This window comes from Prionailurus viverrinus, chromosome F1 (assembly GCF_022837055.1).
Source record: "Prionailurus viverrinus isolate Anna chromosome F1, UM_Priviv_1.0, whole genome shotgun sequence".
NCBI classification, from domain to species: domain Eukaryota; kingdom Metazoa; phylum Chordata; class Mammalia; order Carnivora; family Felidae; genus Prionailurus; species Prionailurus viverrinus.
Window position 1 is genome coordinate 32,106,289 of NC_062577.1, and position 257,475 is coordinate 32,363,763.

At 51.8% G+C, this 257,475-nt stretch overlaps 1 protein-coding gene across 3 annotated transcripts; it reads left to right on the forward strand.

Moving 5' to 3' along the window:
• The first annotated feature begins 32,735 nt into the window (after window positions 1-32,735).
• Window positions 32,736-239,371, forward strand: PLXNA2 (plexin A2). 3 transcript variants are annotated; one of them, XM_047841079.1, is made up of 32 exons: window positions 32,736-33,411; window positions 57,366-58,632; window positions 64,973-65,155; window positions 127,193-127,327; window positions 165,589-165,689; window positions 168,950-169,073; window positions 170,824-170,977; window positions 171,611-171,707; window positions 175,009-175,123; window positions 183,839-184,039; window positions 185,791-185,887; window positions 189,187-189,377; window positions 205,301-205,452; window positions 211,445-211,562; window positions 213,416-213,552; window positions 214,488-214,655; window positions 214,787-214,880; window positions 218,955-219,194; window positions 219,841-219,984; window positions 220,279-220,513; window positions 222,438-222,580; window positions 223,276-223,544; window positions 225,509-225,575; window positions 225,793-225,939; window positions 226,552-226,711; window positions 227,084-227,187; window positions 230,956-231,055; window positions 232,329-232,519; window positions 233,936-234,105; window positions 236,630-236,842; window positions 237,525-237,675; window positions 238,850-239,371. In XM_047841079.1, the coding sequence occupies exons 2-32, from the start codon at window positions 57,400-57,402 to the stop codon at window positions 238,949-238,951; spliced, it is 5,736 nt and encodes a 1,911-aa protein (XP_047697035.1). In that variant the 5' UTR covers window positions 32,736-33,411; window positions 57,366-57,399; the 3' UTR covers window positions 238,952-239,371. The 3 variants fall into 3 exon arrangements, with proteins under 3 accessions (XP_047697035.1, XP_047697036.1, XP_047697037.1); XM_047841080.1 differs by lacking the exon at window positions 183,839-184,039; XM_047841081.1 differs by lacking the exons at window positions 205,301-205,452; window positions 211,445-211,562; window positions 213,416-213,552; ... (15 more) ...; window positions 237,525-237,675; window positions 238,850-239,371 and adding an exon at window positions 196,481-197,615.
• Window positions 239,372-257,475: the final 18,104 nt, after the last annotated feature.

Genomic DNA, 257,475 nt, shown 5'->3' on the forward strand with positions numbered 1-257,475 from the left:
TATTCCAATAGAAACTGTACTTACTAGGTGTTATAAGCAAGAGGAGATTTTTCTGGATATAGGAAAGCCCTCCAAGAGCGGAAGCCTATGGAAGGTTGGTAGATGACTATAATACACATAAATACACACACACACACACACACACACACACACACACACACAGCTCTCACCCCCCAGCCTGGGATGGATTCAGTCCTACCTAATCATAGACATGAACAAGGTGGTTTCCCAGAAAAACTCTGGGCCTCAACTTGGAACCATTAACTTTGACTTAGAGGATTCCATTTCATTTCCCAGAATTTCCTAAAGATACGCATGCAGTTGGCATTTTCTGCCCTTAAAACAACATTAGATAAGAAAAGCAAGAGGCTTCCAACATTCTTTGAAAAGACAAACATTTTTCCAGACTTGGGTCAAGAATGAGCTGTCCAGCCGGCAACGCTTGGGGATTCAGTTTCCCCCCAGACTTTCAAATCCTTCAACCCAAGTTTGATTTTCTGTCCTCCTGGACCAGCCCTAATAGGAAACTATCATCTGACAGGCTACCAAACACAGCTCCTTGAAAGCAAACAGCAGATCCAAAGGCCTTGATTGGTGTCTGTCTCTTCCCTCTTCCTGTACAGAGAGAGCTCATCCCCGGCAGGGGAAGACACAAGTGACGTTGACCTGCCCCACTGCTGTGGCTGGCCGAGGCTGGTTGCCAGTTCCCTCCTCTGGTGCTTGATCTCTCCTCCCCTCCACTTCCAGGGTGACTGCCCTACCTGAAAGGGAGAGGAGAGAAGGGAACAGCTGAGGAGGAAAGACAACACCAGTAACGTTCCATGGACAGGGACCCTGCCAGATGCGGATCAATAATGAAAAGAAATTAAATGGGGCGTCAACACATTCATTCCAAAGATATGAATGCAAGGGAACTACATGGGTGTGTGTTTAGCTATCCCAGGGTTACCTTTCCATTCCTCTTCATCATTTTAGCCCAGTCAGGAGGCCCTGAATGTTCCAGTTACATCCTATCAACAAAGATAGACATTTCTTGACAAATGCTTTCATCATTAGCTATTGGTCACCCAAGGTATACGTTTGTCCTAGGGACAAAGGATGCTCAAAGTAAAAGTCAACATTCCTATTGTAGTTTCCTAGAAGCTGTGTACCGATTTGCCCCTTCCCCAGCCTCTCTGACCTTATTTCTTACTGATTTGCCCTCTTGGGTGCCCACTCACTCCCCTCTAGCCCAAGTGGTCTGCTTACCAGATCTCCCACTTAGATCTTTGTCCTGATTATTTTTTTCTGACCCAACCAATATTTTCCTGGAAAGCTCCTTGGCTCACTTCCTTGCTACATCAAGTCGTTGCACAAACACCACCTTGAAAAGGAACTTCCCCTTTCCCTAAGTTTCCTAATGCAAACTTTATCTACCCGCATCCGGTCCCCACCTCCACACTCTACCCCGACCCCCTTTCCCCTGCACTGTCTTGTCTTCTCCCACAGCACTGGTCATTTTATAATCTACTGCATACTTTAGGTGTTTATTATGTTTATTGTTTACTTTCCTTTCTCTTCATACCCTGCTGGAATGTTAACTTATGACAGCTGGGATTTTTGTGTTCCGTCGTCATCGATGTATCCCAAATGTCTAGGATAATGTCTTCCGCATAATAGATGCTCAAGAAATGTGGGCTGAATTGCTGCTGAGTGGAAGCACGTACTGTTAGTGGAGAGACTTCAAACACTCTCTAGGACTAGATCGACCTCCGCCTGCATTCCTGGTAGCCGGGTCTACGCCTCAGGTGCAGTGGCTCCAAAGGAGAGCAAGCCCCCTGTGCTTCCTGTGTGCCTTAGAGCCTGAATCCCTTGCCCCCCTCGTATCTATTTTCCTTTGTATATTTCACACCCTGCAGCCAAACTTGAAATGAATCTTCCCACCTCTTAACCTTCTGATGCATTTTCCACTGGGGGCTTCAGGTACCGTAACGCCTCAATCCGCTTCTCTACTTGCCTGCCATTCAGACTTTTGGCCCCACTCTGTGGCTCTGGTCTCCTGGGGTTGCGCGCCGCCTGGTTCTGCTCGGATGCTGGGCTCCTCTGGCCGGCAACAGCCCCCCGCCGGCACCCTTGTCGGCTCAGAAGGTACACCGGGACCCCAAGCAACAACACTCCCGGATGTGTCTTCATTCCCTGTGACCAGGCAAACCTGAACACATTTAAGTCAGCAGCAGCGAGCTCTCAGCTTCATCAGGAAACACGTTTAATAAGGAGTATGACGCACAACTACGCCTCTTCGTGTCCTGAATGTCAGAACGAGCCTGGAATTTGTACATCAATATGACAAGCACAAAACATGTAAAAACCTCAAGCCACAATGATGACAAACCATCCCCAGATTGGACATGTGTTTTACAGAAAATGTCTCCTGGTCTAACTCCATCTGACAGCAAAAATCAAATGATACTTTAGATTTCAACAGCCCCTCAATCTCCAAGCGGGGCAACCATTTTTAAACCGTCAACGGCCACACTGCCAACTTTATAGCATGGAAACTCTGAGCGCCCCGGACCGAGGCGAGGCTGATGCGTTTACGTGGAACACGCCACAGGCCCATTACGTCTGTGACACTTCAGCATCCCCATTAATCACAAACCCCTCCCAGCGGAACTCGCCATTCCCCCCTCAGCAGGACCCGCCTGCCTTAAACTTAAACCGGTTTTGCTCTTTGCCCTCCCTTCCCGCAATACAAAAATGATGCCTACCATGCACATCTCACTTTATAGGTTCCAAAGTACGTTTACACCCGTACCTTAATTTTACCCCCACGTCACTACTGTAGAGTGGGTATTATGGTCCACGTGCTGGCAAAGCAGTAACTGAAGTTCTGAAGATATAAGGAACCGGTACAAGGCTCACAGCTGGGACGCGGTGAGTTCCGTTCGAACCCAGGCCCTCGACGACGCAACCAGGGCTCAGCCTTCCCACCTCGGCTGCCTGACTTGGTCACTCAGCACTCAGTGCTTTCCAGCTCCCCAGTTACTGCTTCTGCAGATAGACTCTTCTCCAAGCTACCAACATGCTTTTCTTCATCTTAACTGCACACCGCGCTGCACACCCCATTTTCGGACATGCAATGCATTTATTTTGGTTCCGACTCCAAACAAATGTTCCAAGTTCCGTCTCCCTCCCTCCTCTGCGCTCTGGATCCACACCTTGACTATTGCCCTTACTCTGCAGCTCCATGGTTAGCTGTCGGTGCCTTTCTCTCCCCCTAAGTTCTCCTCCAGGACGGGAGTTGCATCTTATGCTGTCCTATTACCCCAGATTTTAGCACCGTGCCTAATACGAAAATTCTCAGTGAAGGTATGTAGTTTTTGAGATGTTGAATGAATGGTAATTGTGCCCAAGAGATGAGGGGGCGTCCTTCAGAGCCCACATTCACGCCCCACCTCCTGGCACACTTGTGCTCTATCACAGCCCCACAGACCCCTCCAGAGCCCGTGAGGAAGAGACATGCTGTGTAATCACAGCCCACTTCAGCACTGAAAGTCCCAGGGACCCTCAGGACTGCTGTCCCAAGAGTCTTTGGGGAAACTCGACTCAGAGATGAGTTGATAGGGACAGAGACACAGGAATGGAAGGGAAAAGATCTACCAAGAGAACAGAGGGGGTGGGGGGTGCCAGGAGGAGTTTCGGCTATGCCTCCAGTCTTTACCTTGATGTGGCAGGTCCCGAGAAGTCTCTGTTTGTGATAAGAGTGACCAGACTCTGGGGCCCCTAGGAGGAAAGCAACAGCTGAGCTGAGAAAAAGCTTATGCTTAAATCTAGAATTGTTTGAACAAGCAAAACCCCAGGATCCCTGAAAAGTGGACCAGTTAGAGTTGGTTCTAACTCCAGAAAGCCTTGTTCCAAATTCTTCGTCCAATTGGGGTCTCTGTCCCATGTGTACACACATGTGCATAGAACCAGCTCCTAGAACCAAACTCAAAGATCTATCACAAAAGGGGCACCTGGGTGACTCAGTCGGTTGGATGTCCATCTGACTCTTGATTTCTGCTCAGGTCATGATCTCAGGGTCATGGGAGCGAACTTTGTGTCAGTCTCTGCACTGAGTATGGAGTCTACTTAAGATTCTCTCTCTCTCTCTCTCTCTCTCTCTCTCTCTGTCTCTCTCCCTCTCCATTTGCCCCTTCCCCCTGTGTGTGTTGTCTCTCTCTCTCTCTCAAATTAAAAAAAGAAAAAAAAAGATTTGTTTTGGGGTGCCTGGGTGGCTCAGTCAGTTAAGCATCCAATTCTTGAATTCAGTTCAAGTCATGTTCTCATGGTTGTGAGATCTGGCCCTGCATTGGGTGTGGATCCTTAATAGCGCTCGCTCTCTCTCTCTCTCTCTCTCTCTTAAAAAAAAAATATCACATTGACATGAAATGGAACTTTCTCGGTTCTCTGTACAAATCAGTTAAATTCAACTAATTCAACTAATGTGTTAGGGCCTCCTGTGTGTCCAGCAACGTTCAGGACATACAACCTACGTAGACATGGCTCCTGCCCTGACAGGGCTCTCAGTCAAATAAAACCATATAAAAACATAAAAAAAAATTAGAGAAGCTATAACAAGTAATAGAAATGCTGTGGGATTAAGGGAAGGGAGAAATTAATTCCACCCAAAGAGAATGAGAGTTAAGCTGGACCTGGAAGGATGGCATGGGGGGTGGTTACTTAGGGGTTCAATGCAGAACCCCCGTCTCTCTCATGGGCAGGGGGTTCTCATGACGTCCATTCCGGAAAGGAACTCAAATAGGACCACGGTCTCCCAAGAACAGTCAAAGTCGGCCAGAAAGCCAAAAAGCAAAGACCATGGGTTCAGGGTCCAACCCACTTTGGAACTGGGGAAGAGGCTGGTCCACAAAAGCACGCTAACTCACGCGGAAGGGGTGAGGACTCGAGATAGTAAACGCAAGGATGACCACGACAGACGTAGAACAGAACCCGGGTTAAATCACTCTGTAGCACCTTGTTAATTTTTCTTACCGTCTCAGACTCCGTGTTTGCTCCCGCACCAGCCCTGCTCCCAGTCTTGGTATCAGGGATAAGCACAGGAACTTCAATAGGAAATCATGGAGGGCGGAAGATTCTAAGAGAATAGGAGCATTCTGGACAGCTTGGGGGATGGAGAACACTTTCACGCTGCTCCCCAGGGAGCAAGTTAGTGAGCGTGGTGGGAAGCCGTGTTGCCAGAGTATGTGGGAATCAGAGCCTCCGGGGCCATGAACGCCAAGCCAAGGAGTTTTAAGTGGAAGATGCCTGCAAAGTGGACCATTGAAGTTTCCTGAGGAATGAACTGACCCAGTCCTGTGTCTGCTGGCTTTCCTAAGACCCATGTCCTTACCTCAGGAAATAACCACTTGCCCAGACAATGGTGTTAATTCTATCCCTAAAAGATGGAGACGGCCTTTGCCGCCTCTGTGGTCTACGCTCCGTGTGGGTGCCTGGAACCTGGTCTTTGTACAGGTATCTCTCGGCCTTCAATGCCAAGTACTCAACTAGACATTGAACACTGACCGGTGAGCCCCGGGTGTGCTCTGATGGGACTGTGTGAGGCCTCGGTGAGGGACCAACAGGCCTGTCTGTGCAGACCCTTCTGCCAACAGTATCCAGGTCCCCAGATGGCTCAGGCCAAGCAAATCTGGTACGTCTCCTCTCGTGTGTGGCACGTATTTTCCATCTTTGCTGAAAGTCCCCCCAAGAAGAAAGTGTCGCTTCTTCAGTCAGGTGCAGTGATTTTCGTTAAAAATTGATGGTATTAACCAAACCACGGGGAAGAGGTCCGCTCAGCCAAGCCTTTTCCTTCGTCCAGCCCAAATCGTAACATATGTTACCTAGTGGGGGGTTATAAGCAACCCATCCTTGGCATGGAAGGGCGCTCCAGGAAAAGCAAGTAAAACCCTAATCATTAGAGGCCAGAATGGAGAGTGGTGTGGTCAGTCTTGCTTTTTTGAAGAAAGAAGAAGTGAAACTGATACTACGTTGCCAGTTGCGTTGACATTGTCCAGCCCGAAACCTTAGGATTGGGAGGCCTGGGCGGAGCTCCGGAAGAACCGGTGAAGTAAACAGAAGTAAGGCTGGTTTCTGGGTTATCAGGGACTAGCGGGTGTTTCCACGGCAAAATAAATCATCCGATAGGTGCAGGGAACATATTTGTTAAAAACATAAAAAAGGGACGTATGGTTTGACAAAGCATGCGTGTACTTTTCGAAGATATAAGGGGGAAAAGGCATGCAAAATTGGAGCTGTTCCCCAAAAATCTTTACATTTGGTCACCTGCACGCAGCGCCCTTACTGAAGAGGGATACGGTACCTGGAATCCAGGATAAGCCAATGAACACAAATCACTAATTGCAAGTGTGGCCAACCTACAGTCTATGTGCAGGAAGAATTCATCAGCACTGCTCGGCTGGGCCTCTCCGTGACTCTCAGCAGCTAAGCTAGTCGCTCAGAGGTCTCGGCCTCCTGCAAGCAAGCTAAGGAGCCTTCATTTCTGCACGTCAGGACGTAACAAAACTCCGGCCAGTGTAGCCTTTGGTGAGCAGGCTCAAAGGCTAATCACCTTAAAGGGAAATTACACACTGTCTTCCAAGAGAGCTCACCCTGAGGGATTTATCCATCTCTGGTTTGCTGAGCAATTTAGACCAGGATAAAGTAACAGCTTTCCCTACTGCCTAAAAGTTGCTTTATTCTCATCTGCAACGTGCATAGATGGCCTTGCTCGCCCCCCTGCACGTATACACACACCTTCGTCACAATGTCTTGTCCCTTCCCCCGTCCCCTCCACACACGGATGTCAAGAGCGGGCTCCATTTGGTTGTAGCTCCTGGGAAGGATGCAAAATGTAGCCAAATTTGCATAGTATGCCAGACAAAGCCCTCCGGCCCCTGAAACTTCACACCTGTCTCCTGCCAGTATCCGAAATGCCATCTGCTTCTCTGGGAAAGCCAGACACAAGGCCCCCTCTTTATGCCTTTGGTAGATGATGAGAAAATCTGGCATGGGGAGCCTTAATTGCTCAAAAATAACTCCATGGTACGTAACATACAGTTACATGAAGATCTGAAGAAAAAAGCCTTGGCAGCCTTTTTACAAACATTCAGGATAATGGTTGGGGCATGCAAAAGGGAAACTATTTAAGGACCCAACCTAGGCCCAAATTCTTTCCACTGCCAAGAACTCTACAAGTGAGGAGTTTCGCGGGTGGCAGGAAAAGTCCCACAACAAAAGGAGTATGAGGCACGGAGGCAGGATCGTGTGTTTCCATCTGAGGCCACTCTGGGTTTGAGATGCTCTCCGCAAGACACAGAAACGTAAAGTGAATGTCACTCACGAATGCTACTTTCAAAGTACAGTCCTACCCCCAGTTAGGAGAGCAGGCCAGAGGGAAATTGCAGCCGCGTGAAACAGGAGGATTTGAAAGAAGCAGGAGGGTTTTCGGCCTGGTTCAAGCACGGGACTGGCCCGAGGCAGGACAATACAGGTTTGCATCCGTGGCACTACGGACGTTTGGGGCTGGAAAATTCTTTGTTGTGGGGGCTCTCCTGTGGATTGTAGGATGCTGCGCGGCATCCCCTGGCCTCTGGCCACGGCGTGCCCGTAACACCCCCTCCCCCGGGGAGACAACCAGCAATGTCAAAGGACCCCTGGGGAGCAAACTCACCTCTTTCCAGAACTATTCAACCAGAGGATCTCTTGGTTGGGGTATGTGGGTGCCAGAGAGGGTTCGGATAGCATAGCACTTATCACAGGGAATGATGCTTGCTTGATGACCAGTCTGTCTCCCGGCTGATTGTAGTTTTCTGAGGACGGGGACCTTTTCCATCGGAGCTCTGCTGTTTCTCCAGCCCATAGTCTGGAGTGTTGAAGTGTTATGTTAAAAGAAAGAATCAGGGGCGGAATGAATGGCAGGCTGGATCCCAGGCTCCTTTCCCAATCCCGTGTTCCCTATGCTGAATGCTGAGTCCTTGCGTTGGGTGGGGGGGGAGGGGGGGCGGGGGGGTATGGCGGGGGGGGGGCATATCTTCAGAAAACTAATAAAATAAATGACTAAATAAATGGAACCTCTTGTCTAAAGAACACAGAGATAAGATAAATCATTTTGAGTCCTGGGAAAATTATCTCCACCATCCTGCCCTGGTTTCTCCGTTCAGCCAGAAAACACTTTAATTTATCTTGTGAAATTTTTCATTCGCTAGACGAACATTAAGTATTTCTTTCCTCTTTTTTTTTTTTTTTAAATATTCTTTTCTCTACAAAGGTGGGTTGGCTCTCAACTCATTGGAATAAAAGCTCCATTAGCCTCAGTGCACGTAAGTCTTGTGAAGTTGGCCTGGATTCAGGGCCGGCAGAAGGATAAAGAAACCTGACACTCATTCTTCACGTAATTAGAGTTGGTAAAATAAACTGTGTGCATTTCATTAAAGGAATGGATCCATCAGGCCCAAGACAGGGCGGGAATCTCATGCTCACAGCATCAGTCTTTTGTTTCAAATTAACCCCTAGCTGATAAAAAAAAATTTCCCGTGGAGTCATTGGGGAACATGCCTGTCCCCTTCGCCGTGTGTAATTCAGTCTCCGAGCCCACATAATTTCTCAGCTGGCTTAAACCCAGCAAACGCTACAGTTATCCTCTTACCCATGACACATGTTCTCTGACTCCCCCCGAGGTCACGGACGGGATGCTTCCCTCCCGCAGTAGCATGATGGCATCTGCAAACCCACCCTTTGCGAAGAAGGCATTGCTTCTCCGTGCTTGCCAGTAACCAGGATGAGGTTGCCCCGAGAAACCCGCGTTTTTGACCAGTCTTGCGACAAGTAGCAACACGAAGAAGACGACTGATTAGAAAGCAATAGAATAATGGGTGCTTATGAAATCAATTCTCTTTGAAAAGTAAGCAGCCCCTTCCTCAATTCAGACTGTGGTTCTTAGTTATGCTAGCACCCTCTTCTATAAGCCTGATCTAACCAAACGCAGCCCAGCTTTCAAAAAGCCGGGGCGCCTGGGTGGCGCAGTCGGTTCAGCGCCCGACTTCAGCCAGGTCACCATCTCGCGGTCCGTGAGTTCGAGCCCCGCGTCGGGCTCTGGGCTGATGGCTCAGAGCCTGGAGCCTGTTTCCGATTCTGTGTCTCCCTCTCTCTCTCTGCCCCTCCCCCGTTCACGCTCTGTCTCTCTCTGTCCCAAAAATAAATAAAACGTTGAAGGAAAAAAAAAAAAAAAGAACAAAAAGGCAAGAAGATCTTCGAAACTCCAACCAGATGCCACAGTCATAGCGAGGGATGGTCTTCCTCTCTGTCATAGCTCTCTCTCTCTCTCCTGCCCTCACTGTGGCTAACCTAAAATCACGATCCATCTTCTCTGATGGTCCTCTGCCCCCTCCTCACCTAGTAAATGCTCCTTTTTTTCATCTTTGATCTATAAAACAGAGAGGAAGGTAGGTGGGGAAATAAGGCAGGTGTCGGTGACAGACAAGTGAGCTCTCTACTAACCATGGAAGAACATCCCAAGCAAGAGGCACGAAGAGGAGCCATAAGAAGAGAACAGGGCTGTCAGGAAGGAAAGACAGTCCTTGAAGTAGACAGGCTGAGGAAGAGGTGATGGAAAGAGGTGTTGCCTTGTCTGGAGATACTAGCGGGCAGCCCGGCAGTTTTCCTGACCAAGTACGGGCAGAGCTCTGAGGGACCAGCACTGTGCAGTGACGCCCGATCATGGCAGAGACGAGGAAAACGGCCAAGGCTACAGCATCAGCCAATGAGAGGGCTTCCCTGATTGCACAGTCTGTGAAGCCTGGCCTTCATCCTTTCTGGATGTCTTTACGCTGAGGAGAGACAGCCCTCTATCCAGGAGAAACAATACTGAGCTAGCCTGGATGAATTCTAGGAGTGTCTGTAACTCTGAAAAACTATGGAACTCTAGGAAGTATACGCAGGGCAGAACGTAGCTCCAGAGCAGGTTTGGGGCGGGGGACCACGGCACTAGCAGGAACCTGGCTCTGTCCAGGGGCTCAGCTGTTCAACCCAGCCTGGGTGTCGTCTGCTTTAGACATGTTCTGAGTGGCTGATGTATTCCCGCATGGTCCTGGTGGGTATATTTTGTGTGTTTTCACTTTCCGTTATCTCACTGATAGAGGAGTGTGTGTGTACGTGCGCGTATCCGTTCGCTTGGCCATTTGTGTCACGAGGAGGCTTCCAGAGACGTTTCTCTGGACATGGAAGCTTCAGCAGACTCAGGGAGTGGACAGAGACGGGTTTAGGGGCTGGGAGGGGGTCTGTTCGTGCCTGTGCCTTCCCTTCTCCGTGAACTCAGCTATTTGGCATCCATGACGTCTCTCCCATTAAGCTCACTGGACGGTTTGGGGGCAGCCCCTCTTCCCTGCTGTTCTTTGTACGCTGTCCTCCCTCTCTCCCTCCTCACCCCCTTCTATTTTCTACTCCCCTTCTCCCCTCTGGTTTCTTCAATTTCAATGAGTTTATTGGCATGACGAATGTTGCCAAAGCCAATAGCACTGAGTCTCAGTGTCTAGGGATGGATTTCACAGTGGGAAGGGGGTGAGCGGGGCCTCGGACCACATTCCCACTGTGGGTTTCTGCTTCAGTCTGAGATGGTGGCAGGCTGCCAGGGACCTTGTTCACTTGGGTTTCCAGTCCCAGCTGAACTCACCAGCCTTGTCTCCAGACACAGAGAAAGTTCTTATTATGGCAGAGGTCATGTCTGGAGCCTCAGTCCTGGGAGGTATGGGGGTTTCGAGCTTATGTTTTCAAGAAACAGTTTAATAAACAAGTCCCACACTGTCCTGTACAAACAGCGCTGTTAAAACTCCAGCCTCCCAGTGACACTGCTGGGGCCAAGGTGACAAAGACCAGCAGGGCTCAGGCCGGGCGTTTATAGGAGATTGAAAATGGTCCTTGACCGTCTTCTGAATAAGCGAGAGTCTTACCTTTTTTCGTAACCACCCCCACGCCCCAAACACACACACACACACACACACACACAAGTAGAACAAATTGGAGAACTGGAGATAAGCAGGAAAAAATAGATATTGTTACAGCTAGAGCCTCAAACATCCATTTCAAGTGAGTTCCAGCTAAGGAAGTCTCCTTCCTAATGAACGAGTCTTATGAGGCCTTATCAAGCTCCTATTTTGCCTCTCTCTCTCTCTCTCTCTCTCTCTTGTCCGTCAGCCGACGGAAATTTCTATTTGCAATGAAAATCAACTCTGGAAAACGTCACAGCAAGGAACTTTTTTTCCTGGCTGCCCCAAGATTGATCTGGTCCATAGGATGCCCCAGATCATTGCATTCGGTAATTTCATTCTGCTTATGATCTATTTCTTATACGATCAATATGATAAATGCGATGGAGAGCAAAGTGGGTTACGCCAACGCTGGTGAAGGGGAGAGGGGAGCGCTGGGCTGGCACGCTGTGTGTCTCATGAAGCAGAAAAGCAATTCAGTCAGACTAAAGGCTACAGACGAGGCGGTATATTCTCCGTGATAAATGCAAATGATGTGACTACATTTCCCCCCAGCACAAATGGGGAGGAGGGCGGGGGAGGGGAGAAAAGCCCCGTTGTCTGGGAGCCCAGCATCCCCCTAGGAACCCACGCGCAGTCTGCACGCGGCAAGCGTATCGGGTGGGGGAGAGGAGGGGCACTGGGAAAGAAGAATTCAAGTTTGCTTAAATAATCAGGGCTAATGGCCAGCCATTCCTGACCCAGCCAGGCCTCCGGGCACTGCCGGTTTTAAAGCACCAAACAACAGAATCAGGCATCCAGCGAGCGGAGAGCCACGGGGAAATGTCGCACAGGGCACTGAACCATGAGAACACCATCATCTTCTCTGAGCATCAGAGTTCCCTTGGCTACAGGTCTTGTTAGGTAACGGTCAGTTTCATTGCTGCGTGGTGATTTTGCGCCGACGTCTTCTGTTTTCCCACGTGAGCCGCCGTGTCTGGATGTCCTCAGACAAGCCGTTGAATTCCCTGCACCGAAGTTTCGTCACGTGACACAGGGGAGCCATTAAAGCGCTGTTGCTGTTGGGGAGTGTCTTTGCGAAGGTGGAATGAAATGATGTAGTATGTCATGTGCCCACAGTGTGAGGTATTGGCTGTGGGGTCGCCGCGAAGCCTCTCGAGTGAGAAAGAGAGGTGATTGCCCTCAGCAAGTTTAGAGACCAATGGGGAAGTGGCCAAATGCATGAAGAAAAAAAAAAAGAAGAAGCAGCAGCAGCAGCAAGACAGGCTCATACAGAATACGGAGTCCTCGACCAGGAGGTGTGCACTCTGAATTGTAACCAGGGCTCTATCAGTTTCTCGTTTCATGATTGCACAAGTTCTTTCCCCACGCTGGGCCTCAGTTTCCCCAAAGGAACATGAGACAGCTGGGACAGTCTCAGAGATTTCTAAGGCCACCCGGCTCTGACATTTTATGATGCGGTGACAAATGGAGCCCTAAAGTGGGTGCGGACGTGCAAGAGTGATGCAAGCTCCGGAAGGAAGGGAAACAGGGCTAGACTTTTGAACAGAGAAGGGCAGGTTTTCCAGAATGGAACGGCAGGGACATTCCAAATGTGGAAATCAACTTCGCTAAGTCCTCAGTGTGGAGGAGAGCAAGTCCCAGTCGAGCGGACAGTTGGAGAAGCTGGAACCTAGAGGAGAAGAGTAAAGAGAAAGGTAGAGGTAGGGGCGATGCCCTTGGCCTCTGAGCTTGTGTCTGAGGGGAGGGAGGCGGGGAGGAAGGAGTGGACAGTGCTGCGGGGATGGGTGGGCTCCTCCCACTGGAGTTGAGAAGAACCTGCCCCATTGCCCCCTCGGCCTCCCATCTGTATCAGAAAGACCTCAGCCTTACGGATCTGTCCTAGGAAGAGTGCTTTGTCACAACAAGGCTCTTTTGTGTGTGCTTTTTTCAGGAAATGAAATTGGAAGTTGCCCAACCCTGCCAGTGTTTGATCCCTAACAGACACATTCTCTCCGTGCTGCAGAAAGCCCGAGGCGGGCTGGGGAAGGTAAGTGAGGGAGGGAGGGCTGTGGATGCAGCTGCCATGATAATAGGGAGTCCAGCAACTTGGCATTGGTGATTCTCTGCCCTCCCACACCTCCCTCCACGTGAAAGGCTGGTCTCGGGCGAGGGGCCAGCAGAAGGCCCCTTCCATCTTCTCATCTAGGCGGCAGAGGCTGTGAGGGGACCTTCACTTGGAGATGTTGATTAAGCGGCCACTGCCCCAAGGGAAGAGTGGAGAACTGTGATCTAACTGGTAACCCAGCCATTCATGGCCCGTGTCAAAGTGGTCAGGACAACTCACCCAAATGTCTCCATTTGCAAAGGGACCAGGAGAATTGTATTCTAATAGGTATGCATCTGTCAAAGGTGTATCTTAGATTTTACTCAAGATGAGCATTCATTCGTTCATGTGGCATATTTTCACCTACTGGGAAAAGCAGGAAGGAGCTGCACCCCTTCTCTGTAACTGAGATGGTTGAGGCCCGGCCAGGGTCAAATGGATGCTAATGCAAAGACCCACAGGGCTAGACCAGTGTGGGAGTTCGGTGACATTTTGGAGGAGACGGGGGCCTGGGTGGGAAGAGGGCCACCCAAGGGCACATGTTGAGCCGCACGCAGCTGTTTGCAAATTAAGAAAAGAAAATAAAACTCTAAAACGCGGGAATGACTGATTTTAGTCAACGCTTCCTCATTTCATCCCTATCCAAATACCTCAGCAAATGTCACGTCCAGAAAGGAGCGCAGAGTGGTGTCAAGGATCAAAAGGCAAGGTGGACCCTCTTTGACCTGTATGAAGTGAGTTGTCTAGACCAACGGCATCAGCTTCCTTATCAGGGACTGGGGATCATCAGCCAAGCCCCGCAAAGAAGTTACGGGCTTGCCATCCAAAAAGAGCCAGCTATCGTTCTTCCCCACCCTTCCCCCCTTCTGAATTCATTTTCTGTTGACTTGACTTAAGCTTCTTCGGGCTGTTGGCCTTAGAGAGATTTTTGACCTGCTCTGCCAGCAACCCTGGCTGTGCCTCTTTTGTTGGTAATGAGTCCAATTCACATGAGGATCCGGAGCTCGGTTCTGAGGCATTCGGGCAAGTCCCGGGCGACACATCTGGAAGTGCTACTCGTCCCAGAATTCCTCTCTCGTCCTCGAACAACTTAGATTTCGCTGTCTCCAGAACTCTCTGGACGCTCAATGCTCCAGAAGAAGCCAAACACCAAGAATCAACAGGACTTTTCCAATGGGAAGACTTCCAAAATCACCAAAGACTTGAATTACCTTCCCATAATTGGGAAAGTCCACCAAACAGCAGAGAAATGGTCTCTCTCTCTCTTTCTCCTCCGGCTTGCTAATCAAAATACTGTCTGCTCCCAATCCAAGGAATGTCATGAGGCTTATTCCCAACGAGCTCAACCCCAGTAATTGGAAGCAGCCCTGCCTTGCCTTTGGTCTTGGGTATTTTCATCATTGGACTGTTTGAGCCAAGACATACGTTTTGCCAAGGAAAACTTTCCTTTGAAACCTCCATCTTATCCAAACAGAGAGTTGGAATTGACTCTTGGCAGATCCAAAGATAGTTCTGAGTTATGAAAAAAATAGTACACGTGTGTCAGCCAATCCATGAGATTGTCCCCGATCTGAGGGGGGGGGGAAAAAAACAGCTTTGCCTATGAACCCATCTTTCCTTCCTGTAAACTGATAAAGCCAATGCACCTGTAACAGTTCCTTTGAACATGACCCCCAAATCCTTCTACTCAAAGAGGTTTGTGAGGCAACAGAGCAGGGGGCGCTCCTATGAAAGGGAAGAGCTGGGGTATGGAAGAAATTTGGTTACATTCTTCAAGGGGAGACGTTGGAATTCCAGCTCTTGGCAAGAGTACAATTTAGGGAAGGTCTGGTGGAATCTGGGGAAGGACTTGGAGGGCTTGCAATGTTGGAAATCACAGTGCTGGCGGCATTATTTCCTTGGGGAGTGGAGCAGGTATTTGCAAAGGGAACCGTGTTTGTACCCGGAAGCTGATGAAAACATTTTGCAAATATTTGAACCAGTTGTCTTACCTGGAAAGCAGAGGGCACGTGATCGGCACGCTGCCTTCTGTAGGGGAGGGGCCAGGTGAGGGAGAGATGGGCCCTGATGGAGGAATTTCAGCCTCTGTGAGTTCCCGGCCCTGCTGCTCTTATCCTGGGTTCTTGGTTTCTCTTCTAGCTGCTTTCATAGCTCCTGGAGGTGAAGTACATCACACTCAGGACGGTCACTTCAGCAGGGACGAAAACTACCTGGAGTCATAGAAGGTCATAATGAGACATGACCTTAAAGCCCGTGCAGTCAGATGGCACATCTCATGTGCCTAGAATGTGGCTAGAAGGCCCACACAGCACAGCGCACACCAAGGACGGGACAGTCACTGCCAAGAGCACAGCTCGGCGTGCCGGACTGCACAGGGCCTCATCCTCCCAAGTAGTAACCACACACCAAGGCACCCGAACCACTCTGCCTGTGTAGGGGCTGCGTAGTGCATCAGATCATGGGCTCAGAATCCTTGGGGCTCAACTCCCTGAGTTCAATCCCTGGTTCCACCGCTTACTCCTAGGGGACCTTGGGCAACCTCCCCGACCTGCCTTGCCTCAGTTCCTCATCTGTACAACAGGGATAAAGATAATACCCGCTTCGGGTGGTATTTGTGAAATGAAAATGAATTCATATAGGGACACACCTAGACTCCTGCTGTCCCACTGAATCAACCAACAGAGATGTGTTTCTTTAAAAAAAAAAAAAAAGCACATTTTATTATAAATAACTCTGTGTATATGCAAAAACATAAAAATCAGTATAATAAACACTCATGTATCAAACTAGTCCAATGAATGCCTCACCTAGATTTAATAACGACCAATACAGTCATTCTTGCTCTATCTACCCTCCACCCACCTCGCCCCCATCCCAATTATTTTGAAGCAAATCATATTTAATCTTAAATTATTTCAGCATGTATCTCTAAAAAGGGGGACTTTCTGAAAAATTAATAACCATAAGGGCATTATCATGCTCCCCCCAAAATATGAAAATAATTCTATAATGCTAAAAGTCAATCTTTATGTCTCTGTCTCTCTGTCTCTGTCTTTCTCTTTCTCTGTGGCAGATGGTATGAAAAAAGGTCCACGCATTACAATCGCTTGATATGTCCGTTAAGTCTCTTCTAATTTACAGGTTCCCCTTCGATTTTCCTTTCTACTGTTTTCCCCTTGTAACTTTTTAGTCTTGAGATTAGATCATTTGCTGTATAATGTTTCTGACAGTCTGGATTTTGCTGATTGCATATCATTTAACATGTTCCTCTGTCCCTCTGTATTTCCTGTAAATTGATAGTTAGATCTGCAGGCTTGATTGATTCAGGTTCAATAATTTCACAAAATTACCTCACGGGCCGCGGTATGTATTTCTACGAGGAGGTTCGCAGTGTCTGGCTGGTTCTTTTGTTGTGATGTTAGGAGTAGCAACGATCATCGTCTAGATTTGTTAACTCAATGTCAGCTTGGCAAATAAAATGTAGGATTCCCAGGTACATTTCAATTTCAGATAAACAGCAAACTAGTGTTTAGTGGAAGTATATCCCAAATATACCTGTACTAAGCAATTATTTGTTGTTCATCTGAAATGTGTAGTTAACTGGGAGCCCTCTCTGTTTATTTGCTAAACCTGGAAACCCCAATTAGGGGCTGAAAACTCAATGTGTCCTTGTTTGTTGTCTGTAATACTTTTATAAAGAGCCACTTCCCCTCATCATAGACCTGAAATGCAAACTACATATGAGAAGCAGGATAAATGCTTGATTTGTTTCCCTTTTATTTATTAATTCAAAAATAATGAGGTGGTTCCTCCAATCACCAACAGAGGTATCCTTATAAACTCACAAATGTGAATATATTTGTTGTGAATTTCAGTCTTTTGGAGTTATTATCCATTCAGTGCTTGAACTCTCCCATCTCCAGTCAGAGAGAATCTAATTTAGTAGGATCCCGAGTCCTCCTGGCATGACACTAGTAGGGTTTAATATTTAGCTTGCTTTCCGGTACAACAAGATATTTCAAGTTCATCTTGTATATTTCCCGAGCTGGATCTGGACTAGGCCTTTCTTTGAGAAATCTTGTTCCTTTTTAAGAGAAAATGGTATTTAGAAAATATAATCTGGGAGCCAGGGCTGTTCCAGGCTACTGAACTGTTCATTATTTTTAGGTCTTTTCCATACAGAGAGCCAGTAAACATGCATTTTTCAAAGGATAATATAGATTGTGATCTCATAATAACATTTCCGATACAAATGCAGAGCCACAGGTGTTTCTTCGCCTCAATCATCTCACATCTGTATGTCCTTTCTCCCTTAATAAAAATCCCTGTTCTCAATAACATTCATGTAATTGTGTTTATACCAACACATACACACAAAACAATGTGTGTACACAACGTACAGGTTTACAGACCCTGCAGATTCAAAACAACAACAATATGGTTGCTAAAAACAGCTCGAGGGTTTCTTTCATTTTGTAGTTCTTTTCGTTCTTAGGGCATATCCCACTAGGGATACAAAAAATATATGCGTGTGTGTGTGTGTGTGTGTGTGTGTGTTAAGTTACTTGAAATGCTTCCTTGGTGTGGTTATGCTCCAAATGGATATACATTTAAATTCTTTTTTTTTTTTTCCTTTCATTTTACTTTCTAAATTTTCAGGGGTTGCTGTTCTCATATTCTGTGTTTTAAAATTATGCGGAAATATTTACACAATTCCGAAGACAAGTCTATAAAACATGGTTTATTTGAAGAATCCTCGTGCCTGCCTTGGCCTCCTCTCTTCTGTTCTGTCCTTCCCTCTAAAGGTTAACATGGTATTTTTACGATCTGTCTTTTATCGGTTTATCCTTCTATAATTACTTTCATCTAAACAAATACAAAGATACATGTGTATCCTCATTTTTCTAGATTCCTCTCCAGTGTTATTCCCCAGAGGCCGTAATAGAGTACTCATCAAATTGATTGCAGCCAGAAATATATCCTGCCTGACAATACACCGGTGTGGTCACATTAATTGTTTACAGCTAGCCTCCTTTCTGATTCTTCATTTCTCTATTCTGGTTCTGAGCTTTACCTGATTACAGTTTATAGCATTTATGTCTGCCTCCCTTGGTAGCCAAAGTTGCTAGGATTTCCTAGAAAGCCAAGGCCAGAGCAGCCCTTATGCATTTTTTTTTTTTCAAATATTCCATGCAACCACAGCCTTAAAGAAAATTTGTTGGACTGGATGCATATATCAGTGCTTATTAGCCCCGGATAAGCACCCAAATTACCCATTCCGCTTTTCAGGTTTTTTTTAAAGTATAGATTGTCAAGTTGTGCCCAAGACCCACTGGATCAGAAACTCCAATGGGGCACCTGGGTGGCTCCGTTGGTTGAGTGTCTGACTTCTGTTCAGGTTATGATGTCATGGTTCATGAGTTCGAGCCCCACTGTCAGCACAGAGCCCGCTTCGGATCCTCTGTCCCTCTCTCTGCCGCTCCCCTGCTTGCATTATCTCTCTCTCTCAAAAATAAATATTTTTTTTATTTAAAAAAAATTTTTTTTAACATTTATTTATTTTTGAGACAGAGAGAGACAGAGCATGAACGGGGGAGGGGCAGAGAGAGAGGGAGACACAGAATCGGAAACAGGCTCCAGGCTCTGAGCCATCAGCCCAGAGCCCGACGCGGGGCTCGAACTCACGGACCGCGAGATCATGACCTGAGCTGAAGTCGGATGCTCGACCGACTGAGCCACCCAGGCGCCCCTCAAAAATATTTTTAAAAATTAAAAAAAAAAAAAAAAAAAAAAGAGTCTCCAAAAGTGATCACCAAGAATCTGGAATCTGGATTCGACAACACACCATGATTCTGTTATCCAACCTGTTGGGGAGCCATTGACCAGATGCCCCTCTACATAAATATCCCGGTAGAGCACATACGAGTGCTTACAAGGGATGTTTCTTCACAGATCCTTTCCGCCGTTTGAGATGGTGCAATTCTGCGTTGCTAAGGCCGAAAAGAAAACTTAGCAAGTCATTTCATTTACCTTGATTTTATTCAGAGAAAACCTGAAGGAGACTGGAGGGTGGGTTCACGCCTTCCAAAGAGAATTGGTTGCATCTAAAGGTTAATTACTTTTGAAGGTCACTCAGTTTGTCAACACTTAGGATGAGACTGGCTTTGTGATCTTCTGGCCCAGAGCTCTTGTCACTATTAGCAAAACAGCTGCTTCCCGCCCTCCCCCCCCCCCCCCAATCCTAGGATTACCCGAGGGCAGAGATGCCACAAATCTTCTCATCCCTCCACTGGGGACTTCCATCCCCAGGCGGGACTTGAGAGCCAGAGGGGATCTGAGGGATCTAGTCCAATCCTTAAGGTAAGAAAACCGTGGCCTGCGTCAGAAAGGCAGTTAAAGGCAGCGCTAGGCCTAGAATCCTAGTTTCCTGCCTTCCTGGCAGATCAGGCTTTTTCGTTCCCAGGCGGCATCTCCGCTCTCATCTGCTCTCGGGCCATCACCGCTAACAGTCCAAGCTTGGGTGCCCGGTGGTGTGAACGAAGCTGTGTCAGAGTCACTGACATCTCGTTCAGCCACATGGCCTAGTATCACATTTCTGCAACTACGAAGAAGGCAAGAATCAGACCCTGGCCCGCTTGTCTAAGCTCCAGTGACGAAAGCCATTGCCAGGCCCGTGTCTAGAGAGTGACGACCAACGTGGGCTGAGAGGAGGAAGCAGGTAGGCTGAGAAAGTCCTGTCCTCTTTCAATAAGTTTAAATGAGCTCTCCCATTTGATTTTCCTTGATCATCTAGCAGTGGGTGCGTGGGATGGCCAGGGGCAGGGGGCCACTTTCTCCAGGTCTGCTTTGTCACTTCTATCCCCAGGGCTCTCTAGGCCAGAGATAGCCTAATTGGTGTCCTGCGTGGAAGGAGCTGGCAGCTGAGCTCTATAGAAGCAAGGCTTAAGGGTTTCTTCCATTGTGCCAGCCTACGTAACCCTCGCTATTCCCTGTCCCCAGCCCGCAGTTTGAACCAAAGGCAAAAACTGGAGGGGGTCCGCTTGGTACATCTGGCTGTTTGGGAAAGTTCCAGGGAGGCAGTCATCATGGTAATCGCATACATCCGTTAGACCCAACAGATTCTTTTCAATCACGGGCAATACGTGCACACACACACACACGCACGCGTGCGCACATGCACGTGCAAACACGCACGCACACACATGCACACAGCACGGATACAATCGCCCGTCTCCATGTACTATCCAGGGCTCGCTCTGACCCCTCTGGCTTCTACAGTGTGAGGCAAGGCAAAAAATTTATTCAGTCCACAAGAATGAGGTTATGGGGGATGAAGGAAACCAGAGGGGGTGGACAAGCATGCTGGTGAACTTGAATGTGTGCCAGAGAAGGGGGCAGAAGGGCTTTGAAGGCAAGAGTCCTATAGGGATGCTAATCGGGAGTATTTTTTTTTGTGATTATTCTGGGTCTCTTTCTCTCACTGGGACGCACACAAAACTGTGACGTGGGATGGGAGCCTCCCGGCTGTTCACATATTGCCTTTGGAAAAGAGGTCAGTGGTAGAGAAAAGCTTTCTGCCCAAGCCTTTCAGAGAAATCATCGCTTGCACTGGATTAAGGTTCAAAGGGAAAATTTAGGCTAGAATTTAAGAATCTTTCAGGCTACAAGTACTATAAAACTATAACAGGAGCCAAGAGTATTAGTAATATATTCTAGGCCTCTTAAAATTTACAAGATGGTAAATGCCTTATCATTAGATGGACTCAAAGAGATAAAGAATGACCACCTGCGTGGCCAAGACTTTGTTTGGAAATAAGATCTTTGCAGCTGTAATCAAGTTCAAACGAGGTCATACTGGACTAGGGCGGCCCCAAATCCAATGAGTGGCATCCTTCTAAGGAGGCCATGTGAACACACACATGCACACACACGCACTTGCACGGAGAAAAGATGGTTACGTGAAGACAGAGACAGAAATTGGCATGATGCAGCTACAGACTAAGGGGGCACAACCAGGAGCTGGCAGAAGCAAGGGAGTCTTCTTCCCGGGAGACTTCAGACAGAGCAGGGCTCTGCCGACCCCAGATTTCCAACTTTTAGCCTCCAGCGCTGTGAGAGAAGAAATTGTTGTTTTCAGTCACCCAGCTCCTGGTTGTTTGTTCTGAAAAATCTTAGGAAATTAACACAGGGTAAGACCAAATGGCCTGGAGGGTCTCTTTCCACTGCAATAGCTATGGTCCGAAATTTGTGAAGGTTTCTTTGTTGGGACGTGATAAGGCAGCATCACTCTGGACTGATTGCCATGTGGTCTGATCATAAGAGAGAAGGAAGCATGGCTGCAGATGACAGGTGGGGAAGCGTGAAAGCCACCGTGGTCCCGTACAGAAAGCGCCAACTGGACTCGCCTCTCCCCAGGAAAGGGTACGGTTTTGTCATGCTATGAAATTCTCTTGCACAGCCACTCCCTTCTTCCTCCTCCTCGTCCATGAAAGTGGGAAACAACAGCGTACTTTGTGCTTGCTCTAGGGGAAGGGAACCAGACCCCGGTCCCCAGGGCTGTCAACTGGGATTCCTGACTCAGGAGCGCCATTCATTCCCAAACAATTAAGATAATCCAATCAGCATCGCAGACGACACACACTAAGGCCATTAGAGGCAAAATCTCTCTGGGCGATGCAGGGAGGGGGAGATAGGGTCATAAAGCACAGTGGGCTCAGCCTCAAGGTCACTGTGTTCTCCTAGACAGAGTTACCCAAGACAGGTCGTTCTAAGGCAATGCCAGTGCCCTTAAGAGGCAGACACCAGTGGGAGACCGTGGCCAAAAGTAAGGATGGAATATGTTCAAAGGAAATAGAACCATCCAGAGACTTGAAAGACAACCCAGGCAACGCCATGAACAGTGAGTGCATGGGGCTAGACTCAGGAGACCTGGTTTTGATCCTGGCCTCTCCATTGCTCAGCTGCATCCCCTTGGGCAAGGCACTTAATCTCCTAAACCTCAGTGTTTCATTTGAAAGCAGGGACAATTACCCAACCTCCTCTCTTTTTATGTTCTTCTGAAGACCAAAACGTATCAGGATGCAATGCTGCCCACTTTGCAGAGGAGGAAAAAGAGGCCACCTGACTTCCCCAAGGCCACGCCACCAGTGAGTGACAGACAGGGGCTGTCAGAGTAACTGCCCTGTAAATAGCACTTTTGCTTGTGCCAGACACCGTGGTTTACAAGACTCTCGTTTCACGCTCATGACGACACCATGATATTCACATTCTTTTCCTGCTTTACCACTGGGGGAGACTGAAGTTAGCAAGAAGTTAAGTAATTTGGCTGAGACCACAGAGGAATCAGTACCAGAGCAGCCAGGAATCAAACTCACTCTGAAATCAATACTCTTAGCAACTGCAATTGAACTCGGCAATCTTTTTGGTATATATCTACCTGCTTCTCACGTACATGAAAACTTTGCCCAGGGTAACTGGCGATACATATTATTATATTAATTATTGATATTAACTGTTAAATATTATTGCGGTAAGACAAGTGAGCCTTAGTTTGAGTTTGAAACTCATCAAAAGCACAGAGGTGATTCTCAAGTCCTGGGATGAGGTGGATATAGTAATTGCAAAGTAATTTAGCATGGTTTTCTATCAGGTTTTTTCCTGAGCACATCAGTCAAGAAGGAAGAGAGGATGGTACTTTGTTTAAATAAGGCTAGAGGTAAGGGTGCCTGGGTGGCTCAGTCAGTTAAGTGTCCAACTTCAGCTCAGGTCATGATCTCGTGGTCCATGAGTTCGAGCCCAACATCAGGCTCTGTGCTGACAGCTCGGAGCTCAGAGCCTGGAGCCTGCTTCAGATTCTGTGTCTTCCTTTCTCTCTGCCCCTTCCTCACTCATTCTCTCTCTCTCTCTCTCTCTCTCTCTCTCTCTCTCTCTCTCAAAAATAAATAAGCATTACAACAAATAAGGCTAGAGGTGTTGGTGGCCATCCCTGATGGTAGAACAGGTAACAGTGAAACTAAAGGCATCTCCAATGCCTCAAAGGAGGAGACCTTGGGCCTCCTGACATTTCCTGTGTCATCATGCTCTGTGAAAGTCCCAGGTCAGTGGGGCAGTGCTGGATGGCTCTTGGGGTAAGCCTTATAGAGGAACATCCATGAGGATGTTTGTCAATCCATGTACACAGGAAACCCCAGCATCGGAACCAAGATCTTCCAACGTTTGGCTTTGGGCAGACTGAAGAAACGTTGGGGTGAAGTGGTTACAGATGGTAAAGAACTTTCACCTCCAGGGTAAGACACAAGAGAAACATATAGCTCGTTCCTTGCCCGGAAGGAATTTGCAATCCGATGAGAAAACCAAATGCTGAAGTTAAGCACACAGATTCATACCAGGAGAGATCAGAGAGGATTGCAACAGAAATGCAGCACAGCAGAACAGGAAAGGACCCAGGACCCGGAATTAAAACATGTGAGTTCTAGTATCTCCTCTGCCACTCCCCAGACATGTGATTGACGCATTACTTAACCTCTCTGAGATAAGGTTACCTTTAACATCTCTAAAGTGGGTTAAAAAAAAAAAAAAGGCAGATCCATTAGGGAAGGAATTCAGCAAACATTGATTAAGTGGCTTTTCTATACCAAGCTTTCAGAACGTAGGAACAAGATTGCAAATTCTTATGCTTTGTATGAACATAAAGTGCCCTTAGCAAAGGTTGGCAAAGAGATTGTAAAGGAAATGGGTCTTGAGAAGGTCCTGGAGATTGCTGAGGCATTGGATGGCTGGGGGAACATGAAGGGGAATGACACATTCCAGACTGCAGCGACAACAACACAGGCAGAAGTTCAGGGCATAAAATGAGCTTAGCGATTTCAAGGAACTGACGGAGAACCCGAATGCCTGCAGCAGGTGGGTAGGAGAAGTTGGAAATAGGTTGTGCACAGAGGGTAGGGCAAGACTCCGAAAAACCTTGAAAGATGGCCTCCATATCCTCTGATATTATGGTTATGGGTGTTATTTTTATTCAAGGGAAGAGAAAAGGAAAGAAATGCATGCTGTTCACCCAAACATCAGGACATTCTGTTCCTCTGTGATTGTGCTTCGTGAAAATGCTCTCCAGCAAAAAAGAAAAAGAATGATTAAGGGAAAAAATATAACTAGAGCCACATTCATTTCAACTCCACTGAAAGCACAGCAGGAGGAAGTCGCTGTGTTTGCCAAACTCCAGAAAGAGACACAATTGATGGGGGGTGGGGGTGGGGGGACGGGCGAGCGGGGAGGGGGGAGGGGATGGGCGATGAGGAGGGTGTCCAGCCTTGTTTTGTGTTTTATTCTCCCAAGATGTTGTAAATAATGGCAAGGTATAGTGCACGGAAGGGGAAATTACTCTGACAGGGCCCTTTTAGGGAGGAAAATGGAACTAAATGTACATTCTGTTATTCCTGATCTTTTCATTCAACCCCCCATTTACGTGGGGGCTCCCCGGAGCTGATGTTTCCCCTTTGCTGTCACACGTAGTCACTGACTAGAGCCCACCATTTCAAAATAACGGCCTGCAAGTCTTCCCCTGTCGTGATTAATACGGGGTAATAATCATTAGCCACACTGAAAACTGCAGCGAGGTACCTCCGCCAGGCTGCCCAGCTTTGTGGAAGCCAGGAAAGTTCCCCGTCACTCCACCAGGGGGGGGTGATGTTCCCCGCGAAACCTAAGAAGGCTTTCTGCTCTCAGCTTCTCCAGGAGGCCAGGACCTGGGGCTCCCTCATCCCAGGCGACAGCCTGGGCTGGGACTCGCCCTGAGGCCAGGACTTTGCAGAACCATGCAAAATAGGAATCCCGTGGGTAAGACAGGAGGCTGGAGCTCCAGGGGGTGGGGGAAGAAGAGAGAAGGTGAATATATGATACCTGATCCTCCCCTGCTCTCCACCTTTGAAACATCAGGAAATATTGTCAGCTGAATGGATCGAAGGGGCTGGAGCCACCCGTGACTCAGGAAGATTCATAACACCAGAGCCTCGAACAGAAGAGTTTATCAAAGGCAGGCGGAGAGAGAAATCATCGCACTCGAGACAATTCAAAGGCAAAACCCTATTTCTCAGCTCTGTCCCTGTATTGCACTCCCTCGTCAATGTTTTGGGCACTGGGCTTTCTTAGCCATTACAAGGGGGCTTTCTGTGTGTCCCCATCCTTCCTCTCTTCTCCAGGGAGAGAGGTGGAGTGACAGTACAGCTGTGCTAGGAGAGAGGAGAGCATGAGGTCTAATTCTTGCTTCTTCCGGAGGCGGGCACCGGGGCCAGAGAGGGAGGGGACTCACGCAAGGTGGGGGGAATGGCAGAGGCAGGATCAGAACCCATATCTCCTGACTCCCGAGGGAGGGGGCTCCAACCTCTGGCTTTTGCTGGAAATAGCAGTCTTTTCATTTAGATCTCGTAAATAGAAGCCATTTCAGAAAACCTAAACAAATAAAAACCAAAAACCGTGCTGTGACCCCAGAGGGAAGGAGGAGGAAAGTCAGAAGAGAAAGATAGACACAGAGCATTGCTCTTGCCTTCTTTCCTTCCCATGTCACACTCTACCTGGGACATCCGGCGAGAGGCTGTTTCACAAAAGGGGTAATAACAAGCGTGGGTCTTTCCTGCTAGGAATTCAAAACTCGGACGACAGGAAGCAATGTTAAAGGAAGGGTCTTATTCCAGTGCCTGTTCCCTGTTTGGTGAAGTCGGTGAGGATGCTGGCCAAGAGCTTGCGCCACTTCTGGGTTTGTCTTTTCAGACCTCGATGGTTCACACCCTGTCCTAAATCTACGGGCACTGAAGCGGGCACTGGGATCTGCGCCTGGCTGGCAGGGTATTGGAGTCACCTAAGCAGTGGGTTTCTTTATTTTTGCATCAGGGCAACGCATCTGACCCTCCGACAGCCTCCTCTCCGGGTAAGGTCCCACCTACCCACCCCCGCAGCACCCTGGAGCAGCCCCCCGCATGTCTGGCTTGAGTCCTCCCAGACTGCCCCCGCCAGCTGCTGCTCTGCCCTGCCTGACAGCAACCCAGAGACAGGCCCCCAGGGCCAGCGTTAGCACACCCGGGCTCCCGACCCGTGGCGGGGCTGGCCGCTTTGTTAGGGACCCCACATACCAGTCTGGAAAGAGAAGCCAGAGGCTGGGGGCAGACGGAGGGAGAGTAAAATGTTCTGTCCCTGAAGAGCCTGCCGTTAGAGGCGAGAAGAAATTCTTCTGCTATCATTCTTGTCTTTCTTTCTCCCCTAATTAGGAAGAGATGTAAGTTCAATTCTGTTGGGGTTTGTAGGGCACAGGTGCAATCAAGAGAAGACAGACACCAGTGTTTTTCTCACCCTGCTGCCTGTGGGTTCCCACGAAGACGGTCTGGCAGGCCCTCTCTAAGGGGTGGGGGCGACACCCGTGGCACCCGATTATCCCATTACTTTGAAAGGCAGGCGTGGCCACCTACGTGGTGTTGTGCAGGGCAGAGGTGACAGAAGCTAGCGGGGATTTGCACGTGCCGGCAACTTGGTTCCCCTGGGCCGGCTCTCATTGTGAAACACACACACCCTGGAACATGGGGGAAGAATTGAGCTCATTAGTATGATTGTTTATACTAATCACGAGAACAGCCACAACATGCTCTCCTGTGCAAGAGACAATGACACTCCTGACCCTCAGTCGGGCTGAAGCTTTCTGTGACTCAGCGTGAAACTGCAGGAGCCCCCCCCCTGCTGCAGGGACTCCCAGCCCCTGGTGGGCAGGGCGTTGGGCGCAAAGAAGCCCGGCGGCTCCCACTTCCCGGCCTCGGAGGTACGGACTCTCACGTCTTCGTCACCTTCACCTCCTGGCCAGACAACAAAACTGGAGAAGATGGGTGTCCGGCCAACCGAGGTTCAGGCTCTGATCACACCATGTGCTACCCGGTGGCCTCGGGACCCGCGGCTTGACTTGCAGGTCGCCCGGTTCTGCATCTGTAAGATGGGCCGATAGTACTCACCTGGAAAGATTTGTGAGGATGAGGCCGCACGTGGGTGTTCTGCCAAGCACCGTGGTGGGAACAGGGCGGGCACCCGCCCAAGCCGGCCCTTCCAATTCTACTTGGGTGACCGTAAGCAACAAGGGAAGGTATCATTTAATCTAAATAAAGAAACCTGAGTGAAATGATCACTTGCTATCGGTTCTGAGAGTTTCGGATCTCAAAGGGACCAACTGCGCTGGCTTCATCCAGCCTCACTCCCACGGCCCCGGGCGTGCCCGCCGCCATCAGACTGAATCCCTCAGAGAGCCTGGCCAGCTCAGTTCCAGCCGAAGCTCTGAGAGCGACTGGCACCTGAACCATCCTGGGCCACCGAAGCCAGGGAGGGCAGTGCGGGGCTTCCTGGCTAGCAAGCAGGGAAGGACCCCCCAAAACGTAACTTTGTAATACATCTCAGGCCACCAGGGTCCATGCCATTCTAATTCCTACACAGTAGAGGAGTGTTCACGGGGGCACCCTGGCCGCTCCCGCTCTTCTCTGCCCGCCTGGAAGGTGTGGGTGTGTGTGCACTGCCCGGCAGTGAGTGCCAACTCCAATGTGGGTGTGTCTTGTGACTCCATGGGGGAAGGTAAGTGGGAGAGTCTCTTGATCTGTAGCATTTCCCAGCAGAGACGTGGGAAGGAAAGAGCCCCAAAGTGATAGGGAGACGATGCAGCCACCCCGTAAGCAAAAGGGTACTTCTAAGGAGCCCAGTTCTTTTCCCTGGAAAACCAAACAAGAGAATGAACTACAGTTAACAGCAGTGGAGAAGTAAGTTTGGCTCTGGACGAAGCTTCTAGATTTTAAGACAACGTCCCCATATGCTTGCATGACTCTCTCGGATTCACAGCCAGGATCTTATTTGATTCTTGTGAAGCAGAGGAGACAAGGCACGGGATACTGTTTCCACTTTCTAGATGAGGAAAGGGAGGCACCGAGAGGCTTCGCCAGGGATTATGTGACCCAATCGACGGTATCTCGTCTTTTTGGAATCTCTTAGAAAGAATAGAGGAGGAAGGCCCTTTGTCAGACTCTCAGTGCCAGGCGCAGAGCAGCAGCCCAAGTCATGAGCAGAGGACCTCACCCAGCCCTCACCCTCCGCGCTCGATGCCCAGCAGCGGTCCACACTCCTGCCCTGACCCCTTACCTTGCCCATTCGCAGGATTCTTGCAGATTGTTCCAGGGAATCATTAGGTAGGTGTAGGCTGCGACTGGTTGGGCCTCACAGAGAATATTCTCCTCTCAGGGCAGCATACTCGATGCGTGGGGGCGGGGAGGGAGCTTAGGGAAAGAGGGCGAGGTATACAGGACATAAGCTCAGCTTGTGCGAGGTTTAGCGAGAAAAAGAGTGAAATCCTGCCTTGTTTGATCTGGAGCCTTAACAGGCTCGCTACTGTTTAAAGTACACAGGAAAGCAGGATTTGTGAAGAGATGAGAGGGGAGGCGAGAGGGGGGTGACATCTTTATGAATGGTACTGAGGATCCCGGAGCAGGTGCCCTGCTGCTGCGTCCTGGGCCCATGTCCCCACTGCCCAGCCCGGGGCTCAGCACTCTGGCACCCCGGCGGCCTCTCCTCCATTCACGGACTTGGCCCACACACTCTGGGTTGGCCCGTCAGACCAATCCCTTTGTTCCCAACAATGTGGGGGGCAGAGGAGCTGCTGCTTCTGCACTGTGGCTGCCCCACAGCGTCTGCCGAGCGGAGGTGAAGCACAGCGTGGGAGACAGACCAGCCCCCCCACAAGGGAAGCGTGTCTCTGCCTTGAAATGGGAAGTCTCAGGGTCAGGGCAGGTGAAAGATGATGCTGGAGTAGAGACAGCTCAAGTTGGTGGCGGCATCGGGGACCTCAACTTTGGGAGCTACGTGCAACCCTGGCTACAGACCATGCACCGCCCAAGTGTCACCCGTTGGCAAGCATGAGCCCCTGACCTCTGACCACCGGTCCTCCGGTCACGCAGCGTCCCAGGCCCAGCCCCCATCACACTCAAGGCACCCTAAATATATGCGCACACACACTGGCGGGCAGCGTTCCCATGCAAAACGCTGATGGCTTGCCACCCCCCTCCCACCTCTGAAAGGGAGCCGACTTCATGCTGAAAGCCTGCCAAAGTGTGGCTGGCTTCCAGCACCAAAAATACCTCCCGTGATTCGAGGGGCTACCGCGCTGGCATCTATTTGTGGGGCTGGAGCTGGTGCTGCGGCAGAGACAGGACTCCCTCTGGGGATCGGCTGGTGGCCCATTTGGGTTCATTCTCCCCAAAGTCGGCGGCCCGCCTTCAAGGGCCTGAGGAGGCCTGCTCAGCCAGACTTGCCCTCTGCAGGAGAAAGACTGACTCACTTCTCCCAGAGAAAACTCAGCTCCGTTTCTAGAATGCTGTTGCCCGGTCCTTTACCACTTATCTGATCCTCCTCCCCAAGTCACCCGTCTAGTGACAAGAGAAGAAGAGTCCTAGGGCCTGGAATGATAATGCAGCAGCCACAGATGACTTTGTAGGGGTGAGTTTCCAGGAGCACTGTGGCCATGGCAGGGGTGGGTGGGTCAGGGTGGAGGAGAACCCTGTTGAGCTTATAAGGATTTTCTAAAGATGACGATTTGGCATAAGACCAACAGGTGCCCATCCATCCATCCATCCATCCATCCATCGATTCATCCATTCATTTGGTAAGTATTTATTAAGCACCCACTACTTGCCCGGAACTGTGCTAGGCTGTGACTATCTGTCCTTGTGGAAGTAAGGATGGACCACAAGGCATTGGCAAAGGCTCTGCGAGTCCCCAAGGGCTATGGGTTTGACATCGGCTGGACAGGATGAGGAAGAAGACATTAAGGGCCAGATAGATATCAGGAAACTTGAGTTCCTGAAAGACACAGATCTGAGGGTATGGAACCTATTAGCACGATTATTAGCACGATTTCTTAAAAAAAAAAAAAATAACGTGTGGAAGGGATCATCGTGTACGATATACAATTCCGTTAAAGGAAGAAATCTCATAAACTTACTGTTGATAAATAGTATTTGTAGAATGTATGAATGAATACCCAGTGATCAAAGGGATGTGCTTACTGGAGCACCTTTAAAGACCAAAGCCTCATGTATATTGTCATTGCCGCATGGGGTGTTTTATTTAAATGCAAACTTGAACTCGAGTTGTTCTTTTTTTAATTCCCAAGATATATTGTCATAATTACGTGCTTCACTAATAAGACCCATATTTGTTCTAGCCTATTGGGACTAAAAATATGAACAAATCTTTCCATTTTAATGATACGATGAATTCTTCTGGCACTTTTACATGGATCTATTTTAAGTTCACCAAATATCTGAAGATTGAAGGTAGAAATTCCCATCTTACAGGTGGACATACTGAGGCCCAGAAGTGTTAAGTATGCTTCATCCAGGGCACCACCCAGTGGACCGGGTTAGCGTTCTTCTGTTATGCTGACCACAAGTACTCCCATCACCTCACAGGACTCAGATCTTAGACCAAGTCCAGTGACAATGAGGAACCTTGGTGACACTGCCCCCGCTGTGTTCTCCTACTTGTCTTCTCTCTCTCTTCCTTCTGTCTTCCTCTGTCTTCATTCGGGAAGCATAGGGGAGACTAAGGATGAAGGATAGAGTGAGTGGAGGGGTCTGTTTCATTTTATTCTTTCTTACTCTTCATTCTAGGATTTATTTCTGGACTGTGGATGGGGGAGATGGTATGAAACAATTATTTAAATTGTATATTAATCTTCCCAAGATGTGATTAAATTGAAGCATGGGGAAGAGATGTGACCCCCCCCCCCTTCCAGGGTCACACAGCATTTGATTTAAAACCAGAAGGTCCTAATTTTCAGCCTCAAGCTTTATCAGCTGGATATTTTCAACCCTACCTCTGGCTCTCTTGGGTGTAGTGGCCAGGCTGATGTTCCATGTATGCAACAAATGGGAGAAATGTTGCTCCAAAATCTTCCACCCTCTTCTTCAAATCATATTCTTTACTAAATTGTGGTTTACATACAGTCTGCTCAGAGATAAGAGGGTAGACCAGACTGTCTGGATGGGGAGACAAGATCTACTTATAAAGAGAAATAAATAATAATACAGGGTAACTTATGATAATTGCCTGGAGGGGTGCCAACAGTAAATGCTAAAGAAGTTCAAAGAAAAAAGCGGGTATGGGTCAGGGAAAACAGCTTAGACAGATTCTGGGTGGCTCCCCAGGACACAACCAGGAGACACTGGTGAAAGTCACAGGGACACAAATTTCAGCTAATTACAACGGTGAAAGAACTTTTGAAGCATTAGCTAATTTCTGTAGATGAAGTAACGTCTAAATATTCCTGCACACACACCCTATACTGTGTTGAATGGACGATTTGCACGACCACCTGTGAGTCTAAATTTCTAACCACCACCAACCCCTTTTTCTAAGCTCCTGCTCTGAGAATTTCAAGCGATTTCCCTCCTGGGTTTCCGGGAGTGATTTTTTTTTTTTTTTCCTATTTATACCACTGAGGACTGTGGCCACGAGAGGGCAGTAGATGGAGCTTATCAGAATACTTGAACATGTTGAGTAAACTCGAGTGTGCTCTAATGACGAGCAGGGACTACGCAGATCCTGCGAACTCACTGGGGTCCAGCTTGCAGGCCTCTTTTGGAAAGCAGATTCCAGGCCCTGCAGACTTACTGAGACTATATGGCACGGAATCAATAGTCGTAAAAGCACCGAGGCATTGCCATCCGGAATCCAGAAACCTCTCACCTTAGGTTATTAAAATAAGTTATCTTACCTCCACCTCTCTGATTCCCCTACCAGGCAAGCTCCCAGAGCCTGAATCTGGAAAGCGCCTCTCTGGTCCGTCCCCCTCCCCCCCCCCCCCCACGCATGCCAGATGCCCAGGGTCCCTAACAGAGCTGGAAGCTCGAGCTTCAGAGCAAGGCTCATCTTTGCATTATGAAAATAATAATTAATAACAACAACTTCAAACCTCATTTGACAGCTCGTTGGCTTTTTGAAATTCACCAGCAGAGGAAATTTGCTCCCACCAATTCCGAGACCTTCTCAACCTCATTAGCAAAGGCCCTTTCCTCCCCACTCACCCCTCACTTATATTAAAGATGAAGAAGCAGGGTGTGTGTGTGTGTGCAGGATGGGGGGGGGGTGACAGGTGATGCTGGGGGGGGGGGCGGAAAGCACATCCTCACTGCCCTCACCTACTCTGCTTGAGTCCTGAGCTCCTCGCACCCCAGGCTAAACCACCTGAGCTCTCAAGGCCTCCGCCCGAATCCCCAGGCCCTGGCAGATTTTCCTTGCCCCCTTGGCCACTTAAGGTGGCCGGCGGGTCCGGGCTGAGCTGGGCACAGGGCGGGCAGCCTGGAGGCCTCCCCGCGCCAAACCTGATTCTCCTTTGTTGACAGCTGGAGGAGGAGGAGGCAGTCCCGGCGGGCGGGGGCAGGGGCGGGGGGGAGCGGGGGGCTGGCGGGCGCGGCGGTGCCAGCGGCGGGCGCGGCCCCGGCCCGGCGGGCGCGGCCGGCAGGGAGAGGGTTAACGCGCGCGGCCTCTATGATAATGAGCTGCATGGTAATATAGGGAGGCCGGCGCTGAGGGCTCAGCCGCCGCCGCCGCCGCCGCCGCCGCCGCCGCCGCCGCCGCCGCCGCCGCCACCGCCGCCACCGCGGGAGCCGGAGCTGCCGGGCGCAGCGGCGTCCGCGCCAGACTGGAGCGGGAGGGTGGCCGAGCGCAGTTGCTGGGAATTTGTCAGCCGGGAGGGCGAGCGGTCGGGAGAGAGACCCCGCGAGCTGGGGAGCGGTGGGGAGCGCGAGCGCCGGAGCGAGCCGAGCCAGCCCCGAAATAGCTCTAGAAAGCCAGGTTCCCGGAGGAAATGGGACTGTGACCGAACCGGGGAGCAAGAAGGGAAGGAAGCGCCGGGCTTGCTGATGTCAGAGGAGCCCGTAAAGTCGCGCTGGAAAAATCTGAAGGCAGCCGGGGCTCCGCTGCTTCCCCAGGAGAGACACCGCCAGCCACCCCCACACGCCCCCTCGGCGCCTCCGGGTTCCCCCCGCGAGCAGGCGACAGCGCGCCGCGGGGCTGCTGCGGGGCGACGGGGGACTGAGGGGCGCGCGGACCGGAGACCGAGGGGCCACTTCAGGAATACAGATAAGTGGCTGGCGGCTGGACGTGGATTTTAATGAATTTGGACTCCATGTGGATTTGGTCGTCCCCGTGATTGGGAGCTGCGGGCAGCGAAAGGGGCAGCGCGCCACCCTCGGCAGCCGGCGGCCGAGGCGGACGGGCCGAGAGCGGAAGGACAGACCGACGTCGCCGAGCTGGGTAAGCGGCGCCTGGGGCCGGGCGCTCCGAGTCGCCGGCGCCCTCCGCCCCTCTCCCCCGAGCGCGCGCCGCTGCCGCGGCCGTCTGCCTGGTCGGGGTCCCGGGCCCGAGCCCCGGGGCTCGGCTGCGGCGCGCGAGTCCCCGCGCGGGCTCGGCCACTTTCGCGGGCCGGAACGCGGCGTGCGCGCGGGTGCGGGCGGACTCGGAGCCGCCGCCTCCAGCCCCCGGTTTCCCCGCCGGCCACCGGCTCCTGGCGGCGAGGGCGCTCCGCGGCGCGGCTCAGGCACGCACCTGCTGGCACTCTGCGGCTTTCGGGAGCACGGAGGCTGCGGGGCTGTCCCGAGAGCTGGCGCCCAAAGCGGGCCTCGGTGGCAGGAGCAAAGGGAGCCCGAGGCCACTGTGGCCAACGCTCCATTTGGGGGCGTTCACTCTGGTGCCGGAGTCCCTGGCGGCCACTGGCTGTTCCTTCCGATCGGGGGGGACTCGGGAATGGAAGGGGAATGCATCGTCTGCGCGGGGTCCCCGAGGTTCAGGGAGCGATTTCAAGGCACTGAGTGGGGAGAAGTGCTCCATGACCCTCTCCGTGCTCCCTCGTGGTCAAGCACCCATCCGCACCATCCTCCGGTTTGAGCAGCCCGAGAGGATTGGGGGCTGAGGTAGGAGCTTGCCCGGGGTGGGAAAAGCTTCTTACAAACCATTTGAAAAGATTTCCCTCCAAATGTTCCTTCTTGCCCCACCCCACAAGTGATGTAGGGATCTTAGAACATTCTAGCTCTCTTTCTCCATCCCACAGGTAGTCTCTGTAAATGGTACTCGTGGTCTGGATGGGCAAGAAGAGAGTCGCCAGAAACTGCCATTCCAGGACCGTGGCAAATGTCCACCTGTTTGGCATGACCCTTGCTTTAGCAGGAGCTGCCTGCTCAAACTCAGCTCTGAGTGATAGATCATGGGGGATGGGGTGGGTAAAAGACTTGGAAGCAGTTAAGTCAGTTAAGAGGCTAGGAATGAGAGCCCCATGAAATGGGCAGTGGAATCTGATCAGGTCTCCTGTAGGAATGTAAGATCCTAGGGTAACAGTGGCATGCCAGAAGCGCCTATGGAAGGGATATAGCAGGGACAAGACCAGTTTGAAGTCGGGGGGCTGCCAGCTGGAGCTCGCGGCAGTGGCTTGGGGGCCTGGCAGATCAGAGGAACCCACAAAAATTGTGAGATCCATTCATTCCCTTCCTGCTATTCCTAAGCACGGTGGACAGGGTCTATGACCCGCTGAGTAAGATAGGTATCTGGGCTGGGCTGGGCTTTTAGGACTAGGAGTCAGGTTTAGCCCTCCCCTCCCCGCACAGGAGCAGGCTCCTGTCTTGCTGGGCTTCTTTCCCAGACCTTGAAACTTCATTCTTCCCTCTGGGCAGGCCTTGGATTCTGGGGCCTTCAACAGAGCAACAGAGCCCCGGAAGAGATAGCTGTGGCTGGAGGAATTCAGCCATTCCTCATTGAAATGCACAACTTTTGTGCAATCACCCCGGAAAGCTCCTGGAGTTGCTCGCAGCAGCCCTCTCTCCTCTGACCTCCTGGCACGAGAGGAGAATTCATTAACTTCCCCTTCACCTCGCACAGCACCCTTTGAACTAATTACCTGTGATCTCTCCTCCTTGGCCTGGGGGGTCTGGAGGGGGGGGTGGGGAGTGGAATGAGGAGAGGGGGTAGGGAACCAAGGAAACTGAGAGCAATCTGTCAAGATGCCTTGGCAAGGTTGTTTTTCTTGTCCCTTCTTCCACCTGCGTTACCTGAAAGAGCCTTTCCCCTCTGTCCGCCCAGCGACCCTCTTCAGGGACCCGCTGATGAAGGGAGGGCACTGCAGGCTGCCCTCTCTGCTCCCTCACTGTCCTCAGCAAATTGCATTAGGACAGGGCAGATTGGCTTGCAAAGCAGTTAAATGAAAATGACATGTGGAGCAATGTGCATTGGGGGTGAGGATTAGCAGGATCCGAAGGGGTAAAGTACCGGAAGGTCTCCTCTGCTGGAGAGTCCCCCCGAAACGCTTCTCTTTAACAGGACAGGAGGATTGGGGTATCCCACAGTCCGGAGCAGGGCAGAGGGGCTGGTTGGCCTTTGAACCCAAGTCCCCATGAAGAGCAAAGGGTGTTGTCCCATATCCGTCCCCTAAAAGAAACCATGTCAGTGCAAGGCTGGCGACTCCCCTTTCAGAGTTGGGCTGAGCACCTATCCCCGTCCCCAAAGAGCTGGGAACCATCCACCCCCCAACACACTTGACTGTCAAAAGCCATAGGTGTGCTGAATGTAAAAGTTCACCGTCTGTCAGGCTGGAGTCTGTGCTTAAAACGAGGTTAAAAAGAAAACCCTCAAAGGGTTTTCTCCAGTAGGCCCCTTTCCCATTTGCAAATACTTGCGATGAGTCCGTTCATCTTTATTTCATGGGCATGTTACAAGGAAACCCACAAGCAGGAGGGGAAACCGGTGACACAGTTAAATAGACGAGGTGCCGGCTGGCGGCAGGCTAAACTCCCCAGCTCAGGTACTATGGAATATTTACACCATTTGGGGGTGCATAGTCTCTAGCCTGCCTCCTTTGCTACAGCTGCCTCCCCAAAATATGAGCTTTGTTGTGGGGGCAGACGATTCCTGTCCCCAGCAACCACAGCCCTCCCCCCCCCCAACTCCCCAGCTGTCTCTCTGCATTGCCACACAGCTGTCTCCACGCACACAGACTGGGGCCCGATAGATATACTTCTGTCTATCATGGCGAGTGGAGAGGTAGGGAGCTCCAAGCCAAGCCAACCCCCCCCCCACCCCATTCTGATCCTAAAGAGACGAGAGCATTGTGTTACAGTCTGTTAACTACAAATAATTCAGGACTGTCCCCAGGAAACTGCTGGAAACAGGCTCTGAGGTGCTGTCGTTTTGCAGCTTATCTGCACACCCACCCCCATCACTACCACCCTCACCCAGGGGCAGTCTATTATCAATTCATTAGACGTGAATATTCTGTTTCTCCCCCTTCACATATGCTCCGTTCCAACAATGATGAATGGAACCGATTCCCTTATGGGAAACAGTTTTTTCACTTAGTTACAAAGATTTCATGCCTGATTAGAGTAAATGAAGGCTGGGTGTGCGTCCACTTCTTTTTTGGTCATTTCTAAAGGTGAGCCCTGTGGAGAAAAAGAAAGACAGTTCTTCCCGGGGTCAAACGGCCGGTTCCAAGGCACCCTGGGAGGGGTGGATGGTAAGAACGAGACACCCCTTTTCTCCTCGGCTTAGCCCTCGGGCTCTCTGGGGCCCCATTCCCTGGCACTGGGGCATATGGAACTTCTTTATCTAGCTCCGCACTGTTCCATCTGGAATTCGAGGGCAGAAATAGAGGCGAGAAAGTTCTTTGTTGGGGGGCAGGGTCCCTACTGGGTAAGAGTGTCAAGGAAGAGGAGGAAGGGAGGGTGAGAGCTGAATGAAAAGGCTCAGGCCTGAGCAGTGCAGAAGTTCCCTGCTCCTATGGTTGGTTAACCATTAACCCCCTGCCCTGCCCTGGCCAGATCTCCAGCTTGGGGGAAAGGATATGTCTCAGAAGCCCAGGAGCCCGGCAGGTGTTCTGTGACCCCCTCTGGCTCAGCAGAACATTTGTTCTGTCTCCTCTTCCTGCTCCAGCCGGAGGCACAGTCCTGGCCTCCGCCCACCCTCTCCCCTCCTCTTCCCTGGCAAGGGCACCCTCTGCCCACCCCCTGCCAGCTGTCCCTTCACCAGGCATCCCCCTGTTGTTCGCGGGGCAGCACGCGTGTGTGACCGGGAAGCAGGGGGGATGGTGGGGTGAACTGATGGAAGGGAGCCAACTGGTTCCGCTCAAGACCCCAAAGCCAGAGCTCTGAACTCGGGTTATGCAAGGTTTCAAGCATATGTATCAACCCGGGCCGCCCAAGTTCGCTTGGGGCATGGGGTCGGGGCGGGGGGGGGGGGGGGTGGAGTTTCTGTCTAAGTTCTCCAGGAACACTGGACTGTCCTAGTGCCTCTGGGATCTGGCTGGCAGGTCCCTATGTGGGCTCTTGGAGTAGGCCATTTGATCCCAGGCCACATCAGAGCTTTTCCAGTTCATCAGACCTGGTGTCTTGAACTTCAGGAAAACAAACAAACAAACAAAACCAACAGCAGATGAACCAAGCACGCAGACCAGGAGTCAGGTGCACAGGGACAGACCCAAGTCCTGGTGTAGAAACAGTCACAGATACACAGAGAAGCAGGGTGACAGCACAGGAAGGTAAGGACAGAGAGACTGACAGTGTGAATGGAGCACCAAGAGCTGAGAGCAAACACACAAAACAAGTGGGAAAGACCCCTCCAGTCCAGGCAGAAGGGATTTCTTCTGTCTTCCCAGGCAAGGGGAGGCTCCGTCTGGGCAGCCATGGGAAGCTGAAGTAGCAGGTTATATCCACTAGAGGGGGCTCTTGAAAACCAGGCTTGGCCCTAAATAGTGGTTTTTGTGCCTTTCTTTTCTTTTCTTTTCTTTTCTTTTCTTTCTTTTTCTTCTTTTTTTTTTTTTTGAGAAGAAAAAATTAGATATATTAGAGACTCCCAGCTGTCACTACCCAGAGACTACAGCTGGTAGGGTCCTATTGCCAGTGGGACCTCTAGGCCACCATCATTACGTGGAGGCGGCCCATCACTGTGTGCAGCAAGGGAGAGATCTGGCCCACAAGATGTGTCGGGGGGGGGGCCCACAAGGTGTTGGGGGGGGGGGCAGGGGAAGGGGATGCCCTCTCAAGTTAGCAGGCAGTCCTGTCTGCTGGCTTGCCGACAAGAGGCTCTTGCCTTTCTTTATCAGCAGAATTCTTGGCCCAAGCCTTCACCTGCCTTTCCCACCCCCCTCCCAAAGTCCCCCCCCCATCCTTCTTCCAGCTCCCTAAATGTGGATTTTCGAGATCCTTACAGATGATGGCAAAGCTGCTCCTTGAGGAGACTTTTTTTAAAAAGACTTTTCAGGAACTGAACGCATGTCAATGTCGTATCGCTGATTTAAACTTGGTCTTCATGTTCTCAGTGGGAACCTTTCTCTGAACCATAATCCCCCCCCTCCCTTTCATTTCAGCAGAGGACAATATGGAGAGGGAGCAGAGTCCAGAGGCTTTGAGATAATAACTGTCTGACAGGAGTATGGAAAAATATTGAAGTTGGAGGATGGGCAGAGGGCCAGGAAGTAGCATCTCTTCAGATCTGATACCTCTGATATTTCATCTGGGCTTCCCATTGGCTTCTGTTTACCTGGGGTCAAAGCAGAGGGAGGGAAGGGAGGAGAGAGAAAAGAAAAAAGAAAAACCAGATAAATGTATCAGGTTATGAAAGTTTAATCCTGCTTTTCCTTGGCTAAAATTACCTTCAGTATGGGAGATAAAAGGCAATGGAGTTGCCCTCGGAAAGTTCAACTTGTCTTTGAGAAGGGAGGGGTGGGAGGGATCCTGGGGATCAGCATTACAAGCCCTTGAATGAACCTCTTTCCTCTGTGCCCCCCACAACAACATTCTCTCTGAAGCTGAGCAAGAATGAGAGAGAGAGAGAGAGAGAGAGAGAGAGAGAGAGAGAGGAAGGAGGCTTCGGACAGAGGTACCTCCAGCACTCTTCTGCGTGGTCAGGGAGCTCACCTCCCAGGTTATCTCTTCCTATGTTTAAGCACCCTCCCTTCCCTCTGGCTTGTTTGGGGATGGGGGATGGGAGGGGGGTGAGAGAGAACCCCGGGAGAACCCCTCCAACTTTAGCCTTGGTTTTTGAATTGTTATGCCACCAGTCTCGCCCTTGCACTGAACCAAATAGGAGGACACCGAAAGCAGGAATTGGAATCCATTTACGCTTAAACAAATAGAAATCTGTCACTTGTGCAGTGGTAGGAATGTAGTACCATCAAGTATGAAAAAGTAATAGATCCTCCCTTCTAGAAACAGTATCCTGCGGGGAGGGGGAATTAACATAAGCCAAGTATCCTCCAAGGAAACTTCAGTATAAGTCAGGATGGAGTTAAGAGCGCGGCAGGGGCGGGGGTGGAGGGCGCATCAGGGGAAGTGAAGGCACAGACGCCCGTGGTGGAAGCTTTGGCTCCAGTCCGTGGAAGGTGCAGATTTCCAGGAGAGACTCACGTCCCTGAGAACTGTGGTTTCCTGTCAAGCATGACTGTCTGACATTCTGTCATTCCTCAGCTGCTCAGAACTACCCCTCATTCTCCTCCACGGATTTTAAAACTGACAACGCCGTAGTTTTCTGTTAGTCAACATCCGAGAGCACGATCTCGGAGGCCCCACACTCCCAAGGGGTTTTCACCTTGCATTCTATGCAAATTGCAGCCCTTTCCTGCCTCTAGAGCTGGCAGCTTGATGCCGCTGTGGTTCATCAGGAAATGTTATTACTCATCGGTATTCACATGTAAGTGTCCAGAATCCTGCTGTTCCCTCGCCCACTCTTGCCTGAATGAACTCATTAAGTGGATCAGACCCCAGAGGAAAAAACTCGGATTTTATCCCTCCACCTCGGCTGGGCAAGAGAGCCATCTCTGGCCTGTTGGCTACCTGGAGGAAGAGCCCGTCTCTTTTTAAGGTTTCTGTCCAGAAAGAAATCAGGGAGGATAAATGAAGGGTGGTTAAAAGGAGATTTCGGCTCTAAGTAAAAACTTTATCCAGTCCTGTGTTGGAAGGTTGTGGTCTCCTTGCACCTTAAAATTGTTCGCGTAAGATCTGGGGTGGGCAGACCCTGAACTGGGATGGAGGGAACAAGGGGGCGTACTTGGGTTCTAAGAGGCCTTTGATCTAGGTATGCATATGTAAACATATATATGTATTTGTATGTGTATATGATGTGTGTGTATGAAGAGAGGAGTTTATGACAGGCCCCCCCAGCCCCCCCAAATGTAAAGAACCACTAGACCCTAGTGCCTGCGGTCTTTTTCTGCGGAAGGAGGGTTTCAGAACTAACCCCAGTACCTGCCCCATGTCCCAAAGTCGTAGGCCGCTCAGTCTCAGAGGGAACGAGTAATCCAGGGACAAGACGGGCTGAGAATGTCAGGGGAACCCGAGTGTCACTGCTCTGGAACTCTGGACACGCCGTTGAACTTCTCTGAGCCGGAGGCAAAGCAGATGTTCCTCCCGTTAAGGGAGAGAGGGAAGGTTCAGGAGGAGAGGAAAAGGAGGTAAACAAAACAAAACAAAACAACAACAACACACAAAACAAAACAAAAAACCCCACAAAAACCAAAAAAGCCTGCCTGCCCTGTAAAGGCAGGGGGACCAGAGAGCAGACAGAAGTGACAAGAGGGGATGTTGCTGCTTTGAAGTGGTTTCCTGCTTCATAAAAGCGAAAGCCCTCAGCTGGGCTGGGTAAATATTACGTTGGCCTCTGACCTCCCACCTCCCTTGACTGCTCCCCAGGCTTCCCATTTTTTTTTTTTCTCCCGAGCAACAGAGATACCTGAGGGAGAAGAGCCTGCTTCCTCAACTTCAGGGTCCCCAGCAGGAGCCTTGGTCAAAGCCGGATGGGAAGACCAGGCTCCCTCCCTGTCCCCAGACCCGAGAACCCTCTCCTGGGTCAGCGAGCCCTACCTGGTCTCCGCTCCGTGTTGGCAGGTAGCAGCGTGTTCCAAGAGAGAGGCGGTCAGGATTTCACAGTTACCTGACAAGACTGACCCCCACCCTCACCCCAGCCACCTAGACTTTCCCGACAAGTCCTTTGACATTCTGTGGAATTAAACCCCACACCACCGGGGTTTCTGTTGGGCAAACACTCTTCTGAGTTTTCTCTAGAAGTAAACAAAATTCAAGCCCGCCACCCCACTAAGAGTGACCCCCCAGGGTGTGGAGCCCTTCACTTCTCCGGCCGGAGAACCCCTCTGGGAGACACTGAAGAAAATGTTGCGAACTGCATGTGACATGGGGAAGCCACACCTGGCACCCTTGCATAGGAGGTTTGGACCCTACCAAGGGGGGTGTCGGAACAGATGGCCAGGAAGGATCTGGTGTCAGAAGAAGGTCCTGATGCACAGGAACAAAGGGCCTTCCTTCACACTTGTCACTTTTCCCTCCTCCTATAAGATTTCTCACCTGCCCACTGGGGCCCACCCACCATTTGCTCTCTGATTACAGGAGGGAGGCAAGGAGAGCCACAGGGAACTCTCGGAGAATCGGCTCCTGCCCCTTACCCTGCACCTCAGTTTCTCCATTTGTATGGCGGAAATGCGCGCTTTTCATGACTATCCAAGCACCCCCATTTGCCTTTGTTTCTGGAGCCAGGCATAGGAAGATGGTGAGGGGATTTGGAAAAATGACAGTTGTTGCAAATGTGCGAAACTATTCTAAAATTTAGAGCAGGAATAAAGCCAAGCTGGGGACATTTTTCTTCCCTCCCTCTCTCTCTCTCTGAATTTGTTTGGAACTTTCTGAGAAAATAAGATTTTATTTAAAGAAAATGTATATGCTAAAGGTTCTTCTATATAAAAGTAGTTAAAAGACTCAATGGAGACTAGAAACTGACAGGCAAGCCACGTGTATGGCTCATGGTTAACATTTAACCAGTGGGGCTGGAATTTGAATTCTGAATTTGCTACTGCTGGGGTTTTGGTGCCTGCAGCTTTAAGAGTAGAACTGAGCGATAGTATCATAGAACTGGTAAGTTGGCATTTTTCTGGGCGTCAGCCTCCCATGGCAGGACAAGGGGAGATCTCACGGGCCCCTGGCCACCTGCCTGCAATGAGGCTTACATCTCTCCTGCATGCAAGGGACAGTCTGTCCTGTCGTGGGACAGACTCAGTATGAAGGACCCTGGCGGGAGCGGGGACCCAGAGCCCAAGCTGGACCATGAGCCTCAGAGATTAGATCCCTGGCTGGTGCTGATCACTGGACAAAGCAGCAGGGTGTCTGCTGAGATACATCGGCTGTCTTTCCCTAGCCCAAGAAGCTCCCCTACATCCAGCCGAGGCACAAGGAGCCGTGGCCCTCGTTGGAAGTGCAGAGCACAGGAAGACGGCTCTAAGAGGACAGGGTCCTGTGCGTTGACAGCCCTGTCCAGGAGCCTGCTGTGGAAAGTGAGTCCGACAAAGCACCTAGATTTTCTTCTCTAAATCACTTTGGAGAACACAGCTTGAATGACAATAGAAATGGGTGTTCTGTGTAGAATGCCTGAGAAACGCTTCTGAGCGTTTGATAGCTTTCACCCAGGCTCACGTCATAGGTGTGATGCCCGAGTCCACACTGGGTGAGTAGATTGCCCTGAGGCACACAGCGAGTGGCCTTCCACTGGCCTGCACGTTCGTGGGGGCTCCTCTGTCCCAGCCCACCCCAGCACTCTTGAACTGCCCGCTTAGCCACGTTCTCTTCCCGTCTCTCAGTCCCCAGCTGTGCCCAGGGACCTCCCCACTCTGTCTTGGGTGGGAGCAGGCGGGTGCCTCACGGTGCGGCTCTAGTCCCTGAGGACCCACGTCTGCCCTCCTCTGCTGGTCCTCGGGCCCCAGGACATCCGGACCACCTCTCCGCGGTGCTGCGCCATGTGGTGTATGTAGAAAGGCCCCCCTCTCTTCAGTGGCTCCAACCGGCTTTCTTCCATCCACCGCAAGCCTTGCTATTTGCACAGTCAATGGCTCTGGCAAGGCCGAGCCGCCCCTCCCTCCCCGAGAGGCACTGTGGGCACTGTTTGTGTCTCAGTCTCTATAGACTCAGCATTGACAACTTGAAGAGGGTGAGACAATGACCAAAGCAGCTGCCCGCAGACTGTGCTGGCTGGGACGCGGCCGGGGAGCGTCAGGCCGGCCAGAGTTTGTGTACCCTGCACCTGTGAGCTTTCTCAGGCAGCCACGGCCAACGCACAGGGGGAACTGGGATCCAGAGGCCCTGGTCCAGGCCACCTGATTGGCTCCCACCGCATGCCCACAGCTTTCTTGGCCAAGCTTTCCTCCAGCTGTGTAGTCCCTCAGGGCCTGGAGGAAAAAGCAGGGTCCTGGCCCCGGGAAGCAGCCATTTAGAACCTCCGGACAGGGAGAGGCAGAATGCCCGTCCAGGTTAGAGAAAGACAGGAAGCTTCGCCAGAAGCCTGCCCAGGTAGAAGAAAGGTACATTACTTGCAGAGATTGAAGTTATTGCAATACGATTTAATTTGATTTGAACATGCATTTATTGAATATCTACCACGTGCCAAGAGTAATGGGAGGAATGTCACCGTCCGGCTCTTGACAGGCTTGCAATATGGCAAGAGAGGCAGAGGGAGGCAAATAAATGACGCTCAGACAGGTTGAGTGTAAGTATTGCAGGAGGGTGGCGGAGAGGGAGATTAACCAGAGCCATCTGACCGGGAAGGGGCCGCCGAGGGAGGGGATGAGCCCTACTTCATTTAGGGAATTTAAACAGAGGTTGGAAGGTGACAGCCAGGTCTCCAGAAGGGATTCCTCTGTGGAGCAGAAAGGTATAATGGGTGACAGCTGAGATCCCCACCCACTGGAGTCCCTGTTTGCTGCTCAGTAAATACGATGGAGGAAGAGGCTCCACTGGAAGTGAAGTTGACTGTTGGCCCTGGCTTGGGCTCGTGAGAACGACCCGGAGCTGCTGGTCTTCCTTCCATAGTAAATCAATCTGGTTCTCACTGCTTCGCCCCCACGACTCCCCTCAGAGCAGGGTGCCGGGAAGGCTAGGCTGGGCTAAGCCCTGGTCTCCCCTGGAGCCAGAATTCTCCGTAATCACGTTTAAATGAGTACTCCGTCTCCAAGCAGGGGCAGACCGGTGGGAAGCGAGTCTTGGTCAGCTCTCTGCCTGCACAGCTCCGACTTCTAATCGTTGTCATAAGCGGGACGGAAACAGCTGCTCACTCCAGTCTATTATCAGCTTGGTTGGAGACAGAGAAATTTAAATGACAGTACGATGCTTAGCGAAGAAACGAAAGTCTGTGTTAAAAATAAAGAAAACAAGACAGCTTGTTTCATCGAAATGGAAGGGTTATTAAACAGCCCTGAATTAATCAGTGATCTGCCAGGGCTGGGAATTGCAGAGCAGCAGAGGGCCAGGGGAGAGACCTAGGAGAGGGTGGGTGGGTGGGAGAGCAGTCCCAGAGGGGGCAGGAGATGCCTTTGTCCTTGGGCTGGCTGCAGGGACGCGGGAAATATGCTGGTCTTCAGAGGGGGAAGAGGCAGCTAATTCTCTGCCCCACAGATACGAGCAGATACGGGGCCCCCAGCTACTCCCCTTACAAAGCCCTGCTTCTGGAATCTTGCCATCAGCCACCACCTGCACCAGCCCTGGGGGTTCTCTACCCTGTGCCTTCCCACCAGCCAGGACCAAGGGGGAGCCAAATGGCTTTGTGTGGATGGCCAGATGCCCCCCACCAGGCCTTTTCCTCTTTCATGGGGGTGGGTCCCCAAGAACTCAAGCGTGAGTTGGGCTCCTGATGCCCCACCCCCCATTCCACAGCACATCCCTGAGGATGACCAGAGTCTTGCCCACCTGGAGGCAGAGAGCGATCCCTGGAGTAGGTGATCTCTCCTTGGAGATCTCAGCTGGTGGCTCCTGCCTCCAACCCCAGGCAGCAGGGTGACATGTTTGACCCCGGGAGCCCGAAGTCCCCCCCTCAACACATCTAGTACCTTTGCCAAAATATTCCACCCCAGATATACCTGTCTTCTCACCTGTGAGGGGGTCCTGCTGTGGCCGCTGTCCCTCACAGGCTGGGGGAGGGGTAGGTTAATGACATAGCATATGGGAAATGCTCAATGAACCCTCAAATCACTGCACACATGGCTGTTTGCATTATGGGGGAGGGGGGAACCGGGTCCTGAGAACTAAACAGCAGAAGAAAGGATTTCCAGAGGGCACAAGATGGGTCTGGTAGAGAAACAGACTTGCTCACCCCTTGGCAGGGGCACGCGACGAGAGGCGGTGGCCAAGCGCACCCGCAAGCACACCCGTGTGCACGTGTGCACCCACCCGGGTGTGCAACATGTTGGATCTTGAATCAATCACTCCAAGAGCATTTTCTCTGCTCTTTGACCTCAACATTCTTTCTCCTCACCCCTCCCTCCCCCCTGCTTCCCTCCTGGCTGTTTACCCTTTTCCAGGCTCCTCTCTCACACCCCATTCATCATCCGGGCCAGATTCTCACTCAGGGAGTTCTTTTCATCTCCTGCCCCAGGTCCCCCAGCGCTGCACCAGCCTGCATTCCCCCTGCTTTCCCTCCAGCACATTCTTCTCCCCGCGTCAGGCTCTCTGATAATTGTGCACTTCACTTTCCCTCAAAGTTAGAGCGGGGGTCCTCGATGTCCCGAGCTGATAGGACTGCAAAGGTCTCAGGAAGTCTCTCTTTTCCCCTGTCTACTCATCAAGGGGCTTAATGCCACTCCAGGCGTTAAGGGTCCTGCAGACCGCGTGCTTGTGCATCTCAGCTCAGACAAGCCCCGTAAGCAGACAGATCTCTTTCGGGCATGCCAACCACCTCCCAGCCCTACATGGCTCCCTTTTATCCGGCTCCAGAGCACTTCCCCTGCTCGGTTGTGCATGAGTGTGAATGTGCCTGTTACTTAAGAGAGGCTGCCTGGCGCTCAGGATCTTTTCTGCAGGAGCTCAGCGTCTCAGACAAAGAGAGGAAAATAATAGAAACAGAAGGTGGGAAGGTACAGGGTGGGGACCCAGCCTGCTTAAGAAGCTTCCCCTTAAAAAGGAGTTACAACTTTGTATTCGAAGGCGGGCTGTCAGTTCAGAAAAGCACTGGAGAGGAGGAGATGCGGGGGAGGATCGGGGAGGGGAGTTTCACCCTACATGCTGGCCAGAGCCGGTCTGGAAAGAGCCCGGAGAACACGGAGCTCCAGCTCAGGGACTGTCTTCAGCATCTCCTCCTCCTCCTCCTATGGGCCAGCTTTCCTCTCTCCTCCTTCCCTCCCTCTTTCCTGCCAAGGGCACCTGGATGAATCACCAAGAGCAGCAGAAGTGGCCCTTAAATCACCCTCAAGGTGGGAGGAAGTGGGGGTTGAGGTGGAAAGCCTGGGGCTCAGGGGACTGGGGAGAAGGGCTACAGGGACCCGCGACACCCACTTCCTCCCGAGAGGCCAGGACCCTCAGGAGCTTCCGCGGCATAAGAATCACCTGGCTGAAACGGAGCCTCCAGCCTTCATCCCCAGCACACACAGGGCAGCCCTTGCTGCCGAGCAGGTGGTGTCCTTGCACAGTGTTTCTCCAAAAACAGAAACCAGAGTAATTGATGTTTATTCAAAGCTTGTGGGGTTAGCAGAACGTTTTCACATTCATAATCTCGTTGAGCCTCACCAACAACCCTGTGAGGTGTCCTTCAGCAGATGGAGGCTCCAAAAGGTTAAATAACATGTTCAAGGTCACCGAACTAGGAAGTGGTTGAGCGAGACCTGAGCCCAGGTCTCCCCTCTGCACCTGCTGCCTGGCTACATGCACTGCAGTGAGCTTGACCCCCTGACGGAAGAACCCTGTTCTGAAGCCTCCCTAGGGGAATCGCAGCCCACCCCACTCTGCTCTTGATCCCTCTCGCTGTCAGTTGGCCGCTTACTATTATAGACATGTCGTGTGATCTGTGAACTCGTGCAGGTTGTGGCTTTGGAGCCCTCTTGCCAAGACTTTTCCTGCATGAAAAGTTGTGCATCCTGTACTGTGCATTCTTCACCGGCAGAGCTGGCGCCCCCCCCGCCCCCCCCCACACCCCAGCTGATCCTTCTTCATCCTTCTCCCCACCTCATTCACCTCCCAGTGACACTTGCTCTTTCCCCAGCGGGTTCAAGATGAACGCCAGCCAGGGTCCTTCCCGAACAGTTTGCTCCCTTCCTCACTACCTCCACCCGTTATGACAAATGGTTGAGCCCCGTGTGTTAGTCCACACCATGTCTAAGGGCAGACTAGTCACTGAGAAAAGCAAAGGGGCATCCCCGTCTCCCCTCTCCCCTGCGCTCCATGATTCAGACTGAGCACAGAATGGAGGGAAAGGCATCCTGCTACCCCTGCACGAGATGCTGAAGAGCGCGAGGGATTATGCCTGCACTCCAAGAGCCTCTGATTCGATGGATAGGACACAGTCGCATAGCGAGAGAGCCACCCTGGCAATGCAGTGTGTGCTAAAAACAACAGTTGCTGAATGACTTTGGAGGAGAGACAGGCGATTGGGGCAGGGAGGTCCTAGAGGTTTCCTGAAGCTTTGAAGGATGGACGGGGTTTGGATAGGCAAAGAAGAAAGTGGAGACAGGTAGAGGCAGCTGCAGAGGTGAAATTCTGCAAGGTGTCCTGGGGACTCCACACGTGAACCAGTTTGTTGGGAGTGGAGTGCCTTTGGGAGAGGTGGAAAGGGAAGCTGGACAAAGAAGAGCCAGCTTGAGGAGAACTTGAACTTGGGTGCTTGGCCGTCCAGCCTCAAGCCCCTCTGGGCAACCGAAGGGGTTTCCATGGGTGGATGTCACACTCTGGCCATGTGCCTGCCAAAGTGAGACAAGGAATTTGAGGCACGAGGCACACTGGGCAGGGTGTCTGTGGCTGAATTAGCTGCCAGTGGCTTTCAGGGTCCGTCTCTGCAAATAGTCTCCGGGACAGTCTTACATGTGCCTTTTTCGGGGAGACGCCACCAGGCTTGCTGGTCAGGAGGCCCACTCTCGAACTTTGGGGAAGCCTGAGTTTTGGGAAAGGACAGTATTAAAAAATGCGTCTCGCGCTGGCACGAATGGCTCCTTTTCCTGCCGCGAGGGTGAAGCAGCAATGATGGGGAGAGCTCCTTGTTTCTAGAGCACTTCCATGGCCGGCCTTGGGAGCCACCAGGGAGGAGAGAGGCAGGGGCTTCTGCAGGAGAAGCAGAAAGTGCCGGGGACTCGGGCAGGGTGGGGGTGGGCCATTACAGTTTTCCTTCAAGAGGAGAACGACTGGGCAATTTATGGAGAAAGTAAGTGGGATTGAGGGCCAATCCATTGCCTGAGAGCTGAGATGAATGCCTGGGGTTTTGTTTGGATTTTTTTCTTCCCTCTCCTTTTCTCTCCCTTTCCCTCCCACTGCTGTGAATCGGAGCTGTGTCATTATTCTTTGAAAACATTACGGTTAATGGCAGCATAATATGCCATTATATGGAGTAACTGTAATTTATTTAACAATTTAGTCAGGCACTTTCTACCCTGTGTCCTGCTCTCCTGCCCCATTTCAACCTCAGAGTTCGTGGCTCTCCTGCCTACAGTAAGGATGGGGCGAGAAGGTAGGAGACACATCTCCAGGCTTCTTGGAAAGGTCATTTGAAATGCCCCTGAAAAGAGAGCTCGCCAGCTAGCAAACCTCTTGCCACAAAACAGCCCCAGAATCCACCTTGTAACCGATATCTCGACCCGGGCCGCCCTACCCCAGCCTGCTCCATTACCGAAATAAAATGGGAGCCTCAGGTTTTGACCTTTAAAATAAAGTACTTGCCCGATCTTACTGATCATTCTACTGATTTTTTTTTTTTTTTTCCCAGACCAGCGATAAGAGGGTTTGGTCAAAAAAAGTAACATCTAAATAGGTAGGCAGGGTGTAAGGGTGAGGACAACATGGGCATCAGAAAGTCCTGCTTCCTAGCAAAATGACACTGGCCTAGTTAGTCATCCTTCCTGAGATTCAGGTTTTTCATCTGTGAAATGGGTAGGATAATACCCATCTTGCAAGATAATCGCAGAATTCTCCACCGCATATGGAAAGGATCTAGCACAGGGTGCCACGTAGCAAGTGGGTGATAAACGCTAATAATAACGTTAGCCCCCTTTTATTATTATTGTTATAGAAAACAAATGGCACTTGCTCTTTTACGAAACTCATGGCCCTCAGGTTATGAAGTCTCCTAGTATGAATCTGACTCGACTTAGCAAAGCCGTAGCCCCCCTTTTATGCCTAGTCTGCCTTTGGAAGGAGCCCGAGAAGTCCTTTTTCTATCCTTTAAGCCCATAACGTTGACCAGAACAGTAACCCCACTTCTACGATGGTTGAAGCAGGGTCCGGCTTAGAGTCAGGGGGAAAGCGGGGTGACCTTTCTAGGCCCCACGCAGTGCAGAGGGCAGTCTTGCTCCGGGGCCTGATGCTCAGAGTCCTGCTAATTCTCAGAAATTCTTTCTGCCCCAGGGGTGAGGTGGCCATGGCAAGGCGTGTTCCTCCCTGGCCATCCCCCAGAGGGGGTTGAAGAGGGCAGAGCCCACGGAAGGGGGAGGGGGAGGGGGAAGGGGTGGCGGGGAAGGCAGCTGCTTGAAATTGATTGCTTCTGTAGTTTAGTTTAGACCATGGGCTCTCTCAGCGCTGCCCGGGTGGCGACCTTTAGATAATAAAGGGAATTCTGGGAGCTTTCTGACAGGCCCATGACATATGGGGCAGGTCTGCGGGGTCAGGCGGTGTATCTCCCTGCTCCCGGCCCCAGGGTAATGAATCTTGTTTTGACTTTGCAAAGCCAGCCAGGCAGTGCCCCAGAAAGGAGCCGGGCCCCCTCCCCTCCGCCACCCCTCAAGTGAGTGTGCGTCTTTGGAACCCTTCATAATTCAGGGAGACAACTCCAAGCTTTTACAGCCTGTGAGGGGACAGGACAAACACTGCATGTTTTGCTAAGGCCCTGGGAGAGTTGGTGTGGTTTCCAGGGCCCCATCAGAGCCCACTGGGAGAGCTGGGGAAAAAAAAAAAAAGCCACAGAAAACCCTCGCCTGGTGTGAAAAGGCAGTGGTTCCCCCGGGGGCGGGGCCGGAGGAAGAGCCGGGGTGGGGTGGAGGGAGTCGCAGCTTCTCCCATAGGGCTCTGGGGGCCTGCAGGTGACATACCAACTGTCCCCGGCCGGGAGCAAGCAGACGGGATAGGAAACACGCTGCAGGAAGAGCCGGACTGGTGAGACATGGCAGATGCTGATTCCGCCCCCGCTGGTGGTACAGCAGGGAAAGGCAGCGCCGCGGAGTTCTCCGGGTGAAAAGGTGTGCACCCTTGCTGCCCTCAGTTCCCACACAGATGTGAAGGACCCGATGTCTCTGATGCCTCGGCCCTGCGATGGCTTTTGCAAACGCGCGCACGCACGCCCATTTTCTTTAAAAGAACGACCCCCCTGAGCCAAGATGTTAGAGTATCTTATCCACCCCCTGCTGTGTTCGCTGGCTAGGGCTGCTGTGACCAAGTGCCCCGGACTGGGTGGCTGCAGCAGCAGAAATGTGTTGGCTCACAGTTCCGGAGGCTACAAGGCAAGATGTCTGCAAGGCTGGCTCCTTCCAAGGGCCATGAGGAAAGGGTCTGTTCCAGGCGTTCTCCCTGCCCCATCGCTGGCCGTCTTCTCTCCGTGTCTCTCCACTCGATCCTTCCTCTGTGCCTGTCGGCCTCTGTGTCCAAGTCTCCCCTTTCTGTAAGGACACCAGGCATTTGGATTAGGGCCCAACCTAATGACCTCATTTTAATTTAATTACGTCTATAAAGTCACCGTCTCCAAATACAGTCACATAACTGGAGGTCAGGACTTGGATAGACAAATTTGGGGGGTTCGTGATTGAATCCCTGACGCCTGCCTGCCCGCCTTTCTTGCCAGCACCCCCAGGGTCTGCACTCTGCCCCATCACTCTGCCTCTGCCCACTGTGACATCTGAGACGTAGGGTCCATGGCCGTCACGTCGTCTTGTGGGATCCAGAGCGGAGAACCACCCACAGCTCTGGTCACCAACCCTCACTGCCTCACTGCCCGGATTATGGGTTCCTCTTGCACCGCTGATGGGGATTGGTAGAGCCTCCTCAGATTTCCTTCTCTTACTCCTTGGTTCTCGGACGTTGGCCCTGGCTTCCCCACCTGTGACAGGAGTCCCCCACACTGACTGGTAGGGCATCTCCCCTCTCACAGTGTGAGAAGGTGGCTGGATAGAAACCGTCACAAAAGTCGTCTTCACACCCAGGGGAGGGCCACAGTATCATCGATTTCACCTTCTCAGGGAAGGATGCCAGGAGGGCATGTAGGCAGAGGCCCGTTTTCTCCCTCACTTTCTTCCTCTCGCTCTGGGGCGAGATGTAGCCACTTTGCCGCACATAACGGCACAGAGTCTGGGGAAAAAAATGACATTCGATTAATGAAGCAAATGCAGCTGGTATAGCAGTGACATCTAAATTGTTCCTTTGGTCCCTTTATTTTCTGTAGGAAATTCTCCCTCTCCCCACAACCCCCCCCCCCACCTTTTCCCTTTAAATCGCGTGCATAAAATACGCTAATAACAATCTTCGGTGTCTGTGCATGAGTGACAGCTGAAATAAGAAAAAGACTAATCGTACCTCCTGCAGCCCTGTCACATGGAGATTAAATGAGCTTCCCTCCCGCCCCTCCATGTTCTCCGCCCCCTCCCCCACTCTCTCCTCTCTCTCTGGGTCTCTCCTCAATGAGAATCATGGGCATTTGAATAATAATATTATAGACGCCATCAGGGTGACAGTGGGGAAAAAATCAGCCCAAACCCATGATTATTCCTTCAATCTAATAATTATTTAAATACCAGATAGCTCCTTTTACTCTAATTGAGGCCTTTCAGCTGTCGGCATTACCCGGGGCCTTTGCGCTCGCCCTCTCGCTCACCTTGTGCTACCCAACGTGCCTGGACTACCTCCGAGGTCCGTGTTAGACAGAGTGACGCTCAGGATGTTTGCATGTATGACTGTGCGGATGACATTATGACGGGTCCCTCAAGATCGTTCCGCCACAGGGAACGAGCCAGGGCCCCAGAATCTCACATGTAGACCTTTTATCTTCGTAGACCTGAATTCATAGAAGTCTTAAACCCAAAGGAGCCTTCTGAGGTCACTGGGACCAGTCCCCTGCCTCTGGGTAAACGTATTCCTGGACAGCGGTGGGGAAAATTCACTGTTAGAAAAGTCCAGGCTCCTTGGCAGGAAGCCCAGGAGTCCTCTCCAGATGGGATGTCCCCCTGAATATCTAACTTCAGTCTCTCCTGCTGCAGTTCTCTTTGGGAAGAAGGGGCTTCCTGGGCTGAGACTACATCTGACCCGCCTGTGAGGTCGCCTACCCCCCCAGAGGATGTGGCATGGGATACCACAGCCCCCAAGTCACAATGTGCGTGCCCTTCCTGCATGTGACGACTGCTGAGGCTTAGAATAGGTCAGAAGAGGTCATTCTCCCGACACAGAAAGGAGCCATGGGCGGTGGCTTTCTCACCCCCGACGGCCCTCAATCCCTGGCCTCCTTGAGCCTGCCCTCTGTACCCGCTCCTCGCCCAGGCCAGGCTCAGGCCGGCCCCTCACGGGACTGCCACCAGCAGAGTCACCTTCTCTCCCCCAAACTGGGCGGTCTCCAGGCAGAACACAACTGACCCCCAGGGCCCCTTCACCTGCAGCAGAGGAAGCACTAGACTTTTTGTCACCAGGTCCAGCCTGTCCCTGACTCATCTGGGGTCACAGTGGACAATTTGTCTTCTTTCCATGGGCTTTTGTTTCTTTGTTAAAAAAGAAGAAGAAGGAGAAGAAAGAAAAGTAGTGGATTGAAGCAATCTTACAATCCCCTTTAGCACAGGCCCTGCTCCCTGCGTGTCGGGCCCTCCTCCTCAGAAGGGAGAGCTGGCAGAGAGGACGGACTTCGCTCTGCCGCGGGCGAGGAACGAGCTGGAAGGGCAGCCCGGGAACAGCGGCTGACTCCTTCTCTGACTGCACGGCCTTCATTGCCACATGTACCTTCTCTCTGTCCCCATCCTGGCTGTGTGAGCCACCTGCTCGGTGCAGTTGTGTCTGATTGTCATCTCCTCCCTGCTTTGCCCTTGGCACCGACAGCAACGGGTCTGGGAGGTATTAGATGCCTCGACTGCCTGTCACCAACACCTGCCTCCTGAATCCTGATCAGGGCGGGGGGGGGGGCATCATCAAGCCCTCCAAATAAAATATTTAGTGGCACTTGCTTCCCAAAGAGGCGAATGTGCCTCTCCTTGGCGTCAGGAGTGCTCTGAGTAAGGTGTCTCCGCGGGCTTGGCTGATAGAGCGTGCATCCTGGTTGGGACTAGGGTTGGGGAGAAGACAGAATAAGCAAGTGTCGCCTCTTGAGAATGCATGTGGCAAAGTGACTTCACAAACAGTCACCGAGAGAGAGAGAGAAACAGACACAGAGGGAGAGGGAGAGAGAGAGAGAGGTGACAGGAAGAAGGAGGCATCATGGAGAGAAAACTCCCGAGGTTGACATCAGACAATTGGGGTTGGGAAGAAATGCTAGGGTCCCCAAGTCGTAGGCACATGCTCACTGGTTTCCACCAAACCGAGGATGGAAACTTCATTCTAAGACCGATCATGGAATGATGGCGTTCAAGAAGAGCTGGAAATATTGACAAATAAATTATTAATAGCATGGGCTGATGTATCTCGAACATTTCCAACGGGCTGGACGTCACTCCAAGCGCTTTATCTGTGTTAACTGACTTCATCGTAATAATCCAATGAGGTAGATGCCGCTACTAATCCCATGTTATGTAGATAGTGACATAGCATCACAGAATGGCTGAGGACCTTGACCAGGTTTACACAGCTGTCAGCTCTGTTTGAATCCAAGCATCTTGAGTTCAGAGCTCACGCATTTAACCATTAGAGCACACTGCCCGTCACCAGAGGCACAACCGTTCTGCTTTCTGCTGAACTCAGACAGGAGACTCAATCCTTGCCAGCGGGGCCCCGCTTTGGGATGGCTACCTGGTAATAACCAGCCTTGGCATAGAGAGGCGGAAGCTCTCAACTTGGCTGTTAAGTCTGTTGTCCTTGTGAAAGCCACACTCCCAACGTGGACTGTGAGCGTCCCCTGGCCAGCCCTGCATGGCAGATCATGCCTCCTCTTAACCCCAGCTCACCAGGGCCCACGGCTGCCAGATCACAGGCCCTAGGGGCTGTCTGTCCCAGAGCAGGTGCTGACTGAGGAACGAGAGGGAAAAGCCCACTGTGGTGGTCTGGTGAGAACTCCTGGCCTAAGCAGCCTTACCAGGGAGCCTGGAAGGACCTCAGTCTCAATTACACATTCTAGGAGCAAAAGGAAAGAAGCTCAAGGTATCACTTCACCTGAAAGAAGAGATCTTACAAACTGGTTAATTCAAGCCCCCTTTATTTTAAGATGAAGAAACAGGCTCAGGGAGATGCCAAACAAGATTAATGCCATAGTACTCCTGGGTGACACAGGGAGGATTTGAATCCCTGGCTCTTCCTCCTGCCCCATGACTTCATACCTTCTAGGCATCGGGCCAGTTTTCCCATTCATAGTTCATAGCTCCCAGGATTCTGCACCTCCACCAGCCTCCCTGCAGGCTGCAGAGAGCTATGTTGGGACTTGTGCAATAGTATTATAGAGAAGATCACCGTGGATCCATTCCCTTCCCGCGATTCAGGCTTCACTGGGTCAGAGAGAGCCAGGGTTCAGGGGTCTACCCGCAATGTTTATTCTCATGGAAAGGAAGAATATGAACAAATAACGGAGCTCAAGAGCTCTGGCAGGATTCCTGAAACACAGTCTCCTCGAGAGGCTTCCGTGATAATAATCACGGCTGACACCGGTTGAACATTCACCGTGCGCCGGGCGCCGTGCTCAGAGGTCCCCGTGCCATCTCATTCACTCTCATGACAACCTTAGAGGTAGATTCTATAATCGCCCCCAGTCTGCCAGAAAGAGACGGGAGACTTGACTTGCCCCAGGGCCCAGATGTGTCCCCCAAGTGTGCCTAACAACAAAAGCCACTCCCTATTCACACTGCCTCCCGTGGATAGTGGGCAGGGGGCTGAGGTGGTTGATCTTAACCTCACACCGTGTCCTTTGAAGTTATCTCTGCTCCCAGAACCTTCTTCCTCCAGCCACGGGCTGACCGTGTATGTGCAGGCGTGTTGTGGAGAAGGCAAGAGCTCGGTGCCTGGGTGTCTCAGAGCACACTTTCTGAAAGACCAAACCCCATGTGCAGGGTGGTGACACTTAACCACCCTCCTCACAGCTCCTGGTGGGAGACCGCACTCCGCCTGAAACCAAAAGAGCTTTTCTACCCAGAGACGGGGACATGCTCGGAATGGTCTCTCGTAGTTCCCGGGGGCCGGCTGGAGAACGTGAGCATTCTGTTATTTCCTTTCCACAGCTCCTCTTGAGGAATTCACGTCCTGCTACCGGCCCCAGGACGTAGCTAAAAATAACCTCTGGTTTTCAAACCGAAAGCTCTGTCTGTCAGGAGGCTTTGCCGGTGCGCGCGTGGGGCCGGAAGGGCTGTGTCAAAGTCGCTGAGGTCAGCCTGGGCCTCATGCCGCTGTTGCTTTCCTCTTTCCAAGGAAGCCTGGGGCCTCATGAGTCACCCCAGAGCACCCCAGTGGAGCCTGGCTGGAAGAGGGCCGTCAGGTGGGGCCTCCCTCCGGCACCACGGTGGCTGTTGGGCCTTGAGGAGGGGCCTTTCTAAAGATACAGAGCGAACGCTGTGCGGATTTCCAAGGTGGCGCCTGTTCTGATTCTAACCCGTTCCGGCCAGATTAAGGGGGCCGAAGGGGACGTGACGCTCCTAAGCCGCCTTGGAGCAAAGTCTCCATCCTCGGTACGGGTGTTTCCATTCCTGCCGCCCCCTGAGCCCAGAGTTCCGTCTGGACTTGCCTGAGAAGGTTGCTGGACAGTCTGTCCAGCTGGAGAACAGATTTGTCTGCCAGACAGCTCGCTGCCTCCTCCTGCTGCTGCCACCTGCTGCTTCAGCCACTGTCCCTGTCCCTAGAAGTCAAAGACGGTGCTTAGAGATGGGACAGGCTCGACTCTCTCATCCTCTGCCCGGGAGTCTAGAAGCTCTCCACAGGAGCCCCACCGTGCCCTTCTGGGCAGCTTCCGTAGAATACAGAAAAAGCTTTAGAGCTTGGGGATCAGAGGAACAGGAGCAAAGGAGTCAGGACGGGAGGGCGACTGGGCTTCAGACAGGACAGGCTGAGGCCTGGCGTTGACTTCGCGAATCCTTAAACAGTCGCGGGGCCCCAGCAGTGGCTGAATGAGGCTGATCCTCGACTCGCCTCCCTTTGCGCCCACATTTTCCAAACCCAGGACTCTTGCCCAGGCAGGTAACGCGGGACTCAGGTAGCCAGTCCCCCTCTGCAAGGAGGCCTGCCTCCTCCCGTGCTGCCCCTACAGAGAAGCAGAAGTTGAAGTCATTTCTACCCGACTCTGCTCACCGGAGAGGCAGAACGACCCCCCCCCCCATCCCCACCACCCCCCCCTACCATCCCAAAGCAGGGTGGAGGGGATCCACCCTGCTCCCTGGGGCTCCTCAGGCTCCCGAATGGTCCATGTGGAAACCCCAGTCCTGACAGTGTCTGTGTGGTTCATTTTTCTAACAAGTTCTAACAGCTAACCATCAGGGCTTCTTCTTTCTGGAGAGGACGAGGCTGAGGGGCAGTGGGAAGCAGTTTTTCAGGATGAGCACCTCTTCTATTTCCCTGTAGAGCATAGAGCATGAGAAGGTAATGAAATGCAGCGTGTGAGGGGCTGGAAGTCTGAACTAAGAAGGAATTTTATTTGCGGTATCAGACTCTGGGAGTAGTTGACCTGGAGAGCCTGGAAGAGGGCCTTCTAAACAAGCTTTTAAAAAACAGGCGAGATTTCCACTCGACAGGGAGAGGACAGCCGTGACATCTGGGTAGGGAAGACCGGCCTTAGTGCCGATGCTGGGATCGACCGGCTGGGTGAACTTAAGCAGTCTTTTAACCTCTCTGAGATAAAAAACAATGTCTTAAGAAGACAGAAATAGAGATGCTTTGTAAAGTAAAAAAAAAAAAAAAAAAAAATGTATTTTACAGCGTAAAGGCTGGAGACCAAAATAGATAACAGGATTCCCTGAACATCCCAAAGAGGGGGGAAAGTATATTAAAAATAGAAAAACCAAAATACAGAAGGAAGAGACTCAGAGCTAGTCGGGATTGGGACCCTGGGTCAGGCCATCCTATTCCCTCTTCCCAGGATTTATTTTCAGTCTGACCACCCTGCCTTGTGTTTTCCAGAATCATGTGAGGGCCGGCCGGGAAGGTGGAGTAGATGAGAACCCGGAGGATCTGTGTCCTCGTCCCTGCCCCACTCAGAATGGAACAGAGGAGGCCCTGGCTACGGGCTGCAGAGGTTGACCGCTGGTCTGTGGTCCTGCTCTCTGTGGTCTGGGTGCTGCTGGCCCCCGGGGCGGCCGGCATGCCTCAGTTCAGCACCTTCCACTCGGAGAACCGGGACTGGACCTTCAACCACCTGACCGTCCACCGAGGCACGGGCGCGGTGTACGTGGGGGCCATCAACCGGGTGTACAAGCTGACGGGCAACCTGACCATCCAGGTGGCTCACAAGACGGGGCCGGAAGAGGACAACAAGTCCTGTTACCCGCCCCTCATCGTGCAGCCCTGCAGCGAGGTGCTGACCCTCACCAACAACGTCAACAAGCTGCTGATCATCGACTACTCGGAGAACCGCCTGCTGGCCTGCGGGAGCCTCTACCAGGGCGTGTGCAAGCTGCTGCGCCTGGACGACCTCTTCATCCTGGTGGAGCCCTCGCACAAGAAGGAGCACTACCTGTCCAGCGTCAACAAGACAGGCACGATGTACGGCGTGATCGTGCGCTCCGACGGCGAGGACGGCAAGCTGTTCATTGGCACGGCCGTGGACGGCAAGCAGGATTACTTCCCGACCCTGTCCAGCAGGAAGCTGCCCCGCGACCCCGAGTCCTCCGCCATGCTCGACTACGAGCTGCACAGCGACTTCGTCTCCTCCCTCATCAAGATCCCCTCCGACACCCTGGCCCTGGTCTCCCACTTCGACATCTTCTACATCTACGGCTTCGCCAGCGGGGGCTTCGTCTACTTCCTCACGGTGCAGCCCGAGACCCCCGAGGGCGTGGCCATCAACTCGGCGGGGGACCTGTTCTACACGTCCCGCATTGTGCGCCTCTGCAAGGACGACCCCAAGTTCCACTCCTACGTGTCCCTGCCCTTCGGCTGCACGCGGGCCGGGGTGGAGTACCGCCTCCTTCAGGCCGCTTACCTCGCCAAGCCCGGGGACTCCCTGGCCCAGGCCTTCAACATCAGCGGCCAGGATGACGTGCTCTTTGCCATCTTCTCCAAAGGCCAGAAGCAGTATCACCACCCGCCCGACGACTCTGCCCTCTGTGCCTTCCCCATCCGGGCCATCAACCTGCAGATCAAGGAGCGCTTGCAGTCCTGCTACCAGGGCGAGGGCAACCTGGAGCTCAACTGGCTGCTGGGGAAGGATGTCCAGTGCACCAAGGCGGTAAGGAGGCGCTCGCCTCACTCTCGTCCCCATCCGTGGTCCCGGCAGCCTCTTTCCTGCCGGCGTGCCATTGCACACCCTGCTGTATCCAGCAGGAGTCTGAAATGAGAGAGGTTTTCAAGTTCCTGTTATCTGGTTGTGACCAGTAACACGGAGTCTGACCTATACCAGACACTTGGGGCATGTTTGTTGATCCATTGAGTCATTATGATTGATATGTATATGTGTGTGTGTGTATGTGTGTGTATATATATGTGTGTGTATATATATATATATGTATGTATGTATATGTATATGTCCATATATATGTGTGTGTATATATATGCGTGTGTATATCTATATATGTATGTGTGTATATGTATATGTACATATATATGTGTGTGTATATCTATATATGTATGTGTGTATATGTATATGCACATATATATGTGTGTATATATGTGTGTATATATATGTGTGTGTATATCTATATATGTATGTGTATATGTATATGTACATATATATGTGTGTATACATATGTGTGTGTATATATGTGTGTGTATATATATGTGTATATATATATATGTGTGTATATATATGTATGTGTGTATATGTATATGTACATATATATGTGTGTGTATGTATATGTGTGTGTATATATATGTGTATATCTATATATGTATGTGTGTATGTGTATATATACATATATGTGTGTGTACATATATGTATATATATATACATGCACATATGTACGTGTGTATGTGTGTATATGTATAGTGCCTGCATCATACCTGGCACACTGTTGTAGGCACTGCAGGCTTCAGCAGTGAGCCAGACAGCAAAGTTCCCTGCCTTCATGGATCTTTCATGAGCGCAGTGAGATAAATAAGTACATAAGGTGTGTCATCTGTCAGAGGTCAGTAATTACTGTGGAGAAAAATAAAGTAGGGAAGAGGGAGAGGCAATACCCAAAAAGGTTGATTCATTGGAAAAGTGGCATTTGAGCAAAGACTGAGGAAGGTAAGGAAGTGAGTCATGTTGATATCTAGGGAAAACATTCCAGAGAAGGAGCAGCAAGAACAAAGAATTCAAGGCATGCTGGGAGTGTGTGAGGAGCAGTAGAGAGCATTCGGGAGAAAGAGTGGTAGGGGATGAGGCCGGTCAGTGGTGACGGGGACCAGATCGTCCACATGCAGGGCTCTGTGGGCCACTGGGAAGACAAGTGAGGGAGCCGAGGAGGCAAATGGATATGTAAGTTAGAGGAGCAGGAAAGGAGTCAAGCTTGACTGGTAGATTGAAGACTGGGGAAGAAGAATCAGGAGTCTGGACAAAGGGAAAAGAAGAGAGTAAGGGAGGCTCAGGATCCAGACCTGAGGACAGCATATGTAAAAACATCTGTGGCAAACACTGTCCTGACAGAGGGTCAAGATGCCGTCTAAGCGGTCACCACCGTGATCCATCCATCCATCCATCATCCATCTGCCTACCCATTCCTCCCTCCATCCATTCAGCACCCACCCATCCACCCATCTATCCATCCATCCATTCATCCCTCTCTCCATCCTTCCATTCATCCTCTCTACCCATCCATCACCCATCCATCCATCCATCCATCCAACCATTTAATAAGAGGGTATTGACGATGTTCCGAGTGCCTAGCGCTGTCCTGGGCACTGGGGATGCAAACATGAAACCATGTGATAACTACTCATACAATATCTCATGATCTAGTGGGAGAGAGAGAGAGAAAGGGAGCGATAAAGAGAGGGAGATAGTGGCCACGAGTTTGGACTTCAGAGACAAAGATCACAGTTCAGATTCTATCTGTGCCACTTCCTCGCTTCAGAAGTAATTTAACATCTCTACATTATCATCTGCGAAATGGGGCTCATACCGCCTGCCTCATGGGCTGATCAGATGAGATAATACATCACAAAGATTAGGGCCAGGTTAGGTTTACCATTATTAGTTAACTATTTTGATGTTTGACAAGTGCTAAGATAGATTTCTGTGCAAAGTGCTGTAGACTCTGGATCTGCAGCCTGGGGAAAAAATCTGAGACCAAGGGGCCCATATGGCCTTCTGAGTATCCTAAATCGAGGGAGCCTACTGTTAGGACCAAAAGTCACTTCTTAAAGCAAGAAGACAGGTCATGCCTAGTCTATGCTTCTAGTCACAGCGTCATTTGCTTGGTATGATAGGATAGTGGTTAGGACAATAGACTTTGAAGTCCAACGGATTTGTACTTAAAAATCAGTTCTGCCACTCAAAACTGTATCACTTTGGGCAAGCTATGTACCTGGTCTGAGCTGTAATTTTTTCATCTTTAATATAGAGCTAATACTACCCTCATGTATGATTATTATGGAGATCAAATAGAAAATGTTCGTAAAATCCTTAGTGCAATCCTTTGACACTTAATAAGCATTCAGTAAATGGAAGTTATAATTATTAATATTAACCATAATAACAAAGAAACAATTATTTGCTGTTATTTCACTTTTATTAAATGGGGACGGTGAATTGGATAATCTCCAGAGTTCTTTACGGCCCTGAAATTCTGTAACCTGGGGTCCCCAGCCAGTGAGAAAAAGCGGAAAGGGAATGCAAGGGTTAACCCCCTTTGCAGAGTCCTGCCTGGTTCCCATTGCCCAGAGGGGGCCTTGTCAGGAGGAAACCGCTGATTCCTGCCTGCTTCTGAGCCAGAGGGAAGAGGAAGCCACCACCCTTCTCTGGCTCCAGTGGCTTGCAGAGAGACAAGCCCGGGCTAGTGACCAAAGAGCAGCAAAGGCACTGGGAGAGAGGTGACAGTAGGCGGGACCAGGGTCTCAAAGAACAGCTCCTCATCAGCCCCCCTGCCCCACCCCTGAAAATCACACTCCTCTGGTGCAAACTTTACAGCATGGTGGGCAGGGAAGCTGTAAGAAGAGCCACTTAAAATCCTTATCATCTAAGGAGTCCCAGACCTGGGCATCCAGAAATCTTTGGTGGCCTTGGAGAGGGTTAAGGATTGGTGAGAGAAGCTGTGGTCCCAGGGCTTAATTTTAACATAGTCTCTGGACTAGCATGGAGCTCTCAGATGAAGGACTTGAGCTTTGCCCCTACAAAAGGGATAAGGAAGAGGGCTGTCACTCCTTGAGTGGAAGCTATGTACTGAAGACTGAGCTGGGCAATTTAAGTGTCATCTCATTTGATCTCATTTGATCCTCAGTATAACCCTATGAAGCAAAGAGGATCACCCCCCTTTGGCAGATGGAAAAACAAAGGCTCACAAAGATGAAGTCAATTGCTTAAATCGACACAGCTATAAATGACCAAGCAGGGGTTTGAGTTCAGTTCAGCCCATATGACTTCTGAGTCCAAGCTCTTTCTGTTTAGCCATGCTGCTGCTAAGGAAAGCCGTAGTTCAAGCTGTCACCATTTGGGCAAAGGTAAAGTAGGGCTTCCGATGTCTGGAAACACCTGACAATTTAGAGAAGAGAGAAAGAAATACCAGCCAACTCCAGGGGCTCAGGAAAAAAAAAAAACGCAAAAAACAAAAACAAAAACTCAAAAAACCACTTCCCTTACCGTTCTGGAGATTCTAGAATCAGGAACGATAAAGAGAAATCCACAATCACTGGCAAGGTTTTTTGCTTCTGTCGTCATTACTCAGAAACTGGCTTGGGCTATGCCTGTGCCCAGACTCTGCAGCCTTACCAGCCCTTTTGTGGAAAGGAAGCTAAAGCCTTGAATCAAGAACTTTCAGGACTAGAGAAAGCTTGACCATCACCTGGTCTAATACTTTCACTTTATAGATGAGAAAACTGAGGCTCAGAGAGGGCCCATGACATACCGAAGTCACATGGCTAATTAGTGGTAGAAACAGGACCACAATGTAGATTTCTTGTGTCTTACCAGGGTACCGGCTGCCTATGGTGTAGGGATGAGAAAGGAAAGTGGAAAACCTAAAAAGTGGTAACTGATTCCTGCAACCTGATTTTCTAGGGAACTAGACATTTCCATCATTCGGTCTAGTGATGTGCTCATAAATATTAAATGGCTGGTTCTCTGCAGGCAGTCCGGGTGGGTTGGGGACACTTAATTAGAAGCATTAGCCAATTTTCCTGGTGCAAATACTCCCACCACAGCTGATTTTAAGCCACCAGCGTGATGCCACTGTAGTTAGACACGCACACAGTCATCCCTCGTGAGCTGTCCAGCAGGCCACTGCTTTGCTCCCTTCTCGAGGAACTTATCCCTTCTGCTGTGTGGGTCTCCCCATTATTTAGAGTTGTTCAAGATCATCCTTAACCAGAATATCAGTCCCTTTCCTAAAGAATGCACACACACACACACACACACACACACACACACACAAACACAAGGGCAACTCCTCCTACCAGTATCAGCCCTCTACAGAACACCAAGGAATCACAAGGCGTGAGTCTCTATTCCCGTTGGATCCGAGAAGGGAATGGAAGGGAAGTCCCTATTTTAGCCATCACATGCCCCAGCTCATAAACCAATTATTCCAAGGAAATAGACTGTCAGTGAGTGATGCACCAGCCTGCTGTTCCCTGGGAAGGGTGAGAGGAGGAAGCCGGAGACAGTTTGCAGGTTTCTCCCTCATGCTTTCTATGTTTCCCACAGTAGTCATTTCCTTCCCCCCTCCGGAATACCTGTTCAGACCCAGAAGGAGCAGCTGCTGCAAGACTCTGGGCTCTTTCTGGCCCAAAGTCTGCAGCCTCTGCCCGTGGGATTCTTGGTTGTGCGTCAACCGGGGTGCCTCGGAGGCCCCTCCTGGCCCAGCCCCAGGCTAGGCGCTGTGCAGGCAGGACAAACCCTTTGGCGGCCCCCCTCCTCCAGGAGCATGGTCTTTTTTGTTAACTGAATGCGATCTTAGAAATAATCCACTTAATATCCCGTGTTCCCAACCCCCGAAGAGGATATGACTGTTCCAAGTTTACACAGCCACTTAAGCAGCAGGGCAGAGGCTAGAATTCAGGTCTTCCCCCTTTGGGTTAAGCTATTCTTTCATTTGCTCAGGGTGATCGTCTTTCATAGATGCTCTAGTGTCCACCGAAATACACTCTTTTTTTGAAAACAAATATTTATTCATTTATTTATTTTTAATTTTTTTAACGTTTTATTTTCGTTTTTTGAGAGACAGAGACAGAGCACGATTGGGGAAGGGGCAGAGAAAGAGGGAGACACATAATCCAAAGCAGGCTCCAGACTCCGAACTGTCAGCACAGAGCCTGACATGGGACTCGAACCCACGGACCGTGAGATCATGACGTGAGCCGAAGTTGGACGCTCAACCGACTGAGCCACCCAGACACCCCTAAATGTTTATTTATTTTGAGACAGAGAGAGAGAGAGAGAGAGAGAGAGAGAGAGAGTATGTGTGTGCACACAAACAGGGGAGGGGCAGAGAGAAAGGAAAGAAAGAATCCCAAGCAGGCTCTGCACTGCAGAGCCTAATGTGGGGCTCGAACTCATGAACTGAGAGATCATGACCTGAGCCCAAATCAAGAGTTGGATGCTTACCCAACCGACCGGTGCAGGCACTCCTGAAAGACACTCTTTATACAGGCACACCACCAGTCCCTTCAAAAACCTGGTAATGGGAAGAATATCGCCTGTAGAATTATCTTTTATTTATATCTACATGAACATTATTGTAAACCTATCATGTACGACAGTAGAAATTGTATAATTTAACAAAATCTCTGCTGCACAGGTTATTTCGTTTGCTCCTCAGAAAAATGGTCAAGGAGTATCACAAATGAGGAAACTGAGGTCTATGTGACTTAAGTAACTTTGCCAAAGTATAAGGGCCTGTCCCATGTTCGAGGACCCTTTTCGTTCTATCCCCAGTATAGCATGGGGTGAATAATTGAATGGCTTAAAATTCCTTATGCCTAAAGGGAGACCTTGCCGCCCAAGACACAAACAAGAACCCCTCTCCAGTTGGTAGAAATCCTACGACGCTGCCTCCAGACTGAATCTCCTCTGTCTAAAGAGCAGGATCCCTATACAATGGTATGGTCCGCACATTAAAATGATCAGAAAATGAGTGCCCGAAATCAGCTTTCCCAGTCGCCCCTGGATCTCTCAGCAGAAGGGTAGATGGGTGGCTACAATATGGTGTGATAAAGGCTACGGATCCTTCTCTCTGGTTTCGCAGGAGCCAACGCGGGATTTGTGAGTCAGTTGGTGAGATGCTTTTGTTTGAGGCGTATGTTAGGTTCCTGAACCCCACGTCTGTACCTCTGTGAGGCCTTGTGCCCTAGGGCTGGTGGTTGGGTGCGGGCTCGTACAGGGACTCTGCCGTACTTCTGCTGTCGCTCACCCCAATTCCCTCCCTTCCCTCCAGCCCGTCCCCATTGATGACAACTTCTGTGGACTGGACATCAACCAGCCTCTCGGAGGCTCGACTCCAGTGGAGGGACTGACCCTGTATACCACCAGCCGGGACCGCATGACCTCAGTGGCCTCCTACGTTTACAATGGCTACAGCGTGGTTTTTGTGGGGACGAAGAGTGGCAAGCTGAAAAAGGTAAGAGTCTGTGAACCCAGACACCCCAATGCCGTTCAGCTCCTTAGCGGAGAGCCCCTTCTGGAAGCTTGCTGTTGGTGGACATTTAACACAGGCACCTCTTCCCTTTCTTGGGCAGGGGGGTTAGCATGGGGGTGGGCCGGTAGGGGTTAATTTTGTGGCTTCTCTTCTAGCTGCTTCTTCCAGTCATTAGTGAGTGAGTGTCTAGGGAACGTGAGCATATTTCAGTACTGCCCAAACTTCACGGGATTAGGAAGGTACATCACCCGAAGGGAGAGAAATAGAATCATCCTTTATCTCCAAATCAAGTAGAACCGATGCTTTGACCATCTCTATTATGAATCGCCCACCTCACACATCCCTTCCCACGGTTTATAGAGTTGATTGTACTGGTCAGAAGTCTTTGTTGCGTCCTGGTTGAAGCAGGTCATGGGTCCCACATCCAAGGACCCAGGCAAAGGATCGTGCTGCTTTGATGAGGGCCTGGGGTGGCTGGGTGACTTACCGCTCTCCTGCCTTTCCTCTTCCCACGATCACAGACTCTTCCCCGCCCTTCCACTCCCTGCTCCAGGCTTGAGCTGCCAGGAGGAAGTCGACATCTTATCTCATGCCTGCCCTGGGCCCCTCTGCCAGCTGGAGGGCACTGGCTGGCTGGGGCCGGCAGCACGGAAGGCTGAAACCAGCAGCTTGTGCCTGCTTGTCTAGTGCTTGGGGTGCAGAGACGAAGCACCGTCTGGTTCATTATGTGGGATTACAGCAGCCACATTCTTTCCGGTCCCAGCTAATCCCCTTTTCCCAAGCTTACCCTTCTGCCACCTTTCCCCGGTCCCGCCACCTGTGGGTGCAAGACCTCACCGCATCGCACGCTTTGATGTTGACGTCACCCCTGTGGCCCTTTCCCCCTAATCCATTTAGAGCCTAGGGAGAGAGATGTCTCTGGGGAATGTGGAAGGAGGGTGGCAGGGAGGGAACCTGAGGAAGAATTTCCGCCTTCTGCTTGTGCTGAGCTCAGAGGAGGTGAGAATAACAGGTCTAGGTTTGTGTGGAGGTGCTGAACTTTCCAGACCTCTTCCGGTTCGCCTGATACTGAGGCCCGTTAACCCTTTTCTCGCTCTGTGGAGAGGCTGTCACTTGTTTCTGTCCTGTGCCCCTACTCTGCCTGGGACTGTGGACCTTGGCTTGCCCTCTAGGCACAGGGAAGAGAGTATGGGTGTGGTTCCCCCCCGTGCCGTCCCAGAATGGGGGGAGCGGGGAGTTGCCTGAGGAGACTCTACCGAGATTTTAAAGTGGCATATTCCACTGGGCAGCGTTGAGTGTGGACCTCTAAGGCTGGCGACTTCCCTGCAGGGTCGTCTACCTGTTCAGCCAGGTGGAGAGTACCTTGCTTGGGAGCGTGGGGCCAAGGAGCCTACAGGGAGTTGAAATGCAGCCTGAAGTCTCTCTGTCAAGCCATGCACCCTCAGGTCTAAAGATCCACCCAGAGGAGCTCCTCTTCCAAAGTCATCTGCCCACAGAGACCGCCTTTTTCTAAATCGCACAAAGGTTTCCCGGGGGCCAGCGGCACCCACACGCAGGCTGGTGTTCCGTTTCCTCCCCTGTTCTTCCGGTGCCTTCCCTCCCTGTTCTGGATTGTTTGTGTGACTGTTGGTCTCCTTTATTCTCTTGAAAGTTCTGTGCAAGCCAGGGGTCTTGCTCTATTCGTGTTTATTTACCAACTTCTGCCCGGTTCTTGCACCAAGTGTTTACACAGGGGAGAGGCCCTGAAAGTGCTTTTGAAAAATAGAACCATTCTAAGACATCTGGGATATCATCCGGCCCAGTACGCACATAGCTCGGCAGAAACACTGAGGCCCAGAGAAAACCAGTGAGTTGCCCAAGCATAGAGACCAGGACAAGTTGCTTCTTGCCCTGACACTCCATTTGGCACCCCCTTTTACTTAAAGAAGCAGCCACAGAGCACGGGGAGGGAGGATGAGAACAACCTTCAGGCCCAGGCTTGTTGAGGAGGGTCAGCCAGGGACCAGTGCTTCCATTCTCGACGGTCCCGGGTCAGAGTTAAGGAATGGACATTTGCCGAACGGGCGGACGAGGGCCGAATGAAGCAAGAACGATCCAGCCAGACGCAAAGCAATCCTTGCGCCGACCTTCCCCTATCTCTGTACGTCTTGTGCAGCACACACAGGGGGCTGCTTGGGGCGGCTTTCCAAGCCACGCACCCAAGTTAGCCAAGTTCTCTTGGCCTTGTTGGAATCTCGGCAGACGAGTCGCCACGGAGGCAAGTCAGCGGGTTCAAGGGCAAGGCTAGGGGCGTGGCTGCCCACGGCTTGTCCCAACCTGCAAGTTGGCTGCTCCTCTCAGCCTTCACTTGGCCTTTCTTTGGCTGTTTCTATGAGCTCATAACACCCCTCCTTCTCCTGTGCAGCCCACCCTTCCTTTCCACCCACACTCCTTTGAGGCACCTGATACTTACACCCTGGCTCCCACTGGCCTCCCATTTACCCACCCACTTGCCCTCACTCTCTCCAGAGCAACAGCCCATGAGGAATTTGTGGAATGTCCCCAGGAAACTCTACCATGGCCCAAACCCCATAGCTCTTTCAACACAGGAAGGAAAATAAAGAAAAAAAGAAACGAGCTAAGAGCGTGGAGAGGGGAGGGAAGCAGGGTGCGTCAGAACCGCTCACTTCTTCCCTGCCTGACCAGGCATCTGTCAGACCGTCAGACTGCCCTCATCCAGTGCAGCCATAGGAACAGGATGTCCCTGTGTGGGGACGTGTGGAGGAAGTGGAGACTCACTAGAAGTGGCATGACCATGAGGTGCTCTTATGTGCTGTCACATGCTTGCTCATGTACTGTCCTCCACTAGACTCAGAGCATCCCAGACTAGGCCCCTGCCTTCTGAGTCACAAACACGTGGACAGAACAGGCAGAATAAAGAGGAGACCTCAAAACCAAGGTGTGCAATACCGGCCTAGGCTAAGGGTCAGTGCATCACAGGTGATAAGACAGGCTGTGACTCACCCCAGGGATGGAACAATGGCAGAGAAACCAACCACGGAAGTGTGACCCACCTTGAAGCCTTTACTGAAGAGGAGGAATAGCAGAATTTGCTTAAAGACCGAACGGGACAGAAAACGAATGAATTGACTAATGGGTGAGGGAGAAGGGCATGCTAGACCTGGGGGTGCTGCCCCGAGAAGGTGCAAAACGGTGCATGGAAGGTCTAGAGGGCACCGAGGGGTTTGGGAGGTTGGTGAGGGGAAAGTCAAGGCAGAGCGCTGTGAGCGTCTGGCCCTGAGAAGACCAAGTGAAAAGGATCTTGGGAGTTTTGCTGACTCCAAGGTCAAGGGAGCCAACCGTGTGATGCAGCTTTCCTGATGTTAATTAGTCTTCACCGCGCTAGCGGGAGAAGAATTTCCAGGTCATGAGACATGCTGGACTTAGGCTATGTGAAGAATATTCTTAAGAGGATAATAACTCAAGGAAAGAAGAGTGAAAGAGGAAGCAAAACAGCTTTCTTCAGATAATATAATTTACTGAGCACTTATGTGTCAGGTGTTATTCTGAGAGTTTCATATCTATTAACTCACTTAATGTTGACATGACTCTATGAGGTAGGTGCTGTTATCACCTCCATTTTACAGATGAAGAAATAGAGTCCAAGCAAGGTAAAGGCATTCATCTGAGGCCCCAGAGCTAGTAAATGGCAGAGCCGGGATTCGAACCTTCATCTGGTTTCCCAGTTTGCGTGCTTAGCCATTAAGCTGTGGAAAGTGAATTAGACTGACTTGGTGTGGCTCCAGAGGGCAGAATAGAACCAACGGGCAGGAGTTATAATAAAGCACATTTGCACTTATTATAAAGAGGAAGTTTCTGGTAGCCAAAACTGTCCCAGCATGGAAAGAATTGACTCAAGAGGGAATGAGCTCCTAGTCAGTGGAAATATATTTTTTTAAATGTTTTATTTATTTTCAAGAGAGAGAGAGAGAGAGAGGCAGAGCACAAGCCGGGGAGGGGCAGAGAGAGAGGGAGACACAGAATCCGAAGCAGGCTCCAGGCTCCGAGCTGCCAGCACAGAGCCCGACGCGGGGTTCGAACCCACGCACCGTGAGATCGTGACCCGAGCCGAAGTCGGTTGCTTGACCAACCAACCAACCAACCAGGCCCCCCAGGCAGTGGAAATATGTAAGCAGAGACTGGACAGTCACCGACCAGGGATGCTGTAGAGGGGCTCCTGCACCCACCACGTGATCTTTATGCCACGACTATTCCACAGACTCCCTCAGCAGAAGGGCAGGCTGTGGCAGAGAGGAAGCACAAGGAGAGGGAAGCCAAGGCACCCTGGGTGTGGGCTTTGAAGTCACAGGTTGGGTTCAGCTTGCTCCCAGAATGTAGCAGAAAGCCCTCAGCATCCAGGAAGAGGTGCTGGGCACAGACAGGGCAGGGCAGGCCTGGGGCGAGATGTAGGGGAGGGGAAGGCAGGAATGTTCTGCGGGGCGGGGGGTGGGGAGGGGGGGGACACAGCGGACTGTGATGACACCTCCACCCCCAGGCTAAGGGCAGGCTGAGAGTCTAGACTGAGAAGGGAGGCAGGGAGCTAATGTCGAAGCAGATGGAAGAGGCATAGTGGCCACAGAAGTGCAAACTCATTGATTAGGACTTCCCAGCTGGAAGGGAGGAGTCCAGGAGGCGGTTCGAGCCTAAGTCCTGGGGCAGAGGAGGGCAGGAGGTAGGCTGAGGAGACCAAAGCTACCAGGACGTGGGAGGGAGGACTCTCTCCAGGTTCAGAGCACAGTCCTGGTTCCTTGTCTCCCTGCCTCAGTCCCAGCTTTATGTCCCTGCGGGCCTCCCTTAGCCCCTCAGCCCCGGGGCCTTACACGGCAGCAGGCCTCGTTGGCTGTCTGTTCTCTGTCCCCACTGGAAAGCTCCCCTGCTGCTCAGGGGCTGGTGAAATGTCCTTTACCCTGCCCCTTCAAGCACTGTGGATAGCACCCTCCTCAGACCCCTCACAGCATGTAATTTTGCTCTGACGGCATCCGACATGGGAGCAGCCACTAATGTGTCCACTTATCTTGAGATTCACAGACCCTGAAGGACAGGGACCCTCTTTTTCACGTTTACGTCACCCTTTCCCGTGGTCAGATCCAACATCTCTCACACATTAGGTGCTCATTAAATTCAGCTCGCGTGTATTGGGAACCGCCTGCATGCCGGACCCCCATCTGCACCGATTGGGATAGAACCAGATGCCAAGAGTGACTGCTGTTGATGTGGCCGGTTTGCAAGGGAAGGAAGCTATGCTCTGGTGGATATGTCAGGGGGCGGGGTGGCGGCGGGATGAGGAGTCAAGAAAACGGGAGAGCTGCTGGTGGGTAACAGGGAAAAGAGTCTGAAAAGGACATGTGGACGAGGGTGGGCGGTACTCTCAGAGACGGTGACCGGGGTGGAAGAAGGGGACCGTGTTTATACTGTTGCCTGGAGATGCCCAGAATAGCATGGCCAGCCATCTGCCTCCTTTGGATCAGATGTGGGTTTGCTGACAGCAGGGAGCAGGTGCAAAGGCCCAGGTAACCGCTGCCCTGCCCCCATCCTGCCAGCCCTCTGTTTGTAGGATTCTTGGACGGCTTTAGAAATCCACAGAGACTTAGCCCTCTTCAAGTTCTGGGGAGAGCCCTGGCCTCTTCTGGCACCACCTCCTTTCCCATTAGCTAACCAGCATGGCCGCGGAAATGCCTGAGAAATTCTTGAGGAAAATTCTGCCTTTCCCTAAGGGACATACCAACCAACCCAAGGTCTCCAGTCCGCAGCCCACAGGAAGCCCCGGCGTCCCAATCCCATTCTTCTTTTTCCAATTTCACAAACGGTTTGCTCCGCAAAGCCAGGAAAACTGAAGCTCCTTTGCAGGAGCGGCTTAGGCGCTGGAGAGAATCCATCGAGAGCACCAAAGTAATAACGTTCCTAAGCTCCAGGGTGACTGCTCAGTTTTTTGGTAACACTGATTAGTTACAAGATACTCTTCTGCTTTTCGTCTGAAAATACTTCAATTGCGTGTGGCCATGGACCCCTACCTCTCTGCCCCATTTTGCAGATGTGGAAAACTGAGCCACGGAGATATTAAGTATCCCACCCAAGGTTCTACGGCCCCTCCGTTGGCAATCTTGACATTGGCACTTATACATCCTCCCCAAACACTCAGAAGTTCCGAACCTGTTACTTGGCTTTGTCATGGGGTGGAGTCGTCTTGGTGGACAGAGGGCCAAATTGGATGAAAAGCTGAGAAACATGCCTTTCTGTCTGTGCCAGCCCCACCAAACAATAGCCACTCGTTCCTCTGAGTGGAAATGATTCACTCCTTTCTCAGTGTGAACCCCGGATCAAGTAAACAACCAGGGCTGCGGGTCCAGTTCTGGGAGACCGAGGCTCTCCTGGCCCTCGTGACGGCTAACCCGACGCCCTACCCCTTTTCGGGCGTCTCAGCAGTGCTGGGGGCTGGGGTAGTGTGGAGCAGACACCCTCGCCCACATCCCCAGAGCCTGTGTGGAAGAGCCGGGGTAGTGGCTCTGAGCTCACCACCCCATCCCTGGTAATGAGTTTGGCTCCCTGCCCAGGCTCCCACCGCCAAGCGCGCTGTTTGTTTTGTTGTTTTATAGGCCTCTTGGGTCCCAAGAACCGGTCTTCTGAAAGCTGGGAACGGCAGCACTTGGTCGGCACCCGGAAGGAGGCATATTTTTACAGAATACCCCCACACCCCCACCCCGGGCCGCCGCATCCCTCCGCTTGACCATGACAGGTGGAGAGAGAGGGGGCGTGGGTTTCTATCCAGAGCCCCAGCTGACCCCGGGGAAGGAAGTCCAGATCTCCCGGAGCCATTCTGAAAGGGGAGAAGCTACAGATTCATTTATGTTGTGCTCCGTTTGTGCAGCCCCAATGTATGCTTGAGTCCTGGCCCGTCCCTGGAGCAGGCATCAGGCTGTGTGTTCAGCAGGCTGCTTGGCAATCCAAGAGTGGGCCCCTGGAGCTCAAGGCTTTATCTCACGACAGGTGAAACACAGGAAACTGTGTTTCAGGGCCGAGGTGGGGGAAGGGGAAATGATTCAAGCTCACAGAATCCAGGTGACCCACATAGTTTCCACAGAAAATTTAAGGGGCCAATGTGCTAAGGGGCAGAGCTCTCATCTTTAGGAAAATACAAAGCACATCCTTTGAGGCCACTGAGCCTTGCCTGCCCTTCGATACAGGACGTGGGACGTGTATCTCAGGGTTGGAAGGGACCTCCAGGGACCATCTGGTCTGTTCTGCCTGCAGGTTAGAAACCGATTTGCATAGGAAGAGCGTATGAGCTTGTGGGCTATAGTCCTGACCTTAGCTTCAGTGTCCTCATGTAAAGTGTGAGCAGTGACAGTGCTTGCCTTGTGAGAGTCTGATGGGGACGAAGTGAAATGATTCATTCCTGAACTATAAATGAGCGAGTACCTACTATGTGCCGTTTTCCGGGTCTGCAGTTGTGGACAAAAGTGTCAGAAATGTCTGTCCTATTGAAGTCTATATCTTACTGTCGGAAGACAGACCAAAAATAAGTAAATTAATTAATTAAAAAGTAAGCACAATATATAGTATGTTAGGAAGAGAAAAACTGCCAGTAGAACAAAATAGAGCATAACGAATTAATCCGTGTATAGCACCGTGCCAGGTTTGAGCATATTTGCTCTTTTTTTGTTGTTTATTTTTGAGAGAGAGAGAGAGAGAGAGAGAGAGGCAGAGAGAAAACAAGCAGGGGAGGGGCAGAGAGAAAGAGAGAGAGAGAGGGAGACACAGAATTCTAAGCAGGCTCCTGGCTCTGGCTGTCAGCACAGAGCTGGACAGGGTATTTGAACCCATGAACTACGAGATCATGACCCGAGCCGAAGCTGGACACTTGACCGACTCTCCGAGAATATTTGCTCTTAAATATCACTACTGGTGTTACTTAACTTGCGAGCCTCAATTTATTTCTTCTGTGGAGTGGGGGTAGTAAGAAACACTTTGCGTAGCCGTCCGAAGGACTGAGCGAAGTCGTGTATGAAAAAGCGTTTAAACTATAGTGCTTGGCATAACCGTGCTTTGCGTTATTGTTACGAACATCTTTGAGGCTTCCCCCAAATCCCACTTCTTGTCTGACTCCCTTGGGGGGAGTGGCGCTGTCACATCAACCTCCTTTTTTAGTGACACGTTTGCAAGGTCAGATAGAGGAAGAGAATCCTGCCCCCTTCCTCCCAGCCCTGAGTCATGGGAAAAAATATTTAGAAGACTAGACCAGCTGAGCCAAACTAATCTAATCCTGTTGGACATTGGCACCCAGCTGCATTAGTCACCAGTGAGAGCTTTCCGAGAGTTTCACCAAACAATATGAACTGGCCCCGCCCCAGGGCGGGGCCGGGGGAAGCGGCTGGTTGCTCTTGCCCCTTTGCAGAGTTAACCAGAACAGAGCCATTCTCTGTCCTTTGCATGCTCCCAAGCAGACCACAATATCCTAGTGCTGTACGCCCTGCCTCAGATTAACTATGGAGTTGGGAGGGGCGGGGGGCGCCTAGTTTCCTCAACTGGTCCACTGATGCCGTCTTGCAAGATGTCTCTGCATATCAGAGATGACAGACGTAAAGTACCGATTACGGAGCCCGGCGCATAGTAGGTGCTTAATCGAATTAGTATGCTTACTAATGCATACTATCGATGCATAGTAGGTGCTTAACAGCAGCCATTGCTGCTGCTATTGCTATGATTGTGACTCACACGGGTGTTCCTGCTACTACTTCTGTGCTATTACCATGCTTTTCTTCCAGGGCCCAGGGCCCCTTGGATTCTATTAGCTCATTAATCCCGTAACATTTTCTGATGAACAGGAAGGGTCGGGATATTTCTCTGCGCTGTCGCAGATGATGATATTGAAATTCAGAGAGGTTAAGGGCTTGCTCGGGGTCATGGGGTCAATCAAGGGAAGATGGGGGAACCGGAATCGGGGCTACAAATACTTCACATGGAGGTGGGCCCAGCATATACCTAGGTCACTTCCACAGTCCAAGATGAGGAAGTTGAACTCTTGCAGCTGCTTAAACTTTGGTTGCCTTCTTACCCTGGGTCCTTCTATCGTGTGCTGAGAAAAGCAGGAAATACATGGAGATGCAAGGGGGTGAAGGTCGATCTCAGTTTCTGTCCTTTGAGGCCCTTCCTAGGATTCCATGCCCCTCCTAGCATGGCCTCTAGAAAGGTCTGTAGGCTCCAAGGTAGGACAGAACCTCAGGAGTGCGTGTCTCTGTGCTTGTCCTGATCAGCCTCCACTCCTGTACCATGTTGTCGTTTTCTAAATTGAAGGTTACTGCCACCAGCTAGGTGTCCCCATTTCACCTGGAAGGACAGGCTTTAGTAACAAGTCGGGGATTCTCACCTTTACAGTTCAGGGGTGGGTGAGAACAGCAGCCCCTGGGAGGGGGAGGGGGGGAGGAGTTGGGCCCCAGCAGGGGGCAGGGCCCCCAGGGAGAAGGTGGACTCCCTCATGCAAGGTAAGAATCTTGCCCTGATTTTATAGCTGGAAAGGACCTCAGAGACTGGTCCAGCCTCCAGACTTCGGGTGGGTGAGATAGCTATTGTTATGTTTTATAGATGAGACAGCTGATGCCCAGAAAAGTGACATGATCTGCTCAAAATCACTCAGGTTCTCAGCATCAGAGGCAAGACTCAAATCCAGGGACTTCAGTTCCAATTTGTGGTCTTTTCTCTTTCTATCATGTGGAAGAATATTCCCTCTGCACGAAACCTCAGATTAACCTCCGCCTTTCCCTGCCATGCAAGCATTCCCTGAGCAGAACCTATGGGGTCATTCTCTTGGGGCCAAGAGTCTAGCTGCGCTCTCTGTCCCAGGCCTGACTTGGGAGAGGGGAGGGGCGGTGACCAGCATCCCCGAGCCCTCATTCCACTGCCTTGGGGACCTTAGCTGAGCCTGGCCAGCAAGGAGGTGTACTTAACCACAAAATGCTTGCCTTGGGGCTGAGATGTTCTGACATATCAGAGCAACACTGAATTGGGAGTCTCAAATCTTACATGCTGGTCCTCTCTAGACATGCCACGTTTTTGGTGGGATTTTTATTGGGGGGTGGGGGGGCAGGTTCTGTTATCACTTTCGCACTTACTATGTGCTAAGCACTGAGCTAAGTGTTGTTTGTTTTTTGTTTTTTGGTTTTTTTTCAGTTAAGCCTCTTAGTACCCTAGTAAGAGAAGGTTGAATATTCTGTCTGTTTTCCATATGAACACACTGAGGCCCAACAGAGTTACATTGCTACTTAGTCACATTGCTACTTAGCGGACAGCTGGAATGTGAGTCCAGATCTGGCTCCAGACCCGTGCCTTGTTAACCCCTAGCTTTAGCACCCTGTCGGTCTTCTCTTCGAGCCCGTTGGTCCATCTGTAACCTACCACCTGCCCTTCAGGGCGATGTGAGAAGATGCACGAGAGAAGAGCGGAAGGGCCAATGCTTTTACACTCCTTCGAGCAAAAGTGCCCTGGAAACCCGGGACACGGCAGCTGTCACCTCGGCACACGCTGCCTTGTATCACCCCCTCAGGCCTCCTCCTCCCCCTCCCCACCCATCTCAGCCTGGGCCACAATGGATGGGGTGGCAGGCTTTTGTGCCACACGCAGTCCCCAGCTGACTCCCCTTTCTCCAGGCATCATTGTTTGCCGGGAGCCTTCTGAAGGGAAGACAAAGGAGTGTGGCTGACAAGGCCAAGAGCTGCCGTGTAAAGCGTGGGGCCTCAGCCCATCACCCGTGCGTCCCTGGGAGCCCCGGGGCTCTTCTTCAAAGATGCTGTCTGGGATCTTTTGTGTGCCAGTCATACCCATTCAGAGCTGGCAGGGCAAAGGTTCCTGGGGGGGTGGTAGAACACCGAAAAATGGAGTCATTTTGATCTGGCAAAATTGGAAGAGACATTAATGCAATAGTTAACAGCTAGGGGGATGGGCCCGAATGCTTGTTCTCTGTTTATGGGGCTTATGCAATTCCATCAATATTGATGCCTGATGCCTTTGATTCTGACACTAATCATTGCGATGAATTAAATTTGCAGCCATATAATTAGGATTGCTATTAATAGGGCCCTGAGCTAAGCACTACGATGCCGCATGTCTTTTTCTTGATAGAAAATGGCATCCTTGGAACTCTGCTAATGGGGCGCACCTGGGATTTGCCAAGAATGATGTGAAAATTATACATTCTATATTTGTATTGGGCCTTTACTGAAATACCAGCAAGCAAAGGTGAGGCTGGAGGAAAGGTTGTCTCCTGCCCAATGCTGTGGGCAGCAATTAGGTGGGTCTTCAGTTCTGTAAAGTCTTTAGGAATGGATATTCCAGAGCCAATGGTGGTTGCTCATGGTCAAGTCCTCGGATAGCTCACTCAGGAAGGTCTTCCCAAAGTCTAATTGAGAATCCCCAATTTGTTACAAGTCAGCTTAGGCTAAGAGCTAAGTGGTGCTTCTTTTTCAGACTGTAACGTGGCTATGAGTCAACTGAGGGAAGAGGAATGTTTCTTTATGCTCTAAGCTTGGTTGAAAGGGGCCGAGCCCGTATGGATAGGCCCAGTTGGGCCTCATTTCTAGGCAGCTGATTGGGCAAGATCCCCACTCACAACCGATTCCGAGGCCCCTTACCCAGAGAGTTCTCTGGACCACAGAGCCCTGGTTAACCTCACAGGTAAAAGAACCCACCACATGGTAGGAAAGAAAGAGCTCTTTCTCATGATGGGATGCTTTTCTAGGTGAATTTGTAGCACGTTTGTCTACTGGGGCGTCCTGTCTGTGATTCTCAGCAGTCCCCCAGTTCAGCGGTACCCCATTCACCCTCAGTCCGAGTGATTCATCATGCACACAAGGCTTCGCTAACCCTTTGCTAACAATAGCACATGTGGTGACCCCCACCCCCCCCCTTATCACTTGGAATAATAATATGCACCAGTTGACATAAGGGATGCATTAGTCCCTGCTCTTTTGACCTTCAGACTGAAAATAATTTTTCCTCCAAATCATCATTTATTGATTTGTGTCCTTTCATATTTTTTAAGTCATCATGAGAAGACATTGGTTTGAGTTCAAGTCTTAACCCTACTATTTATAAAGCATATGACCCCGGCTACGTTCCTGAACCTCTTGGAAACTGGGAGTTGAAGGTGATGATCATACTGTCTGCTTCATAAAGATGATAATAAGGTTCAAAAAGTATCTGAATTGCTTATCACAGGTCTTTTGCACCTAAGAACATTCCCCACTTCCCTCTTCTCTGTCTCCTGTCACAGAGACCCAGGTACGGAGGACGATGGCTTCGGAAGAATGCCACTTTATCTTCCTCCCCTGCTCAGGGACAGCACATGGGAAATCAATTCCTCCAAAACAGATGGTGTGCTGGAACATGAGTTCCACATGTCCTCGGTCATCTCACCGCACACTGAAAGGCTCAACAGGGAATTCTTGCTCGTCTGTAGGTACCGTGGCTTCTGCTGGTTGCTCTTACTCCCCAGTAGTCCAGGCTCTTGGCTGGACTGAACGCACCCTTGAGGTCAGGGCCGACGGCTCCCACACTACTCACAGAGTACTTGGAGGCTGTGGGGAAAGGGGTGAGACCATCTGAACGTCACCTAGAATAGAGGCTCTTTTTACACAGGATTTGTATTCCTTTCTGCCTTCTGCAGCACACATCCACTGTATGTCTGACCACTCCGTGCAGGTGCATGCTTACAGGCAAACGTGTGGATAGCCAGCCATTGGCCAACGGCCAGCCTTAACCAGAGATGCAGGTACTTTTTCATATGAACCCCTAGAAAACAGTGTGTGTGGTTGAACCCTCGAGTACCTGAACTTTTCACTAAGTAACCAACAAGTGTTCTACTCTTCATACCCGAAGCTGAGAGGGGATGGAGATTCTTCCTGGGCTATTGTTGGAGTTGCAGTTGCTTTTTTTCCCACCAGGTAGAGAACATTAATCACAGAATTTCAGTCCCTTAATATTGGAAATTAGCCTGAGGTTGCACAAGTACATGGTTACTCACATATGCCTTCAAGCACGCATTCAACATAATTATACTCACCGCGTTCGGTTGTCTTGTCACTTGCAAGGTCTTGGCTCATGCGAACAAGACCCAAAATTGGCTCACCCGAGGAGGCAATATCATGCACCCTCAGATCCTCCTGCACCTCCAGTCTTTCCAGGAGGTACTCTGGAAGCCATAAAACAGAGTAGCTTCAGTCTCGGACAGACTGATGGTATTCCCAGAGGAATGGCCACAGTCAGAGAAACAGAGGAAAAAATATGCCCAACCTCCCCCTACCATCAAATCAAAGAAATAAAAAATCTGTCTCCTTGGTGCCTCCCCAATATTTATGTCTGAGCTCAGCAGACACCCCTGGGCTGCAGCCAGTCTGTGTATTAGCATTAGTCCATTACGCTTTTTATGATGCATGTTACCCACCCTCCACCCCCCCGTGCAACATTTTATGACTGTCCTTTTCATTTCTGGAAAGAGCTTCACAGAATGGCAGATGCCTGCATTTCCCCACTCTTTGGGGAGCTATTTGTAGGCAGTCTGTCCCAGGCCATAAACAATGGGAGATAAACCACAGCCAGTGGCAGTAAATGCATCCAAGGCCAAGGAGGTGCAAAAGTAGGGCGGGGTGGGGGGGCTGGGCTGATCTTGGTGCTGTGTGTACAAGGCCAGTGGCCAGCGGTTCTGGGGTAGATGCCACCCACAGAAGGAGAGCCGAGGGGCTGGTGTGGAAATGGGATGTCTCCCAGATTTCCACGAAAGTTAGAGGGCCATCCTACCACTCTCCCTCATGCCTGTCCCCCCCACTGAGGCCACTGGTCCCCTAACTGTGATCAGAACCGGTGAACTTTCCAGTGAGAAGAGGATCCTTCCCTTTGGCGTCATTCTCTCCTGCCTGTTCCTGTTGCTACATAGATTACTTTGTGCCACTCATCTCCCGTAGATGCTTCTGGATCTTGGAGCAACTCCCTGCAAGTTTCTCTTGCCTTCTCCCACCCTCTCTCCCCATGACACTCATCCCAACCTCTTCCTCCTCTAATACTCTTTCCTTTTTTCATGTCCAAGACCAACTCTTAACCAATCAATCACTACTACTTCTAGCTCATTAAAACTTCAGCCAGGACTCTGGTGGCCATGGCAGTGATACTTATCTATTTCAGCTTTGAGCTGCACCCACCAGCAAGTCACTTGTGACGCTGCAGGAGACAGCACCTGGAGCCAGCTTTGCTCCATAAAAGGCACCCCTGGGAGAAGAAAACCAAAGTCTGAACGAATAATTGGTCTGGTAGAGATTGCGGATTCTTCCTACACACACAAACAGCAACTGAAAGCAAAGAATAAAGCAAAGATAAGAGGGGGGTAGGATGTGGAGAAGAAAAGCTGGCAAGGCCCTGAATTATTAGCGCCTTGAATGGTTTTCTTTCTCATCAACCCCGTCTTAGGGGCAGGACGTAGACAGAGGGTGGAGGTGATGTTCTTGTTCTCCTCCTTATTTGGTTTTGGACTCCACATCAAGTGGAAACATGTAGATGAAAGTGATGTGCGTTTAAAATGTATGTACACATCAGACTGCTGGAGATAGTAGCTATTATACTGCGTGTATGTTTTTTTGCAGTAAGCTGCTAAATTATTTATTGGGCACTGGGCTTTAATCTCGTAAACCTGCCTGCGGGCCCCAGGCACCGGCAGCCTGAGCACTGCATAAAACACATACGTCGGGCGGGCTGCACAGAGCACTCTGGTGACTCTGGGTAGTGATTGTCCATTTTCACTTGTTTCCACCCCCCTCCCCCCACCGATCAGCTCATTAACAGCAGGCAGACCCAATCAAGAGCCTTCTCGTTTCCCCGTCACTGAGAATTTGGAAGTTGATTTGCACCTCCGACCTGAGCACAACCTTAGCAAGAGGCTATTCCCAGAGGCTGTCCTTAGCTGAAGGATAGGAGCCATAGACGAGGGAGCAGATGGATCCAGAGCCCCTGGATGTTGCTAGGATTGTCCAGAGCTAAGCGCCCTTAAGCTATGAGTTCCCCCCGCAACTTCAAAAACTCATCGATGAGTGACTGGGCGAATCATTGCATATCTCGGGCCTGAATTTGTCCCCTTTAAGTAAAAGTGGTCTCCATGATCGTCTCTGGTTCCCAGTCCAGAAGTTACCTCTCTTGGTATGAATCTCCTATCGTCTCTGCATGCCACGATAATAACAACACCCTTAAACGTGTTTAGTGCCCATGCTGACTGAGCTCATCCAGTAATCCTAACAAGCCACTGGTTGTTGATTTTAGGGATGAAGAAACTGGCCCAGAGGGGCAAGTGATTTACCCAGCATCACCCAGCAGTGACACTCACATTGGAACCTAGATGCCCATGCTTGGTCTTTTCTAATCATTGCCTAGATATGGAAGCTCACTAGCATGAGGCTAGTGTGGAAACTGAGGCACAGATCATTTTTGACAGCCAGTTCCCCTCGGGCTGTGTGGGGGCAGTGTTAACACCCTTGTCATGGAAGGTTGTGCTTGAACCCGGGGCCTCTGCTCTTTCTGAGCAAACGAAGCAATATTCCAGGACTGTCTGGGTTTCACTATTCACTGTCCTGTGACCCCCCCCCCCCATCTTAGATCTCCCCTTTGCGACACAGAGGGAGGGAGACCCGATAGGAAGATACGGCAGAAGTTGAATGCACAGCATTTTAAACCTGTGTTTCAGGACTCAGGGGGCCATGATATATCAAAAAAAAAAAAAAAAAAAGAAAAAAAGAAAAAAATGCTACGTAAACATTTACATATCTATAATTTTTATGTGGACACCCCATTGCTTGCATCAGATTCTCAAAGCTAAAGATACGAAACTAAAATGTTAAGACTCCTTATCTAATGGCTTTTAAACAGTGTGCCTCTGAGCCCTAGAGTGACCCAATCCCCCATTTCCACCCTTTTTTAATCAAAGCATCTTGCTCTCCTCTGTTTTTACATATGTCAGGGTTATGAGCCTGATTTTTTTGTTGCTGCTGAAGAAAAACAGGTTCAAATGACAGACAATGAAATGCTGGGCTAAGTAGTAGTTAAGAAGAGTCCAGACCCGAGAGCCAAAATATCCTGGAGTCCACTCCTGACTGTGCCCATTCGTGTATGGTGACGTAGTAAGTAAGAGTCACTTCACTTCTCTGTGCCTGACTCCCCATCTGCACACTGGAAATGATAATAGTTTCTGCCTCCCAGGCTTGTTGTGAGGCACATGGAAATGAGTGAATACATGTAAAGCACACAGATCAGTGTCCACAGTAGGATCAGTGCTCAGTAGGTCTATCCTATTATTGTTATATGTATTGTCATCGCCCTTTTTCCTTTCCCTGTCCCTCAGCAGTTTTAGGACAGAGGCTGCATTTATCATCTCTGTGCCTATAGTACCAATTAATGTAACGGACATTCGGTAAATGTTTAAAAAGGAAGAAAGGAAAAGGAAGGAATGGGGAGGGGGAAGGAAGGAAGAAATCCTAAGACCCGGGTCATCTCTCTGTTCCAGTATGAAGGCATCTTCTCGAAGTGAGTCAAAGGGGCTTATGGGTGTGAGCCATGCCACCAAGTAAGGTAGGACCTAGGGGCTCCTACCGACGTCTGTGGCTGGCCGCGGCAAAGGATGAGGTTCTCTGGGAAGTGCGTGTGATTCCAGCCGTCACAACTCATACACAGAAATCAAGCCATTGTTGCTGCAGGAGAACCCCTTTGGGACTGGCCTTTCCCAGTTGGGAAAATTCCTTCAGCCTCACCTAGCTCAAAAGCCTCCCTCCTGTCGGTGCTCCACCGGCTGATCCTGGCAGGTTCCAGGTCTGCACCAAAAGACAGCTGGCGACAGAGACACCCGTAAGGGGGGCAGTGGGTGCCCATCAGACCTCTCTGTGATCCCATCAGCCTTCAATGGGACAGGACTAAGGAGACTGTGTTCCTGCCAAGGCTTTAAAGATGCAGTGTGTTCATTCATACGTTCACTCCCCCATTCAAAACAGTGACCATTGCTTGTCAGTGCCTACCGTATGCTTCCAAATACCTTACGTGGTGGTAATATTCCCCGAAGCCAGTATTTCTCCACTGGGGTGATTCTGTGGGCATTTGGCAAGGTCTGGAGACATTTTTGAGTCTTAGGTCTGGGGCAGGAGATGCTACGGGCGTCTAGTGGAGAGAGGGCAGGGATGCCGCTGAACATCTCACACGTGCGCAAAACAGCCCGCACAACAAAGCGTCATCCTGCCCCCGAATGTCAGGCGTACTGAGGTTGAGAAACTCCAGTCGGGGCCACAAATACCTCTCGTGCCGACCACTGTGCTAAGCACTTCTCCCCGTTTACTCCTCTTCACTGTCCTGCATCGCAGGTGCCGTGACTATGGATCTTGCCAGGTGAGAAAACTAAAGCGCAGGGAGGTTAACTTATTTCCCCATTCGTTCATGTAATACTTACTGGACAACTCAGCAGGCCAAACCCAGGGGGGCCGGCCCCAAAGTCGCCCCAAAGTCTGTGCTCATTCCAAACCATGCGATAGCTGTCTGCACAAGGTCAGGAAGGAGAAAACATGAAATAAGTGAGTGAGGGAGAAGCCTACGTTTGGGGAGGAGAGTATGGCTGATAAATGCCATTGCTTCTGAAAAAAAGATATTACTTTCCCTTTCCCGCCTCCTTCTTTCCCTCTCCCCCACACGCACTCGCGTACGCACACATCGACAATGGAACAACATCCTGGAGGTCCCCGTTTGCCTTCAGGTTTATTTTGGTGTGGGTGGTGATTTTAGCTGGAGATTGCACCCTCCTGCCCCTCCCCACAAAGTGTTTCTCGTCTCACGAACACAGCCGACCCTTTGGCTGGCTGGGAAGAGGGTGGAAATATTTCTCCTACTCCTGAAGTGTCTTGATAAAGATCTGCTCGCTGCCAGCCTCCGGCTTCTCCTCGAGCTGATTTAGTGCGTCCCATAGGAGGTGTGGGATTTGTTGGTAGCTCCTGACTCGTGAGCTGTTTGGACAGGGGCAGCGCGTGTGACGGCAAGAATTCGGACTCTCGAGTCAGACCATCTTGTTTCAGATTGCATCTACCTGCTAGGTAGACGCTTTGGGAGGAATTCGCCTTCTTGAGCTTTGGTTTCTTCCCCTGCAAAACGAGATTGATGATCCCTACGTCGAAGGGCGCTTTGAAAATTAAATGAGGTCAGGTATGGTCATCATTTAGTGTGGTGCTGGGCAAAGAGCGGGTACTGGGAAACGCTAGGCAATGTGCACACCAGCCCCGGCTTGGCTCTTTCCAGGGGCTCCGAGAGATGAGAAGGGACAGTCCGTGGACCCTCCTGGTGGGCTTCCCTGTCTGCGCGGGTTTCCTCAGGAGTCCTGTGTGTAGGTCGTCCCAGGCACCTGAATCAACCGCAAGACCCACGTCTTGCCCTCTCTCTGTGGTGAGTCAGCTGACATAGACCACAGTCACCACCCGCCCCCCGCCCCGCCCCGACGTGCTCATGTGAATACGAGTCAGACATGTTTCCCATCGAATCAGCAGAAACCCAAAGAATGGCAGGGAAGCGTGAAGCAGTGGTGGCAGTTGAGCCTTTCAGAAGACGTATCATTTGAGACACGAAATCATTGAAGGCTCCGAGGCTGGGAGGGATCCTCAAAATGTCCTCCTTGCTGCCCTCCCCTCACCACTGTCCATTTGCTCTGCTCCTAGTGCTTCTCACGACAGAGGAGTTTTTAGAATGGATACTCATTCATTGAAAGCCTACTCTGCAACAGACCCTTCGCCCCCACCCCCCCCCCCCAACATAGCCCACCCTCCCATCCTGGGCACACTGCACGCAACCCATCTGGGGCAGGAGGCCATGTGCATTGCTCTAAGGAGCCTCGGAGGAGGGGCTTCCTTATTTCTCTGCTGTCTTGCCCGTGTGACCTCCTGAACCTCAAGGTCAGGAAGATCCAACTTAATGCCCCACCGTGTGCAGTCTACTTTTGTATTTCTCGTCTCAGTCAGTTCTGACGGCAATTCTAGAGGCGGGCATTCTGATCTCCATTTTGAAGATGGGGCAGACAACATTCCCAATAGATTATCTCGTTGGTAAATCTTGAAGCCTAGACGTAAACCCTAGTTTTGTGACACAAAGTTCTCACCACCATCGCCCCACCCCTCCCATGATGTCTTGGGTCCCTTGTTGTGCCTTTCCTTACATCCTAACCTAAAGTGGCCATTCAAACAATATATTTGGAAGACTGTGGGTTATGGGCCATGGGAGACGTAAAGGCCCATAGGACAAGGGCCCTTTCCTCAGGTACCTACTACAGTCTGTTGGAAGGCATGGGACATGTTTGCCCCCCTTCCCGCTTCCCCTAAAGACAGGACATTGCACATTCTTCTCTCAAAGATTCTGGCTATGCAGCAGCAGCCACGAAGCAATGTGGAGCTGGGGAAAAGGAGTCCAGAAATCAAGTGGCCTGGGCTCTAGCCCTGGCTGTACAGCCATTGACCTTGGAGAAGTCACCCTGGTCCCTTACCTATAAAAGAGACATTGATAATTCTGGTTTCTGCCTCACAGGGTTAAGGGGCAGATTTAGTGAGACATAGTAGGGGTGAAAGCGTCTAGAAAACTGTAGCCTGCTGTCCAGATATAAGGGGTCGGTGCTCTCCCCCCTTCCCTCCCCATGTGATTAGTTGCCCCAGACCCTCAAGACACATTTCTGTTGCTGATCACCGCCGTACCCTGACCATATGTCCTGGAAGCAGGGCAATTATAGCGACATGCTTGAACTGCTGTGCCAAAGCCTACCCCCTTCTCCCCATCGATTCCATAGGTTACCCATGCGACGGCAGGTTAAAATGCCACCCCCCATTAAAAACAAAAACGTAGAATGAGCAAGTCCCTAGAGAGAGAACCTGACAGCCGCAGGTTATATACCAAAAGTGTGTGACCTGGTAATGCCCTGCGGGGGTGGGGGGGGGGCGGGGGAGGGGGTTGGGGGACACAAGGAACTTTTACAAAATGTTGGTCATTGTCCCAACAGGAAGGGTAGCAACCGTCTGGGGAGGGGAGGGTACCCCGAAGACCTCTTCCCACGGTTCCAGCTGTTGTGGTGGTCTCTTCCAGGGAAGGTGTTTGATTGGCGAGGCTTTCAGGTTTGCCTGCATGAAGTCAGCTAGAGGGAACTCAGCCGTAAGTACAGAGCAGAAAAGGATGTCCGACCTCGGGTGTTTCTGAGGAATGCGATCATTGTTAAGGCTCTGTGGCTGCTGCCCCACTGCCTTCCAAATCCAGCCTCTTACACACCACGGAGCAGAGATCAGCTAGGTAACGGAAAACATCTTCCTGTGGCTGGCCTCCGACACGCCCCTGCCAGTCTGGGAGCTATTACCTTTTCCAGATGTGGAATAATTGCAGGGCTAATCACGCCTGGGGTCTGCTGGGATCCGTCTCCGAGGGACTCCGGGCCCTTTTATTTAATCCTCATGACGGTCACTAACAATAAAGAAGAAAGTGGCAGATGCTGAGTAGAGGAGCTAAGATAGCTGCCCAAAGACACAGCGAGCTGCCATGACTTCCAGCCGAAAATTCTTAGGTCCGCAAAACACCAGAAAAATATGTCTCTTGTCCCTCCCCCTTACTTCCTACAGGAAGAATTTTGCACGAAATCACGTTGCAATTCTCAGAGCAGCTACCTCTCTGCAGATGTGGGGCCACCTACTCCCACCCCATTTTCTCCACCACCGCCCCCTGCCTCCAAAGCCTACCTTCCCGAAAGACGTTCTTGACATTGTCATGAAACAGCTGCCAGCAACACCTGCCGGCATTCTCCCTTGCAAAGATAACAACCCAACTTAAAAAAAAAAAAAATAGGGGCACCTGGGTGGCGCAGTCGGTTAAGCATCCGACTTCAGCCAGGTCACGATCTCGCGGTCCGTGAGTTCGAGCCCCGCGTCAGACTCTGGGCTGATGGCTCAGAGCCTGGAGCCTGTTTCAGATTCTGTGTCTCCCTCTCTCTCTGCCCCTCCCCCGTTCATGCTCTGTCTCTCTCTGTCCCAAAAATAAATAAACGTTGAAAAAAAAATTAAAAAAAAAAAAATACCAAACGAGAAAGGCTACAGGAGGTATAACTGGGGGTTCAAAGGGTTGTTTTTTTTTTTTTTCGGTTTTTGCCAAATTGCCTTTATCCTGCGTTTCTCTGCCGATTCTCCTTTGCACTTTCCGCATTCTACTTACGCATCCCCTCTTCCAAACCCTACTTGGAAAATCAAGAAAAGAAAACCCATTTCAGGACTAAATACTGTGTCAACATGTGGCTGGCATCTTCCTACCTCGAAGAGAAGCCGCAGGCAGGGGCTGTCTCCACCCACCGAAGGTATAATAGGGGAGGGGGGAAAGAAATGGAAGAGCCAGTCTTTCTCTCCTCCCTTCCTGGGCCTCCTTCCAACAAATGCTGATGCAGGCTGATTTAGAGAAGGTTCTCAGAACCTGTGCCTAATGATAACCGCCTTAGAAAGTCATTACTTGAGTGGCTTTGCCAGCTCTGTTCTCATACCCTGGAGTTTCTCCTGTTCATTCAAGAAGCCGTCACAGGGAGACCCATCACGTCTCTGCTCACTGCCCCAGGGCTTGCTAAGCCTTGATAGAAGCCTTCAGTGGGCCCCGCCATCCTGCCCACGGGGGACTAGCCCACTTGGAAACCGCCAGCACCCCATCCTTACCCACAGCATCCCTCAGTGCCATGGGATCCTGCCGCCCGACTAAGTCCCTCCTTCTGCCAGCTGGAGCTCAGATACTAAGCCTATTATTTTTTTTTTTTTTTAAGATGATAGGTCAAAAGCAATGGATTTTTTTTTTTTTTTTTTTTTTTTTTTTGCTTTTAGACAGAGGGCCAATGAGGAATAAAGTGGCAGCTTCAGGAAACTGAGCTGTATTTTGTGGTTGCCAGGGGCTCGGAGCCTGGTGAGGGCTGGAGGGGTTCGGTTTCTGGAAGCAGAGTTCAAAGGAGCTTTGCAAAGGTCAACCCGAAGCTGTATTTGTGGGAACCATCAAACCGATGACTCGGCTGGTTTTCTATTGTGTCATGGAAAAGGCTTCTAGGGAATTCTTGCCAAGTCTTTAGAAGAAAAGATATATATAGCTAAAGATGTGTATATTTATAGAGGGATGTATGGATATATTTATGCCAGTCATGCCCATTAGCTCTGCACGGAGGAGGAAGGGGCCTCTGGAAGGGAGAGTACGGCACCAGGATCTCCCTGCAGCTTTTCCAAGCCCTTGGGAGAAGGAAACGGGAGCATATCATGGAAGTTCAGGGATCTTTGGCTTTTGTCCCCAGGAGCCCCCTCCAGGACAGAGAGAAGCTTCCCAGTAGGAGCCAAGCCTGTGAGCCCCGAGTTTTCCTTTGAACGATTCAGGCAGGTCCCTGCGGTCCAGAGGACATCTTGGAAGGAAATCTTTCTAGGGGTCTGTGATCCCTGAGTAACCTAATCTTCAGAGCGGAGTGTGGGAGGCAAGGAGTCCATATGGGAAATTGCATGGATGCCGAGGGGGAGGGGGTGAGGCCTGAAGGTTTGATGCCCGAAAGAAGGGAAGGAATGGCTCCGAAGTCATTTGCTTTCCACCTGTGGGAGCAAAGCTTAATTGGACTGTTGGCCTTGGAGGGGCCCAGACCCTGATTTTAGAGGCATTGGGAGACTTGCCTGCTTAGCTGGAACCATCTGCTGTCCCCCCCCCCCCACCTCCCCCCGGAGCTTGGAGGAACAGCTGAGGCTTACTGAGAATGGGCCAAAGATCCTTTCCAGAATCTCCCTGGAGCTATGTGGGGTGTGTGTGTGTGTGTGTGTGTGTGTGTGTGTATGAGAGAGAGAGAGAGAGAGAGACACGTGTGTGCCCACGCATGCATATGCAGCTCAGGGACCTGTGTGTGGTGTGTACGTGTGTGTGCGTGCAGGTGTTCTCCCTGACTTCTCTGCCCGCCAGGGGACCTCTCGAAGTAGGGAGAGCAGCTGGACCCATGAGTGAGCTGGTGGCAGGTCTAGCTGGGCGTGCCCGGGATCTGGCTCTGCATCTCTCATTCCATCTCTAGCATGTCAACAGCTTTCAAAATTGACTGAAGCGTAACCACTTGCCTCATCCCCGGTCTGTGCCCCTCCGTCCCCGTCCCTACCCACACCCACCCCAGTGGAGGCCCGGGGTGCGATGAGTAAGTCAGGCAGGCTAATGACGCTACACCCACCTTATCTCGGAGTGCCCTGGGTGGACCGTGCTTGTGTCTGCAGCAGGAGGTGGGGATGGGAGGTAGGATATGATTGCAAAACCCATTTGGCTGTAGCTCCGCAGGCAAATTGACAGGCAGCCTACTAGCAAAGAGACTCAAGGTCTAAAGAAAGCATACAGGTTGGCAAACGAACAGAAGAGTTGTGACATGTTTACACCTCCGCCCACCCCACCTGGCCCGGCTGCCCCCACCGGCGGCCTGGGACCAGGGGGCGGCGCATGATGCAGCTGCGGACATCTGCCCTCCCTCCGTCTCTGCCATTTCATTTCTCATCTGTCAGCAGCAGCTCATGGCCGCTGATGGTCAGCAGAGTCAAAGAGGCCCTACAGACCTCTTATTCCGGCTCCCTCTGCTCCCTGTCCCCTGCCGCAGAAGGTTAAGGGGGACAGAGGAAGAAAGAGACAGTAAGGCAGAAGGAGGGTGAAAGGAAGTGTTAGTGACATTCAAGAAAGTGACTTCATAGGGCTTTACTGCCCTGCCTCCGGATTCGGGATGAACCTTGTCTGCTTTATAAGCCATCAGTGGCTTCTCCCCTGTCTGAGTCATCAGACCCTGGTGCCCACCCCCCTTCTCCCCCTGCACACAGGAACACATGTGCCTCTCTCGTCCAATGGCAGGTCCATCTGTGACCTTTATTCTTCTGACCTCACCCCTGGAGGGGAAGGGAGCCCCAGAAAAGCTTTCACTCCCTGTGCTAGACTGAGGAAATTCTTCCCTCCTCCCCGACCTCAGCCTTCCCGTTTCCTCCAGGTACAGAGGAGGAAGCTAGGAAAGGCTCTCTTTCACAAGGTGGCCCAGCAGCAGGTCCCCCACCCCACCCCGAGAGACAGCTGAGCTGCCCCTCCCGGGGTGGGCAAGAACCCCGCCCTACTGGATGCAAGCCCCCTGCGCAGCTGTGCTTAGCCTGAGCCAGGGCTTCGAGCCCCTTTCTTGTCTCACAACTGCAGGCGACAGCAGAAAAGCTCTCGTTTCTGCTACCAAGCAGCAGAGGACGGTGGGTTTCCCTCCCCCTCTGCAAAATGAGAAGGCCGAACTACAAGACCCTTCTAGAGCTAACCTTCCCTGAATGGAATTTCCCAAACTGCCCACTCCTGTGGGCTGAGCAAAGCACTTTTAGTAGCCATGGAAATGCAGTAGAACCCTCTCGTGGTTTTCTGCTGGTCCCGATCACTCAAGGAACAGACCTGAGAGAGCATCTCCTCTCCCTGAAGGGGTCAGGCCGTTCATGGCATTTGGAGCTGAGCTAAGTGCTGAGCTGGACTGAACAGGCCCTGGAAAGAAGGACACAGACCAGGTAAACGGGCTTCTGTTTGCGTAGCAGTGAGAACACAAGGCGCTCAAGTGAGATCACGGAAGGAACTTCCTACGTCAGCTGGCTTCTCAGGGGCATCTAGCCTTTCCTTTCCCAGCAAAGTTTCCGAAGAAGAAAATGGGAGGTGTACGTTTGCATCTTGAGTTATTTTTCAGGGCGTGATTAAAACACACATGTTCTCCGCGTATCTACACCAGCGCTGCCCGGCCCCAGCACCAGCCCTGGTCCCTACCTTCCCAGCCCTGCGGGGGCCTGGTCTGCAGATGGTGGCAAAAGATGGGCTCTGGGTGGGGGGGAGGTCTCGCCAGAGAGCGGGGGTGACTCCCCCCCCTCCGGCCCCTCACTGACTTCTGACCTCTGCACCTCTCTTGCTAGTGATTCCTAAATTACTGAGCTGTCTAACCCTCTCTGGGGACGAGAGGAGCAAACAGGGCTGCCGAGAGGTGGAGCAGAGAAAGTATGAGGTGGAGGTCAGGGGTCGTTTCACAGTATGTTTTGGCAAAGGAGGCCTGTGGAGCAGCCAGTGGGATCAGGCTTTCATCCTTCCAGAACTTCCCCAACAAGGAAAGCTGTCACTTGAGCGGTCATTTGGAGCGTGTGCTCTGGGCAACAGGGTCCAGCGACCTCAGGGTCCAGCGACCTGGGTGGGTGCGGTGACAGCCACAGCCTTACCTGGTGCCCCTCCCGCTATGCCTCTTCTCAGCTGGGGAGGTGACCAAAGTGCCTGGGAAGGCCACAGCCTCTCTTTGAAGGGGCTGCTCTGCCCTCGGAACAGAAGGGCTCCCCAGCGCCCCAGGCAGGAGGGAGCTTCTGTGATGCCGCCTCATTGCCCTCCGGGGTGCCATCTTGTTCCAGAGCACCACACATGCGCATTTCCGCCTCCTGCACAGGTCCATTAAGGTCTAAAAGGAAAGAGGAGGTCTTAGGCTCGGGTCTGGAGGATAGAGTCTCCCTGCGGAGTGAGTGCTGAGCTTGGGGATGGGGGTGGAAGGCTGGGAGTTTGGCGTTCGAGAGGAGCGAGCCCCCCGTCGTCCCTTCTCAAACCTGGGCAGGAGGGAGACACCAAGAGCGTCACCCGACCAGGGCCGCAGCAGCTGCATTCTTTCCCCTGCTGCCTCCGCTCTCCTGTCCACATCCCAGCTGAGGTGTCTTCTGCCCCAGCCGCCCGTGGCCACTTTGGGGTGAGGGGCAGTGGCCGCAAATAGGGGCGGGAGCAACCCCAGACAATGAGCGGGTCTTCCCTGGAGCAAGTCTCCAAAGATTTGGGCCACGGTGCTGCGCGGCGTGTTTCCGTGTTCTGTCCGCCACTTGCCAACCGTGTAACTTCGGGCAGGGCACTTCGCCACCGGGACTCTCCATGGCCTCCTCTGCAAAATGGGGATTCGCTGGAGGGTAGAGGCATGTGCGGGGCCCGACACATAGGAAATGCACGATCCGTGTTAGCTCTTTTTTTGTTCTGTGCTGTCTCCCAGCTCTCTTCCATGTTGGTGGCTCTCTGACATGTGCACGGTGACGGTCCACTCCCAGGCGGCTATGGCCAAGGCACGGACTGAGCAATGAGCCCTTTCCTCTCACCCTGCTCCCAGCCGTCCAGGCACAGAGGTGCCCGCTCAGGCCCCCCGACCCCAGCCCCTGGTGCGGAGGCGTTTCCTCTGTTGACAGCCTGAAGACAGGTCATTTTTCTTCTCTTCCCATATAATGGCCTTTACTCCCCTCCCCTCCACCCCCTTTTCAAACCTTAATGACTTTAACATACACCCGGTTCTTAAAAAAAAAAAAAAAAAAAAAAAAAACAAGCCCCCAGTGAGCTGCCCCAAACCTCTTGTAGTGCAGGAGAAACAACCCAAGCACATGTTCACAAGTCACTGCTTGCGATGACAGGGGGCCTTGTGCTAATTTCCTCCTGTGTTTGAAGCCCAGCGTGGGGGTGGGGCGGCAGGCAGCAAGAGGGAAGAGACGGAGGGCTTGGGTATTTGGTTGTTCCCTTTGATCCTCCTAGAAACGCTGTAGCATTTGGGGAAATATTTCATCCTGGGAAATCTTGAAGAATAAGAAAGATGGGTTGCGCGGGTGGCGGGGGCTGATGTGGAAGGAGAATGCTACCAGATGACCTTTTCTCTCCTTGAGATTCTGAATCTCCACTCTGCCTTGTTTCTCTGAGCAAGGGAGGGAGGAGATGATCTCGAAGGGGAGACTCCAGCTCAAAAGCACTCACGGATTTGCTGAAGCCTCCTACCCCAACACACGTGGTTTCTGCATCTGGTTTCTCTGTGTGGCTTCCCCGAGAGGCATGGAGGCCAGCCGGGCCCCAGCGCCCTCACCTTCTCCGTGTGGGCGGCATCCAGGGTGAGCCTCGTGGTAGATAGCCTACCTCTGGCTATCTCCTGGCCTCCTGGGCTGGCACCTGGTCTGCAAACTGAATAGCCCCGGGATGATCTTTCAGGCGTAGAAGGCGGGCACTGCCTATCCTTTGGCTGCCTGCCCAGCCCTGCACCTGCCCCGACTCAGGGCTGACCCCCATTCCAGGAGGGGCAAGTTGACTGACCACAGGGAGGGGCCAGCGGAAGGGAGGGAGGGCCCCGGGCTAGGAGCCCCTGGCTGCACCCCCACCCATGGAGACAGAGCTGGCTGGGATCCAGGTTTTCCTCTAAAGCAGCAGCAAATGCACCAAAGCCACAACTCTACCCCTTGACCGAAGCCGGGAAAGTGCCTGTCTGACCTCACGTTATTGGTGCTATTATCATCATTATTGGTAATATCGCCATCATCATCCTGTAATTTACCAGTTTCAATGGCGGGGAGGCTTAGGCCCCCTCTGAGTGTTCATGTTAAGAGAAAATGAGCTGTGGCAGCCTCCCCGCCTCTCTCCTTCTCCCCCTTACCACCCACAGGGCCTCGCCTCCTGTCCTGTCACCATGGACGCTCTCTGGCCCCTGCCCAACACGCCTTCACCCTTGAGGGGGCACGGTGTGGCAGGGTTAGATGCCAGGGCATGGGGGTGGCACCTGTCCCTCTTCTTAGAGACAAGGACAAGACTTCAACCCTTGCCCTAAAACCGGTGGTTTTCAAGCTTGGGCCTGCATCCAAATCCCCTGGAGACCTTGTGATGGTCCAGATTGCTGGGCCCTGCCGCCAGAGTTTCAGATTTAATGGACATGGGACCAGCCTAAAAATGTGTTCTTCTCAGATGCTGATTTTGCAAGTTCCCAGATGACGCCGATGCTCTCGTTCTGGGGACCACACCTTGAAAACCACTGCCCTAAATCTTCCTAAATTGGGTATGTTGAAGGGGTGAGCCACTGAACGCCCCCTCTCCTCCCATCCTCATGGATGCAGGTGTCTGCCTTGTGCCTCATTCACTACCCTCCAAGCTGGGTTCCCAGCCAGGGGGCGGAGGGCCCAGGTGCAGCGTGAGGTAAGACAGCGCTGCTCGCTCTCGAGCATAAGGACCCCTTGGAGAGAAGGCAGAGGCAGGCGACACCCCCGTGCCCACCCCCTGAAGATTTGTTCCTTCACTTGGTATTTTAGGCCTTCCTCAGGGGGAGGCTGAGGCCAGCCTGACTCACTGAGTAAACCTTTGTCAGGAACACTGGGTCCCCGCCAAGCCCTCCTCCCTCTTTCTTCCCCACCTGTTCCTCTAGCTGAGCCTCAGGCTCATTAGCGAGTGGCAGTGTCCCCACGCCCATGAGAGGACAGGTACCCAGAGTGCTCAACGTGTGCGCTGATTCTCAAAGCAAGCCTCCCACAATTCCGTGCTGTCGCCTCTGCCCTCCCCTCTACTACAAAGAGCTCGGGGCTTCTCCTCCAGAAGCGGTGCCCTGGGAGCAGAGATCTTCTCTCTCATCCCTCTGGTAGGAAGAGGAGGAAAGAAGATATGGGGTGACACTTGGTGAGCTCCTACTACACGGCGGACACCGTGCTAGATTCAGTGCACACAGTCAGCACCACTGTTTTCCCCCTGATACCGGCTCCGGTCCTCCCTGATACTTGCTAAAACCCCAAGCTTGTTTTAAATAGCAGGTTCAAAAGCTCAGGACACACACTACGCCCAGGTAACAAATAAGGGATGGACGAGTGTGGCCCAGTGGGTCTCAAAGTGGAGTGAGAGCTCATCAGAATTACTGAGAGCTCCTTAGGATACACACTGCATAGCCCGGCGCTGGGGTGGGGCCCGAGGATGTGCATTTCTACTAAGTTCCAGGTGGGGCTGAGGCGGCTGGTCTGGAGACCACACTTAGGAGAACCGATGGCCTAGCTCTGTGGCCCACTGAGTAGGCTCTTGCTGGCTGTCACGCTCTGTTTCACTTCATCAGAATGTTACTTTCACCCCCACATCAAATCGTACTCTTTCTGAGTTCTCCTGAGTTCACTAAGGAAAAATGTGACCAGCTTGCTAATTCCATGTTGTTGCTTCATTCATTCCAAAGATAATCATTATTATCGTAAACACTTATGTAGCGCTTACTAAATGCCAGTGTCCTGGAGCTTTGCATATATTAGCTCTTTTAATCCTCGTAATGATGCTATGAGGTATCCGTAATTATTAGCCCCGTCTTAACCGATGAAGCAACGAAGGCTGGGAGAAGCAAAGGTTATGCAGTTAATCAGGGGCTGAGCGGGGATTCACATCAGGCAGGTTGGTTCTGGAATCTGTCCTCCTAAGCCGTCCTCGACTCCCTGCACATCAGTTATGAGTTAGGCACTGTGCTGGACCCTGAGTGGGTTAGGTGGGAAAAATGCAAAAATGCCAGTCACGTTTTGCCGCGTTGTAACAAATGGAATGTCCTAGGAGAGCACGTGCTGAGGGCCGAAAGCAGAAAGAACAACTGACTGGGCCTGGAAAAGTTGGAGAAGGCATCAAAAAAAGAGCAGGCATTCAAGCTCAGGTTATAAATACAAGAAGGAGTTTTCCTAAAGGCTGCTCTCCAGCAGCAGCCAAAACAGTCTCGCAGACACCGCGTGCACGACTACAGCAGGCGCGGGGCCTGTGAGTGGGGTGACGCCCCAGGAACCCAGGGCTCCAGGAGGAAGGGAGGAGGTGGAGAGGACCAGCCGCTGCAGTGGCACGCAAGGGCCAGGGGGTAAGCGATCTGGAATGGCAGGCATGAGGGTTGGACTTCGGTAACCGACGGGGAGCTCTTTGAGCAAGTCAGGGACATAATCGGATGTGTAACTGTGAAAGATAACTCCAGCTCCGAAGTTTAGCCTTTGATCCAGCATGGGCTATACTCCAGACACACCAATAGCTAATCCCCACCCCACCCCACCCCCACTTCTTCAGTCACTTACTTCCCCTGAAAAAGATCACTCTTTCCTTGGCTCCTTCTGTCTAGACAGCACCCCTTGACTCTGTTTCTCCCTTTGGGGGTTTTTTCTAGTTCTATTTCCCATTTTTCTCAAGGCTTTTACGACTGGTCACAACCTAATTCTGTCCTTCTCGCTCATTATCTCTGGTTCTTATCCTCTGTGACCCCAAGTCATGTTGTTATAGAGCCTCAAAGCCCATGTTCGGGTTGACCAAACCTCTTGCTCTGGCAAGTAAGGGAATGCTTGGATACATGGGGACTACAAGAACTACAGTGGTCATAGCCCTACCCACACCCATGGAACTGGATGGGTCCCAGAGTTAATTACAGGCCATTTGGACCCCCTCGGCAGGGCTCACCCCCACTGCATTTCTTTTTCTTTTTTATTGTTTATTTTATTTTGAGAGACAGAGAGAGAGAGAGAGAGAGAGAGAGAGAGAGAGAGAGAGAGACAGCAAGGGAGGGGCAGAGAGAGGATCCCAAGCAGGCTTTGCACTGTCAGTGAAGAGCCCAATGTGGGGCTCCGTTCCATCTCTTGTCACGTGAGATCATGACCTGAGCTGAAGTCGAGGGTTGGATGCTTAACCAACCGAGCCACCCACGTGCCCCGCCTTCACTGCATTTGAAAGGCTTTTCCAGGTCCCTCTAACCTGACTCATCATCGGATTGTAAACGCGAATGGAAACCAATGCCAGGAGCAACACCCTTCCACCTTCATTTCCTCACCTGTTAAATGGCAATGAGTCTTTCCCCATTTATGCAGCAGATATTTTGTGCTTTAGGTTAACCTGACTTTGAAAGCATTTTGTAAGCTGTGAAGCACCAGAGGTGGAAGGAAGGTACGTCAGGCTGGTTGCTTGAGACAGAAATGGAATTGAGCCATCCATCAATTCACTTCAGACAAAACCCCAAGATACCACTCAATGGGAGGCCGACCCACGTCCAACCCTATAACCATCCTGATGAGTCCCTACGTATCTTTTAACTATCTTTTGAACTCTAGGGTCTTCCGTCTTGGGCTGTCAGGTCTTTTCTGGTGCTTTCTTAAGAAGCCTGCCTTTCTTATATCCTTTCTCCAGCCTGACCCTTGCCCCTGGGGCCTCAGGTGGTAGCTCCCACCCCTCCACTCGGACTGTGGCCAACCTTTCCAGATTTCCAGTCCTTTCCCCAGGAGAACAGTTGACTACTGGTGTGGCGGCAGCTGGTCCGGGACCTTCCAGCAGAGGACAGGACCAAGCAGGATATAGAGCTTGCGAGGTTGCCTAGAATTTGAAGGGGTACGAACAAAGTTAGGCCTCGTCCACCCTAGTAGGACCTTTCAGAGGTCATTTTACCTCTGTGTCTTCCCGCAGGCCGGGAAGCTTCTATCCTTTCCTGCTTGCATGCTGGAGCTTTTGTCTCCCCTTCAGAGCACGGCAGCCCTAGAGGAATCGAGTGGGGCAGGAAGGACGGACCTCCTCCCAAAATGAATGGCTCCACTTGCCCAGCAGCTGGTTATAGCCCATACGTGAGTCCACATTTCACTGTCAGGTGCTGAGCTGGGATGAGTGGACCTGAGTGGAACACCACCCCCACTGTTCCTGACCTAGCGTATCCCTCCCCGTCCATCCCCCACCCGTGCTCCCCCGCTTAGCCTTCCTTTGCATTCTCCCTCAGTCTAGCTTCTGAGGCCTCTTCAGGTGAAGGGTCTCCAGATGTTCCGCATCACTCGTCATATGCCTCCGCCGGACGATTTCTGCTGGATCAGCCAGTTTGCTCACCGCTGCAGGGCTAGTCGATGTGCTATCGAGTTCTGTTTCCTGCAGGGTCTGGGAGCTCCCACAGACCTGCCAGCGTGCAGGGTTCCAACCACAGCTGGCTCCCAGCTGACCCAGCTCCCCCCAGTGAGAGCGATTGGCCGGGCCTGGCCAGAGAGCTCGCGGCACCAGGGAGGTGTCAGATCAGCAGGGGCCAGATCCAATTGTCCTTACATCCCAGAGACATCGAAGGAGACCAGGAGATACCTGCTGATTTCCTTGGGGAGATTTCTCCCGAGTCCGCTGTTGCAGTCTTGGGAATGTTGTCACTTGGCAGCAGCAAACTTGAGGGTCTATAGGAGGAGAGGAGGCAGGAAGGCTGGTGCAGAGTGGGGGTCGTCCCGTGGGGCGCGAGTCACGGGGGAAACTTCCAGCACCGGAAGTGGGCAGAGCGTTCAGCAGAGCACCAGGCCAGCCCTGTGGTCCTGGCGTGCTAACCGCTTCTCACTCTGATGGTGTCTCGGGGCCAGTTCAGGTGAGCTCTTTCTCGACATGCCTCTGATGCCCTTCTTAGCCCTCCCCCTCCTATTTTGTCCTCTTCTCCCCCCACGCCCACCTCCGGCCCTTCTCCTCCATATGGCCTCCACATCTGGCTGATGACCCTCCAGAGATTTTGACAGTGTCCTCTCCCTTCCCTCAGCAGCTGTGATGTCCTCCCACCCTCACCCGCTGTGTCTCCTTATGACTCTGCCTTCCGTGCCCCTCCCTGCTTCCCCCAGCTGCCCTGTAAGAATAGAACAAGACCACGGGCTCTCCGAAGAGTTGTCCCTTCTCGCCCCATTCCCACAGCCCCCTCTCCCACAACCATAGGCTGTGAGGCCCTCCTTCCTGCATTTGGAAGCCCCTCTCACTGACAGAAGCCAAGACCAGACTGTGGGCTGGGCCCCACTGTTTCCATGCAAGCCCCAGACAGATTTGCAGAGACCAGTCTCGGCAGGACTGGAGACTCTGGCCTCTGACCCCAGTACCCTCCTTGGAGGGGGCTCAGCATGAGGAAGAAGATCCACATATTTCTCTAACTTCTCTTCTTTCCAACCATCTGCGTCCTTGGGCCCCTAATTCTGTCCCTGGTGGGGCTATGTGCCTGCGTCTAGGTGTCCCTACACGCATCACATTTGGCACCCCGGGGCCCGTGTAGCATTCCCAGGCGGGACGGAGGAAACGTAAGTCCAGCAGACTGGGGCAGCAGATGTGGCTGAGAGCAATTCTGGCTGGCTCAGAGCTGCCCATCCCCCCACGGGTCAGGCCTGTAATGACAGGGTTAATTTGACTTCCCCTCCACCTCAGCCCAAATATGGCTGGCTCATGCTAGTTCAGCTGGTAACATTTTCATTGGCAAATCCCCTGCCCGCCCTTGAGACGGGTTCCGCATACACACAGGGTCCAGAGCTGGGTCTGCCCGGAGCCAGAGCCTTGGCCCGAAATCTTGGCCAGACTTGGCGGCTTAGTGCCAAAGCACTGGTCCTTTTTTCCCACGGCAGACGGACCGACTAGAGTGGCAAGAGGGCCGGGCAGGGCTGTGCGTGGATCCTGGCTTTGCCACGTGCTAGCTGTGTGACCTTGAGAACTTCGCTTACACACTCTGAGCTTTGCTCTTCTCATTTTCTAACGAGCGTCATAACATCGGGCTCGTAGGACTTGCTGGAAGATTAAATACGATAAGATAGTCACATGTAGTAAGCACTCAGCAAATGCTAGTTAAGTCTGAATGCGAAAGGTGCCCACAGTGCGGGGAAATAGCAGCACAGGCTTGGTAAAACCCTTAGAAGGGCTCGCTGGCCCGACACACTTGTTTGGTGATAGTGGGACGGCAGTGCTGGGAAACACATCGAACGCTTCCTGTGGCAGGTCAGGCTCTAAGAGTTGGGCACGGATTCGTAATCCTGCACCAGCCCATTTTACGAACGAGGAAATTCAGCTCATGGAGGTTAACTGCTTGGCCCCAAGGGGCACAGCAACATCACGCTACAGCCAGGAGTCAAACTGAGCGAGCAGGACTCCGGGCTTCGCTCTCGGCCACGGCCCTCCTCTGCCTTCAGATGTGCCATGGAGGCAGCTCCGGCCCAGAGAGGGCAGGGACCTACTCAGGGTCACCCGGCTCCTGATCTCCTCTCTCCCAGGCCTGGGCCTCTTTCCATGGCATCGGGCTGATTGGCCACATTCTTCAGGAGGTGTTAGAGGGACCCATCTTCTGTCAGCCAGCCAGCCCCAGAGCAACTCAGTTACCCCTTTCTCCTCCCCTGCTTGAGAAAGTGTCCCCTGAACACAAAGAACAGCTTTGTTCAGGTTCAAGGTGATTGCCAGGTGAGGCCAGAGTCCAGCCAGCCCTCCCTTCTGTACAGAGAAGCAGTGGACCTGGTACTTTCTGGGGAGTACTCTGCGGTCAGCCCTCTCTGCCTCCAGAATCTTTTAGAAAGAGAAGACAGCTTCTTTGGGACGGTTACCACCCCAAACCTCAGAGGCCTAGCTCTCCAGCAGTGAGATCAGGGTCAGGGCACGTGCTCTGCTCAGCCTGCCCTTGCTGAGATCAGGCTCCTGTGAGCCCTGCAGACGTGGGCAGTGCTGTAGGCATATCTAGCAGGTGGAAGCATCAGAAATGGAAGAAGATGGGACAGCAGTAAATCGCAGGTACTTAGGAGTTGTTTTTAAGGCAGTGGCAAAATAAAGAGCTAGAAGTAGAACAGAGCAGTCCCTTTCCCAAGGCAAAATGCAAGCATCCCAGGCATTTACTAATGTGATCCCACCTACCTTTCCCATTATACTTCCCCCAGCTCAGAAATGTTACTCTGTGAGTTAAGAGACCCGAAACAGGGGCTTTCACATAGGTCTGGAAGCCTAATGTGAATCTCTTTCTCAGAGCCACGCTTCATGATGCTAATGTTAACTGAGCACCTACTATGTGCCAGGCACTATGCTAAATGCTTGCCATGCCGTTTCTTAATTACGTATTTGTTTTTAAATGTGTATTTATTTATGTTTGAGAGAGAAAGAGAGAGAGAGAGCACAAACTGAGGAGGGGCACACACACACACACACAGAATCCGAAGCAGGCTCGGAGCTGTTAGTGCAGAGCCCGACGTGGGGCTCGAACCCACTGACTGAGCCACCCAGGCACCCTGCAGTTTCTTATTTGATCTCCACACACAATCCTATAGGTAGAAACGATTATCCTCATTTAATAAAGAAATTAATGTTTAGAGAGTCGATTAGGTAATTTAAGCAAGTTTCTTAAACTCTCGGTGCTTCAGTTCCCTTACCTCTAAAGCAGGGACTAGCCTTCATAATTTTATTTTGAAGACTAAATGAGATGGTGCATATAGAATATTTACAATAGCATTTGGCCATAGTAAGCATTCAGTTGGAGTTAACTATGATTATGAGTACGATTGCCATTATGTCTGAAAGCCCCCCACCCCATTCCCCAGATACTGAAATCTTACTAGTGCTTTAGGCTGCAGCAGCGAATGCTGTTCTCTGATAGGGACAGTTTGCCTCTGCCTCTTTCCGAGTTTGTCAAGTGCGAAGCAAACCGACCCACTTACCTTTAATCTGTGTCCCCTTGTCCCATCTTGCAGTCACATTGCAACCCTTGATGAGATGGTACCACTCAGCTCAGCAGCACTGAGAGTGACACTCCCTCCAGGAAGTCCTCCCTCCCCAGCCCCAGCCGAGCCCTGAATTCCTGGCACGACCACCATCTGTATCAGGCCCTTGCTCACTAGCATTGCTCCCTGTTATTTTTCTTTCCCTGTCTTGTCCTCTTTATTAGATCCTGGGATTCCCTAGAACAAGGACTGCATTTTATTTATCTTCATCCTGAGAGGATGTGTATCGTAGCTTAAAGGACTTGTTGGTTGGTGGATCGCCCAATCACGGTTAATGGTTCATCAAAAGCAGTACGGGTTAGAGGGTAGAAGGCAATTTTCGCCAGCGTGAGGTCTCTTCCAAAGGCCCAAACAATTGTGGGATCACGGAATCCTGTTGCGAAGGCTATTTGAATTTGTCCACCAGATTCATCCCGTCTTCTTGTGCTTGGCTGAACTGGCCCCTTTATGAGCACCCCCACAGATAACTCTGGCCTGCTAGCCAGCCTCTTACCCCCCATCTGGCAGGCATCCAGCCCCACAGGGCCTCCTGTTCCCCTGCCTCTGTGGGTGGCTGGGCCTCTCCCCCTGGCTGTGGTTCAGATCCCACCCGCCCCCGCTTCCCCTCAGCCTGTCAATCACCAGTCTCTGGAGATGGTCCCCAAGGCCCATCCCATTCTCCCCAGCCTCCAGTCACAAATGACTGCTCCAAGGCAGGCTGGTCTTTGTTTAACGTTCCTTTCATTTGACTTTGGGCTAAAGAGGAAGATAAATGACACTCTGTCTCTTTAAGGTAAAAAAGAGGCATTTTTTAAAAAAAGACCTCTTTTTTTTTTTTTTTTTTTTTTTTTGCCTTTTAAGAGGAAAAAAAAATCCTCCAAGTTATTAGGGGAAAGAAAATCATTTGACTTAAGCAGCCTCTGGCAGTCTGGTGATGCTGAGACAATATACCTGTCAGCATCTATCAGGTTTGGAAAACAAAGCCATCTGCATATGGGGAAGTGAAGGGGGGCTGGGGAGTGAGAGGAGATGGTGAATATCTAATGAGGGATGCACAGGGCACCCCATACCTCACTGCCAAAGTCCTTGGAGATCCTGGTTTCCGCGGTTGGCGGGGACCAGAAAAGTCCAGACATTTGGGGAGGGAGTAATAAGCCTGGAATTTAATTTTTTTTTTCAAATAGTAAAGGTTTTTAAAGTGTATCCAACCTAAGCCCTTTATTTGGTGGGTGGGGGACAGGTAAAGAAAGTCAAGACCATAAAACAGAAGTGACTTGCTCAAAGCCACAACTGATTTGTGCCCGAGACCGGGACTAGAGTCCGCTATTCTTAGACCTGTGGGGTTTGTTCTCCTCTGCTGACTGAAGTCCCCTTTCTCACCTGTTGAGCATGCTGTCTGTTCTTCCCCCACCCCCATCCCCCCAAGCACTGCCCCGAATCTGTCTTCCGTCCCCCCACCCCGGGGGGGCTTCTCCAGATTCCGCACCTGTGGTCCCCAGCGTCACCTCCAAGTTCAGGTCTGAGTCTCTCTGACTCCTTGGTCCTCCCAGCTCCCCAAGGCTGGGGTCACTCTGGAGCGTACAGGAGAGAGGCACCACTCTAGGAGAGGCGGCCACGTGCACCCAAAATAGACTTTTGAATGGGGCACAGTCTGCCCTGGGGCTGGGCCCCTGCAACATCTAGTCCACTGTGGGAGACAGAGAAATATTCACGATGAGTCCAAGTTCCAGCAGCCTCATGGCTGTTGGTCCACGGCTCGGCCAATCATGTGTAACCCATCTGAACTCTCCCTGGGTCTTGTCGTCACTCCATTAATCTGCACTCGTTTATCAGCTTTTTAGTATGTGTCATGTCTGGGTCTGGAGCGTGTGGCCTGTCACTCCGTCTGCTGTGACTCCCAAAGGTCAGCGTCTTCTTTCCTCTGGCTCTCTGCAGCAATGGGGCACGCAGCACAGGGAGGGGTGGGCCTTTACCCCAGCACTGGTGTTCCAAGTCCAATAACTTGGTCTGGAAGCATCGACAGACCTGAGTGAGGACAATCAGAACTCTCTTTCTCTCTCTCTGTCTCTCTCCTGGGAATTCACTCTGAAGAGTGCAAAAGATGGGCTCACGGTCAGCTCTGCCCAGTAGAAAACTGCCCAAGGACCCCGGGGTCTTTTGAAGTGGATATGAGGGTACAGTCTCGGGTCCTGGAACCCGAGTTGCCCAGCCTTCTGCCTCACCTAGGTCCCATTTCTCGCACCTGCTGCAAAATCCTCTTTCCATGGCCTCATGTCCTGGTTGAAACTGGGACTTACCGGGATGATATAACCTAGCCACAGACAGCCAATTGAGACTGTGTTGGGCCCGTTAGCCCTCAGGAGCAGTGTCTGTCATTCTTAGAAAACTCGCGCACTTCATCTTCTTTCGGCCTTTAGTTTCCTTTTATCATGAGAAGTGCCCCAAGCATGTAGAGCCTGCTGAAGGCACCAGAAAGAGCCCTTGAATCAGACACCTGAGTGTTTAACCCCAGGCTAGCTGTTGGGCTTTGAAGAAGGCGTTCAACCTCTCTGAGCCTGTTTATTCTTCTGCAAGATGTGGCATTTACACCCATTGCACGGGATTGGTATGAAGATTAAATAAGAGAAATTATATCTTTCAAGTATTTCCTGAACATCTGCTACATGTCGGTCACTCTTCCAAGGGTTGGGGATACATCAGTGAGCAAAGCAGAGAAGATCCTGTTGCCTTCTAGGGACCTGTTGAAAATTCCAGTGAGCATGCCCCGAACTGAAATCTGAGCGGAAGGCATCGTCCCATCCTTATAGCTCATCCCCCTCCTCCGACCAGGTGCCCCCACTCCCCATCCAGATGTAGGTGTCACTGTGCCCGCTTTCCTTATAACAAAACCAAAGGCCCAGAGGTTTAGGTCACTTGCCCAGTGTGGCACAGCCAGGAAGTAGCCCCAGCAGGATTTGAACCCAAGCCTTCGGACTCTAACGCCCTGCCCTTCCGGGTCCACGGGGCTGTGTCCTATCGCAGGTCCGCTTTGTCACCCATCTCAGTGGTAACAACGCCGGGTCCCCAAAGCCAGAGGGTGATCGTCTGGATGGATTCAGGGGGGCAGAGTGGAGGCAGGGGCAGCACGCAGGCGCTGGCGTTCGTGTCTGTGTGTGTGTGTGTGTGTGTGTGTGTGTGTGTGTAGAGTTTCGACGACGGGGAGCTCAGTAGGGAATTGGTATTTGGGCTGCTAAATAACCACAATTTGTATTAAGCAGAAACATAGTCATTATGCACCCTGGGCAGGCTGCTGTGGCCAACTCCGTTACAAGGCGGGAGGCTGACGGTGCTTTGGCCAAGAGCTTCCACCAGGGCTCCTGAGATGCCCTTCCAGGGGCAGGATGTGAGGAGCAGGTGGTGGGGAAGCAGGAAGAGAGGGGGGCTGGACTTAAGCACCTCATCTTCAGCTGACGTGTGCCTCACCCCTCCTACCTCGATGGGCCTCTCGTCCGTCAGGCCGTTCACATTCTCATTAACACAAGCAAATACGCATCCCAGCACTGGGCGGGGGACACATGTGTTGATATTTAATTACGTAGCGTGTGCTGGGTATATTATGGCCCCTCCAGGGAATGGCGGCTGCAGACAATGAGTTGCAATGGAGTCCATTCAAAACTACTTAGTTAATTAATGCGTTAGCTGCTCCCGTTGCCATGAGAAGGCTGCGGGTGACAGGACACCAGGTATTTTCCTGGGGTCTCCTCTCCCTTCCCGTTCCTCTCTCCCGCAGAGCCCTTTTCTTCCAGATGCTGTATGAAATTCTCAGCAGTCAGGGCAGCCCCCGTTAGGAGCTGTGGTCCAAGATTTAGTGGGCGAAGGGGGTAGTAACTTGGCACCGACATAGGCAGGTGGAGCTTGGAAGTTACAAGTGGATTCCCTTTGTCTGTTGGTGCCGGTCTCCAGGACCTAGAGACTCTGCAAGTCAACTTGCTGACATGCCAGCATAGCCCCGAGCCCCGCGCTCTATTTCGGGAACACTCTCTCCCGCTGTAGCCGCAGGTGCAGAATCAGGTGCTGAGTTGCACGAATCCTCTCGCCTGGGATTGAGAGTGGCTTGGGGCCTGGGAGGAAGGGGTGCTGTGAGGGTGCCTGGTGAGGTGTGAGGGACGGAAGCCAGAGGTTAGGAGCCCATCCATGAGAACTGCCAGGAGAGAGACCCTTTCCCCCTCAGTTCCTGCCCACATGTGTGTCCCCCACCCTTCTCCCCGTTCCCGGCCTCCTTCCGGCCTGTGGTTAATTATCATGTCAATGCATGACGCCCTCATTTTGTGTTCTTTGCAAATCTCATTACTGCACCGCTTTGCACATTTGTTGATTTTCCTTTCCTCGCCCCCTGCCCCATGGACTTTATCTCTCATTCTTTTGAACTCTCCGGAACAATTTCCAAATCAGTCTACAGGCACTTGTCATTAAGCCTCGAAATTTTCTGTATGGCTTCCTCAGGGCCGAGGCCCTGATCACAGCCAACTCCCCGTGCCTAGCACCAGGCTCAGCACCGTGGGCATTCGACAGCATCTGAACTGATGCATTCCGTCCTCCTCAGCTCTTCAGGACCTCCCTGAGGTCGGTGATCATGTCCTTTCGTCTTCTGGAATCCCTGCTCCCACATCAGTGGGCAGAGCCTGTTGAGGGTTCAGGCCACTCTGAATGCCTGTCTGTGTTACTTCCAATCAGCCTCGTATCAACTCCTCGGGCAGCTACCTGAGGCTGAGAACTCACCTTAGGAGGTGGGGCTGGGGGTGGAACCAGGTGAGTCCCGTGTCTCTGGGGGAGTTCCCAGTCAGTTCAGATTTCTTTTTCCTCTTCTCCAAAATCTTCCTATTTTTGGTTGATTTCTTGCCCTACTGTTGTCACACCATGATTTCTTGCCGTACTATGAGAAAGGTAATGTGCTCTTACCTGGGGTGGAGGGATGGGGGTCCCTTCTCAGCGTCCTCTCTCTTTGGGCCATTGGAGACTGGTCCTGCCTCGTGTGGGAAGTAACCCTCTGTTTATCTGCACAGAATGAATAGTCCTCAGCTGTAGCAGGAAATTAAGCCTTAGGGGAGGCTTTCTGAACAGGAAGGAAGAATATAGTAAGCACTGAATCAGCTTGCTGATGAATGTTATAGGAAATTTGTTCTCTTTAGTCCAAAAATGAGACCCAGATCCCCTGGCCCACATAGAAGATGAAGTTTCACCCGGAAGCTCGAGGCTCCTGTCGATTTTGGGGTGCTACAGCCACGAGCTTCCGTCTGGGTCCTGAGGGAGTGAGGTCGTGTGGCCCCAAGGCCAGCCTAGTGCTAGACCAGCCTGGACCCCGTAGAGGCAGCTGGGCCCGTGGGCTTTAAAGACAAGTATAATTGAGTGAGGATTTGCCCTAGGTTGTTGGGGATAGCCCCAGGGGGTTCTCCCTTGTAGGAAGATGAGGGGGAGCAAAACGTTGAGAGAATAAAGAATGCAAGACGAGCCCTGGACAGGGGATCAGAAAACCCTCACTGGAGTACACACTCTCCCACTTCCTAAATACGTGACCTTGGGCAAGTCTCATAAACACTCAGAGCCTTGTTTCCCCATATATCGAATTAGGATAATAATTCTCACCTCGCAGGCATGTTACATGGCGGCAGTGAGGTACTGCATGTAGAAACACTTCAGAAGCAATAAAAACCTTCCATAAATGTAGGGTATTATTATTCCCATCCATCCAGAACTTGGTTCCTTTTCTTGGGTAAGAGAATGTACGCATAAAATGAATCAGAACCTGGGTATCCACCTCCCCGGGCAGAGAGGCCCAGGCAAGTTGTGCCACCTGATACGCGGCTACCCAGGCCCTTATAAAACAGACAAAAGGAATCCCTCCCTCTCCACACTCCTTTGCAAGTTCAAAGGCAAAGTGATGGCAAATTCAAGTTGGAGGCAAGAGAGAAGCCAAGGGTCTAGCACCTTTGGTTCCATTCCTGACTTCCTGTCCCAGAGGCGTCCCATCACTGTAATTGTCATGGCAGGGCCCCCACCTAAGCCTCTTTGCTAACAGAGTATTTTTAACCTGCCACCTCCTTCCGCTTTGCCCATCTGCAGACAAGGGTCCTGGCGAGATAACAGAATCCATTAGTGCCGCTAGCGTTAGGCAGTGCCTGCTAAATACGTCCGGAGGAGCTCCCCCCCCCCCTCCCCGACCCAGACACTCGATCGGAGGGTGAGGCCGGCTGGCTCTGGAGCCAGGGTGAAGGAGGCTCCAGCTGGACCCTGAAAGGCGTTCGCGGTGCCCCTGCCCAGGAGTCTGCAGAGGACGGTTCCTGCCCTGGCTTGGTGAGGACACTAGTGGATTATCTCACCCCTGAGCGCAAAGATCAGATGCTCTCCTCTTCCCTTTTTTCTCAGAATCCCACAAGGATTTGGAAAGAAAGCATTTCTTAGAAAATGTGTGCAAGTGGACCTCAAAGAAAGACACCACCAGGAGGAAACTGGTGGCAAACTTGTGGGAGGGAGGGAAAGAAAGACCTACTCGCCCTCTTACCTTCCGAGCCGGAGGCAGAGGGAACGGGGACTCAGGGAGCGATGAGGCCGTAGAGTTTGGGGGAGCACAGAAGAGGCACGTGTGGACTGGCTGGAGGGGCTGACCGGGGCACGAAAGCCCTAAAGATCTCTTCAACTAGAGCTCTGTGGGTCTGAAGGTGTCCCCTAGCCAAATGCTCTGTCGCACACGCGCCCGCCAGCCCCCTCCTGCTAAGGCCAATTTCCATGCTAAACTGTTCATTATTGCCACCCAGCAGCACTGCACAGAGGTGTCAGAACCCATCAGCGTGGGGAGAGTGGACAGGTGAACACATGAATACATCCCCGCCCTGCGCTCCACAGGGAGACACAGACCCTGGGGAAATGACGATGAGAAGCCTCGGTGCTGATGTCCAAGGGTGGGAGAAGGGCATCCGGCCCAGAGGCAGAGCTCCGTTCACGGAGCAGGTACTTACTGAGCGTAAGTACCGGCACGGGGGCGCAGGACTGCCCACGGCGTGGGCTGATGGGGAAAGGGACGCCAGCAGTAACTGCTTGTTACAGTGGTGACCAGTTTAAAGAGATGTACAAGGTCCCGTAAGCAGGTGAGACCCTGTCACCAGGGAACCAGGGCCATTGGGGGTGGGGAAGGGTGCCTGCTTCTGCTCCCTCCCCGCTTCCCCGAGTTAGTGATCACATTCTTTCCCCTCCTGAAAGGCTCCCCCCAGCTCTTAGGATATAGCCCAGGCTGCTGAGCAAGGTCCTGTCACCCCGCCACCAGGGACACTTCCGCTCTTCCCACGTCCCTTCCCCATTCCACCTCGGCTACACTCACACCCTTGGTTCTAGCTTTGCCTGTTCCCTTCTCTTCCCTAGGTGCCCCTTCTCAGTCCATGCCTGTGCCTTGGCTCAAGCTGTTCATGAGGCCCCACTCAGATCCCACCTCCTCAGTGAACCTTCCTGGATTTGCCCAGTCAGCTGAATCCTTATCATTGGTGACATCGCTTAGCAGAACGAGCTTTATATGTAAACCACTTAAGGTCCTTTCCCCGAGGCAGTGTGCAGAGGGGTGAGTGTCACAGACTTTGGGTTGGAGCTAGCTGGGTTCAAAATCGGGTCTGTGCTTTTGCTGGCAGTGTGACCTCAGAGAAGGAACTGAACCTCTCCGTGCCTTACTTTTCTCATCAGCAATACAGGGCTCAGAGTATAGAACCTAGACCCTGTGTCACAGGGCCGTTGTGGGCATTTAATTGTTCTTACGTGTAAAACGTACTCCCCCCAGAGATTCTGCTTCTCCCCGTAATCTCTCATAACGTCTCCCCAGAGAGAAAATCTAGAAAGGACCCCGGAGGTCATCTTGAGCAAACGCTAGTTTTACAGACCAGCAAACTGAGGCCCAGATGAGCTGGAGGAGTTGGGCGAATCAGGTAGCTGGTCAACAAGAGTGCTAGAAACCCAGGGGTCAGGAATGCCACCGCCTGGGTCTAACTCCGCTCTTTCTTGCTCCAATACAAATGCTATTTCTGTCTTCTCTTGAGAGAAGAACAGATGGTCAATGTCGTCTCCAGCCTTGGCTGGGCAGATCACTGAGCCACACGTTCAAATGGCCCCCGCCAGCCCTCCGTCCACCCTGCAAATGGATCTCAGTTGTCCTCAGCCCTGACCCCTCCTAACGAGGCCGGTTTTCCCAACGTCCTCTCAGGGTGCTGTGTGCTCTTCAGATAGAGAGCCCTGAGTCGGACTGGTCCTAACAGAGACTCCAAGGGCAAAGAGGAGGGGCGGCCAAGTCCAGCAGACCCAGGCTGGCCAGCCCCTGATCCCCGCCCCCTCCTGGAGCCCACCCTGCCAGGCACCCAGGCCTCTTGCAGATTCCTCCCTTCACTGTGGATCTGATACAATCTGGAAAACGCATTAAACATTACACAGAGTAGTTGACGCGTAATTAATAAAGTACAGATTTTGGCTGGGAGCCTCAACTTAAAATAGCACCAGGACTGGGGAGAGGAAGGGCAGGCGAGGGAGGCTGGGAAGATGGCATGGCGCGCGATGAGAACCAAGACTGTTATCTCTAAGAATAACAGGGCCGCTCCCTCCACCCCGAAATTGGGGAGGGGGGGAGAAAGAGAACGGTTTTATTTATTTATTTATTTATTTATTTATGGTTAGAAAGGGCGAGCCCGGAACTCAGACAGGCTGTCTTGCCCAAGGACGCCTCATGTCCCAGGACAGAGCCAGGGACCCAAGCGGAAGCCAGCGCCTCTGACACCTGTCCACACTGTCAGGGCGTGGGAGACCACCATTCGTGTTTCACTGAGCCACTCTCTCGTGAAGTTTTCACATTCCGGGCCTGTTTTTAATGGGAGAGATGTTTTAATGGCATTTTGAGGCAGCCTGTTCCCTCCCCGATTCTCCAGAGAGGCTGGAGGGAGCTTCGCAGCTTCTTTGAAGCAGCAAAAAAAAAGGCCTTTCTTCTGCAAGGATGTTCAGAGAGCCCTTTGCCGCAGTTAACCAGCCTTCTGGTGTGAGGGGAGAGGTGAGGAAGGGGCTTGAGGAAGTGGAGGGAGAGGGGAGAAAAGGCTTCTGTGGTTAATTCAAATGCCTGGCCTCAGGGGCATTCTCTATTGAAGCCGGAGCCCCTGCTGCTTTCTGCCAGCCTGATCCCAAACTGGTTTTCGGAAGCAAAATGCAAATTTCAGCCCAACTAATCAACCCTGACAGGGCAGATCACCTCCAGCCTGCCAGTCATTAACAAACGACCCAAGGCAGACCTGCGAGAAGAGGAGTGCCAGCCCCGGGTGGAGGAGGCTAACGTGGAAGGTTCTAGAAACTTCAAAGTCAAATCACCGTGGAGCGGACCCTTGACCCCAAAAGGGAAACTGAGGTGCATTTCATCAGACGGGAAATCCTGATGTAATCCCCTCATTCGATTTGCAGTATTTCCTTCTCTCTGCAAGGCAGACATGAACCTGATCTTCTTGTTTAAACCACAGTGAATGGGTGAGGACGTGTGAAAGTCTATTATATTATGAGACCCTGAGGGCCCTCTATGAGAATAATTAATCTATTAATTATGTGACATAAGGAAAACAGCACTGGCTTCTAAGGCAGGATCTCTATGTTATATTTGTTCCTGAATCCCCAAAGCATAAGCACCCTCGTCAAAAATACTTCTTTGTGGCCAGATTCAAGAGACCAAAAATACATTTTTGCTCCAAACCTCCCAGAGCTTCTGTATATTCATCTGTAGGACAGGGATAAAGACAGCTTCCCTGTCCTCCAGCCCGTTGGGTTGAAGGAGATGCTATTCTGGAAGCCAGGCCATGGTGTGCTGCCGTGGTGATATCCCGTATCTGGCTGTCTCGTTCTGAGTTTTCCTTTCTCCCCTCCCATGGCTGGATCAGAGCCAACTAGACCGATCTGACAATCAGAGGGACCCAAGGGGTTCCTGCCCTCTACCTCCCGGGCTCCCCGTGTAGGCATCTTGTTCTCAAATATCCAGAACTTGAAGCCAGAACCTTACAGGCCTCCTCCTTCTCGGGGGAGAGTTGGTCAAAGATCTCAAACTGGGGGCCCAGCCGTCAGCCACATCCCCAGCTCTCACCCTCTCTACTTCTGGGCGCGGGGGAGTGTACTAAGGAAGGGGAGAAGGGACCAGGAAGAAACCGGCGCTATCTCTGGGGCAGAGGGAGTGAGGGGCAGCCAGGGGGAAAGGCCGGTTGGGTTTCACTGACATTCCACAGCAGGCTTTTGCCATGCGGCCGAATCAGAGCTGAAGGGGCTGCTGAGACCAGAGGAGCCTCAGTGTCGACTCTGGGCAAACCTGATATAGCCCATCTGGAATCCATCCATGGCTTGCCTCCCTCCCCCACACCCGGAGCTCCTCGGAGGGGCCACAGTGGGGAAGCAGGGCCAGGCGCCTCCACCAGCAGGCTGGGCAGATCCCCCAGGTGCCAGCCCACAGGCCCCTGCTGCTCCCTTCGGGCTCTGAAAGCACAGGTCCCCCACACTCCAGACCCGGCTTCCACTCCTGCCCTTTGCTCTTGGAACCAGAGTGAGCTAGTCTTATGGCTCCGAGTGGTGCAGAAGAAAAGGGAAGGAGCCTCAGAGTTCTGGCCACACGAGGGTTACGCAGGGGGCCTGAGAATGCCAGCCCCCTTCCACGGCAGGAGAGAGTCTGAATGAACATTTAGGTAGCGCCCGCCTTTCAGAATCTTGCTGGAGGAGTCGACCCGCCCTCGGCTGTGAGAGCCCTGAATCTCCCTGGATATTGGCGTCCCAAATCCTCCATCATCCCAGTAGCCTAAATGCCCAAACTCACAACAGAAGGATCTTGGAGCTGGAGGACATGGGGTCGTGCAAAGGCCAGGGAGACGACTGGCCGCGTCCTTGGACCTTACCCTTGGCAGTGCCACGGTGGTTTGCTTGGTGATCTTGAGGGAGTCATTTGCTTTCTCAGGGACTCTGAGGTTTTTCTTCTGTCATAGGATACCCACCCCTGCCGGCTGGTCATGAGGGTCGCAGAAGGAAAATGTAGGTGACAGACACAAACATGAAATGTCCTTACCAGGGCACATTCTCCGCAGAGCGATGATAATGCAGTGCTGGCTGCCTGCATCAGCTGGGAAAATCGGACCCCAGGGCCCCCATCCCCTGCCTCAAGAGTCCTCCCCAAAGCCTGGAAGAGAGGGATGCCATTTGCCTGGCATCTCTCCTACCCCCGACGGTCTCGTCACCCATCCAGCGTGTGAGGGTGGACACCTGTGGGGCTGCCCCTCCCTCCCTCACACAGAGACATGCACTCCCCTCCAGGAGCAGGAGGGATACCTTCCCTGGGAATCCCCACGATCTGATGACCTGCTGTAGGGAGGAGCCTGCAGGCTGAGGAAAGGTGCCCATCTGTCGGAGGACCTGATAGGGTCAGAGGCAGCTCCGATGGCCAGGCGGGAGACAGGCCCCATCCCCACCACAGATCTCTTTCGACAACAAATTTTGCGAACAGCCTGTCTCCCGCTGCAGCTTCCTGCATGGTGTTTGCCTAATCTGTCTGTCCAAACTCCCTCTCCAAACACGAGGTTTCCTGCCCCGCACTGGCAATCAGACAGCTAATTATCTGGGATTAGAGATGGAGTTGGGGGGGGGGGGGTTCCCTTCTAATTACGGGAAAAATTAGCCCAACTGATGTTGGCAAGGCCACCGGGATTAGAACTGGAATCTAAGTTTGGACGCAGGTCGGCTAGGGAGGTGGGAGTGTCCTGTGCTCCGGGCTGGCGTCTTCTGTTCCTGACTGTCTCCGGAGTCTGTGAGATGAGGGGTGGAAGGAGGACTGCAAGGGCTTCTTTCCTGGGGATCCGGGAGAGGGATGTGTATGTGTTCACGTGCGCACACATATGCCAAAGAGAACTGGAAAGGCAGGGAGACAGCACAGAGAAAGACAGAGATAACAGATGAGCAGAAACTGGAGAGACCCAAGGAAGAGCAGGAGAAGGAGACTAGAGACTAGGAGACTAGGAGATTAGAGGTGCAAGGAGATTGCCAGGGCAGACAGACAGACAGGCAGATGCGTTTAGAGACCACCGTTTCTCTCTCCACCGTCGCTGTGGGCCGCTTTCCCGTTCGCGGCGGAAAAACAGAAAACCGCAGAAAGAGGTTTCCCTCTTACCTCCCTCCTTGCCTTCTTCCCTCTCGCCTTCTCCTGATGTCCAGCACTGACCCAGCTTTGCCACACGCAGTGCAGGTGACGAATGCTCTTGGCCTGGCCAGGGGCAAGAATGGGATGGGGAGCCCGGGCTCCGCTGGGCTCCTGGTCGTCTTGAGTTTCTTCTGTGGCCCGAAGATGGGGCCTTCTGCCACACAGTCCTTGCCTTCTCTCCTACGCGAGAGAATCTCCTGGCTCAGGAACATTCACTCGCTCATTTATTTCCTCATTCTTCCATTTTGCAAATAGAGGATGTTGCTGTGGGCAAGACCCATTGTAAGTAGCATGGCATCATGCAACTTCAAATCAGTCTCTGGGTTTTTAGTGGTATCTCCCTACCTCTTCCCTCTCCTCCCATGTGACGTCACCTGTCCTTAAACCACCGTAGGAGTGGTCCAGGCCCTCGCTCAGAGGGCACAACTCCTACCCGCAGAGAGAGGAGATGAGCACACAGTGCAGAGACTGAGAACGTATCGCGGCAACGAACAACAGAGTGCAAACGTATATGGTGTAAACAGAGCGTGTGAGTGTGTGAGTACAACTATTTGTATGTATTCCCATCCCTCTTCTTTCCAAATGAGGAATTAGGTAACTTACAATCAACAACTTGGCAAACATATGTAATGAAAACTAGCATGGAACCAGAAAAATCCACATCATGTGAGGGGAGTGGAAATAAGTGGGCTAACCATAAAGCAAATATAAGCAGCAGGACCCAGCACCAGATTTGGCCTGAGGATCCTGGTAGCCAAATCAAAAAGGGAAACGGGATGAACTAGAAATCCTTCCCCTCAGATAGAAAGAAGTAAACCTATTTTTCGGGAGAGACGATTCCCAGCCATTACCTTCTATAAATGATTTATCATGTGAGACCAGGTACATAAACCAGGACAGAAGTTTGACATCAAAATCAGAAGTGTCTTTTATATGACAATTTCGGGCATTAACCCCCGCTAATGTGCTAAGGCTGCAACATGCATGTAACAATCGGTATCCCATGAATTCCTCTCATGGAGGAACCAACAAGAAAAAGCAGGTAGATAAGGCCATTTGGGAAAGTGAAGCTTGCTGGTTAAGCTTTTGTAGTCCAAGGTGGTGGCTCTCTAATGCTGCAACTTGATTCAAGGATAGAATGCGATTTTTTAAGCACCCCACTGTGCTTGGCACTCTGCTAAAAGTTGAATAAAATGAACTGTAGAGATCCAGCTTCTACATCTGGGAATTTATAATTTTTGTTGGCACTTGCACAAGGGCTCAGACAGCAGAATAAGAGCATTAAAATGATAGACAGGAAGATGGTAACATCACACACAAGACAAAGGTGAGTGCATTTTCAGGAAGCATGTGGCTTAATAAAAGATTGCATAATCAAAGTGGCCCAGGCTCAGATCTCTCTCTACCACTTATTGTGACCTAAGGCAAGCTACCTAACCTCTCTGAGCCCCAGTTTCCTCATCGGCGAGATGGGTTGTGGAGATGAAATTAGATATTTTCTGTAAGGCGCCTGGTGCCCTGCTCAACACGGAGTATGTGCTCAGTACGTGGTAACTCTACTCCATTCTAGAATTACTAAAGAAGGCTAGATTCCTGGTGTGGGAAGAGGAGCCATGAGCAAGACCAGGAGAAGACAAGGAGTTCTCTGATCCCTGCCAGGGTGCCTGGGGACCCACGGGCCCTTCTGAGAAACGCCCTCGGAACCATCGGCTTCCTAATGGGTGGGACTGTCCGAAGCCAATTCTGCCTATGCTCCCACCCGGGTTCCTTCTCAGGAGGCCCCAGAATTCTCCCTCTCTTTGCCCTGCTTCGGCTGCAGCTTGACTGGGAAATCCGTGCCCCTCTTTTCTCTCTTCCTTTATCCTCTTTGGAAACGCCCAGGGTTGGGTTTTGGGACCTTGTAGGGTCACTGTTTAGGTGCGTCCTTCCTTCCTTGCCCGGCCCTCAGGTGCCCCTCCTCTGCTCGTCATGGGGAACCTCAGGGCTCAAGCAAAATGAGGAGCATTAACTCCTTCCGCTCCTGAAGTCCTCCCTGGTCCCGACTGGATGTCAGCTCACCCCCAGCAGCCTCTAGGTGACGGCAAAAGGGGGTGAGGCTAGGAAGCCGTGGGAAGCTCCTCACTCGCCCCACCACACCTCCCTGGCAGCTGGGGACCCAGAACTCCCCCGAGCCACGGAGCAGGGGCGGGGAAGAGCGAGGCAGGTAAAGGGCATCCAGGTAGCAATCCAGGGTCCAGGACCACACCACGCCGGGCCTTCGGACACACCCCTCTCGCCCACCCTCTCTCCTGCCCGCTGCTTTGCAGTTTCTCTGTGCTTTCCAGCTCACTGCCAAATTGTCAAAAGCTATGAGAGGAGAAGTGCTGTTCAGTTAATGATTCCAGTCCCTGGAGAGGTGGAGCGCTCTTTTAAGAGAAAAAAATAGAGAGGAGTGGGGGTGTGGGAGGGGCAGAAGAGGGGGATGCTTTAGTACTCTGTACAAAAGCTAAGCTGTAGCTCCTTCCAGCTCTTTGTAAGGAGCAGATTAGAAGTGGGTAGTTCTGCCCCAGCGGCCTTCTCTCTGTGGGGAAAAGCCTGGAGCCTCCCCCTCACTTTTCTCCTTCGCACCAAGGAAAAAGGGTTTGCATCAGAAACTACCATCCCTTTGGCCCCAGTGGCCTCAGCCCTCTGTCCCCAGCGCAGGTCCTGTGGAGACCCTAGCAAAACCATCCTTCCTTGCTCACAGGCTGCCTTCAAAGCCGGCCACAGGCTCCCATGATGCACAGGGCTCCTGCTCCGTGCTCCTGCTGCTCCCTCCTCTCCTCCTCCCTCTCCTCCTCCTCCCCTCCTCCCTTCCTCCCCTCCCCCTCTTCCTCCTCTTTCCCTTCCTCTTCCCCCACTTCCTTCTGCTCCTCCTCCCCCTCGTCCCCCTCCTCCTCCCTTTCTTCCTCCCCCCTTCCTCCTTCCTCCTCTCCTCTTCTCCTCCTCCTCCCCCCCCCTTCCTTCCCTTCCCCCTCCTCTTCCCTGCCCTCCTCCTTTCTCTTCTCCTCCCTCTCCTCCTCCTGCCCCACCTCCGTCCTCCCCACCCCCTCCTCCTCCTCCCCCCTAGCCTGCTCCCTTGGAAAGGACAGAAGGGGGGTGGTGAGCCCTTACCCCAGTAGGCACTTGAAGAATTTCCTCCCTGCCCAATTTTCCTCCTCAGCCTGGTCCCACCCAAGTCTATGGATCAAAAGAAAATCCATCAAAAAGTCCTCACCTCCCTGCAGCCCTTTTCAGTGTCCCAGATGCTCTCACATCCCTTATCTAATCTGTCCCCACGTCACTAGGCAGTACTGTTCCTACCAGTTTTGCAGATGAGGAAAGTGTGAATTAACTCCCTTGGCTGAGTGCCCCTCCCACTGTGACCTCCCCCCCAGCGAGTTAGGACGCCAGCCCTGACTGGACAGTCAACACCTATCAGCAGGGAAGGTCCAAGTGTGGGGCTTGAAAGACTGAGAAGGGAAACCGCGAAACCTAAGAGGCTGCTGGAGACCAGACCCATGTGCTCTCTCATTTCCATCATCTCCACGTGTGATCTGGCTTTATGGTGGGGGCGGGGAGTAAGGTTGTTTTGTTCCCAAATGTCCCCAGAGTAGTTGCCGTCCGTCTTGGTTGCAGTCGTCCGCCCACAGCCTCCTGCAAAGGATTCCATCGGCTGCTGAAATGCCGCCGCTCCCTGGAGGAGGCGATGTCGGCTGTCCCCAGTCCGGCAGCACACAGGGCACCCTGGGCCGCGGAGGAGGGGGGGAGGGCGGAGAAGGACAGAAGGCGGAGAAGGACTCTGCTGACCCCGGGTCCACTGGGTACTCTGCCGATGCTCAGAGCAAGGCAGTACAAAGTTCGCTCCTCCCAAGACCGGGCGCCTCTTCCCTCCTTCCCCCTCCCCAGTGAGACCCTGGCACCAGCTGTGCCCTCTTAGCCGGCCCCCAGCGGGGTCTGCGCGCTGGCACGGTGCCCGGCAGCTGCGGGGCGTCCGCGCAAGGAGGGGCCGGGCATCGAGGAGAAGCAGGTGTCCGGTTAAAGGGAACAAGGTGACCGGGAAGGACCTCGGGGCAGCGATGTCAGGGAGCGGAGCTGGAGTCGGAGGCAGCCCCCACCCCTCCCCACCTTGATTAGAATGATCTGGCCCCAGAAGAATAGCAATGAATTAATTAGGGGTCTGTTGTCATGAAGCAGCTCATTATTAAAGTCCCTCTCCTGGGAGGGGCGGGGGGATGGGGAAAGGTGTGAAGAAGACAGCTAGTCAAACAGAATCTTTTAAAAGAGCCAGACCTTCCCCCAGCTGTCTGTCCTGCCCTTGGGCTCTGCGGGGAACTCAGACATGCCTAGCACAGGGGTACCTGCTCTGCTGTCTCAGGATTCCGGGGGGTGGAGGCCTTCTGGCCTCACTTCCCTCCTCCTCCTCCTCCTCCTCCGCTATTTCTCGGCCCCCAACTCTGAGCCCACCTCTGCAACTTTAACCCTTGCTTTCTACCTGCCATTGAGCCAGCGTTGAGCCAGCTGAGCTCCAGAGTAGCCACCCAGCATCTTGAACGGTTGTAGCGCTTTCCTCCCAAGAGCTCTTAGCAGCCCAATGGGGAGCCAGAAAGATCGTGTCAACACAAGCAGATGTGTCCAACGTGTTTATGCGTCGGGTTCCGGAAGATTGGGCGGAGGGTGGAGGGAGGATGTGTAAAGCAAGAGCCTCTCTTTCTCTCCCCCTTCTTTTCCAGAGATGGGAAAACAGGGGCCTAGAAACGTGAAGGCCTCTCAGAGGTGAGATCGTGGCTCTTCTGCCCACCAGCTACGTGACACTGAGATTACCTCCCGCCTCTGTGCCTCTGTTTCTTCCTCGATACCGGAGGAATAATAGGATTGTTGTGAAGAATTAATGAGAGAGTGTGGAGAGAGCCCCCTGAGCACAACGTCTAACAATGACAGGGGTTACGTCCACGTGAGCTGTGCCTATGCCTAGTGTTCTGTTCCTACCCAGTTTCAGTAACAGGGATTCTTTCATCCCATCGCGGGGTGTGATTGAAGCCCTACTATGTGTCAGTAGTACTGAATGCAGGAAGGCGTAGGAAGCTGTACCAGTGCCTGTTTTCTAGAAACTTACAACCTTGGGAACCATAACCGCGTGTGTTCACAAGTAACTGCCAAGCGACGCGCCAGGGACCACGGGAGTTCAAAGGGGAGCTCAGGATGGGCTTCTTAGAGGAGGTGGCATTTGGATTGGGCCCTGAAGGATGGTCAGGATCTGGGAAGGACAATAAATTGCCAAGCAAAGGCACGAAGACCAAAAACCCGGAGACATAACTGGAAAATGGGGATAAGGCCATGTGAGCTAGACCCCTGAATGACAGTTAAGGGACGTGAACTTTTCTAAACCGTCAGTGGGGGGCAATCAAAGGTGCCTTGTGCGTACGTGCATGGGTGCAGGCGATGCTTTGCGCTTTTTTCATATTCCAAAAGTAGTCTGTGTTCATCGTAAAAAAAAAAAAAAAATTAGGAGTGAGATAAGCAAGAGAAAGAAAATTACAAACACCTGAAACTTAAGGATTTTGCATACAGAAAAGGCAGGATCAAATAAGTGTTTTAAGAAGATTAATCTGGCGGTATTGGTAGAACAGATTAGAGCGGGAATCTGCTGGAGGCAGGGAGATTTCTCAGGTTATTGCAGTAGCACAGATAAGAGGCAATAAAGACTCAGACCTTGCCCGTTGGCAAAGGGAAGAGAAATACAGTGACACGCGTGGGCTCCTCATTCCTCCCCGTTACCGCACACTTTCTGCACCAGCGTGTACGCGGGCCACATGCATTTTCTAAATGACTCTTCCTTTTAAAAGCTCAGGAAGCCTTCTGCGTTTAGGCGCAAGCCCAGTGTCAGATAGCCGCACTCACAAGTCTAGACCTCCCTTCCCATCCTTGCAGCTTGAAATGTCACCCTCGGTGTTAATGAAAGCAAGAGATTACTGTTCCAGATTATAAAATGCAGGGCAATTTTAGGCCATTGAAAAGAATGAGTTAATTAAAGAGGGTAATAACCCTCTTAAGCGCCCCACCCTTTGCTCTTTTTCCAGACTGCAGGTGGCCTTCTTTGTCACCCTGGAGGAGACAGCTATATGATCTATTTTGTTCCCCAGGACTTATCTCCAGGGGCAGCGAGCACTTTTGGGATGTAATTTTTAGTACCAGGGCAGGCATTGTCCTCTTGTTTGACTTAGGGAAGAGCGAGGCCCCAGAGGGAACTGAATGAAAGAGACAGAGTACAGGCTTTGGAGTCAGGCAGACTCAGCTTTGAGCTCGGCTCTGCCACTAACTTGTTCTAGACTCGTAACGTTTCTGATTCTGTGAAATGGGGAGGCCAGCCTCATAGTTTTCAAGATCGTTCGTGTTTACGTCTCCAACCTTTTGCACGCAGGCTGGCACGTTCCATGGACGCTGGATAAATACATTGAACTACATTGGTAGAGGGAGATGTTGGATTCTGGACCCCGGTGTGTCCAGTCCCAGTGGGGTGGGGCTGAGCATTTCCCAAGTACTTAACCTGGGTGTCCCTGTGCCTGATTGTCACTGAACCTGGTTCCAGAGCTTGGTGAGGAAGCCCGGACCACCCTCCACGTGGGCCCTCAGGGGTGCCTTAGACTTAGAAAGTCATTCCAGTCCAGACAGCCTAAGAGGTTAGTTGCTATCCTGAAACAGGCTGGGGTCCCCACGCAAGGAACCTGTGTGCCGTGACTTGAATGGAAATCCTGAGAGCCCCAAGTCGCTAGAGCTTTGGGTAAATGGAGATTTCTCTTTGACAGAGGTTGCTCATTATTCCTTATTCATTCTTCCCCCCCACCCCTCAATGCTACCCCCCCCCAACTCCGTGTGCTCCCTGTGAATTACTGCTTTGCTGCTGTGTGATGTCATTTCATCTGAGGCCACTTAATGCTGCTGTTGGCCCTCGCCAGTGTTTATCTTATTGTTTCCCAGAACAATCCAATGCTTCCGCTGCCCCCGACAACTTCATCTGGTTCCTGGGTCCTCCTGCCTGGCCCAAGTTTCAGAGCTGAAGCAGGGTTGAAAGGTGGGGCTGGTCCAAGGCCAGAGCCCTGCGCCCTGAACTGCCCAGTGTATTCACCTCTATGAGCTCTTGCCCCATCCTGGGCCTGGCAGCTCAGAACTCCCCCTGACAAAGTTAGAACCAAGAGACTGGATTCTTTGGCTTCTAGATCTCCATGTCACTCTCTGCTGAGTCATAAAGAGAGAGGCCCCTGGAATAGGGAAGCCGGTGCCCTTGTGAAATGCAGTTGGTTATAAACCACAGGAAGGTCTGGAACAGAGGCAGCTCCTCTCAGTTCTGCGAGCCGCATAGATCACTGGTCACCTGGCCATCTACCCCTGGCTGATGAGGCACAAGGAAGCCACAATTTGGGGGAAGAAAGGCCCTCACTCCAGCCAACCTCCTCAACCTCATCTTTGAACACTTTACTTATAGCAAGTGCTCAAGAAATATTCACTCCATCATTGATCATAAGCCAGGCTCTTAATTCTCACTGTTCGAAGATGCAGAAGTCCAGAGAACCAATGGTTTCTCCTGGGACCCCCTCCTCACATTCCAGGAGAAAGCCCTCCATGGCTTAGCTTTCCATGAGGAAGAAATGCAGGAGCCTCAAGCTGCATGAACCCCTGTGCTAGCTCATCCACCCCCCAGTTTAATATCTAGGGCAGATTCCTAACATGCACAGAAATAGAAATAATTGTACATGGAAATGTCAATCTCCAGTGTCAAAGCCCCAGTGATTGACCGACAACTCACTGGGGACCAATGCTGGAAACATCTGCATATGTGTAGGAGGCTGTGTGAGTGTGTGTGTGTGCGTGTGTGTGCGTGTGTGTGCGTGTGTGTGGGCGTGTGTCTATGCACATGCACTGACAGGGGCAAAATTCTCAAAGGTTAGCATATCTCAGTGACCTCCTTCCTTTTCAGGGACGGGAGGAATCCTTGGCCTTGTCTCCCCTCTTCCTCTGCTCTCCTGCTTTATTGCAGCCCACAGCCTGAGTTTTCCCGGCTCCTGTGTCCCTCTCCAATTGTCCAAGCATTTAGGGCCAGGCTCCCATCTGTCCTCCGGGGATCCTCGGCCTGCTGGGCTGTGACTCTGGATGGTTAGTTAACACTTGCACAGCTCTGGCGGAGAGGGAGACAGAAGCGCCCTGGAAGGCGTGTGTGCGCGTGCGTGTGTGTGCACGCGCGTGTGCATGTGCATGTGTATAAGCAGGATAGAGGGAAGAAGAATCTCAGAGACTGAATTTACCAAAGACTTCAATCTATAAATAATTTGGGTCATGAAGCTCTACAAAAATAAACTCCAGCTTGAATCTTCTCCCGCGCAGCACTAAATGCGCACTGTGGATACGCTCGTTCACTAACTCACCCCAAGATCAGTCTGAGCAGCACCAGCCCCGCCTCACCTTTCCCCCCTGTAAAAGTCTACGTGTGTGCGCGCGCGCGCACGGGCACACGCACGTGCAAACACACACGCACACACGTTTACATAGCATGGGAGCCCTGAGTCCCGGGGCACAGATAAAATCAGGTAATAAAGGCCTCTTCCAAAGTGAATTTTAGGACATAAAGTGACCAGACCTACTGAAATTCTTGTCGAGCCCTCAGTAAAGGCACATCAGAAGTCTTATCCTCTCCAAGCGCTCAGGTCTGAGAGACCAAGAAATCCAGGCTCAGACATAACAATCACACTCGTCTACTGACGTCACACTCTGAGTTAGCCAGAGAACTCACATTTCCACACCTGTCTGTCCATTTAGGCGTCACCTTCCCCGGGAAGCCTCCCTCTCTGGGCCTCCCTCAGGCCCCACCTCCGTGTTGGCCTCCCTGGGATCTCCATGCAAGCTCTGCCACAAGGGGCAGCCCGCGTGTCAATTCCCAGCTCCTCCTCGGGCTTCCTCGGGGGACCCTTTCCCTTGGTGTCCCCGACGCGAAGCGTGGGCCTGGCTCATGGCAGGCATGTAATAAACGGATATTGGACGGGACTGAAATTCATATAGCTAATAACTCATTGTATTCTCCATCCCTTCTGTGCTCATAAGGACAGGAGTTCCCACCTTATTTGGCAGCTACAGAAACCACTGCACAAACAAGGGAAGTGACTTGCCTGCAGTCACAGAGCCAATTAATGAGAACGTTGGGATTAGGTCCCAACCCTCCAGACATGAACTCCCCCTGCATGGCGATGGCTCTGAAAACCAATCTGTTTCCCACTGCGAGGCCCCAGAAAAAGAAGATTCCCGATTCCAGTGGCTCTTGCCAGAATACATACATACGTACATACATACATACATGTATACAATCTATTACCACTTACATTACTAGGACTATGAATAAAGTGCTCTTAAGAGTGACAGATCCCAAGCTAGGGCTCCATGATTTAGGACTAACGATGCACGAGAAAAAGGGTTTGGAGGGGCCTACAGATAAAAGCTAGTTAATTGGAACTGGATATGCTGATTTGAATTGGATGTTCAAGTAAAGAGGCGGTCATTAATTTCTGCACAGGCCTCGATGTGGTTTAAAGGAAGGTGCTAATAGATTACTATTTCCCTCTCCTCTCACAGAGGCCCCTCCCACCTAGAGGACCAGGCAGTCACTCTCCCCTGATTCCACCTCACATCCTCCTGTCCCAGAGCCCACCCTGATAAACGGACTGCCCCCCCCCACAACCAAGGTCCCTCAAAATTAAGTTCTGTTGATTGTTGACTCCCGGAAGTGGGTGACTGCCCCACTTGGGCCTTGGGGTCCGGAAGAGGAAGAGCGGGTGAGGACAGAACTTGGACTTTCCGTCTTCCCACCTGTTCGGGTCTTGGCGGCCGTGAACAGCTCTGTGTGCCTGTCATTAGCCTCTCTTCAGGGGGTCACGGAGCGTCCGAGATATCAGGCTCTGTGTGGGAATCCCAGCTCTGCCACCCTTCAGCTGTGTGATCTCGGGCGAGCCGCCCAGTTCTCCCAGGCCTCAAATTTCCTATCTGTAAAATGGAATAACAATAACATTTACCTCAGGGGGTTCCTGTGAGGAGAAGAGAGTTGATTTTTGTTAAGTACTTTCAACAGCACTGAGCACATGGGGCAAGTGATGGCAGGGTAGATACTAACTATTCAGTTCTCGAGGCCAACGGGGCCTTCTGAAAATTCACCACGTCTATGCTACCACCTCCAAGCAGGGCCATATTGAACCATGAAGCAAAATCGTCCTGAGAAGGAGGTTGGAGTGTCCTGTGGCCACTCTTTCTACAGTCGGAGCCCGACGCGGAGCTCGAACTCACAGACTGTGAGATCATGACCTGAGCTGAAGTCGGATGCTTAACTGACAGAGCCACCCCGGCGCCCCTGGTCCACTGAGGCCTAGCCCTCTCAGGAGAGGGGGAGCCCAACTAGAAGGACAGAGTCGAGTGACTCGCTTGTCCCCGCATGCGACACCTCCCTCCTCTGCCCCACCTCCTCACCCACCTGAATGGGTGTCCCGGGCCCTGTGCAGCTTGGGCTGGCAACGCCCTTCCCTTGGGCTGGTTTGTGACCTGTTTCGGTCTGTTGTTGTCCTTGTGGTCACTGAAACCTGGCCCCGGGGACACAAGCCTCAAAGTTGAAAACGGTGTCACAGCAGTGGAGTTAGTCTGGGATGCCACAGGCTAGACTCGCGTAGCCAGATTTGAAAATCCCACCTTTGTTCGGGACTCCCTGACGGTCGCCTCACCACTACCATCCTGTGTCTGGCGAGGACAGAGACAACCTTGAACTCAGAACTTCCGATCCAAAGCAGAGCAGTCCAGGAAATCGTGTGCCTGAACTGCAGCAGGGACCTCGTCCCCCCATCAGTAGTCGTGGGGCGTTGTCTGCATCGGCCTGGTGCTCTCCTCTGGCTCACCCCAGCTGTAGCCAGTTGGAGCCCCGGTTCTGCTGCTGGCTAGCTGTGTGCCTGGAACCCAAGAGCTTAGGGGAGGGGGGCTCCAACGTCCTTACAGTTCCAGCGCTTTCTACCGTGATTGTCCCGTGGCAGGCACTGAGCAGACCGCCTCTGCCTGTTACCCAGAAAGGAAACCCAAGGCTCAGGTGAGGTACCTAGACTCAAATTGTACCATTAGGCAGAAGTCAAGCCCAGGCCTGAGCAGAGTCACAAGAGAAACCCAGGAACCCTGCTCTGGGTTCGTCTGTCCGCTTCGGTGCGTTGCCCAGAAGGGAGCACGGGGCGTTAGGGAGGGGAAAGTTCTCTCCTCTGCCACCTGCCTGCCGGCCCCTAGCCTCACCCCGAGCCCTGTGACCCCCTGGCCTCCTGGCCCCATTCTCCATCTTCTCCGCCCTCCTGTAGGTATCTCGGCGGGTAGCAAGCCCGAGGCAGATAGCATGGGGTGAGGGAGTAAGTGGGGAGGCACCGACTTCTTGGGCAATAGTGCTCTTCCCTCCAGGGATCTCGACTGAATGAAATAGGATAGCTTAGTTCAGGTTCAGCACCAAGAACATTTTCTGTTCTGGTTTGCTTTCGGCTTTGACGTTTCAGAGTTATGTAGGTTTGATTCTGGCTTCAACTGCTTTACGAAAAGATTGGGGTTGCAGATGGAAAAAAGAAAAAAAAAAAACCTGCTTAGATCTCTGATTCAGGAGACAGTTAACGGCTGGGATTGGTCCTAACTGGGATGCAGCAGAGTGTGTGATGATAAGTTGTCTTTGGCTCAGTTCCAGCTCCCACCCGGCCATGGGTACCATCTAGTCCCAGGGACCACAGGGGGGAAGGCCAGACGTGTGGCGTTCCTCCTTCTGACTTTGTGTGCAGGCCCTGCCGGGATTGCAGGCAGGTGCCCAGGCTCACGGGAAGGAGGCTGCCCCAGCTGGCGGAAGGTTAACTAGCCTCCCCAGGCAGGGAGAGATCCTGGACCAGGCCTGAGGGAGGAGGGTACTGGTTCCACAGCTCCCGGGAATGGGCCGGCACCTTGAGGAGACTTAAATCTCCCTGGAGAGGAGCAGCTATCATAGGGAGGGTGGTGACAACCCCTGGGCCATTGGCCCTTCAAACAAACAGGGCCTGAGCTCCCTGTATGATGGAGACAGAAAACTGAGGTCAAGCCAGCCAGAAGTCACAACTATCCCATCTTCTCTTTACTTTCTGAAATAGCCTGAGTACTGTTGTGACTAAAAGCTACTACATTCCTGGGAGGATCTCGAGGAAATCTCGGATCTGTCCATTTAACAGAGAATGCTGCTTCAGATACCAAGGGGAACCTTTTTCACTGTGGGCCATTTGCCCAGAAAGAGACCCTTCCCTCTGACTGAATCCACTATGAGATTTGCACTGGGGTAGAGGGTGGTCGCCTCAGCCTCGTGACCTCATTGCTGACCCCAGAGTCCTCCTCCAGTCTATGAGAGTGAATCCAATGACCCCCAAGGCCCTCGTGGAAGGAGGGGCTTTAGTGACAGTTGCACATGCCCCAGCTCTGGACGCAGGAAGCCACGAGCAAGGCAGAAAAAGGGCAAAGGAGAGTTTATTGTGGCGTCAGGCACCAAACTTGGCCCTTGGGATGAAAAAGTCGTGGTCCTTGTCCTCAGGAGCTCCTGGTGCGGTGGGAGAGATGGGCAGAGGGAAGGGCATGGTTACGAGTACAAGAGAAAAACCAGACGGAATGCGGAGGGGAAGCCTGAATCTTAAAACCTTACAGAGAAAATGCCTTTTGACCTCACTTTGATTTGGTGCTAGAGGCCACAGTCCTTTATCACCTGCTTCATGTCCTTTCAAAAGTATTTCTCAAGCATCCCCTTTTATCCATCACCAGCTATGTTCCCAGCCCCAATCTAGTGCTCAGAGGGTTCTTAGAGAAAGAGAGGACACATCCCTGCCTTCAAAATGTTGACAGGCTTAGGCACATGTGAAGCAATGAGAGAACGATTTGAGTAGGTAGTCAATAGATGTTAGCCAGTCCATATGCAGTGAACAAATCAATTGATTATAATCCTAAGACAAAATGTCTAGTGGCAAAAAAAAAAAAAAAAAAAGGCATCAGGGTGATGAGTAATTAGTGTGGAGGGAAAATCAAGGAAGGCTTCACGAAGGAGGCAGGGCTCGAGCTAGTCGGGGTTTCGATGGGCAGAGAGACAGAGAAAACAAGCCAAGGTAGGGATTATTGGTTAACAGTCAGCTGCTGGGGTGCCTGGGTGGCTCAGTCAGTTAAGCATCTGCCTCTTGATTTCGTCTCAGTTCATGATCGCATGGTTCGTGAGCAGCTCGGAGCCTGCTTGGGATTCTCCCTCTTCCCCTCTCTCTACCACTCCCCCACTCATGTGCTCACACAAGTGCTCTCTCTCTCTCTCTCTCTCTCTCAAAATAAATAAACATTTTTTTAAAAATAGGCAGCTGCTGTGTTGAGATCAAGAAATCTGAAATGCAGGAACATATTCACACTGAGGACTCCTAGACACGAGCTTTTTTATATGACCTCAGAGACCATCTTCTACCGAGTCTCAGAATTCTGCACGGAACTTAGACTATCCCTCGCGAACCCCCAGGCCAGCCGCACCCACATCACCTGGGAATTTGTGAGAAGTGAAAAAAACCTCAGGCCTCATTTCCACTGAATCCGAAACTCTGGGGGCGGCTCAGCCATGCAGCCCCCCAGGTGATTCTCAAAGCATGGTGGCTTGAAAACCAGCAGACGACATCAGGGCTTCTAGACCCTGGCTGTTCGTCAGATTCGCCTGGGGGAGCTTTGAATCCCGACGAAGATGCCCAGGCCCCACTCGCAGAGGTTCTGATTAATGGATCCTGCCCTGGCATTCGTATCTTTTAAAACTCCCCAGACGATTCCGGTGTGCAGGCAGGGCTGAGAAGCCGTGGACTAGACGGTATCCGAGTCCTTTCTGACTTATTATCTAGAGCTGGGCTCTGACGTTCTGAGCCCGGATTCCTGGCTCCCCCAAATCACGGGGTGAATTTGCACACAAGCAGGGGATATGTTTGGGGGAAGGAAGACCTTCCCGAGATCCTAAATTCTTGCATCTCTTGAGGACCAGCTTTTTGATAGTTTATATGAGTGTTTTACCGTTCTTCCTTACGTGCCTGAGGCAGAAACACTGTGAACAGGTGTTGACTGTCTTACCCCAAACACCAATAAGGGTGTGGCAGCACACGCACACCCATCAGTGCTATAAATATCTGTAGACACACGCAGAAATAACCACATTGGGATATTCAGAATCGCTCCTACTGACGCATATGCACATGCAAATAAACCCACCATCAGAAATCCCAGACGTGGTCCACTCAAACCACTTGGGAAAGTATTTCTCTCGGGGAAAGCCGGGCTGTTTGAACAGAGAAGCACCTCTACCTTCTCTGAAGCCTGGTGTGGTTCAGAGTCACAACCGGGGGCAGGGAGGGGGCTGGGAAATATCTTCTGTAAAGCGACCTGCTCTAGTCCCGTAGGGGACCGCTGAGTACAGATGCTGAGGATGCATTATTTCTCTCGTAGATTCGAGCCGATGGTCCCCCCCATGGAGGGGTCCAGTATGAGATGGTCTCTGTGCTCAAAGACGGGAGCCCCATCCTCCGGGACATGGCCTTCTCCATTGATCAGCGTTACCTGTACATCATGTCTGAGAGACAGGTAAGTGCTGACACCCAGCCCTTCTTTCCAAAGCCCAGGAGCGACTGATAACCTGTGGCCTGACCTTTGTTCAAAAGCTGTTTCATCTAACCAGAGAGCCCTCTGTCTGGGCTTGCTGCTCGGGGGTCCTGGGAGAGGCAGAGTCCTTGGAGGCTTTTGCGGGGAGCCAGAGAGAAGCAGCTGGGGCCAGCCACTTCCCGGAGGCTTCTCTCTAGGCCACAGCCCCTGTCTCGGTGCGTGATGAACAGCCCCGCAAGAACGGGCCAGACTGCTTGGAGCAGCTTGGTGTGATTAAGCAGTAGATTTACAGCTCCCGGGCCCACAGAGTCTGCTGCTCAAGGGAGCCAAAGAAGTGTAAATAATCCAGGCCTCCTGGCTGGGCCTGATCCTGGGAGAGACAGACCCAAGATAGGGCCCCAGAAGGAGATAAAAATCTTGGCCTGAGTCACAGACTGATGCCAGTAGAAGCTGGCCAGCTCTGGGAAGCCGAAGTCTGCCTGAGAAATAGACTTCCACCCTCTGCGGGCTAACGATCGAGTAGGTTCCCCACCTTCTCCGATGGAGCATTATTCCCCCCTGGATTGTATTTGCTCTGAGTACGTGTGGGCAGAGAGAAGGTAAATTCAGGAGAGCCGTGGTGATGGGCAAGGGACACAGGGTAGAAGGTGGATTTGGGATTCCCAAATCAATGCAGACGCAGGAAGCAAAGCAGAACTCTTGGGAAAGGCTGGTTACTTCCATTCGTTCAGGCAGTGGGTGTACAGGTGTTCAGCAGGAGCAGTGGTCTTGGCATTGACCTGAACACGACAAGTAAGATAAAGGCCGAAGAGCAGAAAAAGTGTTGTGCACCTGCCTTGGCTGACGCCCCTGATTTAGGCAAGAAAAAGATGCTGGGCTGGAGGACCAGTGAGCTTTCACAAGGTGCCTTCCAGCTCTTGAGGGGTTGTCATTCCCAAAATACTCGGCCAAACTTCCAGGGGTCCTTGAGGAGCACCCCCTCTCCCAGCGTTGTCTTTTCCTCCTTTCTGTTCGAATGTAGGAATTCTGAATCCAGGGGTGAGGGGGGAATGGAGGGAGGAAGGAAGAGACAAAATGGGCACATGACAGCCTAAGGGAAGCAGTGATGCAGCTCTAACTCAAAAATTGCTTCTTGGGAATAAATGCCACAAATCATATGCAGATTGCATGCATTGCATCCAGGTCCTCCTGAACCCACCTGTCTTTTCACCTCCTTTCATGTGGCCCCTGCAGCTGAGGCATAAACAGGTGCAGATGGGAACTTGGTGGAGCTAGAGGACGCTTGGCCTAACCTAGAGTGGTAGAGTGGTCTTGGAAATAAACGCTGATGTCTCGTTCTACTAAAACTGTCTGCTAGCCCTAACAAAACCCGTTACTGGGGACATATCGGTTGGGAACAGTGTGCTGGGAAAACCTCCAAATGAATGGGCCTCAGCCGCTGCCCTCACATTGCTTACAGTCTAACAAGGGACGGGGGAGAAAAAGGGAAGGAGACACATAGCCAGTTATCTAGAACATCCCATTGAAGTCTACAAATGTTCTGCCTTTTCTTCCTGTTCTTTACTTGTAGATACAAGGTTGTTTCTTAAGCAAAAACAGTAGCTGCCCCCCGTGCAAATTCAAACAATATATACCGAAAAGAAAATAGCAACGAGTTCCCAAATGGGACTGCCCAGTTTGGGAACATTTGATGAACACCATTCTGGACACTTTGGCAGGAAAATAATCAGAGGGACAGATGGATCGATCAGTGGCAGTATAGATAGGTGGATAAAGTGATGGTCGGAGGGATCAAATAGACCCATGATAGATGTGGTATTTGCAGAAGGCATTGTGTATGGCTAAGGACCAGGCAGCTAGCTCTGGGTAGAAGCTCCTTCCTGGGTCCTTAAGGCAGTGCAGTGGAAAAGCATAGACAGCGCGTAGAAAGAACCAATGCAACCTTACTGGAACGAAGAAGATGCCAAGGCTCGTATTTTGGCTGCATATCTGTTTCTCAAATGGGATGCTTTCTGAAATTGCATTCAAAATGTGGTCAGCGGAGAGGGCATGAGCCAGAGCCGGAGGCTGGTGAGTGGCCTTCAGGGGCTATGGTGTCCTCCTGAGATCTTATCCTGTGTCCCCTCCAAAAGCATCAGCACTGGCTCAGCTAAGTGTCCACATGGCTTATTTATAAATATCCTCTCCTTCGTCCTCATCTTCGGCCACAGCCGCCCAGTTCTTGCTACAACCTCACCAAACAGAGGGGTTCCGTGGTAGCCAGTCACACCGAGCGGATACAGGAAGAGTTTGGGTTCGAAGCCACGGGGCTGTCTCCAGTCCGGTGAGATATTAGTCCGGAGAGCTCCCTATGCCAGGTGGAGCTGTGATCAGTGGGCAGAGTCTAAGGGGGATTTGCGGTAGCACTCTGAGACCTGTCACCCTGAGAGCTGTAAACCGTGTAGAAGTAGGTAGCTAGGTGATTTCACCTGGGGCTGGGTCCAGGAATGAGGTCCGAGAACAGCTCAGGGGGCCCATCTGTCTGAGGCCGAGCAACTATGAGTACAGAATATTCAGAGACAGCTTGGAAGTCTTGTTTTTTTTTTAAGGTTATTTATTTACTTATTTATTTTGAGAGAGCACGGGGGAAGGGCAGAGAGAACAAGAGACAGAAGCCCAAGCGGGCTCTACGCAGGGTTTGAACTCACGAACCGCGAGATCATGACCTGAGCGGCGATCAGGAGTCGGACACTTAACCGACTAAGCCACCCAGGTGCCCCTCAGACGTCATTTAAGAAACAGTTTAATGGCAGCGCCTGGGTGGCTCAGTGAGTTAAGCGTCCAACTCTTGGTTTTGGCTCAGCTCATGATCTCACAACTTTGTGGGTTCGAGCCCCGCATCGGGCTCTGTGCTGACAGTGCGGAAGCTGCTTGGAATTCTCTCTTTCCCTCTCTTTCTGCCCCTCCCCCCACTTGCGCTATCTCTGTCTCTCTCAAAATAGATAAATAAATTTAAAAAAATAATAATTTAATGTGAGGCAAGAGAACAGTCAACAAAGATGAAGTCGGATGGCGTGGGTTCTAGCCCAGCGGTTGCTGTATCTGGAGTCATGACCCCCTCACACGTTTGGTACCCCCCCTCATGAAATGGAGGAGTCGAACGAGATCACAGGGTTATCTCTGCAGTCCGAAACTCTGATTTGGATCCCGTCTCCGTATTTCATAGCCACATGGCCTTACACCGGTCACTTCACCTCAGTGTGCCCCACAGGAGTCGACGTGAAGCTCAATAGACACTCCGCTCAGCAGAGGGGAGTTTCCTTCCCACTGCCTCGCGTGCAATGACCCCTTGTCATTGACTTTCTATATGGCCCCTTCCAGCTCTCAGGCCCTTATGATTCCGGCTCTGGAGGGTGGTGACTGTGAGTGATGATTAAGAGGAAGTGAGGTGGCCGTGTGGCACCACCAGTGGTCCCCAGGCGGAGCCAACAAGCCTGTGTTCCGGTCCTGACCCACCTCTAACCAGCTGGGTGGCCTAGACTCTTAAGTTCCTAGGGATTCCGTTTGCTCCCCTTCAAAGATGCAATTAATAAATCTAATCCAGAGCCCCTTTCATGTTAAAGAGGCTTGTCTAAGGTCTTGGGATGGAGACTCTTCAACACCTCTAGAAGGCGACACCAAAATGACAGTAGAGAGACAGGCCTGAGGTTAGACCAAATGAAGAAGCTTTTGGAACCAGAGTTTTATGAGGCTGTGGGTGCCCATGTGAACGCCTTCCCCAAAAGGTGAACGCTGCGGAGAGGCTAGAAATGCTGGCTGGCTATGGAGAAGTATATTCCTGTTTCGAGGCCGTGATTTAAGACTTCGGCATTCCCTAAAAGACCTAAGACCTTTATAAGGCATCGTGGGACGGGCGCTTCCCGTCACCTTGTAATAAACCTCTGAGCAACCTGCTGCCATCCGCGCCTTCCCCTCGTCCCCACCTCTTGTCTCTCTGTCCCCCTCCTGTTCCCCCAAAACACGGCACCTGTTGTATCTTCGGCACCACGTCGGTGGAGAACCAAGTCTCTGGTCTCAAGTTCTGCTAAGGGAGGTTTACATCTCCCTACAGAGCGAGAACAATCCAGTCCAGCTCATTCTTTCTCCCTCCCTCCCCCTCTCTCGGTTAATTACACCTAATTAAGAACTAGGACTAGTAAGAAGTGTTGGGTCCTAGTGCCACTGCCTAACAAGCCGATGTTAATGTACTGTTAATAGATCTAGGGCCGGCCAGTCCCAGGGGACCATTTGGGAACTGGTTCCCCAATCCTGCTAATTGCCCGGGGGCCCCGCGGACAGGATGCCTGGCTCTTCCCTAGAAAGTCCGCCCCTGCTTCCTCAACAGCAAATCGACAGATGCTATGGGTGTGAATACAAGTTCTCCCGTATCCTCAGTGTCTAATGGAAGTCAGACAGCAGGTCCAGGGAAAATCAGGCTGCGAGCCAAGTGCAAAACTGAGCGAGAAGATGAAAAGAAACTTGATAGCCCCCGTTTCCACCCAACTTGTCAGGTTGGCCACTCCCCGATAAAGAATATAACTCTGTACTCAACGTAGATGGGAAGGTGTATGGGGATGGAAGCAATTATTCTATTTTATACTTTAATTAGTTTGAATTAGCAGAGGGAATAGAGGCATAAAATGATCCAGCGAAGGGTGAAATAGAAAAAGGGAGTCACAGTGGAGAATGGCTCCGTGCAGGCTGGAAAGGGCCTTGGGAACAGCAGAAAGGCTGGTGACGGGGGCGTGCACGTGTGTTTGGGGGGCGGGTGGGGGCATGGGATGCCGCTCTCTATTTCGAGGCCTGGAAAGGCAAGATAGCATAATGGTTAAGAGCTGGAGCATGAGAGTCAGACGGAGCTCCATTTAACCCATAGCCGTGTGCTAGACGTCCGGCTTTGAGAAAGTTATCACACGTCACTAAACCTCAGTTTCTTCGTCTGTATAACGGGCCTAATAATGGTAACTGTTGCGTCTGACACACAGTGCTTTCAGCGTGAGGTGTGATTGTTATCATCATTGCTGCCATCGGTCGTGTCAGAAATTCTTTTGCACCCCAGAGTAGGCTAGAAGCCTCTCCACTTAAATTATGGCTGGGACAGAGTTCCCGAGTGTTTGACCCCAACCTGTCATTCCTGCTGCTCCTTCCCCAGGGACGCTTCCAAAGCCTCTGGCCTGGCCGAATGACAGCATCAGGCTAAGTTGCTCATAATCTGCTATTTATTTTAAAAATCCAGGAATGTGCCCAGCAGACTAAACAGTCCCACTGCCCTTGATACAGGCTAAGGCAGCCCTGGGCCCATATGTGAGGCCCAGGAGGCCAGTATTGCAGGCATCTGTGGAGAGAAGGGGGGTCAGGCCCCAAGCCCTCAGGGTCTTGTCTGGCTGCATGTGTGGACACGCAGCCAGAAAGGGGCTACCCATGGGGCTTTTCATTTCTGGCCTTTCCAGGTAAGGAAACCAGGTCCCAAAAGATAGGGCTGCTGTTCTCCAAGGAGCGGGCACTCGGATCCCAGTTTTGAGGGCAAAAATGCCCTCAACGTTTGTCTATAGTTGGCATACCATTCTGGTCACTTACTGCTACATAATAAACTGTGTCAAAATTCTGGGGCATAAAACAACCATTTTGTTATGTTCACAAACTATGTAAGTCAGGGTTCCAGCCATGGTGCACTGAAGAGGGCTTTTCTTTTCTTTACAACACAAATGACTTGGGGCACTTAGAATTCTAAGGACTAGAATCATCTAGAAGCTTCTGTCTGTCTGGGAACTAGAAGACCGGGCCCAGCTGGGGCTAGTGCCCCAGAGTGCCTAGTGATCAGAGCGCCTAGGAGAAGGCCTCCCCATGTGACACGGGCTCGTCCACAGCACGGTGACCGCAGGAGAGCCGGACTTCGGGGACAAGGCAGATCCTGGCAAACATGGCTGCTGAGGGCTCGAAGAGTGAGGATTCCCACAAATGAGGTAGAACTATTGCCTTTTTAATGACATCGCCTCAGAAGTCACAAGGCTGTCTCTTCTGCCTGCCTCTTTACCTCTCCACTGCCAGTCACCTCGGGTGATTCTGATTTGGGACGCCCACGAGCACATCTGGAGAGACAAGGCTCAGGGAGGATAAATACGTGGTTTCCTGACCCTTCAGGATCATGGAAGCGCAGAACCTCCGAGCTGGGAAGGACCTCGGGGCTCACCCATCATGACCCCACATGAGAACTCGGAGGCCCAGAAGGCATCTGAGCAGGGTACCTGCCCCTTCAGTGTCAGAGTCATCGAAACTGGCTTGATTTCCCAAAACTCACGGGGAAGTTCCGGTAGCTATTAAGCCTACAACTGATTTGGTAAAAGTTGCATAAGTCCTAAAGGAAGCCCACATCCAGTGTGGGCTCTGACAGTACATCCGGGAAGCCTTTGAGGGAATCCATGAGGAACAGGATCACATTGCCAGGAAATTGCCCAGACAGTGGCACACAATTTTATTTATTTATTTTCTTTTTTATTTAAAAAAATTTTTTTAACATTTATATATTTTTGAAAGAGAGAGAGAGACAGACAGAGTGCATGCGGGGGAGGAGTGAAGAGAGAGGGAGACACAGAACTCGAAGTAGGCTCCAGGCTCTGAGCTGTCAGCACAGAGCCCGATGTGGGGCTCAAACTCACGGACCGTGAGACAGTGACCGGAGCCGAAGTCAGACGCTTAACTGACTGAGCTATATAGGTACCCCACGTCTGTCTTTCTTTCTTTCTTTTTTTTTTTTTTTTTTGTAATTTAAATCCAAGTTAGTTACCATACAGTGCAATAACGATTTCAGGAATAGAATCTAGTGATTCATCACCCACACACAACACCCAGTGTTCATCCCAACAGGTGTCCCCTCCCACAATGCCTATCTCCCATTCAGCCCATCCCCCACCCAGCACCCCACCAGCAATCACCAGTCTGTTCTCTGTATTCAGGAGTCTTTGATGGTTTGTCTCCCCCGGTGTCTTCCTCTTCCATTTGCTTCCCTTCCCCTCTGTTCATCCATCCTGTTTCCCAACCTCCGCAAAGTGAGTGAAATCGTATGATAATCTGTCTTTCTCTGACTTACTTCGCTTAGCCTAACACACTCCAGTTCCATCCACGTAGTTGCAAATGGTAAGATTTCATTCCTTTTGAGCACTCAATAATATTCCATTGAATATATATACCACATCTTCTTTATCCATTCATCAGTCGACGGACATTTGGGCTCTCTCCATTCTCTGGCTATTGTCGATAGCGCTCTTATAAACACTGGGGTGCATATGCCCCTTCAAATCAGTATTTTTGTATCCGTTGGATACATACCTAGCAGGTGGCACACAATTTTAAAGGGTTCCCCCTCGCAATGTCTCTGTGGCAATATTGCATCAGCCCACTGAGAAGGTGGGCCTCCAAGGTGCCCCACTTTTGCTATGCAGGGCAGTGGTGATTTACCCCCCGGATACATGCAGGAAACTGACTTTTTAACTACTGCCCTCCGTAAGTAAATTAAGAGAGTTGGAACAAGAAAAACTTTTGCCTGGAGTTAATAGAAACAAAACTCATGGGGTGCCTGGGTGGCTCCGTAGGTTGGGGTCCAGCTCTTGGTTTCGGCTCAGGTCATGATCTGAGTTCGGATCAGTTCATGGGTTCGAGCCCTGTGTCAGGTTCTGTGCTGACCGTGCTGAACCTGCTTGGGATTCTCTCTCTCTCTCCCTCTCTCTCTCTCTCTCTCCCTCTGCCCCTCCCTTGCCTGTGCACCCTCCCTCTCTCAAAATAAAGAAGTAAACTTAAAAAAAGAAAAAGAAAGAAAAGTCATCTGGAAGGATTGTGAGGCCATCCTTCTCTGAGTGTCTCACGGGCAGGAGGGACCCCTTCCCAGGCCCTCAGTCCCCTGCCTTGGTTGAAGATGTGCTGGGTGGGGAAGACAGGTGGGAAGACAGACCAGACCCTCTAGCGTGCCATCCGGGAGTACATAGCCAGCTTCGCCCGAGAGCTCATTTTGGTTTCCTTGGTTTGGGGGAGGGCCTATCTACTGCAAACCTGGACCTAGCCCCCAAAATGAGCATTTTCAAAGGGCCTATTGTGACTCAGAAGCAACAGTAAGTCTCCTACCTGTGGCTAAAGCCAGTGAGCTGCCAAACCCCTAAGGCAGCTAAAGACTTGAGGAAGGCAAAGGAAGAAAAAAAAAAAATGTGGGGAACCACACTTCCAGATGTTCCCTGCTCATTTATTTTGACATCTCAGACTATTATTTTGATTGTGCACATTTGTTTAGTCCAGGCGATAAGGCTTCCCAGGGCGCGGGCAGAGCGTGCCAAGGTGTATTTGTACAAGGCGCTCTGGGTCTCAGTGACGGGAGCCCTCCCTCTGCCGGGGCGGGAGGCCTGGGCCCAGCCATGGGGGAGGAGAGGATGTGAGGAGGCCCCGGGCTGCAGCAAGGCCTGAGGGGCTTCGGGGAGAATTACAGAGTTTGCGGATTAGGAAAGTGAGGATAAGCGAATTTCGGCTGCACTTTTGTTTTCAAATGTGTCACTTTCAATCCAAGCCTTTGATGCACATGTGTTTCTGGTTAAGGGCCTGGGACCCCAGTGTGGCCCAGGAGCTAAGCTGCTCATATCAGTGCCTTTCCCCAAGCGGGAGGGGGTGCGGGGAAGGGTGACCACCCCAAGCCTGGGTTTTGATTTTCTTTCTTTCTTCCCCCCTCCCCACATCCCCCATTTCAAAAGTCAGGGAACAAAGAGGCTGACACAGACCTGATTCCCTGGCTATTAATATTCTCACTGGAGCATTTTTCTAATAAATATTTTCACATGAGAGAAAAGAAATGCAAACCCACCCTATTAATCAGACGCTTGGCTTGTTGTATTTAAGAGAGAAAACTCCAGCCTCTTATTTTAAAATCCTTTGGTTTGGAAAGAAATGATTGAACACAATGCCCAGGCTGGAAGGACTGGTGCCAAAAAAACTCATTTCTCTAAATGGGCAGGGGGGCTGGAGACTTGCTCTAATCCTTGGCGAGGGACTCGATTTCTCTTTCTAGGCAGGTCGTGTGAACACTGATGCTCTGACTGCCCAGAATGATGTTTCTGTGACTGAGGGATGGGAAATCATAGTGTCTCCACCCCAGCAGGAAACCCACTCCCTTTTTTCTAGAGGTGAAGAAACGGATGCCCCGAGAGGGGAGTCACTTGCCGACGTCTTCCCCTGACTTACCAGGAGAAGCAGAATATTAACCTGGTCCAGCCCGGCAATCTTTCCCCAACTTGAGAACAGCCTCGCTCCGCACAGGCAAGAAAGGAAACTGGTTGTCTTTAAACACTTGCAGTTAAAAAAAAAAAAAAATTAAAAACAACCTGGGCCCAAGAGAGTCACCGAAGATGTTCCCAAGGGTCAAATTAAAATAGGGAAAGATTTGCATATCATTTGCATACACGGACTCATTCACTCACCAGACCGTTAAGTGTCTACCATGTATAATGCATAGAGCTGTCCACTGACAAGTCATTTGCATATGCAGATCTAGGCAGGGCAGTCTCTCTAAGTAATATTCCAGCAAAATGTTATAAACCCGGCTGTCTGCACATTGGTACCTTCTTGACTTCTTTCTGCTCTTTGCAATGTTTAGCAGCAGCACCGTTGAGTGTGCTTTTGTGTAGCAATAAATAAAATCGAATCCCTGCCCTCAGGGAGGTCTCATTCTGGTGGGGAAGAGTGATGGATAGATAAATTACAATATAAAGTGAACAGTGCCATCGCAGAGACCTACCGTGTGCTCCGTGACCCAAGTAAGTCACACCGACCAGGGAGAGACCTGTCCTCGTCCTTCCATTCTTGGGGTCACTCAGACGGAGGACTCCTTCTCTCTCTGACACAGCAATTCGGAGCTTATCTAGTGCGGGGCTCAGAGATTATCTAGTGAAGAGCAGCCTTTTATTTTATGGATGAGGATAGGAGACCTGAGGGGGAAGCAGCTCTGGAGAGGGGAAGGTCTGCCAAACCAGGATGTGAGGAAGCAGATAGTGACTGTGATGGGCAGTTTCCTGACCCCGTGAAGAGTGTGGGCTCTAAACTCTGCCTGCCTGCCTACGTTCAAATCCTGGCTCTGCTGCTTACTGCTGTGTGACCTCGGACAAGTTGCTTTACCTCTCGGTGCTTCAGTTTCCTCATCTGGAAAATGGGCACAATTACAGCATCTGCCTGAGGATTAAATCAAATGAATGAATACCTAAAAAGCATCTGAAAAGTATCTGGCGCATGTTACGTGCTTAATAAATGTTGGTAGTCGTAATTGTAGTTTTCTGGTTGTGCCCCATGCATAATCACCAGGCCAAGCCCTGCAGATCACGCTCCGCACGTAGCCGCACCTAAAAAAGAGACTTAACCACCTCGCCCTGCCTCTCAGCTCTACTTTATTTAAGATGTGTTGAAATCTAGCTAACATTTAGGTTCGGTTTTTCTTATGTTAGTTGACAAACACGTCCTCGGCTAATCCAACAATGCCATGGGAGAAGTAGTATTGTCCTTGCCTCTTTTGGAGACAGGAAGACTGAAATTCAGTCTGGCTAAGGAATTTGCCCAGAGCCACCAAGCTGGGAAACGGGCAGATTGTGCACTCCACCCAGCCTTCGGAAGCCAAATCCACACTTCCGGCTTCTCGAGACAGCGCCCCCTGGCTGCCGCGTGTTCGCAGAGGGCACCTCCCTTCCTGCCCGCTCTCCACCTGGCTCCGAATTTAGGAAAGGGCTCAGCAGCGGCTTTCAGGGCTCCAGGAGACCAGCACAGACTCACAGGTCCTAGTTTGACACCCCCAAGGAGACTGGAGCAGTGCTCTGTTTTGTTTAAAAAATTTTTTTAATGTTTATTTATTATTGAGAGACAGAGAAAGACAGAGCATGAGCAGGGGAGGGGCAGAGAGAGAGAGAGGGAGGCACAAAATCTGAAGCAGGCTCCAGGCTCTGAGCTGTCAGCACAGAGCCCGACGCGGGGCTCAAACCCACAAACTGGGAGATCGTGACCTGAGCTGAAGTCGGACACCCAACCGACTGAGCCACCCAGGTGCCTCCCCACCACCACTGTTTTGTTTAAAACAAAAAACAGTAAAGGAAAGCGAGCACTCCCCTGGGCCTTAGGTGCACAGTCACAGGAGGGGCTCCGGTGGTCAGAGTGGATGGAGGAAAGGAAACTACTACTGCTGCCGTTTAGCCTGTGCAGTGGGCCAGGTGCTTCCCAAGCAGCCTCTCGACTCCTTACAACAAGCTTGAGAGGTATTATCTCCCCTACTTGACGCGCAAGGAAGGCTCAGCAAGGTGAAGTGACCTGAGCGAGGGCCTCATAACACTCTCAGGAGGCAGGGCTGGGGTGGAGACGCAGGCCTGTGTGCCCTCACCCCACCATCCTGGAGGCCGAGCAGGTGACGTCATGACTCCCCTGCACCCTCTCTACCCCCCATCCACAGCTGGCCCGTCTCTGCAAGGAGGGTGGGAACGGGACACAGGAGGCCCCGATTCAGCCTCTCTGTGCAACTCCTGTGTGAACCAGGCAAACAGGAACGGCTGCAGTCACTGCCCTAAATGGGGGTTGGAGGGCTCTAGAAAGCCTTCTGCGCTTGCCGCCTCCAGATCTCTCCGGCCCCGCTGTGACTGACGCCCCAGAACTCTGCAGCCTGCTCCTTAGCTCCTCCACGGAGCTCTCCCTCATGCTCCCCGTGTTGAGTTTCTGTAATTGAATGTGTTTTATTTAGACCATAACATTTAGTGCCACTTTGGATTTCCAATTAGGCTTCAATCAAACGCCGAGGGTCTGATTCGTTTTGTTGTTTTGATCAACACAAAAGATGGCAACATCAGAGGAGCCGTCGTGAAAAGTTATTTCCATCCGCCGATGACTAGGACAGTTGCTTGTGATGTGAAGATACAGCTTCGGAGATGCCAAGAGTTGTACCAGGCGTAGGGGAGGGGGCGGGGGGAGGGAGGACAGGGGAAGGCGGTGAACCCTACAAGGAGCACGGTTTGAAGTTCTGGGGTGCACCCCCCCATTCTCCACGCCACCCCCCCCGCCACCCCCCGGCAAGAGAGGGTAGGAGGTGGGTGCTGGGCATTGAGGCCACTTGATGAAGCTCCTTCCTCTGCAGGCCAGGGTCCTGGGTGCCCAGGCGGGAAGGGGAAGGAGCTGGTTCCTCGTACAGAGGGCTTGGGCCTCTTACCCAGGAGAGGTTCCATGAACACAGGGCTCCCATGAGACCGGAAGCTGACCACAAGTTGCTTTCTCCAGACAATGGCCCCTGCATTCCTCAGCCGGAAGTGAGCAGCTGTGCAGGCTTATGGAAACCCGGGGGGGGGGGGGGCAGGGGGTGCTTTCCTCAACGCCCGGGGGTTCTGGCCAACCAGTCACACACGCTGCCTGTCAGACAGCTGTTCTCTCAGGGGCTGGTCCTAGGGATGAAGTTGAGAATCCAGTGGTGAGCTGCTAAGGAGGTGGTGGGGGAAGGGTGACAGGGGTGACAGGAGAATGACAGGGGAGTGGTAAGCTAGGATTCTGCCTTCCGTCACTCCCTGGAGCCTCACCGCTCGCTGGAGTCTGAGTTAAGGCCACGTGGAGCCTCAGTTTCCCCATCGATAAAATTTATTTGAACGTCCCCCGCAACCACGACATTTCACACATCCTTTTGACCGCACGCCTGTGTGGGACAGAGGCTGGCCCGGGTCTGGGAGTGCGCGTGCGTGTGAGAACAGCGTTTGTGGAGGATGAGGCCCACAAGAGCAAGCATTCCTGGGTGTTCTTTGAGTGTGCAAGGACATCCGCCCCAGCACGGCGCTTTCAGACGCCAGGCCAGGGCTGTGCTCACTGAAGGGAAAGCCAGTCTGTGTTCCAGCGCTTCGGGCTTGCCCTCTGAGCCCTCTGGACCCTGTCCGGCTCAGGGACCCAACGTCAGTCACAGTCCCCACCTCGTGGGTTGCGCGCCCCACAGTTAAATGCCCCGGGGCCTTTGCCTCTCTGCACAGAGCGACCTGTCTCACTCCCCCTCCTGGTTATTCCCACCCCCCCCCCCTTCTGCAGACAGCCTGGGGTTTGAAATTTGCACCAGGTGGAGGGAGAACTGCCTGTGTCATCAGCTGTTGGTGGCTCAGCAAACAGTCTGGGTTCAGCCTCTGTCCCTCAAGTAATGTTTAATGAGTGGAGGGAGATGGGCAGAGATGAGAGTCGGGCGAAAGGAAGATTGGAAAGAGAAAAATGAACGGAGCTGAGAACAATGTCTTCGTTAACCACTCAGCTTCCGGGCGATCTATCAAACAACCCTTGAGGGCCTATTGTGAGCACAGAGCCCTTCCTGACAAAATCACACATACACCAGGAAAAGAGTATTGTGAGACAGTTTGCAGGGCGCTGGGAATGCATGAGGGGGTGCTACCCAACAGAGCCTGTCAGTCAGGGAAGGCTTCCCGGAGGAGGTGTTGCTCTAGGTGAATCATGAAAAGCCGGGGAGCTTTTCCCCAGATTTGGTACTGTTGGAGCAGAAGGCAAGGGTGGAGAGGTACCTGGCCTCGGAGAATATCCACAGCACACAGGCAGTGAGCAGACTGCAGGTGGACTCAACCCACCTTCCCTTACCAAGACGAAAGGAGCCTCGGCCCAAACAGAAGGTGCTTCAGGCTCCTTCAGCCCCTACCATTGAACCAGAGAACCTGGGAGAAGACAATCATGCAGCAAGCTTCCGGTGTTTTTGCCTTCCCTGGCAGCGCCCCCCTCCCCCCACCCCCCCAGCAGGTCATGGATCTAAGAGGCACAGTCAAGAAAAAGGACGCCAGCACGGGTCACGGTCTACCACCAAAAGCCCTCTGTAATCACGCCAACCCCCCCCCCCCCCCCGCCCCTCGGGACAGCTACTTCCCTGTACGGTGAGTACACCCCCTGCTCATCTCCAGTTCAGGGAAGAGGAAAAGGGAGCTCGTGTGCCCGGTCCCATTCGTTCACTCGGCCATTCCAACCACATCTTTTGGTAGCAGAGACCTTGCCCTCCCGGCTGCTTCTGTGTCCCCAGGAGATATTGCAGTGGTTGGCCCTGGTGGGTGCTCAACAAACACTTGTCACGGGATGGGAAGAGACAGGCAGGGAAGACGGGAGACAGGAAAAGAGAGAAGGTGTGCAAAGGAGACATTGTAGGATAGTGTGCAGAGCTCACGTTTGGGGGCAGTTAGGCCCGTGTTCAAATCTGGGCTCTCCCACTCTTTGGTAGGGCCTGGCTTCTTCTCCGTAAGCCTCAGTCTTCTCCTCTGTGAAGTGGGGATAATAACAATACCGGCCTTATAGGGTTGCTGAGCATAAATGATCCCTGCAAAGTGCCTGGGACAGAGCAAGAGCCCAACCCTGGAATCAGCCCCAGCTAAGCCCTCGTCCTTCTCTCTGGTTCACTCGTGAGCTCCCTGGTTCACTGCCACGGAGACCCCCCTAACTAACATGTTGCTCATTTTTCATCCTTAAGTCATCTGCCAGTTGCGTCTATTTCTAGCCTCTGTCTTGTGAGACGAGAATAAGGAAGGGAAACAGATAGCTGCAGAGGCTCATTTGCCAGTTGTCAGCGCCTGCCATCAGCAGAGCTCTCTGTCCGCTTCTCCCTGGGTGCCTGGAAAAATCACTGTGACCTTTTATTTACTGGTTGATCCAGTCAGCGCAGGTCTCTCTGCCTCCCCCCTCCAGCCCACCCTCCACATCCCCACCCTCTGCCAGCCCAGCGCTGGCTTCCTGCCTCCCGCGCCCCATCCCACTGCAGGGTGGGCACGCTCGGCTGGTCCCTCTGAGCCTCCCTGTCTTCATGATCAGATTCTTAAAAACCTGTGGGCACAGACAAGAGGAAAACCGGAAGTATTGATCTTTTCCGCCCGGTGCTTCCGCCGCGGAGGATTTTTTTTTTTTTTTTTTTTTTGCCGTTGAACGTCTTCTGCGGGCTTCCTCTTCATTCCCATTTCACCGAAGAGCCAAACTGAGGTCAGTTTAGGCCAGCAAGTGACCTGCTCCAGGGTGACTCGGTACGTCGCAGCACTGCCTAGAAGAGCGTATGCTTCTCCCAGGCCCTCGCCCAGATTTTGCCCTTTGACCTCTACCACGCATCTCCTCCGTCATCCATTTCCCCGAAACCCCTCCCCCCTTTTCCTTGCATCTCTTCTGACCCTCTGGCCTGTGCTGGCCGGCAGCTATTTCTACTCTTGTTTCTTCTCCCTCCCTTGGCCCAGCCACGCATTCACCTATTCCCCCCCCCCCCCCCACCCCTGAGCCAATCGGGCTGCGATGGCCCGGGGACATGGTGGTGGCAGTTGAGGGTGGTGACAGGGAGACCGAGATGGCTAACAAGTGGGTACTTACAAGAAGACAATCCCCAGAGGTTCCCGGAGGCCAAGAGTGAGCTGGGCAGACCCACACTACCCAACCCATGCCTTGATTAGCTGCAGGAGTTAACTGTGTGAACAGTGTGTGTGTGTGTGTGTGTGTGTGCGCGCACACGCGCACGCGTGTGGCGCACAAGCACACATATGTGTGTCACACATACTGGCTTCCAGAAAAAAATTACCCAAGGTAGAGTATGGCTTTCTTACCCCATCGCCTTCAGACCGCCTGCCTTGGATGACCCAGAGCCTTCCCTGCCCCTCTCAGACTTGGGCGGCCGTACATCTCTCTCGAATTTGGGGAAAGGAATTTTAAAAGCTTCTTGTGCAAGTCAGCTCCCTGCTTTCCAAGCTCTCTTCTTGGCCCTCGCTGTCAGCATCAATTTTCTGCAGGGAGTGATTTAACCTTCATTTATTCATTAATTCTTTTTTCCCCTTAACTTCATTAGGTAAGATTTATAAAGGTGCTGAATTGGAAAGGTCACCTGTCCCTGGGCCCAGGACACAGTGTGCCTGCATCCCTTCTCATGAGCTTCCTTCCAGGAGCGCTCTGGAGGTGGGGAGGGGAGGGGAGTAGCAGAGGAGAAAGTCAAAGCCGAGCCTAGGGCTCCCCAGGAAGGCAGGGCAGGCACCCGCTGGCTGGTGGGAGGCCCAGAGACATGGGGGAAGGGCGGGCTCTGTTAAGCACATCTGGAATCCCGGCCCCACCTCTCACTGAATTGACCTTTGCCAAATTATCTAATCTAAGCCCTTGGTTTCCTCTTAGATAAATTGTCAATAATGATAGACTCTACGTTATCAGGTGGTGGCAGGGATTAAATTGGCGATATACAGAGAACCCTGAGCACGGTACCTGATGCACAGCAAACGTTCAATAAACAGTAGCTTTTTAAAAAGATCTTCAATTGTCCTGGTCGAACCCTGACAGTACTGCGCAGTCGTTAGCTCACTAACCACTAGCGACTGGTGCGCAGGGAGTCTGTCTGATTGCTCCACGACAAGCAGGCCCACGTATCCCGTGATTGATGCCATCTCCAGAACCACAGGCAAAGCCTAAGCTCATAGAGGAGCCAGAAAAAAAGCCAAGCCACCGCCTGGATCGGGATCGTTTCCTGAGGCCCAGAGATTTCTGCAAGGAAGCCAGGCTAAGCTGGCATCCTGCTCTCTGCCGTGGCCCAGCCGCGCTCACTGTCTGGCCCATCCCGCAATGATCCATAGTCGTGGGCCTTTCCCAAGGCCTCTGAGGCCTGCCGGGCTCAGCCTTCAGCCAGCTCGTCTCGAGGAGCTGTGTCTCTCATTAACAACCTCCCCAGATGAAGGAGAAACAGACTAGAGGCTAAAGAACCGTGCAGGTGTTTTGAACTTATAGAAAGGTAAGAGTGTCCCCTTGCTGCCACCTCCGTGTGTCCTTGTTCCTTATGCCCCCCCCCCCCAAAGAACTCAAATCCATCCCAGTTCGCTGCAGTCAGAATGAATTCAGCTCTCTCTGAGCTTCTTTAACTTTGTGGTAAAAATGATGTGTCTGCTAAACGTCCGCCGTCTCCCCCATTAGGCTCTAGGCTTCTAGGAGACCGGATGCAGGTCACAGGCACCCTGTCCCCTCCCGGCATCGACTCTACAGCCCACACTCAAACGGCGTTTGAGAAGATAATTTTAATAGGAAAGCACGGAGGAAAGCGGGCAGGCGAACCTATTCCGTGGCCCAGGCTGAGAATATTGGGTTTGACTATGATCACAGAGGATTACAAGAATTAATTTTATTTTATCTAATATTCTTAGACTTAGGGCCTCTGGAATTCAGCATGCAAATGTATGCTCCTAGTGCAAATTGGAGCATGCCCAGATTAATGGAGAAAATTCTAGCCGCCTCACTTTTTGCAGAATCCCATTTCCCTCACCTGGGATCACCCGTTTGTTTGCGATGCACTGAGAAGTAGATTGCAATAGAGGAAGGAACGCTGGGTGGACGCGTCTGCCCGGGGTCTCTTTGGTGCTAGACGGGATGAAGACCGATGCTAAGCTCGGGACGGCACCCCTCCAAGGAACGTGGGGTCCTCTGAACAGGACCCACGGGAGAGCTAAACTGCTGATCTGGTCCCAGGGCGGTCCTCCTTGGTATGCAGATCACTTCACATGTATGACATTAGTTTGTTCTGTCCTCACGCTCCCGGATTTAATGAGATTCTTTGGGCATTGTTAATAAACAATGCCTGACCTTTCTAGAGTGGCAACATTGTGTCGTTTTATTTCATGAACTAGAGCCCCATACAACAGGCCATTTGGTATAGTTATTGTTCCATTTTCAAATGAATTTAGTTCTAAAAATGAGTTCTGCGACTCTCACAGTACCCATTGAGATCACCGGACATCTCGATCACTTTTTGAACAGCCCCGATAGGAAGTGACCGGCAATCATACCTGAACTTCGAGGGCATTCCTCATTATGTGAGTCCTTCCCTGATTCTCCAGCTGTGGCTGCCACCACGGCCTCCATGCCTGGCATCTAAAGACACTGTATGGGGCACGTGGGTGGCTCAGTCGGTTAAGCGTCCGACTCTCGATTTCTGCTCAGGTCATGATCTCACAGCTCGGGAGTCTGAGCCCCGCGTCGGGCTCTGCGCTAACAGTTCGAAGTCTGCTTGGGATTCTCTGTCTTCCTCTCTCTCTGCTTCTCCCCCCACTTGCTCGGGTCCACTCTCTCTCAACATAAATACATAAACTAAAATAAAAATAAAAATACAACGAAGACACGGTAGCTTGTAGCACTGTCTGGGCCTGCCTGTGGACGATTTCCTGTCCCTGCGATTCAAGCTAGATCAGTACTGGAATTTGTAGGAAGGAAAGCCTCTGTCGTTGGGCGTGCCTAAAGCGTAAGTATCAGTCAGTGGTGCGTCAGCTTCCATCTTGCGTGAAGTTCAGTTTCTTTACCTGTGGCCCTAGACTAACATCTAGTGGCCGTGGGGTAATGGTGATACGCACCAGCACGGAGAGTGAAGCCAGCCACACACGCAGTTTAGTCTTTAAATACTCTCTGTCTCTAGGGGCAGCCAGATGGAATAGAGACGGCCCTGTCATTCCTGAAACTCTCAGAATGGCTGCCCTCGGGGACACAGCTCCCTTCAGTGACGGAATAAAGGTGATTGACATCTCCTGAGTCCAGTGACTAGCCTCGTCCTTTTCACTCCAGCTTACAAGCCCCTCCTACCTCAGGGACTGCCGTGGGCCCACGGGTGTCGCTTTCCTGCATCCTAAGGCTACAGTCTTAACATATAAAATTACTTTAAACACAAACAATGACAGATAACCATTAGAGGAGAGTCATCCTTTTACATTGTAAAAATAGAGTTGGGAATTGTCACTTTTAAGAGATAAGAGAGAGACATATGGGCAGAATACCAAGAGACTCTCATTTGCCTCTTAACATTAAATCTAAATCATAAAACCATAGACAAGAGACTCTTACCATTGGAGCTTACTTTGTTTTCCTTTGTTCGTGAGAAGCATATGGAGGGTACAAAAGGCACACGTTCGAAAAACGTTATCATTTCCCTACGCTTTGGTTTCCCCAATGGTAAAAACGAAGGTTCCAACCGACTGACCTCTAAGTCTGTAACTAACTTAGTGACTAACCTTGATTCAGTGAGATTTCTCAGGGTGAACAGTTGGCCAGTTTCCATTATAACACTTGCTTATGTGTGGGTATATTAAGCTGTCTTCCTTCACCTTTTTGGCTTTGAATGAAGAAATTTAAGGGGCTCCTGGGGCGCCTGGGTGGCTCAGTCGGTTAAGCTTCCGACTTTGGCTCAGGTCATGATCTCACGGTTCGTGAGTTCGAGCCTCGCGTCCGGCTCTGGGCTGACAGCTCAGAGTCTGGAGCCTGCTTCGGATTCCATGTCTCCCTCTCTCTCTGCCCCTCACCCCCTCCGCTTGCACTCTCTCTCTCTCTCTCTCTCTCTCTCTCTCTCTCTCAAAAATAAATAAGCATTAACAAAAATTAAGAAGTTACTAATATATGCTACAACACGGATGAACCTCGAAAACATTATACTAAGTGAAAGAAGCCAGCCACAAAAGGCCTCATATTGTATGTTTCTATTTATATGAAATACCCAGAACAGGCAAAGGCACAGAGACAGAAAGTCCACTAGTGGTCGCCTAGGACTGGAGCCCTCCTCAGGGGGTGGGAGAGAGGGGCAGGGGGAGGGACTGCTAATGGGTGTGGGCTTTCTTTTTGGAGGGGATGAAAATGTTCTGAAATTGACTGTGGTAATGGTTGTGCCATTCTGTGACTATGCTGAAAACCGTTGAATGGTACACCTCGCGTGGGTGAATTTTATGAGAAGTGATTCTATCTCGATAAAGCGGTTCATTCAAAAAATATTAGGAAGGCAGGACCAGTGTGGCTACTCCATAACCTCACCTTCCCCCTGGAGGGCAGGGTCAGCCCACCCGGGGTCGTGCCAGGCTGTAGCATCCGGAAGATGTGCCCTCCTCCCTTCATTTTCTTGTCCTTTCCCTGTCTTCTCCCTGCTCTGTTCCTGCCTCAGTTTCCTGCTCTTCCTATCCCTTCTCCCTCCCTTCTCCCTTTTCCTTTTCTCCCTCCCGCACCAGCCAATTGGCTCTCCTTGACCCCAGGAGGCTGAGGAGGGGAGGGAATGAGAGATAACAGCGAAAATTCATCCTAACTGTAATAATAAATTATTAATATTATTCTAAGTTATTATTAGAGCTGCGCGGGACTTGATTTAATCTCTATAACGTCCCTGTTAGGGGGATAATTATCCACATTTTATAGATGAAGAAACTGAGGCTCACATAAGCAGAGTAGCATATGCCCACGCCGGTCGGGAGCGAAGCCAGAATTCAAGCCCGGGTCTGTCCGGCCTCAGAGTCTATTCTTTGAAGCACGATAAGACCTCACATATGAGGCTGGGCTTGGTTATTTATTGATGAATTACAATAGAAGTAATTTGATGGGGTTCAGAACTCCAGTATCTGAAATCTCATCTGTTGGTCTGATATTTACGGCCATTAATGGATGGTATCTGTGTGGCGCTTCTATTCATTATGGTTTTCATTAAGACTCTAATCCTGTTTAGAAGTCCGTTTGTCATTTTTAACTCCTCTGTTTAATCTTGGGCAGTCCTAATCCCTCTTCACTATACACCCGAAGGAGACGGCTCCTGACGGCTCTCCCCACCCACAGCTGCGTGCAGGGGTGGGGCGGTGGGGGGGGGGGGGCAGTGAGCGTGGTAGGAACGTCAGCGCGTTGTGAGTGTGTGTGACACGAACGTGTTTACGGAATGTCAGCGTGAGCATGTGGAGGGAGTATGTGTGAAGTGGGGGGGGGGTCAGTGTGTTGGTGTGGAACGCACGTGTGTTTGTGTTCACGAGTGTGTTTGCGTGAGAACACGAGTCCGTGGGGCGATGGGGCACGTGAGCGTGTCATAGCACTCTTTTTTCAGAAGTACGGGAATTCTTGAGCACCGAGCTCCGACGGGGCTTATAAGAGGCACTGGGTGCACCACTTGAAAATATTCTGTCTCTGGCACCTGGTGCCTCGGTCGGTTAAGCGTCCGACTCTTGGTTTTAGATCAGGTCGTGATCTCACGGTTCATGGAATCAAGCCCCTCATCGGGCTCTGCGCTAACAGTGAGGAGCCTGCTTGGGATTCTCTCTCTCTCCTTCTCCCTGAACCCCTCCCCTGCGCACGCACTCCCTCTCCCTCTGCCTCCCTCCCTCTCTCTCTCTCTCCAAATAAAAAACTAAGCATTAAAAAAATATTCTATCTCTAGCTCAGCTAGGCTGAAACACCGGTAGACACACTATCCATTTCAACTCTCTATTCCCCTAGAGACTTTGGGGATCATGGCCGCCAGATATGACGGTTCAGGTTGTGTACTCCACAAAGGCATCTGACTGAGCAGCAAGTGGAGGCTGAAAAGGAGTCCTCACTCATCTCAGCAATCATGCGCCTAGAGGGGGCGCCTTTTTCCAGTTGCACAAACTGTGCTGACCTGGCTAGAGATGGCCCAGAGAGGGAGCTTCAGAGAGTTCAAGCCTGTGGTCTCAAGGCCTCCAGTAGCAGCCAGAAGAATGCTAATGAGGGCACGGAGAAGGCTGCCTCCCTTTCCTGGCCCCACGTCCTCCTCCGGAAGGCCTTTACCCCCTTTCTGATGAATCCCGTCGTGTTCTGATCACCACTTAACTCTGAGTGCCCTTGCCCCACTCCAGCTTAATTTTCCCTTCTCAGTATCTGCCTTTTAAGTGTCCTAAATCTTGTTTTCACATCTTTGTTATGTCCTTCCAACTAGCTAGCAAGCTCTAGGAGGGCAGAGAGCGTGTTTCCATTTCCTTTGCTCTCAGCCACCCTGTGACATCTATCCAAGGACTCTGCCCCCAGTGGGGGCCAAATCAATGTTGACACAACTGAGCCGCCCGCTAAGGAGAAACCAAAGCTCTGTACTCAGAGCCAGGGCAGTGATCCCGCTCCCCAAACACCAGCTCAGCCAAACGGCTCAGGGGACACAAACACATCCCCCTAGCCTCCCTCCAAGCTTTGGACCTAGTTAACCACGAAATGTCCGTAAGGACTGGAAAGTTCTGGAAAAGCTCAGCCCATCTCACCGTCTCTCTCTAGGGTGACCCAGAGCTCTGGGTTTGGGGAAAACTTAAGAAGTGGTCCCAACCCTTCACCAGATTAACTTTTAGTTATCCCTTAGTGAAAGATCGATCGGATTTCCGATAACCGTGGCTTGGCCTGGGACTAGAGCTGTACCCGTCTGGACCCGCGTTCGGTTTGGATGACAGGCAGAGAGAGCATCCCGGGAAACGGGAAAGGGAAACGGCCCTTAGCTGGGTCTGTGACATTATGGCTTGCTTGCTCCCCCTGCGGAATGATGTATAAGGCATGTCTTGCGGCGGGACAAGTATCTCCTGCCTTTCCTTCCTGAAGACCTCCAACCCCGAGCCCTTGGCTGACCCCCTTCACTTCCATCTCCAGCTTTTCAGCATCGGTGCCCCTGAGCCTCCTCAACATACTCTCACACTCCAAAATAAAGCATTCAGGCAGTCGCTAAATGGCAGTATTGATGCTCCGGTCCCCACATGCCCTGAAATGATAATGCATCACCCGTGGTGCGCATCCAGACGGAGCCAGATTACGCTCAGGTGGTTAAAAGTCCAGGTCTAATTAGAGTTCCAGGGAATCAAGCCATTGTATTATTAATGATTCTCCAGCAATGTTCTGATTAAAACAGTAATTTTAATAAGCACAGCTCGATGCTAAGTGTTCACTGAGCACCTAATTACATCAGTTATAACTCCAAAATTATTTAAAATTCCCCCCCCCTTTTTTTTCCAGCAGACCCGGCATGCACCCAATAAAATAGAGACTCAGACAACTTGGTGATTATTTGCTCTAATTAATTTCCTAAGCACCTGTTAAAAAAAAGGAGGGGGGGGGAAATCTTTTGTTTCTCATCCGTTTCCTCAAGTTCCCCTCCACCCCTCTCTATCCCCAGCGGCTCCGTGACATTGGTTACATCTGAGCAGCCACTGAAGGAGGCCAGGAATGGAAAGCAGGGCGGAAAGTACAGATTCAAACATTCCCCGCCACCACCCTCCAGGCAGGGTGCTGGGGGGAGGTTCAGAGTGGTAATCCCCACTGATTGAGCTGTGGCCTGGGGGAGCGGGGACGCAGGGGCACCCAGAGGGCTTCTCACCGGGAGCCAGCTCCTGGCAACACCCTTATCTTCATTAGACCAGCTTGGGATGTCACATTCAGTGACTTTACTTGCGTCTCCTGAGGCATCCCAGTGGGGCAGTTTTCAAATTCTGTTGACCCACAAGCCACTTGACTTGAAAAAGAGAAGGCACGCCTTCTGTATACTTCCTAGAAGGACACCAGGGTTTCAGACTGAACGTTCTGGTCAGCGGAACCACCTGAGAGTTGACGCCCTGAGCCTTCTCTTTATTTCAAATCACGTTATCGGGAAGGTATCAGTTTGTCCCCAGAAGTAACACACGGAAGGGGCGCCTGGGTGGCTAAGCATCCGGCCTCGGCTCGGGTCACGAGTCTCATGGTTTGTGGGTTCGAGCCCTGCGTCAAGCTCTGTGCTGACAGCTCAAAGCCTGGAGCCTGCTTCAGATTCTGTGTCTCCCCCTCTCTCTGCTCCTCCCATGCTCATGCTCTATCTCTGAATAATAGATTTTTATTTAAAGTTAAAAAAATTAAAAAAAAAAAAGAAGAAGAAGAAGAAGAAGTAACACAAGGAATTCTCCCCGGATGTGTATAATAAGCCTGGTCCTGAACCAGGCTGTGGCTCTCACTTCCTGTGACTGTCACCAAGACAGGTGAGATGGGGATGCGGTCCTTCACATTCTCGTGTCCCCCAGTGCGTTGGGGGATGGTACCAAATCCCACTGCTTTATTCTGCCTCCTGCGGTCCCTTCGCCTCTGTCCGATACCTGCACAGCTCATCAGCTCACTCTTGGATATTAATACCAAGGCCTTCGGGTCGCAAACACAGTCTTAATTCAGAGTTATAATGTCGTCCAGTTCCAGACCAGAAGAAAATTCTGCCCTTGACCAAAGCTCAGATCTCCCCCATCCCGTGGCCTGGGCCTCCTGGACTCTCTCCATGGGGAGCCCACAAGGGGTGGGAGGGGGGTTTCTGCTCCTTTTCTCACTTACCTTCCCCTAGCAGAGCTGTTGTTACTGAACCCTTCGAGGAAGCAGAGAGGAAGGGTCAGAGAGACCCTTTCACACTTGAACTAGAATTGTCACCAGATAGCCTCCTGCTCTCAGGGCTGGCCAATGCTTCTGACTCTTTTGAGGCTGGGTCCTTCATGGGCCCTTGGACACCCCCCGCTGAGCTCCTCTGGCGGAAGCTCGGGCAGTTGGGCAGTGTTTCCTGCCCTCTCCTCTCAGCCCTGATTTCCCAGCACTTCCCTCCGCATAGAGCTCAGCTCCAGGGGTTTCACTCAGACAGGTCACAAAATGTTTCCAGGCCAGCTCTCCTTCCCGAGGTGACCACATCTGGATTTGGTGCAAGGAAGCATTTGCACATCCTCGGCCTACCACTGTCACCAGGGTGAGGGTGCTCAAGGACCCCCCAAGGTCCTGCCTTCACTCTGCCTCCCAAGAGCTCACCAGCTGACTCTCTGGATTCCCTGTCCACTCTGTCCCCTACAGTCTGGGGCATGCATCTCAAGCTTTCCTCGTAAGAGTCCTATTAAAGGATGCCAAGGGCTTCCTCCAAAATCTCACAATGTCTCCTCCTTTTCATCCCTTGACTCTTGTATTTCTTTGATCTGGGACCAGGACCCAGGATGAAGGCCAGAAGAATCTTGAGACTTAACTCTGAAAAATTGTGTGATAGTCAGCCACCTTAGTGAGCCTACAGCGTTCGTGCGACCTTGGTGCTTTGATATCTGATAATATTTACAAATGTGGAAACTGAGGCTCAAAGAGTTTAAGAGGTTCACCCAGCACAGCTGAGTACGTGGTGAGGCCGAACCAAGTTCTTCTAACTTTAACAGTCATGTCCTTTCCAGGACACCATGCACTTCTGCTGGGTTATAAACATTAAGTGTATTTAAAAACAAAATGAAAAAAAAACAAAAAAACAAAAAAAACCCTTCACATCACCTAATGGATCCCAGCAGAATGCCAGGGGCGTCAGCCACACCTAGAGAACCTTCGCATAGTTCTTAGTACATTTACTTAAGAAGCTTAAAATAAAACCTGGATCACTGGGCAAGTGTGATTAGCTTCTCAGCAGGTATTTATAGACCTATTCTGTGTAAGAAACTGAAGTTGGAGCGTAGAGGGATATCTCATACGAGGAAGTAAAAAGCAGAACCGTATGAGTAACCTAAAAAGATAGAGTCCTAAGAAGAGTTTACAAAGTGTATTAGAGTCCTGCCAACTGGGCAGGTAGTCAGATTCTAAATTCGGAAAGAGACATCATAGAGGTTGATCTGGGAAGGCTGCACGGAGGAGGGGAAGCCCGGGGATTTGTGCGTGATCAGAAGAGGGGAGGACATTCTGATTAGCAGGAATGTGTAAGCAAAGTTAAGGAGGAGGGGGGGACCAGAGCATGAGAGGCCGCCCTAGCGGGAGTGGGCATTGATACTGACAGAGGGAGCCTGGAGTGGAAATGTCAACCTGGTGAGGGCAGAGGTTAAAAGACACAAACACCGGGGGGGGGGGGGGGGGGGGCATTTGGACTAAAAACTTCATCCACGAGGCAATTTTTCTTGTTGTTATTTATTTATTTATTTATTTTTAAATTTTTTGGTATTCTTTAGGTTTTTTCACTGGGGCCGTAATAAAACACTGCCTCCTGGAAGCCCTCTGCGATTTTCCCTTCCTCTTTGCTCTTGTAGCTCTACCAAATGTCAACCACAGAGCTAATATTTCATTCTTATGATCCCCTTCAGGAGCAGTGATGTCCTAAAGGCTCCACCTTCCCTCTTATAGAAGGATTCTCCAAGGGGCGCCTGGGTGGCTCAGTCGGTTAAGCATCCGACTTCAGCTCAGGTCATGATCCCACAGTCTGTGAGGTCGAGGCCCGCATCAGGCTCTGTGCTGACAGCTCAGAGCCTGGAGCCTGCTTCGGATTCTGTGTCTCCCTCTCTCTGACCCTCCCCCGCTCATGCCCTGTCTCTCTCTGTCTCAAAAATAAATATTAAAAAAAAAAAAAAAAAAAGATTCTCTGAGTCCTCATCCCCAAAAAACACTAAAGGTAGGCCCCACCCTCTACCCAGATGGCTGCAAAGGTATTCTTACTCCCATTCCTGACCAGCCTCTTCTTGGGCCCTGATGATTCCCATCCCAAATCTCACTTTCCCAAGCTTATACATCATAGAGGCTTCAAAGAGAATTTGGAATTAACTGGTTCTCCAGATCCTCTGGTCTTGCTCTGTGGGTAACTGGAAGGCAGGGGGAGCAGAACTGGAGAGGCTGGAACCTAGAGGCCAGGGCCTGCAAGGCAGATGCCCAGCTCTTAGTTAAAATCAGGTTCCGTGTGGTAAGCTTATTCTTGGGCTCTGTGCATCCAGGGGCCTCAGTGGAACCACCTGGGCAGGTGGAAATGTGAAATGGATGGACAGGAATGGGTGAATGCCGTGGCATCCCTGCCTCGTTACCCCATTCCCTTGCCCTCATCACCTTTCCCCTCTTGGAGTAGAGCAGTTGATGTTGCCTCCATGGGGAACTCTGTGGGACCTGGGTAACACCAGGCATCTGGATCCCAGGGGGGATATCTGTTAAAGTTATATCTTAGGCCCCATTTCTCCAACCCACTCGTCCCGTATTTCCTATCCCACCTGCTTTCCCTAACGGAATAAACGCACGGTTGTCATGGAGACAACATAGTCTCTACATCTCTGCCTCTTTGTAGATCCTTCCGAAAATAAGAACTAGAAAGGCCCTGCGTCCACTCCCCTCGTATTTCTGGCCCAGAGCTCCTACCTGAGAAAATATGGTATGGCGTCTGGAATATCTACTTTGCCCATTGAGTTTCCTGCCCTCTTTGTACTTTTTTTTTTTTTTTTTTTTTTTTTTTTTTGCCAGTGTTTTACCTTGATCCTTAGGAGACTAAGCTTGATTTGACTTCTTTCAGCAGAGGAACGTGAGTCTCGGTGCACTTTGGCCTCAGGTAGGGATTCTGTCATTCCTAAGGACAATAGTTTGAGTGGCTGCACTGCTCTTCCTGCAAAGGGCAGACATAATTCTCCCCGTATGACAGACCAGCGGTCTCAGCCCGAAGAGGCGAGGTGGCTTGCTCAAGGTCACTCAGCACAGGAGTGCGGAGCCTGGGTGCCCGCCCTTTGCAGCTTTCCCGTGCGAACACTGCCACCTTCAGTGGGGTCTGCAAATAAAGACAGAGCATGATAACTACCACTATTTAGCACCGACTGTGTGCAAGGCTCTTTGTATACAGGTGTTGCAGAAACCCCCAAACAACCTTGTGAAGTTGATATCATTATTGTCACCATCTTACAGAGGAGAATACGGAGGCATAAGGAGAGCTGACAACTTAATGTCATACAGCCGATAAGCATAGGCACTGGCTTTGAAACTGTGGACTGTCTTCTTCAGAGAACGCCTTCTTAGCCGGTACAAAATATGGCCTCTACCTGGAAAAAGAAAAAAAAAAGGGATCCAGGAGAAGGCAAGAGGCCGTTGGTTTAGTGTTCTTCAAAAGGATAAATGTCGTCACTGTTAGGGGCCAGAAGTTTCTTTTCCCACCACCCTTTCCCCTTTGTCTCCCGCATAAGTCTCTGCTGAGTTTTATGAATGAGGAGAGAAAAACTGTCATTGAAAAGTTCAACCAACTTTGGATTCCACTCTGAGTGATAGATAGCTTTAATTACTCCGAATTACTCAGCCACTCCAATCTTCTCCCCCAAGTCATTAAAAATAGATTTTCTCTTTGAACTCCACCCCGCCCGAGGTCTCCAGAGTGTCAGGAGCTCTTAGGAGATAGCCCCAGGGTCAGCTCGTGGCCAGAAGGTTCCATGTCGCTTTAGTTGCAATCATAGGCTCCGGAACCTCTAGCTGGTTTTCTGGGGGTGGTGCCTCCTTTTTCTTAATGATATTGATCACGTGACTGTTCACAGCTCAGAGCACAGGCAGGAGGCTGGGCTGGTGTTTACTTTATAAGGATTCAAGGAGGTCTCATACATGGCTATTGATTTTTAAAGAACCAGATCTAACACTCGGAACAAACCATAGTGAGTGCTTCACATTAACTACTGGCAAGTTGATTCGTAGGAATGATCAAAGCTGAAAACTCAGAGGTGCTATGCTCCCTGAAGAGCAGGTATTGTTGTCTCCGTTTTAAAAGTCAGAGAATGGAGGCTTGAAGAGCCCCTGACACCTCCGTGGGGAGGGCTGTGCTGAGGGGCTCCGGGACATTCCTAGGAGGCTGGGGATGGAAAATGCGCAAGCCCCTCAGAACCCCGTCCATTACTGTGCTGGTCCTGTCCAGCCTGAAGAAAAATCTAGCAGGGATCCTCAACCTTCACCAGCTTCTCTTCCTTTTGACTCTCTGACGATCTTTTCTCTGTTCAATCTCTGACGAACTTTTGTTGCATCTGGTAGTTCCAGATTCACCATCTGAACTGTTGCTAGCAAACAGGAGAATAAAATGAGCTATGAGGCATGCAGTGGTCATGTGGGTGAATGCACACATCTTCCTGGTCTTAGGAGGGGGTTACGTCCTAATAAACCCATCTAACTTGAAATGCATTTAATTACACCTAACCTAGCAAACGTCGTAGCTCAGCCTAGCCTACGTTAAACATGCTCAGGACACTTAGGTTAGCCTACAGTTGGGCAAAAGCATCGAACACAAAGCCTATTTCCCAATAAAGTGTCGCATAGCTCATGCAATTGATCGAATGTTGTACTGAAAGTCAAAAACAACACGGTTGTGGGGCGCCTGGGTGGCTCAGTCGGTTGAGCGTCCGACTTCGGCTCAGGTCATGATCTCATGCTTTGTGAGCTCCAGCCCGCATCGGGCTTTGTGCTCATAGCTCGGAGCCTGGAGCCTGCTTCAGATTCTGTGTCTCCCTTTCTCTCTCTTCCTCCCCCACTCGCGCTCTGTCTCTCTTTCTCAAAAATAAATAAAGATTAAAAAAAATTTTTTTTAATAAAAAAAAAACCAGCACGGTTGTGTGGGTACAGAATGGTTCTAAATATGTCGGGTGTTTACCCTCAGGATCACGTAGCTGGCTGGGCGCTGTGCTCGCTGCCACCGCGGGGCATCAGGAGAGAGCATCGTACCACATATTGCTAGCCTGGGAAAAGATCCAAATTCCAAATTCCAAATACGGGTTCTGCTGAACGCGTATCGCTTTCACACCATCTTAAAGTCAAAAAATCTCAAGTTGAACCATTGTAAGTCGGGGCCTGTCTGCAATTGCAGTGTCCAAGGGCATGGCTAGGCACTGCGGCTGTCACCTGATTTCTAGGACAACGAAAGGGGCCCTTGACTGCCAGCTCTTGGGGCAACTTCAGGAAGTTGGGGGGGGGGGTGCTTCGTCTTCCGTGCTGCCTGTCTCCACCTTACTACCTCAGCCCGGGACTCAGACGAACCTGGACTCCAGTTCTGTTTCTGCCACCTGCAGGGCACGTGACCTTGGGCAGGTTATTTAACCTGAGACTGTTTTCTAATAAGTAAAGTGAGCCTAAGAACACCTTGCTTGCAAAGCTGGCATAGGATTAAATGAGATAATCTACCCAAAGTCCCTGGCGTGCACTAGGCACTGGATAAATGAAAGCCATCGTTATTATTATTCCTGCTGCTTCATTCTGTTCCACAAGCTCAGCCAACTTCCCGGCTCAGAGCAGGGTGATGCCAGCCAGGAGCCTGCCAGCCATCAGCAGGAGACCTCAGTCCCTATCACTTCCTCACCCCTCCATCCTTGGGGAGCAGATCCGAGGAGGGGATCCCCTGCCTCTGCCCCCACCCACTCGCAGTAGGGAGTTTTCGATGAAGATGAGGTTTCAGGCATCCAGTCGACAATTAGCTCTTTACCTGTAAAGGACAGGAGACACAACTTGTGTTTTTCCGTGGAAACTTACAGAACCGTGGGTGATAGGAGGCTGTTAGGAGCCAGTGCAGCCCATCTTGTCCCTGGAGGGTCCACTGTGGCTTGGGCTGGCCACTGGGTTAGGCCTCTCTGACCGGCTGCCCATGTCCGTCTCCCTGTGAAGTCTCTGAACCCTGGCCCCATCTGGAATGAAGGGAAGGACAGAGCCCCAAGCACTCAGGCCTCCCAAGACTGATTATACCCGTGGCCCCAGGGCTGCTGGGATTTGGGGAAAGCCTGTGAAGAGAGACTCCCCCCCCAACCCATACATCCGCCAGTGAACAACTAGGGGTGCCAGCAAGCTACGAAGAACTGTGGGGACAGAGAAGCAAAGGCCCACCTGCCCGCGGCTTTGCTTCCTGCCTCCTGAACCCTGCTCTGACCTCACCTCAAACGTCATCTGTTGGAACGCCCCCAGAACCTGCCGTCCCTCCTCATCCTCAAAAGGATCCCTTACAGGGGCACCTAGGTGGTTCTGTCGGTTAGGCGTCCAACTTAGGCTCAGGTCATGATCTCCCCGTTCGTGAGTTTGAGCCCCACGTCAGGCTGGCTGCTGAGAGTGCGGTGCCTGCTTCAGATCCTCTGTCTCCCTCTTCCTCTCTCTGCCCCTCACCCACTCATTCTCTCTCTCTCTCTCCCCCTCCCTCTCAAAAATAAATAAATAAATATCTAAAAAAAAAAAAAAAAAAGCTTAGGAAAAGGTCCCATACGGTACGTCCCCCAACTCTGGCAATGGCGGACTCTCCAGCTGGCCACTTTGCCACTCACTGCAAGACCCAGCCCAGGGCTAAGCCAGCCCCTCCGGGGGCCTCTATTTCCTGGTGGATCAAATGGAAATCATAATACATAACAATGCCTAACCTGGCTTCCTCCCTGGGGAGTTGTGCAGATCAAGTGAGATCAAGTGTGTGAAAGCACTCTGAAAAGCTGGAACCCTCCCCCGGGTACTGTGGGGACAGCACCAGGGATCTGGGTCCACACCCCAGGCCTGGCCGGGGCTCTCCTCAGCCTGCCTGCAGCTGTGGATGTAAAAGAGCGTCAGCTCTTTGCTGGAAAACAGCTTTGATTGGCGGGAAAGGAGAAGGTGGGTCTGAGACCCTACTAACTGGAAGGGGAGAGAGGGTCGGCTGGTGGGACCACCGAGAGAAGGCGCAAAGGAAAGAATGAGGCTCAGGGAGGCAGCTGTGCTTCAGCTGCTGCGCTGTGCGCTTGGCCAGGCCCTGGGGACCAGGAGGCTGTGGATGAGGCCAACTGCATGCTCCAGCCAGGCCGCGTCACCTCCCACCCCCGCCACCTGGCTCCCGGCCACTGAGAAGGCCTCTGTTTCTTTCCTTGTGTCAGGAGGCTGGGGACACGTGTGGGGACAGGTGTACCATCTGGCAGGGGGTGGCAGATTCCAGGAGGGCAGGGGATTAAATGCTCATTCTCTGAGGGGCTCCCCCAGCCTGGAGAACAGCTTCTTACTTCCTCCTGCTGTCTGGGTCTCTTGTGCACGATTGCAGAAGAATCCTGGAAGCCTCTTGGACGCCATGGCCCCTGAGGCGGACCTCTGCTCTCTGGCCTTTGAGCAATGACTGTGTCTTGATTATACCTTTATTGTGACATCTATCCCATTGTATTGAGATTATCTGTTTCCTTGGTTTGTCCTCAAACAAACCCAAGAGCTCCAGGAAGGCAAAGATTATAGAGCCCCAGTGCCCAACAGAGTTCACTTATTTTTTTTTTTAATTTTTAAGGTTATTTGTTTATTTTTGAGAGAGAGAGAGAGAGAGAGAGAGTGAGAGAACACAAGTCGGGGAGGGGCAGAGAGAGAGGGAGACACAGAATCCAAAGCAGGCACCAGGCTCTGACCTGCCAGCACAGTGCTCGGTAAATGTTTAAGGACCACAGGGACCCAGGCACAATCCGTTGTCAAAATCCTATGTCTTGTGCTCCTTCGACTCAGGTCCTTCTCCAGTAGACCCATCTGGGTTCTCAGAACCATGTAGCTCCTTCCAGGTGTCCACACAGGATGGCAGAAACATGGTTTCTCTGTCCCCAAGCTCGCTTGGCAAAGGGCTCTGGTTCCTCCGTCCGCCATTGGAGAACACTTGTCACTGAAGAGTGATGATGTGTTTGCACCTGAGGAAGTCACTGTCCAGGGCCTCAGAGGCCTTCCTGGCCTCACCTTGGGTGGTCCAGGCCCCACAGGTCTGCCATGTTCTTCAAGATCTTCAAGAATGAGGCTGGTTCCCACCATTTTCTCAGTGACTTGTCCCCACAGCCAGTAATAATCTGATATCATGTCCCTCACAGGGCCTCACAACTTGTGGACTACACACTGTGCTGGAAAGAGGGAGAGTGAGGGGAGCCACCCCAAACTCTGCACATCCCCGGTGACCCCTTCCCACAGAGTGCTCCAACCCCACTGAATCAGGCCATGGAAGGCACTAGAGATACAGGGCCCCAGGGCCAGAGGAGCCAAGAACGCAGTATGAGTCACCTTTAATTAAGAGTATTTCTTAAGTAAATGACTTAATAGGACAGTTATATTCATTAGAGGTATAATTACAAGACATAAGATCAAGCAGAAAAGAACGCGGAGTGTGAGGGCGGAATGGGTCCGAAGCAGCTCTGGGTTCGCTGGGAGAAGGCGGTGGAGGGGTCAGGGGAAGGGCGTTCTCCCGACTGTAGGCTTCTCCTTGCCACACTCACCGCCCAGCCCAGCTACCCTGGGATCCCAGCACTCAGCGAAGGGGGCGGGGGAGCCTCAGGCATAATTAAAATGCAATCATAATAAACAAACACTAATTAAAGCATCACAGAGTGTCCCATTAAACTCTGAGTCAGTCCTGATAAAGCGCCTCCTGACTCAGTGGACGCTCTCCAGGAGAAAGCTGTCCCTCCTTCTTAAAGCTTCCAGAAACAACTCCCAGCCCCACCCCATCCTGCCCCACCCACCCCAGCCACCAGGTCCCAGAGCAGGGCGCCTGTCACCTGGGAGGCAGGGTGAGGCACCCAGACATCAGGGATTCAACCTTGGTCCTTTGGGGCTTCTATAGACTCAGAGTAAATTCTTAGGGGCAATTGATCCCTGGACGCAAAGCAGTGCCCTCTCCCCCCCTCCCTCTCCCCCTCCCCCTCAATGGGGCCTCTTCCCTTCCACAGCCTCAAGGCAGAGTTCTAACCCATTTCTTCGGGGCCCTGGGACCTGACGTTTCAAAAGCCTCCCCCAAGGAGCGAGGTTATCTGTATCAGTGGCTCGCAGTCTCTAGGACAGAAGAACCAGTGGGAGAGCTTGTCAGAACCATTTCTCAGGCCCCATCCCAGAGTTTCTGACTCAGCGGGTTCTGGATCGTCTTGTCTCCTAAGCTCACAGGTCATGCCAGCACTGCTGGGTCCAGGACCCCGCATCGAGAGTCATTGCTCCTTGAGAGAGGTCCAGGGCCGCCTCTTTCTGGAGGACGTTCTCCTGGCTGAGAGGTGGCAGGCTGGAGAGCTCAGAGACTTCATATGTCCCCAGTTCTGTGGTCTTCTCCCTCCTTTCAAGCTGAACCCACACCTGCCCTTCCAGATTTCTACCCAGCGCTCCCTTGCTCTCACACAAGGTTTTCTGAAGAAACTCTGCTTCCCCTTTGCACAGGGGTCTTCCCGCCTGGAACGTTCTTCATCTGCGTCTATGTTAGTCACCCTTCAGGACCCGGGCACGTGCCTTGTTTGTCACAAAGCCTGCTTGGGACCCCCTTCTAGAGCAACACCGCCCCATAGAAATAAAACACAAGCCACGTGTGCAAGCTCTGTGAACAATTTTAACTTTTCTAGCAGCTATATATTTTTTTTAATTTTTTAATGTTTATTTATGTTTTTAAATTTTTTTTTCAACGTTTATTTATTTTTGGGACAGAGAGAGACAGAGCATGAACGGGGGAGGGGCAGAGAGAGAGAGGGAGACACAGAATCGGAAACAGGCTCCAGGCTCTGAGCCATCAGCCCAGAGCCCGACGCGGGGCTCGAACTCCCGGACCGCGAGATCGTGACCTGGCTGAAGTCGGACGCTTAACCGACTGCGCCACCCAGGCGCCCCTGGGTTTTTATGTTTTTAGAGAGAGAGAGAAACAGAGCAGGAGTGGGGGAGGGCCAGAGAGAGAAGGAGACCCAGAATCCAAAGCAGGCTCCAGGTTCTGAGCTGTCAGCACAGAGGCCGACGCGGGGCTCCAACCCATGAACTGCAAGATCATGACCTGAGCCGAAGTCGGACGCCTAACCGACTGACCCACCCGGGCGCCCCTAGTAGCTATATTTTTAAAAGTAAGAGGGAAAGAAGTGACATTAATAATCGATTTTATTTAACCCGATATTTGAAATTTTTCATTTTTTTAACGTCTCAATAAAAAATTATTAATGTGATATTTTCCTTTTTTTTTTTTCCATACAAAAATCCTCAAAACGCAGGGTTTATTGTGTCCTGATAGCACATCTCGGTTTGAACTAGCCACATTTCAGATGCTTATAGCCGCAAGAGAGAGTGGCTATCGCATTGGACCCAGAAGACGTAAAAGTATTTTCTCTTTGCTCTGAATTCCCTCAGCTCTCTTGCAATGCCTCTCTTAGAACACACATCACTTTCTTGGGGTTTGTTTGTTTGTTTGCTTGTTTTATTGCTAGTCTGCTTGCAACTTGAAGGTGATGGCTGTGTTTTACTGCGGCTGTTGTTTTCATTACCCTGAAGTGCCTGGTGCTGGCCTGTATGTAGGATGTGGTCCGTGAGTATCGGTTGATGAATGAATATAGAAGCACATGAACGTAGCAAAGACAGAGAACCCACAGAAACATGTCACGTTGAGGGTCTCCTCCCGGTCCCTGTGACATTTCTGGCTTCTGGTTTGCGCATGGCTATTACATCTTTGAGGAGGGCATCATTCGAGTCTTAAACCGCCCCCCCCCCCCATAAGTTTCCTGTTTCACTTCTCTCTTCCACTCAGTGCATTACAAAAAAAGAGAAATTCCCACCAGGAGGGCCCAGGAAACAGGAAAAATAGTTGTGCTCTTGGTTTCATGTTTGGAGAAGAACAGGGTTCTCACTATCTCCGTGGCACTTGGCGTGAAAGTGGGCTTTGTTGCTGGGGACACTGCTCCCATTCAGGGCCCCCTTTCCCAGCTGCTGAGAGCCGGGCTGTGTTTTGACAGACGGGCCGAATGCAATGCAGACAGTTGTTTTAATTTCCAGCCAGATGCAGACATCACTCACGCGGATCCCGAAACCCAAGAAAGGGAGGCTGGGCGCTGGGTTGCTGCGCTCAGGCCTCAGAGGGCGGGCTGGAGGGGGCGGGCGGAAGCCATCCCCGGCAGTGGGGTCACAGATATCCTGAAGGGCTGAGAGCCTCAGGCCCAGGAGAGGCACACTAGGAGAGTGCCTGGCAGGTACCTTCCAGAAAGGTGCTCCTTGTAGGAATCACAGGCCGTGAGTCAGGGGGGAAGGGTTGCTTCTTAAGGCAATGTGATGCCAGTGCCTGGTGGCAATGGCTGGATATTCGCTTTTAACTGTACCAAGTCGTTCAGGGCAGAAATCCTAACAGTCTCGGGGAGGAGTTAGGTAAACCGTGGGAAATCAAATCCCAAACATCAGAATCGAAGGACAAATGCGGCCTCCCTCAGAGGGAGGGCAGCAGTGGCTTTCACAGCCTTCCAGACACCTGTCACCTCGACTCTGCTTGCGCATCCCAGTGACGGGAGTCCCTTCCGGAAGTGAGGGCTTTGCGTTATTGGACAACCTTGACTTTCCTAGGTTGGGCTTTCCTGAAACTTCTTACCCATGAGTCGTCCTGCGGCAACATCGCCGCCCTCCAAACGTTGGGAAACCGCCTCCACGGCCACCTCTAAATAAACATCCCAGATCCATAAGCTGTACCTTGGATGCTGCATCTAGATCAGACCGCAGCCTAACCACTCTTCCGGGAAGGCTCTACCCGGTTGAACAACGCGCTCTTGGAGCAGAGGCCTGAGCTGGGAAGTCCCCAGAGTGGGGTGGCCTGTCTCCATCCTGACATTATTTCTGCAGCCCATGAACAAATTAGCCCCTTGAGCTCTTATATCACCCCGTCAGGGCATGCTGGGCATCGAGTCGATGCAAACCCTCAGGTCGGGTACACAGGAGCTATTTCAGACCAGCCTCCACTTACAGTACCAGTGTTTTCAACTGAATTGCAAGGCTTTACGATTATCCTTCCTGCATTTCTCAACGTTTATTTTTTTTTTATTTTTGGGACAGAGAGAGACAGAGCATGAACGGGGGAGGGGCAGAGAGAGAGGGAGACACAGAATCGGAAACAGGCTCCAGGCTCTGAGCTATCAGCCCAGAGCCCGACGCGGGGCTCGAACTCCCGGACCGCGAGATCGTGACCTGGCTGAAGTCGGACGCTTAACCGACTGCGCCACCCAGGCGCCCCTATCCTTCCTGCATTTCTTTTTTTTTTTTTAAGTTTATTTCTTTATCTTGAGGGAGAGCGAGCGCACAAGCGTGATGGGGGAGGGGCAGAGAAAGAGGGACCGAGAATCCCAAGCAGCCGCGGGGCTCGAACCCACGAACCACAAGATCATGATCTGAGCCAAAACCAAGAGTCGGACACCTAATAGCCTGAGCCTCCCAGGCGCCCCTCTATATTTTTGTTACTAAAAGGAGGTTAGGAATGTTTAGAGCTGATTATGCCACTCACTTCTAGGAAAGCCTTGTCATGTGACTCTTAGGTGTTATGAGGTCGTAGGAAGGAGGGACACCCAACATAGAACGGACGCTTCCTGGGGGCTGGTGCACGAGACCCTTCATCGTCTGGCCCCCGAGTGCACCCCCCTTGCATCTCACCCCGGCCCATCCAGGGTACACCCTTGAGTTATGCTGAACTTACCCACGATTACTTTTGCTCGTGATGATCACTTCTCGCGCTGCCCTTCTGGGTCTGTGCGTGGGCCCACTACTACCCTGACTCCCGCTTATCCCAGTGGCCCCTTCTCCAAACAGGTTGTACCCTGCACCCCGCCTATAAGTTCACCCCCGTCCCATGTGAGGAGCTCCATCTTTGCAGTGACAAGCTCCCCCTGGACTTGAGCTCTGCGGGGCAGGATCTATGCCCTGATGGCTGGCACTTCTCTCTCACCCGGCACCCGAGCCTCCCTGTAATGACATCTGATAAACATTTGCTAGATAAGCACGTTAGATGTATCCCAAGCCTCTCAGGATGATGCTGTGAAAGTGCCTTCGCAGATCCTCTGTCCCTCTGCCAGAGGCAGAGCACCGTGCGATAGGACACTGACTTGCATTTGTACTTGAGGTCACGCATCCGGTGGGGTGGGGGGAGCCTCTGTACCCCGACAGAGGACAACCCATCCCCAGCCCGGCCAGTGGCTTTCGCAGCCCAGCAGCCCTGCTGCCCCAGCCAGTGGTGGTACCTAGAGTGACAAATGGAAGACTTCTGTCCTCTGGCCCCCTTACCTGGCCTGAGTGTCACACACGCTGGACAGGTGGAGGTGTCCGGTCCAAACAGGCCTGGCTCAAGTCCCTGTTGGGGAAGCTGGCAGGGGTTTGCTGGGGCTACACCCTTGGAGTGGGGGGACAGGGGCTTGGTCGGTAAATTGTCACTCTCCCCAGCAAGGCGGAATCAGGCAGGCAGCTCATCTCCGTGGATGTTCCCATGTAGCCAGACTTTTCAAAGGATGGGAGATTTACTAGAAAAACTGAATGCAGACATCAGAGAATGGGATAATTGGATCCAGGTGGTATGTTTGGTTGGCTGTAAAGAGACTGCCATGCAATGAATATTATTTGATAGGAAAAGTTTCTCCTTCTCTCCCTTTATAAATTTTTCTGTGCGGGCAGGATGTCTCAGCCCAAGCCCAGCTGAAAGCCCTTCAGAGACAAGTTGGTGGCACTCAATAGGCTTTCAGCAGAGTTAACCGTTTTCAGCACTTACCGCAAGCCCATTTCCCGCACGGACTTGGGTGGCAGGCAGGACTTTGGTGGCAGGCAGAAGGACGCAGGACGATTTGCTGCTGCCTCTGGCGATGGCAAGAAGCAGCCTTGCGTCTTCCGCCCCAGAAACACATGCCCCCCCCCCCGCCCACCCCGCACCAGGCACACAGATGAGAACACGGAACGGCCATCAATTTATCCCTTAGCGTCACCTCTTTCAGGGCAGTGACCGTGCAGGTGTGGGTAGGTGTCATCCCTACCTGATCTAACCGTGCTCTCTTTCGTCCCTCTGGCAGATCACCAGGGTCCCCGTGGAATCCTGTGAACAGTACACGACCTGTGGGGAGTGTCTGAGCTCGGGGGACCCTCACTGCGGCTGGTGTGCTTTGCACAACATGTAAGTTGGGGAGCGTTCTGAAAAAGGGCCCGGGGTGTAGACCACCAGGTGCTTTCCTGGGAGGGTTGATGAGGCTGTGACAGTGGCGTGCGCGGGGAGAGGGGAATTTCCAGTAATTCTCATCGAGGTTGGAGAGCAGGAAGAGAGGCCAAGGCGGGGGGGGGGGGGGGGGGTCCTTCCTTCCCAGTGTTAGTGCCTTTGCCTTGCTTTCATGTCCGAGTTCTGCCCTCCTGGCTTCTCTGAAGCTGCACCTTGTCAACACGGGGAAGGGTAGTGGTACGGGCAAAACTCACAAGGGCGGGTGGAGAACCCCCAAGAACCTCCTCGGTGCACCCTGAACGAGGTGCCTCTTGCCGTCAGCGTGCAGATAGCAGTGCGCTAGGGTGGGGGAACCCGGACTCCAGCGAGCCGCTGTGTGTCTGTGCATGGTGCACTGACCGCCCTGGGCCTCCACTTTCCTGGCGCTGAATAGGAATAATGCCTACCTGGAAGGTAAACCATGAGGATTCAATGAAATAATAAGTGTTTTGGAAGTACGGAAGCCCAGAATAGGCTCTCCGAATCAAAATAGTTATCATGAGCTCTGAACCTTTGAGAGGACCCTTCTGGCCTCATTAATTCAAGATTTTGAGAAGTCTGCACCTCACTCTAACTTGCCTCACACCCCTATTCAGACGCATCCCTGCCGGTAGAATCCCAGCTCCATAGAAATGCAAAATCACACTTAAACTTCCTAATTCCAAGAGCCCCCAGGGAGGGAATAGGGTGACAACCCAAAGGCGGGAGCTGGCCAGGAATTCTGTTCCCCAATGGAGCTGGAAGCTCTGTGGCTTCGTGCCAGCCAGCAAAGCATCTCCATGAAATGTGCCGGGTTTGGGGTGGAGGCGGAGGCGGGGGGCCAGAGTTCAGGGTCCTGCACAATAGCTCTTGGCTTCCAGCCTCTGCAGCAGGTGTTGCGAGGGCTACGGAGGGAGGGAAGGAAGCGGGCGCCTCACAGATGCAAAATCCGGACTGGATTTGAGCCCACAAATACTGGGTTCCCTGCTTGGGTTTGGAGGTAAGAGACTCCTCCAGAAGTTTCGCGCGCACGCGCACACACACACGCGCGCACACACTCACACGATGCTCTCACCAGAACCCAGGCAGTGAGGGAGTCACCATTCAGGTCAGACAAGTGGTACAGATTCCGACGCCCCAGGAGTGGCAAAGGCGGCTAAAACTGTTTTCCCTCCGTGAGGCCGAGTGGCCAGCCAGCTGAATCTCCCACCAGCAGGGTTGATTCCTCCGGAGAACCTGCCAGCTGCCCCCGCTCTGTGGAAGTGTCCTAGACTACCTGTCCTCTCCCTGTGCTGTGGGCGTGCAGCCACACCATCCGCACCCTGCCCCCTGCCTGGCCCTCCCCGCTTCTGTGCCGATGCACTTGTCACACGGAACACACCCCTTACAGATGGGGGATCATCATTTATTCAACAGCACGGACAACCGTGCTCCCCAGCCTGTGCCGGAGGCCACGGATCTACCACAGTGCCTGAGTCTCCCGGTGGCCCCACACCACCCCTGTCATGCTCCTGTCTGGGTAGGCTGTGGCTTCTAGAAGGGCTGAGCCACATCAGGATTGCCTGTGATTTCCTCTGTCCTCTACCTGTGGCAGACAATCAGTCCCTCCCCCCATGGGCACAACTCTTCTTCCGGCACCTCTGCCTCCCAGGAGCACTCGGGAACAAGCTTCTTCCTGTTTCTTTCCAGAGCTTTCTCCCCTTAGATCTTTCTCACGGTCACCCACGCCCTCGCAGTGCCCTCCCACCTGCCACTGGCGGCCGGCCTAGGTAACAGGGAAGCAGACGATGGGCCCATTCTAGTTCCCAGGCCCACCCGCTGGACTTTAACGGAGGCAGAGGCCGAGGGAGATTGCTGAAGAGGCTCTGGGTCTGGGGGGATTTGAAACCTTCCAGTCTCTTCTGTATGCCTTGCTCTTGCAACTCTGTTATTGTCTCCAAGGCTATTTATCTCTGTTAGGGCTGTTGCCATAAATAGTATGATAAAAAAGAGCCATTTCAGTGAGTCAATGAGATAAAGGCTCCAGTCAAGAGCTCACTTTAGAGCTATCTTAAGGATTCACTTAAACCTCAATAATTCTTTTCTTTGACAGCATTCATATTTAGATCCATTATGTGCCTGGAAAGGAAGAGGGGAGGGGCTTGGGCGGGGGCGGGGAGTTTGGTGGGAATCACTGCCGGATTGTGGGATTGTGGCATCTTGTATCTCGGTGGCTACTCGGTTGGAGAAGCACCGGGCCCTACAGCGTGTTCCCATTGTTCCCATGTGACACCGGTGACAGCCCGACGCTCCTGCGTGCAGGCGTCACCATGCCCACCTGCCACACTGGGCAGAGAGCCTCCAGCCAGGGATGAAGCTGTCGGGAGAAATGGCCACACGGCTTTCTGACAGAGGCAGCCCTGGCTGAGACTCCTGGCCTGTCTCTCTGTCTCCAGGCATTATTGCACACCGCAAATATTTATTTAAAATATACCATGTGACAGGTAGAATACCTCAATGAATAAAACATGGTCCCTGCCTTCAGAGAGCCATTAATCCAGTCCCAAGATCACATGTGCACTGCCTGATACAGCTAAGACTTGTCCAGATTTTTCCATTTTTTTGGAGTAGTATAACACGAAGAGTCATCATCATTATTATTATCATAAGGGCCTGAAACCCATTTTCTAAGTACTAACTGATTTAATCCTTACACTAGCCCTATGAGGTAGGGTAATGTCACTATCCTCACCATTTTATACTTGAGGAAACTGAGGCTCGGAGAGACTAAGTAACTTGCCCAAAGGGACACAGCTAGTATGCAGTTGATGGGTGGGAGGGGGGGGAGGGGGTAGAATTCAGGCAAACTGGCTCCAAAGCTCATATCCTCAGCCTCTTGTGCGCTAATTCTCACATTCCCCAAATGTTCCACCGTTGCTCACCGAACATCTTATAAAGATACTATCTGTCAGGAGCTATTCTTTATGCCAAAATTGTACCTCCTGTATCGAGAGTTAATCCCACTTCCTCTTAGTCTGTGTTTAACTGCCATCAGGACCATCTGGGAGTCACCCAAGCCCTCTGGGGTAAGTGAAAAGCATAATGAGAAGACAAGCCACAAGCCTCAGAGCAGCAAACCCCTCTTACAACCCCCCCAGGGGACAGTGGAGCCAAACAGATGGGTCTCCGTGGCCTGACCTCTTGTGAATCTGTGTGTACGGCAGGTGCTCCCGCAGGGACAAGTGCCAGCGGGCCTGGGAACCTAATCGATTTGCCGCCAGCATCAGCCAGTGCATGAGCCTCGAGGTGCATCCCAGCAGCATCTCAGTGTCTGAACACAGCCGCCTGGTAAGTAACTCATCCTACCTAGGGAGCTCGTGGAAGGGACAGGCACAGAGCGCCCTTCCGTGTGTGCGTGTGTTCCTTTAACACTTGCACGTGTGTCTGTGACTGGAGCACACTTTAAAGGCTCCAAGGAAACTTTGTGTTTGGAGAAACCCTATGATAACTCTTAATGTAAAGGGCACAGCCCCTCTCCTCACTCCCTGCAAACTCATCACCCATTGATCTGTTTTGTAAATCTAGATGTTGCATTTAGTAATAGCTATGATATGGTGCAACCCAATACGAAATAACGCATTTTTCTTCACTGTAGGCTGTATTTACATTCCTCCACCTACCATGTTTTTTTACAGAGACCTTAGAGTTGTGTGTGTGTGTGTGTGTGTGTGAGAGAGAGAGAGAGAGAGAGAGGAGAGACAGAGACAAAGAGACTGAGACTTAATTCACAGCCAGTATGCACTTAAAGAGAATATTAAAGAGAATAAAATAGCCTTTAACCACCTGTCGAGGTACAACCCAAAATATTTCATGTCCTCAGGCCCTGCACGATCATTTCCTTCTGAAGGTTTTATGAGCGTTTACGGATGTTAATTAGTTAATGAACCTTCCAAGATTTCTGTTCATTCATCCCCACCAGGAGGTTTTGGCTCCCATGGAGCTGAGGGAACAAATAGGGGAGTTTGTACCTAAGTCTCTGGCCCCATGGAAACGAAACTGGGGCAGAGATTCAGCAGCAAACAAATGCCTGGAGAGGCTAGGTGACACTCATTGTGCTAAGAAACCACTGCAAATAAATGCAGCCAGGTGTTGGTAGGAAGACAAAGGGAGACCTACCCAGTGGCTCCCAACTTGGAGGCCACCGCGGGGGTGGTGGGGGTATTGTCCCCGTGAACCCTTGTGGTCACTCCCTGTTGCTAGAGGAAGCCGGTCTTCAGATCCTTCACCTGTTGTTTCAAATACCGCTTAGATGTTCTATTGTGGTCATTGAGAACAAACTCATTTCTGGCAGTCTGAGGAATTGTCACCCTTCCGAGGAGGGCACTCAAACTTGCCAAGGCTGGGAGGTGCTGGCCTAGATCGTTGGAACCCGTAGACAGCAGCAGACGTCCTCCGAGAGGCTGGTGTCCGAGTCCCTTGCTTTCTCTGACCCCCTGTGGAGCCACTGCCCTACTCGAGGGGTGCGAGTCCCTTGCTTTCTCTGACCCCCTGTGGAGCCACTGCCCTACTCGAGGGGTGCTGTCCGTGAGCAGAGCACCCAGGGTAGGGGGGTACAGAGAAGCAGAAGCTCCTAGGACACCCACCGACCTGATAAGCAGCCCCTGAATAACAGCTAGGTTGTCTTCCCCCAACGTGGTAAACCTCCAGATTGGTAAGCCAGCGTTAAGACTTGTTTGTAAAGGGCTCAGCTCATGACCTGCTTTCCAGTTTCACGGTTTCATGTCAGAATGATGAGGGTCCGAGATGGGCTGCGGCAACTTTCCCTCCAGTGCCCCTCACTCAGTCCTTTCTGATGCGGGGCAAGATTGAAAAATAAACTAATGATGATGTTAATAAAGACCATTGACTGCTGTCAGGGCTGCTGTAACTGTTCCGTGTCAAAGCCGGAAGATCACCTGGACCAGTGTTTTGCCTTAACAGATGAGGTCTGGGGAGATTAGTGAGCACCCGGCCACGGCAGGGCCAGGTCTCCTGAGCCCCTGGGTCTCTTCCTGCGGCATCATCTCTTTGATCCTGGGCCTCTTTGCTCCTCCCACAGCTCAGCCTGGTTGTGAGTGATGCTCCAGACCTGTCTGCGGGCATCTCCTGTGCCTTTGGGAACCTGACAGAGGTGGACGGACAGGTGTCTGGGAGCCAGGTCATCTGCATCTCACCGGGGCCCAAGGATGTCCCTGTCATCCCTCTGGATCAAGGTAAGAAGCGTGTGCCATGAGAGTCACGTGCCAGGGACTGCCCTTACCAGAACGGCCAAGAGTACAGGGCACAGGGGATGGGGGGTGGTGAGTACCAGCACAAAAGTTGCCTGACCACGTCTTCATATTGCAGACCCTAATACGGGCTTATGATATAACTCGTTTGAGTTTGAAAGCTGCTTGTCATGCCCCGAAGTGAAATTCCGGAAGAAGGAAATCCCCTGCTCCCATTTGGGCTAAGTCTGCACAGTGTGCCGAGAGTGTTTCCAGACTTCCCTCCGAGGGCTGCAGCCAGTGATTTTTCAGCGGGGTTCTCCCCATGGCACTGGGGGCTTGAGGGGCTCTGGCCTAATATTTCTGAAAGGCTTTCAGTAACTGAACATGCCTCAGCAAAGGCAAGAGGTTCTGTGGGATCGGATTCGTTCTGTTTTCCCTAAGAGGGGGTGTGGGGCAGTCTAGGCCTCCGTGATGGGTGTCTCAGCAGGACCAAAGGGACTCTTTCGGGACCAAAGACAACTCAGGCAGCGTCGTGCCCCAAGAGAGCCCTTTAGTGGCTTAATGGATTATACCCAGATTCTCCACTGGGTCCCCAGATTGCTACTCTCTCCTTTCTCCCCGCCCCCCCCCCCCCAGACTGGTTTGGGCTAGAGCTGCAGCTGAGATCCAAGGAGACAGGGAAGATGTTTGTCAGCACTGAGTTCAAGTTCTACAACTGCAGCGCCCACCAACTGTAAGTACTTCCCGGGAGGGAGTCTTACTCTGGGCCTGGCTGTGGGTGTGGCGTTTCTCCAAGCTCGAACCAGGTTGTATTCACCTCCCAGTCTCCCCCCAGGCCCTCAGTTCTGTCTGCCTCATTCCGTGAGAGTCAATGGAATGGCATTCACTCTCCACGGCCTCTGATCTCATGCAGACCCCCTTGCCTGGCTCCCCAACCACCCTTCCCCCAGTTCTCAAGCCAGGACAGTAAGAACAAAGTGTGAAGGGAAGGCAGTGGTCGTGGCCCAAGGATCGTAAGAAAATTTCTCTATTTCAGACCAGCGGGTGGTAGCTTTGAGCGCGGAGACGGACAGTGAATGGAGTTTAGACACATCCTCCACGACCAAGTCGAGAGGGACTCATTAAGAGGCAGCTACGCACACAGCTACCCCTAGAGAAGCATGTGATGTAATGACCCCAGGCTGGGAGGGGAGAGGAGACTTTAACTCCACTGTGGTCCAAATCCAGCCTTCAAATTTTTAAATTGTTTTCATGTTTACTTATTTTTTGAGAGAGAGATCGAGTGCGAGTGGGGGAGGTGCAGAGAGAAAGAGGGGGACACAGACTCTGAAGCAGGCTCCAGGCCCTGAGCTGTCGGCACAGAAGCCTGACGCGGGGCTCGAACTCATGGACTGTGAGATCATGACCTGAGCCAAAGTCAGACGCTTAACCAACTGAGCCACCCAGGCACCCCTAGCCTTCAACTTTTTAAAGAGGAGAGGGTAGCCAGACCAAACGAGCAGCCTCCAGAAGGGCTTGACAGAGCCCAGCTGACCTCACCAGCTATCTCCAGCAGTGGGTGCCCACAAGGTATGAGATACTGCAGCTGTGCAGGAAGAAAGACCCATAGTTAGCTTCTAACAATCTTCTCTGGAAGAAAAACTGAGGCTCCTTCCATACGAACTGGGAACTTGTATGCTACTTAATTTAAAAAGAGGGAAACAGGTCTCTATAATAAGGCCACGTAAAGGCCACTGGACCAGTGACCATGGCCATTCCACAAAGAGAGAGATCAAGCAACAATTCCATACCAAGCAGAGCAATAATTGGGAATATTCCATGGACCCTCTTTTCCATTCCCCAGAACAGGAACAACCTGAGGTCTATGTAACTCCAAGGTGTCAAGTCTGTGGGGTCCCGGCAGTGGACATGAGGAGTTCAGCAGTCCACATGGGAAGAGGGCCTGTTTGCGGCTAAGCCCAAAAGGGATCATTAGCCATTAACATGGACAAATGAGCCAGTCCTCCTTAGTCTCTCCCCTCCTCTGATCTTGATTTTGATGATGAGAATCATCTACTTGGAGTTTTAGGGTCCCTGCAGTAGTTAAGGAAGGAGACGCAGCTGAGCCCCATTGGGACAAGTCAATCAATAGCTGTGCCGAGATCGACAGGACAAGTGGTAAAAATGGCCTGGGCGGGGGGGGGGGGGGGGGGGGGGGTTGCGCAGGGCAGTAAGTATTGAAGCTGAAGTACACTCGCCCACTGACCACTGCGTCCCAATCCCAGTTAACCCAGTTTGGAGGGGAAATGCAAGCATCTTGGAGAAAGAAACTCCCAACCGCCTTCTCAAACTCCAACACTGCGGTGATGGAATTCATTGTTTGTGAGAAGCACCCTCATTTCCATGGCTGTTTGCTGTGATGTCACCACTTTGCATTGCTATGGCAACAGAAATGCAGTCATAGGCAGCAAGTTTTAGCCAAAAAAAAAAAAAAAAAGAAGAAGAAAAGAAAAGAAAAGAAAAGAAAAAGAAAAAAGCAGATCTCCTGGACAGCAAAGATTCCATTTTACCCCAAACACTATGTGTCTTACCCTTCTCTGCTCCCGGCATTCGTAGCAAAAAGTCACAGAATCAAGTTCAACCCTCTGCTTTTAATATGATAAACTAAGGCCCCCAGGGGATAAGGGCTACAGCAAGGATCACAAAATCACAAGTAGACGAGCCGGCAACCCCTCTCATCATACTCTGTCCATTTTCATTATTTACTTGCTGAAGCATAGCACGTTAGCAAGAACCGGCCAATCTGGCCTAAGCTCAGAAACAAAATAACTTTGGGCATTTCCAGAAGGGGATAAAACTGATCGGCACAGAGAAGATGAGGTGTCATTGGGCTAATGCACCCACAATAGGGTGGCATATTAGCCAGTCACCCCCTGGACGGACACCCATCGGCCCAAATCTAAAGAGAGCACCCACCAGGTGGCGCCAGATTGCAGACCCAGCGGTGTCCCTTCCAGGTTGGTCTAGTTGTGGAAGGCTAGACCAGGGGAGCTGACAAGGAGCAGGAAGACCAACCCCTCCCCCTACAAAACCCGACTCCTTTGTAATGGGCGGGTCACACACAGCCAGCATAATACACACAGCCTCAGGTGAAACCAGACGAAAGAAGCGCTCACCCTGGCAAGAAATTGATGAGCCACACACATATGGCCACACACCTATGCCTGGCTACTTGGAGAGCGGTACAAAATTACCACTTAATATCGTCAACTCCCCCAAAGCCCAGAAACACAGGTGACTGAACTAGTTGTTAACACTCGAAAGTGACTTAAGAGCTTAAAAGCACAGGTAATTTACGCATTTGAAAATAACACTCACATTTAACATTGTACCTTTCAAAACCATTTCCTACACATTATCTTGTTTGATGCTAAACAGCCCTGTGGAGCAGACAGGAAAGTTTTATGACAGATGGATGAAGAAATTCCAGTGCATAAAGTGAAGTGACTTACTCAAGGTGACCCCAGTGGCAGTGGCAACACTGGAATCCTATCTGCCCAGTTTCTATCCCGGTGCTTTTCTGTATTATAAGCTGTTCTCTTGTAAGTGGTGGTAGGCTGATAAATGTTTCACTGCTAGCAATCGGGGGGCGGGGGGGGACCCGGTATGTAGCATTTTCCAATGTCTACGGTGTAAATACTCTGCCCATGGCTGGTTTCAAGCTACTAACATGATGCCAACCCACTTGCAAAATTCCTGAAAATGTAAATAACCAGCTGTCATGAGCTAATGCAGGCCAGTTCTAGCACATCATTGCTTCATAAGTTACGTTATTTCCACTTTGGATTCCTTTTTTCCTTCCAATTTTCTGCTCCTATGAACGTCTTCAAGGGAGAATGCACAGTTCTCAGTGCTGGAGGATGCCCCCACAAATCAACCCTCCTGAGAGACAGACTAGGAGAACAGCCTTCCATCATGACCCATGGGCTACCTGGAACCCTTACCTTCCCTGTCTGATCCCTTCTCTTTGCCCCTTACTTTCTCCATCCTTGCAGGTGCCTGTCTTGTGTCAACAGCGCCTTCCGCTGTCATTGGTGCAAGTACCGGAACCTCTGCACTCATGACCCCACCACCTGCTCCTTCCAGGAGGGCCGGATCAACATTTCAGAGGTAAGCAAGGCTCACTTTGGCATGTGATGTTCCCAGTAAAGCTGAGTGGCCCTCCCTTTTCAGATGGGCAGTCCAAAGGCTTGGCCGTCTCCTTGCCCTGACCCATCTTGGTCTTCTTCCTGGAGATTCTACATGTTACAAAACCACGTTATTATAAAACTCAAAAAAAAAAAAAAGTGGCAGAAAATACCCCAGAGGCTGAGAAATAGGCTGTATCTTCTAGACTCTTAAGATTCTTTACATTCAAAGGCTTGAGGGGAACTGAGGGTTGAGACTGAAAGCTAAGGGGACATATCCGACCAACCAGACTCCATTGTCCAGAAGAGTGCAGTGAATGGCATTTATTCTTTGAGTCTAAGCCCTTTGCTTGGCTGCAGACATAGTCCAGTTCAATAGAACATTCACTCTCAACCATTCTTTCCTGCCAACCTCTCTTGCAAGTCTAAATTTCAATGATTCTTTGACTCTGATGTATGACTGGGTGGGTGGCCTTATAGAAAGAGAAGGAAATTCAGCTGGTGGAAAGAACCAGGCCTTGCTACAAGTCCCAGTTTATCATACAGGCAGTGTTCCATCCCTAGAGCCCGACTTACCTTTGTTATTCACACAGTGAAATATCAAATTGCCTGTCTTTCCATGAATATCACATCCAGTTATTCACTGACGTTGACTTGGACGTTGACAGCTGGTTGGGTTTGAATGACTATAAAGACCTAGTATTCATGCAAATCGCACGTGTGTGTATACATGTGCAATTCCCCTCTTCTTCCACCGTTTAGAAAACCTGCAAATGACGGGGCGCCTGGGTGGCGCAGTCGGTTAAGCGTCTGACTTCAGCCAGGTCACGATCTCGCGGTCCGGGAGTTCGAGCCCCGCGTCGGGCTCTGGGCTGATGGCTCAGAGCCTGGAGCCTGTTTCCGATTCTGTGTCTCCCTCTCTCTCTGCCCCTCCCCCGTTCATGCTCTGTCTCTCTCTGTCCCAAAAATAAATAAACGTTGAAAAAAAAATTTAAAAAAAAAAGAAAACCTGCAAATGTCAATAAGGGACAGTGTAGCACTTTCATACTCTACTATACTCTTTCTATACACATGGCCAGGGAGCTTGCACTAGACTAGAAGCTCCCTGAAGGCAAGGGCTGTATCTAATCTTAAATCCTCAGTCTTCTTCAGGGAATGTTTGCAGAATGCATGGGTGAAAGAAGGGAGGAAGGAATGACCGCTTTGCCCAAATGCCATTGATAGGAAGGGTTCCTTGGATCTACCTGTCCAAGATGTCAAGAAATAGAGTCTTACGTGTCTCCGAGTCTTGACCGCAGTGCTAGTTGCTTCTCTGAATAAACATAAGAAAGTCAGACTTAGGGGCGCCTGGGTGGCGCAGTCGGTTAAGCGTCCGACTTCAGCCAGGTCACGATCTCCCGGTCCGTGAGTTCGAGCCCCGCGTTGGGCTCTGGGCTAATGGCTCAGAGCCTGGAGCCTGTTTCCGATTCTGTGTCTCCCTCTCTCTCTGCCCCTCCCCCGTTCATGCTCTGTCTCTCTCTGTCCCAAAAATAAATAAAAAACGTTGAAAAAAATATTTTTTTAAAAAAGAAAGTCAGACTTAATGTACACATATCAGATCGTCATGACATATACGTTTACATGTCTTACCATGTTATTTGTCAATTATACCTCAAAAAGCTAAACAAATTAAATAATAGTAGGCCTTGACCCATCTCTCAAACACGCACACCCATGGCCGTGAATTCTGCTCAGTGTCTGAAATAATATGTGGTCTATTCAGTCGGAAAAATGGAATTTGCCGGTCTTGAAAGAAAGAAACATAGAGGGTGTCCACAGGTGGTATTGAAGACAGGCCATCCTCGGGTGCCCCTAGTGTGCTGGAACCAGTTATCTAGTGCCCTGAAAACCTTTCAGAAAAAGATCTCCCCGCAGCCAGTTGGTGTGCTTTGATGTATCTGACCCGAAAGCACTAATCTGGTCTTAGTGGACACTGGAAATTAATCCCAGCCCTAGGACTCTGCAAGAGTATGGAACTGCTTTTGGGCCAATCTTCTCATTCAGAGGAAACGGCCCAAGGGCCGAGGGTACGGAGTGGAGAGTGGTCCCCCAGCTTGGGAGTCAGCCAAAGAATGGCGAAGGGAGGCGGGGCAGACCAGGAACGGCAGAAACCACAGATGGGGCTGCTCAGAGGCAGAGGCCTGGCAGTGCGGAGATGGTGATAAAGGGTCTCGGAAACTGACCTTCATATGGGCCACTTCTACGCTTCTGAGTTCCTTAATAAAAAAAAGGCGAGGCAGACCACAAAACACAGAGAGAGAAAGAGAAAGAGAGAGTGAAGTGCAGGTCTAGACAAGAGAGAGCAGCTGCTTCATTGTCTTCCAGGGGCTCCCCCTCGGGCTGAGAGAAACCCAAAGCCAAGCCTGAAAGCGCCCTGCAGCTGGAATAAGGGCAGGGGGAATGGCTTAAGGACCAAGACAAATAAACTCTGCCGGGGTGTGGAAGCCAGAAGGCTAATTGGAAACATGCCGGCCTCCCTCATGCCCTTTAGAAGTCACTGGAACACGGTTCCCTCTCAGCCACGGGGGAGAGACTCCGATGTTCCAGAAAGCTGGACCTGAGAGAAGAGGTTGCCACCAGGCAACTCAGGAGTGAGTTAATATTCAAAGAACCCTGGGGGCGAACCCAAAGACTTCCCACCTCCTTTCAGTTTCATTTTCCAGAATGTCTGTGGCTTCCGGGGAAGAGGTGCCCTTTGTCCCTTCCTCACCTCCCACCTCTGCTTAGTGGGATGGGAATGGGCTGCCATTCTTACTGCTGATGTGCGCCAGCCCCTGACATGGGCCCTGGGATCAGCCGTCTGGAGGCCCGGTGATGGAAGCCTGGTCTGCAGCCGGCTCCTAACTTCACTCAGGAAAGACGAGCGGTGTGGGTTCCCAGCAAGCTTGTGAGGGCCACTTCCTCAGCTGCCTTGAATACTGCTGAGGCTCTTGGCCACAGCCATTCACACATCCCTTCCCAACAACTAGCTCCCAGGCCCTACTCTTTTCTGTCCAAAGCTCTGCTTCTGGAGAATTCCACTCCTGAAAATGCAGAGGACAGCTAAGATGCACGTATCCAGCTTGGGCGGGTGCGGGGCGGTGTTCCTTGCTGTATTAAGAGTCCAGTCGGATGTCGTTAGATTGTTCTGGGGACTGGAAATCCATGAACTGCCTCTTTGAGAGCCCTAGAATATCTCTTTTATACTTCCAGTAAGAGCCCCCTAACGGTGAATCCAAAAATCAAAATTTTGTCTGTGTGCTTCCTAGAAACAATATCTAACCAATTAGCTCCATTGATCTAGAGAGCAACATTAATGTACACAGGTTTGTAACTCTCTCACATGTGACAAGAGGTCTCAAAGCATCTATGTCAGCGCAGGGGGCCAGCAGCAGCAGCCGCACCTGAGTGCTTGTTAGAAATTCAATTTCATGGGCCCCCTCCCCAATGAGTCTAAAGATTGAGAGTCACTGACATACAGCATCTCAATTGATTCTTGAAACAGACCCGTGGTGTCACATAATTCATATTTGACATATGTCGTAACCAAGATGCTAAAAATTTAGGTTTTTTTGCCCAAGGCTACAGAGAACTCAGGCATCCAAAAGAGCTGAGTACAGCATGCTTTCTGCAGAAAACCAGAGCCGGTTAGCTTCCTTGTCGCCATGGCCGCGCTTGCCAGCAGGATCCCGATTTGGCTTTGTGCTATTTGGTCATGAGGGTTCAGGGTGTGCAGCTGGTGCAAATCCACCTTCACAGATGGAGAAACTACCCATGGAGGATGGGTCAGTAGTCCCACTTCCAGATTCACAGCCAGCCAGCACGTGAGGTCAATCTGCCTGCTGTTTCCAGAGGTCTGAGGGACCAAGTCCACACTTAGGCTTGACAATAAAGTACCTAATTCAAAAAAAAAAAATGTATATGTATACACACACACACACACACACACACACATATATATTCTCATTTAAACTACTCTATGAAATGGATTCTATTACAGATTAATAAACTGAGGTTTAGATAAGTTAAACAATTGTCTTAAGGTCATCAGATAAATGCAGACGCCATGACTCAGAATGTATGTCCCCAAGTTGACCCTGAATAAGTTGAAGTCCTCTGATACTGCATTTACATACATAACACGCGCGCACACACACACACACACACAAGAAATAAGCAGTAGTATTAATGGTGTTAATCCAGTTTATTGCTGTTTACAGCATACTTTTTTTTTAATTTTTAAAAATTTTTTAATGTTTATTTTTGAGAGAGAGAGAAAGCATGAGCGGGGGAGGGCAGAGAGAGAGGGAGACACAGAATCTGAAGCAGGCTCCAGGCTCTGAGCTGTCAGCACAGAGCCCGACGCGGGGCTCGAACTCACGAATGGTGAGATCATGACCTGAGCCGAAGTCGGACATTTAACCAACTGAGCCACCCAGGCGCCCCTACAACATATGGTCATATGCGTCTTTCATGCAGTCGAGGGTTGTTGGGTATGACTGGCCCCATTTTATCGATGAGGAAGCTGAATTTCAGTCGCATTGAAATTCAGTCTCTTGAGCTCTTTTAAGGTTATGAGCCAGATCTTCCCACTGCTCAGAGCACAGTCGATCTCTGATGGGGCCCCCCAAATCTCTGCCTCCCTGGGCTGGATCAAGCTGTGACATGGTGTTAGCAAGCAGGTATGCGCAGGAGTATGTATGGCTTTCAGCTTTAAAAGCTCATCTCTCTCCATGGCTAAACCAGGCCTAGTGAGATGTAGATACATAAATATCTTCTTTACGCCCTGTCCCCGGGGAAAGATAGAACCAAATAAATCCGATTAGCTTCCCGGGATACTGGCTGCTCTCTCTCTTTGAAGTCCAGTGGGTGAAGATAATGCCATTTCCACATGGGAGAAGTCGTTTCCAAGGGCCGAAGGGTCCCCTGCGCCCCAAGCCGGAGAAGCACAGCTAAACAGAGGGGGCGATGCGGCGGCAAGGCTCACGGGGCTCCCACGCCAGGGTCCTACGTAGCCATGGCTCCTCCTCCCCCGCCTACCCCCACCCCTGGGATGTTCCCAAAGAGGACATCTATTCATCCTGACAGAAACTCAAATTGCTGCCAAGGAGGTGATCCTGTTGCCAGTTGGCTGAGAGACAGAGGAGTAAGATGACCTAACGACAGTGGGGACCAGCAGTAGCAATGGGCATTTTAACAACACTGACAACAGTAGTAACACCCTGCAGAAAAGGAATAATGTGATGATGTGCTCTCTTCTTAGGACAGGAAGTGTGTGTGTGTGTGTGTGTGTGTGTGTGCGCGCGCGCACGCGTGTGTGCGTGCACGCGCATGCTCACAGAAGCAATCAGGATAGACGTGGCCTCATTGTATCTGATGAAACCCATCGCCTTCCCCAAGGCCCCAAGCCGTTGAAGTTCCCACAACTTGGCAGTTTTCTGGGCTGCTGGCTTTCCCACACCTGCCATCAGCCTTCCCTACTGCCATTGCTACCCCGGACTCGCTGCTTCCTCGTTAATACATTCACCAGAACCATTCATAACCCAAGGGTTCTGCATCTACCCTTGTTTTTCCAAGAAGAAAAGAGTATAACCTGGTCCCAACCCCTTTTTTTTCCTTTGCCCTAGAGAATAAGAGAAAGAATCCCACTCCGTCTGGCCTCAGGGACATAGCCAAAAACAAACAAAAGATAAGACATCTGTTTTCTACTGAGGCAGTTTTGGAACCTGTATAGGCATTTGGGAAGCCCCTAATCATTGTCTTTAAATTTACTCCCAGAAGGTCTGAAACAGCAGACCATGGGTATCTTCTGTAAATTTTAGAATCCCTTTAAAAAAGAAACAAACAAACAAAAAACTCCCAAGAGTACTCATAAAGTGTCTTCTTAAGATTCTCCAACTCCAGGGGCGCCTGGGTGGCTCAGTCAGTTAAGCGCCTGACTTTGGCTCAGGTCGTGATCTCACAGCTGGTGAGTTCCAGCCCCGAGTCGGGCTCTGTGCTGATGGCTCAGAGCCTGGAGCTGAGTTGGATTCTGTGTCCCCTTCTCTCTCTGCCCCTCCCCCACCCGTACACGCGTGCACACTTTCTCTCTCTCTCTCTCAAAAATAAACATTAAAAAAAATGTTAACACAAAAATAAAAAAGATTCTCCAACCTCCAGGTTAGACCAGACTTAGCCCAGACAAAAAAGATGAGGAGGTGCCCACCCATGTGTGTGTATATTATATGTAAATATGTATACAATACAATAAACGTGTCTATAAATACGTATATTATATATGTGCATATTTGTCAAAGTTAAAAGAATTCTACAATCTTGCTTACTAACCCAAGACATTCTACTTCCAAAAACACATCTTTAAGACCTTGCTGGTGAAATTTGAATTTGTTCTCTGAGCTCATTCTCTGTCACAGATACACACACACACACACACACACACACACACACCTCATTATGCCTCAGCCTTTTTTCTAGTCTAAATTAAAATTCTAATTTATTAGACGTGACAGGGATTTGTTAGCCACCAAGAAGTATCTCCTTTTCCAGGGGATGCCTGGATTTCCCTAGAGTGGTGTTCATTTTTTTTTCTTGGCTATAAATATATGAAAGACTCTGTCAAGAATGCCCTCAGGGCATGAAAGTGAAAGTGCAGTAAAGAGCAAGTTTATGGGTTGGCAGCTTGACTGACTGGCTTCTCGACAGGGACCCATCTGCTCTGGGCTTGTCTTATGATCCTGTCTCTTGTAGCAACCTCGCCTGCTTGGCATCCTCACGTGCAGTTAGCCTACAGGTGAGGGAGGGCACCAGTGACCCCAGAAGTCTGTCCAGGTCCTCCCAGAGAAGTGTCTGTGGAAAATTGCCCCAGCTTTTCATAAATTCTGAGGACTCCTTACTAGATTTGGACGTGTCCACTTAGTAATCATGTGACTCCAGAAACGGCGGCCATGTCTAACCCAAGCTTTAGGAATCAAACTCCTTCTCAGGTCTCTTGGTGTTCAGAAGGCAAGGCTTTCCCCTCATCTCTGAAGAATCTAGGAAGATGGAGGTAGAAAGAAACGTTTGAGATCTTATCATCTGAGGCGGGTAAAATGTAGTCTGATCCCCTCAGGGCTCACACACCAGGGAGGAATACAAGTTAACAAGATGTTGCAGTTCTGAGGGCAAAACTCGATCATGGGAGACTACTTGTAACCCACCCAGAAGGCCAGGGCAGGGAAAGGGTCAGGGACAGCTTTCCAGAAAAGGAGCCGCAGAGCTGAACTTGAAGGCTAATTAAGAGGCATTCAGCTACAGAGAGGCTGAGGCGAGGTCCGGGAGGACAAAGAGGGCCAGGAGGTGGTAGTGAGTGGTTCTAATGGAGAGAAAAGCATCTTCAAAGGACCAGAGGCCCATGAGTCAGGGACACTGTCTCTCAAAACTCATCTGAAGTCCCATGTGACTGGAGCAGGATGCACGAGGACCTTCTTACAGGGTAAGAAGGAGGCAGAGGCCAGGTGGAGAGGGCTTGTATCCGAGGCCCTGAGAAGAGAAGCAACTGCCTCAGCCCCATCTGTGGTCTATCAGGCCTTCCAATCCCATAGCTGAACTGTCCATTGCTCAACGCTGCCTGTGTAAAGAAAGGCTTCCTACTAGGAATAGCCTCTAGCAACGGGACGGGGACACTTTTTCTGTCCCACACCTTGCAGGCAGTTCTGAGCAGGGCACTAAATGCCAATGGCACCCTTGGCAGGAGAGCTCCATCAACCCCCACGTGTTCCCAAATGCTCCCTCTGAGAAGCACCGTAGAGGGGAAGGGGGTGGGGAACCAGGTGCTTCTTCAAGAATTTCCCTGGTTGGTCCCTGGAGACAGGAAGTGATTGCATTGTGGAAGTGACTGGGCCCTCACCGTCCTCCCTGCCAGAGACTGCTGGGCTCTGTCTTCCTCAAGAGGGAGAGAGTGGGCAAGGGGTCCGAACCGCGGGAAGGTGACAGTGTGACCTTCAGGCGAGAAGCAACACCTGGCCATAAAGCTCAGGAAAATCGATCCTGCTTTCCCACTTCCGTGGTCTCTCATGGTCCTTCCCACAGCCCCTCCCCACCAAGACTTTCTTTTTTCGGTTTTGTTTTCCGAAGCAACATGGCTTTCACGCAGGGCCTGGTAATGAAATGAGATAAAAAGCCAGAGCAAGTGTTTAGAGCATTGCCGGGAGGGCTGTTCCCCCTCCTGGAAAGGCCGACTCAGTTGGAGCCGAGAAGCTGAGGCTGCCGATAACAGAATGCCTCGGGCCGGACAATGCATGAGGGACAGGAGCCCGGGAAAGGATGAAACCAGGAGGCGGGGGTTCCAGGTTGGGGACAGGGACACACAGGGGCCTCTTTTATCCTCTGTGGCAGGAGATAAAATCCACAGCCTGCCACACCGGCGCTTGGAAATTAATTCCTAAATTGTAACATGCACACCAGATCCGGGACAACTTGTGGGCTGGGGAATGACAATATCAAAGCCCCAGGAGCTAAGAGATAGATTTTATTTTCCCTGCTGACTCCCCATACCCTTGAGATGAGGTACAGCCGTCTCGCGGGCAGCCCACCCGGCCACGAGAGGGTCTGGTTGGGCATCCGGGTCCCGTCCCCTGCCCCGGCTCAGGTGAGTAGAAAGGTGTCAGCCAGGACAGACGGGACCTCTCTGCTTGCTCCCCAGGACTGTCCCCAGCTGGTGCCCACGGAGGAAATCCTGATACCAGTCGGGGAGGTAAAGCCAATCACGCTTAAGGCTCGAAACCTGCCCCAGCCGCAGTCAGGCCAGCGAGGCTATGAATGTGTCCTCAACATCCAGGGGGCGGTCCACCGGGTCCCCGCCCTGCGCTTCAACAGCTCCAGCGTCCAGTGCCAGAACAGTTCGGTAAGAGGACTCGTGCTCGGGCCCCGCCTGGAGCAGGCCTTTCTCTCACACCCATGCCGAGGCCTGACCCTACCCCCCTTTCCCAGAAACCTTCCGGGTCCACAGACGGGCCCCAGGAACAGAGGAGTGTGCGAGCATCTAGCGACCCTCAACCAGAGCAGGGCAGTGTCATGGTGACAGAGGAGGCGGGGTTCTGTGCGGGCCCTAATGGCGTAAGTTGAGAGCTTTGTGTCCTTTCTGAGTTTAAGGAGACCTCTGGGCCTTCAGTGAACTTTCAGCCAAAGCCGGTGGACTCCACTGCAAACCCCCTTCCCCACTTAGGAATAACCCAGAGGAAACTGGGCCAGGAGCTCAGCAGAAATAGAATGGCGCGAGGGGAGGTGGGGGAGGGGAGAAGGAGAGAGCGGTGAACTTCAGAGCAGCAAGGGTTAAACCAATCCTGCATGCCAGACAGATAGCACGAGGTGTTTAATTATAATACTAGCCCAGAGAAGATCTTTTTATCTGCCAACTCCTGTCTCTGACTATGGGGGGTCAGCTAGAGATGCAGGGGGGCGATGTGACAAAGGTGTTGAGGGAAGCTAATTCGCCTGGGAGAGATAAAGAGAATCTGGGCTTCTTATCAGGCGGCTGTCAGATTCCCAGGTCACAGGCGCTTGATAGAATTTGTAATCGGTGGAAGGCCGCCAAGTGCAAGGGGAAGGTGGGATGAGAAAAAAAAAATGCAACAGGACAAAGGGAGGAAGGTGGCAGGAAGGGCCGGGGTCAAGAGGGCGGACAGTAACATGACATGCCCCGAGTGGCCAGGGCTGGGCGGGTCCCTGAAGGGGATTCCCAGAGGTCTTCTTCACCGAGAGGCAGGGGCTAGGCCACCAGAGGGCCGATTTCTGAAGCGTGTGAAGGGCTTACAAGTCCCCTGTGGGACCAGCATGGGAGACAGAGCGGACTCCTGGCTACAGCTTGAGCCTTTAATGGTCGGGCTGATCAGATCTGTGACCAGAAGCTCTGAGCACTTTCCCTGGTGGGCTGTTGGCCGAAATAAAGCTCAAGTGCAGCCAGGGGACTCCTGCAGTGCCCAGCCCCCCGCCACCGCTGCACCCCTGTCTGTTGTGCACATGCTGTCCTCAGGACCCTGGTGGGGTTTGCAGAGCAGTACATGAACTTGCTGCAGAGACCGGACTTGTATGTGAAGAGGCAGACAAGCTCTTGGGAAGACAGAGACAGGGACTGGCAATGCCAGGGGACAGAGAGGGTGGGGAAGGGCCGCCAGGGATGTCAGAGCAAGCACCTGGGGAAGGCGAGTGTGGGCTGGACCGGAAGAATACAGGCAAGTTGAAGGGTGGAGGCTGTAGGGAGAGAGAGGCATTCTTCACAAGATGTGAACTGAAAAGAACCAGAGAGGTGCCGGAGCAGGTGTGTTTGGAGACAGGCATCAAAGATTTCTGGAGGAGGGCAGTGGAAGAGAAGGAAGCTTGGATTTGGATTACAGGAGGCACCGAACACCAAACTAAGGGGTTTGGGCTGGATCCTGTTGGCATTAGTGACTGGGAGTCGGGGAGGGCGCCATAGGGATAATTCGAGCGGCAGAAGGGGTTCCCCTGATTCTCCCTTTGCTTTGCTCCTTCCTCAGCCCAGAGGGAGCCAGAATCCCTGGTTTCTTTCCTGCCGTAGTCCTGGTCCCCCGAGATGCCAGCAACCCCGTGTGATAGGGAACCTCACAAGCCATGTGCCCTCTGCCCCTCTCCCCGCAGTACCAGTACGACGGGATGGACATCAGCAACCTGGCTGTGGACTTCGCCGTCGTGTGGAATGGCAATTTCATCATCGACAACCCGCAGGACCTGAAAGGTGAGCGGCTACTTCCGGGCAGAGTTTTTTGATCTTTTCGTGACCCCGGGAAAGACCGGGGCTGGAGGGATCAGAGCCAGCCAGCCGAGGTGCCATGAATAATACACTCCCTCTGTCAGCGGAACTCTTCAGAGGATCCTAAAGCAACATTTGGAGCCATCAAAGGAGTCCTGTTGGGAACCCTGTTTTATTACAACCAGAGCATCCGCCAGGCAGCTGCCGGCTCATCGCATTTTTCTCTTCGGCTCCCAGAGACTTTGAAGTGTCTGTAGAACCTGACCTAGGAGAGCAGCAAGCAGGAATGTCCTGCCAGTTTCCAGAGAAATAGAGATTCTGTTTCCAATTCGGGTCTGGTTCCCCTGTCCTTGGTCCTTCGCTGCACAAAGGTTTCTAAGGCTGCTCCCCTGGTCCTGAGGGTGGGTAGCGGGGGACAGTGCCAGGAAGCTCAGGGCGGAGCTGGGCTGACCTGAGAAGGACACTCCGTGAGGACCACCCTTATTTATGGTCCTATAAATTCATGGGCAGCTCCTCCCATGTGCCAGGTAGCCAGCCGTACCCGCCACACGGCAAATATCAACATGCCACCCTGCTCTCAAGAGTGACAAAGGCGACCCCGATATTGTGAGCGCTTGCGGTGGGGAGGCATCCACTACGCGATTGGGGGGGATTATTTCCCTTAATCGTAACAGCCCTGAGATGTTTGTACTAGTATGAATCTCATTTTACAGATAAGGAAACTTGAGACCCAAAGAGGCTAAGAAATGGACCAAAGTGCTCGCCTCGGCAGCACATATACTGAAATCGGACAGGTGCGCAGAGTAGCACGGCCCCTGAGCAGGATGACAGGAAAATTCACGAAGCATTCCAGACTGTTAAGACAAATAAGTGAAATCTTAAAAAAAAAAAAAAAAAAAGTCGAATTCACGCAGAGGGTAGGAAAGGGGTTGCCGGGGGCGGGGAGGAAATAAAGAGGTTGGTAAAAGGGTGCAGACTTTCAGCTCTAAGGTGATCAAAGTCTGAGGAACCTAGTGGAAACCACGGTGTCTGTAGTTGAGAGCAATGCTTTGTATAATTGCAATTTGCTAAGAGAGTAAAACCTAAATACATATTTGTAATCGCTCTCTATGTATGTGTAGGGTGATGGGTATGCTAATTAGCTAGGTGGGAGGATCCCTTTCACTATGTATATGTGTTTCCAATCATTACGGTATGGTATAATAACTTTAAATATCTTACGATTTCTCTTTGTCAGTTATACCTCCGTAAAACGGAAAAAGGAAAGAAAAAAAAAAAATAGGCTGAATCAGAAAGTTAGAGCCAGGATCCAAAGCAAGGCTGTCCAATCTCCAAGTGCACGTGCTTGACCAGACAGACCACTGTCCTTCCAGTGGTTCAGACCACCGTAGGGGGTGAAGCCTTCTCCCCCCGAGACCCCTCTCCCTTACCATGAGCCACATCTCACTACACTTCAAGTAGCTAGGGCTGCCCCAGCTTCTCCGTCAGCCTGCCGGTCGCCCGTGGGTGCAGAGAGGGGAGCAGGGCCACCAGAGGCCCCCACCCACAGGCTGTCATGGAAATCGATACCACTTTGGCTGGGAGAAAGAAATGGAACCAGGGAGATTTCTGTTCTACTTCTCAATACCCAGGCCAAATTTCCTCACTGCTGAGAGATAGACATTCTCCCTGCTGAGGATCCGGGCTTAGTTCCCAGAGGTTGGCTTTGCACCTGGAGCTTAGAAGAAAACAGCCACATCCAAGCTCTCTCATCAGAACCCCCCCTGGTGGCACTCAACAACTTGGGAGTGTGCGGGCACTGCCATCTCCACGTTCATCCCTCCTAGAGCCCAGTGTTTCTGGAAGCCGTGCACCGTGTTGGGTGGAGAAGGCCATGGTGTATACAGACTTGGGTTCTAGAATCCGAGAAAACGGGATTCAAACTCCTGGCGTTTTCACTTAGTGAGGGATGAACTCAGACTATTTACTGTCCCTGCCTTGATTCCAATTTCCTCATCTGGGAAAGGCAGGAAGGGACGCCCTCCTTCTGGGGTCATCATGAAGACCAAATGAGGTGTTAGATGTGGACCATTTGTGCACGTTAATAAATGCTCACCACGCCATGGTTCACTTGAAGAGTCCCGTTCCCCGCACTTTACCGTAAGAAGCCGCGGGCATGAGGATGTTTGAATGTATTCCCCACAGCTGGGATCGCAGAGGGAGATGAGGACTAGAGGAGTAAAAAATGCCCCTCCCCTGGGGCCTGAACCTGACCTCCAGCACAGGCACTCAGGCCCCAGTCCTGAAAGCTTATGTCTGCTTGACCAGGAGCATTGAAAATGAGTCTCTGAGCATTCTACTCAAGATTCTGAATTCAAAACATCAGCAGGCAACAGCTGAGCCCCAGGCTCCCAAAACACATTTCTGCTGACTGGCCGGTCCAGGGCTTCTAAATCAGTAAGAGACAAAAGCAAAGGCAGAAGGTCTGCAGATTCCCAAAGTGACCTGTTATGCAGCCAGGTTGTCCTCTCTGGGGACCAGGAACAGGACTGGGTGGACTTTCTCTCCTCGTCAGTTCTGCCTGTACTTGGCAGGCCCCCCGGTCTTCCTTGAAGCCGGGCTGACCTCTCCCCCAGACCAGCCAGGTCCCAGTGTATGGGCGGGATGCCTCTCTCTTCTCAGGCTCTACAGTTCAGCCGCCCACAACGTTGGAATATCAGAACCCCAGCTTGGGGCACTAATCTTAGGAAGCTTCGAGAGTCGTGATATGCCTCTTGGAGCTTCGTTTGTATCTGAAATGGGGAAATGAGTCCTTACCTGTTGTGATGAGGGCCACACGTGAGTAAGAAAGACAGTACATAAGAATGTAGTGTGACTTTCACAGAAGAGAGAATAAGTGTGTGTGCCACATCAGGTATGTTAAGGCGCTGTGCCAAGCACTTAATACACAGCACCCCAGTCAAACCTCACAAAAAAGCAACGATCACTCCCCCCCCCCCCCCATCACACATTAAGTGGACAAGGTTCAAGGAGTTTCCGTTGTGTCACGGAATGTGGTGACGCCACGATCAAAGCCCTGACACAATTCGGTCCGGAGCCAGAACTCTTAAATAACATTTTCTATAGTCCCTTTCAGCCACTATGAGGCTCAGTTTAGTATTAATCCGCCATCAGTGATTCTTGCGATGATAATGGTGATCGTTGGTGTTATCTGTGCTGGAGGGCGGTTTCTGTCTTGCCTCCAAGAAGAGGCCCGGCTGTGAGAGCACTCCCGAATCCCGACGTGTCACCCCCTGTCTTGGCAGTCCACCTCTACAAGTGTGCGGCCCAGCGGGAGAGCTGCGGCCTCTGCCTGAAGGCCGACCGGAAGTTCGAGTGCGGCTGGTGCAGCGGCGAACGCAGGTGCACCCTCCAGCCCCACTGCGCCAGCCTCTCCAGCCCCTGGCTCGACTGGTCCAGCCACAACGTCAAGTGCTCCAACCCCCAAATCACCGAGGTGAGTCCAGCAAGTTCCCAGAGCGGGGAGGGATGGCCAGGCGCCGGCCCCGGGTGGGGGTGGGGGCGGGGGGTAGCGGGAGAAGAGTTCAAATGGAAGAATTCTAAGTGTAGAGCACTTAATGTGGGGTGTGGGAAGCCTCTCTTGAGCGCCACGATGGCCCGTGTCCAGGCCCAAATGACAAGCCTCTGGATGTGTGTCCTCGGGCCAGTGCCTGAATGTGCGTGCACGTCGTGTGCACGTGCACACAAGGGAGGCAGAGCCAGCCCAGCCCCCACTGCCAGGCGGGCAGAGCCAGGTGGGGACGGGAAATTGGCTGCCTGATGGGTGCACGTTTTAGAGAGCAGGCTTAGCTCTTCTCAGCAGAAATGCGATTTGGGGAGCTGCAATTAGCTCAGAGTTGCAAAGTTGAACACGGAAGAAGAAAGTCAAGGCAGGCGCTACATTGGCCACGGTGCCGTTTCCCAGGATTTACTCCCTGTCCCGATTTGTTTGTGCATTTTAATGGAAGGAAATAGGTAATTAATTATCCTGGGGGGAAAAAAATGATGCTTCTTGAATAGCAAATTACGAAGGAAGATGAATAGATGATGCGGATGAAAATGCAGCTGCTCGGGGTTTGAATGGCCTGGGAGAGGAACAGTTGTATTTAACTTTGGGTGCATTACGCGTTCATCACTCTTCGCGGCTCCCTGTTCACCGACTGTCACTCGTGGTTTGAAACTTATTGCACATTCCTTTATGGTGATGAGGAGTGAAGAAGGCCTGGGCAGGTAGCACTGTGGTCTGCTCATTTAAGAAAGCAGCGACAGGCTGCTCCTTTCCTGCCTCTTCGCTGAGTGGGATTCGCTGCCCTTTTTCCCGGCTCGTTTTCCTTATTAGCCGCAGAAAGCACCTTGGGTCCTCGCCTATGTCACGGGGTATTGAGCAGTTCCTGGCGCATCCCTGCGACCATGTTGAAACTCCAGATCAGTAGAAGGACATCCCTCAAGATCAAATGAGTGTTGCTAACCTACAGATGGTTGAAGATGGAGTGTTTCTTTAGGGTGCTAGGCGCTGTCTCGTTTAATCCTGTGACTACCATGGGAGGCATATAGTCTCACCTCCATTTTACAGATGAAGAGAATGAGGCTCAGAGGAGTAGAATGGTTGCCCCAGATAAGTGGCAGAGCCAGTATCTAAGTCCAGATTTATTTCCTTATAGAGCCATTTGTAAAGTCTCTGATTTGCCCAAGTGATGTGGAACAGGAAGCAAGGTGTCCTCTTCCTTGAGAGCCAACCTTCCTTCCTAGCTGACGTCGACCAGGCAGATGCCATCCACCCACGTGGCGGCGTGCCCCAGGGAAAGCACAGCACTGTGTCTGGCACTACCTAGGTTCTCAGTCATCCTGGTGGGAAGATGTTATGACGGTGTAGACGCTGTCGTCAAGCATCGGGCTTCCTCAGTTTTGTTTCTGTCTTGGGCATGACCGTGATAGTGCCCACTGACTCCATCCCGTGTCCTTACCTCGCTGGGCAAGGGCTTACAGGAACTTCTGGTTGGTGGTGCCCCAGCCTCTGCCCTCAGACAGCCGGCTCCTTGAGCTGCTCAGGGCTCCTTGCCTTCTCCCTGATTCTAGTGATTTCCAGCAACTGCTGGCCTGAGAACGTGTTCCGCCCTGTAAATCTTGCATCTGCCGTTGTCCGTCTCTGCGTCTCTGCGTCTCTGCGTCTCTGCGTCTCTTCGCCTGTGGTACAGGGGAGCTTAAATTAGGCAGGGACTCGCTTCCATCAGCACCTCTCACCTCCGCCAACCCTGGCTGCTGCCGTCCCGTCTACTCCCCGACTGGCAGGGGCGCCTTCCCAGCCCTGAGGCAGGCTTCTCCCTGGGAAATCTCTGTCTCGGTGCTGCCCCTGCTCACTGACCGGGGACTGACGGGCTGCTCCCTTCACAGAGGACACCCAAGCTACATGATGCTAATTAACCCCCTGAGGTAATTAGGCTGTAATTGATTTTCCCAGTGAACGTAACAGCAGGAGTTGGAGGCCCCAAGCAGTGGGGTCTCCTGTTGGCGTTTTTTTCAGAGGCTATAGAGAAATGAAAGATACTCTTTGGGGAAAAGGAGAGACAAATCCATGCTGTGTCTCAAGCCACGCAGGGGGACATCATTCTGGACGGGACATGTAGCAGGGAGGATCCAGGCCTGGACTATCGTATTCACCATTATCAGGAATATTTTCTTTCATTTTATGTCTCCTTCCCTCAGCCTACCCTCCTTCCCCTGTAAAAGTCATCTTCAATTTTTTCTTAACTTTTCAGTTTTGAAATAATTTTAGACTTATAAAAAGGTACAAAAATAGTCCAAAGAACTTTCATATACCCTTCACCCAGATTCTCCAAAATTAACATCTTACATAACCGCAGTGCAATTATCCAAATCAGGAAATTAACATTCATACAATAATGCCATGTAATATACATGCCTGATTTACATTTTGCCAGTTGCCCCACTGATTGTCCAGGATCCAATCCAGGGTCACATGTGACATTCTGTTATCATGTTTCCTCAGTGCTCTAATTCTCAGTCTTTCTTTGTCTTTCATGACCTTGATACTGTTGAAGAGTACGGGACAGTTGTTTTGTAGAATATCCCTAATTTGGGTATGGTTAATATCTCCTTATGATTTAATTTAGGGTATATAGTGTTGGCAAGGAGTACTAAAAAAAAAAAATGTGGAATACATGTCAAAAGGGCACAGGAACCAACTTGATTTGGCCCCAGGGGCCAAATCTGGGCCTGTCTGTGCAAGAAAATACATAATGATACTAGTTGACTTCAGCAATAGAATAAGATCAGAATCTATGGTCCTTATTGATATAAATAAACAATTAACGGGGGAGAAAGGAAACTCTTCTTCATATTAGAAGTCTAACTGAAACATGTAAAAGGACTTAGGGAAATAGAAAATCATCAGTTGGCAAAATTCACAGTAATAATTATTTCAGGAAAAAAGGCCAGTGAATTGGTGAATGAAAGTAGGGTGAAAAATAGGATGTCGGCCGTCTTGAGCCATCGCCTCCCAAGGTATGTACTAATTACAACAAGAAAAAATAGTAACTTTACAGAGAAGAAAGCTGGTAGACACTACCTATACGAGGTGATCAAAGATAATGTCACCAGTAATGGGAAAGAAGCAGCCTCATGTGTGTCTGTGGCATCTCTTACCAAAAAGGTATCCTTTGCTAAAAGTAACTTTGAAGAAGAATCAGCTCCTTTCCCTTACTGTAGCTTCCTGGGCTACTTCCTTGACATTGGCACAGATCTTTTGATCTTTTAATCTCTTAATAATCCGTATTCTGTGAGACCCAGGCCCTTCTATATGTTCCTCCCCCCTTGTCTCTGGCCGTTGCCTTGCAAATGTGTGTCCTTGCAAATGTGCAGGCCCATGTGCAAGAGCCATTTACGACGAAGATCCTTCTGGAGGGGTGAAAAGGGGAAGGATTCTAGGACGGCCTTGTGGTGTCTGTTGGAGACAGCAGAATTCCCAATGCTGGAAACCAGTGGGGACCCGAACGGGCACTGCCCTGTTCAGGGGCCTGGAAATCAACGAGATGACCTCAAGTGAGTCCTGCTTTAGGAAGAGGAGTGGGCTCCAGCTGAGTTGAGCGGACGGCACCGCTGTGTTCCTCCTTAACCCTTTCTTACCCAACTGTGTCCATGGCAACCAAGCCCACCCCGAGAGACCCGTCTCCTGTGACAGCTTCATGTAGGACAAGTCTTACAGCCTCCCGAATTTCCCAGTTTACATAAACTTCAGGTTAGAGACCCCCTCAGGACCCAGCGTCTGCTCCTTCCCAGTCAGCCCGTGGTGTGATAATGATGCTGTCCCCCGTGGGAGGCATCCCAAGCTGCTCTCGTCCTCACCGTCATCCTGGCGTCTGTGCACATGTCACCTGTTCAACCCCAAGAACAGGAGACGCGCAGAGGTTCGGGAAAGCCCGCGACATGCCTGGCCCACCTCGTTGCTGCGCCTCCAGACCTGCCAGGACCCCAAAGGCGAGGACATCGCAAGCCACCCCCTAGAAAGGAAGGCTCAGAAGAAGCATTTTCGGAGAAGCTGTGAAGGGGAGAATTGGGCAGAAAGGGGAAAGAGACCGAGTATGTAATTGGGAAGAAAAATTTAGGAAGGTTCAAGGGGATCTAGAGCTCAGGTGACAGAGGTCTCCACTCCAAGTGGGTACGTCGGTCGGCGAGGGCCGCGGGGACAGAGCACCCCCAACTGGGTGGCTTCAATAGCAGAAACCAATTGTGTCACGGTTCTGGAGGCTGGAGTCCCGGGTCCGGGTGCTGGAGGTGGGCTCCTTCTCAGGACCGTGAGGAAAATCTGCTCCGTGCCCCCTCCCCTAGCTTCTGGGGGCTTGTGGTGTTCTTGGCCTGTAGACACATCGTCTACATCTCTGCTTGCATCTTCTCATGACATTCCTTCTTGGTGTCTGTCTCTATTTTTTTTTTTTTTATTTGTTTAAATAAGGATTTCAGCCATATTGGATTAGGGCCCACACGAGTGACCTCATTTGAACCCGATTGCCTCTGGAAAGTACCTGTCTCCAAATACGTCACTTCCTGAGGTAACAGGAATTAGGGTTTTCACTTGAATTTGAGGAGGATAAAATTCAACACCTAACAGAGCATTGCAGTAAATAAATCCTCATGTGATGAGCGACTACTGAATACCATGTGCTGTGCTGGCCTTGGAAGTTAGCGCATGGATAGGCGAGGTCTGGGAGGGGAGGCAGGGGCTGCAGCCTCTCGCTGCAAAGCCCCAGCCTATCCCTGAACATGAGCCACCTGGAATGTCATGGCTGGCATCTGCTTGTCCTCCAGGCCACTCTGCTTCTTCCAAAGGGCCTAAGACAGAAAGTTCTAATCTACACCCTTTGCTTTTGTCTCCCGTTTTGAAAGAGGGTAGCACCGGGGATCAAGGTCTTGACAACTAATGAGGACACTTACCTCAGGCCAGGGACCCAAACAGATGATCCATATCCTAGTTCTGGGAGTATTAATAATAACAGCCAGGCTCGACTGTGCCCCAGGACCTTTGCGTATCAACTGATCCTACAATTATTTTCATTTAAGAGTTGAGGAAACAGTGCTTAGGGAAGTAAATAATTTGCCCAAAATCACTCATTTGGTTAGTGGCAGAGCAAACTCAAAACCAGGACCTTCCGACTCCAGAATGCAGACTTTCCCCACCACACATACCGCCTGTCTTGGTCAGAGGGATAAAGGGATCTTCCCTGGCTATACACTCTTCCACCTCACTCCACCCCAAGTGTACCAAAAATATCTTGGAATTCTCTTGGAAGGCTTCAGGAGATGCCAGAAAAACTGGGAGCACTGGCTACCCTTTGTGTTGAGCCTTAAGATAACCTGTCTTCCTACACATAATTAGATCTACACTTGATCCTATGAGTGGTGAGGGGGCAGGAAGTGCATTTTGGGGTGTGTTTAAACTTAGGGTGACTCCTTCTTACCTGTACGGGATGGATGTGACTTTAATTGTGTATGTTTATGAGAGTTATCAGACTTGATTTCATTGGTTTCTGATGGTGCCTGTCAGCGGGATGGTGGCTGAGATGAAAGCAGGAAATTACCGAGCCTGGTGGTTCTTTCTTTCCAAGCATCTCAGCTGGATGAGAGCCCAGAGGATGGAGGCCAGGTGGCTCGCACCTGCGGGTGACAGTAGAGATCACGGTGAAGAATAAACAAAGCTGGCTTGAAACGCCAGGGACCCATCTCCAGTGTTGGGGTCCTCAGGGATTGACCAGGAACCCGTCACCGTCTGGGTACCGGAGAATATCCCTGTGTGTGTCTGAAGTCACCTGCCGCATCGTCCCGTAAGGGCACACTGGTGCCAGGCTGTAGGGATGCTGCTTTTGCAGTCATCTCTCCACTGACCACATCGTAGATTTTACTTTGTGAATTTTTCCGTGTCACTGGTGTACCCAGTCCCCTCACTGGCTCACGCTCAGGGAGGACAAATTCTCTTTACCACTGTCTTAGGTGTGTGTCCCTGGGAAAGAAAAGTGAATGTAGAAAACCATGTACATCCTCTCTAAAACCAAGCCTAAGTAATAGTTGAGACAATATTTGTCTGAGATGATCCATTGTTCTTGCGTTCCTTCTGTTCTCCATTTGCCCAAATAATTTAAAGTAGATTTCCAACCCCCACCCTGGACTCTTCTGTTGTGAATGCATTTGTGAAGTTGTTCAGGGAGTTGGACATTTACAAGCACTTATCTGTAAGGCTGCACCAAATCTCTGCAGGAAAGGCCAAAAGCCACCTGCCCAGGGCCAGGAAGACTCGCTGCAAAGTTCCTAACAAATAAATAAATACGTCAGCCAGCTTTCCTGAGAAACGAGTCAGCGCTCTGATCTCCCCGTTCATTTATTTGCAGGCCTCATTAATATAACATCACTGCAACAAACAGCTAACGGGGGACGGTGTCAGGATGAATAATGGAGTTACTCTGCTGAGATAACAATTAGGTTTTGAATGTACTATCAGCTAAGACAGAGCCAGCAAGGATTCGCGCCGGGTAGGAGAGCTGGTGCCACCGAGGCCAGAGACTCGGAGCTATCAGCTGGGCTCTGGCCTACCGTGAAGAGTGTGCACACTCACATGCACACGCGTGCTTACGCACACACGCTCACACACACCGAAGTTGGAAAAGGATGTGACGACTTGCCGTCTTGAATCCAGCTTCCAGGTGTCTCTGGCCAAGAGCCAAGAGGCCATCAAAATCTGCGGGCACAAAGTTGGCCCCACTGCCCTCGAAAGTCAGGAAAACTCTAAGCAACAGGAAAGGAGTAAGTGGATTAGCCAGGAGAGGATTAGCTGTCTATATACCCCCGACGTGTCCTCACTGGCTTGTCCTGATTAGGGGGCCACCTGGGGCAGAACCCTCTTGATCCCCGTCTCAGACGCAGGAGCTTTTAATACAAAGCAGGTCCGTCAGTTGGGGGTGGTCCCTCCTGGAGCAACTTCTCTGGGACCCCCCCCCCCGCCCCCCAGGCTGTTCTGGGAGATTCTGATGTCACTCTCTCCCATGTCCTCTTAAGGACCCAGTCTAGGGTGCTGACAGCCTGCCGGAGACCTGCAAAGCGCTGGACTGGCCCAGGGGAGAGGCAGCCGACACCATGCTGGGCCACCTCTACAGCAACCAGCCACTTCTCTGGACTCCAGCTAGCCTGGCTTCTGCCCAGATTTCTTCATCATAAAATAGAAATAAGAAAAATAATAGCTAACTTTCACTGAACGCTTATCTGCCGCTCAGAACTGCATTTAGCACCTTACGTTATCTCGTGTAGACCTTACGACAACCTATAAGGTAGGAGCTTTAGCCCCATTTTACAGATGAGGAAACCAAGGCACTGTGAGGGACGACAACTTTAGCAAAGTCACACTGCTACAAAGTTCTAGAACCAGCAGTTAACCCTCACCTACTTGGCTCTAGAGGCCTCACGTGTGACCCATATACTCTTTTTCCTGGGCTCGCTTAGGAAAACAGAACTCTCAGTCCACGGGGCTGGAGGGGGGAACGGGGCTGGCACCCAGCTCTGTATCCAGCCTGCTGCAGAGATGGAAAGAAAGCCAGTGGTCCCCATGCCTGGCATCACGTGGAGAGGCTGAACGTGAATGGGCCCGGGGCAAAGTGACCAAGGGCAAGGCCCAAGGGGGCGTGTGCACATTCGCAGGGGCAGGGACAGAGAAGAGGGAGGGGGAAGCTCCCAGAAGCTCAGAGACAAGGCAGTGACCAGCAGAGCCAGGGGCAGAGCTTCTTGGAAAGCAGCAAGCTCTGGCCTGAGCCAAGGGGGAGGGGCTGGGGGACCTCAGCAGAGGGAAACCCACAAGCAGGCTAGGGCATGAGTGCCCACGCCTGATGACCCAGGGGTCTCTTCCCGGACAAGAGGATGGTCAACTCGGGCCGTGTCACGTAGAAGCCGAAAGCACAGGTTAGCTGGACCCGGTGGGCTCTACCACTCACTGTGTAACCTTGAGCAAGTTACTCAACCTCTCTGGATACTAGTCCCCATCTGTAAAAAGGAAATTGTAACAGGACCTCCCTCTCAGCTTGTTTGGAGCCCTAAGTGGGATAAAATATGTAAAGCCCTGGGCACCCGTCCTGGCTCATGATAAGCACTTAATAAACGAAGCGATGTAAGAATATGCGATGACAAAGGAAATGAAATAAAGGACGGCGGCCATCATTATCAGAATCTCCAATAACCAGGAGCCCACGTTCAGCTTCTGCCTTCGCCCCGCATGTCTATCGGGCAGGAGATCCGAGCCGAGGAAGACGGGTTCTCTCGGGTGGAAGCCGGGCCTTGTGAGGCTCCCGCCAAGAAGGGGTCATCCTGTCACCCCTCGAACCCCTAGCCCCCAGGAGCCCCCAGCTCCGCCCTCCGGAGTGGCCCCGGCGGCACTCCCCGGGCTGCCAAGCCCTGAGGCCTGGGGCACCTCGCTCTCCGCTCCCCGGCGCAGCCCCTCGGAGCTCCCCAGCTGTAATTAATCGGCTGCATCTGCCGTCGCCCTTGGGCGGCTTTGTGGCACAGTTCCCTCCGAACCTTCAATTAGTGGCTGTGAGAATCAGGGCAAGGGGAGCGTCGCGGCGGCTGCTTTCCAGGTCACGGCACCCACGGTGGAAAACAAACATGTCGCAGTCTGGCAGGAGGCCAGATTCGGCTGGGGTGCTCTGGAGCTCGGTGGGGCTCAGTCGGGCTGTGCGGCTGGCAGGTGGGGTCTGGGTGGGTGCGGAGGTGGCTCCCCAACAAGAGGCGCCGGTAGGCTTTGAGAGGGCCCAGCGGGAGACTGGGAACCCCCCTACGATGAGCACACGCCAGCCACATCCCACATCCCACTGCCTGCTCATCCTGGCTTGCGATCAGCGGATAGAGTACTTGGCTTAGATGTGGATCAGTCACCTGTATACCCGGGCACGGTCGGGGACTGCTTCCGGGGCACCGTGTAAGGCTGCTGGACCAAGCCCTGTGCTCAAACACCTTTCCCACATTCTCCTTCTGAATGCTGCGCATAGACAAACTTCTCATTCTACTATGGGCTAAAAGGCCAGTACTCTTAAGGCAAGGTAATAACACAACTTAAGTTCCCATTAAGATGCAAATAAAGGTTTCTTTAGGGAGAAGAGACTAGCAGGGTGAGAGGTATCTAAAATAGGGGAAGGGACCCCAGGGAGGGGGAACAGAAAAGACACCTGGGAAAGAGACCAAGGTTTCCCCTCCCTCTGGGAGTTGCCCAGGGCTGGCCTGGTTAATGGTGTATGTGACAAGCGGAGGGAAGTCACCTGCGCAGGCCCTCCTTACTACACACCCGGCAGGCCTTTGCTCAAGCCACAAGCCTACTTTGGGTCGTTACACTCTCAGAGGATGCCTGGACGTCCAAGGGTCCAAAGGAAAGCAGCTGAAATGATCAAAGGGTTTAGAAAACAAGATCTTCCAACAAAGGGCTAACAGAATTACAGAAGCACAGGCCAGGGGTGACTTAATTGCTGTCTTCAGTATCTGAAAGATGTCTGATGAGGAGGCAGCTGTTCAGTCCTCCATTCAATGAGGAATCACACCAGAAATTGGCTTAAATTGAAGGAAGAGAGATTGCAGGAAGGACTTCTTGAGATTCCGTTACAATACTACATCACTCCCAAGCCGCACAGACACCTCCATTCTTCCAGCTGTCATTATAGAACACAGTTTGTTCTACAATCTGGTGGGACCAGCGTTTCCCAGTAACAGAGAACGGGGGATATTTACCGAAGGCTGCCATGTTGCAGGCCGTGTGCTAAGTGTCAGGTTGCTAAGCAAAAGTGAGACTGTCTCTGTCCCAAGATAGTTACTGTCCCATTGAGAAAAGAAGCAGCTTACAGCCCGGCGGGGCCATTACTTTCTTGGGCGTGTTCACAAAGGGCCGAGGGGTAGGAGAAGGTGCTACTGAATCTGCCCGAGGGGGTTCGAGGAAGCATCACAGGGGCGCGTCTTTTAGCAGAGCCTTGCAGGAGAGGTAAGCATTTGTCAGTGAACTTGCTGGACCGGCAGGGGGAATGGAACATCACCTTTAGACCCTATGGGCCTGGGGATCCTTAGCTGTCCCCGGGAGCATACGAGATACCTAACAGAACTGGAGTTCTGGGGAGTAGGCAGGGAGGAGTGCACAGTGGGAGTCGGCACAGAACATAGGGGTGAGAGAACCCCCTTCACCCCCACCCAGCAAGAGCAACTTGCTTCTGGGCACATCTTTACCTCATCACCTACTTCTGAGGTCCACAGGCAAGAAGTCAGATTTCCGGTCCACGGCATAATATGGGTTGGAAAGCATGGGATTGAAGTGGTCCATATCGAAAGATCCCAGCTGATTTTACAGGTTCCCAGCTCCTCTCCCCATCTCTCCACACCCTCACTACCCACACTCACACACACTCGTACACATCCCAGACTGTCAAACCATTTGTTTGTGTGGGTGTCTCATTCAGAATTACTTTCCTGGAAGAATTCACTGAGTTCATTGTGAAATGCTGTGCCTACCCCAGAATGGCTGATTGCCAGGGGAAAAAGAAATGGCAAAGAGGGAGGGAAGAAAGAATGAAGACCATTCCAGACAGGGCCTGTGTCCTCCCCCAATTTATTCTGGGTGAAAGGGTGATGTCTGGCTCAGAGTCGGCTTCTGTGCAGGGCCCAGAGTCCACCAAAGCCAAGGTCCTGTCCTCAGCAGCATGGACAAGCTCAGACTCTCTCCTGTCAGCCCACGGGCAGCTGTCTCTACCCCCATCACTCCAGCATCTAAGCTCCCAGGTCCCTTTGGCCTCCTTCCAGAGGAACAGAAAAGATTCCCATCATCTCTCAGCTCCCTACCAACACCACCAATCCCATGTTTTTGTGATCTGGGAAGGCACAGGTGCAGGGGGAACACCAGGGAGGAAATTGCAATTGTCAAGACCCGCCCTCTAAAACCACCGTCATATTAGGGATTTTCCAGATGTTGTCTTCCTTAACCTTCAGAACATCCCTGTGAGGGGGAGCATTGTTATCTGTTTTCTGATAAGGACATGGAGATTGAGGGTCACATAGCTCATGCCTGTCAGAGGGAAAATTCAAATTCTAGTCTGTCTTACTCTCTCCCTGCACAGACGCTACCCAAGTCTCAGATGGGCTCTCTTCCCTGCCCCACAGTAGCCAGCAGCCCAAGAGCCATCTGAAACCAGAAGCCAAGACCTGTGGATCTGGTCACCATCCCAGCCCTGTCTTGATTCCCCTCTGTCAGTGGGGGGATCTATCTAACTCCCACCCTGCCTTTTCACCCTCACCTCTGTTGGAGCCCCACTACTGCCTGATCTGGGGGGCCTTCCTTGTAGTTCTGCCAGCAGAGGACTCCGCCAACTTGCCTCATTATAGACCCGTGTCATTCTCCCAAGAGAATCGAGCTCTGCAGATGCTACACTGACCATTCTGCAATCTAACGCTGCTTGGGAGGAGAGCCTTTGTGGGCAATCTCCAGGGTCGACTTGGGACCCCGTTGCCTGGTCCGAAGTGGTACATATTTTTTTCATATAATTTATTGTCAAATTGGCTTCCATACCACACCAGTGCTCGTCCCCACAAGTGCCCTCCTCAAAGCCCATACCCCGTTTTTCCCCTCTCCCCCACGCCCCTGAAGTGGTATCTTAAAAGATCCTGTTCACGTTCTCTCTGGAGAATACGTCATTTTCCACCAAGCCTCCCCTCTGTAGCTTCTCCCCAATACTTGGTCCTGGGAAAAACGAGGAAAATAGGATGCCTGGGTTTTTACCACCCCAGACCACCACACAGACATCAAGGCCCTTGTACTCATTCTCAGAGTCTCCTCGAAGCCCTCAGGTGTTAGGGCACGTTTCCTGCAGGATACCTTTCTCTGCGCCTTTATGCCCTGAGCCCAGACCTCCACCTTGACTCACTCTGATTTTAAGCTGGGGGAGAGAAAGTGAGGTGCAAAGGCACGGAGATTTCTGAAGTGCATTGCGTGCACAGGAACCGCTGGTATCTGGGTAGAACATGGACATAGTATAAGAGAGCAGATGTGACTGAAGAATTAATGAAGATCAGAACCTGAAGGACAGGGGCACCTGGGTGGCTCAATCAGTTAAGCATGTGACTCTGGCTAGGTCACGATCTTGTGGTTCATGAGTTCAGACTCTGTGCTCAGACAGCTCAGAACCTGGAGCCTGCTTCGGATCCTCTCTCTCTCTCTCTCTCTCAAAAGTAAACATTAAAAAATATATATTAAAAAAAAAAAACCTTTAAGGACAAGTGCCAAGCCAGGAATTAGGGACTTTGCCTTAACAGTGGTCAGAGCCATTGCAGGTTTTCAAAGCAAGCAACTAGTAACCTGCCCAAGTATGTGTTCGTGAAGGTCACCTGGTGGTGGGAGGAAGTTCGATCTAATGGGAGAACATGGAAACCCTCGCTGTTAGCGTGAGTGGGAAGTAGGGGAGCTGTGCTCAACACCGACTCAGGAAAACAGAGTGGGGCACAGATTCAGAAGATGCCAGGGAGTAAGATCTCATAGTGCCTGGTGACTGTTATTTATTGTACGTGGTATTGTAGGGGAGGGAAAGGAATCCGTTGAAACCACTTGGAAGGTTCCTGGCTGGGTGCACAGTGATTCCATTAACCTTGAAAGAGAATCTGTGAGGATAATCAGGTTGGGGGTGGAAGGAGGAAAAATTAAGAGTTCATTTTTAGACATGGTGAAATTTGAGGTGCCTGAGGGACACACAGGGGGAAGTAGAGATGTCCAGTAGCAAATGGATATATGGATATGGAGCTCAGGAGAGAGGTCTGTGCCAACGATATAGATTTTGAAAGTCATCCCTAATGGAGACCTTGGGAATCCTTTTGCAAATCAAATGCTCACCACCTCATCTATGTTTGGAAAATCCTGACTTTAACACATCAGTTTTGTTCAAAGCAAGGAAGATATAAGCTGTGTCCCTTGTAAGTCCTAGAACGGGGTGCTTACTTAGAGCCTTGACCCCTAACTCCTTTGCCACCTGCCCCAGGTGCTGGCAGCATGGCGCATAGCATATGCTAGCTATGTGGGAAAGAAGACCCCGGGGACCCAGTATTCCCCAGGTATTTGCCAATGACCTAGGAGGACTCTGATTCTCCACGTTCGGATTCCAGCAGCTGGTAAGCTAGCTTAGAAGTGATCAGACTGGTGTCTCCACACCCCAGACTAGCTATCTCTTTGGCATGTGTCTTCATGCCAAGATTATAACACTTGCTAATAACAAAAAAAATAATAACAATAATAATAATAATCTTTCATCTCTAAACATACAAGCTGGCGTATGCCTCTGAGCAGCTCTGTGTTGGCAAATGGATCCTGCAAACCCCTCCAAGTGACCCTGGTCATGTCTCGGACCCCAGCCCTTGAATGTCAGAAGGGGACACTGCAGCGACTTACCAGCTGAAGAAAGCGGCCTCGCAGAAGCTGCCAATGCCGCCAACTATCCACAATCCAATCCCCATGCACTACCTGCAAGATGGAAATATTTTTAGCTTTTCCAGAAAGATTTCGTTTCACAGTTTTTCTGAAAGGTTGTAATTAACTGCAGCGAGCAAAAGAATGTATTTTTAAAAATAAGAGTGGGGGAAGGAGCGCAAACCAATCCCCACCGTTTTGCCAGTTACTTTTGGTAGGTGGGTTCTTGTCCTCCAGGTGGCTGGGGGAGGGGTGAGAGGGGCCAGTGGGGCTCATTCAAGTGGATCAAAGGAGAGCCCGGGCAGTCAGATTTGCTCAAAGCAAATTCTTTCCTACTGATGTCTCCTGCAGGGGCGTGGAAACATCCCCTTCCCTGGTCCTCATTAACGAGGGTCCATCTCACAGAGCCCGGGAGGCCCAGGTTGCAGAGGAAACGGCACCGGGGGAGGGTGCAACAGCCAAGATCCGGTTCTGGTTAATTTCAGAATCCCCAGGGACAGGAAAGCTGTGGGGCTACCTGTTCCTCCTGCCAGCTTCTCTCTCTCCAAATTGTTCTGCTTCCCCCCACTCACGCCCAACACACAGAGATGCCTCTGAGCTGCCTCCACTATCCCACCCTTGATTCGTTTCATGAATCTTGTTTATTTTTATTCCTAAGGTGGGATATTTTATTCCCAGAAAAGGGAGTGAGAGCCTCAGACAAGGTGACTTGGGTGAAATGGGCCCTCCGATGAGAGAGTTCCTCCCCCCAGGGAGGGAAGGAGGCTCCACCATGTAAGAACCGAAGAAGAGGGTGGGGGTCAGGAAGTCTGAGTTCGAATCCTGACTGTGCAGCCAACTTCCCGAGAGCCCAGGAGTGGGCCTGGCAGAGAGGGAGGCCTGTTCCAGTCCTACCCACGATCGTGTCTTCTCTGCCCCCTGTCACCTGGGGATTCACGGCCAAGATGGTTGTACAACCCGTGGTGCCCACATCACAGGAAGAGCGCAGTGCCCCTTTGGGGAACAGAGAGGAGGGAAAAGTCTCCAGAACCTTTTATAGCATTTCATTGTATTGACTTGTCATCTCTGCCCCAGGGCACACTGGCTCCACTGGGTGCCCCACCAGCATGAACAGGGTTTAATGGGAGGCTCCCAGTGGGGCTCAAGCACAGAAGGTCCCGGCCTGCAACTCTGCCCAGATGCTCCATCTGGGAGATTCTGGTGGACTCTTGGCCTTGACCAACCCACCCTTCCCTCTCTCCTTCCCATCCTGTCTTGCCTTTCTTACGGTGTAGTGAAAAGAGCCTTGGACTTTTTTATAACTGTATGTATAAGTTGTACGAGAATCTGCGTATAAGATACTCTGAGCCTGCTTCCAGTGATTGAGTTCACTTCTAATTTCCTCCTACTTCAGATAACTGTGGACCACAAAGGATGAACCTACTCGCTGGGGTCTATCTGTTCTGTCCCAAAGAGCGGCATTTTTCCAAGAGCCTGATCTAATCCCAGAGAGAAGTTTACACCTTGGGAGAGCCTGATTCTGCTGTTCCTTTGCCCGTTGGGCCCGAGAAAAATGAGAGAGCATTTGGTGACTGAATTAGGAAATGAATAACTAGATACATGATCCTCGTTAATGAGAAGCCAGGAAAATTTGGGAGATCCTAAAGTTATCTTTTTCATGGTTCTGCCATGCATCCTGGGCTGTGTTTTTGCAGCCCATGTCCAACACACTTTCCATCTTGAATCTTACCCCTGAAGCAGCACCTAATCTTGGACTCCTCTGGACTCCCACAGCTTCCCTCCGAATCTACCTTACCACTGTGTGCGTGCCCTGCATCAGGGAGCGTTAGGTATGGCTCCCTTTTTATCTCTTCCTCCTGGACCAGAAGTTCCTGGAGGGCAAGTTTCCTGATGTCCTGGGTATTCACCATCACCCCTATGGTGTCAAGCCTGTAGGAGTGGCAGTAATAGCACGTGACGATTACAAAGCCCTCCCTGGTTTACAAAAAGCTCACAAACACGCCCCGTTTGGTGCTCCAGAGCGAGGCTGGCAGAGATGATGATCCATGCCACTACCCCGCCCTTCACAACTAAGAAGAACTGAGGCTTAGGGCAACTGTGACTTGATCACATTCAGGCAGCACATCTCCCAACAAGGATTTTCTGTCTCACGTCCAGTGCTTTCTGATCTTTGTTTTGTTTTTGTTTTTTAAATAAATGAATGCTTGAAAGAATTAATGACCTGAAGAACTGAGGGAGTCGTGTGAAATGATGTCAGGACCCTAGAGAGGCTATAAAGTGGAGAAAACATGCCGTGTGCACCCACGTTCCAGGTGTGCGCGAAGTCCCCCCACCTCCCTCGAGGAAGGACAGGGCACGGCTGTCTCTGCCTCTGTGGCCCAGCAGGTTTGTGACCCATTTCCCTCCCGCAGATTTTGACGGTGTCTGGACCACCTGAAGGAGGGACTCGAGTGACCATCCATGGCGTGAACCTGGGCCTGGACTTCTCTGAGATCGCCCACCACGTGCAGGTGGCTGGGGTGCCCTGCACCCCCCTGCCGGGGGATTACATCATCGCTGAGCAGTGAGTCCAGCCCGCTCTGGCCCGCCCTTTTCCCATGGAGCTTCAGGGTAGGGGCTGCCCCTTTCCCTTTTCTGGGACTTCTCCAGGATTCCCTCCCACCCCTCTGCTCCCGTGGACCCTGCCCCCAAAAGCCTTCCCTGGGCCCTCTTCTACCCCACCTCCACTTCCAAAGGCTCCTGTGTGTGTGATTCCCTGTCCCCTGGCTCCTGTAGCATCAGAACTCCTAGCACAACACTGTCTCTCATTCAGTCTTCACCTGCCCTGGCCACCGAGCCACGTTCCCAGCCAGCCCAGGTTCCTCCTCGGTCTCCCCGGCCCCTCCGCTGCCAGCCCCCATTGGAATGCATCCCGCACAGTGGGCTGCGGGCAACAATTTGTTTGGCTCATGGGGCTCTGACAGCAGCTTAATCCGAGCAGGGCCTCCGCCGGAGCAAATTCATTTATTTCACTAAGGGAAATGTCAGCTGGAAATTAGAAAATAGGCATGTAGCCGCGGACAGGCGAACGGGGCTCCAGGAGTGACATATGTTCCAATTTGGGGTGTTCATTTGGCAGTGGTGACCGCTGTGGAGTTGGTGGGCAGGAGATGGGCACAAAACTGGGGGCAGGAGCCTGGAAGGAGGGATGCTCCCCCCACCCCAATCCCAAAGCGAGACGGAAAGGAGATCATTCTGGATGATTTGTCATGTAAAGTGGGGTCAAGTCTCCCTAGTCCTGCTGAGAACACAGCTGTGCTGTGCGAGGGGGAGGGGTGTGAGGGGGGAGCCCCAGAGCAGGGCTTGTGGGAGGGGCTTCTCTGCCCTAGCTCCACCCCCCGCAGCCCCAGGCCCTCCCCCTGACCTGCCCAGGCCCAGCCTTTAGTAACCACCAGAAAAATGACATCACTTTCTCTTCCGTCAGCCCTTGCCCCTTCTCATCCATTTTCTCATTTTTAATTGGAAAGGACTCAGAGGTGGAGACTGTTATCTCCCTTTACAAAGCAGGAGAAGGCAAAAGGCTTGGGGAAGTGAAATGACTTCCCCAGTTCACTCAGTGCACAAGTGGCCAAGGCAGAGCTGGAACCCGAGTCTCCTGACTTCCACTCCAGGTCTCCCTGTCTCATAAGAGTGGATAGGGCAAGACTCCCGGACAAGAATGGCCTGAAAATGTCATGATCCTCCGGGGTCAGGGGCCACGATTCCGGTGTGGGCCCAGAGCAGGGTCAGAGTCAGAGGAGTGACTTCCCAGGCTTTGAGGACCCCATTGATGTCCGCTCACCACCTCGGGGGAGAAGGAGCCGTTCTAATCCTTCAGACCGGCTCCTCCCCTGACTACCTTCTCCCTGCAAGGGCTGAATCTTGGAGGAAGGACTGGCTGGGGCTACAGGAAAGAGATGAGGGAGAGAAGAGGAAACTACAGAGGCTGTGGGGCCAGAGAGGAGGTGGACGCATCTGGGGCAGGAGGCGGGACAGTCTGTGGAGTCCTTCCGGGTCAGAGCCCTGCCAGGCTGGGCGAGACCCTCGGTGCCACCTACCCCGAATCCACCTTGGCTTTAAGGACCTGCCCTGGGCCTCCGGACAGAAGTCAAGTCTCCAACTTGGTGAGGTGCCACAGGACTCCAAAGGAAAGGGTTTGGGGGACCACTGGGTATGGCTTTGAGCTGAGAAGTGCAAACTCTTGGGCAGCTGGACACGGAGAGCTCATGAGATTTGGAATTCAAACGTGTTCTAGTGCTGCCTGCTCTACTGACCAGCCCTGAGGCCTTAGGAGACTGTCAGTCTCTCTGACCTTCATCAACCTCATGGAAATCGTGATTCCTACGCTACGGGTTTTGGGGGGAAATTCAGTAAGATGAGAAAATGGAGACTGCGATGTACCATAGGAATGTGAGGAAGTATTCTATCTTTGGAATCAAATGCACCACCCTCACCCAGGGCCGGGGGAGAAAGCGCCCGTAGAATCCACAAGTGAGGCTATGCAGGGAGCCCAGGGAGGTGACCGGTCGAGGTTGGTGGCCCGGCACCCCAGAAAACCAACACTGCCTTCGTGTGGGGCGTGGTGTGGGCAGGAGGGAGCAGGCCCTCCACACCTCAGTTGGTACAGCCCTGGTTTCCAGCCTCCTTACCACTCTCGAGGCTTCAGAGTTTTTAGCATCATTAAAGCCTCCCGCCCGGGCAGACAGCAGCAGGCATGATCATTACAGATGTCCGGGAGAGATGAATTTGGCTACACGGGCCAGTGCAGTGTCCCGGGTGCGGGCAGGGTTAGCGGGCACGGTAATGGCCCACCATATGCTTGTGCCACACCATCTATCACTCAGCAATTAGGTTAATGTTGGTTAAAAGGCCCCGCTTAGTCTTGCAATCAGCACCCCACCGGTCTGTGGAGGGCCGGATGATTCCATCACAGGACGTTTCCTGGGTGATAAGACTCAGGTGGGGGCCGAAGCTCCCCACCCCCAGGGGTGCACGCTCGTGTGGAGAAAGGTGCCATCCCTGCCGGTCTGTGGGAGGCGGTACTGTGGGGGGGATGAGGGCACCGGGCTGGGTGCCAGGAGTTCAGCTATTGGGGAACCGGGTGACTTGGGGCAAATCACTTTGCTCCCAGATTCTCAAAATTCTCATCCGGGGAATGGAGAAATGGAGAAATAGACATCCTTAGGATGTCAGAGGAGGAAACTGTATGCCCCAGGGAACCGCACTTCCCACCGTTAGAAAGCCTGTCGGTGTCACTAATGTGTCCCCAGAAGCTCCCTGTCAACCAGGGAGGAGTCGAACCTCTAAATGTTGAACGTGGATAGTTGGTTAGTCAGGCCCCTCATTTTGCAAGGGAAAAATGTCGGCACCCCCAGCTGTCGTCTCCTTGTAATATACTGGGGATCCTAGAGCCACCAGAGACACCAGGAGGAGGCCAGGAAGGCAGGAGGCCCCCAGAAATCGAACCACAGGAACTTTGCCAACTCGTAAGGCTTGAAGGAGGAAGTGGTGCACACACTGCTGCCTGTGGTCATCGACACCCGGGAAGGTAGGGGGCACCTCCCGACACCCCAGCAACCTCAACTGCACCCCGACATTGCTGCCACGTCCACCCTGTCCCCTCCCCAAAATACATAGAAGGCGTTCCATTAATTCTGCAAGCAGTAGAGCAGAATGGTCAAAGGCTCAAGCTTTGGAGTCAGGTTGACCTGGATTTGAACCGTGGCTCTGTCGCTGTGGCTGTGGACAAGTCACGTGGCATCTCTGAGCCTTGGTTTCATTGCCCATAAAATGGAGCTAATAGGACCGCCCTGCAAGGGAGCTCGAGATGACACGAGAGCCTATCTTGTACCGTGCCCGCTGTGATCACAGCTCAGTGAATTGTAGCTCTTATTATTATTAAGGTACCCAATCTGCCATGGCCCGACCATCATTCCTCAGTATAACCCTTTTTACTCCCCGCAGCCTCCCCTGCTTCTTCCTTACCTTCCTCTCTCCCTGAGCTCCGAGAACAAATGATACAATTGTATTCTGTATATTCCAACCTTCAGTGTGGGCACGGGCACGGGGCGGGGGCGGGGGGTGGACCGGGAATAAAAGGAAGGAGAGTGAGAGGTCATTGGGGTTCTTCCGCGTGCTTCTCAATTCCTTAGGATTCTCCCCCAGTTCTTCCCTACCACCCCAAACCCTTTGCTACAGCCCACAGCTTCCCCCTGCCCGCTTCCCACTCACAGGTGAAGGTGAACTTCATTCCATGGGTGGGGAGAGGCATCAGTCACAGTGCCAAGGAAGGGAACCCAGGGTAGTGCTCTGGCACCTTGCTGCAGCCTACCCCTGCCCCCCTTGCATCATGCCCTTCGCGGTGGGGCATTCAGGGCCAACCGCGGGCACTCAGCCTTGGACACTTGGGCAGTACTCCTCTCGCATCTGTCCCCCTTCTCCCAGGTCCCTGATATGTAAAGCTTATGTTTTGGGACATAAGGAAATGTTCTAGAAAAGACGGTGCACCAAAGGGCTCTAGGCCATTGTTCACACCCTACAGAGACAGCTGAATGGGCCATTCTAGGCCTTCTCCTCTCCTGCACAGACCCCTGGGCCCCAGGAGGAAAAAGTATGCCCGCGGCTTTCACAGGTTGTCATATTTCCTCCCTCCGCGATATCAAGCCTACCATGATCTCTTCTTCCTCCTTTCTTCTGGAGGATGACTGTAGCACAGAGTGTCCAGGGGGTGGTGGGGGAGGGACGAGAGAAGGAAAGAGATTTATCTGCTGCCCCTTCTTCTTTGTCCTCCTCTTCTCCTGCAATGGATGACAGATTCTCCTCTGAAGCGTCTCAGGAGTACAGGGCATATGGTTTGCAGGACGGCAGGGACCCCAAACAGGTGCAGGCACTAGGGCCCAGGAAACGGGATGAGAGATTTGTTACTCCGAGCAGGTAGCAGCCTGAAAATAACCACACACAGTACCTTAAATTAAGCTTCTCAAATGCTCTGCTAATGAGGTTTAAGAAGACAGTTCTGTGTAAAATACTAATTGATCATCCCTATCAGCTTTACTCTGGGTTCGTAATTAATTTATTTATTCATGGAGGAAGGGAAGGGAGACTGCCCTTCCATGCGCATTCAGTACTTTCTTGTTGAATCTAATATGCTAAACGTGATAAGACAGTTATTGCATGTTAAGTAAATATTCACCAGGAGTTAAAGTACTTATTTGGGATTAACTGTTATGAAGGAGGTGGAGATCTGTGGCATGCCGTGTGTGCAAGCGTGCGGTGTGTTTGTTTAATGCAAGTTTTATTACATCGAAATGAAATCTCTGTTTAGTTACCTTCCTTCCTGGAGAAGCCGTGGCGATAAGCACCTCCCAGCTAGGCGCGGATCGACCCCCACGGTGCCGGCGTAATGCTGGGGATGAGTGCACCGGGGTCTGTTTTCCTGCCTCCCCGCTAAGCAAACCTACCGGGGGCACCAGACTGCTCCGAACTCTTATGCGGTGTTGGGAGGAATCGAAAGTCCTTTCTTCCGTCCTTGGGTTCTCTTTTGCGGAGCCTCATGGGACCCCGTGCCTTCTAATTCCAAGCGAGAGAGCCCCCCGAGAACCTGATTTCTTCAGTCTCTCCCGTATCCTCCAGCTGCCCGCCCTTTCGAGAAGGCTGCTGTGGCCAAGGCAACCAGTGTCTAAATGTGCTTGTTGTAACTGATCTCAGGCACCAGGGAGGTCATCACTGGGGGTATTGATCTGCACTTCATGAGAGAAAACACTGTATCCCCCTCTTGCCTCCAGCTACCCAGCCTCTTAATGTGAGACGTGACTTCCAACCCCACGGCTGGTTCGCTGCCTCGCCCACCAGCTTAGGGCGCTCAGACTTTGATTAAGTGGGAGTCCACTGTCAACTGCCGTCCTAATGAACTCATCCGCCATCCACCCCTTCTGCTGCCGAGGGACTCGGCTCCTCCCTTTGGCCGGGAGCTCCTGGTTTGGGCGTTCACTATCTCATCAGATTATCTATTCCCTTTTTAAACCTCACTGTAGGAAACAAACCACTGTTGAATCACCTTGGCAGACAGGCCCTCACTCACTCCTTTAGGGCGAGTTGCCATTTTGGCTTGTCACACAGGAAGGAACGCGAAATTACTGCCCCTGGGTCTCCCTGTTGGACATTGGGTTTTATCCCACAAATACTGGGTAACTACCCCGTGCTAGGCACCTCAGAGGCACTGGGAATGCAGGTCGATTCCGAGAATTAAGCAGCATAGCGTTTGGAGGCACTCCGGACTTTAGAGGTGATCTCATTCGGCTTCTCACTGTACAGATGAGAGGCTGAAGCCCAGAAAGGGAAAGCACTTTACCCGAGGTCACACAGCTAGATGGGTGAGCAAGCTGAGTCTTGGTACAGCACCAGTGCAAGTGTGTGATGAGTCATTCGTTGGGACGGGGGTGGGGGTGTGGGGGGCACGGGGGAGGTAAGATGAGAAGTATAGGCAGGGATGTGGGCTGTGGCCAGGCCTCTCACGGGAAGATTTGCTCTCTCCTCAGGATCGTCTGTGAGATGGGCCATGCCCTCGTGGGAACCACCTCCGGGCCTGTACGCCTATGCATTGGCGAGTGTAAGCCAGAGTTCATGACCAAGTCCCATCAACAGTACACCTTTGTGGTGAGTATTGGGCTACGGGGCTCCCAGCCTATTCTAGGCTTCTCCCACAAAGGCCCCACACCCCCCTCAAGCCGGGGGTAGGATGGATGTGTGACTGACGATGCTATTAGAGTCTCAGAGAGTCACGGGCCAGAATTCTAAATAAGGCAAGATCAGGTCTTTCTTAGAAAGTGGATCCTACCCGTAAGGGAGGGAGGGGGCCACCCCTTGTCCTGCCAGTGTGATATCTTAGTCTCATTCCAGCCTAATGAGGACAGATCCCCTGAGGGACCTAATTAAAAAGGTCTATATTTATCCACATGCTTTGTTTTCCGCCAAAGCTATCGCGAGTGGGAGTTTAGAGAAGTCACTTCAAATCCTGCAGAGACAAGTGTCTGTGGCAGGACCATGGGAGCAGGGGGTACTGAGTGAGTTGCTCTGCGTGATGGTGTGGTTAGGCACACTGACGCACACTCACAGCTGAAGACATCTCTTCGCGCTCGGGCGGCGGGTAGTAGAATCACGACAACTTTCTCGAAGGCCGGCACTGTATTCCTGCTGAATCGATAGCGTGCTTCTGGGGCCTTGGAATCTGCTGGGGCTACCTTCCTGCTGAATCAATAACTTGCTTCTGGGGCTCTGGAGTCCCTTTGCTGACACTTTTCTATATTGCCACATTGAGTTCTTCATTAAAAAGTGTTAACACCAGCAGATGGGGTCAAACCAGCCTTGCTAAGAGTTTTGAAAAAATCATTAGACCACAACATTTTATTCTCTCTAAAGCATTTTACTGCTTGTTTTAGGTTTTCCAGGCTCTGCCTTCTTATCTTGGCATCTCTGTCCGTTTCTCGTAGTCGTCTTTTCCTCAGATTGGAGAGTACCACTGTCTGCCCGCCCCTGGCTTCTCCTCCCTTCAACGCAGGATAGACAGGGTCTTGTGTGAGCAGCAAACACAGAAAGATGCGGGGTGGGGGTGGGAGGGGAGAGAAAACTGTAGAATGTCCCAGATGGGAGAGGCTTTAGAGATCATTTAGCCCGCCCTCCTCTCTTGACATTGGAGCAAACAAAAGCCCAGAGTGATCTAGAAGCTTGCTTCAGGGCCAGTGGACAGTGACCGGCTAATGCGGTCTAGAATTCATGCAGGTATAGTTGTTCAGTTAAAAGCACTTCCCACTCCCCCAGCCTGGCCCTCCAGACAGGAGCAATTCCTTTCTGATTTAGGTCAGCCGCCGGATGCACCGTAGGCCACATGACATTTCTTTCAAGCTTCGGATTTTATTTTACAGCTTAGGGAGTTGACTAAAATGTGCTGGCCATCGATAGGACATCCTCCTGATGAAGGTCGGGGGGAAGCTGTATCTAACACTGACTGACAGCCGTCTGTACCAGGCCCCCGGCCGTGCCCCTCACGTGCTTAGGAAGGGACAGGACATGTGCAGGGGCCATTAATGGAGGACTTTGGCCCCTTAGTGGCCCAATCCAGACAAGGATGCTTTATTCAGCCTAATCGATTTTGTGCCAAAAAAAAAATCAGTACAGGCTCTAGATAGAGAAGCATTTTCAAATTGCTCTCAATTTGTAAACTAATTGATAGATTAGTCAGTGTTACCTCTGCCTTCCCATTGGTGTTATGAGCATGAGACTCCCCAGGGAGTTAATTAATTCTAAAGCGAGGTCCGTCTGCCTTCCCTGGACATGCCAAGAGCCTCTTCTTAGAAAGGGCCTCAGCTCCAGGAGAAGAGATTGAGAAAGGGCAGAAAAAGTACCTGCACTCTGAGCAGGGACACAGCTCCTCCTTTGGTCGTTACGTCCAGCGTGGGTCTGTCCCTTTGGCCCAAACCTGAGTGTGACCGTTTCTCTGTTTTTTTCCAAAGAACCCTTCCGTGCTGTCGCTCAACCCCATCCGAGGACCAGAATCGGGAGGCACCATGGTAACCATCACAGGCCATTACCTCGGGGCAGGCAGCAGCGTGGCTGTATATCTGGGCAACCAGACCTGCGAGTTCTATGGGTGAGATGGGCTCAAAGGAGCACTGGGAGGCTGTACGTGTGAGGCGTGTGCGCGCCTGTTCCGGGCGTGTTCACACAGGTGCCCGCCCCTTTACTCCCACGGGTGGGCCACGTCCTGGGCCCAAACACCATTCCAGTCCCTGTGAGCAATCCATCCCGCTACTCAGTTTATAGCAATATAGACCACTTAGTCAATATATCTAGGGGCTAGATACTTCTAAAAATAATGAGAACAAGGGCCGTGAGAGCTGCTGATGGGGAAGTTCCCAGAAACTCTCCAGTCACCATCAGGACCCAGCATTCATTAGGTCCCCACTATGGGGACTCGAGAAACATGGAGACTACATGACCTCAGTCCTCAGCAAGCACACAGACTTATCCTCAGGGCATCTCTTGTGCATGAAAACCTGAACAGCTGCTATTTGCCAGATACTCCGATGAGGCCTTGGGGATATAGAGAATCCTGAGAGAATCCATGGGTGAGAACCCAACGTGCTCAGTATCAGCCAATCATCTCCTCCTCCGGTTATAAACTCCCTAAAGGCAAGGACTGTGTTCCCTTCTCTGCATAGTAGGTGCTCAGTGAATACTTACTGAATGACTGACCAGACTCTAAGCACTGGCTAACTAGCCTATTCTAGAAAAATCCAGAAAAGAAAAGATCACCCAAAGCCCACGAAGCCCTGACCCCTGCCCCACATTCTCCAATCCCCTTCAACGTGTTCCCTCCCTCGTCCAACCAGAGTCGGATCTCCAGTAAAAAGAGGCACTGATATACACCGATAAGGGATATGTTCCGTTGTGTAGAGTATGAAGGAACAGAGCATTTCGTGGGCCATACATACCCTCAGACTGAGGAAAGTCGCCTCTGAAGCCAGAGAGCTCTCCTCATTGCCAATGCCTTTCTTTGCAACCCTCTTGCTGTCTCCCCATCAGGCGGTCAATGAACGAGATCGTGTGTGTCTCACCCCCGTCATCCAACGGACTGGGCCCAGTCCCCGTTTCCGTGAGTGTCGACCGAGCCCGCGTGGATAACAACCTGCAGTTCGAGTACATAGATGACCCCCGGGTGCAGCGCATTGAGCCGGAGTGGAGCATTGCCAGGTGAGGCAGAGGTGGGACGGATAACGCCCAGCCGCCACCTGACAGAACCCCTGTCTTGTGAGGGGGCCGGGGTCGAGGTGGTAGCCGTTTGAGAGGGCTTTTAACCTAACCCAGCCTCTGCTTGTTCCCAGTGGCCACACACCCCTGACCATCACAGGCTTCAACCTGGATGTCATTCAGGAGCCAAGGGTCCGAGTCAAGTTTAATGGCAAGGAGTCTGTCAACGTGAGTAACTGCCGGTCCGCCTGGCCCTCCCTATAACCACAGCTCTGCGTCTGGGTTTGCAATGTGATGAGGTCTGTGTTAGCTCCCTCTTCCAACCAGATGCACTGGAGCGGCCGTCTATGGGGGAAGAAAGTTAGTTCAAGATCCTGAGCTTGGAATCATGGCCCCAAACACCTGAACCTTCCAAGGACTCTTGCAATTACAGCATAATCATTTCTCGTCAGAGGGCGAGTATATAAATGTCCTGGCTTCTGAGCTTAAGAGAGAGCACAGAAGGGCTCCTGGTTTCGTGCTATGTTTGCTTTGAGGTCCCGTAAGAAGCAGTGTGGAAGGGTGAAGAAATGCTGGCTCCAGAGGCAGACACATCTGAATTAGAAGCAGGACGCTGCCCTCCATTAGTCGTACGACCACGATCAAGTCGTTTAACCTCTGTTATCCCCTATTCTCTGCCTGTGTAAACGCTGACGATAAGACTCTCCTCGCCGATCTGTAATGCGAAGCCCTTGGCGGGCACTAGGTTAGCGCTTGATAAACGGCAGTCACTGCGAGCAGCTAGTCCTACCCCGGCTGCGAAGGTGATCAGTCGAACATTTGGCTTTACTCATCGGTACGGAGCCATGTAACTTAATTTTTTTTCTCTCCGGACGTTTGTGTTTTTTAAAGAAGTTCCCTATCATAAAAGTAGAATGTCTGAGATGTCATTACACATTTTTTAGTTAGTTCTGGTGGCTTCCCCCCTCAGTCTTGTTAGCCGGTATTCTCTGAAACACTGCTGTATTCGTAATTATAGTCCAGGAGATGCTATTATGGCCGTTATTTTTCATATAATTGCTATTATTGCTGCTTTGACCTCAGGGGATTGAGTAGCTGTGATAGAGACAGGAAAGATGGTACTGTGCCTACCCTTTTACCCCTGACAGACCCCCCGCATGCTGGAAGCTTCCTTAGGAAACACAGAAAGGCACAAAATGACACAGCATTTGAAGGCAAGTTCTGGAAAAGTTACAGGGATCATCTGGTCCACCCCCCTCGTTGTATAGCTGAGGAAACTAATGCCAGAAAGGAGTAACGGCTTGCCCCCAGCCACGAGGGTAGGTGGAGGCAGAAGCAACTAGATCCCCCCAAAACCTGGACTCTTCATTACCAGACCCCGTGAGATGCCGGTGATCTGGTTATGACGTTCCATCATGGCAGACATGCAGGGACACCCGTATCACGCCTTCAGTTTCCACCCTGGTCACAGCTCTTTGGGCCAGGAGAGCACGTGCCTCCTTATCCCAAGTGGAGAGCCTGATCCAGAGCCCACTCCACTTCCAGACTGAAGCCAGTGTTCCCAGTAGCTCACAGACCACCTTGTCAAATTCCAAGGACTAAGTGGAAGGAAGGAGAATGAGGGGTGGAAATGGGAACAGTGGCCTGACACTCAGGAAGGACAAAACCCCTAAATAAATTAGGTACGTGTTTTGAAATAAAGGTTTCACTATTACTCAGGTATGTCAAGGCCAACAGCACAGGAGGCAACTGCCATTGGAAAGATAGTTTGTTATACTCACAGACCCCAAGGGAAGGGGGCTTCCACACCAAGGGGGAAGCAGCCGGGGAGGGGGGAGGGGGGGTCTGGAAGCAGAGGGAGGAAAGGGCACTGTGGCGAGAGCCTTTATCATGGCTTCTGCAGGAAGGAAGCATGAAGGCAAGGTAAACAGGCTTAGGGTTGCCCAGTCCGAATCGTTTTAGCAGCCTCTGGGGCACGGGGCTGTTCCTGATTGTCCCGTGCCTGGCCTGGTATGATTAGGGATGGTGGATGGGTGCTCAGAGTGTGGAAAAGGAGGCAGTCGGGGGTCTGGGCTCCGGACTGATTGGTTTGCATCACAACAGCGTGCTCTAGCAGGCAGGTTGTTTGCGGTTTCTAGGCACTGGCTGGTCCCAGGAGGGGGATCCCTCCAGGTCGTAAGGCCCCAGATGTCACAGCAGTAGAAGTACAGAAAGTAAAAGACATGGTTAAGGCAGTACAGAGTAAGTATGTGACTGACGAGGTTAACCTCCAAAGCCTGCGGCCTTAGTCCCCACGAAGCCATTTGAAGAGAAGACTGGTCTGGAAAGGCTTTCCCTATACCTGACATCCATCTGCAAAGGCTAAGGTCCTGAGTGTCCTCTGCCCTCACCAGGGTGCCCCTGCAACCCTGGGCAGGAATCTCCCCAGCAGTTCCCCCAGCCCACCCACTGTGCCCTCCGTGTTTCAAGGAGTTAAGTGATGGTTCCTCCCTGTTGAGAGCTGGGGGTCCTCAGGCTCAGTAGTGACCTGCCTGGAGCCTGCAGGCGGACAGGCCTGGTGGAGCCACCTGGATGTGGTCTCTTCATCAAACCTGGCTTCACAACGGGAAGGTGGTGACCTCTGCCCCCTGCCTTTACTGTCAGGAGCTCTCTGTCAAGAGCGGTGGGGACAGAAGAACTCTGCCCCCCGCCCCCACAGGCACCTCTTCAGCCCACTGGGTCTACCTCTTGCCTCTGGATTTTGAAGCATCCCCAGTGAGAAGTGAGAAGGGCCAAGGCAAAGGCCGCAAAACCCCCAGGAATTTTGGCAAATAAAGTGCCGATGCAGCACCGGGCAGTTAACGAACAGAGCCTGCTTGTTTGGGAGGGATTTGCTTATTCAGAGAGGAGTCTGGTCTAGGGAGCCCTCCCCCGCCCGGGCATGCAGCCCTCAGCAGGCTGTTCTAGTGAAACTCTTAAACTCCCTCTGGAAAGTGGGGGTTAACACTTGGACTTGGGGGTCTGACATAATCTCTGTGCCAGGGTCAGCTTCTCTGCGATTTCACACGGGGTCTTGTTTTCGGAACATGAAGCTCGTGTGTGTGTGTGTGTGTGTGTGTGTGTGTGTTGGCCAGACTCACAACACATGTGAACCTGCCAGGACAGCGTGTACTTGAGCAGGCCGAGCTCTCCCAGATGCCCTTGGCTGTTGCTGGGACACCCAGAGCCCCAACCAGGACCGTGCTGAGCGCAAGCCAGGAGGAGAGCGCGTGGGAATCGGGTTTTGTCCACATGCCACGTGGGGTCCTGTGGCGGTTTCTTCGGTCCGGCCACCGCCCTGGACAGCCCTGGAACTAAACCACCAGAGAAGGGAATGGCGCCACTCACGCTAAGTCGAGGCCAGCTCAGCTAAGATTTTAGTACAGACACCAGGGTCTACCCAAAAAGGAAGGACATTATGACCTCAGTATCTGTACCCGGGCTACTCCCTTGTGTAGAGTGGGGGGTGGGGGGGTGCCTGGCTGCAGAAGAGAGAGATCCTGAACAGAATGCTTCAAGACTTGAAGGATTCTTTTTACTCATCAGTGTATTCAGTAAACATTAACTGAACACCTACTATGTGCTGGCAGAGTGCTCATCTCATGCTACTCCCTGCGCGCCAACACATACACACCCTGTCTACACTGCTGTCCTGCTTTGTCCTCAAACTCCCTCCTCCCCAGGCCTTTGCTGCCCTTCCTTCTGCCTGGGACTCGCTGCCCCCACCCCTCCCCCTCCTTGTCTAGGAGAGTCCTACTCGTTCTTCAGGTTACATTTCACTCCTTCTGTGGAAGGAAGAGTGTCCCTGAGTCATCCTCGGGCCACGGCCATGCACTCGCTCTCACACACACACCCCCCTACCCTGCCTGGTCCTTGCCCACTGGGCCTTTCACACAGGCACTCATGCATTTAGCGGTGCTCGAACCCCTACTGCAGTCCGGTCCCCTTCTGGGACTATGTTATAATGCGTGTTTGGTCATTTGTCTCCTCCTCCGGACGATGACAGTGTCGCTAAATGGCCCCAGCTGCTAGCATAGCGGCTGACACAGAACAGGCCATCAAACGACGTTGGTGAATGAATGAATGAGGTTAACATGTGTGCCCCAGTCTCCCAAATTTCACAGTCCTTTTTCTCAAGGGGCTCACCGTCTAATGAAGACAACCAAGTAATCAGGGGGTGACAGGCCAAAGCAAAGAGAGGGCGGGAGGTGGTAGTGTGACCCCCCCCCCCCCCCCCACCTCTCACTCGATCTGCATTTAAATGCTGCACTCTGGGCCTCCCAGGTTTGTAAAGTTGTGAACACCACCACCCTAACCTGCCTGGCACCCTCTCTGACCACGGACTACCGGCCCGGCCTGGACACTGTGGAACGGCCAGATGAGTTTGGATTCGTCTTCAATAACGTCCAGTCCTTGCTCATTTACAACGACACCAAGTTCATCTACTACCCCAACCCAACCTTCGAACTGCTCAGCCCTACCGGAGTGTTGGATCAAAAGCCAGGATCCCCCATCATCCTGAAGGTAGGGTGGGCAGAGAGCAGTGCCTGGCCCGGGCCGTGATGGTGACAGCCCCCCTCCCTCCCGGCCTTTCCTGTTCGCCTCTCTGTGCTCACGGCCTTGCAAAGCTGCCATCTCCCCGAAAAGGGAGCTTGTTTATAGATATTGACCCGTCCAGCCATATATCTGGCCCTTGGGATTCTCAAGGAACACTTTACAATGTCGCTGTTTGTTCTTGTGAGCTTCGGGACGCCAAAGTTCGGCAGCGCCTTGGAAGCAAACACTTCCTTTCATTGACCGCTCCCGTGGCCACCGTAGCCCGCGCGCCTATTCCGCGGGGTCACGGTGCCCCGGAACGATTCGTCCACCTGTTTTGTTACTTTCCTTTATATCCCACGTGCTCTCCTCCAAATGCTCCCTGGTTTGGAGTCTGTCTCTCCTTCCAGTCTTCTTCCCATCCCTTCCTCCCTTGCTTTCTCTCCTCCCCGCATTTTCTCTCTCTTTCTCTGGAAATTGGGGCTGTTTGAAGCTTTCCCCAGAAACTCTGCACGGAGTCATCTATTGGTTTTTGCACGGCTGCCCTTCCCCCGCGGCTGTCATCTCTTTTTTAGGCAGTTAACTTCTGCGTCCCTGCGTCAATTGTTTCTTTTAAGATTACTGTTCTCCCCAGGGCAAAAACCTCTGCCCTCCTGCCTCTGGAGGTGCCAAACTCAACTACACCGTGCTGATTGGAGAGACCCCGTGTGCTGTCACTGTGTCGGAGACACAGCTCCTCTGCGAGCCTCCCAACCTCACGGGGCAGCACAAAGTCATGGTGAGTGAACCCTCTTCCTTTTATGACTCCCCCCCCACCTCCTCGCCGTGCATGCATGATCTGTCACAAAGTGAGGCTGTCCCGTCTACTTCCTCCATAGCCCCTCCTCATCATGTTCTACATTGAGATGGGTAGAAGTCGAGAACCCAAGAAAGGAAAGGGAGATGATAAGCAGGAAGTTGTTTCATGTCCAAGTCTGTACTGTGTGGCCGTGGTCACTCATTGCCCTTTCTGAAACATAAGGATCGATGGCATGCCAGGGCTCTACAGCGTCTGTGTGTGTGCAATGCACAGGTTCACGTGGGCGGGATGGTGTTCTCTCCTGGCTCGGTGAGTGTCATCTCAGACAGCTTGCTGACCCTGCCAGCCATTGTCAGCATCGCGGCGGGCGGCAGCCTCCTGCTCATCATCGTCATCATCGTCCTCATTGCCTACAAGCGGAAGTCTCGAGAAAACGACCTCACTCTCAAGAGGCTCCAGATGCAGATGGACAACCTGGAGTCCCGCGTGGCCCTGGAGTGTAAGGAAGGTAGGTGGAGGCACGGTCTCGCTTCCTGGCCCCATCTTTCGTCACCAGTCCTTTACCGCCTCCCGGGAAACTGCTCTTATGGCTGTTTCCATCCCTCCCACCCTCAGCCTGTTTTCCCAGAAACTTACTTTGCTTTCAGCATTAGAGAAGTCCCATTAAGAATGCCCAGGGCGAGGCCCTAGGTCTGACCATCTTGTTCCCGGCCTTCCTGAGCCCTGACTCATCTCCCAGTCTGGGAGCCTTTCTCTCCCTTTCGGGGCCTCGGTCTCCCCACAGTCAGAGCCTCCCAGGCTCGGCTGTCGGTTGCTGTAGGTCCCCCAGATGGGAATCCGGCTCCTGTTTCTTGCATAGCTGCTCTCAGAGCGTGTGGAGGCAGCAACAGCAGGAGAGGCAAGGGAGCTCTTCACCTGCCTCCGGCCTTATCCCCTCCCCTCCCCCAGGCCTTGTTTTCTGCCCGTGCCACAGGCCGAGCGCTCTGAAGGCCGCCACTCGCTGGTGTCCTCGGCTGTGGACACACGTGGGAGTAGCGATCGCTTCCTTCCATCTCCCATGCAACTACAGCCTCGAGGTGACACATATACCTGGTGGCTGAGGACCCACCGGGCTCTCTGGGTAAACATTTCAATTAAGAATCAAAACATTTCTCCCTTTGCTACAAACATCAGGATCAGGAACAAGCCCTCTCTGCTGGGTTAAAGGGAACGACTGGGCTGGGGCGACGTGGGGAATGGCTTCTCCGGTGCCAGGGCAGGGGAAGGGCGGGGAGAAGGGCATCAGGCAGACAGACCTGCCACCAAAGGAACGCTCCCCTGTCAGCTGAGGGCCTGATGGCTGGGGCGCCGCAAGGTTGGCTTTGGTGTTCTTAGTTCCCTGTGTGTGTGTGTGTGTGTGTGTGTGTGTGTGTTAAAGTACACATAACATCACATAAAATCTGCCATTTTAACCCTCACTGTCTCCACACCCTAGGGCTCTTCCTTCCAGCTCAGGAGCATTAAGTACATTCACATCGTTATGGAACCACAACCGCCATCCAGAACTTTCTCTTCCTCCCCAGCTGAAACGCTGTATTCATTAAACAGTAACCACGGCCCCCTCCCCACTGGCTGCTGTCAGCCACCATTCTACTTTGTTTCTATGAATTTGACTTCTCTAGGACTCTCATATAAATGGAATCACACGGTATTTGTTCTTTGCATCTGGTTTACTTCATTAAGCATAATCCGTGCTGTGGCATCCATGTGGTTGCAAGTGTCAGAATCTCTTTCCTTTTTTTTTTTTAAATTTTTTTAACATTTATTCATTTTTGAGGGATAGAGTGTGACCAGGGGAGGGGCAGAGAGAGGGGGGAGACACCGCATCTGAAGTAGGTTCCAGGCTCTGAGCTGTCAGCACAGGGTTCCAGTTTTTCCACATCCTCGTCAACACTCACTGTTGTCCATTTTTCTATTATAGCCACCCTAATGGGCGAGATCTCATGGTGGTTTTCATGTTCATTTTTGTCCAAGGTCTTTGCATCTTGATTCATTATCCTCTTGCTTGGAAGAAAAGGGGAGGGAGGCTGCCTGTTGTGCGCTTGGCTTCATCCCCTTGGCCGCTGCCTCTCCGCTGTTTCGAGAACCTGCAGCCCCATGCATGATACTAGTCATGGTGTTCTTCCCTTTTCTTTGTTTTAACTACACTTGTAATACGCAGAAAGAAAAGGCAAAATTAGGCATTGGCAGACAGGAGGAAATGGTACAGAAATGGCCCACGTGCCTACCACCTAAGAAGGGAGGCCCGGAGATACCTCACACCTTCTGGAGATGCAACCCAACAACCCTCCTTGTCTCCACACCCCAGGCCTTCACAAACGTCTTCTCCCGCCTTTCCCCTCCCCTGCCCCGGTCGCCCTCCTGAGCCTCCCTGTCTCCCTGCATTTTCATAGCCTTTGCTGAGCTCCAGACAGATATCAATGAGCTGACCAGCGACCTGGACCGCTCTGGAATCCCCTACCTGGATTATCGTACCTATGCTATGCGAGTCCTGTTCCCCGGCATCGAGGACCATCCCGTGCTTCGGGAGCTGGAGGTAACGCCTGCCTCTCTCCCCAAGCCACCCGGCAGGAACGCAGGACCTGGGAAATGCAGATGGGGCCCAATAGCTCAGAGAAAGGTCGGGAGTAAGGAGGAGAAACGGCTTACAACAGCATCCCCCCCACAGGGATGTTTCTCATCAGGCGGATCACGGCCAAGGTGGGGGTGGGGGGGGCACCCAGGCTCTTTAGGACGATTCCAGGGGAAGGCTGATTGTCATTTTTTAATTAATGACTAAATTAATTAACTACGATTCTGCCACATTCTCAAATGGATTTAAGGGGGCTTAAGGAAAGACCTACGATTCTGTGAAGTTTGTTTGCTCATTTGTTGGTTTGTTTTGCCAAAGATAATAAATCAGGGCAGAGAGGATTAAAGGGAGACTAGCAAACCAAGCAAGTCTGATGGAGTATCTCCTGTGGTACCCCTGGGACAGGCGGACGGACGGCATCCCCTGCGAGGGCTCTGCCTGGAGCCGACCCCCACAACCGAGGGGGCGGCCAGAGTAGATGGTGGACCTCAGAGCCCAGCCATTCCTACCCCATCGCGGGTGCGGGAGATGGGGCGGGGTGGCTGTAGGCGTCACGGACAGAGTCCTACAGCTATCGCCACGCCAGACCCTCGGGGAGAGGCCGGGCTAGGAGGCCGGAAGCCTGTCCTCTGAGGGGGCACCCGTCCCGTCCACCCCAGGTGCAGGGAAATGGGCAGCAGCACGTGGAGAAGGCCCTGAAACTCTTCGCCCAGCTCATCAACAACAAGGTGTTCCTGCTGACCTTCATCCGCACCCTGGAGCTGCAGCGCAGCTTCTCCATGCGCGACCGCGGCAACGTGGCCTCGCTCATCATGACCGGCCTGCAGGGCCGCCTGGAGTACGCCACCGACGTCCTCAAGCAGCTGCTGTCCGACCTCATCGAGAAGAATCTGGAGAACAAGAACCACCCCAAGCTGCTCCTCCGCAGGTGCGCCCCGCGGCAGGGGGCGGGGAGGGGGGCCTGGGATCGCAGCGGGCTCGCGGGCCCTGCTAGAGCAGCATGACAGGCTCCCCACCGCAGACATGACACCCACGCGCAGTGGCCTGTGTCCGCGCCTCTCGCGGCGCAGAGTCTGATCTCCCCGTGGCCCCGGGAGGCTGTGTCTGCACCTGCTAAGTGTGAAGGAGGAGCCCAGACCTCGGCTCAGAGCTCGGCTCGAACCCCGGCTCGAACCCCGGCCCTGCCACCCGCTAGTGGTGTGGTCCCGGGCCCATGACGCGGCCTCTCTGCTGTTTATCTTCCTCACTGACAAAATGGCATCGGTAACACCGTCTCCCAGTCTCTGTCCCTCCTTGTGCCTCTAGAGCTGCACTGTCCAGTGTGGTAGCCACACGTGACTGTGAATTAAAATGAACTAAAACGTGAAATTCCGTTCCTCTGTCGCGCTAGCCACATGCCAAGGGCCCAGTCACCACACGCCGGCCACCATATTGGACAGCGCACTTAGGGAACAGTTCCATCCTCGCCGAAGGTTCTGTGGGACAGAGGCTGGCTGGAGATTTGCTGCAGCCTTTCCCTTCCGCGCCCAGTTCCCAGGATCCGAATCACCAGCAGCCACCACAGGCTCCCTCCGCCCTTGCCATTTTTACTGGCAGGAGAGAGGGCTGGAGACCTTGGCATCCATCCCCCAAGGCCACCCTCCCTGGAGGCCCCAGGGAGCAGAGCAGAGCTCCTGAGCCCCTCTGGCAGCAGAGGTTGGAATGCACCATCTCCATTTCCCCACCCTCCTCTTTAGCCTGCTCCCAGCCAGGTCACAGGCTTCCAGACCCCACGTGGGGTGAGGAGGGAGGAGGAATGGCTTTGTTTTATGAGTTCGGAGCCCCCATCCTGCCAATCTGAGCATTAGAAACTCTCATTAAGAACTGTTGTATTTAAATTAGAGCTAATCTCAGGCACAATGCAGGGAGAGGGTGCTGGGAGGGGCCAGGGGACAAAGCTACAATTTCTTCTGCCATTGTCACTCTCTCCCAGGCCCAGATTACAGAGCAGCCCTGGCAAATGCCTGGGATTTACCGCAGCCAGAGGGTATAATTTGCACTACATGTAGGGTGTTAAAATACCCTCGGCATCCCCATCCCCATCACGGAGGGTCTGTTACAGCTGCTTTGTTCCTTCCCCAAGTCCCCAGATCTGCAGCCCAGGTTGGGGGATGGGGAGGGGTGGTGCTTGCAAAACAGATCCCCTGTGCGCTGAACACTCATGCACACCGCTCTCCACTTGAGTGGCTGGGATCCACAAGCCCACGCGATAGCAGTAACGACAGCTAATACTTACGGAACAGTGCTCACGGGTGCCAGGTGCTATTCTTAGCGCTTTACATACTTAACTCATTCAATCCTGATAACAGCCCTGTGGGATAGGTATTATCCTGGTCCCCATTCAAAGATGGGGAAAACGAACCCAGAGACTGCGGAAATGACTTGCCCGGGGAAATGACTTGCCCGAGGTCACGCAGGCAGTCCGTGGCAGAGTCAGACTTGGAATACAGGCAGTCTGATTCTGAGTGGCTGGAGGGGCAGGTACCAGGGGCCTTTGGGGTATGAAAATGGAGTATTTAGGCGTGCAAGGAATCCCAGAGGGACAGAGAAGCTCAGTTGATCATCCTGAGGCCGGCAGGAAGTAAGGAGAACTGGTCATTGATAGCCCTGTGGAAAGGGGTACCTGGCACCTTCCTATGCAGACCCGTAGTGCCAGTTCCACAGGGAATTGTGGCCCAGAAAGAAGAAGCCTCTGGCCTGAGGTCACACTTCTCGCTCTGGTGTCCTGGCTCCCACCCCTGCATGCTTTGATGCCCTGTTGCTCTCTTGGGCCATGGTGCGTACAAGTCAGACGACCCCCCTCTCGAGACCCCCTCCACAAAGGACCGCCCCTCACCCGTTCTCCCTCCCCAGGACAGAGTCTGTGGCCGAGAAGATGCTGACCAATTGGTTTGCCTTCCTCCTGCACAAGTTCCTGAAGGTGAGATTGGGAGCGAGCTGGGACCTAGAGCTGAGAGTAAGATGGGAGGGGGGCTGCTCCAAGCCTGGCCATCGGGGCTTGCAGGGGGACCCCTCAGGAGTAGGAACCTGCCTGACGGGGGTGCTCCAAAGCAAAGCAGGCCTGGGAACATGGCCAGAAGAGGGAGAGGAGGAGACTGGTGCCCCCGCACAGCCCACGCCCTTGCCTATGCCCACAGGAGTGTGCGGGAGAGCCACTGTTCATGCTCTACTGCGCCATCAAGCAGCAGATGGAGAAGGGTCCCATCGACGCCATCACGGGTGAGGCCCGCTACTCCTTGAGCGAGGACAAGCTCATCCGGCAGCAGATCGAGTACAAGACCCTGGTGAGGAGGCTGGAAACTTAGGGGACACAGCAAACCTCCTGTCTCAGATCCATTCTCTGCCCTCCAAGCACAAAGCCAATCAATAAAGAGGCTAGGCTATGGCCTGGGGGCAAGTCTAAGGGGCGTGCCAAGTTTGTTTCCCCTCCCCATCTCAGCTGGTGGGCCTAAAGAGCCCTGTCTGTCTCAGTTTACCATAGATGATATGGTGGAGGTGGGGTGAGACCCCCTCCATTAGGTATGGGGAAATTAGCATTATGGGGAAGAATAGGAAATTGCTAATTCTTAATATAGAGGCTTTGGGAGGTGGGTGGCCAGCCCTGGATACACCTGGAGCCATCTCTGAACCCCTAGGACGCCTCGTTCCGGGATTACAGTGGCTCCTAAGCCAACCAGGAACTAGAAAGTGGAGCCCCAATTCTTTGAGAAGGGCAGGGTAGGCATGGCTCAGGTTATCATTTGGCAGATGGCAGGAAGGCGAGAGAACCCGAGGCATGGACATTTCTCTTGTAGGGAGGGTAAGTCTTAAAAGGGGAGTAGTCCAAGGGCTTCCTCCCACTCCTTCAAGCTGTCCCTTGAACTCCTATCCTGCTCCCCCTCCGTCGTCACTTGTAGATCCTGAACTGCGTCAACCCCGACAACGAGAACAGTCCCGAGATCCCAGTGAAGGTGCTAAACTGTGACACCATCACGCAGGTCAAGGAGAAGATCCTCGATGCCGTCTATAAGAACGTGCCCTACTCCCAACGGCCAAGGGCTGTTGACATGGACTTGGGTAGGAGGCCTGGGCTTGGAGTGTGTGGGCAAGGGGTAGAAAGTGGCTTCCAGGAGGGCCTTTGGGCCATGGCATGGAATGAGGTGAGAAAATGAGAAGCCGTGTCCTGCATAGGCCCCTCCTGGGGACAGTCCTGCCCCAGGCAAGGGGCCATAGGAAATACTTCTCCCAGGGCACTGCTTGCTCTGATGTGGCCACCTCTGGTGAAGTCCACACTTCTCCCCAGCTGCCTTGACCCCATGGGGCCCTTGAAGTCTCAAAGCACTATGAGTGGCACCAGCTGGGGTTGCCAGGCCCCTAGAGGAGGCAGGACTGGGTGACCTTGGTTCATAGCCCCCGCCCCCCCCCACCTACACCACCCCCTCTCCCCAGAGTGGCGTCAAGGCCGGATCGCCCGGGTCGTGCTGCAAGATGAAGACATCACCACCAAGATCGAGGGCGATTGGAAGCGGCTGAACACGCTGATGCATTATCAGGTGAGGGCAGGGGCTTTGAGCCGCGACCTTTGACTCCCCAAAACGTTCCTTTCACTCCAGGGTTTGCTCTCAGGCCCTCAGAAGCCTAGAAGAGATTTTCTCATCTACCCCTTCCTCCTCCCCTCTGAGTATAAAACAGAGATTTTCAGCCATGACTACCTATGAGAATCATTAGGGAAACTTCTCAAAAAGACGAGTGCCCCGACCCCGCCCCAAGAAACTGACTTAAGTGGTCTGGGTGAGGCTAGGCATTTCTATTCTGTGTGTCTCTACCTCCACCGAAAAATGGCATATTGTGAAGTCCTCTGAAAGGACACTGACCGTGGGTACCTGCTGCTTTCTGTCCTCAGCATCTCATCAACGCAGCTTACACTTCTCACTTGCCACGGAGCAAGAAATTGGGTAGACTTGTCTTCCGGGTCTTGCATTCTGCCACTTACTAGCTGGTGTCCTTGGGGAAATTACTTAAGTTCTCTTCTTTCTCATCTGTAAAATGGAGTTCAAAGTGATCCCCGCCCCATAAAGTTGTGTGAAGTCGATTCAGTGCAGTAAAGTGTTCAGCACAGAGGCAGATGCACTGAATGAATGAACAGTCAAAAAAAAAAAAAAAAAATTCCGGCAAAAGAACAAAAGATCCAGGACTATCTATTCCTGCCTCCCCTCCCTCCCATGGTAACGACTGCTCTCGTGGCTGGGGGTCTCTGTAAGATTAAGCACAGGTAGGCTGGTTGGGAATCAGGAAAAATACTGAAATAGAAGCTGGAAATGAGAGACACCGAGGGAAATTAAACCAACCAGAGGAAGCGCCGCAGGCTGTGAGACCCTAAGGGATTGCCTGATTAATAACATCCTCCCAGGTCCACGCCGCGCACAGGGAGGGTGCGGAGGGACTGGCAGGCACCGGGTTGCTATCAGCCAGGCCACTGGGGGTCCTGAAGGCCAATAGGAGCTGGCTGGGAGGCTCCGAAGCACAAAGGAAGCTAGTGGGGGACACTGGGGGCAGCCCCAGAAACGTTCCTCTGCAGGCTCCATCCGCCTTACTGGCCTGCGTAAGCTGTGCCGGGTCCCTGACCACACCCAGCCCCAGACAGAGGGAGTGTGGCATCTGAGAAGAGTAAAGGCTTTTCAAGCTGTATTAAAACCCCCGCTTCCGCACTCACTGGTGGTGTGTGACTTTCACCTCTCAGAACCTGGGCTCCCCATCTGTAAAGTGAAGATGACAGCCAGGGCTTGTGAGGGTGGTTGGAAGAATTAGAAATAACGGGTGAGGGACGCGGGAGGTAGACTTATAGCCATTCCCTGTTGATTCCGCCCCCATCCCGCTCACACGGTGCCAATGCGTCCTGTAGAGCACTTGCAATGAGCTGGTTATAACGGCAGAAGAAAGCGCAAAAGAGAATAGCATTGTGCCTTCAAATCATCAGTTTCTCAAGGGCAGGAGTGAGCCCTTTCTTTTCTGTCTGTGATGCCCTGACGGTTGTTACTGAGCCGTCCGTCCTAAGGCTTCCAATCAGAATGGAATGTTCTGTTCTTACAGTGCTCATCATACAAAGCACTTCCAATTCCCCGATGTCATTTATCATTCATGTATTCATTCGTTCCTCAAATATTTACTGAGCTTTGCCGAGTGCAAGGTACTTCCCACATGCTGGCCCAGAGTGATGAGAAACACCAGCCATCATTCTTCCCTTTGGGAGACTGTGATGATGATGGTGATGCCCATAATAACCACACTAATGCCGATACTTACCGAGTGCCCACTGGGCGCCAGGCACTGCTGTCGGCCTTTATGTGTCCTGACCCCTTTAATCCTCATGATACACCTACATGCCATTAGTATCCCCATCGACAAATGAGATGACAGAGACACGGAGAGGTTAACCGACTTTCCTGATGTCACGTAGCTAGTAAATGGCAGAGCCGAGGTCGGACCCAGCCAAGCATCTTGACCGTGGATTTGCACCGCCTGTCAGTCAAGAGAAAGAACGACTGAGCACTGAAGACGAGAGAGATTTAGTGACGAGACCTGGAACTGAATTGAACTGTGGTCATTCGCGTCACCTTGTGAATCTTCCTTTAGGTGACAACAAACCACACGTGGAGAGCATCATCTGTTCTTCTTGGGAGTAGAAACCCCTGCCCCTGCCAGGCTTTCAGAGTATCGTTTCTAGACTGCCAGTTGCAAGGAGAGTTCCTGAAGGACAGAGGTGGAGAGGTTCCCCTCAGTTCCAGACCCGGTACCGATGGTGCGGACCACTGGCAGTCCAGGGAGCCACCCTGGCTGGGGAGTAACGGGGCACTGGAACTTTCCAGATGCCGTAAAGAGCAAAGGGCCCTTCAGCTTTATGCCATCAAGTCAAAGCATCGCCCCCTTGTTACTCTCCCTGGAGTCAAAGGTCCTGGAAGTCCCTCCAGGAGAAAATCTGCATAATCTTAATTAACAAAGAGATGTTAAAAAACTTCCTGGGTTCCCGCAGATTTATAGGGAGGGTAAAATTAAACACCACTACTAAAACCGGCTATCAGGGAATCTCGTTAGCACTAATGTTCATTTATAGTTTGACTTCCCAACATTTAATTCTTTTTTGGTGGGAGAGAGGGACTGACAATTTAAGACCCAGAAAGATGGTTTTACGACTGGTGCAGCTATAAATCAAACTTATAAAGTTCATAAAAATTGTTAAAATAAAAAATGGTTTAATAGGAATGTTTTATGGCCCATAACATTATTATAGCTGTTTTATTCCCTCTGCGTTAGGGGTTTAATTGGATCGCCACAATTCTGGGGATTCTCCGTTTTTATTGGATGGAGGGTAATCTTAAATCAAAATGGCCCCAAATGTCTTCAATATGGCTTGTCATTTATCAGCCCTTTCCCTCCAGGCCGGGTGCTGAGCCTGGGTACCCTCACAGAGGACAGAGCGACAAGCCGTCTTTCTCTCTGCCTCCCCGAGAGCAGTTGCCCTGTTGGTGGAACCCCTCAAGGTGGCCCGGGCATTATAGGACCCTGGCCAGAAAAGAAATCAGAGCCAAAAGGGAAAATGGGCTGCAGACCAGTGTGACTTGAAATGAAATCCCAAATTAGGATATAACAAGGAGAACATGTGCTCTGGAGCCTGACAGACCTGGCTACAAAGATGGGCTGTACCATGTATTCATTCATTGTGTGCCTTTGAAGACATTGCTTAGCCCCTCTATGCTTCAATTTCCTCATCTGTAAAATGGTAATAATCGTGCAAACTCACGGCGTTGAAGGGAGGCTTGAGTCTAGCCCAGGCTGTCCAAGAGAAACATAATGCCAGCCACATGTGTAAATTAAAACTTTTTACTAGCCACGTTTAAAAAGTAGAAATGAGCCGATGAAATTGATGTTAACAATATATCTTCTCTAACCTAATTGATTCTAAGATAAATATGATTTCAACATGGAATCAATATGAAAATTATTAATGAGATAGTTTGTGTTCTTTCATTCATGCTAAGCTATTGAAACCCAGCGTATATTATGCGTTTATAGCATAATAGCTCGTGTTATAGTTTAGACACTTACAATGTATCTCCGTTCGGACTAACTGAAGTTCAAGCGCGCGATTAGCACAGGTGGCGAACAACTACCGTGTTGGACGTATTGGCGAGTAGCAACCATAGTATCTTCAATATCCCTGAACTCCTTGTGCTCTACCCCACGCCTCCTTCGTTACCTTCTAGAAGTACTTGATAATTCGCTTTACCGGTTCAACCACACTCTACCTTTCCTACCCTTCTCAGGTGTCAGACAGATCGGTGGTGGCTCTGGTCCCCAAACAGACCTCCTCCTACAACATCCCTGCGTCTGCCAGCATCTCGCGCACATCCATCAGCAGATACGGTGAGGACCTGGAAAGGCAGCCTGGGCAGCCTGGAGGCGGCTTCTGTGATCACGGACGTCTCACCAGCCCTTTGGACGAGCAGGCAGCCCTCGCAGCTGCCCTTGTCCAGTCAAGGACGTTCGCTCATTTCCTTCCCTCCCCCCTAGTGCAGTCATTCCCGGCACGGCTGCGTCCTCAGAGCTGTGGGAGTTGGCGCACCACGTGCCCTTCCTTTGACAGCCTGCACCTGCTGAAGGAGGTTGAGGGGCCCAGAATCAGGGAGGCTCCTGGGTGGTGTTTCCCACATGCCAGTCCTTGGTCCAGTCCCAATTTGTACCTGTTGTCCTGGCTGAGTTATTACTAGCCCCCCTTTACTCCCAAAAGGGTCCCAATTTGGCAAGCAATTGACCATCCTGGCCTATCCATCCCCGAGGGCACAAGGGCCCCCAGTGCCTGCTGGGCCATGAGGTTACCTTGCTTCACCTTCTCTTGCTCCATTTCTTCTGGCTTTGTATATGCAGGAAGGCTTTGGGTTTTCCAGCTCAAGGACTGAGTCCAGTGGCTCCAAAAATGGCTTAGGCAATGCCATATTCTAGGCTCCAAGTAAGAAGGACCCATTAACTCCCAAGAGGGAGCATTATAAGTTACAGCTTCTTAGCACCCAGAGTTTTAATCAAAGCCCCTATGAAAATATTTGGCGGACATATTACCTATTGATTATTCTTGCCGTGCAAGCATCAGGGGAGGAGAGCTCCCATATTTGCAAGGCTGTCTCCAACTCACAGAATTTCCAAACTCCTTTTTATTTTTAATTTGTTTTAATTTTTTAAATTTGTTTAAAAGTTTATTTTGAGAGAGAGCATGCACGCACACGTGCACACGTGCACACACACACAAGCGTGCACGAGTCGGGGAGGAGCAGAGAGAGAGGGAGAGAATGAATCCCAAGCAGACCCCAAGCCTTCAACGAGGAGCCTGATGCAAGGCTTGAACTCATGAAACTATGAAATCATGACTTGAGCCGAAATCAAGAGTCGGATGCTTAACCTACTGAGCCACCCAGGTGCCCCTGAATTTTATTTTAAAAGAAAGGGTTTCAGTCTCCTCTGTCATCATGCCAACCAAGGATCCCTACAATAACCCACCAGATATGAAGTCCCAAGGGTCCCCGTCCAATCGCAAGTAGTTTATTCTGAGTGAGTGCAGTAGGCGGGCAGAGATTCTAGAAGGATTCTACAAGCAAGCATGGCGAAATCAGTGTCTCATGGGCCTCCACTGCCCCCTTCTCCTCAGACTCCTCCTTCAGGTACACCGGCAGTCCCGACAGCCTGCGGTCCCGAGCCCCTATGATCACCCCAGACCTGGAGAGTGGGGTTAAGGTGTGGCATCTGGTGAAGAACCATGACCATGGGGACCAGAAGGAGGGTGACCGGGGCAGCAAGATGGTGTCTGAGATCTACTTGACCCGGCTACTGGCCACCAAGGTAACGCCTGCTCTCCCCAACCCGGGAGGGCTCCTTAGAAGGGTATGTCCTGCCCACCCCACCCGCCCACCAGGGTAAGAAGACTTTCATGGAGTCTGTGCTTTAAGGGGACCCATTCAGACAATCAGACCCAGGTCCCAGAGCAGGCTTTCCAGAGGACCGGGCGACTGCTGTTTTTCCCCTACCCTTTGGCAACGGTTGCAACAATATCATTGCCCCTGGCCCATCAAGACCACCATTACCCTGCAAAGGAACTGCTCTCTCGGCTCTGGGTGCCTGTACCTTTTAGGAAAATGTTAGGGTTTTCTTATCGATGTCAGCTGGATATGCCAGCCTCCACCACCACTGCCTTTTCTACCCGCTTTCCAGCCACATCGGGAGGGAAAGCATAAAGGCCTGGACCTGCCAATAATTGGAGAGAAGCCTCCCCCTTCCCCATCCCATCCCACCTGCCCCCGAGTGCTGATGGAAGTGAGGGGGCCACGGTGCTGGAAGCTGTGATCTAAAAGCCGTCTTCCAGCTTCCCTCGCGGAGAACAAATACGCCTGTAAGGATGGCAGTTATGTGGCTCATATTTGCCAGCACAGGTCAGATTTCAAATGCTCTCCACCACAGACCCCACAGAAATGCCGCTGAAATTCTAACGCAGTGGCATCCAGATTGCAGCTCTCAGACTTGCTCCCAAAGATGACATAGAAATACACCCTCGGACCACGTGTCTCAAATTTTGCTTTTGCTAATATGCTGATAAGAGACGAACACAGGACACCAGAAAAAAGGTTGGACATTTACCTAACCGTCAGAAGTGTTCCTTGAACCTGTCGACTGTGGGATGCAGGCCCGGCCTTGTCCCTGCCCAGAGATCCTCCAGGACCCAGTGGGTCAAAGCTGGGCCCGGCTGTCCTTGGATCTGGACCCTTGTACCCGCAGCACCCACTCCCAGACGCCACTGATCCCAGGCCACTGATACCACAGACCTCCTCACTCCTTTCAGTCAGACCCGTTGCCGTCCTGCCAGGAGGCTCATCGTCCTCCAGGCTGTTCCGCAGACACCCTCTCGTCCCAGCGTGCGCCCACCATCCCCTGTGGGCAGCCTGGGCTCCGAGGACTCACGGTCTTCCCGTCCCAACACCCTGTGCCTACGCCCGCCCGGCACGGACACAAGCATACTTGTGCCATGTGGCTGCCAGTTGGAGGAGAGGTTCTTCCCAGGAATCTGTAGCCTCTCCAGCCCCTCCCCCCTCCCCGACACCCCCGCAGCCCCCTCCCTCCCCACCCCCCACCACACGGTCTGCGCAGCCTGGTGCCGCAGACAAATTTCCAAGGCGGGATCAGTCCAAGGCACCATCTGGTCTGCCCGTCTGCTGCCTGCACCCCCACCCTCCCCTTCATACTCTCCCACCGTCCCTCCCCCAGGGCACCCTGCAGAAGTTCGTGGACGACTTGTTTGAGACCTTGTTCAGCACTGTGCACCGGGGCAGCGCCCTCCCCCTGGCCATCAAGTACATGTTTGACTTCCTGGATGAGCAGGCGGACAGACACGGCATCCATGACACAGATGTGCGGCACACCTGGAAAAGCAACTGGTAACCCCTCGGGGGGCCCAGGGGGAGCTGCGGCCTGGAGAGGCCGCGAGGTGTGGGAGGTGGGACCGGCCCGGACCCGGGAGATGCGGGGAGCCTGTTCCTCGCGGGGCCAGGTACTCTGAGGTTCCTAGAACAAATAGCGCACATATGCTCTGCATCCCCAACACGGTCCCCGGGCTGCCAGCGCCCAGTGGGGCCCGCCTGGCTTAGGGCCCGGCACCAGGACGCGTGCTTGAGCTCTGCCCTTTCAGGTGGAGATCCTTTCCCAGGGAGCACTTCCTCCCTGACCCTGAGACCTCTGGTTCTCAAGAAAGGATGCTGGAGGAACCTACATAAGGAGCCACCTTTGGACCGAGCTGCACAGCTGCAGAGCCAGTCAGCGTCAGGCATTCTGAGGGGGGCAGAACCCACGGCCCTTCCTGAGACGGGGAAGCCCTGAACTGAACATAGACCCCGGGGAGAGAGCTTGCACCTGCTATAGATTTGAGCCCACCAACCGGGAGGATGTCGTTGCAAACTTGATCCCTTAAGGCCAAGTTATTACCCCGGCGCCATGGCTTTCAGGAAGCAGCGGGCAGGGTGTCCTGCAGGCGTGACTCTTCCCTAAGGTAACCTCGGCAGCCAGACCGCGGTGGGACAAGTGGCTCCCGCAGGCCCCTGGCAAAGGGCTTTTCTCTCCTCGGTTTTAGACCCGCATCGCCAGCCAAGCTAAGGACTGGCTCTCGGGTCAGACGGGGCCTGGCCAAGAGCCGGAGTCAAAAACCTTCCTCCAGGAAAGAGCACCGAGAGGGGAGAGCGGAGGTCCAGGCATGTGGGTTGGGCAGGCAGCCCGCACAGCTGTCTGGAGTCAGCGATCTCCTCAGAAAACAGAGCCGACACAGATGGGCCCCGGCTGTTATTTGGGAATCAAAAATCCTAGCAACCGGCAAAACACTTTGGAAAAAACCAACCCCCATCCCATATAATCCTTTCTTCTCCGAGGTGCTGTGGTTGCTGGCCCTCTGGAGCCCGCAGCTTTGATCACAGGATAGTGGAATGGGGAGATTCCGGTGGCCGGTGGTCGCGGGGGAGAAGCCCACGGCGCGCCTCAGCAGGGCAGGCCTTTCGTCTGGATTCCCGGGGGCAGAGCCCTGCCTGTCTCCTTTGCTTTGGAAGACTCCCCAGCCCGGTGCTGCGGTTTCAGGGAAATGAAGAGAAAGTTCTGGATTATCCCCGTCTCTCTGCCTTCTGTTGCCAAACAGGCCCCCGTCATAGAAATGCCCTGCCCTGGGGTTGTGGCAGAAAGAGTCCCCTTCTCCAGACCTCAAACAGCTAATGTCCGAGGAAAGAATATTAGATGCTCCCCAGAACTGCCAGAGGAGGGGAGAGTGGAACAGATGAGTCACCTCTCAGCCGAGGCAGCTTCTCCTGGCTACAGGACAGTGTCCGATCCTGTCGTCCTTTGGAAGATAGGCAGAAATCGTAATGGAAGTGTTTGGAGTGGGCAAAGTTGCCCTTCCCAAGACTTGGCATGACTGAGGCGTTTGGGAAAGTCTGGGGCACTTGAGGGTCAAGAGAAGATGAAGGAGAGAAGAAAGGTAGGCTGGATTTCTGGACCGTCATCTCAGGCCAGAAGGACAAGCCCGGGAACAAAGCTCACTCACACAGGAGCCCGGGAGTTAAGGCCCTGCGGGCAGCTGGAAGAGAAGACGAAGCTGGAAAAGGCACAGAAACAGCAGCTGTTCTGATTTTGAAGGGGAATAAATGGGCTTTTCCTCCTTATGGCCTCAGGAGCAGAGAAAACTCATTCTCCTCTGTAACTTCCCAAGCCGCAGAAGGAACACTCCTAACGACTGATCAGTTCCTCTTGGGGTGGGAAAACGCTGAGCTACACTGAGTCATTCCCAGCATGCCCACAATGGCCTCCTCTCCTCCCTCTGCCCCTGCCCAGATAGAGGAGAGCCCCGGGGGAGAGCCCTGAAAGAGGCGCCCCCTGGGGGGCCCACTCCTCAGCCCCACCCACGGGGCCTGGCCTGCCCTGGGAAGTGGCGCAGGGGGCCAGGCTGGGCGGGAGCGCAGGTGGCACCCTTTGTGGGGCTCCGAGGCAGCGCCTGGGGCTGCTGGCTGCGTCCTTCCGGATAACGGCCATGGCACTGTGTAAAGGGACTCCAGGAGTCTGGGGGCTTTGTTCGAAGCTCTGAGAAAACTGTGCAGTTCTCTGTACTTAGGCTTCCCTGGGGGCCTGGGAGCCTTTGGCAAAGGCTGCCGGGAGGGAACAGAACCCACCTCCGTCTATCTACCTCTCGGTAGGGATCAGGGTCGGCCCCCCTGTTAGGGTACGATGGCGCCTCTCCGCTTCTCCCAGGGTCAAGAATCACTTAGGCTAAATTAGCAGCCCTGGCTGGCCCAGTCCTCTGTGATTACATTCCTTTGCCCTTGGGAGAGAGAGGTTTCACTCGTGGGAGGAGGAGAGGAGTGTTAGTGGACGACACCAGGGGCACGGCGGAGGCTCGGCCCTCAGGGTCCCTTCTGCCTTTACCCACAGCCTCCCTCTGCGCTTCTGGGTGAACGTGATCAAGAACCCCCAGTTTGTATTCGACATCCACAAGGGCAGCATCACGGACGCCTGCCTGTCCGTGGTGGCCCAGACTTTCATGGACTCCTGCTCCACGTCAGAGCACCGGCTGGGCAAGGACTCCCCCTCCAACAAGCTGCTCTATGCCAAGGACATCCCCAGCTACAAGAGCTGGGTGGAGAGGTCAGTAGCTTCCCTGGGACAGGCCCACACCCCTGCCTGTCTGCTCCATTCCCCATGCTGTGGGCTTCACTGAGGACTCACACCCGTGTTTGAGGTACCTTCGGATCTCAGGTTCCCCCCCTTCCCCCTTGTCCAAGCTTTCTGGTAGAGGAAGGAGGGGAAGCCCCGTGCCCTTGGAGCTCAGACCATTATCGTTCTGATTACCTGTTATTGAGCACATGCTAAGCAACCATTCCTGTGACAAAGATTTTTTATGCGTCCTCTCATTATAATATCCAATAGAGTGGCAAAGTAAGTATTGTTGTCATCGCCATTTGACTAATGAGGAAATTGAGGTACAGAGAGGCTTAGTAACTTGCCCAAGGTCACCCAGCTAGCAGGTAGTAGAGCTGGGATTGGAATACTTGGAGTCTGGTCAGAGTCTGGGCTTTGATGCATTCTGGGGGGGGTGGGGGGACACTATAGTGGGAGCTCGGAGCTAGATGGAGTCTGGCCTCCTGAGCAACAGTCTCCAGGCCTCGCCCTTAGCTTGAGGCAAGAGGCCAGAGGAAAACACATCGAAAGAGACATTGGAGGCAGGAGTAACTGGGGACATGCAGTGCTCTCGAAGGGCCCGAGGTCGGAGTAGTGTAGGCAAATGTGTGCCAGGTCCCCGTTACGGAGTCTGTCCTCTCTATGGCAGATACTATGCAGACATTGCCAAGCTCCCCGCCATCAGTGACCAGGACATGAACGCCTACCTCGCTGAGCAGTCCCGTCTGCATGCCGTGGAGTTCAACATGTTGAGTGCCCTCAATGAGATCTACTCCTACGTCAGCAAATATAGCGAAGAGGTAAGGCAGGGCCCTGGAGGGGACAGAGACTGACACGCAGCCAAAAAGGCAGTTAAACAGAACGCCTGGTCCAGCCTCTAAGTAACAGCGACAGAGGGTAGTTTAGAGAAAACACTCATGGAATCAAAAACCCATGAGCTCAAAAATCATTACCATTCCCTTAGAAGGTAGCCTTATCGTCTCCAACTCATCCAATGCTTTCTTACACATTCCATTGTCTTTCACCCTTTGGCAACATAATAAACAAGACTTTGATGATGTAATTAGTTTTCCTTTCGAAGTGTTGGACAATTAATTTCATTCTTTCTTAAACAGTGAATCAGACTATTCTTTGCACTTGGGCACATCCATCAGTTACATTTTAGGTACGCAGGTGGACCTTAACATGAGGAGAGGTTGAATAAGACAGCTTCAGAGGATTTACAAGACCTGCATTGACACTGTACCTGAAATTAGCATTAGTAATAATACTAATGATAATGATAATAGCTAATACTTAGCACTTCGTCGTATATGCCAAATATTGTTTTATTTCTTTAAAAAAAATTTTTTTTTACATTTATTCATTGTTGAGAGACAGAGAGAGACAGAGCACAAGCGGGGGAGGGGCAGGGAGAGAGGGAGACGCAGAACCCGAAGCAGGCTCCAGGCTCTGCTCTGTCGGCACAGAGCCCGACACGGGGCTCGAACCCACGAACCGTGAGATCATGACCTGAGCTGAAGTCGGACGCTTAACCGACTGAGCCACGCCTGGGTGTATCTGAAAACAACATATTTAAAACAATATCTGGCAAGGGCACCTGGGTGGCTCAGTCGGTTAAGCATCTGACTTCAGCTCAGGTCATGATCTCGCGGTTCGTGGGTTTGAGCCCCGTGTCGGGCTCTGTGCCGACAGCTCAGAGCCTGGAGGCCGCTTCGGGTTCTGCGTCTCCCTCTCTCCCTGCCCCTCCCCCGCTTGTGCTCTCTCTCTGTCTCTCTCTCAAAAATGAGTAAACGTTAAAAAAAAATTTTAAAGATATATCCATATACATATATACACTCAGTCATTTACATGATTTCAGGTCATGCTCCTTAGGGCGGGATGGAAAGGCAGAAAGAAGGACGAAAGACTCAGCACATGGCTTCTTCTAAACTGAGTTCTGAAGTCTCCCCCACCTCTGTTTTTGTTCCTCAGCTCCTCGGGGCCCTAGAGCAGGACGAGCAGGCCCGGCGACAGCGGCTGGCGTACAAGGTAGAACAGCTCATAAATGCCATGTCCCTGTCCATTGAGAGCTGAGAGACGGAGCCTCACGTTCCCGGGAAGAGGGACCCATGCAAGCCGTCACCCTGCGAGTCTCAGAAGAAGGACAAGTGAAGGGGATCAGACCCCAGAGCTTGGTGTCCCCTGAGACCCCATCACGGGGAGAGGGGAGGGCCCCTCTCCCCACGCCAGCCACGTTTCGTCACAGCCGGTTCCCGCAGGGAGAGACCATGGGCGCCGTCCCTCCACAGTGAGAACCAGAGAGAAGCAGGGGCCCAGAGAAGGCGGTTCTTCAAGCCGAGAGGCACGAACTGGGGACAGTTCTGCCTCTGTGACTGCTGCTTTGCATGAAAACTCATTTGATGTATATTGGGGAAATAATGAGAACTTTATTTAATTTTTTTTAAGAAAAGGAAAAAAAAAAAACAGAAATAAAACAAAAAGCCTCCCTGTTAATCCCGTCCAACTTCTGTTTCATTCTGATTTCTGCCCCCCTTCCTTCTTCCCTCCCCCCTTCCTCGAGTGACTCCTCTTTCCACATGCCAGAAAAAGCCTGCAAAGAGAACCTGAGAGAAATTGGAGGGAAAACGATCATTTCCTTCCCCTTGAAATTACGAGAAAATGAGGAGGAGGACAAGAACGAGCACAAGTTCACCCCAAACGCTTCGCCGAAACAGAGGCCGGGAAAACCTGGAATTATCCCGGCAGCCACGGGAGCATGGGAGCTACAGAGAGCGCGGTGCAGACGGCAGCGCCGTGGAGGGGGCTCAACCCGGCTGGCTGGGCACAGAGCTTCGCCTGCCACACCCCCGTGGGCTCTCATCCCTGGAGAGGAGCTCTGTGTCCATAGAGTTACCAGTGCTTTTTTGCTACTGCTTTTGTGTTCGTTTTCCTCTTGTTTCATCTCAAACCTCAAGAAGCGAGGAGCTGATCTTTGGTACTCTTCCCTTTGGTGTCTGTAAAGTTACTAGGAGACGCGGCGGAGAGCTGGGCCTCTCCCAGACCCGACGCCTGGCCTCCCTGCGGACACCGGGCAGCTTTGCCTTAACATCAGTCACGGTCCTGAACCGGGCACCCTGGGGAAAGGGCCTGGAGGTGTGAGGCTCCCCCCCCACCCCGGGAGATTCCATCTGGGAGCTGACTGGGGGACATGGGTGTCTGGCTTTAGATTGCACTCCAGTCTGCCCGTGGTTTCTTGGCAATTCGAGAGAGAGCAAAAATCAAACAGTTTACAGCAAGCAATACTTGAAGAGCGTAGGTTAAAGATGCTGCCGTGTTGATTGTGACGCTTTCTTTCTATCGTTCTCTTGTGCCTGCAGAGGGGAGACGGCCCTCCGCTCCTGTGTGGGAGCTCCTGGTCGGCTGAGCCCTGGCCTCAGTAGAAATGACTGTGGCATCCCCACGTTACTGTCTCCTGCCTCTCTCTCTGCCTCTCCTGTCCTCATGAGTTTCAAGGACGAGTGGGTGGCTTCTCACTGGGCTCCTTTCTTTCTCACTCTCTTCTGCTGACACCTAAAACCGTGGATGACCCACTCTCCTGAGTGTAGTTTCTAAACCAAGAGACCAAAGCTCCACACCCGGGTCCAAAGGCGCCACGAAAGCCAGCGGGAGTCATGGCTCTGTTGGTGGCAAGACCTAGGTGACCGGGACAGCCACCAGAGTTTCCAGGCCTCCCACACTGGCAAGGATCCAAGCAGGCAGCTCCAGCTTCTCTGTCAGAGCATCAGAGGGAAGGAGAAGGAGGGCGAGAGAAAGGCCAAGGGGTGGGAAGGAGGCAGGCAGGAGAGGACGACTGCTCCCTTCCTACTTTCTACTTTCCAAGGGCCCGCGGTGCTGAGAAACTGGACCAGGCAGCCCCACAGAGACCAGACCAGGGTCCTTTCCTCTGTAATTAACTCTGGGCCCCAGCTTCTCTGTGCCATGATTTACCTCCAAACAATTCCAATTTCCAAAGGCTCTGCTGACCACACTGGATTCCCAGGAAAGGACTGGGGGAGGGGGAGCTCTGCGGGCTGGCTTCCGTCCCCGGCGTGTGGCTGTGGAGTGCCGTGCTAACCACACAGCAGACATCGCCCGGGCTCCTCAGCTCCGGTTTCTTGCCTGAATGCAGCTGACAGAGGGAAAGAGAAAAGCCTTCAGCAAAATACTCAGGAAACTCGCTCTTTTCATTATAATTCACAACCAGCCATGCCAAGGCCACTTTCTTCCGATAATCCACTTCTGCTAAAGTTTCTCTGGACCCTATTAATAGCCTGAAAGAAATACTAATGACTGGCCTTCCGCACTAAGCCAAAGTGTTTGCTCTTCATTGCACCCAAAGCTTCTCAGCTTGGAGCCTGTGATTTAGGGCGATGAAAGGAGAGAGGATGTGAGCAAGAGGCGTGTGAGCCGGGGACTTGATCCCACCCACAGAAAAATCCCAGCCCGCCCTCCTGTTACACGTGAGCTCCGAGTGAAGGTTTTCTGATCACGCCCCTGCACGGACCAGCATCCGGGGTTTTGTTCCACCAAGAAGGAAAAGGAAGTTTGACGTTTCAACAGCTTCTCAACCAACACTTACCTCTATGCATCTCGGGTGGACACCCGAGTGTCCACCAGGAGCTACTTTGGGTGACTCTTTGCTGCCCTGGGGCTGTTCCTTGAAGGTGTTTGGAGAGTGGGGAGAAGGATGGGGGATAAGCCAACTGGAGAGTAGAGAGGAGAGGAACCAGAGCTGGTGTGAATGGTCTGGCCACACTCCTCAGGATTCCGTTAAGAGTGTGGGGCATGTGGGGACGGCAAAGGAAGTGGCACAGGGGCGTCTCTGAGGAAGGAATTCAAGAAAGGACGACTCAGTGCGACTCAAGTCAGGCCGTGAGGGTGCACACTTGTCAAGCCTTGGCCCTTCTCCAGCTTCCCCTCTGTCCCTCCTCCACCAGCTCTTGGCTTTGGGTCATCAAGAACCAATGGAGTCCGTGCCTGTAGGATGGGGAGAACGGGGAGTCGATTGGCCTCTCTCCTCCCTATTATCCGATTTGGAGATATTTGGAGCTCATGTAAGGAAAAAGTCACAGCCCCCACCCCCCACGAAGCCAGCCATCTTGGAGGGAGGCAGGAAGGGCAATGCCTCTCAAAAACCAACCCAGCTTCGTTGTGTTTCGTTAATCTGCACCAGCGACAGTGAAAAGGCCCCCAGCAATGTGCTTGGCGAGACAGAAGGTGCTAACGGACAAGACGAAGATGGGCGAGATGTCCGTTTTGGTGGAGCAGGTCACTTCACCTGGTCTGCTGCCTCTGCCCTCAGCACGGGGGTGGAGGGCAGGTATTTCTGTGTCTGCCCTCCTACCTCTCCCCACAGCACAGCTCTCAAATCATTTCTGATCCACCGCTGCAGAGAGCTCCCCTTCCTTGCAGAGCTCAGTCATTCAAAGTGTGAATCAGCTGTTAACCTCGCTGGAGGGTGGGGACTGGTTCCTACATTCATCCATTCAGGGAACCTTCATACACTGCAGCTATCTGCTAGGCACTGTTCTGGGTGCTGAAACACAGCCACGAATAAGACCAAGAAGGACCTTCTAGCAGATTTACACTCTCCAGGCTACTGGTCCCTGCCACCAGCTTAGTAGGTAAATTCTCCCCCACCACCTGCAGAGGGCATGAGTTGTGCAGAAAAGGGACCGGAAGAAGGAAGAAAGTGGACCAACCCAGCTGCCTTACCTTATTCTGGGGGCATTCCTTGTGCAGTGAGAGGCTCTGTCATTTCTCCTGCCGCTGTCCCTTCTGGTGGCGCGTCCCCTGCTGCTTGAGCTCCTGACCTTTCTTCATTTCCACCAAATGGGGACAGGAAATAGCGTTCAAGGCCTCTGGCCCTGCTGAGCATGAAGCAGAAGCGATGGATGGGTGTGCTGGACTAAAAATGATCCGGGCAGAACAAAAAGAGAATGTTTGAAAGCCTCTGGCTGAGAAACCTCCAGGTGCATCCCAGTTGCCACACAGGCCCCCATTAACCTGCAGCAGGTAAACACTGGGCCAGCAGCCGCCCTGGGGGAGCCCATTTTTTCCCCAGGCACACTGTGCTGCATCTGAGGCACCTGGAGCCTGGCTACTGACGGGAAAGAGCCGAGGCTCTTGGGGCAGGGGGAAGGGGAGCGGTGAGAAAATGCAAAACAGCCTCATACTTACAGGGCTGTGGCAGCAGATCTCGCGGGAAGATGGGGAGATGAAGTTCAGGGCCTTGTCTCCGGAACACGCTTTGCAAAAATGGCAGGATCCCCTTCATAACTCCAGAGTCTCTCTTCTCGGTCTCTTGACTTTCTCCTGGTTTCCCCAGAGGAGGAAGTTTTAGCACCGGGCCTCAGTGTTCCCATGAATGAAAGTTTCACTCTTGGTATCAGGGATGCCCTAGGAGCTGACTGATCGAGATCACTGCTTGTCAAACGGCCCCAGCCCAACAAGCAGACTGGAGATTCTGGGCTTCTCGTGGATGTCTGTCTCCTTCTCCTCGCCGTAACAGGGCTCCACCTTCAGACGGGGCTCTGTTCTTTCTGCTGTGAAGCTTACTCCTCCTGTCTAGCCTCCAGGAAGATGGGAGGCACCTTTGGACATCAGTCAAGGCCCTGCCTTTGGCTTTATTTGCCCTCTATATTGACATTTCAAGTGGAGAACATAGTGGAACGTGGTCCCCCTCCATACAGGGCAGACATTAGCAAGTCTGTTGGGGAACAAGGGACAAGCCCACGAAACTGGGGACCTGAGCCCACCTGCCTCTCCCCCCAACTTCTCCTACCCAAACTCACTCTTCTTGACACACTGGAATCTGTATTATATATATTTTTAAGAAAATACAATGATAGTTGTCTGGTTTTGTTGTTTTTACAGGTGTTGTGGAAAAAAAAACTGTAAGAAAATTAAGTATTTAAAATGTTCCAATAAAATGGGGGTTTTTTTGGTTATTCTAATATATTATTGTGTACCTATTGTAAATACGAAACACTCCTATTTTGCAAGCCAAGGACACCATTTGTACTGTTGTTATATATAAATAAAGTTTACTGGATTAAAAAAAAAAACCCCACCTTCTATCTTCAAATAAACCTGGTTGTTCAGCCACATAGACGCCGAATAACATTTCACAGGCATATACAAGAAGCAAGTTACTCATGGGAAGATGAGCTAAGTTGTTTTAACGGACTTCTAGAATTCTCTCTGGAACCAGAGCTTAGTAATGTCCAGTCATCATCATCAACACACACACACACACACACACACACACACACACACTCTGCTCCAGCCTGTACCAATAGGTGAACACTGCCCCCTAGCCTCAAGACCCCAGAATACAGGGGTTTTTTCCAACAAAAGACGGATGGTGCAGACACTTTGGGTTGAGACCATTTGCCAGGGAAGAATGAGGTCTCAGGAGAATGAGGAGATCCCTCCCTAGTCCTTCCTGAAATTTACATTCATTCGTATGTACAAAACATTTATTGAGCGTGATGCATGGCGTCGTGGCACGGTGGGGTGGGGGTGGGGTGGGAATCATAAACGAAGAACACATGATCCTTTTCCCCTCATCAACCTTCTAGGGGGGTGAAAAGCGCAAGGATTCTGAAAAAGGAATGTCTTGGCCACGCCACGAGGAGGGTGTTTTTGTGGTTTTCCTTTCATTTTCAGTTAAGAGATTAGGGATAAAGCAGGGAATGATGCCAGAAAGTGTGTGCCTTTAGATCCAGCACGGGCAGGGTGTGGGGGGGGGGGGGGAGAGGGTGGGCCCTGGCCCCCGGGATCAGTTGGGCTGACGGGGAGTCCAGTCAAATAGCCTGAGAGGTAGGGAGTTGATGGGTTGACCTGAGGATGCCACACCCCTTCCTGTCTTCTGTGCTTCCGTTTTTCTCTCTCTCTCTCTCTGGTACCCCGAACTGTCCACTCTCGGCAGGTAAAAGGAGGAGATGAAGTTAGCCCAAGAGACTGTCAATCTGACATCTCAGAAAACTGTGTGCCAGGAAACCACTGAGGCTCTCTTCACGACGTTGAGGTCAGAACTCTTTTCCGGGCACGCAGGCTTGAGCTCACGTCAAGAGTAGAGGCTTCTGAAGGATGAGGTGCAGCCCTGTCCTTAGCGGGCCTCCAATCTGCTGGGGGAGACAGCCCCTGCCTTCAAGGTGCCTCCAGCCTGACGGCGGAGACACGGACCCTGCTCTCAAAGACAGCCCCGTCTCATGCGGATGTCAACACGTGGGTGAATGGGGCCTGGGACTCGAAGCACCAAATCGTATAAATAGGTGCATGCACCTGAATACAGTGCATGCTGGGGCTGTAGACTTGTCATGGATTCAAAGGGAGAATCTCTGCTACGAGTTTTCAGTCCTTTCTCCGCAGCGTCTGAGTTTATGAGGTTTGTGCGCATGCACGTGGGGACACACACACACACACACACACACACACACACTGTTCCCTGAGAGACAGGAGAGACGCAAATGGTCGTCCCGAGGGTGAGGAAATGCAAACACAACACCCTGAAGAGCCTGGAGAAGAGCACAGTGCTGGGGCCTGTGTATAATTAGGACACTGTTTTCCACTGCACAGAGGGTTTTGTTGGTGAGTGCAGAAACCAACATAAAGCATCCTCCGCTTCTGTTTTAAACGCTGACCTAGAGCACTGGAGGCCCTCTGTTCCACCACAGGGGGAAAGGTGCAATCATTTCATGCGGCCCTGGTGAGCCCCATGGCCTGTGCCCATGTGGGGCAGCGGCAGTCAGATGGGGTCGGCTGCACTGGGACACTGGGCCTCGTGGATTCGATGGAGGGGGCCATTTCTCTGTTTCCCCAATCTTCTTGCGCCTCCCCGTCTCTTCCCTCAGCAACTTGGACTTCAGGCACCTCTATTATTAAATATCTGCTGCAGGAACTACCTTCCTCAGGGAAGGAAGAGATGGGGGAGGAGGGAATCTACAGGTGCCTGTCAGGGAAGGAAGCGACGGGGAATCTACGGGTGTCTGTCTGTCCCGCTCTCTGTCATAGGCCCAGGACAGAGCACGGCGAGGGTCCGGCCCGCGGCAGATGCCAGTAAGAATGTTCGGAAAGAATGAATGATTGAACAAATACGGTTTGGGGACCACCTACCGTATTCCAGGTACTAGAACATCTCCTCCTATGGTAGGCGTGTTCCATTTTTGTAGTCTGAGGCTCAGACAGGTTAAGGGATTTGCTGAAGGTCACACAGCGACTGCAGAGTTCGGACTGCATGTTCTTTCCACAGCACTACCCTGCCTTTCGTTAGCTCTAGACCATTTAATACTCGGAAGTCTTCCCCAGAAACGAGTCCTCCCTCTTGTCACAAGCAGGCGCTGTGGGAGCACTCGTCAGCCTTCGCTAACATTCATATTTGTTCAGTACAGCCTCTGTCTATTCATCACTCTCAGGGAGCACGACACTGGATTAGGCACTGTCAGACGTGTAGACGGGAAAAGAAAGCTAAGCTTTTAAGTTGCAACTTTCCCAGAGTGTACAGTCTAATGTCAATACCGAATCATTATTCTAAGAGAGAAGGACCCATCCCTTTTCTTAGTGGGAATGACATACCATTTTCACTATAAGTGCAAAAGAATTTCACCGAACTGCAGCCGTAGGATGATCAGAGAGCTGGGCCCCTCAACTGAGGAAACCCCTGTGCGATCCATAAGCCGCTCGAGAGAACCCGGGGAAGTAGGGACTGCTGGAAATCTGTGCCTGATCAACAATGACACCATGAGCTGATCACACCTCTCGGCTCAGCGAGCGAGCGGAAACACAGAGGAGGCTCCCACCCTATTTGGCTGCTAGAAGCTTGGAGCCAAATTCGTGGCCCACCCGTGGCACACATTCAGGACCTTGTGATGCATATGCGATTGTGATATTCATCCTACTCCTGATTCTGCTTTATCTCTGTCTTATCTATCTTTATTCCTCATTCTTCTCTCCTTTCTTTTCCCTTTTCTCCTTTCGAGATAGAGTTCGAGAAGCTATCCCTGGCTAAGAGCAGAGGACTTGGATTCAGATTGCCTGGGGTTGAATTCCCCTCCCGTGCTGTGTGATCTGGGACAAGTTGCAGAACCTCTCTGTGTATCAATTCTCCAATCTATTATAGATAAATGAGAGAAAGTATTAAGCATCCATCCTTCTTTTATAGGCCGTCCAGTAGGACCTACAGGCAGGAGGAAATGAGAGTCTCTATCTGGCTGTGGGAAGAAGCTGAATTAATGCTCATACGTTTCACAAAGGCAACTGGTGCCTGAGAGTTAGGCCCTTAGGAGCCTAGGCATGGATGTTGACCAAGGAAAATGGGAGATGAATCAAGGCTTTACCCAAAGGCAAAAACAGCCATGAAGCAGCCAGGAAATATGCTAAAAGCAGATAGAAAGTAGCAGAGAGAAGTGACTCCAGCCAACCCCCATGTACTCAAGCTACAGACAGACTCCAGCAGGTTCCAAAGTCAGTAGGTGGCTTCCTGAGAGCTTGAGGAGGGCCCGGGTCCAAAAAGTGTTTGGGGTCTAGTAGGAAAGATGAGCCTTCACCCAGAGAGCCAAGGGGCAGGGCAGGCCCACAGGCCCAGAGAAGGGGCCCCAGAGAAGGGCACATAGGCTAGAGGCAGAGGACATAGATCCCAGGAGGGCCGATTCCCAGCGAGAAGCCAGGGCAGCAGAGTAGGAGAAGAAATGAAGTGCTCACCAGACCTGGGAGGGGTGCTTTTCCTATCTCCCATCAGGGACAAGTCTGGACACCTCCCTCCCCAGTTGGATCCAGGTAAGTGTATGAGTCACGGTTTCCCAGAGAACGAGAACCAACAGAGCAATACGGTGCGGGTCCAGGCGTTGGCGTGTATGCATAGGGATGTATGTGGGGAGGAGGGTAGATCGACAGAGACTTTCTGGAACTGGTTCACACGCGAGTCTGAAGTCTGCAGGGCAGGCCGGCTGGCAATGCGGGCACGAGCTGATGTTGCAGTCTCGAGCCCAGACGCTGTCTGGAGGCAGAATTTATTCTTCTTTGGGAACCTCACTGTGACTCTTAAGGCGTTCAGCTGTCAGATGAGTCCTCCCCATACTGTGAAGGGCAATCCGCTTTATTCAAAGTCTACTGTTTATAAATCCTACTCACATCTAAAAACTACCCCCTTTGTTTTGAGAGACAAGGAGAGAACACGAACGCACATGCAAGCAAGTAGGGAAGGCACAGAGAGAGAGAGAGAGAGAGAGAGAGGGAGACAGGGTCTTAAGCAGGCTTCACGCCCAGAGCAGAGCCCGCCGCAGGGCTCGATCTCACGACCATGAAGTCAAGACCTGAGTGGAAATCAAGAGTTGGACACTTAACCAGCTGAGCCGCCCAGGGGCCCCTGAAAAGAACCTTTGCAGCAACATTGGGACTGGTGTTTGACCGCACACGTGGGCACCATAGTCTAGCTGAGCTGCTCCGTTAAATTAACCGTCACAGTGAGGAAAAAACCACTTCCTGTCAAACACTGAGGCGAAACTCCGTGTAAGGGAATCTCTAAATCCATCTACTTGGATGCTTTTTTTTTTTTCTTTTAAATTGTGGTGAAATATACATAACGGAAAATGTACCATCTTAACCATTGTTAAGCGTACAGTTCAGGCACATTAAGTACATTTACATTGTTGTGCTTCTATCACCTCCATCCATCTCTAGAACTCATTTCATCTTGCAACACTCTGTATCCATTAAACAATAACTCCCTGTGCTCCTCTCCCCAAGCCCCTGACATCCACTATTTTACAACGCGATGCTTTTTTTTTTTTAATCTGATTTCTTTCACTCTTAATTTCCTGGTATAAACTGCTTTTGAAAAATCCCAATCGTTGCTGGCAAAGCACAGAAGAAAAGGGACGAACGTCAACGAGGCAGGCAGCGACCTGGAGGCCAAGCCTGGCAAAGGGACGGTGAGGGTTCCAACTCCAGACTGGGGAAGAGGGGCTGACTCTCTGAGTCATCACGGGGAAGAATAGAAAGTGGGAAAAACCAGAAACCATTCCGTTTTCTGGCTTTTCTCCTGAATGCTCATAAATGTCCGTCATCCTAGTCCATTTATAAGAGCCCCACCAAGAAGCATACCCCAGGAACTAGTACCAAAAAAGTTAGTTGTTTAATCCCCAAGGGTCGTGCGGAATTCCGTGATTCCAGGTCCGTCTTCCAGTCTCATCTTTCCTTTGGCTCCCCATCTTCATTTGGCTCAACTTCTCAGTTGCTGGCTGTCACCTCAAGTGCCCCTGACTCTGAGGATGCATTTTTTTTTTTCAACGTTTTTTTATTTTATTTTTGGGACAGAGAGAGACAGAGCATGAACGGGGGAGGGTCAGAGAGAGAGGGAGACACAGAACCGGAAACAGGCTCCAGGCTCTGAGCCATCAGCCCAGAGCCCGATGCGGGGCTCGAACTCACAGACCGCGAGATCGTGACCTGGCTGAAGTCGGACGCTTAACCGACTGCGCCACCCAGGCGCCCCTGAGGATGCATTTTAGAAAAGCTGAGCCTGGCGCTCTGGTGGGTCCGAAACACCCCCAGCTCCCCGGGAGGGGAACCCGAGGGGGCGGGCCCGGGAGGGTAGGAAGGGAGCCCTCCATCCATGCGCTGCCACAGTCTGCCTCCACCCCCACCCAGGACGACCCACAGTGATTCTAAAGGGCCCCAAACCCCAATGGGAGCTAAATCCCAGCTGACAGCGGCAAACCTCGAGCTTCGGGAACTACAGGAACTCTCCTCCTCTTCTTTTATGTTAGAGGCGGCTCTTAGCCTCCATCGCAACTCGGTGTCCCTGTAAGGAGGGTAAGGACACAGACAGAGAACAGAAGCAGACGTTGTCACTCCTCTCGGCCAGTTCCCCCAGTGTTGGGGTCCCAAGTTCTTCGTCAACCTTGTTGAATGGGGTAAGGTACAAGGGGAGGAGACGTGCACACACGGGCGAGCTAAATGGAGGCTCAGAGAGAATACATAACAAATCCAGAATCGCGCTGAGGTTAGTGGCATCCTTGGGACTTGACCCCAGGTCTTCACAAGCTGTGGCATCAGTGGTCTTCAGGGCTTATTAAAGGGGCCTCATCTGTTCCAGCACAGAGCACTCCCAGAGACAGCCTGTGACAACAGCACTCAAGTTTTCTGGGTCCTCAGTCCTGTGCCAGCCAAGCGAGGGCAACCCACCGCAACCCACAAGACTTCTGGAAGGGTGGGTCAGGCCACCGAGTCAGCGTGCTCAGGAGTCCGCCCCAGCCACTGGGCCTGTCCCCTCCTGAAGCCCTAATCCACCGCTAACTCACTTGGGTGACCTTGACAAATCCTTTGCCTTTGTTCCATCTCAGCTTTCTCCTTTATAAATTGAAGGGGCTTAGAAAAGATCAGTCGTTTTCAACTTTTTACCAAAGAAAGGCTCATACAGAATCCAGATCCAAGTGGAGTGGCCCTGGTGGAGATAGAGACAGGGAGCCAAGCCCCACCCCCCTGCACCTCCCCTTCCTGCCCCAGGTCTCCCCCCACCTCCGCCTCCCACGTCGCACCCTGAATTGCCCCCTGAGCAAACTGTAAGGACTCCAAGGAAGAAGGTGACCACCAAGGGGCCACCCTCCTCCCTACCAGACAGAGGTGCCTCTGACCCACAACCGAGGTGTCGACCAGGTAGAGGGAAGTGCCAAAGGTCAAAGCAGAATCCAAATTCAAACCTCAACCTCAGCTCCAAGGAACTGCGAGGAGAGAAAGGGCCAAATACGGAGCCAACATGGAGATAGTGATTTCAGATAGGGTAAAGCTGGAATAGCCAAGAGACAACAGTCCAAGGGGCTTGGAGCAACTCCAGAGTTGAGAGTGAAGGATGAAGTTGCCTTCGATAGACTTCCAGCCCCCCAGGAGGGGAATTCTGCATTCCTGCAAGGAGCTTCCATGGGCAAGTATCCACGTCCCCGAATCCAGGCTCGGCTCTTTTCTCCAAATCCTCAGCGGTGTCCCCGTGTCAGGAAGTGGTCCATAGAGCACAGGGGCAGAGTCCCTTAAGCCTTCTGAGCAAAGAAACAAAAGCCACTGAGTCCTGGGGCACTTGTTTCCTATCTCCGGAGAACCAACAAGATTCCTGCTAAACCAGGAGACAGAGAACAAGGGAGAGGCCTGGGGGGAGGGTGGTTCTGGGTGTGGGGGGAGGTTGAGAGAGAACCTGAGGCACCACCCGAGGAGGAAGAAGGAGAGATTCCCGAGGTTGCTGCAACCAATCTGTTTACACTTGAATGAAGACCCACGAGGAAGGGTTTTGAGATTTATTTAACCATTACTGGCCCCCGGTCTGTTCTCTTGTAAACCCTGCCTGTTTTCATCTGGTGAAGAGCTGAGAGGGTCTTAAGAATGCATGGGGACTGTGCTGGCGAGAGCCAGGCTCCCAACCAGAGCTGACCTGCAAACACGACAGCTGGTAACGAGACAGAGGAGCCGGCCAAGTTCCTCCTCTAAAACCAAGAGAGAAAGGACCAGAAAGACACACAGGACCATGTGTGATGGCGGGTGGCCACGGGGGGCACTAAACGAGGCACTTCCCTTTTCTTTTTATCCCCCTTCCGCCTCTCTGTCCACCCAGGCAATGAGAAACCTCCAGGGACAATGCCTCCATGTCGCCATCTTAAGGAACCCTGGGCAGGAGAGAGTCAGAACATAGCCCTGCACTCAGTGTTGGGGAGGCTGGACTCCAGTCCCCTCCCACCAGCCCAGCCTGCCCATCACCACTGCCCGCCCCCTATTCTTCTGCTCCCGTTACCCTTTCCCCCCCTCCTCTGTGTGTCTTTGCCCTGAACTAAAACCGCATTTTATCTGAGACACAAAAAAGAGCCAGGAGGACAGTGGACAGAGTGCCCAGCTCAGAGAGCTCTCGTCCAAAACATCCCCTTTGAGGAAACCTCCTCTGATGTTCTCTGATCTCAGTCTTTAGAAAATTCTGAACTTGGAAAGCTGTGATGTGCTTCTCTATTCTCTCGGTGCCCCACCTTCACTCCCCCCAGGATGCCCACGTCTCCTTTCAGGGGCTCCTTCCTTTGGTCCCTGTAGGCGATGGAAAGGGACACGGACCCACCTACCACCGACGGCCATGCTTCCCTCCTCCTCAGCCTTGACCTGGTCTCACTCCTTTCTGGAGCCGCCCTATCCCTGGTTCAGCAGCATCACTGACTTGGTCTTGTTCTATGAACACGTTACATGGACGAGACCTGCTCCTAGGGCCTCGTTCCGGTCCCTTCCACACAGCAGAACAGTTTCCCTAGGGGAGGCTCCACCAGAACCCGAGACTTCCTAGCTGTCGATTTTCTGATCCAACCCCACCCTGTCCCCGACCCCCTCGCCCGCTGTGCCTGTGTCTTTGTTCACTTTGAGCTTTCTGTGAACCGAGATAGAAACATAGCAAGATGGTGAGATAATTATGACAAGCCAAATAGTTCACAGGCTCTGCCAGTGCAGAATAGCAACGCTGCGGCTGCTTTGGGCTGTTCCAAAAGCAGCCTGGAGGACGGCTCATACGGATGGAAAAGACAAGAGCCGTGAGACGAGGCGGGGGGGGGGGGGGGGGGGGGGTCTTGTAAGGAAACAAGGGAGCCCCGGGGCTCAGGTGGAAACCTCATGGCCCTTGTCTCCTTTTCCATCAAGTCTGGTCAAGTCAGCCCCACGGGGTGTCCAGAACAAGAGACAGAAGTCCAGGAGGTACATGCCAACAGCTCAGATGGAAAACCGCTCCAAAGGTTCCCCGGGGGGCGGGGGCGGAGAGCTGGCGTGAGTAATGATGAAGGGTCTTTCTTCAAGGCGGTGCCAAGCCTTCCGTCTCTGACGCGGTTCCCAGAGCCTCGAGGCTGGCGGGGGTGCGTCTGCAAGGCCCATGGCTGACTCTGTGATCTTGAGCAAGTCACTTGACCTTCTGGGCTCATTTTGTCTCATCTATAAAACAAGAGGATTCGACGAAGGCATCTGTAAGGTGCTTCCGTCTCTGTGGCTTCTTGATTGCTGTGACTGTCACAAGGGAACAAGTAAAATCTGAGAACCGGGGGAAGAAAGTATCAAAGATGCACAAAGTAAATACCAGAAAAGGCCAGGCTCAGAACCTAGGTACCTAGACTCCTAGCCCAGAGCTCTGCCCGCTTCAAAGGAAGGTCTTCAGAATAATAATCTGCGTTATGACATTCCCCATGCCCCCCGAAAGGTGAAATCCCCCACGAAGCAAATGTGTTTTATCTCCTTGTGACCAGACCCTTCACTATCATGAACACTACGTCTGTTCATGCATTGCCTATTCCAGACAGCATTTGAAATATGTTTTGCTAAAATATGGATCGTTGGCATGCTGGAATGCGACAGGCCATAATAATCCAAATGTGGGAAATATATCGATACTTGGATCGGTGCATGGAAGTGGAAAAGGGGAGGTTCCGCGGGGACAAGCGAGTACTGACCACGCGAGTGGTAAAGTGACCGTGTTGACCAAGGTTAGAGGCAAGTTTTTTTTTTTTTTTTAATTTTTTTTTCAACGTTTTTTTATTTTATTTTTTGGGGGACAGAGAGAGACAGAGCATGAATGGGGGAGGGGCAGAGAGAGAGGGAGACACAGAATCGGAAACAGGCTCCAGACTCTGAGCCATCAGCCCAGAGCCCGACGCGGGGCTCGAACTCACGGACCGCGAGATCGTGACCTGACTGAAGTCGGACGCTTAACCGACTGCGCCACCCAGGCGCCCCTAGAGGCAAGTTTAGATCGTAGTCTTTTATTTATACAGATTAAATGAATGAATGCTTGCTATTCTTAAATTTTAGCCACCTCAGCCACTGGTTCGGACAGAATGTGATCAGGGCCCCAGAACCCTCTGGTAAGCAACAGGTTCTCTGCTCCCCCACCCCACCCCCTTCTCCCAGCTTTGTCCCCATGCCCCAGACCTCTGCTCCCCGCCCTCAGTGGGCACACAGGCTCTGCCCTACACACACTGGGTCTTAGAAATCAGCAGCTGAAAAGGCAAACTTGCCTGCCTGGCTGTTAAGAAGGAGGGAGGGGAGGCAGGACCAGAAGTACAGCTTCTGCCATGGCTGCGAATGGCATGGACCCTAAGGTGACCCCACTAGCCTGGATGGAGAGGTGACCATTGAGTCTGCACCGAGGTGACCAACTTCAAACGCCTGGACCTCGCATGACCAGATTCTATCACCGTGACCCCCTGTGTTAGAGACCCCTCAAGGCTCAAGGTAGCCTCAACCATTTTCTCCAGGTGATACGTTCCCCAGTCAGAAGAGTCTAGCTCTGCTGAGTCAACCACAGCACAGAAAGTAGGCACGATGGGGGCGAAACATAGGCTTTGCCACTTAGTAGCTGGGTGACGTGAGGAGTTTCTTACTCCCCCAGAGCCCAACTTCTAATGTAGAAAATGTGGTGGTTCTGGAGAAAAATTAGACAAGCGTATGTAATGTCCTTAGCCCAGGCCGGGCACATAGCAGGCCCTTGAGGAATGAGGAGGGCTCTCCTGTGGCAGTATTAACTCGCACCGCCTCCCTGCAACGTTCTGGCCCTTCTTTCTCCCTCGTCCGCCCTGGAGACTGGAACTCCCCCACAGCCGACATCTGGCCGAGCTGAACTGTGGGAAGGACAGAAGCAGGGATCAGGCCTCGGTCATCACCGTCCTCAGTGTTTTCTCAACTAAGAACCAAAAACCTGGCCTCAAACTGCCCCATCCCAGTCCCCTGGGCACTGAAAAGCTTCTGACCAGAGGCCCAGATCAAGGGGCTGACTCTGTATTCAGGAAATGAATCCTGGTTTGGGAGAAGCGGGAGGAGACTCCAAGAGCCATCTGGAAGGTGGTAGCGTTTCCAACTCGTCCTGGGAAAGACCAGACAAGAATCAAAATGGTGTGGCATTAGCCCAAGAACAGACAGATCAACGGGATTAGGCAGCTTCGAAACAGACCCTAATATATATTTAAGGACTTAATAAATGAGAACAGAGCTTTGCAATTCACTGGAGAAAGTGTGAGTGAAGCAAATGCTGGGCTTGTGGGAAATTGGCTATTTGAAAAGGAATCAGTTTTGATCTTCATCTCACAGTATACACTAAAATCTCACTCAGATCAAAGAGTTAAACCTGCAAAAACAAAGAAAAGCGGGGGGGGGGGGGGGGCGGGAGGGGGAGGCGGGGAGGGGGAAACAGAACATGTCATTTTCCCGAACGGCAAGACTGAATAGTACAAAGATGCAAACAGTTCATGAATTGAGATATATGTTGAATCTAATCCCTTTCCAAGTCCCAAATGGGATTTTTTTTTTTTTTCTGGAGCTAGACAGCATGATTCTAAAATTCATCTGGAAAATGAGCAGGAAACGCCAATTTTTTTTTTTCAACAGAGTAATTGTGGGAGATTTGTTCCACCAGATCATAAAATGCTACATTTCATATACAAATATGTCATATTTTAAAATATGTGAATGTATAAAGATGCAATAATTAAAACAGTGTGATTATAATGGAAGAACTAACTGAACAGAATAAGACAGCTCAGAACAGTGAACTGTATATTAAAAAAAAAAAATTCAGCATATGTGATAAAAGTGGCATCCTAGCCAATGGGGAAAGAAAACATTCTTTAATACATGATGCTGGGATTAATGGTTAACTATTTAGGGGGGAAATCTATTTAAACCCTTATCACACAAGATAGAACAAAATAAATGTCAGATGAATTAAAGGGTGAAGGGTAAATAAAATAGAACCATAAAATACTTAGAATAAAATATAGATTACTATTTCTATCTCAGTGTGGAGATGGAATTTCTAAGCACAAAAGCAACTGGAGAAATCACAAAGGAAAAAAAAACCCAGATATATTTGGCTGCATAAAAATTCAAACCATCTCTATAAAAAAATCATAGAAAATAAAAATAAACAGCAAAATCAACCTGAGAAAAATGTCTGCAACAAAAACATCAAAAAATTAATGTTCTTAAAATATAAAGTAGCATTTATACGTGACAAAAACCACTAAACCCCAAAGAAAAATGTGCAAAGAACAAGAATAGGCTATTTGCAGAAGATATACAAATAATGGTTAAGCACACAAAGAAACGTTGAGCCTCACTGGCAATCAATACACAGGAAGAAAACACAGTAATGAAATACATTTTTTTTTTTTTTCCCTACCAGATTAGCAAATACTTGTAAGAGTCGATGCAGAGTATCGAGGAAGCCACGGTTGCAACGATAGGTCCTCTCACACTTTGCTAGCACTGTAGAAATTTATACAATGTTTCTGGAATGCAATATAATGCAATATAATAAGCCTCAAGGGTCTTTAAAATATTCATTCTCGTTGTTGCAATATTTCCATTTTATTGGAATATTTTATTCTAATTTTATTGGAATAATTCTGTTATTCAATTTCGAGCAAGTAAAAAATAAGGACACACATATACGTGTTCATCTCTTTTATTTATAATAATAAATACAAACAAATATTCACCGAGGTTTGGATATTCACAAGTTTTGGAAAGTTAAATAAATTATAGTATACCCGCAAGATGGAATATTATATTATCGTTTAAAACTACAGCCACAGGGGTGCCTGGGTGGCTCAGTCGGTTAGGCGTCTAACTCTTGATTTCGGATCAGGTCATGATCTCATGGTTGGAGAGATGTAGCCCCTCATCAGGCTCTGCGCTGACAATGTGGAGCCCGCCAGGGATTCTCTCCTTCTCTCTCTGCCCTTCTCCTGCTCACACTCTCTCTCTCAAAATAAATAAATAAGCACATTTTTTTAAATTAAAATAGGGACTCCTGGGTGGCTCAGTCGGTTAAGGATCCGACTTTGGCTCAGGTCATGATCTCATGGTTCATGAGTTCGAGCCCAGCATCAGGCTCTGTGCTGACAGCTCGGAGCCTGGAGCCTGCTTCAGATTCTGTGTCTCCCTCTCTCTTTGCCCCTCTCCCGCTCACACTCTGTCTTTCTCTCTCAAAAACTAAATAAACATAAAAAAATTTTTTAATTAATTAAAATAAAATTAGGGGTGCCTGGGTGGCTCAGTTGGTTAAGCATCCAACTTCCACTCAGGTCATGATCTCACAGTCTGAGTTCAAGCCCCGCATCAGGCTTTGTGCTGACAGCTCAGAGCCTGGAGCCTGCTGTGGATTCTGTGCCTCCCTTTCTCTGTCTGCTCCTCCCCTGCTCATGTTCTGCCTGTCTCTCAAAAATAATAAACACTAAAAAAATCAAAATAAAATAAAATTGTAGCCACAAAAATGTTTTTATGATTTAGAAAAGTGTTCATGTTACAATGTGATCTGAACAGTTTCTACAAGCATAATGATGATTGTCGCTTAAAATTTTTTTTTAATGTTTATTTATTTTTGAGAGAGAGAGAGAGAGAGAGAGAGAGAGAGAGGGAGAGAGTATGAGCGGGGGAGGGGCAGAGAGAGAGAGAGGGAGTCACAGAATCGGAAGCAGGCTCCAGGCTCCAAGCTGTCAGCACAGAGCCCGACGCGGGGCTCGAACCCACCAACCGCAAGATCATGACCTGAGCCGAAGTCGAATGCTCAACCAGCTGAG

Coding starts and splice junctions, on each gene's coding strand:
- PLXNA2 (XM_047841079.1), top strand. CDS start 57,400: ATGAGAACCCGGAGGATCTGTGTCCTCGTCCCTGCCCCACTCAGAATG. Junction 58,633..64,972: donor ATGTCCAGTGCACCAAGGCG/GTAAGGAGGCGC, acceptor CCTTCCCTCCAG/CCCGTCCCCATTGATGACAA. Junction 226,712..227,083: donor GGCTGTTGACATGGACTTGG/GTAGGAGGCCTG, acceptor CCCTCTCCCCAG/AGTGGCGTCAAGGCCGGATC.